General features: G+C 39.1%; 13 protein-coding genes across 14 annotated transcripts in view; 6 read left to right on the top strand and 7 right to left on the bottom strand.

Moving 5' to 3' along the window:
• The window catches only part of LOC130420582 (secretory phospholipase A2 receptor-like), a 28,702-nt gene extending 9,644 nt beyond the window's left edge, over positions 1 to 19,058 (bottom strand). Inside the window, exons 1-2 of the mRNA XM_056747953.1 lie at positions 19,022 to 19,058; positions 8,904 to 9,254 (exon numbers count right to left, since the gene is read on the bottom strand). Coding sequence (XP_056603931.1) covers positions 8,904 to 9,254; positions 19,022 to 19,058 — 388 coding nt within the window. The remainder of the gene's footprint in view (positions 1 to 8,903; positions 9,255 to 19,021) is intronic.
• The window catches only part of LOC130421317 (uncharacterized), a 792,526-nt gene extending 760,548 nt beyond the window's left edge, over positions 1 to 31,978 (bottom strand). Inside the window, exon 1 of the mRNA XM_056749137.1 lies at positions 31,672 to 31,978. Within this exon, the coding sequence (XP_056605115.1) occupies positions 31,672 to 31,964 (293 nt within the window). The 5' untranslated portion in view covers positions 31,965 to 31,978. The remainder of the gene's footprint in view (positions 1 to 31,671) is intronic.
• Positions 1 to 37,716, top strand: part of LOC130421318 (histone H4-like) — a 366,115-nt gene extending 328,399 nt beyond the window's left edge. The window contains exons 4-5 of one of the 2 annotated variants that reach the window (XM_056749139.1): positions 36,190 to 36,523; positions 37,380 to 37,716. In XM_056749139.1, the coding sequence (XP_056605117.1) occupies positions 36,190 to 36,523; positions 37,380 to 37,716 (671 nt within the window). Of the gene's footprint in view, positions 1 to 33,247; positions 33,256 to 36,189; positions 36,524 to 37,379 lie in introns of those variants that run through there. The other variant, XM_056749140.1, reaches the window with a different exon arrangement.
• On the bottom strand, positions 27,178 to 31,653 carry LOC130421348 (histone H2B-like). Its single transcript, XM_056749178.1, has one exon. The coding sequence runs from the start codon at positions 31,000 to 31,002 to the stop codon at positions 30,628 to 30,630; it is 375 nt and encodes a 124-aa protein (XP_056605156.1). The 5' UTR covers positions 31,003 to 31,653; the 3' UTR covers positions 27,178 to 30,627.
• On the bottom strand, positions 32,574 to 32,960 carry LOC130421336 (histone H2A-like). The gene has a single exon (XM_056749167.1). The coding sequence runs from the start codon at positions 32,958 to 32,960 to the stop codon at positions 32,574 to 32,576; it is 387 nt and encodes a 128-aa protein (XP_056605145.1).
• Positions 34,577 to 35,432, top strand: LOC130421329 (histone H1-like). The gene has a single exon (XM_056749158.1). The coding sequence runs from the start codon at positions 34,633 to 34,635 to the stop codon at positions 35,269 to 35,271; it is 639 nt and encodes a 212-aa protein (XP_056605136.1). The 5' UTR covers positions 34,577 to 34,632; the 3' UTR covers positions 35,272 to 35,432.
• A 639-nt stretch (positions 37,717 to 38,355) lies between the features above and the next one.
• Positions 38,356 to 39,793, top strand: LOC130421351 (histone H2B-like). Its single transcript, XM_056749182.1, has one exon. The coding sequence runs from the start codon at positions 38,358 to 38,360 to the stop codon at positions 38,730 to 38,732; it is 375 nt and encodes a 124-aa protein (XP_056605160.1). The 5' UTR covers positions 38,356 to 38,357; the 3' UTR covers positions 38,733 to 39,793.
• Positions 39,794 to 67,846: 28,053 nt separating this feature from the next.
• Positions 67,847 to 89,051, top strand: LOC130421304 (C-type mannose receptor 2-like). Its single transcript, XM_056749117.1, has 5 exons — positions 67,847 to 67,876; positions 68,188 to 68,226; positions 77,150 to 77,498; positions 87,955 to 88,280; positions 88,619 to 89,051. The coding sequence occupies exons 1-5, from the start codon at positions 67,870 to 67,872 to the stop codon at positions 88,984 to 88,986; spliced, it is 1,089 nt and encodes a 362-aa protein (XP_056605095.1). The 5' UTR covers positions 67,847 to 67,869; the 3' UTR covers positions 88,987 to 89,051.
• A 15,185-nt stretch (positions 89,052 to 104,236) lies between these two features.
• Positions 104,237 to 112,569, top strand: LOC130420431 (uncharacterized). Its single transcript, XM_056747716.1, has 5 exons — positions 104,237 to 104,700; positions 104,763 to 104,880; positions 111,976 to 112,158; positions 112,380 to 112,441; positions 112,522 to 112,569. The coding sequence occupies exons 1-5, from the start codon at positions 104,503 to 104,505 to the stop codon at positions 112,567 to 112,569; spliced, it is 609 nt and encodes a 202-aa protein (XP_056603694.1). The 5' UTR covers positions 104,237 to 104,502.
• Positions 112,570 to 120,025: 7,456 nt separating this feature from the next.
• Positions 120,026 to 134,254, top strand: LOC130420432 (secretory phospholipase A2 receptor-like). The gene is made up of 4 exons (XM_056747717.1): positions 120,026 to 120,062; positions 129,726 to 130,079; positions 133,425 to 133,757; positions 133,887 to 134,254. The coding sequence occupies exons 1-4, from the start codon at positions 120,026 to 120,028 to the stop codon at positions 134,252 to 134,254; spliced, it is 1,092 nt and encodes a 363-aa protein (XP_056603695.1).
• A 12,676-nt stretch (positions 134,255 to 146,930) lies between these two features.
• LOC130420433 (C-type mannose receptor 2-like) lies at positions 146,931 to 186,162 on the bottom strand. The gene is given in 13 exon segments (XM_056747718.1): positions 146,931 to 147,144; positions 147,785 to 147,945; positions 148,742 to 148,962; positions 149,835 to 150,123; positions 150,604 to 150,718; positions 153,818 to 153,987; positions 161,690 to 161,709; positions 162,159 to 162,317; positions 175,862 to 176,223; positions 176,344 to 176,354; positions 176,356 to 176,683; positions 177,521 to 177,874; positions 186,126 to 186,162. Coding segments are annotated over 11 exon segments (1,866 nt in total). The 3' UTR covers positions 146,931 to 147,144; positions 147,785 to 147,945; positions 148,742 to 148,941.
• Positions 186,163 to 246,935: 60,773 nt separating this feature from the next.
• Positions 246,936 to 247,310, bottom strand: LOC130420434 (histone H2B-like). The gene has a single exon (XM_056747719.1). The coding sequence runs from the start codon at positions 247,308 to 247,310 to the stop codon at positions 246,936 to 246,938; it is 375 nt and encodes a 124-aa protein (XP_056603697.1).
• An 8,369-nt stretch (positions 247,311 to 255,679) lies between these two features.
• Positions 255,680 to 267,235, bottom strand: LOC130421299 (macrophage mannose receptor 1-like). The gene is made up of 8 exons (XM_056749111.1): positions 267,206 to 267,235; positions 266,856 to 266,894; positions 259,135 to 259,485; positions 257,945 to 257,998; positions 257,708 to 257,843; positions 257,512 to 257,618; positions 256,305 to 256,625; positions 255,680 to 256,175 (listed from the first exon to the last, which is right to left on the bottom strand). Exons 1-8 carry the CDS (start codon positions 267,210 to 267,212, stop codon positions 255,808 to 255,810), a joined length of 1,383 nt encoding a protein of 460 aa, XP_056605089.1. The 5' UTR covers positions 267,213 to 267,235; the 3' UTR covers positions 255,680 to 255,807.
• Between the last annotated feature and the right edge of the window lie 21,123 nt (positions 267,236 to 288,358).

Raw genomic sequence — 288,358 nt, forward strand, 5'->3', positions numbered from 1 at the left:
GAGTTAGAGATGAGAGGTGAGTTAGAGATGAGAGGTGAGTTAGAGATGAGAAGTGAGTTAGAGATGAGAAGTGAGTGAGAGATGAGAAGTGAGTTAGAGATGAGAAGTGAGTTAGAGATGAGAAGTGAGTTAGAGATGAGAAGTGAGTTAGAGATGAGAAGTGAAGTGAGTTAGAGATGAGAGGTGAGCTAGAGATGAGAAGTGAGTTAGAGATGAGAAGTGAGTGAGAGATGAGAAGTGAGTTAGAGATGAGAGGTGAGTTAGAGATGAGAAGTGAGTTAGAGATGAAAGGTGAGTTAGAGATGAGAAGTGAGTTAGAGATGAGAAGTGAGTTAGAGATGAGATGTGAGTGAGAGATGAGAAGTGAGTTAGAGATGAGAAGTGAGTTAGAGATGAGAAGTGAGTTAGAGATGAGAAGTGAAGTGAGTTAGAGATGAGAGGTGAGCTAGAGATGAGAAGTGAGTTAGTGATGAGAAGTGAGTGAGAGATGAGAAGTGAGTTAGAGATGAGAGGTGAGTTAGAGATGAGAAGTGAGTTAGAGATGAAAGGTGAGTGAGAGATGAGAAGTGAGTGAGAGATGAGAAGTGAGTGAGAGATGAGAGGTGAGTGAGAGATGAGAGGTGAGTTAGAGATGAGAAGTGAGTGAGAGATGAGAAGTGAGTTAGAGATGAAAGGTGAGTTAGAGATGAGAAGTGAGTTAGAGATGAGAAGTGAGTTAGAGATGAGATGTGAGTGAGAGATGAGAAGTGAGTGAGAGATGAGAGGTGAGTGAGAGATGAGAAGTGAGTGAGAGAGATGAGAAGTGAGTTAGAGATGAGAAGTGAGTGAGAGATGAGAAGTGAGTGAGAGATGAGAAGTGAGTTAGAGATGAGAAGTGAGTTAGAGATGAGAAGTGAGTGAGAGATGAGAGGTGAATGAGAGATGAGAAGTGAGTTAGATATGAGAAGTGAGTTAGAGATGAGAAGTGAGTTAGAGATGAGAAGTGAGTGAGAGATGAGAAGTGAGTGAGAGAGATGAGAAGTGAGTTAGAGATGAGATGTGAGTGAGAGATGAGAAGTGAGTTAGAGATGAGAAGTGAGTTAGAGATGAGAAGTGAGTTAGAGATGAGAAGTGAGTTAGAGATGAGAAGTGAGTTAGAGATGAGAAGTGAAGTGAGTTAGAGATGAGAGGTGAGCTAGAGATGAGAAGTGAGTTAGAGATGAGAAGTGAGTGAGAGATGAGAAGTGAGTTAGAGATGAGAGGTGAGTTAGAGATGAGAAGTGAGTTAGAGATGAAAGGTGAGTTAGAGATGAGAAGTGAGTTAGAGATGAGAAGTGAGTTAGAGATGAGATGTGAGTGAGAGATGAGAAGTGAGTTAGAGATGAGAAGTGAGTTAGAGATGAGAAGTGAGTTAGAGATGAGAAGTGAAGTGAGTTAGAGATGAGAGGTGAGCTAGAGATGAGAAGTGAGTTAGTGATGAGAAGTGAGTGAGAGATGAGAAGTGAGTTAGAGATGAGAGGTGAGTTAGAGATGAGAAGTGAGTTAGAGATGAAAGGTGAGTGAGAGATGAGAAGTGAGTGAGAGATGAGAAGTGAGTGAGAGATGAGAGGTGAGTGAGAGATGAGAGGTGAGTTAGAGATGAGAAGTGAGTGAGAGATGAGAAGTGAGTTAGAGATGAAAGGTGAGTTAGAGATGAGAAGTGAGTTAGAGATGAGAAGTGAGTTAGAGATGAGATGTGAGTGAGAGATGAGAAGTGAGTGAGAGATGAGAGGTGAGTGAGAGATGAGAAGTGAGTGAGAGAGATGAGAAGTGAGTTAGAGATGAGAAGTGAGTGAGAGATGAGAAGTGAGTGAGAGATGAGAAGTGAGTTAGAGATGAGAAGTGAGTTAGAGATGAGAAGTGAGTGAGAGATGAGAGGTGAATGAGAGATGAGAAGTGAGTTAGAGATGAGAAGTGAGTTAGAGATGAGATGTGAGTGAGAGATGAGAAGTGAGTGAGAGATGAGAAGTGAGTTAGAGATGAGAAGTGAGTTAGAGATGAGAAGTGAGTTAGAGATGAGAAGTGAGTTAGAGATGAGAAGTGAGTTAGAGATGAGAAGTGAGTTAGAGATGAGAAGTGAGTTAGAGATGAGAAGTGAGTTAGAGATGAGAAGTGAGTTAGAGATGAGAAGTGAGTTAGAGATGAGAAGTGAGTTAGAGATGAGAAGTGAGTTAGAGATGAGAAGTGAGTTAGAGATGAGAAGTGAGTTAGAGATGAGAAGTGAGTTAGAGATGAGAAGTGAGTTAGAGATGAGAAGTGAGTTAGAGATGAGAAGTGAGTTAGAGATGAGAAGTGAGTGAGAGATGAGAAGTGAGTTAGAGATGAGAAGTGAGTGAGAGATGAGAAGTGAGTTAGAGATGAGAAGTGAGTTAGAGATGAGAAGTGAGTTAGAGATGAGAAGTGAGTTAGAGATGAGAAGTGAGTTAGAGATGAGAAGTGAGTTAGAGATGAGAAGTGAGTGAGAGATGAGAAGTGAGTTAGAGATGAGAAGTGAGTTAGAGATGAGAAGTGAGTGAGAGATGAGAAGTGAGTTAGAGATGAGAAGTGAGTTAGAGATGAGAAGTGAGTGAGAGATGAGAAGTGAGTTAGAGATGAGAAGTGAGTGAGAGATGAGAAGTGAGTGAGAGATGAGAGGTGAGTTAGAGATGAGAAGTGAGTGAGAGATGAGAAGTGAGTTAGAGATGAGAAGTGAGTTAGAGATGAGAAGTGAGTGAGAGATGAGAAGTGAGTTAGAGATGAGAAGTGAGTTAGAGATGAGAAGTGAGTGAGAGATGAGAAGTGAGTTAGAGATGAGAAGTGAGTTAGAGATGAGAAGTGAGTTAGAGATGAGAAGTGAGTTAGAGATGAGAAGTGAGTTAGAGATGAGAAGTGAGTTAGAGATGAGAAGTGAGTTAGAGATGAGAAGTGAGTTAGAGATGAGAAGTGAGTGAGAGATGAGAAGTGAGTTAGAGATGAGAGTGAGTGAGAGATGAGAAGTGAGTTAGAGATGAGAAGTGAGTTAGAGATGAGAAGTGAGTGAGAGATGAGAAGTGAGTTAGAGATGAGAAGTGAGTTAGAGATGAGAAGTGAGTGAGAGATGAGAAGTGAGTTAGAGATGAGAAGTGAGTTAGAGATGAGATGTGAGTGAGAGATGAGAAGTGAGTTAGAGATGAGAAGTGAGTTAGAGATGAGAAGTGAGTTAGAGATGAGAAGTGAGTGAGAGATGAGAAGTGAGTTAGAGATGAGAAGTGAGTTAGAGATGAGAAGTGAGTTAGAGATGAGAAGTGAGTTAGAGATGAGAAGTGAGTTAGAGATGAGAAGTGAGTTAGAGATGAGAAGTGAGTTAGAGATGAGAAGTGAGTTAGAGATGAGAAGTGAGTTAGAGATGAGAAGTGAGTTAGAGATGAGAAGTGAGTTAGAGATGAGAAGTGAGTTAGAGATGAGAAGTGAGTTAGAGATGAGAAGTGAGTTAGAGATGAGAAGTGAGTTAGAGATGAGAAGTGAGTGAGAGATGAGAAGTGAGTTAGAGATGAGAAGTGAGTTAGAGATGAGAAGTGAGTAGAGATGAGAAGTGAGTCAGAGATGAGAAGTGAGTTAGAGATGAGAAGTGAGTTAGAGATGAGAAGTGAGTTAGAGATGAGAAGTGAGTTAGAGATGAGAAGTGAGTGAGAGATGAGAAGTGAGTGAGAGATGAGAAGTGAGTTAGAGATGAGAGGTGAGTGAGAGATGAGAAGTGAGTTAGAGATGAGAAGTGAGTTAGAGATGAGAAGTGAGTGAGAGATGAGAAGTGAGTTAGAGATGAGAAGTGAGTTAGAGATGAGAAGTGAGTTAGAGATGAGAAGTGAGTTAGAGATGAGAAGTGAGTTAGAGATGAGAAGTGAGTTAGAGATGAGAAGTGAGTTAGAGATGAGAAGTGAGTGAGAGATGAGAAGTGAGTGAGAGATGAGAAGTGAGTTAGAGATGAGAAGTGAGTGAGAGATGAGAAGTGAGTTAGAGATGAGAAGTGAGTTAGAGATGAGAAGTGAGTGAGAGATGAGAAGTGAGTTAGAGATGAGAAGTGAGTTAGAGATGAGAAGTGAGTGAGAGATGAGAAGTGAGTTAGAGATGAGAAGTGAGTTAGAGATGAGAAGTGAGTGAGAGATGAGAAGTGAGTTAGAGATGAGAAGTGAGTTAGAGATGAGAAGTGAGTTAGAGATGAGAAGTGAGTTAGAGATGAGAAGTGAGTTAGAGATGAGAAGTGAGTTAGAGATGAGAAGTGAGTTAGAGATGAGAAGTGAGTTAGAGATGAGAAGTGAGTTAGAGATGAGAAGTGAGTTAGAGATGAGAAGTGAGTTAGAGATGAGAAGTGAGTTAGAGATGAGAAGTGAGTAAGAGATGAGAAGTGAGTTAGAGATGAGAAGTGAGTTAGAGATGAGAAGTGAGTAGAGATGAGAAGTGAGTAGAGATGAGAAGTGAGTTAGAGATGAGAAGTGAGTGAGAGATGAGAAGTGAGTTAGAGATGAGAAGTGAGTTAGAGATGAGAAGTGAGTTAGAGATGAGAAGTGAGTCAGAGATGAGAAGTGAGTCAGAGATGAGAGGTGAGTGAGAGATGAGAAGTGAGTGAGAGATGAGAAGTGAGTGAGAGATGAGAAGTGAGTTAGAGATGAGAAGTGAGTTAGAGATGAGAAGTGAGTAAGAGATGAGAAGTGAGTTAGAGATGAGAAGTGAGTAAGAGATGAGAAGTGAGTTAGAGATGAGAAGTGAGTCAGAGATGAGAAGTGAGTCAGAGATGAGAGGTGAGTGAGAGATGAGAAGTGAGTGAGAGATGAGAAGTGAGTGAGAGATGAGAAGTGAGTCAGAGATGAGAAGTGAGTCAGAGATGAGAAGTGAGTTAGAGATGAGAAGTGAGTGAGAGATGAGAGGTGAGTGAGAGATGAGAAGTGAGTTAGAGATGAGAAGTGAGTGAGAGAGATGAGAAGTGAGTTAGAGATGAGAAGTGAGTGAGAGATGAGAAGTGAGTGAGAGATGATAGGTGAGTGAGAGATGAGAAGTGAGTGAGAGAGATGAGAAGTGAGTGAGAGATGAGAAGTGAGTTAGAGATGAGAAGTGAGTGAGAGATGAGAAGTGAGTTAGAGATGAGAAGTGAGTTAGAGATGAGAAGTGAGTGAGAGATGAGAAGTGAGTTAGATATGAGAAGTGAGTTAGAGATGAGAAGTGAGTTAGAGATGAGAAGTGAGTGAGAGATGAGAAGTGAGTTAGAGATGAGAAGTGAGTGAGAGATGAGAAGTGAGTTAGAGATGAGAAGTGAGTTAGAGATGAGAAGTGAGTGAGAGATGAGAAGTGAGTTAGATATGAGAAGTGAGTTAGAGATGAGAAGTGAGTTAGAGATGAGAAGTGAGTGAGAGATGAGAAGTGAGTGAGAGAGATGAGAAGTGAGTTAGAGATGAGAGGTGAGTGAGAGATGAGAAGTGAGTTAGAGATGAGAAGTGAGTTAGAGATGAGATGTGAGTGAGAGATGAGAAGTGAGTTAGATATGAGAAGTGAGTTAGAGATGAGAAGTGAGTTAGAGATGAGAAGTGAGTGAGAGATGAGAAGTGAGTGAGAGAGATGAGAAGTGAGTTAGAGATGAGAGGTGAGTGAGAGATGAGAAGTGAGTTAGAGATGAGAAGTGAGTTAGAGATGAGATGTGAGTGAGAGATGAGAAGTGAGTTAGAGATGAGAAGTGAGTTAGAGATGAGAAGTGAGTTAGAGATGAGAAGTGAGTTAGAGATGAGAAGTGAGTTAGAGATGAGAAGTGAGTTAGAGATGAGAAGTGAGTAAGAGATGAGAAGTGAGTTAGAGATGAGAAGTGAGTAAGAGATGAGAAGTGAGTTAGAGATGAGAAGTGAGTCAGAGATGAGAAGTGAGTCAGAGATGAGAAGTGAGTGAGAGATGAGAAGTGAGTTAGAGATGAGAAGTGAGTTAGAGATGAGAAGTGAGTTAGAGATGAGAAGTGAGTTAGAGATGAGAAGTGAGTTAGAGATGAGAAGTGAGTTAGAGATGAGAAGTGAGTGAGAGATGAGAAGTGAGTTAGAGATGAGAAGTGAGTTAGAGATGAGAAGTGAGTCAGAGATGAGAAGTGAGTCAGAGATGAGAAGTGAGTTAGAGATGAGAAGTGAGTTAGATATGAGAAGTGAGTTAGAGATGAGAAGTGAGTGAGAGATGAGAAGTGAGTGAGAGAGATGAGAGGTGAGTTAGAGATGAGAGGTGAGTGAGAGATGAGAAGTGAGTTAGAGATGAGAAGTGAGTTAGAGATGAGATGTGAGTGAGAGATGAGAAGTGAGTTAGAGATGAGAAGTGAGTTAGAGATGAGAAGTGAGTTAGAGATGAGAAGTGAGTTAGAGATGAGAAGTGAGTTAGATATGAGAAGTGAGTTAGAGATGAGAAGTGAGTTAGAGATGAGAAGTGAGTGAGAGATGAGAAGTGAGTGAGAGATGAGAGGTGAGTTAGAGATGAGAGGTGAGTGAGAGATGAGAAGTGAGTTAGAGATGAGAAGTGAGTTAGAGATGAGATGTGAGTGAGAGATGAGAAGTGAGTTAGAGATGAGAAGTGAGTTAGAGATGAGAAGTGAGTGAGAGATGAGAAGTGAGTTAGAGATGAGAAGTGAGTTAGAGATGAGATGTGAGTGAGAGATGAGAAGTGAGTTAGAGATGAGAAGTGAGTTAGAGATGAGAAGTGAGTTAGAGATGAGAAGTGAGTAAGAGATGAGAAGTGAGTTAGAGATGAGAAGTGAGTAAGAGATGAGAAGTGAGTTAGAGATGAGAAGTGAGTCAGAGATGAGAAGTGAGTCAGAGATGAGAGGTGAGTGAGAGATGAGAAGTGAGTGAGAGATGAGAAGTGAGTTAGAGATGAGAAGTGAGTTAGAGATGAGAAGTGAGTTAGAGATGAGAAGTGAGTCAGAGATGAGAAGTGAGTCAGAGATGAGAGGTGAGTGAGAGATGAGAAGTGAGTGAGAGATGAGAAGTGAGTGAGAGATGAGAAGTGAGTTAGAGATGAGAAGTGAGTTAGAGATGAGAAGTGAGTAAGAGATGAGAAGTGAGTTAGAGATGAGAAGTGAGTAAGAGATGAGAAGTGAGTTAGAGATGAGAAGTGAGTCAGAGATGAGAAGTGAGTCAGAGATGAGAGGTGAGTGAGAGATGAGAAGTGAGTGAGAGATGAGAAGTGAGTGAGAGATGAGAAGTGAGTCAGAGATGAGAAGTGAGTCAGAGATGAGAAGTGAGTGAGAGATGAGAAGTGAGTTAGAGATGAGAAGTGAGTTAGAGATGAGAAGTGAGTTAGAGATGAGAAGTGAGTTAGAGATGAGAAGTGAGTTAGAGATGAGAAGTGAGTTAGAGATGAGAAGTGAGTGAGAGATGAGAAGTGAGTTAGAGATGAGAAGTGAGTTAGAGATGAGAAGTGAGTCAGAGATGAAGATGAGAAGTGAGTTAGATATGAGAAGTGAGTTAGAGATGAGAAGTGAGTTAGAGATGAGAAGTGAGTGAGAGATGAGAAGTGAGTGAGAGAGATGAGTGAGTTAGAGATGAGAGGTGAGTGAGAGATGAGAAGTGAGTTAGAGATGAGAAGTGAGTTAGAGATGAGATGTGAGTGAGAGATGAGAAGTGAGTTAGAGATGAGAAGTGAGTTAGAGATGAGAAGTGAGTTAGAGATGAGAAGTGAGTTAGAGATGAGAAGTGAGTTAGAGATGAGAAGTGAGTGAGAGATGAGAAGTGAGTGAGAGAGATGAGAAGTGAGTTAGAGATGAGAGGTGAGTGAGAGATGAGAAGTGAGTTAGAGATGAGAAGTGAGTTAGAGATGAGATGTGAGTGAGAGATGAGAAGTGAGTTAGAGATGAGAAGTGAGTTAGAGATGAGAAGTGAGTTAGAGATGATAAGTGAGTTAGAGATGAGAGGTGAGTTAGAGATGAGAAGTGAGTTAGAGATGAGAAGTGAGTTAGAGATGATAAGTGAGTTAGAGATGAGAGGTGAGTTAGAGATGAGAAGTGAGTTAGATATGAGAAGTGAGTTAGAGATGAGAAGTGAGTTAGAGATGAGAAGTGAGTGAGAGATGAGAAGTGAGTGAGAGAGATGAGAAGTGAGTTAGAGATGAGAGGTGAGTGAGAGATGAGAAGTGAGTTAGAGATGAGATGTGAGTGAGAGATGAGAAGTGAGTTAGAGATGAGAAGTGAGTTAGAGATGAGAAGTGAGTGAGAGATGAGAAGTGAGTTAGAGATGAGAAGTGAGTTAGAGATGAGATGTGAGTGAGAGATGAGAAGTGAGTTAGAGATGAGAAGTGAGTTAGAGATGAGAAGTGAGTTAGAGATGAGAAGTGAGTTAGAGATGAGAAGTGAGTTAGAGATGAGATGTGAGTGAGAGATGAGAAGTGAGTTAGAGATGAGAAGTGAGTTAGAGATGAGAAGTGAGTGAGAGATGATAAGTGAGTTAGAGATGAGAAGTGAGTTAGAGATGAGAAGTGAGTCAGAGATGAGAAGTGAGTTAGAGATGACAAGTGAGTTAGAGATGAGAAGTGAGTTAGAGATGATAAGTGAGTTAGAGATGAGAAGTGAGTTAGAGATGAGAAGTGAGTGAGAGATGATAAGTGAGTTAGAGATGAGAAGTGAGTTAGAGATGAGAAGTGAGTTAGAGATGAGAAGTGAGTGAGAGATGAGAAGTGAGTTAGAGATGAGAAGTGAGTGAGAGATGAGAAGTGAGTTAGAGATGAGAAGTGAGTGAGAGATGAGAAGTGAGTTAGAGATGATAGGGTGTTACATTGACTGTTTGTGCAGATTTGCTTTAATCTGAGGTGTCCAACCCTGTTCATCTGCCACACATGTGTTCTGTGTTTTAACTGTGATGTTTATTATTGTTTTCTTATGATCATGTTTTGTGAAGTGAAGGTTTGCTGTCACTCACCATTGTAGCAGATGAATCTCATGTTCTCATTACAGTTCTGCTGATGCCATTTTTCATTTCTCATAACAGCACAATTATCTGTGTCAGTTGATGATACAGTTTCCCAGTTCAGATATTCCACAGGATCACTCCGAGACCACTTCCATTTATAAACATCTGTTCTCTTCAGTCCAATCCAGACCTTCTGATTGTTATTCACAGTGTTCTTCAGCTCGTTCATGTCTATGATGTTGTGGACTGTGGCCAAATCTTTATAGTTCTCTCTGCAGTATCTCTGAGCTTCAGTCCAGTCCATCCTCATGTTTATATAGTGATAGCGGCGCTGAGAGCATTCAGATATTGAACAGAGAGCTGAAAGAGAGAGTTTTTATTCAGACACATTCAGTCAGAGGTGATCTAAGCAGGATTGGGCTTACACCACACAATCATCATTTACTGACACAACGTTTGTATTGAAGAAGCAGATTCTGACAGGTTTTAGCCTCTTAGTGTCTCAGAGAGATGACACTCAAGTCGACAACTCGGAATCAAATCATAGTTTAAAACACATCAGACTTGCACCGAGAAAACAAGAAAAATAATGCAATATCATGCAGTGAGATTTCTGAGCTGGCTCAATGATTGATTTTTTACCCAATTTAAATTAGTTTGAGTCTGCAATATATTCTGTGCTGTTTGTTTTCAATATCTAATTCATTTAATTATATTGTCATCTATGTTCAACCATCAGCAATAGTACCTCTGCATCGTGCACTGAGACCTGAACATTGAAATCACAAACATCACTCCTGGTGACATTTCAAAGCCCTTGTTTGTTAAATGTCGAATTGTTTGTCCTGATAGATAAAGTTGTTTCTTGTTTTATTTCATTTTTTTATTCTATTTCTTTTTTCTTATCTATTATACATTTACCATATATTCATTTATCATATGTATTCATTATTTATTTTATTATTCACTTTTTTTCGTATTATTGTTACATTTCATCCTTATTTTCAATATTGTTTAACCTCGTTAGGAGTTGTGTTGTATCTTATGCTTATAGGAGTACATAGAAGGCGTAAAAACACTATTATGACGTAATAATAGGTAATTATTCTTACCTTACTTCTTGACTGACTCTAAAATGATTTGTTCCGCGATTCATCTGTCTAATCCCCTCCTATCCGCTAGCCTAGTATCATGTGATTGGTAAGGTGGTGTAGTCTGCTGTGATTGGTCAAATGCGTCTGCAACTAGCAAGGTGGGATGAGAGCTACTGATGATAATGAGTTACAGCTGTGTTGCACGGGTATCGCATTTCTGTGAAGGAGATTGGAAGCATAAAAGGACGAGTGACTGGAGATAGGACCAGGCCTGCATTTTATATTGTGTTTTATGTTTGTGTGGCCGGCAGTCGACCATGTGGGAGCTGCGGGCATTTTACTTTTGTTTTGTGGTTTGTTTCTTTTTTTATTAAAAGTTGTTGAACGTTCGCTAGTTCCCGCCTCCTTCTTCCCATTCCTTGAACTTGTTATAGCGTTGTTTCACTTTACTATTTTGAGCCCGAGTCTGATGAATAAACATCCGAAGACGATAGTAGATATAGATAGATGATAATAGATTGAACACTTAAATTAGCTGAGTTCATAGAGAGATAAACAAACTGTAACACCCCAGAAATAACGGTATATGTTAACGTTAGCGTCATATGTATTAGCTAAACAAAGACATTAGGTAGCCAAAAAATTCTTGAAGTTTAGACAAGAATAGTCACACTTACAGGTTTTGATGCGGTGGACCTAACAGGTCCTAATAAGGTTGGTATTTCCCCCTTTCAAGGATAGTCTTTAACATATCCTGCAGTGAACGTGGCAAGATTATTGAAGCAATCTTCGGTGAAATGACGCATACACAGCAAAACTTATACTCCTTGCAAGGATCAGGAGCCCAACTTAAGCAAACACTGATCACAATAATGGTAATTTTGTGGGTAGAAAAGGGATATCGATTCCATTAACATTTAAGACTTGCAACTTGACTTGGACTCGCCTCTCTTGACTTGGGACTTGATTGGGACTTGAGATGACTTAAGGACTTGAGACTTGAAAACAATGACTTGGTCCCACCTCTGCTGTATAGTATATTTATGAACATGCAATGAACTAAACAGATATCTAATGCACACATGTGCCTAGGCCTGCTCAGGTAATAGTCACAATCAACAATACCAATGAAATCAAATACAAGTATTTGAGATCGGACAATGACGGAATTCCAGGCATAGATAGTTTGTATGGTAATAACAGTCCCAATAGTTTCAGGCTAGCGTCCATAAAACAGAATAGAGGAGTAGAAGCAGACAAAAAATTGTCCTCTTTAGATCCTATTAGTTATCACAGAGAGAGTTGCAATAGGATACCGACAAATCATCCATGCATGCGAGAAATGAAGGTTACACCGGTGACAATACTGATGTTGTTCATTCGACCACTGATGCTCTTTGTATGCGTTTAGTCTTCCGTGACGCACTAACATACACCATGTAATCCCAACGACCTTCGTTGTCACGACGAACTCCAATATTAATCCACTTGCCAACATCTGTCTGCTTAAAACTCTAGAACATTAAGCAATTGAATTCCCAGGTAAGCTTTGCTGATCTTTTTGGGTACTGCATGCATCCGCTCAGCATTATTTTATTGCCATACCGACTCTGCCGCTAGTCTCTTAGAACTCACAAGACTTCTGAAAAAACCACGCCTTCTCAACCCCGTAACAACAAAACAGAAATCTTTCATAATAAATGTTCACAAAACTTTTTTTTTTTTTGAGCTGGCCCCAAATTTGAGAAGCAAATTCAACTGTGGTAGGTCTATGATGAATTCTCAGAGTCTGGGGGCAACAAGGGCAGCTCGATCAGTTTAGTTTCTGGTCTAGTGTACAAATGGTTTTTCACTTTAACCACAGCTGCCTGCACTCTTCCGTCTGAGCTAGGAATAACAAAAGAGAACAATTCCCACTCTCCAGAGCACTCTTGGTAGCTGTTCATCAACAATGAGTATTGCAGTACCAAATGCAATGGTTTCCTTCTCTCTGTACCATTTTTGCCGTGACTGCAAGCTTGGCAGAAAATCGTGTACCAATGTTTCCAAAAATGGTCACTAATGTCTCCACCTTTTTCTGCTGAGCAGGTCACAATCTTCATATACTGTACCACCTGAGACAAGGAAGAATGAGGCCGACCCATCAACAATGAATTTGGCGTGATGAGGTCTGCCTCTGCCACATCGCTTGAGATACCCAAAGGTCTAGAATTGAGAATTGAGAATTGTTCTTGACCTCATACTGCGTGGTTTGAGACGGAGCTCCTTCAAACTTATTCTTAATTTATAGTTTATTCCTGTTATATACAAAGATGTATGTTTTAAATTGATCATTCACATAGGGTAAAACTTATCCCTAACTCTTTCACCGCCATTGATGAGTTATTACATCATTAAAAAAAACGGTTCCCCACCAAAGACGACTTGTTACGGCAATCAGTGTTTGTACTGTTGTACAGCAGGTGGCGCTATTACACACCTTTGGGAAAAAGTATAGAATCCCAGAACCTAGAACGTATATGTTTTAGCGGTTTTTAATGTTTTTCTGAGTGTAATTTGGGCGGAATCTGTGACAAAAAAAGGTAATCATCTCAGCTTTTTAAACAAAGTGATGCATTTTTGAAGAAACCTGCCCATATCTATGGAGTGATAAAAAATGAACAAATGATGATAGAAGAATATGGTTTCTTTTGTTTAAAAGCTGAGATTCTGTTCTTTCATTTGACATATTGTCCATATTGTGAAAATGTTAAAAAATGCTAGCGTAGGCTGGCAACTTTTTTTTTTAAAGGCTGGCGGGGAATGAGTTAAATGTGTATCCCTTACCAAAAGCATCATAAAACGCACAGATAAATTAATTTTATACAATGGTTCGCTATTAGCCCTCAGGCTGTTAGCAATACCAGCCTTTACTTACTGAATATTGCCCTTACTGCTTAACTCACTGTTATCATTATTACATCACTAATGGCTAATGTTTCAGACATGTGTATACCTCTGAGTGCAGATGAGTAAACGTTATTCGCACATTAGTCGGAACTGGAGGTTGTAGATAAGTGGTTACTAGTGAAGCAGACACGGCTAAGAGAACAAAAAAGGCCCTGGAAACATCCCCTGACGCTCAGAAAGCTGCGGTAAGTTTTGGACTTCATTGTAATTGTAAGGCAGCTGGAAAGTCCTAAGAATTAAGGTTGTTTTTGATGCTGGGTTACAAAACAATCAAACCCCATTTGTTGCTAGATCCTGAGGAATGATATCCTGCCCTCCCCTCAGGGGTTGTTGATGCCCAGGAATTGAACCCCCTCTTCTTATCACACCTCTCCCCTTCATCTCTTCAGGCCCTGATCACTAGGAAAATGCTTACACTTTATTCTGTGTATATCATTTATTGTCATAGTATGAAGTTTTCATGATTCATGTTTGTATTGTTTTAAAGGTCATGGTGCGATGGGTAAAAAGGTCTAGTTCTTTCAAATCTAACATGGAGTACATTAAAACTGTTTAACTCTAATCCATCACCTGCACTCCTCAGAGAGGTGTGACTTTCCAGGGAAGCCTGTTTACATGTAGATTGAGATCCATTTGATGTTCTCTTCAGTGACGAGAAAACAACTCGGCTTTGTTACATCTGGGTATATAAGGTGAATTGGCAAAAGACTCGGAAGCTTCTGTAACCGGAACTTCCCACATTGCAGCTGTGTGTCTTGATTTGGAAGCATCTGTAACCAGAACTTCCCACACTGCAACTGTGTGTCTCGATTTTACCAGGTATGATAAACTTTGTGGTTTTATTTTATTCTTATACTAAGTTAATAATCTTTTCTTAGTACATTAGGAATTTCTTTGTATGTGCATTCTATGATTTTAATTAATGTTGTGCCTGCCTTGTATAATAAATTGTAATTGTTGATATTATCTGAATTCTTCAAAGTTTGTTATTACAAGTAGATTGAAAGGAACCTGTTCTGTTACCACAAAATTGATGTGTCAGGATAGGTAGGGCTAGTTTATACTATATTTTTTATTATAAAAGGAGCATTGCTAAAGCTCACAAGATTTCCACCTATCATCTGGCCTAGCAAGTTGCATGATCGTGACTAAAATAACTATTGTTTTGTTTCTGAGCAAGCATATCGCGGCCAAACTTAATGATATTAGTTTACCCAGCAACCTTGTGTCCGTGAGATCCATGAGCCCGGCCGGCGTGAGACTCTGAGCGACTGCAGGTCCCAATCGAAAGAATAACTATAAATAATAAATATTAAAGTATGGAGAATTATAGATAAGTTAACTTAGATCAATAGATAAACTTGAAATGTCATACAAGTTATTTTATATTATATTGAAATTGGAGTCAGATCGTTCTTTACCACAGAGTCATTTAAGTTGAACTAAATTGTAACAGTTCTTGAATAACTTCATGTAGAAATTGCTGAGGAGAAGCAGAACACAAGATCCCTTAAACCACGACATTGGATTCCGTCGTTGGGTCAATGGGTGGACTTTTACATAATCCTCCTACCACTTCTACTCCGCGTGTTTCTCTGCATGTTGGTTGTGGTGATTTCATTTCTTTGGGTTGTGTGAAACTGTGACTTCATTTTTTTTGGGAAACTGTGCTGCTTAACTGGTTTAACAAAACCCTTGAAGGCCTTTACATCACCACTCCCGATATTAGGTCCATCCATCAAATTAGTGATCCGTTGCAGCGATAATTGGTGTGGCTGCCTATACATATCAGTCAGTGCCCTCATCGTATCACTGAATGGAGCATGACTGTGACTATATGAGTCAGCAACAAGCATTGCATCCTCCAGCTTGAGGTAGTCCATAAGTATTTTAAATTTGAAGGAGTCAGGAGCATCATCAGGGAGGACATTGGTTAATGCAAGCTTAAGACGAGCAAACTCCTGTGGATCATCATGACAGAAATTCGATATTGTATGAGTCGGACCTCTGTACTGCATCAGTATGGAATGATATACGAATGCCTGTGGTCGATAATCGGCATGTGAAGGCCTACTTTCTTGAAAGTACCCTTGCCATCCCCATTTTGGCAAATTATCAGAATCAGAATTTACCTGAATTACCATATGTCTCATGGGATGTCATACCTGTATGTTGCAAAGGTAAGTTATCTCTAAACTGATCAAGAAAATCAGACTAAGCACAGGGCTGTAATTGGACAAAAGCATCAAATCCAACATCATATTGTGATGAGTCAGTCTTGCCGTCAGGGGGTTTAGAATACGAAGGAGTTTAGAGTCTAGCTCCTTCATTAGCTCCTGGTTGTGTGCAGGAGTTACTCGAAGGGATTCATTGTGTATGTTGCGGTTCAATCAGTAAAGAGTTACTTTAGTAAAATTTAGCGAATTTTGATAACCGTTTCAAGTACTCAAGACAAAAAACTCAACACAGCATTCAATTCAACATAAACAAGATGATTATTAGTTGTTTAAATCCATATTAAAGCCCAAATAAAGGTTTACATTATACTCGCATAAGCAGCCATGTTGGGAACATTCTTTCCCTTCGTTTGAAGTAAGGTCCTGAAAAATCTTTGTTTAAGGACTACATGGCCCCTACCCTTCCAATTAAAAGATAATCGAGACATCCCTACGCCTTCACGTGAACGCGCTAAACAGAGGGGTAGGGGAAATTGTTGGGGTAAGGGATAGAAATAGGATTGTGCCTCAGTAGCGTTTAAGGAACACATTTTTGTTTGCTGGGAAATGTATTTTATATTATTTCCTAATAGTGTCCCATAACTCTAAAGAACAATGGGTTCTTTCAATTGGGTCAATAATGAACAAACCCTAAAGTTGGCATATAAAATAGTCTATGCTGGGTTGTTTCAACCGAATATGCTGGGTTGTTTTAACCCATTGTCTGATCAAATATAATCATTGTCTGGATTAATTTAGCCCAGCAGTTGGGTTTATCCATTTTTAATCAATAGGTGAAATAACCCATCATTTTTTAGTGATATTTATATTTGTGGTGTGGTGTATCAGACCTTAAACATAGAATTCAATGAAGTATATTTGTATTGACAAAAAAGAGATGTTTGGAAGAAGGTTGATTTGGGCTAATTTGCTTTTTCTGGTAAGTGTCAAATAATAAAACTCTTGGTTTAAAAAATATATTTTTTCAGGATTGTTGTAAATCAGGGCTCCACAACTTTGGACCTCTTGATCCATTTTCCTGCAGAGTTTAGCTGAAGAAACTCATCAAGATCTTCAGGATTACTACCATTGAACCATTGAATCAGTAATCAAAACGGTTAATGGAATGGAATCAATATAATTTTGTATTGACAAAACATGAAGTAAGACAAAATCCAGTGGGATCAAGTGAAGATGTTATGGCACACTAACCCTGATTTAACTAAATTTTCATTCGTACATACATATATAAAATTAAACCCAGATTGTCAAATAACGATTGGTACTTAATTCTTTCAATAATAATAAACAATTCACATTACATTTCGGTCGGGACCCAAGGCCAGCACTTGTTGTATGTGAATGCTTCAGCATGCGTTTTTTTTTTGACAGCTTCACATGATCACTGTCTGTGTGTGTGTGTGCCACACCAGCCATTACTCATCAGTCCCTTATTAACCCTACGTGTTCTCACCTGATTTCCATTAGTTTCTCCCTATGTATTCTCTACCACTTCTCACCACCTTTGTGCGATCGTTGACTCAAGTTGATTCCGTACCAAGGGCCCTGGCCGGAGTGTTTGGCTCAACCAATGCAGGGGGTAGGTCACTAAGGGTCTCCTCATCCTGTCCAGGAGTAAGACAGGTTCCAGAGGTCTGGAATCCCATTACGTGCCCTTCCCCTGAGAAAGCAGGTCCTTCATCAGGGGAATCGGCCAGGGGGAGTTGTAGTCAAGAGTATTAGCTCCGAGAACAAAGTCCGGTTGGCGAGTATGGTGCAACTAGTAGCACTCGATGCTCCTCTTACCTGACCTTGCACAAAAAAGTGTGCAATAAGGCTCATTGGGGGTAAGGCGTACTTCCGCTTGCCCCGCAGCCAGCTATGCGCAATAGCAGTGACAATGGGGGCTCGGACAGGGAGTACCACAAAGGGCAATGGGTGGTGTCCAGGGAGGCAAAGAGGTCTACCTGACCGGCCCGAACTGCACTCAAATGAGTTGGACTATTCGGGGATGGAATCGCCACTCCGCGTGGCATCGACTGCTGAGAGACATGTCGGCTGTCTGGTTCAGGTCGCCTGGGATGTGTGTGGCTCACAGGGAGTCTCAACAGGATGAGGCGTCGGGCGAGAAGTGTTAACTGGCATGAGCGAATGCCCCCCTAATGGTTAATATACGCTACGGCAGTTGTGCTGTCTGACCGTACCAGCTTGTGCTTGTCCTACACGAGAGGTTGTAGCCTCTTCAGTGCAGGTACCATGGCAGGCGAGGGCCCGTCCATCACCCCAACCCTGCAGGGAGACCTCTGTCGTCACCATAACACGCCTTGCAACCTGCTCAAGGGGAACCCCTCACTGAAGACCATTTAAATTTTACATTAAGGCATTTGGCAGACGCTTTTATCCAAAGTGACTTACATTGCATTATCCTATACATTTTACATAGGCATTTGCAATCCCCTGGGATCGAACCCACAACCTTGCGTTGTTAACGCAATACTCTTACCACTGAAAAATCAATGGCGCATGAAATAACGAGGAATCAGTGGTGTGAAGTAGGTGTATAAATAAAAATGTAATGATGTAAATGTTAAATGTATAAAGTAACCGAAATCAAAACAAAGGAAACCATGTCCAAAAGGGCCGCGCTCCCGGTCAATGGCAAATTGGCCTTTTTAAAGAAATGACCGGAAATCAGAAGCAGGTGTCCTCAATAAATCCATCCGGGAACAATCCGTTAATTAGAGCAACGATAAAGCAGGGGCGGTCACAACATCATACAGAGTTTGTGTGAGATAGAAACAAGCTCGCATTACAGCAAGGAATGGTAAAACAATAAATAACCCCAGCACTTTCTCCCTTCTTGATCAACCAGCGTTACGCCACGCCTCGTCTCGACTCAACAAAGACAATGAACCCCATTACAAACACCATTTTTGTTGCCTTTAGTTGGATCATTATTACTGATTATTAGGACTTATGATGTCTTTTTTTCACGTAGTGCGCGTGTCTGCATTTGCAGATCCCAAAAAGTCAAAAGTCTTTTACAATGAAAATATACTTACAGGCTGCAAATCTGATGCGCCAACAAAATTTGAATGGTTGGAATGACCGCACTTTTTAACCAAAGCTTTCATGCATAGCCGGTCTTAATCTATCTCCAACGTTTCTTTTATTTTGCTAAAGTAATTTTACATTAATAAACTTGAACCTTGACATTAGTTATGAAATCGTGAACCTTCATATTTGTTGTTGTAATTTCATACTGGTTAAATCATTATTAAAAAATAATCACCGTCATACAATCCCGCTGGATCCCAGTTGTCTTTGCCACAACAAATGTATTTCAGTATTCAAGATCACCAATGAAAACATGAAAAAACTGATCACAATAATGTTTGTTTGAAGAAATTAAAAAAAAATTCTACATTAATAGCGGGTGAAAAAGTGTATTGATTCAATGGTTACTTGCTGCATTCAGATCATTTAAATTAATTTATTTTAAACAATCTGACTCAATTCATTTACTTCCATTTGAAAAGTAAAACTTGTCTGAAAAACCATTTAAACTTATCTAATCTTTTTACAGATGTCCCAAATATTAAGCATTCAGAAGATGTCATAAATAGATGTAGAAAAAACTTTCAATTTTAGCCCCTCAAGGGACATATTTTCAACATCAACAAAGACGCAGAAAATACGTATTTTGGACACATCACCTTTGCTTGGGGGTGTGATATATTTAATAAAGTAATTATTATAAAATGGCTCTTTTTCTTTAATAGAACAGTTATTAATAGACAGACAGATAACTCTGATGTCAATTCTCCTGACATTTAAATCAAACGTAAAACCAGAAACACAAACTCACCAATGACAAGAAGACTGAAATACAGAATCTGAGCCATTTCTGAGGAAGAAACACATTGAAAACCTCAAATGTTAAACTTCTGTTTGTTCACAATTTTGACAGTCAACATAAATTAATTAGCAAATTTAAAATCAAATAAATCTGTGAGTATGACATAAAAGTTTTCTTAGTTTCGTTCATGTATAAAAGTCAATAAAGTTAAAAGTCAACATTTCTATCACTACTGTATCTCTTCAGAAAATCAGTTCTTGATAAAGTTTCATTAAAAGTTATTTTCAGATCAATTCACAAGAACAGAGTAATTTCAAAAGAATGATTTAAATAAGATTGAGAATGTAAATAGTTCTTACTCTTCATCTCTTGTGTGTTTCTCTCCTGAATCTCATCTCTCTGTGTGTTCATGTGTCACATTATATTACATCTGGTCTTCAGGACCTCCCATCTTTTTGTTATTTCTGAAGAAAGACCAATTTTCATACTTTACATACTGCTTATTTGTATCCTTGTTCACTCAAATGAGAAGAAACAAGGTGTGCGTTCTCTTATTTGCATGTGTGATGTGTGTCAGCCAGCGAACAAAATATAATAAGAGACACAGCAGAGGTTGATGTGGTGTGCTACTAAATAGAAGGGGAAATAAGCATTTGAAACATCAGCATTTTTATCAGTAAGAGGATTTCTAAGTGGGCTATTGACACAAAATTTCCACCAGATGTAGCCATCAAGCCAAATATTGAATTCATACAAAGAAATCAGAACATTTAAGTATACAAGTTCAGACATAATATATAAAGTGAAATGACACAGGGAATAAGAATTGAACACACTTTATTCAATACTTTGTATAAAAGCCTTTGTTGGTGATTACAGCTTCTTGACGCCTCGTGTATGGAGTGACTAGTCGTCTGCATTGCTCAGAAGTTATTCTGGCCCTTTCTTCCACACAAATGGTCTTTAAATCTTGAAGATTCCTTGGACCTCTTTTATGAACTTTGATCTTCAGTTTTCTCCATAGACTTTCTATGGGATTTAGGTCAGGTGATTGACTGGGCCATTCAAGCAGCTTGATTTTCTTTCTTTGAAACCACTTCATTGTGTCCTTGGCCTTGTGTTTGGGATCATTGTCTTGCTGAAATGTCCACCCTAATTTCATTTTCAGTTTTCTGGTAGATGACAGCAGATTTTTATCCAAAATGTCCCGGTACATTTCTCCATTCATCCTGCCTTCAATAATATGAAGTCTGCCAGTACCCCTTGCTGAAAAGCAGCCCCAAACCATGATGCTTTCACCCCCAAACTTAACTGTTGGTATGGTGTTCTTGGGGTGGTGGGCAGTACCATGTCTTCTCCAAACATGGTGCGTAGAATGACTGCCAAAAAGTTCAATTTTGCTTCCATGTGACCATACTATAGTCTCCCAATACTCCACAGGCTTCTCCAAATGCTCTTTCGCAACTTTAACCAATCCTCAACATGTTTTTTGTTCAGCAATGGAGTCTTGCGTGGTGAGCATCATGGATGCCATGGCGGTTCAGTGCATTGCTTATAGTTTTCTTTGAAGCAACAGTACCTGCTGATGCAAGTTCTTCCTGAAGTTCTGCCCGAGTGGTTCTTGGCTCTTGGAGAACTCTCCTGATTATTCTTTGGACTCCTCGGACAGGGATCTTACGTGGAGCACCTTACACATTTAAACCGCGGAATCAGAAAACAAAGAAACGCATTCTAAATTGGAATCGTCTCAACTGCCTTCACACTTCTGATTTCCTCCTTTACTTATACAAATCTATCTATTCTTCTATTTGTAATCTCCTTTAAACCACAACAGTGATACAAAACAGGCTGTGTTCGATCCCAGAACAATATGATGTCACATTAATTTCTCCCGCCCATTTCCGCTCAGAGACTCCACCTTATGAGTGATTAGGTCCTTGTCATGAAATGTGGGGAAAGACAAAAAGGATTTATTAACATAAAACACAAAAAAAAAAAACAAGGGGGTAAAGCAATAATCACAGGTAAACAGAAATGAAGACAAACTAACCCCTAGAATAATCAAACACTAGGTACTCGACACTTACTGAGACAAGACACAACAATCCTAAACAGGAACACGAGCTTGAGGAACAGGTAAGCGTAATGAATACAATGAAGCACACTAGTACATAAAAGCACAAGTAAGCACAATGAACGAGCACAGGACAATGAACACGAGGGTTATATAAAGGGGAGCAAATCAAGAGGGGACCGGCATGAACTAATTAACAATCAATAACGAGGAATAGAAGAAGGCTGGAACAAAGACGAGACCGTAGAGAGCATAAGGTTTGCCAATAGGGACAAAATGCCTCTCTCCGCATTAAACAAGGGATCCTGCCATGAATCTGCCACAAGACCAAGAAAGACATGACATGATGAGGCAGTTCCACCTTCTGCCAGAAAATGATTGTTTAGAGTGGATCAGTACCAGCTGTTTGCGATAAAGCTTCATCTCCGCATAAGTAAGTATCGTTTTTAAATCGCATGTTAGCGGCTGTTGTTTACATGTAAGCAGCTAAACCTGAGACTTTACATTGGTCCAAAGACAGGTGTTATGTCATAGTGGTAAAACGTATCGTGCCCACCGCTTCAGAAGAGTTGTGGCCAACATAATTACTGTAATGTTTATTCAACAATGAAAGAAAGTTGTAGCAGTGTCTTTCTCTGTGATTTCAGTGTTTTCTCGTATGTCCTAAGTGCGACAATACTTGGAGCAAATAGAAACAGAGGGCGCATTTGTAAGACAATGAGGTTACACTGAAATTGCTACTCACAACATAATTACACCTGGTTGCTGATCTTTATATAACTACTGTTTGAGTGTTTAATTTTGTGCTTAAAAGGGAAAAGCGAAGTGGCCAGTTGTGTTTTATTTGGCCTCCACGTACCCGAGCAACGTTCCAGGCCTGCAACGGGGGGAGGGGTTTGTGAACTGAGTGAGAGTTTGTGTGTGTGTATTAAATAGATTTTGGGACTGTATTGACTAGTTCTGACTAAATTGGGATCATCACGGGACATTCGGTAAGAATGCACAAGCCCAAAGTCCAATCACAAATTCAATGTAAGGGTGTGGTTTTCTATAATAAACAGAAATTTGAATAATCAGTTTAAAGCAATAAATGATAAACATTTAAATCAAAAAGAAGAACACGTGGAGACACATAGCTATAAGTGTAAACAATTGATTATGAATGTACACGTGACGATCGTCTATAACCATATCTCAAACGAGTGTAATCTTCACAATCAACATAAATATGGCTTAATGACATCTGTAAAGTGTAAACACTTAAGTAAACATATGGAAAATATAATCGTTATCATTATTTCATTTAAACATTACGTGCATCGGGACGCACGTGCAAAGATAATTGCACACAATCATAGCGCTAACATTAGGGTGACCATACGCCCTCTTTTTCCCGGACATGTCCTCTTTTTGCGACAAAAAAAACTGCGTCCGGGCGGGATTTCTAAATTTCATAAAATATCCGGGTTTTGCGATCTACAGTCGTCATTCATTGTATGCTTTTATAATTTTTGCAAAGCAAAACCTTCTTGCTCGGCACCATTGGTCGGTAATGTACGTACGTAAGCACACACGTAAGCGTACGTGCATCTCAATCCCTCAGCACCATGGCAACAACCAATAGCGAGAGAAGCAGCTTGCTTGTCAGTGGGTGGCACATGACTCCTGAATAGCGTTAACGATGCCCAAATGTAAATGTAAATCCACAGATGAATTACGAAGAAAATTCCCATGCTTTCGTCTCGGACGGGATCCGTTTGAAGCAGAATGCATGACCTACAAAGGTGAACATCATGAGGACTGAAATTATTTTTGACTGAATTTTTTTTTTTATGGCAATTGATTTTAATTTAACCTATGGCCTTGAAAAGACAGTTTTTTTTAAGGTTGTCATTTAAATGCTAAACTTTTTTATTTGTTTGTTATTATTCTATTGCTGAAGGCCAAAGGTTGAATGGAAAGCATGTATTACTTTATGTATTAAAGTTCAGTATCAGTTTCATGGTTGTTAACGCATTTGTCAAGTATTTACACCCATCCCGATCCTTCCATCTGCCTCCTGCCCCCACTGACTGTCCTCTTTTTTGAAAGCTGAAATATGGTTTAAAATTAAACAAAAGTAGCGACGACTATGTGAGGAAAAATAGCACAGTAAAGTACGAATAGAGCATTTAAAAAGTACAAGTTTTGAAAAAAACGACTCAATTACAGTCATTTGAGTATTTGTGATTCATTACTTTCCACCACTGGATAATATAGATACACTTTATATACTGTATGTATATAGATTATAAAAGGGAGGAACAAGACCAGTGGTACATTAAACTCAACTAAGCTGTGGACATGCTGCTTTTAGTCATTTCAGGTGTCATCATGGTACAGTTTGCATAGTTTGCATGTTTCCAGACACGGGCTTTTTCCCGGGACTTTTTTAACCGCCCTAAATAAACAAACAGGCTCGTGTTATTTTTTTGTGGTACAAAAAGAAACGTAAAAAAAACTTAAAGTGACCAAAGTAAATAAAAAAGGCAACAAGCCGCTTTTGAAAATACATGTAAATGCATGTAAACTACGTTTCAAGAGAAACTTGCATTCTGTAAATGGAAATTTTAGTGGCGAGTCTACAGGGACAAAAATAATTTGAACATGTGTTTCCTGTTATTACAGCTTGTAACCCCTGCTGAAAAAAAAACAACAGAATCATGACCAAGCACAATAGACAATGTAATAGTTATAATGGTAATTGTATTGGTTTTTGTCAGGGAAATCACACAGGGGAAGAACCCAAATGCAGGCAGCGGTAGCAGGGTTGACAAAAAGGATTTATTTTAACAAGGAACACAAAACAAAGACCCACAATGGGGTATAACCAAACAATCAGAATAGCGAACAGGTCGAAGACTTACTGACTCTTAAACTTAACTAAAAAACACTAGACAAAAACTAAAACACTTACTAAGACTAGACAGGAGCTATGATAAACAGGAACAAGCTAGACAGGAGATCACACTCAGGTACTAGGCAAGAAGCACGACACGGGTAAGTACACGAACAAGTACATTCAACTACATACAGATAGAACGAACGAGCACAGGACAATAGACATGAGGATATTATATAGGGAGACAGACAAAGGATAATTAACAAGGACAGGTGTTGGGAATCAAACACTCAAGGAAAGCTAACGAGGAAACGAGATTGCGGGAACAAAGACACAGACCGGAGAGAGAGTAAATGGAAGACCGGAGGGGTCAAAATCTCTCTCTCACATAAAACATAAGACTTTGTCGTGAATCTGCCCAAGACCAAGAATAGACATGACATGAAGGCAGACTCATGACAGGTTTTAATGGAAAGCATAATATTGTTTACTGGTATGTGATGGCATCTATTGGTGGGGTGTTATCTTGCAGATCCAATTAAAATAATAATTCCTGAACACACTACAAATGAATTTTGTAATGGTTTTAAATGGAAAAGGCGGAGGGAGGCTGGCTGAAGAAATCCACAGATACTTGTGGAGACTGGAGACAGGATCTTCTGGAGGTCAGTAATAGCAGGCTATCATTCAGTCCATAACCCAAAGAGAGACCAGACAATGATTGAAACCGTAGCTGATTGTGGTTCTGATGACTTCATTCATTCTGTCAGCCATAGAAAGTCAATGAGAAGTGTTCCAAATAAAGAAACAGTTCACCCGAAAAACAAAAATATCCCATCATTTACTAGGTCTAAACCCAACTGAAAGCAGCAATCTCTATTATTCTGAAAAGAGTGTAAAGCCTCTATGAAGTGAGAGTTGTATTGTGAGAAGATGATCACAATACAATTGTGACATTCAACGAGGTTTGACACCGTCAATATGCAGCCATATTGGATTTCTTCACTATTGTGAATGTAAGTTTTCAAATTCACCAAATAAGATCAAATGATTCATTGTTTTCTAACACACTTTAGGGAAAGTTTCGCAGACTGGGCTTAGTAAGATGTTAGATTTGTCCAGACAGACAATAATCTTTGAAAATAAATAAGTGCCACTGTTACTGTTTTGTGTCAAGATTTTCAACTGTAATGTTTGTTTTGGATGGATGTAGTTAAATATTCAAATTTAACTAAGGCCTAGTCCTGTCTTAATCTAATCCTTGTCTAGAAAACTGTCTCTTAAAAGGACACTCTGCCCAATTCTCTCTTGAATTACACACCCTCAAGTCGCTCGACAACCCCAGGACTTCAGTTCATCTTGACTTGAGGGCGAATAATTCATGACAGATTTTTCAGTTATGGGTGGAGTAAGCCTTTAATCTTTTAACAGCTTTATTGACAATTTCAAAAAAAATATGTCTTTTATTAGGTTTTTCTTCCAAATACTACAATTTATCTCTGTTTGTTTCCAATATTAAATGCTGTTGTATGCTAAAATTGAGTGTTGTTGTTGTTGTGTATCGATGCTGTTCAGTAGATTGTGTGTGTGCAATTTCGCTATGCTCTGTGAGGCCGTTAGAATCCAGAAACTCATATTGTTAACAACATCTGAAATGGAAATCAGTGTCTGTGTTTCCAAACTAAAACATGTTTTGCATTAGAAATCTTAGCCAGGATGTGGAGATTGTAATAGTCATTGCACTCACTTCAACATCAATAGTCAGCACAACTTGATCTTCAACTTGATCTTCTGTATTGCAGCTATTTGGGAATATTTGTTTCTTTGCGAGCTCTTTTAATTTATTAATTTTCTAATGTGTGATAATCATTATTAAAATGTTGTTTCTTTGTTTAAGATTTGATTTGGAAAATCCATCACTAGTTGAGAGGGTGATTCATTTTCTACTTTTTTCAGGTCAGTGTGAATTGAGTTCATATAATTTTATACTTATATTTTATATATAAAATAATAAATGGTCATTACACTGTTCAGTGTCCATGTGAGTGCACACTGGAAAAAATGCTGATTGAACTTCGCTTTAACAAAAAATAATCTGTAACAAACTTTTTTTTTATTTGGTTCAAACCTTTACTCTGTGTTTAATATGACATTAGTCACCTTACATGTTCTCAGTACAAATTGACCATTATAGTACTTTCATTGTACATTTGTGTTAAGCTTAACACTGTTTGCCACCATTATAAACACCCACAGTTTACAGCTAGAATGATATGTACTCATGCCCAATGCTATCCAGAGATGGAAGACTTTGGGTTTTAACCAAATACAGAAAACTACATAGTTTGTTTCCAATATTAAATGTTGTTGTATGCTAAAATTGAGTGTTAGCATTAGCAATTATACATGTCAATAAGACAATTATACAATCACAGCTTCTGTTTCTTGGTGACTTTAACCTTTGCACATTTTGACATGTGTAAGAAATGTGTCTGTCTTTTGTTGTTTTCACCTTTTTCTTGTTTTTACAGGTATATGACTTTAGTTGTTTTTCTTGTATTCAATGTGTCTCATGTACAGCTGCTAAACTAGAACTAAAAGTTCAAGTAAACGAAATAAAAGACAACATCAAATATTGCAAACATTACATAAATAACAATAAACAATACAGAGTAATACTGACCACTTTAGCCTGCTTCTCAACTAATGGCAGAGTCATTTCCCAGAAGCAATCTTCAAAGTCAAATATATTCTTCAAATTATATGCAGTTGTAACAAACACAAGTATAAAAAATATATAAACTATTTTTTCTATAATGTTAAAATTAAAACACTATTGTGTCTAGTGTTAAGATATATATACTGAAGATGAGATATTATGTGATTGTATCTGCTATGCAGCACCTTCTGTGTTTATTCAGCAAGTGATATTTACATATTTACATGTTTTATTGTTTTATTTGAATAAGACTTTAGGTGAGATAGGTTTTTTACAACATCTCATTTAATATGTTCTTTCTCATACTGTTTGAATAATGGGACAACATATTGATAGTAAATACAGAAATGGTATAATTTCATGTGCTTTAGTCAAGAAGGGAAGAGACGTATTAATGTTTAGTGTTCAGCTCTGTTGGTATTTTAAATAGTTTATGTTGTGTGGTTTAACTTAATATTGTGCTGAAGAGTAGAACATTTCCTTAAGGTTGTGTTCACATTTGCCACTTTTGGTTTGATTAAAACTAACTCTGATGCGATTGCTCTGTAAGTGCGGTTTATTTGTGTTTGTGTGAACGCTGGACCCTGGTGCGCACCAAACAAGCCGAACGAGACAGCTGAAAAGATGGGTCTCAGTCCACTTTGAAATGTACTCTGGCGCGGTTCGATTGAAATATGAATGTAACACGGACCAAAGCATCGAACCAAATCAATGACAGGAAGTGATAACAAATTAAAACCCGAAAATCAAGGGATTTGATAATACAACAGGAGTGTTTATTAGATCTGTGCTTGTGCATGTAACTGCATTTTAACTGCTTTAAACACTTCATGAGTTCTTTGCGAGTTACCGACTTATAGAGGCTTGTAATGGATGTCTGGTAAGTCAGTTTTAAAATATAAATCATAAAAGCTGTCAAATCCCGTTGCGACTTTACTCGTAAGCTGTTAGGTTAGATATCTTTATCTTAGCTGTTAATGGGCCAGTCTGAACGCTAAGCAAACAAGGAATACTTTTGTTTTGTGTGACCAAAAGAACCAAAAGAACTGAACTACAAATATGAACGCACCCTAAGTTGAGAAAAGACTCGTTGGACAACATCATTTAGTTTGATATTGATTTTTAGGTTTGTTCTATTTATGTAGGTGGAGTTCCACCGTATGGAAGCCTATTGGTAGCAAATTTCAATTTGAAATGCAATACTCAACATGACAATGCAGTATGTAAAAAGACAATGCGTTTATGTATTTAAACATAAATTATGTGCAAAAAAATTGAAAAATCAATTATATCACCTTAGGTTGGAATTGAAGGTGAGCCACGCAGCTCGTGCTACCAGTAGTTTCTGTACATTATGTCCTTATTTTCGCATAGATTTTGGTGACTTATATGTTCAATATCTGAAAACGCTGGAAAGTGTGTGACCTACATTTATATGTAGTTATTTGCTTTCTATTTTTCTAGATATAATATTTGCTAAATGTTCATTATATTGACATAATCAATATCAATTCATTAAGAAACAAACAATTTAGAACAAATTGTTTAGAATTCTAAATATTAAATTTATATTCAATTAATATCAATATAATATCAATACCTGTTCAGTTTGTAACAAAAACTTATTGACAAAGTGTAGACTATTAGGGTCAAATGTTCATTTGTTTTTAGAATTCAAATAAATAGAAATTAAAGGCCCAATCCCATTTCTGCCCCTTAACTCTTCACTTTCCGCTACATCGCTGTTTTTCTAGTTCACATGAACGGGTAGAGGTGTCTCGATTGCCTTTTGGTTGGAGGGATAGGCGCCAAGGGGACGGGCCATAAAGCCCTTCAATTGAAGATGTTTCGGGACCTCACTACAAAAAGGTGTATGAAATTTCCCAAGATATGAGTATAAGCCTTTTACAAATTTTACAAGCAGGCATATTTAAAAAGAGCAACAGAAGATAGAGTGGAAGGACCTGTGGATGAGGTCAGAGTTCAGTGACTTGGAGCAAGAAAGGTGGGGGGGGCATGCTCAGGAGTTTAGCCTCCTGACTGCCTGATGGATGAAACTCTCTTTAGTCTGCTGGACCTGGCCTGGAGACTCCTCAGTGTTCTCTCTGATGTGTTTCAGGTGGATGGAATCACCGTGAGCGGAGAGAGACACATGATCTTCTCAGCTGCTCTCACTATACATTACAGGGTCTTTGTGTTTGTGGAAGATGTATAAGATGTCAAAGATTTCCACATAATAGTTGCAATAAACACCTAACTTGCACTGATTTTTCACAACATATTATCATTTAAATTTCGTCATGAAGCAGACGATTTTATTCAAACAGACTTACATATGAGGAAACAATGGAAGCAATTGGAACAACATAAGGACAATAAAAATCATAAGTGCAATAAAAAAACTGGTCTTATATCCTACCACAGTAAACAGAGACACGTTTTATTTTTTATATACAGAACTGGACAGAACTCACGCTGCTGTCGTGAGGCGGTTTTGAAGTGTTTTGATATTATTTCGGGTGCTGGGTCATATCCATACCTGCAAACACTGTCGTTTTGGCCAGGAGACTTCCATTTTGTTACTTATCATGGAAGCTCTCGTAACATTTGATACCAGCGATCGAGTTCGGTGACCTATCCGGTTGGCGGATCTTAAATCTTGACAGGTATGGTCATATATCATTATACACCATACAACTATATACATACTATATATGTAAAGCCTTGCCATCATATCTGGGATATAAGTACGTAAATGTAAGTAAAATCACAGGCTTCACTCATCTGTCTGAATGCACCACATGTAATACAGATGTTAGGAGGTCATTTCTAAATCACACGAGGTCCCCAGATAATACTAATGTGAATAGAGCTTAACTGTTTCATAAACTATCTCTCTCATACACTATTATAATGTCACTCACACACTATCAAAGCTTTTCACACACGCTACCAAACTCATTCACACACACTATCAATCTCTGTCACACAGACTACAAATGTCATTCATGCACACACCACAAATCTATAAGGTTAAAAATGGCTTGTTGTCATGACAAACTAGGCAAATTGATGCTGTATTTTTTCCACGAACAGGAAGAGTCTTAAAGGCCGTCTAATGTAGCCCTTTTATAACATGTAATAAATCTTAGGAGTCCTCAGAATGTGTCTAAAGTTCCAGATTAAAATACAGCACAGATCTTGTAGTTTACCGTGTCCTAAGAGTCTATTCTATCTGGACCTGGCGGAATTTCTGGGATGGGCATCCTGAGGCAGTAAGAGAATAATTAGCATAGCTGCTGTTCATTAACGATGCATTAAGTGAAAGCTTGGCTGAAAAGATGTGTCTTTAATCTAGATTTAAATTGGGAGAGTGTGTCTGACCCTCGAATAGTATCAGGAAGGCTATTCCAGAGTTTAGGTGCTACGTATGAGAAAGCTCGTCCCCCTTTAGTGGATTTAGTTATTCTAGGTGTCATCAAAAGAGTTTTGAGATCGTAGAGAGTGTGATGGGTTGTAATGTGATAGAAGCTAAAGTAGGTAAGTAAGTAGGTGCTAAACCATTTAAGGCTTTGCAAAGAGCCAATTAAATCATGTTAAGTAATTAAACACGTAATTCAATTAAATAAAATAAGGAGACAATTTTCGTTATTAGGTGAACAATTACTTTGAAGCCATAAAGGCTTTTTTCTTTCAGATGTGACATAGAAACTTCAATGTCAAAATAAACATGTTATTTTTTATAACTAGTTAGGAAACATCAGCCGTTTTCTAAACTTTAGTAAAAAAAAAATTACTCAACTGATATTTGCTTCGTTTATACCACACCATAAACCTGATCAGTAAAGTATGTTTCCGAACTCAAATCCAGAATCTCTCTTTAATGACGTCATGGGTGGCTCTTAAAAGAGCCTTTGTGTGCGGCGGATGATAGCGGCGCTTTACTTGGAGCTGGTGTACTTGGTGACGGCTTTGGTGCCCTCGGACACGGCGTGTTTGGCGAGTTCACCGGGCAGCAGCAGACGCACGGCGGTCTGGATCTCTCTCGACGTGATGGTGGAGCGCTTGTTGTAGTGCGCGAGACGAGACGACTCACCGGCGATGCGCTCGAAGATGTCGTTGACGAAAGAGTTCATGATGCCCATCGCCTTGGAAGAGATGCCGGTGTCGGGGTGGACCTGCTTGAGCACTTTGTACACGTAGATGGCGTAACTCTCCTTCCTGGACTTTCTGCGCTTCTTTCCTCCCTTAACGGCGGTCTTGGTGACGGCCTTCTTAGAGCCCTTCTTGGGCGCGGGTTTGGCTGGTTCAGGCATGATGCTTCTCTTCAAGTGAACAGACGCTGAATGAGGAGGTGTCACGTCGCAGTGGATTTTATTCACTCTCACATGCAAATGTTTAGCGTCACGGAGCCTGTTGTCTGATTGCGTGTCTCCGTCTGCAAAAACCCATAAAATGTGTCTATTGGTCAGATCATAGTTTGACGTGTCGGATAGAGAGCCAATGAAAGTGTTTCCCGCCCACAGTCTCGTGTTTCAAGATGACCCTCCCACAAGCGATTCGGGTTCCTTTGTTTGCACTTCCCGCTCTTTATAGAATTTGTTGTAAAAAAGTTTATATTTGCATTAACTCTACACTGTGATATAAGTACGTAATCACATACAGCCCCTCAAAGATTTCGTACGAAGCATTTACTCCTTTTGTATGTTATTCACAATGCATTGCACGTGCTGACAATTATATAGTTATGCCGTAATGATGGTGTTTATTTTACGAGCGAGAGAAGTTGTGCAACACAACACTTGTTAAAGTACCAGTTCATCTAAACGCCACCGGTATTATAAATCTGTTTGTTAGTGATTCATTTGATATGATAGAACATCTGAAATTCACCTCTTCGAGTGAGACAGTGGGTGGCTCTTAAAAGAGCCGTTGTGTTCAATGTTTTACTTCAGAATAAACGCGTTTAACCTCCGAAGCCGTACAGAGTGCGTCCCTGTCGTTTCAGCGCGTACACGACGTCCATGGCGGTGACGGTCTTTCTCTTGGCGTGCTCGGTGTAGGTGACGGCGTCACGGATAACGTTCTCCAGAAACACCTTCAACACACCGCGAGTCTCCTCGTAGATCAACCCGGAGATACGTTTCACTCCGCCGCGACGAGCAAGACGACGGATAGCGGGTTTGGTGATGCCCTGGATGTTATCACGAAGAACTTTACGATGACGCTTCGCGCCTCCTTTTCCGAGTCCCTTTCCGCCTTTACCTCTTCCAGACATGATGAGCGAGTAGTTCAGCGTAAATCTACAAACTTGATGATGAATAGAGGTCTGCAGAGGCATGTATTGTACGCACCTACAGGACCTAGTAGAAACACACTCGTGTGAGGAGGGCGCAAGTGGCACGTCACGTTTTTTATTTTCCTCACAGCTCCGCCCTCCGAAGCCTTCAGTAAATATACATTTATTTATCAGATTATTTTATCCAGAGTGACTTACATCACATTATCTTATACATTTGTTTCTGAGTGTGGAATTCCCTGTAAACTACATTTGCACTTTACAACTTAACAAAACATTTCTTCACATCTCATCATAAGTGCAGCATGAACACGTTTACTGACACAAGCGCTCAACTTCTATATATGAGAGCCGATTATACATGACTCGTGAGACTACAAATATTCTTCAGCTGTTTGACTGAACGTTAGACTCGATTTGTCGTCTCAGACCAGTAATAATCCAATACAGGTTTATGAATTGAAAGCAGAATGTGCAGTTTTAATCTGTAATTAATCGGCAGGGAGACACAGGTATCGCATTGTTCTTTTATCGGTGAAGTGTGTGGCTCTTAAAAGAGCCTTTGGTTTGAAACGAACTGTCGCCCGTTTACTTGGTCTTGGCGGGCTTCTCGGTCTTCTTAGGCAGCAGCACGGCCTGGATGTTGGGCAGAACGCCGCCCTGAGCGATGGTCACTCTGCCCAGAAGTTTGTTCAGCTCCTCGTCGTTGCGCACCGCCAGCTGCAGGTGACGGGGGATGATGCGAGTCTTCTTATTGTCTCGAGCGGCGTTTCCGGCCAACTCAAGGATCTCAGCGGTCAGATACTCGAGCACGGCGGCGAGATACACTGGGGCACCAGCACCCACGCGGTGCGCATAATTGCCTTTACGGAGGAGTCTGTGAACGCGGCCCACGGGGAACTGGAGTCCAGCTCTAGAGGAGCGAGTCTTGGCCTTAGCTCTCGCTTTGCCGCCGGTTTTGCCTCTGCCGCTCATTTTCTACAGCTGTGGAAGTTTACTTACTCTGTGAGAAAGAAAAATGAAGCTCCCATTATGCAGTTCTCAAACTTTAACCACGTCGGTCTGTCGACTATTGGTTGGAGGCCGTTAAACTATCAAACCAATCAGTCAACTTCCCTCCAAACTCAAAGCCCAACCCCCTCTTTATCCAGCCTCACTGGTGCCGTGTGATAAAAAATCTGTCATCATTTACTTACAATGATTTTTCCAAACATGTTCACATCTCTATGTTCTGATAATCACATAGGAGGCTATTTGGAAGAATGTCCGTGTCCAAACAGATCTCATCCCTCATGTGATGCCATAGTAGATAACAGAAATACTATAGGAATCAAGGGGGATGAGATCTGTTTGGTTGGCGACATTCTTCTAAATATCTTCCTTCATTTTCATCACAACAAAGAGATTTACACAGGATAAAGAGACGAAGAAAGTGAAGTTTATTGAATAGGCTAATATTTGAAAATGTGGAACATTTGCACCACATAATTTTGGTATCAACACACACTAAAGGGGAAATAAGATAATTAATTAAGATAATGAAAAGATGAAAATATATTACAAATATTAAATCAAATAATGGTCACTTTACAGGTAAAATCTGATTTTAGAGATAACATTTGCAGGCTTTCCCTCACACTCAGATCAAATGAAATGAATTTGTTTTCCATTCTTTTATTGTTCTTCACACAATATGTATTTCTTTGCATTGCATTTCTTATATATTTTTGTTTGCTGTGCAGAACACTTTCAGTTTAACAGAACATGTATAACCAAATCAAAAGGTTGGAAGACTATTTTTATGTAATAACATGTGTAAGGTTTAAAAAATGAAATAAATTATGATGAAACCGAACGTACTTCTGGACCTTACTTTTACAAAATAGATAAAAAACAATAACAATACAAATGAAAATAAAAAAATCAACACAAACATATCTATCCTTTCAGCATCTCTAGAAAACACACACACACACGTACGCACATTCAGATCATTCAATCTTTCAAATGTTTCATGTCAATACATGAAACATTTCATTGCAAAGATTTATTTGTATTATATTTAATCCATATTTATTCTCCATTTGATCGTTTCGTCAGTCTGAATATAACACATTTACACATCACTAACACAAACAGCGTTGTGTCATTCACACAAATACCTCGAGAGGTTTCAATCTGATCAAAACAACTTCTGTGTGCAACACTTTACAAGTCCCTGAATGACATTAACTTAACTCAAGTCATTTATTACATGTATGTTAAATAAACAGAAAACATGTTTAATGTTTCATCAATGTTTACACAAACAAATCACATGAAATTCACTCGCAGCTTTTCTCCAGAGATCGATGCTGGTCGTGTTTTTAATGTAACAGTGAAATAATAAACCCTTTACTGTCGTGTAGTTTAGTCTCTGAATAAAGCTCTGGATCTCTGCTCTGTGTTCACCCTGTTTTCACTCCGTCAAATGATTTTAAAACTCTGATATTTACTCGAAATGTCTCAGGAGAAAACACAAGAGTTTGCGGCTCACAGAGGCACTGACAGGTCGAGCTGAGTCTATATGGTTCTCATGTAGTGTTTAAGAGCGCAGCGCCGCATTATTGATCAACTGTAGTGTGACAGTACAGATCTGAACAGAGAAATGGCAGAAACCGCTCCAGCTCCAGCAGCCCCGCCGGCGAAAGCGCCCAAGAAGAAATCTGCAGCCAAAGCCAAGACAGCGGGTCCAGGCGCGAGTGATCTCATCGTTAAAGCCGTGACGGCCTCCAAGGAGAGAAACGGTGTGTCTCTGGCCGCCCTGAAGAAAGCTCTCGCCGCCGGCGGATACGATGTGGAGAAGAACAACTCCCGCGTCAAGCTCGCCATCAAGAGCCTCGTGACTAAAGGCACACTGGTCCAGACTAAAGGAACCGGTGCTTCAGGATCTTTCAAACTCAACAAAAAACAAGTCGAGACTAAGAAGCCAGCGAAGAAAGCCGCTCCTAAAGCAAAGAAGCCCGCCGTGAAAAAGCCCGCTGCCGCTGCCAAGAAGCCGAAGACCGCAGCGGCAAAGAAGACCGCCGCAAAGAAATCTCCCAAGAAGGCCAAGAAACCTGCCGCCACCGCCGCTAAAAAGGCAACGAAGAGCCCCAAAAAGGCGAAGAAGCCAGCGGCCCCCAAGAAAGCAGCCAAGAGTCCGAAGAAAGCAGCTAAAAGCCCCAAGAAGGTCAAGGCTGCAAAACCCAAGACGACAAAGCCCAAAGCAGCGAAGCCTAAAAGGGCCGCCCCGAAAAAGAGGTAGATTACTTCTCCAGACTTTCTATTAAAAAAGGCTCTTTTAAGAGCCACCCACCAGCCCACTAAAGAGTTGTGTTTCAGTGATGTGTTGATATTATGGTTGTGTTCTCACATTTAAATCTATTCATTTGGCAGACGCTTTTATCCAAAGCTACTTACAGTGCATTATCCTTTACATTTATACATAGATATCTGTGATCGAACCCACAACATTACTCTTCTAAGCTACAGGAAAACTCTTAATAAACGAATATGCTGAGATATCTGGTTTACGTACACAAGATATGATCGTCAGAGCATTTAATTTATAATCGGCGCAACATCTTAAATTATGTTGTCAGTATAAATGTTTGCTTTTGTTCATACTGTTGTTTTCCGATAGACGGGTCTGAAAAGACCGCAGATATAAGATTTAATGTAGTGAAAGATCACGTGATGTAAAACTGAAACAAAACCAGACAGATGTGAAGAAATGGGCGGGATTTGGGCTTTCAGACGCTTAAGAAAAGAAACGCGCGGTAAAGCTGAGCGCTTCTGTCGTTAAAAACTTTGTTGCTGCGCTTGGGATTTAACGTGAAAGATTATTTTAATTTGATTTGTATGTGAAGACCTTTATATCTGAACGTTACATAGCACCGTGAACATGTCTGATCAGAGGAATAACACACGAGTATGAAATAAAGAAATAAAGAGAAATTATATGACGATCTTGTCTTCTGTACGTGACGCTTGATCTAAACGCAATGTCCCGCCAGTTTCATTTGAACGCATATCGTGCGGCCATTGGCTCACTGTCTCGATCATACGTCACACATCAGCCAATCGAGTGTCTCCGTGCCCTTGACGTGCTGCGCGTTCTAGCCTTTAAAAGCAGGCACACCGACACTACAGACATATTCTGTACGCAACGCAGAAGATTCAGCAGCAATGGCAAGAACCAAGCAGACCGCTCGTAAGTCCACCGGCGGCAAAGCCCCGAGGAAGCAGCTCGCCACCAAAGCCGCTCGTAAGAGCGCTCCGGCCACCGGCGGCGTGAAGAAGCCTCATCGTTACAGGCCCGGCACCGTGGCTCTGAGAGAGATCCGCCGCTACCAGAAGTCCACCGAGCTGCTCATCCGCAAACTGCCTTTCCAGCGCCTGGTGAGAGAGATCGCTCAGGACTTCAAGACGGATCTGCGCTTCCAGAGCTCCGCCGTCATGGCTCTGCAGGAGTCCAGCGAGGCTTATCTGGTCGGTCTGTTCGAGGACACAAACCTGTGCGCCATCCACGCTAAGAGGGTCACCATCATGCCCAAAGACATTCAGCTGGCCCGCCGCATCCGCGGAGAGCGCGCTTAAGTCCCGCTTTAATAACAACTCAACGGCTCTTTTAAGAGCAACCACATCAACTGAACGACACGATTTCCACCGGTTTTCACAAACATAAATAGTAACGCAAGTTGTGCCAATCATGAATATTATTCGTCAACTACACTTCCCTTCCTCAAACACACTTGTAATGCTCATTTTGCTAGTAGGTAAAAACGAAGTAATATCATTGTCTATCATTTCTAACTAATCTATTATTTTCTGAAATCAGTTTAAAGGCCGAGTACACTTAAAAAGGAAAATTATATCATTTTCTTCGTTCTGTTATGAATATTTGCAATTTTCAGTTCTGTGACATCATCCACTACCATAGTATTAAAAATATTTCTGTTGATCACAAAGTGAGACATTGTGAAGTATTTGGGATAAAAACCCTTTAGTGCACCTTTGACTACCATTGAATTGTTCCTGTTGTGGCAGTCAATGATGTCACAGAATTAAAATTGCTAACATTCTTACAAATATCTTTATCTGTAATTTAAACATGTATGAAATATCATGAGGCCAAATAAATGATGACAGATTTTTTGGGGTGAACTATCACTTAAAGCTTATTGTTTAGTTTCTTAGAAAATCTTAAACATTGTGCTTTTTGTAAGTTATGGTTGCAAACTTTGGGGGGGCAGAGGCGTGAAGAAAAAGCGTGGAAATAACGTGGGCTGGTCCCGCCCTCGTTTGAGTGTTTCTACTACGTCCTATAAGAACATGTTTAAGCCCTCCGCTCACAGTTTCATTTCATTGTAGCACTGTACTCATTGAAGTTAGCAGTATGTCTGGAAGAGGTAAAGGCGGAAAGGGACTCGGAAAAGGAGGCGCGAAGCGTCATCGTAAAGTGTTGCGTGATAACATCCAGGGCATCACCAAGCCTGCCATCCGTCGTCTCGCTCGCCGCGGCGGAGTGAAACGTATCTCCGGGTTGATCTACGAGGAGACTCGCGGTGTGTTGAAGGTGTTTCTGGAGAACGTTATCCGTGACGCCGTCACCTACACCGAGCACGCCAAGAGAAAGACCGTCACCGCCATGGACGTCGTGTACGCGCTGAAACGACAGGGACGCACTCTGTACGGCTTCGGAGGTTAAACGCGTTTATTCTGAAGTAAAACATTGAACACAACGGCTCTTTTAAGAGCCACCCACTGTCTCACTCGAAGAGATGAATTTCAGAAGTTACCATATCAAAACTAAAAGCCTCAACTCTCGTTTTATCCCGGTTTCGTTTTGGAGAACTTACTCTTGCTCCACTGATAAGATTAAGAGTCATATTATACAATTCTGGCGCTCAAACTAACTTTGTAAACGTAAACACGCCCAACGCTTGTGAATAAAGCATAAAAGGGTGAAATGATTTTCTGTACGAACTCTAAAGGTGCCTTTGATGACACGATGACGTAATTCTGTTCTAGTGTAGAGTTAATTCAGGTATAAAAGTTATTTTATCAAATTCTATAAAGAGCGGGAAGTGCAAACAAAGGAACTGAATCACTTGTGGGAGGGTCACCTTCAAACACGAGACTGTGGGCGGGAAACACTTTCATTGGCTCTCTATCCAGCCCGTCAAACTATGATCTGACCAATAAACACATTTTATGGGTTTTGCAGACGGAGACACGCAATCAGACAACAGGCTCCGTGACGCTAAACATTTGCATGTGAGAGTGAATAAATACCACAGCGACGTGACACCTCCTCATTCAGCGTCTGTTCACTTGAAGAGAAGCATCATGCCTGAACCAGCCAAACCCGCGCCCAAGAAGGGCTCTAAGAAGGCCGTCACCAAGACCGCCGTTAAGGGAGGAAAGAAGCGCAGAAAGTCCAGGAAGGAGAGTTACGCCATCTACGTGTACAAAGTGCTCAAGCAGGTCCACCCCGACACCGGCATCTCTTCCAAGGCGATGGGCATCATGAACTCTTTCGTCAACGACATCTTCGAGCGCATCGCCGGTGAGTCGTCTCGTCTCGCGCACTACAACAAGCGCTCCACCATCACGTCGAGAGAGATCCAGACCGCCGTGCGTCTGCTGCTGCCCGGTGAACTCGCCAAACACGCCGTGTCCGAGGGCACCAAAGCCGTCACCAAGTACACCAGCTCCAAGTAAAACGCCGCTTTCATCCGCCGCACACAAAGGCTCTTTTTAGAGCCACCCATGACGTCACTAAAGAGCTTCTAATATTGGATTTGTAGAACTCGTGTTGAAACTTTACACGTATCGTTGATAAACATTAATAATCTTTTATTATACATTAATAATCTGTCTTGTATCTTAAATGTAGAAAATTAGTTTAAATCCAGATTTCAGAGCACACTTGTATTGACATTATAGGTGCAGAACAATTGAATGTTTGTGTAGTGTGTCAACAGAACTCATTGTCTTGATCTCGACATATAGGCCCAGATACTCATTTCTTTTCAATTCGTTTGTACAACTTCTAACTTCAAGTTTTAAGAGAGAAACTTTCTTTACATACACAGTTCTTCAAAAGTAAGAATAAGATCATTTAAAAGTTTTTTGGTTGACGTCAAAATTGCGTTGTTTAAATAAATGGTTAAGGGAAATGTTGTGGATTTAACACAAAATGATTCAAATTAAACATTTAAACCACCGCGATCATGCGGACTACAACATATTTTCAAGTTGTAGGTGTTTATTTGGGATGAATTTGTCACCTCACATGATCAGTATAATTGTGTTAAGAATATTGTCTTTTTATGTAACTCAATTATTCAGTTATTCAATTTGCTTGTATTTATTATGACAACGTCACAATTACGTCACATCATAACCAAAGGGAATCTGGAGGCGGCCAATACACACTAACACATTACACGAAGGTTACATTTTTCTACAACTTTCAGTGTGAGAGTATGCTTCTGCAATAAAAATGTATTTATTTTAAGGCTTTGAACACATCTTAACCAAGGGTGCCAATAAATATGGAGGGCAGTGTATGTATTTTCACAGTTCACTTCAACACAAATATTTGTATTCATCATTGTTTCTGTTCCCTGTTTATGAAGAAAAAGAGCTTTAATTTGAATTCATGTTCTCAAACCACCACATGATTCAAAACAGTTTTTCAAAATGTTTAATTTAACCTTCAAACACGTTTACTAATGTATGTAGTGAAACAGATTAAAACGTCTTTATCTAAAAGCATTACATGTTCAGCTGCTACAGTCTACACACCTCACCAAACACAAACACATAAGATAAAACACACAGAATATAAACATTTAACTCACATTGTCACATGTCATTGTGTTAATCTGTACTCATTTGATTGTAGTTTAATAGATTGTCACGCTACTATCACTATAATATCATTAATAACACACATCTTCAAAGCTGAATTATAAGATCAATCAAGAATAACTAAATATATTTGACTGGATAACAATATGAGACTAACTGAAGTTATTATATATGTTTACATGTAATTACAAATCTTATAAAACATGTATTTCAAAGTTTGTCTCAAGTGATGAAAATGACGTCTTTAAACACAACGACTGTGGCGTGATCGGTCAGAAGTCTGAACACACTTTCTGTTTCTCTTCATCTTCATGTTTTGGTGTGAAAACATTTCCATCAGGCTGCACTCTCCAGGTCACTGTTGTGTCATTGTGTACGCCCAAATCTGTCAGTTTCTGCTGAATCTACACAACACACACAATCATGACACACACTCTTACACTGACTGCAATAACACAACACAACTGACAGCATAAAACCGTAAGAGTAAAAAGTAATTTATCTCTCAATACTGTTACAGTGAGGTTGTTAATGCAATAGAACATGAACTAGTGGCGATAGATACTTCTACATCATTTAATCATCATTCATCATCTTCATTTCAGTATTTACTAAATCAAACATTCTACCTGTTCACATCAGTTAATGCACCATAAACTAACATAAATAATAGTCCTGACATTATCTCACATTGACAATTATACATACTGTATAGTCTTGCTCACCATTTTTGGCACCGTTGGTAAATATGAGCAAAGACGGCTGTAAAAAAAATCTGCTTTGTTTCTCCTTTTGATTTTTAAAAAATTATATACAATATTCCAACATTTAGCCTTGATGCACGATGACTCCTGAGATAGGCGCAGGCTCCCCGTGACCCGAGGTAGTTCGGATAAGCGGTAGAAAATGGAATTCCAACATTTAGTAAATCAATTTGAAGTCTATATTTTGCTCATATTTAATAAGGGTGCCAATCATGGCGAGCGGGACTGTACATGCACATCTATATGTATATTGATAATTGTTATTTTATTTAAACAATGCATTGACTTCTGTTAACAAATACAACCTTATAGAAGTGTTACATCTACATCACAGCTTATGTTAGTCTATCACATTTCTGTCCTTTCTGTTCACTCAGAGTTTTGCCGAGTTGTTGATACCTGGAATGTCAAAATGAGTTTTCTATTTAAACTTTGGATCATTCTTCCTGACGCAAACAGTTTACACCTGCATCTCTTTAACATTCTTACAGATCTATAATCTACACAACAGTATAATCAAGGCCAGATTGGATAGTCCATACCACAAAGTACAAAAAGCGATGTACATATAACATACAAATTTACACAAATTTCAATAACCAGACAGATCTCATCCCCCATTTACTGCCATTTTTGGGGGTTAACTTTTCACTAGAGCCATGAATATAGACGGTTTTATCAGACATTTGCGCCTGCTGTATTATTGGGTTTTAAATTTGTAAGGTTGGTTAATTTGTAAAGTCCTGGTTTAAATGTCTGCGACCTTAGAAGGTTGCAGCCCCCAAATTGGGCCACAGTTTGTGGGCTACGACTCCTGATCCCGCCTCCGGGGTAACGGTAACCATAGTAATCAAATCTTATCGTCTGTGACTGAGCTGGTGATTTTGATGAGTTGGTGAACTGAAATAGATGGACTGCATAACTGCCACATAAGGCAATGAAGAGACAATTTTTTTTTATTATCCTATGCCTGTTGACTTTTCCTAGATGTAGCAGATCAGTTTTGCTATTTATTTGTATAGCTAGTCTTGCACTAAGCAAACACAGAGTGTACTAGTTACAGCCCAAATTATGCAAAATAACTAACTGAGATTAAATCATTTGCTAACAGCTTGGTCCCCCCAGTTAAAAAGATTTATCTGCGCCCCTACAGAAATGCGATGTGCGGCAGTGACGAGGCGAGCCACATCCAGTGTTACAAGACTGTGTGGACAATTTCCAGGCCAAAGGCTCAATAAGACCCGCCCACTCCAACAAAAACCAGCCCACATTTTAGCTGTCAATATAATGTGATAGAAATGTATTGCAATGTGATGATAACCATTTTATCTCCTTAAAGCGGACTATGACAAGATGAAAAAATACAATTAAACCAGGAAAACAGATCAAACGGATCAAATAGGATTAAAGAGAGTTTACAAATATGTCCAGAAATCACTTCAAAGCGACAATCAAGACATTAAAGGCGGTTGTCCAATTTCTCTTATATGTTGTTAATGTTCAAATCACCAAAACAGACACACCCCTTCCCCCGTATTTCTGTTTCGTCAGCGCTCGGCTCTACTGATGACCATCCTGTACACTGTTCACCTTACTGCTGATTGGCTACAAGGTTGTTTTGGTACTCGGCCCGACTTTGTCTTAACAAGCGTAATTCGGAAACCGGACACCCTGCCTTAAACCAATGACTTTAACCCTCAAACAACAAATTTTCTGCAAAAAGTAAATTAGATAAGCTACTATTTTGGGATCATATATTTATGCATTCTGAGATAAAGTTTCTCCTATCTAAACATAATACAGAAAACAAACAACTTGAGAACGAGCAGATGCTTTTAGATTTGGCCTATTTGACTGACCTGACTAACATGCTGAATGAGCTAAATTTCGAGCTGCAAGTAAAGAGAAGATGGTGGTCAACATGATCATCTCAGTTAATGCTTTCAAAATAAACTAGTTACACACATCTAAGTTGCAGTGCCACGAATTAGCCAACATCCAAAACTGCACAAGCAAGGAAAGGAGCCAGCATAACTGAGCGCTACATTGAGAGAATTGAAAAGGTCAGATCAGACTTTGACAAACGTTTTCAAGACTTTGCTTTAGTTGAGCCAGTTGCTACATTCATGTGCTTTCCATTTTGAGATGAGCATGATGTTGAGTCCCTGATGACAGACATGGGAAAGCTGTTTCAGATGAACCCATCAGAATTGGAGAATGGGATTTTAGCACTGCAGACTGACATTGAGGTGAAGGCAAGGCCAGTGGACAGTTTTGGAACCTTCTTGCAGGAGAAATATCAAGTATCAGAAAATGTGCCACCTCACTGACTGCACTGTTTGGCTCAACTTATCTATGTCAGTCAGCCTTTTCTCACAAGAAGATAATTAAGTCAAAACACTGGTCCACCATGACCAATGACAATTTAGAAGGCTGTTTTTAGACTAGTTACCAGCAGCTACTGCCCAATTTATGCAAAACTGTCTGATTCAATTCATTGCAAGTCATGAGAATGAGGTAAATGGCCTGGCTGTTGTATTCTGTGGGTCTGGAGATGTTTTGAGTTCAGTATTAAAACGAATGTTATCAGCACTGAACATTGTTTTGCATTTACAAATTCCATGTAGTGAATACGCATGGGAAGTCTAGTAAAAAGTTAAGGAGAAAAAAAAGCTAAAAGCTTATGGAAATGGTTAGCAAAAAATAAATAGGCTTAACAAAAAAGAAATATGTTTTACGGCATGTACAAAGCTTAAATATTGCTTTGAAGGAACTATTTACAAATATATGGTGTTCAGTGGTATACTGGGTATACCCAGTTCTTTATCAGTCGACATGGCGTTATTTTTCCATGTATGTCATAAATGTCATGAATAACATGACAAACTGAATGAATTGCTGCAAATATTGTGGAAAATGCCTTGGACTGGTCTCAGATCTGATCGTTTGACGCCAAAGTGGTCCAGTGGACTGTGGACATCAGCATTTCTGGCAACTCGACTTCGAATCCCGGCTCATGGTACTTTCCCGGCTTTCGATGTCCTCTCTCTTACGGGTACATATGTCTGCATAAAGCGAGTGAAGATATGGAGGTGCAGAACCAGTTGTAGTTTTGTAGGCCAGGAGCAGAGTCTTGAATTTGATGCGGGTCACTATATGGAGTCAATGTAACTTAATCAAAGCAATCAAAGAGTTTTTGAAGGGAAAGAAGTGGACTGTTATGCAATGGCCAAGTCAATCACCTGACCTGAATTCCATTGAGCATGCATTTCACTTGCTGAAGACAAAACTGAAGGGAATGCCCCAAAGAACAAGCAGGAACTGAAGACGGTTGCAGTAGAGGCCTGGCAGAGCATCACCAGGGATGAAACCCAGCGTCTGGTGATGTCTATGCATTCCAGACTTCAGACTGTAATTGACTGCAAAGGATTTGCAACCAAGTATTAAAAAGTGAAAGTTTGATTTATGATTATTATTCTGTCCCATTACTTTTGGTCCCTTAACAAGTGGGAGGCACATATCCAAACTGTTGTAATTCCTACACCGTTCACCTGATTTGGATGTAAATACCCGCAAATTAAAGCTGACAGTCTGCAGTTAAAGCACATCTTGTTCGTTTCATTTGAAATCCATTGTGGTGGAGTATAGAGCCACAAATGTTAGAATTTTGTCGATGTCACAATATTTATGGACCTGACTGTATATAGATCAAGGAAGTCAACATTTGTTTTGGACATTGGTATTTCTAAAATCCTGCGTACTGTCCTGTTTGTCTGTTCATACAGCCTTTAGTCCGTGAATGATTGTAGAAGCTGCACCTCTTCTGTGGCCATCACTCATTTCTGATACTAAACTTCAAAATGTGCATACAACCTGGGTGGAAACCAGACTACATTTTAACACCGAGGCGTTCATCCTAAACTGGGCCACTTTAAAGATGGGGGCATAAAATGAACAGTATACCCACTTCTCCAGACATCACACCACTGATGATGTTATTTAACTGTAAATGACATACTGTAATATCATCCTTACACATATCTTTTTTCTTGTTTGTTATTTTGCATTTGAAAAGAACCAGTAAAGTCAGTGAAGTCACTGTGATTCCTCCATCTTTGACATTTCTGTACTTCGAGGTCACTAATAATGTGACCTTCTGATCTTCTTGTGGTCTCATTGGAATTTTGCTAAGCAGCTAAATATCTTCTGAAGGACTTGCGTTTCAGGTCTGATGCATTCGTATCCGTATGATCGGAATTCAATGGAACGAAAAGTCAAGTGTGATTAAGCAAGAAACAAACATGTTGTGGCCCATGAGTGAGTCTGAATCAATCTACTATCTGTGTGTCAGCTCATTGTGTTGTGTAGGACACACTTTCAACACAAATAGTTGTATACTCACCGACTGTAAGATGGTCTCCATCACTGCAGGATCATTGACATTCTGACCGGATTTCAGCTCAAATCTCACAATCTGTTTCTTGGTCTCTGCTGGAAGGTTAAAAGTGTTAGAAGAAAACAACATCACAACAGTTACACAAATCGTTTGTCAACTTCTCATTTTGCTTTCATAATAGTCAGGCACAAATGTTCTTTACAAAACACTAAGGAAAAAACTAAAATCACTAGTTCATCATATTGTTTTTGATAGAACTTCCATTAGCAAAAAAATAAATTAAGAAAGTCAGAAATGTCTATTTAATACATTTTCCTTACTTTATCAATCTTCAACGTTTTAACCAAAACGACATTTCAGAAGGACAAATCAGATCAATACAGTAGAACACTAACAATAGCTGCACATCTGACATTAAAACAGGATTTTCTTCTCTTGTGCTCACTTGTTGTTAGAGGAGACTTTCTTATTACACTGAGATAGTTACAACAGACAAGTCTCAACACATTATTATTGTTATTTAAACACTGATGGTTTAACACCAGATGATCCTTAATGTGACTGTTTTCCATCAGTTTTTCTCACTGCCTTTGGTGTTAAATAAAACACAAAATGGAAATCGCCATTTTAAACGTTTGTACATTTTTGTTAAAATTAAATATTTTGACCATCAACAGCTATGTTTGTGTAACGTCTCTTCTCTCATTCTGTGTATTTATGATGTTTGTGTTGTGAGTAGTTTATGATCACACAGAAAAACGTACATATCTTGCAGATGAATGGAAAAGTATTTCCACACAGTTGATCATCTATAAGACCATCAGGACGTATAACACCACAAGGTTTGTTCAAGTTCCTCAAGTCAGGTTGTCCAGTCATCCAGTTAATGGAGGACACGTTGACAACATTTATTTCATCAGACCACTTCCACGAGTCTCTGAACAAACCAATCCATGCATTAGTAATGTTTTGCATTGACATCTTCAGCGTCAGCACTTGATTCTCAGTTTGATTGTGAATGACGGCCAGATCTGTGTAATGTTGTCTGCAGTAACTCTGAGCCTTATGCCAGGACATATAGGCATTAACAAAAACAAAGCGGTCAGCTTCTGTTTCATTCTCTGTAGAAAGATGAGATTGAAAAGACACACTAGAGGACAACTTCAAAGAAATAACAGCTTAAGTTCTTTGTATTTCATTTTATTTATACTTTTTTTATTACTTACATTCAACACCAGTGTTGGGTGTAACTAGTTACTAAGTAATTAGTTACTGTAATTGAATTACTTTTCCATTGAAAAAGTAAAGTAAGGGATTACTCATATGTTTTCTGTATTTTAATTACAGTTACTTTTGATATAATTAAACTAAATACTTTATGAAATACAGTATATGCGTGTTCAATAGTGTAATTCACATCAAAATTCAAAGTCTTACTTTAAAATCTGTGCTTTAATGTATAATTCTCACATTTATAATACTTTGGTCAGTTAATAATATTATTTGAATGAATTCAATAAGCCGTTTCATGTCTATCCTTTGTGACGCGTGGCTGACCTGGGATCAGCGTCACCTGGGCAACAGCCCGTCAGCTAGCGCTGATTGCGCTACACCTGCGCTGGATTAGCTGCCGGGCATAAAGGCCGCGTGAAAGGAACACTCAGGGTTCCTGGGTCGAGAGACAACACCGCTGTAACCATTGGCCCCAGAGTGGAAGACGGATGGACAGCGAGGGAAGCAGAGACGAGGACCTTCGATCACGAGCACGGACTGGCGTATTATTATTTAAGAGCACCCTGAAGTTCACCTTTTGGAACTATATATTTTATGTTGTTATTAAAATCCCTACTGGGGTTGCTTTTACCGTTGCTCTGTGTCTGCCGTGTCTCTTACCCCGTCACACCTTGAATAACTTAACTAATCAAGGTTGATGAAGGATATAGAAAGTAATTGGTAATGAGTAACTAAATACTTTTTGGACAGAGTAATTTGTACAGTAATCTAATTACACTATTGAATATGTAATGAGTAACTAGTAATTAATTACTTTTTCAGAGTAACTTACCCAACACTGTTCAACACACATATAGACAATAAAGACTTTTCAATTGAATATATTGTAATGTAGACATTAGAAATAAAATATAAACATGTTTCCACCATTCTAAATTACCCGGTGCTGAAATTTGTTTTATTTGCTTAAGTTGTGTTGTTTTATTTTAAATAAAATTGTTATTTTATTATGATCCATAACTCGAATGTGCGCAACATTAATGAGATGCGTTCCTTCTATCTTGCACAAAGATGTTTGTGATGTAGAAATTTGATTTTGAAAATCAAATTGGCCAACTCCTCTGTCCACCACATGTCTCTGTCTCACACTTTGGGAAGCTTAATAAATACGGGCCCAGGCCTTTGTAATCTCTGGGCTGGACTACTGCAATTCTTGGTTTACTGGTCTTTCTGAGGACTGTTTCATAAAATAAGATATAAAATATAAGAAAATAATGGCAGGCAAATTTGAGTTAGTCAGATTAATTGTCAGTGGATTTTGTTTCATAGAGCAAACTTGAAATAGTTCAAACTCAGTTACTATCGCAAATAATGCTGGGAAACCGGATTCACAAACATTCTCAAAGGAATTGTTCACTTTGAACATACATTTTCATGATAATTTACTCATTTCTGTTGTCATTCAAGATGTTAATGTATTTTTTTCTTTAGTGACATTTTTATTTTCAACCGATCGTTTCGCTAGATAAGACCTTTATTCATCATTTGTTATGGTTAAAGCCCTTTGAAGATGCACTGAAACTGTATTTTGACCTTCAACCATTTGGAGTCCATTGAAGTCCAATATATAAGTTTTCATCAAAACATTAATTTCTTTTCGAGTGAAGAAAAAAATACAAAAACATCTTGGATGACATGAGGAGTGAGTAAATTATAATAAAAATGTATGTTAAAGGTGAACAATTCCTTTAACTGCCTTTTTCTAAATCTTAAATTCCAAGTTAAGGAAAGTTAGGAATGTAATGAATTCCCGGAAAAACACTCTTAAGACAGTAGTTAAAAAAGTCTCAGGATTCATTTTAGAGAAAAAATAAATAGATAAACCAAATTTCGGATACAAAAGCTGTCGTAATTATCTCAAAAGAGAAGATGTTTAATACATGTATTATTGACCGAGCGTTATAATTAGTACTTTACTGTTTTTAATATTTATATTGACATAATAATGATAAGATCTAGATCCATTAATTTAGCTTCCATTATTAAAAACAGAGCGCTTTTTACATTATTTTTGGACAAAGTGACTCTAAGCACAGACGGTCACAAATAGTATGGAATATATGTAATAGTATGGCGTAGTAACACACAAAAAGTATTAAAGCAAGTATGATTTTTTAACGCTTCCTAACATTTTAGCTAACATGTGATCATAAAAACCATTTAACACATTACATGCTAATATATACAGGCTTTTTACAGACATGAAGATCATTGTATAGATAAACATATACAGTTACCACACGAGCAAGTGAGTGTTATCATTGACAAACCATATAATTGTATTCTTATGAAAAAATTAAGATGTTTTTGGGAAATTATTTGATAACTTTTTTGGAAATGTTTGAGAATCTCACTTGCGAACTTTCTATTGGACTTCCTATAATTTATCTTAAGAACAATCTAATATTCTGTATTATGAACAGTTTCGTGAATCCGGCCGCTGCAGGGCAGACTTAGTTTACACAGCAGGTCTTGATGCTCAATTCTGATTTGTTGCCTATATCCGATTTTTTCGACGCAAACTTTCAATTTTGACACATATCCGATTTACATGGATACAGTTGCCAAACCATTTGAAACATTGCGCATGCGTGAACACGGGTTATTCAGCCAAGAATACTCTCGAGCCGTGATGGATGAATGCGAATGTTGTGATGTTAGCTCTGCGATATATGACAAGTTCGCCAAACATTAAAGTGAAGTGGTGGAGGAGGAAAAGAGCCATCATTGCAGCCTGCTTATATGCTTTGATTGTTTAATCAAACTGTTTAATGTCATTGATTTAACCGCATCCACACGTTCTTCCTCCTGATCATACGTCATAAAACCACGGACAACAACCAAATTGTCGCCGTTTTAATTACGTACAGACAGCAATGCCTCAGAAAATCCGATCTGCCGGTTTACATTGGCACATATCTGATTTATATCAGATTTTTACCACATATGAATGAGGCCTGAAACTGATCTCAAAATATTTACACTATGAGGTCATATCATATCTGTGTCAGAATTGGGTCACATTTAACTGGCATTGTAAACAGGGCCTGAGTCTAAGGCTAAGTCTTAGCTGTTCCTTAAATAGAGCCTTTTCTACTCGCTATTCTACATTTCCACATATCAGACTCTACAGCCGTTTATTTTCACTAAAATTAAGGAAATATTTGAAAAGGGACTAACAGGTGTTTAAGAATTAATCGTAAGGCTAAGGGTAATACGGAGGTTATTATTAGTTTTGCATCCATTCAATAATTTAATACATTTAATAAATCACTTGCTGTCTAATAAGCATCTTGATATGCCACAACTGTGAGGTGGATTGATTGTCTCGGCAAAGAAAAGTTCTCACTAACACAGATATAGACAGATTTGTGAATGATATTTGAGAGAAATAGGCCTCATGAGTATATAGAAAAAGTCTCAGATTTTTGAGTTCAGCCCATGAAAAAGTGGGGCAAAAACAGAAAGTGTTGTGTTTATAATTTTGTTCAGTATACAAAATAATAGCAAATAAACTTAAAGGCAGGCTATATCGTACTCCAGAGCAAAGATTGTTTGTGTGCTGAACTGAAATTGATTCTTCACGTTGACTGAGATCTAAATCAACTGCAGTGCAGAAATGGGCACTAGGTGGCGGCATAACACCAGATAATGGACGTAACACACATTTATAAAAGTGAAACTGTTGGCAGTGTCTCTTAGCAATTTATTCACAGTGCTCATGGTTTAAAAATGACATCGGAGGCTCGAGGGTCTCCATCAAGTGCTTTAGAGAACAGAAATTCTCATGTCAACTTGCAACACTAAACAAGCGCATGAGTTGCCTTTCAAAAGTCACTCTCTTTCATTTCAACAACACTTTTCTAAGTGACTTTTATGAAACAGACCTCTGCATGGGTTATTAAACCACTTCAATTAAATCAAAACACAGTATTTCTGTGTGTCTTCCAGAAGTCCAAAACATCTCATGTGACACCACTCTGTATCTTCCTCCACTAGTCGTAGGACCGTGAGGTTTAAGTCACTAATGCTCATTCTCCGTGTTGCTGGAATGATCTTTTGATTTTTTTCTGTGAATACCTGACAAGAACTCATGACTGCTTTTTAATTCATCCAAAAACCTTTTTCTCTCAATAGTTATTGTTCCAGCGTTATTAAAACTTGATATAAGCACTTGTTGTACTGCTGTCTCCGTACAACCTCACCAAATTGTTTACTGCTTTTGAAAAAAGTGTCTGCTAAACACCTAAATACATATATCAGTCCATTTCTGTCAATGAAAGGGATTCATACATATTATGTAGTTTACAATACATTTCTACTTAAAATATTCATTTTATTGACGTGTGTTTGCATCATTTCATACCTTTGAAGCAAAAAAAGGGATATACAACAAAGCACGGTGTATCACACCATCCAATAGATAATCCATATCTTATAAAGCCACATTCCTCTTTTCCACCACTGTTGTTTGGTTCAGATCCAGCCCATCTGGAGAATGAAATGTCTTCATTTTGATACGACCACCGCCAGCTTGTGATGTCATTGTAGAGTCCAATCCAGACGGCTGAAGTCAATGCTGGTTGAACTGCTCTCTGTACATTCGTCAAGTCTTCATTGTTTTGAACGGTGACCAGGTCAAAGTGATGCTGTCTGCAGTAAACCTGTGCCTGGTACCAAGTCTTATTCTCCCGTATCAGTACATATTCACATGAGATACTCTGAATGAACAGACAGAGTACTGTAGAGAGAGAGAGAGAGAGAGAGAGAGAGAGAGGGAGAGAGAGAGAGAGAGAGAGAGAGGGAGAGAGAGGCATCTGTGTGAGTCATAACCTGGGAAAGTTATTCTGTAGTTTACTAAACGCTCGACTCTTTGACTTAATCACAACACACATGTCAAATAGGATTTTTACCAAACTACCGCACAACTGACCATATGTACACACTTCATACTTTAATTGAAAAACATGTTAACCAAGATAAAGGTCAAATACAGTGGGCACGGAAAGTATTCAGACCCCCTTAAATTGTTCACTCAGTTTTTTTGCAGCCATTTGCTAAAATCACTTAAGTTCATTTTTTTCCTCATTAATGTACACACAGCACCCCATATTGACAGAAAAACACAGAATTGTTGACATTATGCAGATTTATTAAAATGAAAAACTGAAATATCACATGGTCCTAAGTATTCAGACCCTTTGCTTTGACACTCACATATTTCAGGTGCTGTCCATTTCTTCTGATCATCCTTGAGATGGTTCTACACCTTCATTTGAGTCCAGTTTGATCATACTGATTGGACTTGATTTGGAAAGCCACACACCTGTCTATATAAGACCTTACAGCTCACAGTGCATGTCAGAGCAAATGAGAATCATGAGGTCAAAGGAACTGCCTGAAGAGCTTAGAGACAGAATTGGGGCAAGGCACAGATCTGGCCGAGGTTACAAAAAAATTCTGCTGCACTTAAGGTTCCTAAGAGCACAGTCGCCTCCATAATCCTTAAATGGAAGACGTTTGGTACGACCAGAACCCTTCGTAGAGCTGGCCGTCCAGCCAAACTGAGCTCGGGGGAGAAGAGCCTTGGTGAGAGAGGTAAAGAAGAACCCAGAGATCACTGTGGCTGAGCTCCAGAGATGCATTCGGGAGATGAGAGAAAGTTGTAGAACGTCAACCATCACTGCACTCTTCCAGCAGTCGGGGGTTTATGGCAGAGTGGCCCGACAGAAGCCTTTCCTCAGTGCAGTTCCTCAGACACATGAAATCCCGCGTGGAGTTTGCTAAAAAACACCTGAAGGACTCCGAGATGGTGACAAATAAGATTCTCCGGTCTGATGAGACCAAGATAGAACTTTTTGGCCTTAATTCTAAGCGGCATGTGGGGAGAAAAGCAGGCACTGCTCATGACCTGTTCAATTCAGTCCCAACAGTGAAGCATGGTGGTTGCAGCATCATGCTGTGGGGGTGTTTTTCAGCCGCAGGGACATGACGACTGGTTGCAATCGAGGGAAAGATGAATGCGGCCAGGTACAGGGTTATCCTGAACGAAAACCTTCTCCAGAGTGCTCAGGACCTCAGACTGGGCCGAAGGTTTACCTTCCAACAAGACAATGACCCTAAGCACACAGCTAAAATAACAAAGGAGTGGCTTCACAACAACTCTGTGACTGTCCTTGTATGGCCCAGCCAAAGTCATGACTTAAACCCAATTGAGCATCTCTGGAGAGACCTAAAAATGGCTGTCAACCAACGTTTACGATCCAACCTGACAGAACTGGAGAGGATCTGCAAGGAGGAATGGCAGAGGATCCCCAAATCCAGGGGTTAAAAACTTGTTGCATCTTTCCCAAGAAGACTCATGGCTGTAGTAAATCAAAAGGGTGCTTCTACTAAATATTGAGAAAAGGGTCTGAATACTAAGAAACATGGGATATTTCAGTTTTTCTTTTTTAATAAATCTGCAAAAATGTCAACAATACTGTTTTTCTGTCAATATGGGGTGCTGTGTGTACATTAATGAGGAAAAAAATGAACTTACATGATTTAAACAAATGGCTGCAATATAACGAAGAGTGAAAAATGTAAGGGGGTCTGAATACTTTCCGTACACACTGTATATGCATTTATTCATTTACATTTTTTCATTAAGCAGACGCTTTTATCCAAAGCAACTTGCAGAGGGGGTAAACAATGGATGCAATTGGGACAGCATAAGTGCAATCAAAACAATACCGTAAGACCTGGGCACTGACACTTAACCTCAGTAAAACTCAAATGATCACCTTTCAGAAAAGAACCAGATCCCAACTATCGTAACACATATTTACATTAGGCACAAACCCCTTAACACACACATCACACAGCATACAATGACCTTAGTTTAAAAATCACAACCACAGAAAACTTTAATCCTACGGTGAATGAACAGAGAGATAAAGCGCGAGGGCCTTCTATGCCATCAAACGTCAATGTCCTATAGAAATCCCAGTTCGAATTTGGCTGAAAATATTAGTATCGGTGATGGAAGCCAAGTGTGGCAGTAGAGTTTTGGGTCCACTGACAAATCCAAATCAAGATTTACTAAATGGGAAAAACATCTGATTCACAGCCTGCATCCAAATCTTTGTGAAGATATCTTACAATTGCACCGACACACAAAAAACAATAGCATTTAGGCAAATATCCACTGATCATGAAGATAGAAAAAAGGGGCATTCAAATTCTGGAAATATATAAAAAAAGGTAGACCCTGACTCATATCATTATAAAGCCGTGTAACACTAGAAGATGAGCAAAGAAATGAACCCTCTCTGTCAGCTGTTCCAGAGCTTCAGTCCTGGTGTTTCAGTCTTAACATCTACTGATGCTCTTAACCACAAAAATACTTACAAAATCAAACTCAACCAAACAACAACACAAAGGAAACAAAACGTCTCGGTTAAGTCTATAACCTCAATTCCCTGATGGAGGGAACGAGATGTTGTGTCGAGCCGACAGATGGGGTTCGCCCTTGAGAACCTATCAACTCTGACTACTTTAGAAGAGGCCAATGAAATTTGGCTACTGAAAATGCATGCTGGTCTCCGCCCCCTGATATCCGGTATAAATGTAAAGGGAAAATTAGTTTAAGCAGATTGTGTTTCTCTATTGTTGTGACTTAGATGAAGATCAGAACACATTTTATGACCAATTTATGAAGAAATCCAAGTAAGCCCAAAGGGTTCACATACTTTTTCTTTCAACTGTATATAAAGTTCTTAAAACATTTTTATTACAAGAGACTGGAACGTTCTTAAAACATTTTATTAACTTTTTTTATAACCAAACAATGACGTTAATACAATGTTTAAAAACTGGTGAAACATTGATATTAAACTTGGAAATGTGACTGTTAGTATGAAAAGCACAATGCAATATTTTCCACAGTAAATCCTTTTAGGAAGAGGTTCTTTATAGAAAAGCATACAGGAAGTAGAAGAATCAACAGAAACTGTTAAGAATTCCCTCCATTCTGTATCACACCAGTCATTAATGTTCTCAAAATAATCTACTTTGACACGGAAGTCTGATAAAGCTCTCTTTTACTGCTTTCAAGCCCTTTAAATATGAACAGTTTATCTAGATGATCAGCTTCTGAAAAAACTCTAAAGGACACAAATCGCTTGACAAGTAGTGTGGATGGGAATGCTGCTTTTCCTATGAGCCGCTCTACCGTTCTGACCGATCTAAAACCCACTGGACTACAGATGTTATGGCATTACATTTTTATCAGCAGAATTTGCAAAATCTGACTCCCATCCGATAGTCAGTACGGAGCTAAATTAAGTCTTTTATACGTACTGCAATACCTATTTTAAAGCAGGTTGAGCCTTTTTAGCACATCTTTCCCTAACTTTTTGACAAGTATGTGTGTGCATTTTTTCCGTGTCTATTACTTTGTCCACATTAACACGTTTTTGTTTGAACACAGAGTTTTCATTTTAAATCGCTCTTCGTCCTCACTAGCGCTTTCAAGCATCTTTAGAATAGGCATCCATCTGGGATGACAGCCATGCATTCCAATTTGATGCAGTGTGCGAAATGTGGTCAGAGCACTTACAGTCTGACCCCCCCACCCCATCAATCTCTGCAGCTATGCTGGCAGTACTCATACGTCTATTTCCCAAATACAACCTCTGGATTTATATGAACAATACATTTATGCATTTGGCAGACGCTTTTATCCAAAGTGACTTGCATTGCATTGTCCTATACATTTATTCATAGGTATGTGCAATCCACTGCGATCGAACCCAAAACCTGGTGTTGTTACGCAATGCTCTTACCAAGGAGCTACAGACCATGGTGAGGCCTGTTTTGAGTGGAAACTGTCCTGTTTATGGTCTTGGCCACCCAGCTGCAGCTCAGTTTCAGGGTCTTGGCAATCTTCTTATAGCCTAGGCCAGTTTTATGGAGAGCATCAATTCTTTTTTCAGATCCTCAAGGTGTTCTTTGCCATGAGGTGCCATGTTGAAGTTGAAGTTCCAGTGACCAGTATGAGAAAGTGAGAGCGATAACACCAAATTTAACACACCTGCTCCCCATTCACACCTGAGGCCTTGAAACACTACCAAATCACATGACACTGGGGAGGAAAAATGGCTAATTGGGCCCAACTTGGACATTTTCTCTTAGGAGTGTACTCACTGTTGCCAGTGATGTTAAGACATTATTGGCTGTGTGGTATTTTGAGGGGACAGCACATTTAAACTGTTATACAAGTTGCATACTCACTACTTGACATTGTAGCAAGTTGTCATTTCTTATGTGTTGTCACGTGAAAAGATATAATAATATATTTACAAAAATGTGAGGGGTGTACTCACTTCTTTGAGATACTGTACATTTGATAATTTGAGGCAAATCTAATGACATTTTAGTAGGCCGGTAGGTGTACAGTCATACAGAACAATGAACAGAGTTCAGCGCTGTTGAAGGAATGGAGGTTACATGTGTAACCCGGACGTTCCCATTTTATCATTCACTTTGAGTTTATATTGATGATGACCCTATACTACTCACCCTAGGCTGAAACACTTAATGAAGTATGTCGGAGCTGACATCAGCAAGCTTTAGCGTAACGCACGAGTAGGGGGCCAAACCGCCAACATATAAGGTAAAAACGCACCTTTAACTCAGCGAAGAGAAGTGCATGAATGCAAAAAGTACACTAGCAGGGGTTTATTCATGTGGAGATTATAGAATCTTGTGAGAGTACTGGGTTTAGCCCAACCTGCAGCTCCAAAAATATCCGCTAGCAAGGTACCTCTTGCCAAACCGCAATTAGACGCAACTCCTCTAGTAAAGTGGCATCCACCTCTGAGACAGCATTCCCCTTCTGACGTCCCCCAAAGTAGACAAAGAGCACCCAAATATACTGTCCAGGCTCAGGGTAATAGGCCAAGGAGGAGCCTGAACGCATCCCATCCGAGAAAAGGTGAATTGTAAATGTGCGACCATGTAGAAACAGAAATGACATGCCACTGTGTAAATAAGTTAAAACATAATGATAATAAAATAATAGGAATAAAAGGAATAGAAATGTTTTATAGGAAAGGTAACCTTAAAAGAATTATCTCGTGATTTGGCGCTATTTGGAAAGTAAAATGAACTTGACCTTCAAAAGGGGTGGGGGTGGTGTTGGAGGGGCAGGGCGCCCCACTTAGGTAATGGTAGGGAAAACAGTCTATGTACAATGTCATGACGTCACGAACATGCTAATAAGCACATATTGTCATCCTTGTCCCATTGTCATGAAACAGGGGGGGAACGAACCCAAGTGCAGGCAGCGGTTACGGGGTTAATAACAAATAATCATGTATTAGACAAAACACAAAACAAAGACACACAAGGGGTAAAACACTGATGACAGGGGATTGATAACAACAGGAAAAAAATAACTCGAACTAACTGACAACTGACTAGACTTCATTACTCACAGTCAGGAACAACAAGCATCGACATATGAGGCGAAATGCAATAGCAAATGGCCAACTATGCAAAATCCAATACACAAACAACCAAAATGAACAAGAACAAGTCAAAAGACCCGAGGGCATTATAAAGGGAACCAAATCAAGAGGGAAAAGGTGCGGGGCATGAGTTACTAATGTGGAATCGAGAGGGCGGGAACGGAGACGAGACCGGAGAGAGCATATGGAAAACGTCCAATTACCTCTCTCCACATTAAACAAGAGGTTCTATCATAATTCTGCCACTAGATCAAAAAAGCAAAGACAAGATGTTGCGAAACATGACAGCCATAGTCACATTATAGATTATGACAGATTTTCTACGAGCCTGTTCGTCAAAATTATGGGCAATGAAAAAGTCTCTCAATCAATATCTACATTGTACTAATTGTACTGATCTGCTTGCCCATTGAAAGCAAGCTGTACGAACGGTATGTGTAGGGGGAGGATAGACACATGAAAGTATGCATCTTTCAGGTCTATGGATCGGCGAATAGAGGGAATCATATGCTTCTGTGTCAGCATTATGAAGGGCAATTTGTGGTGTACAGCATTAAACTTTCGGAGGACCAGAATCAGAAAAAAGACAATGCCTTATTTTGTCCACAAGGAAATAAGGAATGTATAATCCTGTGTGCATTTTGGCTTGCGATAGCGGTTCTATTGCCCCCTTCTACAGTAGGGAAGCAACCTCCAATGAGCAATTGTCCTCCTGAACCACCTGGAAGGGCTGGGGAGTGCAAACCACACCCAAAAACAGCACGAGAGGCTCAGGTTTCATCATGCCTGGTGTGGTAGAAACACAGCCGCACACATATGATAATTCTTGATGCCTTGTGTTTCTAATCAATTTAGTTACAAAAAAACCTCATGTTGTAGTATCACAGACATCACAGGACACATGTTTCACATTAACAGACAATCACACAACTTGCATCATCACTTAGACGAATGGTCATTTAATGAAATTTCAAAAATTTTCAACAATACATTTGGCTTCAAGAGTGATACAGATTTAATATAATAAACATAACTACAATAAATAAACAAATAAAAGTCTTGCTGCATTCAAATCGTATGATCAGATCATTATGGTTTCTTACAACAAATGGTACAGATTTAAATGACAAATTGTGTTTTAAAGTTTATTCATTTATTATTTTTGTTTATTAATTTTGAGTAAAACCTTATAAAGTTAAATTAGTTTTGTACTTGAACAAAAATATATTAAAAGATTTAACATTTAGATGAAAAGTGTCACACTGACCTGAGAACAGCAGCACATGAATGGGTTTGTCCATTGCTGATGGCTTCACAAGTATGAAATGAATCTGAAACGATGAAAATATTTTATTGAATCATAACAAACACTTTAAAATGAACAAAGTGACTCAAAGTGAAGTGACTGGTTTGAAAACAAGACGTTTACCTCCAACAACACTCAGGAGAGTACATCAGACTGTCTTTGCCTTTTCTGTCTTGACATTTCAGCTTTAATTTCCTACACAAATGTGTGCATTATACTAAATGCAAAACCTGTGTTGGTTTGGAGATCCTGAGACTGATTTCCATTCGGATTTAGTTTGTATTGAGACTTAAGGATTGGCTCACATCTGTGTCTCTGTGCATACATGTTATTCTGGGTATTATAAGCATGTACTTATGTGGTTTTAAGCAGAGATGGAAATCAGGGCTGGGGGTTGGTGGCCTTGAAATAAATCGAACAACTTTTTATCCTATTAGATCACATAAAACCAATGCGAAAGTTAGCATTTAAGCTTGGTCCTCATATTAAACTACTAGGTTCTGTAGTCTGAAGGAAAGCCACACAGACCTAACTGAAGTCTCTTGTTTAACATTGATGCAATGGTTGCTTGCGATCTGGGGATCAATTAGACAAAATTTATTATTTCAAACCCTCTGATTCCAGATTTTTAAGGAGTTGTAAATTGGACAAATATTTTCTGATCATATCTGATTTGAGCCTTATGACTGGTTGTGTGGACCATGGTCACATATTAGGTATTAAATTAAAATATAATATAATTGATTTGTATCTCAATGCCCAGTGTATGCATGTCTTTAGTATGTTTTATCTAAGGGTCACTCCCTTTCAAAAATGTAAAACAGCCATGGATGAATGTGTACAGAGTAATCCATGAATTTGTAGGGGAGGTCAAAATAGGAATTTTCAAGTCTGAAGTGAAATTTCATCACCATTAAATGTCCAGTTCACATCCTCATGTTGCAAGATAACCTAGAATGCTCCAGTTAATATTTACATAATGTTTTAATAATTCTGCCCATAACTGTAACGTTACAAAGCTGCTATTGTATCACTATTAAAATTGTAATAATATTTTTCATCTCCACATTCATCTTCACACCAAACAAACTTTTATTTCCTTTACTTTCCGTTTCATTTTTAAATACATAGTATTTCTATTTTATGTTGATATTTTTTCATTACATTGTAAACCATTTTATTTATTATTTTTCTAAAGTCATTTTGTAAGCTATTTTCTCACTTTCTATAAATTATATAGAATTCACTTTGTATTCCCTATGTGAAACATGCTTTATAAATAAACTTGCGTTTTCTTCTTTAAGCTGATATCAGAATGACTGTACTGCTCCTAGGCTTATTTGTATATATTTGTTTACACATTGTTGGTTGTGTTTGCGCAAAATGCACTTGGTTTGAAGAAAGACAACTGTTTATTTTACTGGTTACACACACACACACACACACGGACCTCCATCACGTGATGAACTGTCAAAACAAAACAACAACCTGTGCTCAACAAAAATACAAACCCTGAGACAGTAGAGGATATAAACAGGTGATCAGACCCAGAATCTCACAAAAATAACCCTGGTTTACCTTAAAGGGATAGTTAAGCCAAAAACTCAAATTTGCTGTTTTATTTACACACCTGTAGGTGACATTTTTTCTTGAGTAGAACCAAAAAGAAGATTGTTTGGTAAATCCGCAGCCCTCTATGCTTCATATAATGGGAGTCTATGAGGTCCCCCTGTCAAGAGTTCAGACAACTCTACCTTGGTCAGGGCAAGTGCGCCGGGCTCGGAACCGGCTCAAGCCCAGAACACACCCCCCCGATGGTCCTGCTGGACTGAGGAAAATGAGAGGAGCCGGGTGGAGGAGGGATGTTTATCTGGCGAGAAGCATCAGGTAAGATTGTTTGTCTATTTAAAATGGAGCTTGCTTGAGCTGATAGGTTAGATGCTGTGATTGCTAGTAATGTACCAGCAGAGATGGTTGTGCTGAGATTGCGTGCTCGGCTGATAGGTATTTGCCGGTGAAGGAACGGGGTGCTGATTTATATGCTTGGGTTCCTCCCGAACTTTGTTAATAAAACATCATTTCACGAGTTCGCCCTCGCAGATAAACAGCTCCGTTATAGGGAAAGATTGGTAAGCATGGGTATGCAGGTTATGCGTATTGGCGTGTTGTGCAGGGAGTGTGCTCCGAGCTCACCGGATCAATCCGAACCCGGAGCACTCTACCTTGGTCAGGGCAAGTGTGCTGGGCTTGCCCTGGCTTGAGCCCAGAACAAACCCCCATAATGCTGATAAAACTGAACATCCGCCGAAGTACGCATATATCCCCAAAAAGAACCATGCTTGGCGTTACGGAGGTGCAATCCGGAAGTGGGTAACTATGAGAGGATGAGGGCCCCGCTGGAGCGGTTGCTGCTGTTATGCAGGCCTGAAGATGTGTGGTGTCTGCTGAGAACACTTGTTGGAAGCTCGGACCACTGCAAGGCTGTTGCTGCTATGCTGCAGGCTTCCTGGCGGGTTGTGTCTTTCATAGCTGGTGGCGTCTGCGCTGCGGAGCACTAGTTGGAAGCTCGGTCGCTGCTGCGATACATGCTTCATGACGAGCGGTGTCTGCGCTGCAGATCACGAGTTGGAAGCTCGGGCCCCTGCGGGGGCGGTCGCTACCACGATACATGCTTCATGACGAGATGTGACTGCGCTGCAGATCACAAGTTGGAAGCTTGGGACCCTGCAGGGGGCGGTCGCTGCTGCGATACTGGCTTCATGATGAGAGGTGTCTGCGCTGCAGAGCACGAGTTGGAAGCTCGGGCCCTTGCGGGGCGGTCGCTGCTGAGATACTGGCTTCCTGGGGATTGGTGTCTGTTGTAGTGTGGCTATAGTTGTAAGCACAGGCCTCTGAGGGGGCATTCGCTGCGATGAGGCTATCTTCGAGATGATAAGACCAACGTTGGGTTATGGAGGAGCTGGTTGCCTCATGAGAGATTCATGTGGCGGTGCTGACGTCAGAAATTAATACCGGCTCAGCAGAGCGTCCGATGTGAGAGCCATACCCTGCGAAGGCTTTCCCGAATGACGAGGCAGGACAAACACACTGTAGATGTTAAGCCAGTATGAACTGAGGTGTTACGACCTTCTTGGGAGTCAACGTGGCCGAGGTTGCACTGACAGCCGAGACTATCAGGCGATACGGGAAAGGAGCCTCCGATGACCACCGGCCTAGGGCTTGGATCTGTGGCTGAGATAGGCCCTTTTGGAGGGCTGTGGTGGCTGCGCCTATGCGGAAGGAGTGACCGGAAAAGTTTTCTGCCGGGATTCCTGATTGGAGCAGGACGGCTTTGAGGTGCTTCTGAAACCAGAATCATGAAGCTGGGCGATTATATTTGTCGATAAAAAGGGGATCCGATAAGGCTGCTGTCCGGGGTTGTCTGTAGCGAAGATAGGCTAGGAGGGTTCCATACGGCTGAATCGGTGACTGGAGGTTGAAGACATAGATGAAATGGCCTCTCCTGGTCTGGTCAGTCTTACTTTGCTTAATCGAGTAAGAAATTGTCTTTGAAACCGGCACTTGAAGGTCATACACTGTGGGGTGAACCGCAGGGACAAATTTGGAAACATTTCTCAAGGAGGAAACGATCAGGATCGTTCTGTCTATTTTTTCTTTTGGCAGAGAAGCATGGAATTGGAGCAAGTCTAATTTGATGCCGAGAAATTCGATGGATGCACTTGGTCCGGATGTTTTGTCTGGGGCGAGGGGAATGTTGAGCTGCTCAAAAACCCGTTGGACTATGGTGAGATGTGCGTCTGGCACAGAATCTGGCGGTGAGATTATCAAAAAATCGCCCAACAAGTGGATTAGGTATGGGATCGCGTAATTATTGGAAAGGATCCAGCATATTGCCTCTGACAATACATCGGAAATTTTGGGGCTACTTCTGCAGCCAAAAGGTAGGCTGACTGAGAAGTATAATTTTCTACGCCATTGTATCCCGAAAAGATGCCAGAAGGCTGGGTGGATTGGCATGACTTTGAAGGCGGAGGTGATGTCCACTTCAGATAGCCATGCGCCTCGACCAGCCTTTTCACTAGCCTTACATTGTCACTAGTGAAAATGTAATTATTGATATCCGAAATTGGCAATTGACAATTGTTGATATTGCAGCTTTACTGTAGCTCAGTGGTAAGAGCATTGCGTTAACCACACAATGTTGTGGGTTCAATCCCAGGGGATTGCATATACATATGTATAAATGTATAGGATAATGCAATGCAAGTCGCTTTGGATAAAAGCGTCTGCCAAATGCATTAATGTAAATGATATCAATAATATATATTATCACTAGTAACCACACAATTATTGATTTAAAAAATTCAGATGTGGGGAGGTCATTTCTAAATCACACAAGGTCCCCAGATAATACTACTCCCGTTAGAATAACGTTAGGTCTTAAATTACATTTATCATAATGAACATAACAAAGAAAGAAAAAAAAACTGATAAAACGGTACTGGTCTGTTGTAATACAACATGTGACGCACTGATCTCCGTCTCCGTGGCGACGCTGATTGCGCCAGGGGTGACTCGTCACACTTCCCACCCCCAAAGTGTCGACCTAGTCCTGTGGGGAGACGGAGATAGATGTGGGGTGGGGAAGGGGTGTTACCTGACAGAGAAGTCCATCCTGACCTCATCCTCGACAGACCATCCACGTTCCCATGGGAGGACCCGGCCCGATGTTTCGGGGTGAAGTGGTAGTCCTGGAGCGTTGGGAAACACCTCGTTACCCTGGCATTGGTGTCCTTAGCCCTACTCATCCACTGTAACGGTGCATGGTCTGTTACCAAGGTGAAACTGCGTCCTAGGAGATAGTACCTTAGCTCCAGGACTGGCCACTTTATGGCCAGGGCCTCCCTTTCCACTGTGGCGTATCATGTCTCCGGTGGTGTGAGCTTCCGACTGATGTACACCACGGGGTGTTCTGCTCCATCCCTTATTTGGGACAGTACTGCTCCCAGTCCTGTATCGGACGCGTCTTTCTGGAGGATGAAGGGCAGCCGAAGTCCAGAGCGTATAGTATTGGCGAGGATTCCAGGGCCTCCTTCAGGGTCTGAAAGGCCTGTTCCGTTTCCGGGGTCCATTTCACCTTCTCTGGCTGCCCCTTCCTGGTCAGGTCAGTCAGGGGACTGGCTATCGACGAAAAGTTGGGGATAAAGCACCAAAAGTATCCCGCTAGCCCCAGGAAGGCACGTACCTGGGATTTGTTTTTGGGGACGGGGAGCGTTCTTCACAGTTTTTAACTTCTTTGCTTGGGGTTGAATTATACCTCCTCCGACCCTGTAACCCAGGTACTGGGCTTCGGCAAGTCCGAGATGACACTTCTTGGGGTTTGCCGTCAAGCCTGCCTTCCGGGAGGTCTTTCTTCTGGACGGGGGACAGCTTTTCCCCCATCTGGACTAATGGTGATTCGGTCTTGGTGAAAGCCGCCATCTTCGCTGGGGAGGCGACCCACTTTTTCAGTAGATTGATGTGGTACAGCTGTTCCTCCCGCCGTCGTCCCGGTTGACGGAGGCGGTAATTCACCGACCCTACCTTTTCTATCACTGTGTACGGCCCTTTCCAGGATGCTAGGAACTTTGAGGTGGTAGTAGGGGTCAGCACCAACACCCGGTCACCTGGCTGTAACTCCCTGGGTTTGGGTAGGGCAGTCATACCACCTTTGGTGGGCGCGCTGGGCCTCGACCAGATGTTCCTTGACCATAGGCATCACTTTGTCAATTTGGGGCTGCATTTGTTGGATGTGCTCTATTACACTGCAATGAGGAGCAGGCTGCTGTTCCCAGGCGTCTCTGGCGACATCCAATAGCCCGCGGGGCTGGCGGCCAAAAAGGAGCTCGAAAGGAGTAAACCCTGTAGATGCCTGGGGTACTTCCCAAACTCCAAAAAGGACATACGGCAGCAGAAGGTCCCAGTCGCGCCCATCCTCTGCCACACAGTGGATAAAAACCATAATCCAGAATAAAACCTGCTCCAGAGAAGAGTAGCTATGTTAGTTGCCATGGTGATGAAACCCGCTCAAAACCATCCCACCTTCTTGAGCTGGAAAACTTAATTGGCTAAAAACCAAAATCGGCTTCATGCAACAGGCCACAGATCAAGCTGAATAAATAATAAGTTGTGTTTTTTGCTAGGATACGTTATATGACCAATCACGTCTATGTTGTAATACAGAGAGAGAAAACATGTGTAACGGCAGTGTTCAGTGATGAATGACTGATTGTGTTTTTCAGAAATGTTTTGTGAAATCAATGGAAATGAATCAATGTTCATTTAATCAAAACCACTTTTGCATCTGTATCCATGATAGCAAATTGCATTAACTCAATATTAAAATTTCATCAAACTACCCATAATTGTGATCGTAAGTTTATGAAAGAAATATTTTTAACCAACATTAGTTTATTCAAGCAAAACACATTTATTTTTGAGTGTACAAAAACTTCTGGAAATAATTTTGCACTTTTAGACATAGATCAAGTGCTTTGCATCTGAGGCAAATGTTTAATGTAAATACAGCCTTGTTTATCCACCATCCCTCCGCTTACAATTCCCTTTCTATGACTTCAGGACACCAGTACACAAGTACAATCACAATCTTGTACTCCTGCCTTTAGTGTAGCACACAGGGTTGGGAGGGTTCCTTTAAAAATGTGAAATGTGCATGAAATTTAATATAGATAATGGTTGCACAGCTCAAAAACACCTTACAATTCCACATTTTTAAACAATTACTTAAGTTTTGGAAAAATTGTAATCCTGATAAAAACAAAGCACTTCAGGAGGTGGTTTAGGGCACATTCCAGACGAAACTGGACAAGTGTAAATACATCTGGACTTTACTCCTCATAGCAATTTATCCACGTCTCAGCACAAATTTGTTGTTTTAAATGTATACACATGATGATCACACTCCCTATGAGAGAAACACTGACACAACACTCATGCGACATTCTCGAGATGAAGCTCAGCAAAGATGAACAGAAGATAGCATAAATAAAGCTAATAGCAAAACTACTGCGAGGGAATATTGGTGATTGAAATCAGTTTATAATTTTCATAAGATTAATGTCATGGGGATTAAAAATGTTGACCTTGATTTAGAAGGAACTTGCCGTCTAGTTTGACAGTGTAGGTTTTACTGTGGATTTTTGGTTTAGATGTTGAACTCAAATTGTCCATATGTCTGCAGATTTGTATTAACCAAACGTTCTGCTCTTTTCCATACGTTATATTTGCGTATGTTGAAAGTGCATTGTGATCACTGACTGCCAGTCTCAATTTCAGTTTGCTTTGGAGATTTACATTGCATATTAGGTTAGACATATTTGCATATGGTATCTGTGTCCCTTCCCACACTTTGCAAATTATGAGGTGACATAAGATACAACATACAAAAAATGACTGATGTCTTTTGATTTTTTATCACAAACCAAATAGTCATGTTCAGGGTGTTTATTACAGAAAGTTTCTATGTGTGACCCTAGCATAGGTCAGCACAGGAATATTTGAGGCAAAAGCAAACATTGTATGGTGCAAAAAGATCCATTCTTCTTTAATACCTAAAATCATTAGGATTATGAAGTAAAGATCATGGTCCAATAAGATATTTTATACATTTCCTTTGCTGTAAATATATCAAAACTGAATTTTTGTGATAAATATGCTATGCTGAGGACTACAACTGGACAACTTTAAAGCCGATTTCTCGATTCCAGATTTTCAAAGAATTGTATATTGGACAAATATTGCCCGATCAAACCACATGAACAGAAAGGTTATTTATTCATCTTTCAGATGATGTTTTAGTCTCAATTTCATCAAATGTGACACTTATGACTGGTTTTGTGGTCCATGGTCACAGATTAGATTTTAAATTAAAATATGATACAAATTGCATGTCTTCATTATGTTTTATCTAAGGGTCACTCCCTTTCAAAAATGGAAAAAGGCCATGGATGAATGTGTACTGAGTAATCCATGAATGTGTAGAGAAGGTAAAATTAGCAATTTTCCCAGAAAGTTTGAAGTCAAATTTCGTTACCATTGAATGTCCAACTCACATCCAAATGTTGCAAGATAACTGAGAACGGTCCAGTTACTTAATATTTACATCATATTTTAATAATTGCATAACTGCAATCTCACATATATGCTATTCTGTCACCATGCTATAAACATGGTAATTTCTTGTTAAAGAAATGACTGTGCTTGTTTAAAGGTCTTCAGGTCTTTCCATTTTATTTTTAAATACATATTATTTACATTTTTGTGTTTTTATTGTCTATGCTTTTTCTCTCTTTGTAAATGATATAGAATTCACTTTGCATTACATTTCTATGTGAAACATGCTTTATAAATAAACTTGCCTTTTCTTCTTTAAACTGATGATAGACAGACTGCACACTCCCTGGCTTATTTGTATATATTTGTTTATTTGGGGTGGGTTGCGTGTGTGCAAAATACACTTGGTTTTAAGAAAGACTACTGTTTGTTTTACTGGTTACACACACGCACAGGGATGCACGCACACATACAGGATTACATAACGTCTGTTTTAGTGTGTAGCTGATGCTGTATGTTGTGGTTCTTACACTGTCATGGCCCTTTTATGAGTTTTATTGTTCTGAATGTTAAACAGGAAGCTTTTAAAAATGTTGATATTTCATCAAAAAACATCAATAATGCGATCAGTGTTAGAGATTTGCTTCACAGATTATCAGGCGGTGGTCTGGATCTAGACGTTTCTCTCATCCAGACAGTGTGATAGTTTGATAGATTCTACACATGTATTGTAAAAGATAATCCTCACATCCACATCATTTTGTGCATGCATTTCAAAGAATAAATACATTTAAATACCTTGCAAGATAAAATGTCTATGCCCTGCATTCACAAACATAAGTGCTCAGATCTCTTTATACACGCAAAATTCACATGAGGTCATGAATTATCATATAACAATGAGTAATACAAACACCTATGATGCTTTGAGGATGCACTCATGCCGTTCATGGAAACGAACAGTGTTTACAGCCACCGGTTTTGCATAACAGACATTGCATCCCACAACCATGGATGTCACAATATTTATATATCTTTAACGCCATGTTTATTTGTTGCTTGCTCGCTCTACTTGGTTCCGTGCATTACTTCAGTAATGTCATGCACAAACCAGTGGGCGGGGCTAGAGAATTAGTCGTTGATATTTTTCTGTTGAGGCTGTGTACAACCTATCAATGAGGTGCATTCCAGAACCTGCCGTTCAGTGGGCCTGGTGTCAATTACAGGTGTTATCTCAGTAACAACGGTGTTTTAAGTTCTGACACTTACAAACTACATTTGAATGAGAAAGAGACCTGAACACGTGAACATATCGTTTTAAATAACAAATTTACTTCCAACTTTAGGTGAACTGACCCTTTAAATGTTCAGCAAATAAACAAGTAAATTGTGTTGGAATTTATTATTATAAAACACATGCAAATAAGAGAACACACACCTTGTTTCTTTTGAGTGAACAAGTATACAAATAAGCAGGATGTAAAGTATGAAAATAACCAAAAGATGGGAGGTGCTGAAGACCAGATGTAATATAATGACACATGAACACACAGAGAGAGAGAAACAGCAGCAGATTCAGGAGAGAAACACACAAGAGATGAAGAGTAAGAACTATTTACATTCTCATTCTTATTAAAATCATTCTTTTGAAATGATTCTGTTCTTGTGAATTGATCTGAAAATAACTTTTAATGAAACTTTATCAAGAACTGATTTTCTGAAGAGATACAGTAGTGATAGAAATGTTGACTTTTAACTTCATTGACTTTTATACATGAGAGAAACTAAGTAAACGCTTGTGTCATACTCACAGATTTATTTGATTTTAAATTTGCCAATGATTTTATGTTGAATGACAAAATTGTGAACAAACAGAAGTTTAACATTTCAGGTTTTCAATGTGTTTCTTCCTCAGAAATGGCTCAGATTCTGTATTTCAGTCTTCTTGTCATTGGTGAGTTTTGTTTCTGGTTTTACGTTTGATTTAAATGTCAGGAGAATTGACATCAGAGTTATCTGTCTGTCTATTAATAACTGTTCTATTAAAGAAAAAGAGCCATTTTATAATAATTACTTTATTAAATATATCACACCCCCAAGCAAAGGTGATGTGTCCAAAAGACGTCTTTTCTGCGTCTTTGATAGTGAAAATATGTCCCTTGAGGGCCAAAAGTGAAAGTTTTTTCTACATCTATTTATGACATCTTCTGAACGCTTAATATTGGGGACATCTGCACAGAGTAAAAACCACGCCCATAGCAACCAAACACATTACCTAGCAACCGTTTAGCAAGACTTATATCTCTGAATGAGAAGATCTTAGAGACATTGGGAGTTGATAAGTTTCATTATTGGCTTAAAATGTCATCGCCCTGGTTCCCAGTTCCGCAGTTTGCCACAAGGAACCACTCACATTTTCAACTGAAAATATAGTTTAAATTATTATGAGATCTTTATTGCTTTCAAAAATATTTTAGAAATGTTTTTTTTTTTTTTTATATTGTGATATTAACATATTTTAATGACAGTATATTTATTGAACAAAAAGGAATTATTTAATTCAATAAAATAAACAAAATATTGTGCTAAGCTCGTTGTGCAGTAAAACACACCTTGATATACTTAAAAAGTCTATTACTATGCAGAGAAAGTGACTCGTCTTGAAGCTAAACATTTAATGTAACAAGACATAAATCAACAAGAGTAAAGTTTATCAGCTTTTACTTTTTTCATAAGGCTTCCCGAGGCTGGCGGTCCACAGAGAGTGGAAATTTATCATGAAGTCAGCGACAACAAAGTCCCCTGTTTAGAAAGACCATAGGATTGTTTAGTTTTACTAAAAATGAATCTCTTATTGATTTACTATGACTTGGTCATTATTTCATCATCTAGACCTCTACGTCAGAGCAGTGACTGTTCAGCGGATGACATCACAGTATCACGAGAGCAGACTTCTCCCTTATTACTCTCATGATCCTTACAGTCATACACTGAGCAGTGCTGAAGGAGCTGGAACAGACCTGTTCTAATTGGGAAAAGTGACAAACTTTCATTAAAAGTCTAAAAATACTTTCATTTTTAACATTGTTTGGTCATCTCTGAGGGTACGCCGAGGCCAGATTCGTTGATCCTGCATGTTCCATCTGCGAGAAAATGGTGATCAAGGTGTTGCGGTCAAGGTTGGAGGCGTTCTTTTTGAGTGCCGCCACCACCCTGTCTGCTTCCCTGGCGTCAACTGCCGCTTTGGCGGGGTCGACAGTTTCGGCGAACAGGGGGGGTGATATAGGGGTTCCTATGGATGTTGCTCCGCCAGCTCTGGCTCTGCAGACCACCCATACCCAAGTACGCTCACCTGGTGCGTCCCCCATTGGGCAAAGGTCGACCATCCCATAGCGGGCAGACTCGGAAGAGGGATGAGGAGGAACTCTCTGTCAACGCATCTTGACAGCTACCTTCTGGTATCAGAGTGTTTCTCTGATCTACGGGCAGTCGAGCTCAAGAGGAGTCAGAAGCAGAGATGTCAGTCATGCTCAACTGAGCAGCCGTGAGCATTGGGTTGTCGTATGGTATGCCGCCTTCGCGCGGGTTCCCTTTCTGTCGGTCTCCGCCCCCGGATGTCCGGTATAAAAGGAAGGCGTGCAGCATTCATTTACCTTTTGTCCGTCAGAGCCTTCGTTCTTGACTACGAACAAAAATAATTCAACGAATTCTTCTTCTACATTGCCGGATCTACGACATAGAGCAGCGTCTCGTCCCTACCTGCAGGCATGTCCCGCTGTTCTCTTGGGTGCGTGACCCTCATCAAGGAGGGGGATGGACACGATTGCTGCTTTGGGTGTCTGGGCGTTAGTGATGTGGGGACCTCTTCAAACGTAAACCCGCCAGCCAAGTGCTGACGGGCCGATCTCACCCCGATTCGCTCTTCTGAACATTCCCCAACCGGCGGTGGCATACCGTCCAGATCCTCAGGCACGCACTATGAAACGATGCATGACGTAGATGAGATGTCGCTTGCAGCAAGAGAGACTGGCATCCGACTCTGACGAATCCGAGCTCCCCCCCAGGAGTGGTCGAGCTCAGGAGGATGCAGAAGTGATGTCAGCTTTGCTAACCCGGTGATACGTGGTTCCTGGGGTCGGAGAGCGCGGTGCATGAGGAGCTGTGTAAAACTTAGAGCGCTCCACTCACAGCCCGCTACAGTCAATCCAGCTCCGACTCCCTCACTTCCCTCGATGGTGGGGCAGCCAAAGGCTACGTCGAGATCCCCCGGCTGGAACGTGCCGCTGCGGTGCATCTGTGCCGCAGACAGCTGCCACCTGGGGGAGTCGGCAACGCCAACCGTCCAAGGCGTGCAGGACTTCAGTTCAGGATGAAGCCGTTCAGGAAGCTCACGCTTACTCTATGTCTCGATCCTCTCGAGTCCTCCCTTTCGGTCTGTTCCTGCGGGTACTAAACTATCTCGACGACTGGCTTATCTTGGCACATTCGCGAGATCTGTTGTGTACACAGAGGGACTTGGTGCTCCGGCATCTAGATCGAATGGGATTTCAGGTCAACCGAGAAAAGAGCAAACTCTCCCCAGTGCAGAGCACCCTCTTTCTCGGTATGGAACCAATCTCTGTCACCATGACGGCGCAGCTGTCCTCAGCACGTGCCTAGTCAGTGTTGGAACTGGAGGCTCCTGGGACACATGGCATCCTCCGCAGGGGTAATACCCCTCGGGTTAATGCACATGAGACCGCTTCAACACTGGCTACAGAGTCGAGTTCCGAGGACAGCGTGGCACACCGACAGCAGGCGCATGGTGATGACACCCTGCTGTCGACGTACCCTAACCCCTGGTCTCCCATGACCTTCCTCCGGGCGGGGGTTCCCCTCGGGCAGGTTACGAGGCACGTAGTGGTGACGACGGACGCCTTGCTGCAGGGGTGGGGTGCAGTGTGCAACGGGCACGCAGAATCGGGGCGCTGGACGGGCCCCCGTCTGCGCTGGATTGCCTAGAGTTGTGGGCTGTACTGCTTGCGCTGAGAAGGCTCCGGCCTCTAGTGCAGAGCCAGCACGTGTTGGTCCTCCGGGACAGCACGACAGCCGTGGTGTACATCGCCAGGGTGGCGTACGCTCATGGCAGCTAACACAACTTGCCCGACGCCTCCTCCTGTGGAGTTAGCAGGTGATCCGCTCCCTGCGGGCCACACACATCCCCGCGCTCTCTCGTCAGTATACGCCTTGCGTAGAGTGGCGACTCAACCCCTGGTCCAGCCCATTTGGGTGCTGTTCGGACAGGCACAGATAGATCTTTGCCTCCCGCGACACCACCCATTGTCTGCTTTGGTCCTCCCTGACCGAGGTCCCCCTCGACACGGATGCCCTGCCGCACAGCTGACCACGGGACGGGCGGAAGCACACCCCCCCCCCCCGGAGCCTCCTTGCACAGACACTGTGCAAGGTCAGGGAAGAGGAGCAGCAAGTGTTGTTGGTTACACCGCACTGGTTTAACCACACTTGGCTTCAGAGTTGATGCTCTGGACAGCAACTCCCCCTGAACCATTCCCCTGACAGAGGACCTGCTCTCTCAGGGGAAGGACACGTTCTGGCATCCCAGATCAGACCTCTGGAACACCCAGGTCTGGTCTCTAGACGGGACGAGAAGATCCTGAGATGGCTACTCCCCCTATACGGCTGAGACCATCACCCAGGCTAGGGCCCCATCTACTAGGCGGTTAGCCCCTCGGAGGTTCCGATCTTCCTCACCTGAGTAAGACGGCCCTCCTGTAGGCGCTCCCTTCCGTCAAGAGGGTAGGGGACCTCCAAGCATTCTCTGTGTCCCCGGATTGCCTTAAATTCGGCCCTGGCTAACTCTCACGTTATCTTGAGACCCAGGCCCGGATGCGTGCCCAAAGTTCCCAATTTTCCCTTCGGGGACTAAGTGGTGAACTTGATGGGGCGTTCCCCATCGGGGAGGAAGACCCAACCCCATCCGTGTTGTGTCCTGGACCGCACGCAGAGCTATAAGCTCTGACCAGCTCCTTGTTTGTGTTGGAGGACAGCAGAAGGGGAAGGCTGTCTCCAAGCAGAGGCTGGCGCACTGGGTCGTGGATGCCGTTACGACGACATTCCGATCTCAGAATCTCCCATGCCCTTTGGCAGTGAGGGCTTACTCCACACAGAGTGTAGCCCCCTCCTAGGCACTGGCAGAAGCACCTCTCTAGCAGACATCTGTAGAGCTGCGGGTTGGGCTACGCCCAAACACCCTCGCAAGGGTTAACAACCTTCGCGTAAACCCGGTGTCAGCCCACGTCCTGCGTGGCGACATGTAGGACTGGCATCCGGGGGGGCGTTTGCCTGCGAAAGCACCTTCCCACCCTCCAAGAGGTTGGTTCAGTGTGCTATCTACCCTTTTCTTCTTATCCAAACACATGGCTAAGAAAATTGGCACCTCACCAACCTTCCTTCTTACCCAGACACTGGTTAAGAACAGGCAACCCATCCATCATTAAGCAAGCACCTCCTGGGGGTTGGCTGGGCAGAGCAGCCTTCCTCCTTAGGCCGGGATACCTTTTGACCTATCACAGATAGTTCTAACCGGACCTGTGCTATCGGACGCAGTAACACCCCCACCGTGGGCTGTTCCGTCTGTTATACCCTCATGACTTGGTTCCCACACCTGGTAACCCATGAACTTCCCCAGGTGGACCTTCACCTCGCGGTTAACTATCCAGTCCGCACGTTCCATGCCTTCTCCTCCTAGGATGAGACCATATCATATCTCCACCATATTCCTCGCCACGGGTAGGAGGTGGCCTCTGCAGCGCTTCTCCGATTAAGAGTTGCGCTTTCCCGGTGTAAACCGAGTCGGACGGCCTCTCGCCTGTAGAGAGCTAAGGCCCCGTCCGTGATAGGTTACCGGTCAGGGCTGTACCCATCTTTCTCCAGAAAGCTCTGGAACCCCCCGACCATCACACTGGAAGGTTAAAAGTTTCACGAAAGCTTCGAGCTGACACGCCCAGGCTTGTTACCGTCGCTTCGTTGAGATTGTGACGCGGTACAGTGTTTGTGGCGTTTTCCATAGATAACCCCATCTGTCGTTCTCGACACACATCGAGAGACCGACAGAAAGGGAACGTCTTGGTTACGTATGTAACCTCAGTTCCCTGATGGAGGGAACGAGACGTTGTGTCCCTTATGCCACAAACACGTATCGTATTCTGCTGCAGTCGTGAGAGGCTCTCAGGCTCTTCAGAACAAGAGGTAAATGAATGCTGCACGCCGGCTTCCTTTTATACCGGATATCCGGGGGCGGAGCCCGGCATGCAAATTTCATTCGCCAAATTTATTGGCCTTTTCTATAGTAGTCAGAGTTGATTGGTTCTCTAGGGCGAACCCCATCTGTCGTTCTCGACACAACGTCTCGTTCCCTCCATCAGGGAACTGAGGTTACATACGTAACCTAGACGTTAGTTATGCAATAAATGCAGTAATGCAATAGATGAGTTACAGTGCAGTAGATGAGTTAGTGCAGATATTGAAGATACAGTGCAGTAGATGCGTTAATGCGGTTATTGAAGTTACAGTGCAGTAGATGAGGTAATGCAGTTATGAAAGTTACATTGCAGTAGGTGAGGTAATGCAGATATGAGAGTAGTCCATTAGTGCAAATGAGCATTCAGTGTAATATTCCTGGTATGCAAGTGAACAGTATAGAGTGCAAATGATGCTATGTGTGTGTAAACAGTCCGATAGAGCAGATACATGAAGTACTGGTGTGTACAGTTCAGTCATGCATGGCAGCCCTGTAGTGCAATGTAAACCATGTAATAGCAGCATTACAGTTAAAGTTATGAGGGGTAGTGGAATCAGTGGGGGGCAGAGTTCAATATTGAAACAGCTCTAGGAAAAAAGCTGTTCCTAGTCTGCTGGTTCTTGTCCGGAGGCACCTGAAGCGCCTACCGGAAGGCAGGAGAGTAAACAGTCTATGAGCGGGGTGAGAGAAGTCCTTGAGAATGCTGCGAGCTCGACGCAGACAGCGTTTCTTTTGGATTTCCTCAATGGAAGAGAGTGTAGTCCCTGTGATGCGTTGGGCTGTTTTCACCACCCGCTGCAGTGCCTTGCGCTCAGCAACAGAACAGTTCCCATACCAGACTGTGACACAGTTGGTCAGGATGCTCTCTATCGTGCAGCGATAGAAGTTCACCAGGATAGTTGAAGACAGTTGGTTCTTCTTCAGTGTCCTCAGAAAGGAGAGACGCTGGTGAGCCTTCTTGACCAGGCATGAGGTGTTGGTGGTCCAGGACAGGTCCTCCAAAATATGGGTCCCCAGGAACTTAAAACTGGAAACACGTTCAACAGCCGTCCCGTTAATGTGGATGGGGTCGTGTGTGCCTCCTTTCGCCTTCCTGAAGTCCACAATGATCTCCTTTGTCTTGGAGGTGTTAAGGAGCAGGTTGTTGTTTGAGCACCATGTGGCCAGGTGCCGTACCTCCTCCCTGTAAGCAGTCTCATCGTTGTTGCTGATGAGACCAATCACTGTTGTATCGTCTGCGAACTTGATGAAGGAGTTAGGTCCATTCACAGGTCTGCAGTCGAGTGTGAAAAGGGAGTAGAGAAAGGGGCTCAGTACGTAGCCCTGTTTTACACCAGTGTTGAGGGTGATGGAGCAGATGTGGCCTAACCTAACAAGCTGAGGCCTGTTCGTCAGGAAGTCCATAATCCAGTTGCAGGTTGAATTGTTAATGCCTAGGTTTCCAAGTTTGATGATTAGCTTGGAAGGGATGACGGTATTGAATGCAGAGCTGAAGTCTACAAACAGCATGCGTGCATAAGTGTCCTTATTATCCAGATGTGTAAGCACAGAGTGCAGCGCCATGGATACCGCATCATCTGTGCTCCAGTTGCTACGGTAGGCAAATTGGTATGGGTCCAGTGTGGATGGTAAAGAGTCTTTTAGTTGTGACAGGAACAGCCGCTCAAAGCACTTCATAACAATGGGTGTGAGTGCTACAGGGCGGTAGTCGTTCAGGCATGTTGGGCTGGAATGTTTTGGAATGGGCACAATGGAGGGGGATTTGAAACAAGCTGGAACCACTGCTTGGGCGAGGGACAGGTTGAAGATATCCGTGAAGACCCCAGCGAGCTGCTCCGCACATGCCCTGAGTATGCGACCAGGGATGCCATCAGGACCAGCAGCCTTGCGTGCGTTTATCCGGCTTAGTCCAGTGTAAACATCTGTGGAGTTTAGTGTGATGATTGGGTGGTCAATAGAAGGTGTGAGCCTGGTGGCGGGTTCCTTATTGTCTCTCTCAAAGCGTGCATAAAAGTCATTAAGCTCGTTCAGAAAGGCAGCATCTGTGGCTATGGGGGTGGAGTGGTTGGGTTTGTAGTCACTAATGGCCTGGATGCCCTGCCACATGCGTCGAGGGTCAGAATTGGTAAAATGCTCCTCTAACTTCAACTTGTAGCAGTGCTTGGCCTTTTTGATGCCCCTCTTCAGATTTGCTCTGGAAGTACTATAGGCCTGTGCATCACCTGATCTGAAGGCGGTGTTGCGTGCTTACAACAGGAGGCACACTTCCTTGTTCATCTGGCTTCTGATTCGGGTATATGGTGATCTGCTTTTGAGCTGTGACACTATCAATGGTGGTATTGATGTAGTCCAATACAGAGGAGGTGTAGGTGTCTATGTCCGTGTGAGAGCCACTGGTGGCCTGAGAAGCAAATATACTCCAGTCTGTGTGTAGAAACCTTTCCTGGAGTGTAAAGTCTGCCCCCGCAGGCCACACCTTGATGGTCTTCACCGATGGCTTCACACGATTAATGAGAGGTCAATACTTGCGGGTGAGGAACAAAGAAAGGTGATCAGATTTGTGGGGGGGGGGGGGTTCGCGGTGTAAGCTTCAGCCATGTTTGTATAGACATGATCCAAAGTTTTGTTTCCTCTTGTGTGGCAGGAAACATGCTGGTGAAATTTAGGGAGCACTGTCTTTAAGTTTGAGTGATTAAAATCTCCCGCAACAATAAATGCAGCCTCCGGGTGAGCAGTCTGTTGTTTACTGATGGCTGCATGAAGTTCTTTCATAGCAAGCTTGGCATCAGCATCCGGTGGAATATAAGCTGCCGTTATAATGGTGGAAGTGAATTCCCGTGGCATATAAAACGGTCTACATTTAACCATGAGAAACTCAAGGTTAGCCGAGCAGTGTCTCCCGACAGTAACAGAGTTCGTGCACCAAGCTTTATTGACATAAATGCACAATCCACCTCCTCTTGTCTTACCGGATTCCTCTGCCGTTCTATCCGCCCGGTGTATGTTGTAGCCCGCTGACTCAATAGCGTTCTCCGGTATGTCGCTGTGTAGCCATGTTTCCGTGAAGATTATGACATTGCAGTTCAAAAGTATTTTGTTGTTGATGATGCGGAGTCGAATCTCATCCATTTTGTTCACTAATGATCGTACATTAGCAAGGAAAATGCTGGGTAAAGAGAGCCGGTGTGGTATTAGCTTTAGCCTAGCTCTTAGCCCTCCGCGCTCCCCCCGCCTTTGTTTACGATCTCGACGCCGCCGGCGAGCACTTCCGCCCGGCCGTGTGGGGTGCGTAGCATCGGGTGTTTTGGCGATCTCAGGAACGAGTTGAATGTTGCTGATATGACTTCCGGGAATGCACAAACCGATATCCAAAAGCTCATGCCGGGTGTACGATGTGAATGCACAACTGTTCTGAATGAACAGGCCCGAGATGAGCAAGACAAACACTATATAATTGCTAAAACTGGAGAGACGCTGAGCATCGCGATGTTCACGTGCCGCCATCTACGCCACAGATCTAATCTTTGCTTAGATCAGCTCTGAGTGAATTTATCTGAATAAAAACTCTCTCTTTCAGCTCTCTGTTCAATATCTGAATGCATTCAGCGTCACTATCACTGTATAAACATGAATAAGACCTGGACTGAGGCTCAGAGATACTGCAGAGAAAACTACACAGATCTGGCCACAGTCAACAACATCAATGACATGAACGAGCTGATGAAGACTGTGAATAACAATCAGAAGGTCTGGATTGGATTGAAGAGAACAGATGAATGGAAGTGGTCTCTGGGTGATCCTGTGAAATATCTGAACTGGGAAACTGGACCATCAACTGACACAAATAATTGTGCTGTTATGAGAAATGGAAAATGGCGTCAGCAGAAGTGTAATGTGCCGTCACAGTTCATCTGCTACAATGGTGAGTGACAGCAAACCTTCACTTCACAAAACATGATCATAAGAAAACAATAATAAACATCACAGTTAAGACACAGAACACATGTGGGGCAGATGAACAGGGTTGGACACTTCAGATTAAAGCAAATCTGCACAAACAGTCAATGTGATACAGTAGCATCACTACATCTAACTCACCTCTCATCTCTAAGTCACCTCTCGTCTCTGACTCACTTCTCATCTCTAACTCACTTGTCATCTCTCACTCACTTCTCATCTCTAACTCACCTCTCATCTCTAAGTCACCTCTCGTCTCTGACTCACTTCTCATCTCTAACTCACTTGTCATCTCTCACTCACTTCTCATCTCTAACTCACCTCTCATCTCTAAGTCACCTCTCGTCTCTGACTCACTTCTCATCTCTAACTCACTTGTCATCTCTCACTCACTTCTCATCTCTAACTCACCTCTCATCTCTAAGTCACCTCTCGTCTCTGACTCACTTCTCATCTCTAACTCACTTGTCATCTCTCACTCACTTCTCACCTCTAACTCACTTCTCATCTCTAACTCACTTCTCATCTCTAACTCACTTCTCATTTCTCACTCACTTCTCATCTCTAACTCACTTCTCATCTCTAACTCACTTCTCATTTCTCACTCACTTCTCATCTCTAACTCACCTCTCATCTCTAACTCACCTCTCATCTCTAACTCACTTCTCATTTCTCACTCACTTCTCATCTCTAACTCACCTCTCATCTCTAACTCACTTCTCATCTCTAACTCACTTCTCATCTCTAACTCACTTCTCATCTCTAACTCACTTCTCATCTCTGACTCACTTCTCATCTCTAACTCACTTCTCATCTCTCACTCACCTGTCATCTCTGACTCACTTCTCTCTCTCACTCACTTGTCATCTCTAACTCACTTCTCATCTCTCACTCACTTCTCATCTCTCACTCACTTCTCATCTCTAACTCACTTCTCATCTCTAACTCACTTCTCATCTCTAACTCACTTCTCATCTCTAACTCACTTCTCATCTCTAACTCACTTCTCATCTCTAACTCACTTCTCATCTCTCACTCACTTCTCATCTCTAACTCACCTCTCATCTCTAACTCACTTCTCATCTCTAACTCACTTCTCATCTCTAACTCACCTCTCATCTCTAACTCATCTCTCATCTCTAACTCACCTCTCATCTCTAACTCACTTCTCATCTCTAACTCATCTCTCATCTCTAACTCACCTCTCATCTCTAACTCACTTCTCATCTCTAACTCACTTCTCATCTCTAACTCACCTCTCATCTCTAACTCATCTCTCATCTCTAACTCACCTCTCATCTCTAACTCACTTCTCATCTCTCACTCACTTCTCATCTCTAACTCACTTCTCAACTCTAACTCACTTCTCATCTCTAACTCATCTTTCATCTCTAACTCACTTCTCATCTGTAACTCACTTCTCATCTCTAACTCACTTCTCAACTCTAACTCACTTCTCATCTCTCACTCACTTCTCATCTCTAACTCACTTCTCATCTCTAACTCACTTCTCATCTCTAACTCACTTCTCATCTCTAACTCACCTCTCATCTCTCACTCACTTCTCATCTCTCACTCACTTCTCATCTCTAACTCATTTCTCATCTCTCACTCATCTCAAACTCACTTCTCATCTCTCACTCACTTCTCATCTCTAACTCACTTCTCATCTCTAACTCACTTCTCATCTCTAACTCACTTCTCATCTCTAACTCACTTCTCATCTCTAACTCACTTCTCATCTCTAACTCACTTCTCATCTCTAACTCACCTCTCATCTCTCACTCACTTCTCATCTCTCACTCACTTCTCATCTCTAACTCATTTCTCATCTCTCACTCATCTCAAACTCACTTCTCATCTCTAACTCACTTCTCATCTGTAACTCACTTCTCATCTCTAACTCACTTCTCAACTCTAACTCACTTCTCATCTCTCACTCACTTCTCATCTCTAACTCACTTCTCATCTCTAACTCACTTCTCATCTCTAACTCACTTCTCATCTCTCACTCACTTCTCATCTCTCACTCACTTCTCATCTCTAACTCATTTCTCATCTCTCACTCATCTCAAACTCACTTCTCATCTCTCACTCATTTCTCATCTCTAACACACTTCTCATTTCTCACTCACCTCTCATCTCTCACTCACTTCTCATCTCTAACTCACTTCTCAACTCTAACTCACTTCTCATCTCTCACTCACTTCTCATCTCTAACTCACTTCTCATCTCTAACTCACTTCTCATCTCTAACTCACTTCTCATCTCTAACTCACTTCTCATCTCTAACTCACCTCTCATCTCTCACTCACTTCTCATCTCTCACTCACTTCTCATCTCTAACTCATTTCTCATCTCTCACTCATCTCAAACTCACTTCTCATCTCTCACTCATTTCTCATCTCTAACACACTTCTCATTTCTCACTCACCTCTCATCTCTCACTCACTTCTCATCTCTAACTCACCTCTCATCTCTCACTCACTTCTCATCTCTAACTCACTTCTCATCTCTAACTCACCTCTCATCTCTCACTCACTTCTCATCTCTAACTCACTTCTCATCTCTCACTCATTTCTCATCTCTAACTCACTTCTCATTTCTCACTCACTTCTCATCTCTAACTCACTTCTCAACTCTAACTCACTTCTCATCTCTAACTCACCTCTCATCTCTAACTCACTTCTCATCTCTGACTCACTTCTCATCTCTAACTCACCTCTCATCTCTAACTCACTTCTCATTTCTCACTCACTTCTCATCTCTAACTCACTTCTCATCTCTCACTCACTTCTCATCTCTCACTCACTTCTCATCTCTCACTCACCTCTCATCTCTAACTCACTTCTCATCTCTCACTCACTTCTCATCTCTAACTCACTTCTCGTCTCTCACTCACTTCTCATCTCTAACTCACTTCTCATCTCTCACTCACTTCTCATCTCTATCTCACTTCTCGTCTCTCACTCATCTCTCACTCACTTCTCATCTCTAACTCACTTCTCGTCTCTCACTCATCTCTCACTCACTTCTCAACTCTAACTCACTTCTCATCTCTCACTCACTTCTCATCTCTAACTCACTTCTCGTCTCTCACTCACTTCTCATCTCTAACTCACCTCTCATCTCTAACTCACTTCTCATCTCTAACTCACTTCTCATCTCTCACTCACTTCTCATCTCTAACTCACTTCTCGTCTCTCACTCACTTCTCATCTCTAACTCACCTCTCATCTCTAACTCACTTCTCATCTCTCACTCACTTCTCATCTCTAACTCACTTCTCGTCTCTCACTCACTTCTCATCTCTAACTCACCTCTCATCTCTAACTCACTTCTCATCTCTAACTCACTTCTCATCTCTAACTCACCTCTCATCTCTAACTCACCTCTCATCTCTAACTCACTTCTCATCTCTCACTCACCTGTCATCTCTGACTCACTTCTCTCTCTCACTCACTTGTCATCTCTAACTCACTTCTCATCTCTCACTCACTTCTCATCTCTCACTCACTTCTCATCTCTAACTCACCTCTCATCTCTCACTCACTTCTCATCTCTCACTCACTTCTCATCTCTAACTCATTTCTCATCTCTCACTCATCTCAAACTCACCTCTCATCTCTCACTCACTTCTCATCTCTAACTCACTTCTCATCTCTCACTCATTTCTCATCTCTAACTCACTTCTCATTTCTCACTCACTTCTCATCTCTAACTCACTTCTCAACTCTAACTCACTTCTCATCTCTAACTCACCTCTCATCTCTAACTCACTTCTCATCTCTGACTCACTTCTCATCTCTAACTCACCTCTCATCTCTAACTCACTTCTCATTTCTCACTCACTTCTCATCTCTAACTCACTTCTCATCTCTCACTCACTTCTCATCTCTCACTCACTTCTCATCTCTCACTCACCTCTCATCTCTAACTCACTTCTCATCTCTCACTCACTTCTCATCTCTAACTCACTTCTCATCTCTAACTCACTTCTCATCTCTCACTCACTTCTCATCTCTATCTCACTTCTCGTCTCTCACTCATCTCTCACTCACTTCTCATCTCTAACTCACTTCTCGTCTCTCACTCATCTCTCACTCACTTCTCAACTCTAACTCACTTCTCATCTCTCACTCACTTCTCATCTCTAACTCACTTCTCGTCTCTCACTCACTTCTCATCTCTAACTCACCTCTCATCTCTAACTCACTTCTCATCTCTAACTCACTTCTCATCTCTGACTCACTTCTCATCTCTAACTCACTTCTCATCTCTCACTCACCTGTCATCTCTGACTCACTTCTCTCTCTCACTCACTTGTCATCTCTAACTCACTTCTCATCTCTCACTCACTTCTCATCTCTCACTCACTTCTCATCTCTAACTCACTTCTCATCTCTAACTCACTTCTCATCTCTAACTCACTTCTCATCTCTAACTCACTTCTCATCTCTAACTCACTTCTCATCTCTAACTCACTTCTCATCTCTCACTCACTTCTCATCTCTAACTCACCTCTCATCTCTAACTCACCTCTCATCTCTAACTCACTTCTCATCTCTAACTCACCTCTCATCTCTAACTCATCTCTCATCTCTAACTCACTTCTCATCTCTCACTCACTTCTCATCTCTAACTCACTTCTCAACTCTAACTCACTTCTCATCTCTAACTCATCTTTCATCTCTAACTCACTTCTCATCTGTAACTCACTTCTCATCTCTAACTCACTTCTCAACTCTAACTCACTTCTCATCTCTCACTCACTTCTCATCTCTAACTCACTTCTCATCTCTAACTCACTTCTCATCTCTAACTCACTTCTCATCTCTAACTCACTTCTCATCTCTAACTCACCTCTCATCTCTCACTCACTTCTCATCTCTCACTCACTTCTCATCTCTAACTCATTTCTCATCTCTCACTCATCTCAAACTCACTTCTCATCTCTCACTCATTTCTCATCTCTAACACACTTCTCATTTCTCACTCACCTCTCATCTCTCACTCACTTCTCATCTCTAACTCACCTCTCATCTCTCACTCACTTCTCATCTCTAACTCACTTCTCATCTCTAACTCACCTCTCATCTCTCACTCACTTCTCATCTCTAACTCACTTCTCATCTCTCACTCATTTCTCATCTCTAACTCACTTCTCATCTCTAACTCACTTCTCATCTCTAACTCACCTCTCATCTCTAACTCACTTCTCATCTCTCACTCACTTCTCATCTCTAACTCACTTCTCATCTCTCACTCACCTCACATCTCTAGCTCACTTCTCATCTCTCACTCACTTCTCATCTCTAACTCACCTCTTCTCATCTCTGACTCACTTCTCATCTCTAACTCACTTCTCATCTCTAACTCATTTCTCATCTCTAACTCACCTCTCATCTCTAAGTCACTTCTCATCTCTAACTCACTTATCATCTCTCACTCATTTCTCATCTCTAACTCACTTCTCATCTCTCACTCACTTCTCATCTCTAACTCACTTCTCGTCTCTCACTCATCTCTCACTCACTTCTCATCTCTCACTCACTTCTCATCTCTAACTCACTTCTCGTCTCTCACTCATCTCTCACTCACTTCTCATCTCTGACTCACTTCTCATCTCTAACTCACTTCTCATCTCTAACTCACTTCTCATTTCTCACTCACTTCTCATCTCTAACTCACTTCTCAACTCTAACTCACTTCTCATCTCTAACTCACTTCTCATCTCTCACTCACTTCTCATCTCTAACTCACTTCTCGTCTCTCACTCATCTCTCACTCACTTCTCATCTCTGACTCACTTCTCATCTCTAACTCACTTCTCATCTCTAACTCATTTCTCATTTCTCACTCACTTCTCATCTCTAACTCACTTCTCAACTCTAACTCACTTCTCATCTCTAACTCACCTCTCATCTCTAACTCACTTCTCATCTCTGACTCACTTCTCATCTCTAACTCACCTCTCATCTCTAACTCACTTCTCATTTCTCACTCACTTCTCATCTCTAACTCACTTCTCATCTCTCACTCACTTCTCATCTCTCACTCACTTCTCATCTCTCACTCACCTCTCATCTCTAACTCACTTCTCATCTCTCACTCACTTCTCATCTCTAACTCACTTCTCGTCTCTCACTCACTTCTCATCTCTAACTCACTTCTCATCTCTCACTCACTTCTCATCTCTATCTCACTTCTCGTCTCTCACTCATCTCTCACTCACTTCTCATCTCTCACTCACTTCTCATCTCTAACTCACTTCTCGTCTCTCACTCATCTCTCACTCACTTCTCAACTCTAACTCACTTCTCATCTCTCACTCACTTCTCATCTCTAACTCACTTCTCGTCTCTCACTCACTTCTCATCTCTAACTCACTTCTCATCTCTCACTCACTTCTCATCTCTCACTCACTTCTCATCTCTCACTCACTTCTCATCTCTAACTCACTTCTCGTCTCTCACTTTCCTCTGTCACTCACTTCTCAACTCTAACTCACTTCTCATTTCTAACTCACTTCTCATCTCTAACTCACTTCTCATCTCTCACTCACTTCTCATCTCTAACTCACTTCTCATCTCTCACTCACTTCTCATCTCTAACTCACTTCTCATCTCTCACTCACTTCTCAACTCTAACTCACTTCTCATCTCTCACTCACTTCTCATCTCTAACTCACTTCTCGTCTCTCACTCATCTCTAACTCACTTCTCATCTCTAACTCACTTCTCATCTCTCACTCACTTCTCATCTCTAACTCACTTCTCATCTCTCACTCACTTCTCATCTCTAACTCAATTCTCGTCTCTCACTCATCTCTAACTCACTTCTCATCTCTAACTCACTTCTCATCTCTCACTCACTTCTCATCTCTAACTCACTTCTCGTCTCTCACTCATCTCTCACTCACTTCTCAACTCTAACTCACTTCTCATCTCTCACTCACTTCTCATCTCTAACTCACTTCTCGTCTCTCACTAACTTCTCATCTCTAACTCACTTCTCATCTCTAACTCACTTCTCATCTCTAACTCACTTCTCATCTCTAACTCACTTCTCATTTCTAACTCACCTCTCATCTCTAACTCACTTCTCATCTCTCACTCACTTCTCATCTCTAACTCACTTATCATCTCTCACTCACTTCTCATCTCTGACTCACTTCTCATCTCTAACTCACTTCTCATCTCTCACTCACTTCTCATCTCTAACTCACCTCTCATCTCTAACTCACTTCTCATTTCTCACTCACTTCTCATCTCTAACTCACCTCTCATCTCTAACTCACCTCTCACTCACTTCTCATCTCTAACTCACTTCTCGTCTCTCACTCACTTCTCATCTCTAACTCACTTCTCATCTCTCACTCCTCATCTCTAACTCACTTCTCATCTCTCACTCACTTCTCATCTCTCACTCACTTCTCATCTCTAACTCACTTCTCATTTCTCACTCACTTCTCATCTCTAACTCACCTCTCATCTCTAACTCACCTCTCACTCACTTCTCAACTCTAACTCACTTCTCATCTCTCACTCACTTCTCGTCTCTAACTCACTTCTCGTCTCTCACTCACTTCTCATCTCTAACTCACTTCTCATCTCTCACTCACTTCTCAACTCTAACTCACTTCTCATCTCTCACTCACTTCTCATCTCTAACTCACTTCTCATCTCTAACTCACTTCTCATCTCTAACTCACTTCTCATCTCTCACTCACTTCTCATCTCTAACTCACTTCTCGTCTCTCACTCATCTCTAACTCACTTCTCATCTCTCACTCACTTCTCATCTCTAACTCACTTCTCGTCTCTCACTCATCTCTAACTCACTTCTCATCTCTAACTCACTTCTCATCTCTCACTCACTTCTCATCTCTAACTCACCTCTCATCTCTAACTCACTTCTCATTTCTCACTCACTTCTCATCTCTAACTCACCTCTCATCTCTAACTCACCTCTCACTCACTTCTCATCTCTAACTCACTTCTCGTCTCTCACTCACTTCTCATCTCTAACTCACTTCTCATCTCTCACTCACTTCTCATCTCTAACTCACTTCTCATCTCTCACTCACTTCTCATCTCTCACTCACTTCTCATCTCTAACTCACTTCTCATTTCTCACTCACTTCTCATCTCTAACTCACCTCTCATCTCTAACTCACTTCTCATCTCTAACTCACTTCTCATCTCTAACTCACTTCTCAACTCTAACTCACTTCTCATCTCTCACTCACTTCTCAACTCTAACTCACTTCTCATCTCTCACTCACTTCTCATCTCTAACTCACTTCTCGTCTCTCACTCATCTCTAACTCACTTCTCATCTCTCACTCACTTCTCATCTCTAACTCACTTCTCGACTCTCACTCATCTCTCACTCACTTCTCAACTCTAACTCACTTCTCATCTCTCACTCACTTCTCATCTCTAACTCACTTCTCGTCTCTCACTCACTTCTCAACTCTAACTCACTTCTCATCTCTAACTCACCTCTCATCTCTAACTCACTTCTCATTTCTCACTCACTTCTCATCTCTAACTCACCTCTCATCTCTAACTCACTTCTCATCTCTAACTCACTTCTCATCTCTAACTCACTTCTCATCTCTCACTCACTTCTCATCTCTAACTCACTTCTCATCTCTAACTCACTTCTCATCTCTCACTCACTTCTCATCTCTGACTCACTTCTCATCTCTAACTCACTTCTCATCTCTCACTCACCTGTCATCTCTGACTCACTTCTCTCTCTCACTCACTTGTCATCTCTAACTCACTTCTCATCTCTAACTCACTTCTCATCTCTCACTCACTTCTCATCTCTCACTCACTTCTCATCTCTCACTCACTTCTCATCTCTAACTCACTTCTCATCTCTAACTCACCTCTCATCTCTAACTCACCTCTCATCTCTCACTCACTTTCTCATCTCTAACTCACTTCTCATCTCTAACTCACTTCTCATCTCTAACTTTAGGTTCATCAAAGGATTTAATTATCTGTTATTCACAGACTTTAATTCTCAGCTGTGGTGAGTTTCATTTTGAATTCTGTCCAATTAATTAAAGGCCAGATTACATGATGAGAAAATACAAAATTTAACACAATCACATGTAATGTGACTTTTATCAACAGAGCAGGGAACCATTAAAATCCTTGCAGCCAATTATGGGCGTACAGACGGACAGACCTGCTCTACTGGAAGACCAGCTGGACAGCTATCAAATGTTCAGTGCCGTCTGGGAACATCTCTAAGTGCAGTGGCCACTCGGTAAGAACAGAAAACATTATTAAAGAGCTATCAGATATTATCAGATAATATTTTACATACTTTTGATATTTTTGGCATTTATTTCACAGATGTGATGGAAAATCGAGTTGTTCTATGGTTGTGGACTCAGTTTTTACAGTTTTCACTGATCCTTGTAATGGAATTTACAAATACCTGAATGTGTCTTATGAGTGTGTTGCAGCACCACCAAGTGAGTTTTACACCCAACTGACACCTAACTCTATACAGTGGTAAAATTTAATTGCATTTTAAGTGTTATTTATTTATTTATTAAGTATATAATTAACAGTCTGCTAGTAGTGTACCTGTAGGTGTACTATTGTAATACTGCTGGAGACTAATCTGGTCCTATTCTAAGTTTATTAAAGTATACTTTTAAGTGAAGTCTAAGTTTAAGTCTGATGTTTTTAACTCCAGTCCTCGGGCTCTCACACAAAGTAATTATGTCTCCATATTGAACAAGTGAATGTGTTAAATCAGATTGAGTCAATGAGATAATGAAGTTAAGATTGAGTCAATCACAATCACTAAAGAAAAAATGATCAATAAGAAGAAAACCACCTTCATTGTGATTAATGTTTCCTTCAGTGCAGTGTTCATTTCGTTGATGAAAACTACGACGAAAAGTATTCTTTAATGACATGATTTCACTGACGAAAACAAGACGATGACTAAATCAAAATGAATACATGATAACTAAAACTGTAATAGAAATATAGTGACATTTTTGTCAACTAATAAAAATGAGACTAAAATATTCTTGTCCCATCTGGCGGTTATCAGTTTGCGCGCATGTGCTGCTTCACTCATATAAGCGGTACAGTGAAGTCTCTTGGGGTAATCAAGCACAGACATATATTCTGTGTCTCCACATGGATTTCAAAGCGTCTTATTTTCCTTTATGATCGCCGGTAAAAATTCAAATTGTGCTATAAATAGCGCAAATAATCATTAAGCTGCTGTGTACATGTGCCTTCTTCGTCTTCTACGTGAATGAGTGCTGTGGTTTTGTGTAACAAAACTTAAAAAAATTTTTTTTTTGAAGATTCACGTATAAAACGGTGAGTGAATGTAAATCATGAGACTTGAATCTTTATTTTCTTCAACAGACAGCAGTAAAGCATATATTATTGAAACTTCTTATAAAACATGGAGAGAAGCTCAGAGTTTCTGCAGACAGTATCATACTGATCTGATCACTGTGAGGAACCAGACTGACAAGCAACTGATCCACAACATCATTAATAATCCTGACACATCTGTCTGGATTGGTCTGTTCAGAGACTCGTGGGAGTGGTCAGATAACACTGACTCCGGCTTCAGATACTGGGACTCTGGTCAACCTGATCATTCTGAAGATTGTACAATGACCAATATGAATAATGAGGGAAAATGGCATGATGTATCTTGCAGTGAGTCTTACACTTTTGTGTGTCATGAAGGTGAGTTAATAAAAGTCATAGTGTGTCTTTGATGACATTTACATTAATTCATTTGGCAGACGCTTTTATCCAAAACGACTTAGAAGTAGGATGCAGTGGGCAGCTATCGCTGCAGAACAAACAGGGGTAAGGTGCCTTCTCAAGTGCACAAAAGTCATTTCCTGGTGGCACTGAGATTTGAATCTGTGTCCTTCTGGCTACGAGTCGAACTCTCTAACCACTAGACCACAACTGACCCTGATGACAGAAGTTTCTTCATGATGAAACTGATCTTAGTTCAGTCTCAGTGTTTGTGTTTTGTTCTCATGGTCAGTTGTTTGTGTTTATTGTGTGTTCAGATGAGCTGATATTGATCCAGAAGAATCTGAGCTGGACTGAAGCTGTGAGATACTGCAGAGAGAATCATGTGGATCTGGTTTCAGTTGATTCACAGGAGATTCAGCTCATGGTGACTGAAGTTCTTCATCAGGCCTCGACTGCTGAGGTGTGGATGGGGTTACGTCACTCCTGCTCTGTGGGGATCTGGTTCTGGGTGAATGGAGAGATCACGTGTTATCAGAATTGGGCTCCAGGGAATGAAACAGCAGTGGGCGACTCTGAGAGTGAAGTGAGATCTGGAGCGGTTCAGTCTGGAGGAGATCATCTCTGGATCAGTCTTCCTGAATCTCACAAACTCAACTTCATCTGTAGAAGAATAGATAAATAAATATATATTTTTTGCTTCCTTTGTTAACTTTCTGGTTTTGTTATTTAGCAATAGGGAGCATTTAAACGTCAGGTATCAGGACTCAACTTTAGAGGAAAGAGGGCTTTAAGTTATTTTATTTCAAGAAATTTGCATTTATTACATGTTTAGGCTTTAATAGTTTTATTGTAATAAGGTACTTGAGGCTGCTGCTTTATCGTGAATAAATCATGACTGAACGGGGTTTTCTGCTTCACAAAACACCTTCAATTATTGTTTAAGATTATTCTGTACTTGTTGATGAATCTGGTGAAGGTTGACTTTCATTCTGCATGTGTTGGATTCATATAATGGTGATGGATCAGTTTAAATAAACTCTGATCTACAGACACTATTTTCTCTCCTGATCACTCTATCTGCAATCGTCACAGTTATATATTTTTTTAGATGTATATGAACGTGGGAGCATATTGATCTAGCATAAATGTGGCACTTTAAACTGAAATTAACTGAAATAATGACCACCAGCCAGCACAGTCATGTGGGGCTCAGATGGGTTTGATATGTTTGTGTTGTTTGTGTTCTCGGCTGTTTGCGGGTGTCACGTAGGCCCCATATGGGTTAGCCCAGATGAAATGAACACTGTCTAGTGTGCATACTAAAGGCTGCTTAATGTAACACTGAATGTTGGACTGAATGAGATAATGAAGTGATAACAGAATCACTGATGGACAGAGAAACAACAAAGACAGAAATATATAAAACACAAGAACTGACTTCAGCCACAGCGTTTGATGAAATCAACTGTAGATAAAAGAAAACATTTAATCTTCACAAACACATTTACCATCTTAACTTACTGCAACACTAGTTTCAGTTGTTTGAGAATAAACAGAGGTTAAAGGTCAAGTGGATGAAAGTTAATGGCATCTAGCGGTGATGTTGCGAATTGCAACCAATGGCTCACTCCATCCCTCCCTTTAGAAGCCCAATGGCTGCACATGACTAAGATTTTGTCACATTTTCATTTATTTGCCGAATGAGAAACCGTTTTTACAAAAGGCTCTGTAAAGCAGTTTGTATGTTTACAAGTACTGTACTAACAACATGCTGAATTCCATGAGAGGGGACCCGAGTAGTTTAATCATATACTGTGTGTCAAAAGTTGATTGATTTATGACCCTCCTGTCTAAGGTCAAAATCATTTGTTTATTACCTGTATTGCTTCATTTCTGCATTTATGTCTGTATTTGTTAATTTCTTTATTAAGTCATTTCTTATCCTGCATAGAAAATGATGTAAAACACATACGGTGGCTGATGTTATTGATGTAAGGATGGATAAGATAAATTTTGATATATCTATGTAAAGAAAAGCAGTACAGTTTTTAATTAAAAAGCACAGGGAAATGACTAAATTCCAGTCGGGTCCTAAATTGCTCTCCTGAATTCAAAGTACATCCCAATGAATGAATGCAGCCTGTTCATGAGCTGGTCTCTGTGTCATCAACATGTGTGCCATGAATGACTGTATTAATGAATGAATGAGTTACACCACTTGCTCTTTAAATAAGGAGTAGATCGAAATAAACTAGGATAATAAAATGGACTAGTTTATACTAGACTTCATATCATAAATGGGTCATTACTAAAGCTCACATGTTACAGATTTCCACTTATCATCTGGCCTAGCACGTTGCATGATCGTGACTAAAATAACTATTGTTATGTTTCTGAGCAAACATATCGCGGCCAAACTTAATGATATTAGTTTACTCGGCAACCACTGACCAGATCAGAACTGACTGTTTTGTGTCTGTGAGATCCATGAACCTGGCCGGTGTTAGACTCTGTGCGACTGCAGGTCCCAATCGAAAGAATAACTATAAATAATAAATGTTAAAGTATGGAGAATTATAGATAAGTTAACTTAGATCAACATATATATTTGAAATGTCATTCAAGTTCCATTCCATTCCATTTTCTACCGCTTATCCGAACTACCTCGGGTCACGGGGAGCCTGCGCCTATCTCAGGAGTCATCGGGCATCAAGGCAGGATACACCCTGGATGGAGTGCCAACCCATCGCAGGGCACACACACTCACTCATTCACTCACGCACTCACACCCTACGGACAATTTTTTCGTCATTCAAGTTATTTTATATTATATTAAAATTGGAGTCAGATCGGTCTTAACCACAGAGTCATATAAATTGAACTAAACTGTACCAGTTCTTGAATAACTTCATGTAGAAATTGCTGAGGAGAAGCAGAACACGAGATCCCTTCAACCACACCATTGGATTCCGTCGTTGGGTCAGTGATGTGGTCTTTTACAAATGGAAAAAACAGAGTTTCCCTCATTTCAGGGTTAATAATAACCTTTCTGAAACGCGCCCCTCATTTAACTCATTCACTTGTTTATGTGTTATTTAGGAAGACATCAAAAACATTCAGGGTGGGAAGATACGTTATATGACACACTGTAAAATGCTTCAATTTCTGTTACGACACCAATCGCCTTAAACTGCAGAAAACCCACCTGTTGTCTAGAGCAGTGATTCTCAACCGGTGGGCTTCGGAAAGCCATCTGGTGGACCAAATGTATAAAAAATACAGATTTCACGAAATTCAAATACACTCACCTAAAGGATTATTATGAACACCATACTAATACTGTGTTTGATCCCCTTTCGCCTTCAGAACTGCCTTAATTCTACGTGACATTGATTCAACAAGGTGCTGAAAGCATTCTTTAGAAATGTTGGCCCATATTGATAGGATAACATCTTGCAGTTGATGGAGATTTGTGGGATGCACGAAGCTCCCGTTCCACCACATCCCAAAGATGCTCTATTGGGTTGAGATGTGGTGACTGTGGGGGCCATTTTAGTACAGTGAACTCATCGTCGTGTTCAAGAAACCAATTTGAAATGATTGGAGCTTTGTGACATGGTGCATTATCCTGCTGCTAACCACGCGTCTGTATAAAATATGTTTATTGTGTATGAACTGAATTTGAGGACTGCGCACTTGAAATTACTTGCGAGAGCGCGTCTGTAGATACCTTCACATGGGATTGCCTGGAGTAACTGTGACCTTAATGATGATAGGGGGAGGATCAAATCCGGCCCTGCACTTTGGGTGAGCATGCTGCATATGGTGGAGCACAGGAATAAGCTTGAAACACATGATGTTAGTATACAATTAAATAAAAAGCAAGGGTATGTTAAATATTCTAATGTCTCTTGTCGGCGTCTTTGCTTGGTGGTAGAGATGCAGTTCTTTACTCTCGTCAGTCATCACACAAGGAGGGCTGCACACGAGGGCTGACGCTATCGATGATGCTTACCGCACCAGCGCAGAGGCACTTCTTAAATATGTGTTAAGATTAGCGCAAACAGAATACAGCTGGAAAACAGCTTCTCTTCAAATGGCAAATGTTTTTATGTGCAAAATTATAATGTCAAGCCGTAACGAGCGTCTAACGGTAACTTAATGTGACTTCAGTACCAACGGAAGAAAAACGCTAACACCTTAGGAATCAGTCAATCAATAATTAAATAAAAATAGCTCAAATAATGTTAACTAACACCAGGTGACAGTCCAGTTCATCAGTAACAGGGTAAATAATAGAGGAGCAAATAGGGTTTTCCTCTCCAAACAACAAATTGTCAGAGAGACAGCAGAAAGGAATCTCCATCCATGTGGTTTAACAAGTCAAGGAGTACAGCTCAAGTAGTGAGACATTTTAATATAATGGACCATCTCTTTACATTGGACGGCCAACTTTTACCATCAGTGGTCTAAAGCAGTCTACACCATTGCGTAGAAAAGCGGTTTGTATAACCTCAGACTAGATGGAGGTAGGTCTGACATTCTGGGCACAACCGGTTTACCTCGCAGTTTCTTAAGGTCAAACAGTTGTGCTGATGCCTTTTTACTGCTTTTCTCCCCCGCAAAATCCAAAATTTAAGCCGTAGCTCAGCATATACTCTGCCTGTCCCAGCGTGATGAAGTTTTCATCATAATGCTTGATTAAGAGTTTCTATAGTCATATGCATTCAAGGGAGTGTAGTGTTGGCTGCCCCTAGTCGGGATCGAGCTGTGGCCTCCAAAAAGTCATCATAGCTACTGAATAGACATGCATCAGGTTCAACTTCTTGTTGAGTCTCACTCAATGCCCTGCAAAAGGCAGATTTCTTAGGTTCCTGTTCTTCTGCCTGAACTGGGGCTTCTGGATTTTAGTCCCACAGTCACTGGCCTGCATTATGAAAGAGGGACTGTTTCTCCACCGTGTGGAATTGAGTCAATGAAAACCCAAGTGTAATATCATCGGCGGGAGTCAATATTGGGCCAAGCTCCCAGGTCAGATAGTTCCTGGATTTAAGTGACTCTAACACCAACAAACACACGGTAACGACAAGAATCAGACTTCAACCAGGTAAGAACCGTTGTTGAATCTGACCAGTAAACAAATTGGTGGATGTCCAGAGTAGACTCCCTTTTCAGAACATCTATCAACTTTGCTCCTGTTAATGCTGCACAGAGTTCGAAACGAGCGATGGAGATCTGATTCCTTAGAGCTACACGTGACCTGCCTGCCAGGTAGGTTACTTGTTTATAAATAATCTGGTAGATTTTTCACATGGTAAGATCACCTCCCTCCTTCTGGTATGGTTTGTATTTAAGGTATCAGTTCTACAGTGCCATATCAAACCAAGAGCGTTCTCTTCACTCTTCCCCTTAATCTCATCAGGAAGATGGCGAATGACATTATGTGTATTACTAGCCCATTGTCTCAGTTTAAAACAACCCTCCATCAAGTGAATCTGGAGTTGATCCACCTGTTATGATGCTTGGGGTTCAGTGGTGACACTCTTGAGGCAAATGTCTACATAAAAGTTTCGTTCAACCGTTTGACAGACATCATCTGTAGCTTCGAGACCACTCACTCTTTGCATGCCACGTTTTTATTTACAGCAAGAATTTGAAACTGAATTTGAATCTGAGGTTGAACAGGTGAACAGTCTGCTATGATGTAGAGGTCTAGATGATGAAATAATGACCAAGTCATAGTAAATCAATAAGAGATTCATTTTGAGTGACAGTAAAACTGAACAATCCTATGGTCTTTCTAAACAGGGGACTTTGTTGTCGCTGACTTCATGATAAATTTCCACTCTCTGTGGACCGCCAGCCACGGGAAGCCTTATGAAAAAAGTAAAAGCTGATAAACTTTACTCTTGTTGATTTATGTTTTGTAACATTATATTTTTAGCTTTAAGACGAGTCATTTTGTTGCAGTCATTGTATGAGGTGGGTGCACAGTACTGATATAAATACAATAATATGCCTTTAATAATTATTAAGGAAATACTTTTACAAAACAATCACTTTAGCAAAGTTTCTACTATATTTTGATTATCTTAAAGAATAAAGTAATTAATTTTTGTTCAGTAAATATACTCACAATAGTTAAAAAACATATTTAAAATATCTTTCAAAACATTAAAGATCTGATAATAATTTTAAATATATTTACAGTAGAAAATGTGAGTGGTGCTTTGTGGCAAACCGCGGAACTGGGAAACAGGGCGATGACATTTTAAGCCAATAATGAAACTAACCAACTCCCAATGTCTCTACGATGTTCTCATGCAGAGATATAAGTCTTGCTAAACGGTTGCTAGGCTAATGTGTTTGGTTGCTATGGGCGTGGTTTTTACTCTGTGCAGATCGTTTTAAGCGTTCAGAAGATGTCATAACTGGACGTAGAAAAATCTTTCACTTTTGGCCCTCAAGGGACATATTTTCACTATCAAAGACGCAGACATGACGTCTTTTGGACAAATCACCTTTGCTTGGGGGTGGGATATATTTAATAAAGTAATTATTATAAAATGGCTCTTTTTCTTTAATAGAACAGTTATTTATAGACAGACAGATAACTCTGGTGTCAATTCCTGACATTTAAATCAAACGTAAAACCAGAAACACAAACTCACCAATGACAAGAAGACTGAAATACAGAATCTGAGCCATTTCTGAGGAAGAAACACATTGAAAACCTCAAATGTTAAACTTCTGTTTGTTCACAATTTTGTCATTCAACATAAAATCATTGGCAAATTTAAAATCAAATAAATCTGTGAGTATGACACAAGCGTTTACTTAGTTTCTCTCATGTATAAAAGTCAATGATGTTATAAGTCAACATTTCTATCCCTACTGTATCTCTTCAGAAAATCAGTTTCTTGATAAAGTTTCATTAAAAGTTATTTTCAGATCAATTCACAAAAACAGATTCATTTCAAAATAATGATTTTAATAAGAATGAGAATGTAAATAGTTCTTACTCTTCATCTCTTGTGTGTTTCTCTCCTGAATCTCCTTCTGTTTCTCTCTCTCTGTGTGTTCATGTGTTATTATAATAGATCTGATCTTCAACACCTCCCATCTTTTGGTTATTTCTCCAGAAAGACTTATTTTCATACTTTACATCCTGCTTATTTGTAATTCTTGATCACTCAAATAAGAAAACCAAGGTGTGCCTTCTCTTATATGCATGTGTGATGTGTGTCAGCCAGCAAACACAAGATAATAAGAGACACAGCAGAGGTTGATGTTGTGTGTTACTAAATAAATAGGAACCTTAAATAGGAACCAGACTGACAATCAACTGATCCAGAACATCATTACTAATCCTCACAGATCTGTCTGGATTGGTCTGTTCAGAGACTCGTGGGAGTGGTCAGATAACACTGACTCCGCCTTCAGATTCTGGCAGTATGTTTTCCCTACACAACAATCTTCACAATGTATAAAGGCCGGTGGGATGATGGACACTTGAATACAGTGTCTCGCAATTACAATGAGGACTTTGTGTGTTATAAAGGTGAGTTGATAGAAGTCAATGGGCTTCATTCATGAAACACGAGCAGAATGATATTTTGTGTAAATCTCTTGTAAAGTCGTTTTGACCTAAATGTTATTTGGCACGAAAGGAATCTACACATACTCCCAGCCACGTGTAAATGGTGCTTTAAACATCCCTAAATTTCACTCATTAATAAGGGCTGCATTTTAATTCACCACATCACGTACATGTTACAAAGCATTTTTCTGTAAAATAATATATACATGTAACTAATAATCTATACAGTAATAATGTACTGTTTCCTTTTATTATGAACACCAGTAATAGTTTCTGCAACGTTAATCTTTAATCAAATAATGAATTGCTTACATAGGCGAGGCAAGTTTATTTATATAGCACTTCATACACAAGGGCAATTCAAAGTGCTTTACATAAAATGATTAACAGAAAGAAATAAAACGTATCTTTAAAATGCAAATGATTTAAGATCACAAATACTTTCGATTTTAAGAAACCATAAAACATCAATAAAATTGATTAAAAATGTGAGTGTATATATAAAAGGAAGAAGAGCAAAAATAAAATAAATTAGAAAGTGCAGTTGATGTAAAGCAGCACAGTGCTCAGGTTGTGAATGCACAGCTAAACAAGTGTGTTTTTAATCTGGATTTAAACGTAGCTTCTGTTGGTGAATGTCTGATGTCTTCTGGAAGCAGATTCCAGCTACGATTGGCATAATGACTTAACGCTGACTCGCCCTGTTTTGAGTGAACCCTTGTTATCTCTAACTGACTTGATCCTGATGATCTGAGAAGTCTGTTTGGTTTATATTCAATGAGCATATCTGAGATGTATTTAGGTCCTAGACCATTGAGTGATTTATAGACAATTTATAATACTTTAAAGTTGATTCTAAAAGTAACTGGTAACCAGTGTAAGGACCTGAGGATTGGAGTGATATGCTCAGATTTTTTGGTTCTGGTCAGAATCCTGGCAGCAGCGTTCTGTATGAGCTGCAGCTGTCTGATGGTCTTTTTGGGAAGACCTGTAAGGAGTCCATTACAGTAATCCACCCTGCTGGTGATGAAAGCATGGACTATTTTCTCTTAATCTTGGCTTGAGACAAAACATCTGATTCTGGCTATGTTTCTGAGATGGTAGTACGCTGATCTGCTTATTGCTTTGACATGACTGCTGAAACTAAGGTCAGACTCCTAAATGACCCCAAGATTGTTTACCTTGCTTTGTGTCTTTAGACCTCTTAAGTCAAGGTATGTGTTTACCTTGTTAGTTTCATCATTGTGTTACCAAAAACAATGACTTCAGTTTTGTTTTTATTTAACTGAAGGAAGTTTTGACACATCCAGCTGTAAATTTCATCAATGCACTCGCAAAGAGATTCAATAGGCTTGTAGTCATTGGGTGAGAGGGATAGATAGATCTGAGTGTGATCTGCATAGCTGTGGTAGGCAATTTGTTACTTTTTCATTATTTGGCCAAGTGGGAGCATATACAAATTGAAGAGGAGCGGAGCAAGAATTGAGCCCTGTGAACACCACAAGTCATGGGTGTCCAGTCAGATTTATGGTTGCCTATGTTCACATAGTAACCTCTCCCTTTAAGGTATGACCCAAACCATTTAAGTACCAACCCAGAAAGCCCTACCCAGTTTTCCAGCCTATGTAGGAGCATGGTGTGATCTACCGTGTCAAAAGCAGCACTGAGATCTAGTAAAACCAGAACTGATATTTTGCCTGAATCAGAATTCAATTGAATATCATTAATTATCTTTATGAGCACTGTCTCTGTGCTATGATGCTGACGGAAACCAGACTGATAATTGTCCAGGTAGCCATTTGAATTCAAGAATTTGGTCAACTGATTGAAGACAACCTTTTCAATGATCTTGCCTATAAAAGGAAGATTTGATATTGGTCTGTAGTTAGACAGTAAGGTTTTGTCTAGATTGCCCTGTTTTAGAAGAGGTTTGACAACGGCATTTTTTGAGGGACTCTGGAAAAGTTCCCGAGAGCAGTGAGGTATTAACTATTTTTAGGAGATCTGCTTCCAAACAGTTAAACACTCTTTTGAAAAAGGATGTGGGAAGTGTGTCAAGGCTGCAAGTTGACTCCTTAAGATGCTGTACTGTTTAGGGTTTTGAGATCAATTGTCTGAAATTCAGACAAAGTTACTAATTTCTGATGTACAAAAGTCAGACTGACCTGACTGCTGCATGGAGCTTTGCTGATTTCCATTCTGATATTACTGGTCTTTTAAAGGAAAAGGATGAAACTCATTGCATTTGTCATCAGACAGTATTTCTCTCGGAACTTAACTAGGGGGATTTGTTAGTCTCTCTAAAGTTGCAAAACGGGTGTGAGTATTATGTATTTTGCAGTTTATAATGTTGGATAAAAAATTCTGTCTAGCTTTGCCTAAGTCAACATTGAAGGCATGCAGACTGTCTTTATAGATGTTATAGTGAACTTCAAGTTTGTTTTTTCGCCACATACGCTCAGCTTTTCTGCATGTTCTTTTCATGCTTTGTACTTCTGGTGTGTTTCTCAAGGGTGCTTTACGCCTGCCAGTTATTGCCTTGACCTTTACTGGAGCAATGGCATCGATAGCTTTTTTTACTTTTGCATTAAAGCTATCGAGGAGAACATCCATAGAGTCTGCAGTTATACTCGGTGACATTGACATAGCATTCATAAAAAGCTCACTGGTGTTCTCATTTATGAATCTCCAAAAGAGATTAAAAAAGAGATTAAAGTTGTCAATGAAGTTCAGTCCTCTCATGTTGCAGGTTTTTTGCAGCCATATGTTCAGACTGAGTAGCCGAGAGAACATATTCGTTCCTCGAGCTGGAAGAGGTCCACTGATGAATGCCTGTACTTTTAGCTTTCCAAGCATTTCAAAGAGTTCATTAAAATCCCTTTTTAGGAGCTCTGACTGCTCTTTTCGATGTATGTATGTTAGTATGTATGTATAGCCCTGCTACGAAGGTTTCTGATAATAGAATCAAGATAATAGAATAATAAGAATCAAGATGATTAACAGTTTATGAACAGTATAACTGGGAACAACCGGGGGAAACTACACAGGGCAAACAGAAACAAGGAAAACAACAAATAAAGCCCATAATTGTTACAATAACATAAGATGTACCTGATATTTACTATTAAACCAAACTATAGTTTTTGCTTGTAAACAAATGAGGCAATTTCTTAATGTCAATTGCATTGAATCGAATATTACTTCTGCAGCCACAATTAATGTTTAATAAATGGGAATTTCAACAAACCACCATTATTGTGTGATCAGTGTTTACTTTGACTCTTGATCCCTGAGTCTGGTTGGGAGATTTTGGAAAAACAAAGTTCTCAATTAACTGTACATGACTCCATGGGAGACTGGTTAAATAAAACACATATAAGCAGGTATTTTAAATGACTGATTAAAATAGTTGATTTTGTAATTATCTTAGTTGCATTTCCTATGCAATGCTTTCTAAAATTTACATCTATTGTATCCCATACAGAAGAATTATATATATCAATATATGAAAATCTAATTTCAAATACTTGTACATATTTGCAACATATATAAAATATTACAAAAAAGTAATTTTTCATATATGTGACCCTGGACAGCAAAACGGTCCGTGTATCATCTGATCATTTGATTATTCCATTCAATACAACAAACGGGAAAAGAAAAAAAGAGTCGATATTTCGTTTTTCCGTTTTTTCTATATGTACAATTTTTAAAAAAAACGACGGTTTTCTTCTAATTTCATCTTAAAACGGGAAATCCAATAAATACATAAACCAAAACGAAATAACGACCCGAAATACTGTTTTTTCTTTTTGGGTAATTCACCATGGTCTTCTGCGCATGAACGCTTTGGCAAGCGCAATGTACAGCCGCCTACCTTGACCAAGTGCATGCTAAGTTGCTTTAAGATAGAAATGGACATGGATGCTTCGTTTGTACTTTTCACAACCACAAAAACAGTCACACTGAGAGAGGAGGACATGAAGGTGGAAAATATTTCAAAAATATTTCAGGTAAAACTGAACGATGGCTAATTAACTTTCACAATACTTTCCAGAGCTTACAGTCAAAGTTTGTTAGCATTATTGCTTTTAAGATGTGACATTTAAGTGAACAGTTAAGTACATTTAAGTGAACAGTTAAGTAGCAACAGCTTGTAGGCAGCAGCAAAGGTGTAAATCCATAAATTACGGTTATAATTAAGAAGTTATCGGATGCGAACAGCCCCTCCCCCGTAACCTCAATCAACCGACTTCATTAGGTTCCCCCAGCTTTATATAGTCGTTCACACTATAACTACTGTACATTACATTCGTTTTAGTTAAATTAACCCAGTAAACTACAAAATGATAGTAATCATGTACATATGTCTATCCAGGGAATCATTTCATTATGCAGATTTTGCTTGCGTCACTGTTTTTAGGTAACATGCCAGAGCCTGTACCTCACAGACCATAATAATGTGGCAGTGTTCCCCAGAGAAGATGGCCACTTCAGTTCTTTGGATCTCAGGGAACAGGCCCACTACGGAGTACATGGATCTGGGGCTTCTCCCAATGCAAGTGTTGTTAATGTCCCTGCCTTAGGGCCACCTCCTACACCTTCCTCAAGCAGCCAGTTTTGCTTTGCCAGGTCAGCAAGCTCAGCAAGTACCTCAGTGCATCCCAGGGCCCAGTCTCTGAAGTACTTTACAAGGTAATCTATTTATTTTACTTAGTTTAAGAGGTAAATGTTTTACATGTACTCTTGTATCATCGTTATGAATGACAATAAGTGGAATTATTCTGAATTTCAGGACAGTCAACCTGGGAGAGTTACAGAGTGGAGAGCTTGTGAACAAAAGGAAATGGTGGTTGTAAGATTTACTGAGCAGGAGGCGACTGTCCCCAGCATAATTGCAAAAGTAAAAGAAGCTTTAGGAAGCAACGCACAACTGATTCTGACAGATCACAATGGAGTGGAAATGTTGGACTCCGAAGGAACAAGAGGTGCTTTCTTTAATTTCCCTTTTCAGATTGCAGTCTAGGTAACCATGGCTTTTAATATATTGTGGGCTTTAAATTGCGGCATCAACTTACCCACATTTCAAACTACACTACATTCTTTTATATTATTATTTATTTATACTATAAAAATAGAAATGTATCCAATTTTATATGCCATACCATAGAACACATCTGCATATTAATCTGTCAACCATCCATTTGCATCCATGTGTCAGTCTTAAAGTGATAGTTCAAATGAAAATTGTGTCATTATTTTCTCATCCTCTTGTCATATCAAACCAGTATGACTTTCTTCCGCAGAACACAAAAGAAGATATTTTGAAAAGGGTTGGTAGCCAAACAGTAGTAGGACCCATTCACTTCAATTGTATGAACACAAAACCAATGCAAGTGAATGAGTGAAAGTTACAAACATTCTTCAAAATATCTTCTCTTGTGTTGAGCGGTAAAAAGAAAGTCATACAGGTTTAAAATGACAAGAGGATAAGTAAATGATGACACAATTTAAATACTTGGTGAACTGTCACTTAACCCAGAATTAGTTCTCATTCAGATACTTTTCATTTGTGGAAATCATTTAGGCTCCTTTTACTGGAAGCAGAACTCTAGAAAAATCATGGCTGTACCAGAGGGTGACTTCCAGGCTATGCAACAAAAGAAGCGGAGAATCTCGTAAGTTGCAAGAGAAGAGTTTTCTCTTAACCCTCCTCACTGTTTCTTTTCACATCAGTCACCATTAAAGGCTAAACATGAGCTTTGTCTCATTTAGAAGGCTGCGTCCTTTGGAGGTCACATTTGTAGGCTGCATGTGTTATACGTTTTATTTCAGAGAAGCATCCATTACATTTCAAGGTAAGAATGAAACTGCAGTATTATTTTGAGGAATTAATGCTAATTTTATGTTTCTTAAACTGAAACGAGACAGCCTCGATGATATATGCAGCCTTCAAATGCGACCTCCGAAGGACTTAGCCTTCAAAATGAGAGACAGTCTCAGATCAGGAAAATCGGTCTGATAGAACATGTTGAGAGAGACTAAATGAAAGCGAGTTAAAGAGTGACATTCATCATCACTCTCAGTGAATTCACAGTTTGTCCAAACACCTTCATGTTACAAGTCTTTACCATTCCCACAGCGGATACAAAGTTATGTGGTTTACATTTATAAATTAACATTAAATATTTTGAACAATATATATTTTCATGTTTCTTAGACGCAGAGATGATGAGGGTGGACTGGACAGTGTATTCGAAAAAATTGAGGAGGTTGTTTTGGCTGCTCAGGGTTTAACTGAAGTGACTTCTGCCATCCAGGAACTCTCTAACATTGTCCGTCAAAACAGGAAGACCACATTAGCACTGACTGAAGAACAATCCAGCAATGTGAGAGCTGCCTTCACTTGTCTGGTTTGCAGAGGTTTGTTTTGTCCTTGAATAGATAAATGGTTATTTTCGTTTTCTTTTGACAGGCACTTTTTTCCTGTCTTACAGTGACTTAAGTGCATTCAAGCTATAGTTTTTTACCAGTATGTGTGTTAACCATGATGGAGTGATAGCACTTAGGGAATGACATTGATGTTTGTGACTGGAACATCTAGAAAGAAAGATCTTGATTTACTCTTTCTAAAATAGCTGTTAATCAGAGCACAGTTTTTTAAAAAGTAACATCAACTTAACTTTTATATCAAGTTCAGCTGTTGTGTCTTGTGCTTTCAGAACTGTATTATTTATTTCCTTTCTGACAGAATTTATGGAAGATTCTGTATATGCAGCATGCTGTGAGAGCTTAGTGGGATGTAGATCCTGCACTACTTTGTGGCAGCAGAACACACCACAGTGCCTAAAGTGTCGAGAGGATGATTTTTCCAGTAAGACTCACAGGGTCACTGGCCTTTCTGAAATAATAAATTATTCTTTTAGAAACTATAATTATACATTACACTTACCTGTACATCTCTTCATAGATGGCTAAATTGTTTTTATATGCATTATATTGGATTGGGTTAAAGTTACGGATACCCTACAGATGAAGCATAGGTATTAGGCAGACATCTACATGGCATACATAATCCTATGTCATGGTCAATACACAGGCGAGACCCAATTGCGGGGTGAACAAAAGGTTTTATTGGAGAGACAAAGTCAATAGCACAGTGAAAGTCCAAATCCTCAGGGCCTTATCACCGTGAGAAGTGGCAGACTTCTGGGTACCGGAAGACCGGTAGTAGAGGCGCAACTCAATTCCGTGCGAGACAGAATCCCGGTCACTGGCAGACGTGTAGTAGAGGCTCAGCTCAATCCCGTGCTGGGTTTCGAGAAACACGGAAGAGTAGTCCCGGGGCGTCAGATCGAGCTGTAGGAATATGCCCAACAGATTAGACGAGGAAGGCAGATGCCACCGGCTAGAATACTCACAGGCAGGCGTGGAAGCGTGGAGAGAAGCTCTAGAAACTGTGACAAGGTAGTACACGACAGACTAGATAGGAACAATATAATGACTTCTTTAGACGAGCCGCAGCTACGTCTAGGGCAGTCTGAACTGGCAAGATACAATGCAACGGTCAGACAACGGACAACAGATACAGAGGGATAATATAGGAAACTAAACGAGATAACATGGTTAACAGGTGCGAGGGGGTAAACGAGCTAGAAGTGAGATTCAAAACAGGTGTGTGAGCATGAGTGGAAAATCACCCGTGTGGGGAATCCTAAGGAAAACACGGGGCGGGGAGACAGACGTAGGCACTGAGCACGCGGTTAGCGGGTAGCCAGCCTCGCGCTCGACAAAAAACAACACACCCACGTGCAGAAGAAGTCCCGAACCGACCTGGGTCGTGACATCCTAATTGTTCTAAAATAATCATTCAAATCTAGGACTATGTAATAACATACCCGGCGCCGTTCTTCGTGGTATGGGGCATGGGCTGCTCGCAGAACACGTCCAATTCTGCCTTCCCCTGCATATATCCCAACTGATGAAAGGTAGCCTCTCATCATTTTACGACCATAGGTCGATCCAGTCTGTAAGAACACACACTATATTTTGTCTGCATGTCTATTGTTCTTTGTGTCTAATGATATTCTGTATCCCCCTAAGCCATTCCCTAAACTTAGTGGTAGTTCAGCCAAAAATCTTTCGCATTTACTCACCCTCTTGTCCTTTCAAACCTGTATGTGTTTCTTTCTTCTGAAGAACACAAAATAACCTATTTTAAAGAACGTTGGTAACCAAACAGCAGCAGGTGGGTGCCAGTTACCGACATTCTTCAAAATATCTACTTTTGTGTTCTGTGGAAGAAAGTCATAAAGGGTGACTTCCTGTTCGCTGAGAGAGCGTGGTTTGAGACAGAGCTCCGTCAAACTTTTTCTAAATATATCGTTTATTCCTGTTATTTCTTAATATTTATATTGTAAATTGATAACTCACAGAGGGTTAAACCTATCCTTAAGTGTATCCCATACCAAATATCGTCATATAACGCACAGATAGATTTGTTTTATACGATCATTCGCTATTAGCACTCAGGCTGTTAGCATTCCCAGCCTTTAGTTTCTGAATATTGCCTTTACTGCTTAACTCACTGTTCTCATTATGACACCACTAATGGCTAATGATTCAGATATGTGTTTAACGTTACCTTTGAGTGCAGATGATGAATCTTTCTTCGCACTTCAGTCAGAACTGGAAGTATTGGAGAAGCAGATCCACGATCTACTCGAGAGGCAAACACGTCTGCGAGAACGTAAAACGGCGATGGAAACATCCCGGGCTGACGCTCGCAAAGCTGCGGTAAGTGTTCGACGTGATTGTAATACTCCTATCACTTCTACTCCGTGTGTTTCTATGCACAGAGCCCAGGCTTCAAGATCACGACGAGCCGAAATGAACTTCACTCCTGCACCTGCACACACACGGCGGAAGGCGAAATCCAGGACCGGAGCGATGACCTCTCCCCCACCGCCACGACCGGTCTTCGAGATTTCTACAAGAAATCGTTTTGCCGCCCTCTGCGAGACGAAATCCAACGCTGTGGTCATCGGAGACTCAATCGTCCGGAACGTACGCGCCTCCTTCAATGAAGGTAAGGTGCGCACTCACTGTTTTCCTGGCGCCCGTGTTCTCGATGTGTATGCGCAGGTAACTGCGATTCTGAAGGAGGATGCAAGAGTAGGAGCCGTAGTTCTGCACGCGGGGGTAAATGATGTGAGAATGCGGCAGTCGGAGATCCTGAAGAGGGACTTCAGGAGTCTGGTCGATACTGTTCGCAACGCATCGCCCACGGCGAGGATCATCGTATCAGGGCCGCTTCCAACTTACCGACGAGGGAACGAAAAGTTCAGTAGACTATTTATGCTTAATAATTGGTTAATGTCATGGTGTATTGAACAGAAGCTGCTCTTTGTAAATAATTTTGATCTGTTCTGGGAGCGACCTAGGCTTTTCCGCCCCGACGGGCTGCACCCCAGCAGCATTGGAGCGGAAATTCTGTCTGACAACATCTCAAAGACGCTACGCACCATTTGACTAGTAAGTACAAATTTTAACTACAGTCTGTGTTCTTCTCACCCAACTGTTAAGAATGTTACTGCTTTCAAATGCATAGAGACTGTGTCTGTCCCCCGAATAATACAACCAAATAATAATTTATTTAAAAGTCAGAGAAAAAATCTTATCATGATTAAACCAAAAGACAATATATTTAATGAGCAAAACCAACGCCTAAAGTTTGGGCTACTTAATATTAGATCACTAAATCCAAAAGCAGTTATTGTAAATGAAATGATCACAGACAACGGTTTTGATATACTTTGCCTTACTGAAACCTGGCTTAAGCCAAATGATTATTTTGGTCTAAATGAGTCTACTCCTCCAAGCTACGGTTATATTCATGAGCCACGTCCGGTTGGTCGAGGTGGTGGTGTCGCAACAATCTTTAGAGACTTTCTTACCGTTACTCGGAGAACAATGCATACATTTAAATCATTTGAAATGCTTGCGTTGAACATAACAGTTCCAAACAAAAGTAAAAAATCATTGGTCTCTCTTACATTGGTTACTGTGTATAGACCCCCTGGGCCTTACACTAATTTTCTGATAGAGTTCGCAGACTTCTTATCGGATCTATTGGTTAACGTCGATAAAGTACTGATTGTTGGAGATTTTAATATCCACGTAGACAGTGCTAACGATCCATTAGCTGTGGCGTTTAAAGAACTACTAGACTCTTGTGGTGTAACACAATACATCAATAGACCTACTCATCGCCTTAATCATACCCTAGACTTGATTATATCTCACGGAGCCGATCTAACCAATATCGATATTATACCTCAAAGCGACGATGTTTCCGATCACCATCTTATAATATGTACACTGCGCACTGCAGAAATCAGTTGTATATCTTGTTATCGACAAGGTAGAACAATCACCTCAACTACTAAAGATAGTTTCGTAAAGAACTTGCCAGATCTGACTTCTCTAATAACCTTTCCAACGAATATAAAATTGCTCGATGACATGACCAGCAACATGGGCACTATTTTCTCTAATACATTAGAAGCGGTCGCACCTATGAAGTCAAAAAGGATAAATGAAAAGAACATAGCACCATGGTATAATAACACCACTCGCGCCCTAAAAAGAGAAACGCGTAAACTGGAGCGAAAATGGAAACAAACCCAATTAGAGGTCTTTAAAATTGCATGGAAAGAGAGTGCAAGCTGTTACAAAAAGGCACTAAAAGCAGCAAAAGCCGAGCACTTCCGTAACCTCATAGAAAATAACAAAAACAATCCAAGGTTTTTATTTAGTACAATTGCTAAATTAACAAACAAACAGACTCCACCTGACCTGGTTATTCCGCCGCACCTTGGTAGCAATGAATTCATGAAATTTTTTACCGAGAAAATCGAAATAATACGAGACAACATAGCTAAAACCAAACCTCCAAGTTTGTCGGAAGAATTAGTTTCAACCGTCACCCAAAAAGAAAAGCTAGAGTGTTTTTCTCCTATAAATCAGGAAGATTTAATTAAAATTATTGCAACATCCAAACCGACGACATGCTTATTAGACCCCATTCCGACTACTTTATTAAAAGAGTTACTACCTGCTGTAATTGAGCCCATTTGTAACATAATCAACTCGTCTATTAATCTAGGACATGTCCCAGGACCCTTTAAACTGGCTGTAATTAAGCCTCTTATCAAAAAAACAAATTTAGACCCAATTGAACTTGGAAGCTATAGACCGATTTCAAATCTCCCGTACTTGTCTAAAATACTAGAAAAAGTAGTGTCAACTCAACTGTGTACCTTCCTACAAAATAATGACATGCACGAAAAGTTTCAGTCTGGCTTTAGACCGCATCACAGCACTGAAACTGTGCTCGTTAGAATTACAAATGACCTTCTTATTGCTTCAGATAAAGGAAACATCTCACTCTTAGTCCTGCTTGACCTTAGTGCTGCTTTCCATACTGTAGACCATAAAATACTAGATCGTTTACACCATTATATCGGTATTCAGGGACAGGCACTGCAATGGTTCAGATCTTACTTAACAGACCGATATCAATACGTCCATTTAAATGGGAAATCGTCAAATCTTACGCAAGTCAATTATGGATTACCTCAGGGATCGGTTTTAGGACCCTTGCTTTTCTCCATATACATGCTGCCCCTCGGCAACATTATTAGAAAACATGGAATTAGCTTCCACTGTTATGCAGATGATACTCAGCTATATATCTCATCAAGACCAGATGATTCCTTTAAGCTATCCAAACTGGCAGAGTGCATCGAGGACATAAAACATTGGATGGCTAGTAATTTCCTCCTTTTAAACTCTAGCAAAACTGAAATATTACTTATAGCACCAAAATTAAGTAAACCGAATATCTCCGATTACAGCCTGCAAATTGAAAGCTGCACTGTTACTCCAACAAATACAGTTAAAGACCTAGGCGTTATATTAGACGGCAACCTGTCATTTAAAAATCACATCTCAAATATCACAAAAACAGCCTTCTTCCACCTTAGAAATGTTGCCAAATTACGAAATAGTTTATGTGTTGCAGACGCAGAAAAGCTTATTCATGCATTTGTGACCTCACGGCTTGACTATTGTAATGCTCTACTTAGTGGTTGTCCTGTATCATCGATAAACAAACTACAGTTAGTTCAGAATGCAGCTGCCAGAGTTCTTACTAGGTCAAGAAAATACGATCACATAACCCCAGTTTTATCATCGCTTCACTGGCTACCCATTAAGTATCGCATTGATTTTAAAATTCTTTTAATTACTTACAAAGCCCTGAACGGTTTAGCACCTACTTACTTAACCGAGCTTTTATCACGTTACAACCCATCACGCTCGCTGAGATCTCAAAACTTAGGACTTTTGACAATACCTAGAATAACAAAATCCACCAAAGGTGGACGAGCTTTCTCATACGTAGCACCTAAACTCTGGAATAGCCTTCCTGATACTATTCGAGGGTCAGACACACTCTCCCAATTTAAATCTAGATTAAAGACACATCTTTTCAGCCAAGCTTTCACTTAATGCATAGTTAATGAACAGCAGCTACGCTAATTATTCTCTTTATTCTCTTTCCGCCTCTGCCTCGGGATGCCCATCCCGAGGTAGGAAGAAGTTCCACCATGTCCAGACGACCGACAGATGCCCATCCCGAGGTAGGAAGAAGTTCCACCATGTCCAGACGACCGACAGATGCCCATCCCCAATTTGAGATTACACCAGATACAGCTGCAGACTGACTGACCATCCCAGCTCCATCTAAGGCAATTCCACCAGCTGCCAAGAGAAATATGACCATCGGACCATCCCAGCTCAGACCACTACATCCCCAACCAAGAGCAAAGACGGACTATTTGTCTTATTAATGCTGAAGTTACAATATTTGGTATTAAATGCTAAACTAAAATCACATGTCACCAGTCTGAGTGCAGCTATGACACGTCAGAGGGGATCTGGCCCTCCCGGTTGAGCCTGGTTTCTCCCGAGGTTTTTTTTCTCCATTAATCAATCATTGGAGTTTGGGTTCCTCGCCACAGCAGGGCAGTGTTGGCCTGCTCACCGGGAGACTGCATTCATTCATTTATTTATTTAGAAATTAGATGTTATTTATTAGAATGAACTTACTCGTTGTATAAATACCATGCACTGTGCTGTGTTTTAACTTTTCTGTTTTTCCTGTTTGCCCCTGTAAAGCTGCTTTGAAACAATACACATTGTGAAAAGCGCTATATAAATAAACTTGAATTGAATTGAATTGAGTTTAAAATGACAAAAGGGTGAGTAAATGATGTCACAATTTTCATTTATCACTTTTATCCTCCAAGTTTGCAACATGACTTTAAATACATAATCGGGAACATTTATGCACATAAGTTTGTGTTCAATATGTTTTACTAAAGTAGTCAAGACTCTTTTGAATACAAAACTGTACATACATATGAGCGCCACACACGCACACACAAGCTAGTATGTTTATTTTTAACATCCATTCTCTTCTCTTCCAATTTGTTATTGTTGTCATTTGCAAATTATACATAACTCATTTACTGCTCGAGAGACGGCAAGTTCAAGGTCTGAATCAGAGGTGTGTGCTTTTCTCCTTAGATTATGTTTGGCCAGTAGTCTCCGGATAGTGATTTCAGAATTTCCTCGCCTGACGCCCATTTCTCGTAACTTTTCCGACATCTCGTGATATGTCATATTATTCATGAACATTGCATGAATATGAGACATGTAGGCTACTGCTCGCATGAAGCCATTGTAAATAACTGATCGATCCCGAGATTAGAGCGCGAAAAGAGCTCTGAGGCGCGCATGCGCAAAGCGTTCGCGCGCAGAAGACCATGGTGAATTACCCAAAAAGAAAAAACAGTATTTCGGGTCGTTATTTCGTTTTGGTTTATGTATTTATTGGATTTCCCGTTTAAAATGAAATTAGAAGAATTTCTAATTTTTTTTTTATTGTACATACAGAAAAACGGAAAAAAAGGTTTTAACGACTTTTTTTTTTCTTTTCCCGTTTGTTGTACTGAATGGAATAATCAAATGATCAGATGATACACGGACCCAAAACCAGTCTTTAGTATACGGGAACATTTTTAGAAATCACCAAAAATACATTGCAGGGGTAAATTAAAGATTTTTCTTTTTGCCAAAAATCATTAGGATATAAAGTTAAGATTATGTTCGATCCGTGTATCATCTGATCATTTGATCATTCCATTCAGTACAACAAACGGGAAAAGAAAAAAAACTGTCGATATTTCGTTTGTTCGTTTTTCTTTATGCACATTTTTTCGGGAAAACAATGTTTTTCTTCTTATTTCAGCTTGAAACGGGAAATCCAATAAAAAATAATCCATATCGAAATAACCACCCGAATTACTCTTTTTTTTATTTTTGGGTGATTTCACAAGTCTTCCACAGCCGTTCACCGGGATCGGCTCTCACTAATTCATTGGTGTTTACAGTCTGACGTCACCACGCAACTCTGATTTTTAGCAAGTTCAACAATCATTTGTAGTTTATATGGTTAGAGTTAGGTTAGGGTTAGTATGTGGGTTAGTCAAGTGCATGCGATCTTGCGAAACTCGAAATGGATGTTTGTACTTTTCACTCCTGTTAAAAGAGTCACACTGAGAGAGGAGGACATGACGGTGGAAAAGATCTCAACATATAATATGACAATGCCTAATCACAATACTTTCCAGAGCTTATACAGTCGAAGTTTGTTAGCATTATTGCTTTTATTATGTGACATTTAAGTGTACAGTTAGCCACTGCTTGCTCGCAGCAGAGGTGTTAATCCATACATTACGTTATGTGATGCGAACAGCCCCCCCCCCGTAACGTCACTCAACCGAATTCATTAGGTTCCCCCAGCAAAAACTACTGTTCTGCTATAGAGCAATACACAAAATTGTTCAGTTTGTGTTGAAACTGTGAGGTTTTTATGAGTCATTTGCACGATTACATTACATCAGGTTTAGCTAAATTAACCTAGTAAACTGCCAAATGATTGCAGTCATATGCCTATCCAGGTAATAATTTCCTTTATGCAGATTTTGCTTGCATAAGGCTACTCTCTTTAGGTAACATGCCAGAGCCTGTATCGGCCCATAATAATGTTGCAGTGTTCCCCAGAGAGCATATTGACTCTTTTTCCGACATCTCGTGATATGTCACATTATTTATAAACATTTCATGAATATGAAACATGTACAGCTAAAGACATTTTATATAACTGATCGATCGCATTTGTGAAGAGCGTGATGCCGCGCTCACATAACGCGCATGCGCAAAGCGTGCGTGCGCAGAAGTCCGTTCGAAAATACCACAAAATGAAAAAAACAGTAATTCGGGTCGTTATGTCGTTTTGGTTTATGTATTTATTGGATTCCCGTTTTAAGATGAAATAAGAAGATAACCATCGTTTTCTTAAAAAAAAATGTAGGCCTACAATGCAGAAAAACGGAAAAACGAAATATCGACTCTTTTTTCCTTTTCCCGTTTGTTGTATTGAATGGAATAATCAAATGTTCAGATGATACACGGACCATGTTCCATATATTTTACCAATTTCCTACCTTAAATGTATAAAAACATTCTTTTTGTGAGTGGATGGCCTGCTACAGTGCCTCAGATTAACAACTTCAAAGGCGATTTTCGCAATATTTAGCTTTTTTTGCAGCCCCAGATTCCAACTTTGTTAACAGTTGTTTTTGGTCCGTGTATCATCTGATCATTTGATTATTCCATAAGTGGCGAAAGTGGTGTACATGTTAGATGTTTCTATCACTTTCCACTGTATGTATTTGTGCAGTTTTTATTTATTTCATAAACTTTGTTCTTTTATGTCAGAGCCACCACGGGACCCACTAGAACATGGGAACAAGTAAAAGTGAAGTACAAAAATATTCTACAAAATGGTAGCCTTTACTTCTTATACAGTCCTTATTTTAAAAAGCCACTTTTTTCCTTTTTTTAAAAGCCACTGTTAAATGATGTGTTTGTCTATAACAGCCACCAAGAAAAAGTCTGAAAGAAAAAAAACAGGTGGTGATCCTGTACCCCCACCATATACCCCAGCAGAAGAGCTGGCCCTTGGGTTGAATTCAAACCGACCCATTGTGGAGGGCATCCCTGGGGGCAGCTCTTCCTTAGACCCAAAGCCAGGGACCAGTAGCAGCCACACCTTCATTACTGGTAGGCTAAGTGAGCTTTCATTTCTCTTAGTACACTGTAAAATGGTTTGTTGCTGCATTAAATTAAGTATAATCCAAATGGCTGGTACAGTCAGTGACTGTAGAAGTGAAAACTTCTAAACTTTTAGTTCATATAAAATATGTTGCCATCAGTTATTAATCACAATGTTGTCTACAGTGTAGTTAATTGTAATGACATTATGTCCCCCTTCTTTTGTGTAGTTTTAGATAATACACCAACACTTTTACCTGTTCCCAAGCAAGTGGTGGCTCAAGCATATGCAGTAAGTCGTGTGTTTCTAACTTTTACATCAAAAGGAAAGAGTGCAACACTTTGTAATACCCATTTATTTCCATTGCACAGGACAGTGAAGAAACCATCTCAGATTGTCTTTGGAGGAAGAACCTGTAAGTGCATAAATAACTTTACCCTAATTTGTATATACTTGTGTACCTATTCTTTCTGTCTGCAACATGAGTTGCAGGAGTCCACACCCAGAGAAAATCCTACAGAAAGGCTTCCAGAACAGTCTGCACAAAGAGCTGCTGATACAGAGGTGGGGCAGTGTTGTACTTTTAGTTTTGTTGCATGAGGCATGTTTTGACCCTTTTTTTTCCAAGAAATTACACAGGGTGACATCCATACACTATATAAACGGCATCTTAAACAGAAAATTGAGTATTTTGAGTTGAAAAAAAGAGAAATTAAGAGAAATAGAACTCGACAACTTGAAAAAGAGAAAAATTGCACTGGAAATAGAGTTGCTTCAAAAGGACCTTCAGAGTTAGTGCTAATACACTATTTCACACATAGTAGTATTTCTGACTTAACATAACTATCTCTTATTGCAGGCAAAATATGACTTGCTGGCTTTTCTTTATAAAGGATATTTTCAATAAAACTCAAGGAACTAAGCATATTTGTCATGACTTTTATTATATTCAAAAATGGCGTTCCACAATTCTGTCCTGTGAATAGCTCTGCCACTAGGTTGGTCCAAGTACACTGGCAGGAGGTAATCATCAGGCTGCACCCCCACCACAGGAGGTTTTTTCCTTTCTGATGTTGGCAATGTTATGCAATATGGCACATGCAACAATTATGTCACAGGCCCTGTCGGGTGCAACCCTCAGACTTTTCAGACACTGAAATCTTCCCTTTAGTTGAACAAAGGTCATTTCACTGCATGCCCTTATCTTGGCTAGAGCTGCATTTTAACCGGTTTGAGGTTAAACCGGTTAGAATAGAATATCGCGCTGCGCTTAAGGATCCTGTCGATCTCGCAAAACGCGATTCATTCGAAAAGCTATTCAAATTATTCTGGCACCTTCAGCAACGGATTCCTGACGTAAAAACTGACAAGACATGGCTGCGGCAGATTTACCTATCTACTTCTCTTATAAAGCCGCAATCGAATCCTGTTTACATGAAGTAAGCCTGCTCCCGAGCAGGTTCAAGTTTACGGACTTGTTGCTATGACAGCAAGTCCAGGATGAGCGTCCAAGAACCAAACAATCCAAGATCATGCCAAATCGTCAACAATCAAATCCAGCTAACCGAGTTAGCGATGTACAAGAACAGGCCCCATGTCATAATCCACGGCTAAATTTGTGTGAATTTTTACTAAATCTTCTCATGTAAATAAATAAATTCACTTTTCTGAAGTGATATCTTATACAAAACAGGGCTTATATCGGGCAACACGATTGTGTGATCAGACTGATCAAATAATAATAAAACTGTTTAAATGTTGTTTCATTTGTATTGTTGAAGGAGAGAATATTCAGATTTTGAGAGTGAAGGTAAAATCTGTCCAGTGTGTAAAAAATCCTGCAGTGAAGGAGAACATCTTGCAGTTTGTGAATAAACTGTTCAATCTGAAACCCTTAAAGCCCTCTCTGTGTGTGTAGTGGCATAGATTTGGTTGCCAAATGTTTTTTTTATTTATTATTGTGTTGCTGTTTGCTTATTTAATATATCACTAAGGACTGTGTATGCTGGGGTGTGATGTTAGGGGGCATCAGTGAGCCTCCTTGTGTATTTATGAAGAAGTAACACTGCCAGCAGTGAGAGCAACGCACAGATCAACGTACGTTGTTATGGTGCCGGCTTGGTGCCGGCTGCTTGACCCGCCGGGTAGCCGGCTCTTCAGGGGAAACTACGGCCGAGCAGGCCGCTCGGGCCGTCCCACCCCCACGGCGCCCCCCCCAAAAAATTTGGGGGCTTGTGGAGGGTGGAGAGGGTGCTGTGGGTGAGGGGGCCGAGCTCCCGAGGGTGAGAGCGGCCAGTACACAGTCCTCCGGGACGGTAGCCAAGGGAGTGGATACCCAGTCTGGCACTAACGGCCAGGGATCATCTCGGTTGATCACGTACCTGATCATGTTGCCCATCCAAAGGGAGCTCAACATCCTCATCTCGGTCGGCTTGAGAGGCTCGGTGAGGCAGCAGTTAAAAATAACCTTAAGCTCTGCCTCACCGAACTCTGTCTCCCCAGATAGAGCCAAAAATTCCCAGGCGAAGTCTCTGATCCCGCGATCCCCCTGTATGAGCCCAAACAGTAGTCGAGCCTGGTGGGACCACAAGGAATCGTTCACGGCTGCCTGCTGGGTTCTTTCTGGCTCTTTCATTCTGTCATGGTTAACACGGGAAGACATGGTAGGAGAACCCAAGTACAGGCGGAGACCGATGGTGAAGGGGTTAAACGGAAATTTATTTATAACAATGAACACTATCAAAATGACAAAACAATGAACTAAACTATGAACAAAAACAAGGACTAACTAAACTAAGAAAACAAACACTTGATCTAAACACTTACACAATCTAAAGTAGACTTACTTGACACAGAGGAAACAGGGCTTGGAGGACCAGCCAGCATACATGTACAAGGAACAAGGTAACAGCATACATGTACAAGGAACAACGTATCAAATACAAGGAACAGAAACAGCACCAATGAACGAGATCAAACGTACAGAATCTCATACAATGAACGAGCACAAGACAAGAGACACGAGGTCAATATAAAGGGAACCAAATCAAGTGGGAACAGTTGCAAGGGATAAACTAATTAACACTAACTAGGAAACAGGAGGGCAGGAACGATGACCCAGACTGGAGAGAGAGAGTATGGCAACAAATAGGTCATCTCTCTCCCACATGAAACAAAGGATCCTGCATGATTCCACTTCTAGACCAAGAAAAACCTGACAAGGTGAGGGTGAATCATGACAGGTATCTATGTCCTTTCCCACACTTTGCAAAGTATGAGGTGACATAAGATACAACACTTACAAAACCTGACTCATGTCTTTTTGATTTTTTATGACAAACTAAATAGTCATGTTCAAGGTGTTTATTACAGAAAGTTTCTATGTGTGACCCTAGCATAGGTCAGCACAGGAATATTTGAGGCAAAAGCAAACATTGTATGGTGCAAAAAGATCCATTCTTCTTTAATACCTAAAATATTAGGATTAGGAAGTAAAGATCATGGTCCATTATGATATTTTATACATTTCCTATACTGTAAATATATAAAAACTGAATTTTTGTGATAAATATGCTATGCTGAGGACTACAACTGGACAACTTTAAAGGCGATTTCTCGATTCCAGATTTTCAAAGAATTGTATATTGGACAAATATTGCCCACATGAACACAAAGGTTATTTATTCATCTTTCAGATGATGTATTAATCTCAATTTCATCAAATGTGACGCTTATGACTGGTTTTGTGGTCCATGATCACATATTAGGTTTTAAATTAAAATATGATGTGATGTGATGTTTAAAATATGATACAAGTTGCATGTCTGCAGTATGTTTTATCTAAGGGTCACTCCCTTTCAAAAATGGAAAAAGGCAATGGATGAATGTGTACTGAGTAATCCATGAATGTGTAGAGAAGGTAAAATTAGCAATTTTCCCAGAAAGTTTGAAGTCAAATTTCGTTACCATTGAATGTCCAACTCACATCCAAATGTTGCAAGATAACTGAGAACGGTCCAGTTACTTAATATTTACATCATATTTTAATAATTGCATAACTGCAATCTCACATATATGCTATTCTGTCACCATGCTATAAACATGGTAATTTCTTGTACTGTGTAAATGTGCTTGTTTAAAGGTCTTCAGGTCTTTCCATTTTATTTTTAAATACATATTATTTACTGTGGAGAGGTGGGCGTGGTTCAGCACGGTCTGCGGGAAGAGAGGGTGTCGCGAGAAAGACGGTGAGTAGGCAGATCAATGGTTTAGTGAAAACACCTGCTTCTCGTTCTAGTAATTGGCGAGGAGACGCTATAAAAGGGATCCACAGATCCAGAGGCGGGAGAGAGAGAACGGCTGGGAAAACCTGTGTGTGTGTGTGTGTGTGTGTGTGTGTGTGCCGAAGCCGAGAGACGTTGCGTCCAACAGGCTGACCAGAAGGAATCTACGATCCAGAAAGATTGTGTAGAAATTTGTATATTGAAACCCAGAAGTGAATACCCGGATGTGCGTTGATAATAAAAGAGATTCTTGCAAGTTTTCCCAGCCACGCCGACCCCGACTCCTTTCTTCCCCTCCATTATTTGAACTTGTTTACATTTACATTTTTGTGTTGTTATTGTCTATGCTTTTTCTCTCTGTGTAAATGATATAGAATTCACTTTGTATTATTTTTCTATGTGAAACATGCTTTATAAATAAACTTGCCTTTTCTTCTTTAAACTTTAGACAGACTGCATGCTCCCTGGCTTATTTGTATATATTTGTTTATTTTGGGTGGGTTGCGTGTGTGCAAAATACACTTGGTTTTAAGAAAGACAACTGTTTGTTTTACTGGTTACACACACGCACAGGGATGCACGCACACATACAGGATTACATAACGTTTAATGTGTAGCTGATGCTGTATGTTGTGGTACACTGTCATGGCCCTTTTATGAGTTTTATTGTTCTGAATGTTGCAAAATACAAACAGGAAGATTTTAAAAATGTTGATATTTCATCAAAAACCATCAATAATGCGATCAGTGTTAGAGATTTGCTTCACAGATTATCAGGCGGTAATCTGTATCTAGACGTCAGTTTCTCTCATCCAGAAAGTGTGATTGTTTGATAGATTCTACACATGTATTGTAAAAGATAATCCTCACATCCACATCATTTTGTTCATGCATTTCAAAGAATAAATACATTTAAATACCTTGCAAGAGAAAATGTCTATGCCCTGCATTCACAAACATAAGTGCTCGGATTTTTCAACACACCCACAATTCACATGAGTCATGAATTATCATATAACAATGAAAAGTAATACAAACACCTATGATGCTTTGAGGATGCACTCATGCTGTGTTTACAGCCACCGGTTTTGCATAACAGACATTCCATCCCACAACCATGGATGTCACAATATTTATATATCTTTAACGCCATGTTTATTTGTTGCTTGCTCGCTCTACTTGGTTGCGCGAATTACTTCAGTAATGTCATGCACAAACCAGTGGGCGGGGCTAGAGAATTAGTCGTTGATATTTTTCTGTTGAGGCTGTGTACAACCTATCAATGAGGTGCATTCCAGAACCTGCCGTTCAGTGGGCCTGGTGTCAATTACAGGTGTTATCTCAGTTACAACGGTGTTTTCAGTTCTGACACTTACATGATATTCACATGAATACCATTCCCTCTTACATAACAAAATCTTGAGTTTTAATTCATGCCTCCTTAAAGTGAAGGTTTGCTGTCACTCATCATTGTAACAGATGAAATGTGACGGCACATTACACTTCTGCTGATGCCATTTTCCATTTCTCATAAAAGCACAATTATTTGTTTCAGTTAATGATTCAGTTTCCCAGTTCAGATATTTCACAGGATCACCCAGAGACCACTTCCATTTATAAACACCTGTTCTCTTCAGTCCAATCCAGACCTTCTGATTGTTATTCACAGTCTTCTTCAGCTCGTTCATGTCATTGATGTTGTGGACTGTGGCCAGATCTGTGTAGTTCTCTCTGCAGTATCTCTGAGCTTCAGTCCAGTTCATCTTCATGTTTATATAGTGATAGTGGCGCTGTATGCCTTCAGATATTGAACAGAGAGCTGAAAGAGAGAGTTTTTATTCAGACACATTCACTCAGAGCTGATCTAAGCAGGATTGGGCTGACACCACACAATCACACGTTTGTATTGAAGAAGCAGATTCTGACAGATTTTAGCCTGTTAGTGCATCAAACTTGACTAACTCAAATGAACAAGAGAACTGAAAAATGTAAGATAAGTGATTTGTTTTACAGTGTACAACAACAAAAGGCCACAATATTAGACATCTGTGCACAGATTATCTTCCTTCTTCAAGAGAAAACATGTGCGCTTGGTTTGTTTGGAAACAACATTTGTATGGATTTGAATTTTAACCACCATCACAACACTGCTCACAAAAATAAGCATGAACTGACCCCTGTGACTTCAACATTTGGAAACAGAGAGTTATTGGTCAAGAGCTTCAGGCAAACTACATTTGAATGAGAAAGAGACCTGGACACGTGAACATATCGTTTTAAATAACAAACTTACTTTCAACTTTAGGTGAACTGACCCTTTAAATATTCAGCAAATAAACAAGTACATGGTCTTTATTGGAATTTATTACTAGAAAACACATTTCACTACTTCAATTTAACATCAACGTCAAACCAAAACATATAAACACTTTTGAGCCACACATATGTCGTAGTGAAGGTCTGAGGAGGATTTAGGAATACTTAGTAACCATTTAATGTATTCACAGTAAGACGTTTAAAATATATATTTATTGTCATAAGATATGATGAAATCTCACACTTCTATTAATATAATAACAATGGACTGAAGTAATAAAGAGAAATAAAGCTAAGTGAGTATGGAGACAAGATATGAGAGCCTCATCATATAAGAATTATCCTTTTTGCTTCTTTGAACGTCATTGTTCTGACCCAAAAACAGAAAACACACATGAGATGAGATAACTTCACATGTTGACACCTCACACCATACATCTGTTTTCTCACGCAGGGCCGTACATCAATGTGACCTCCTTCCTCAAATAAGACCTCAAGTCAGGCCGGGGGAAGTCGTCCCTCTGGAAGCATGAGACCCCCAGTGCAGAGGCGTTCTCTATAGTGTGATCATCCATCTCAAAAGTGAACAGCTGAACAGCTTGCTGACTGTAGTACAAAGACTACCAGACCTGTTTTTTTAAAGTCATGCCTAAAATCTATAAGTTTTTTTGTTTTAAATGTATATATTTAGTGTGACACCACATCAACCTCTTCTGTGTTTCTTATTATCTTGTGTTCGCTGGCTGACACACATCACACATGCAAATAAGAGAACGCACACCTTGTTTCTTCTCATTTACGTGAACAAGGATACAAATAAGCAGGATGTAAAGTAAGTAAGTAAATAAGTCTTTCTTGAGAAATAACCAAAAGATGGGAGGTGCTGAAGACCAGATATAATATAATGTGACACATGAACACACAGAGAGAGAGAAACAGAAGCAGATTCAGGAGAGAAACACACAAGAGATGAAAAGTAAGAACTATTTACATTCTCATTCTAATTAAAATCATTCTTTTGTAATGACTCTGTTCTTGTGAATTGATCTGAAAATAACTTTTAATGAAACTTTATCAAGAACTGATTTTCTGAAGTGATACAGTAGTGATAGAAATGTTGACTTTTAACTTCATTGACAGAAACTAAGCAAACGTTTATGTCATACTCACAGATTTATTTGATTTTAAATTTGCCAATGATTTTATGTTGAATGAAAAAATTGTGAACAAACAGAAGTTTAACATTTGAGGTTTTCAATGTGTTTCTTCCTCAGAAATGGCTCAGATTCTGTATTTCAGTCTTCTTGTCATTGGTGAGTTTTGTGTTTCTGGTTTTACGTTTGATTTAAATGTCAGGAGAATTGACATCAGAGTTATATGGCTGTCTATTAAAAACTGTTCTACTAAAGAAAATGAGCCATTTTATAATAATTACTTTATTAAATATATCACACCCCCAAGCAAAGGTGATGTCTCCAAAATACGTCTTTTCTGCGTCTTTTATAGTGAAAATACGTCCCTTGAGGGCCAAAAGTGAAAGTTTTTTCTACGTCTAGTTATGACATCTTCTGAACGCCTAATATTGGGTACATCTGCACAGAGTAAAAACCACGCCCATAGCAACCAAACACATTAGCCTAGCAACCGTTTCGTAAGACTTATAACTTGTAGTTTTTCTGTAGCTCAGTGGTAAGAGCATAGTGTTAACAGCGCAAGGTTGTGGGTTCGATCCGAGGGGATTGCAAGTACCTATGTAAAATGTATTGGATAAAGCAATGTAAGTCGCTTTGGAAAAAAGCATCTGCCAAATTCCTTAATGTAAATGTAAATGTAATATCATGAGAACATCGTAGAGACATGTGGGTTGGGTCATTTCATTAGTGGCTTAAAATATGATCACCCTAGTTACCAGTTCCACGGTTTGCCACAAAGCAACACTCACATTTTCTACTGTAAATCTTTATTAAATTATTATGATAACTGTAATGCTTTCAAAATTCTTTTAGAATTTTTTTCTGTTGTTTATATCTTGTGATATCAACATATTTTAATGACAGTATATTTATTGAACAAAACTAAATTATTTTATTCATTAAAATAAACAAAATATCGTGCAAACTTTGCTAAAGTGATTGGTTCGTAAAAGTATTTTTGTACCCACCTCATACATTTACAAGATTTTTAAACACAATTAACCCCTTCTGATTTATTTTCACACAAAATCTGTGCTTCATAAATGTTTAATACAAACATATAGATTTTCTGCAATCATACATTATGTGTGTAGTGAAAAGCACATTTATTCTTAAGGTGTGCCTTTTGCCTCTTTGTATCATACAACACACCGTGATAAACTTAAAAATGATATTATTATGCAGGAAAAAATTACTCGTCTTAAGGCTGAACATATAATGTTACAAAACATAAATCAACAAGAGTAAAGTTTTTCAGCTTTTACTTTTTCCATAAGGCTTCCCGAAGATAGCGCTTTACAGTCACTCAAAATGAATCTCTTATTGATTTACTATGACTTGGTCATTATTTCATCATCTAGACCTCTACATCAGAGCAGTGACTGTTCAGCGGATGACATCACAGTATCACGAGAGCAGACTTCTCCCTTATTACTCTCATGATCCTTACAGTCATACATTGAGCAGTGCTGAAGGAGCTGGAACAGACCTGTTCTAATGGGAAAAAAGTAACAAACTTTCATAAAAAAAAAATTTGAAAGTCTAAAAATACATATAGTTTGGTCATTTCTGAGAGCCTAGAGGATCCTGAGGGTTTGTTACTGGTTAGTTGAAACTATGACGCCATAGCACTGTATTATCCCAAAATACTCACAGATTAATAACACAGCACACTTAAAGGGACAGAATTCTGTCATCATTTACTCACCCTCCGGTTCTAACCTCAAGATGTTTGTCAGTATGTCAGTAACCAAACCGGGGTTTGTTCCTGAACAACGTCATAACTCGCTGGTTAATGTTGTGGCGAATCGGCCTTCCATCGCAGAAAGAAATCTCAGAGACAAGGGTTCCAGATGCCAAGAGTTTAAACTTTATTTGCCCAAGCAAGCATAGTGAGATATATTGTGTTCATCTCAAGATGTCCCCCCGAATACACATCTGACTCCATCTTTTATACATTGTTCTCAAGTTTTTATCACAGTTTAAACCAATCAAGTTTTACCTGACATCACCTTCTACCAATCAGGTTTCATATACCCGTCCCTCTGCGCTCACTGAAGTTATATTTCCGGCCTACCATATTAGGATTTAATCATAGCGAGCGCCTCGCAAAAACACATACATATATCATGTGCTCTTTATCTTGACACCTTTCCGGGGCTTTTGGACGATACATAACATAACATTGGTTTTATTAAAATGAGCTCATGGTTTAGTGTAATAATTAGCAACTCAGCAACATCCTGAGCATCATTTTATATAAGAAAACTCAGTAATGTATTTAGAAAAAAACATCCTATTTACCACCATAGTACGATGCATCATTTGGAAATTAACAATGTAGTTACGACTGTTTTCAAGCTGGTTCAGCAATCTAGTTGATGACGCCACACAGGCGGTGGAGTAATGAAGTCTACTAATGAATACGTTCAGATCAAATTTATGTCAAATTCTAGCTGTAAAATTCTAGCACTTTTGTTATCTCGTTTTTTATATCTATTGTTGTATTTCACGATATTTCATTCATTCATAAGTCAGGGATTCCCCAGGGTCCTAGAGCATCTACATTCAAGCACACTTATAAAAAACAGTGCTTGTATTTTCTTGACAAACTAAAATACGTCAATTTAAATTTGTATATATTTCGATGGATGAATATAGAATGCTCTGAATTTTGCTTGTTTGCTTGCTTTGATAAAAGCTTGATGCATTTAAGTCTAAAGATCATTTAAGATCTTCTAACGCACGGATGAAGATTGGTCGGTATCCTATTGCTACTCTCTCAGTGATAACTACAAGGATCTGAAGAGGATGACTTTCTGTCTGCTTCTACTCCTCTGCTCTGTCATATGGACGCAACCCTGAAACTATTGGGACTGTTATTACCATACAAACTATTTTTGCTGCATTTACCTCACTGTCCGATCTCACATACTTGTATTTGATTTCATTGGTATTGTTGATTGTGACTGTTATCTGCGCAGGCCTACACACGTGTGTCCATTTGTCAGCAAATAATAATATTCGTTTTAGCCAAGTCAAATGACCCCTTTAAAATGATGTCTTGGAATTGCCGACAGCTTCGGGTGAGAAAAGAATCCCCCACTCACAGAAGCATCAGAAGAGCGGCAAACACAACAAATCTCTTGAAATAAAACACATGACAAATTACTTGTGATGTGGTAACCGTGGTATAAGCAGAATAACTTCGCATCGTGGCCGCGTTACCACATCGAACGTCCGTCTTCAATAATTCATTACGTATCTAATATATAACTGTTTGTAATGAAAACTATGTTCAACAAACAAGTTTCTCGCCCTCTGTTGATGATTATATCGTCTGATTCCAGCTTGTTACCCTGAAATAATGACAGCACACAGTCAGTCAGCACATACTTTAACATAAGAGCTCAACTAAATGAAACACTATCAGTGTGACTTCTTACTGTTTATTTCAGTGATTGTGTTTGTTAACAGCGGGTGTTCTTCATTAATGAGACAATGAAGTGATGATTGATTCCTTAACTCAAACTGATCTAACTCATTCACTTGATTATGTCTTATTTATGGAGACATTCGGGGTGTGAAGGCAGTGGACTGTTTTGCTAGCTGGGTTTGTTCTTAATGGTAGCAACTGATAGGGATAAAAGAACTCAAATTAATTTTAAAATATCAATGAGTCACACTGTAAGAAATCTGACTTTGAGACGTTCTCTCAACATATGATCTTTAATAACTTCAGTCTTCGGTAGCAGGAAAGGTCAGTGCGTTATATTGTGTGTAATATGAGTCTAAAAACTGGTTACTAAAAACTTTTTTTGCTGACTGCACTGATAGATCCAACTATGAGATATTGTTTGTAGATCTTATAGATCTAAAATTTGAGTCCAGTTTGACTTGATCTCTCTCCTTTAGGAACTTATGAAATGAGGAAATATCAACTCTGCTTCAATACTATAACCCAAACATCAGGGAGATACACACACTTAGTTCACCATTCTTTACTTCCGGTTCCGCTGCCGGGAAGAGGGTGTACACTAGTGACGTTAGCTGTGACACCAAAGCTACGATCCTTGTTTCCAAAAAATAGCGATTTTCAGTGAAGCTTAGTATCGATGCTTGATTCGTTCTATCAAAATCATGTGACCAATGACGTCCGAAGCTTCCTTCCACACACACCCATGTGACTGCTTTGTACTTTGAAAATCGCGCCTCAAGCCACGCCCTCATGGGTTGTTACAGCTAAAGATTGACTATAGTCGTATATAAGTGCATGTGTTTCCTTTATGTGAATGCACCTACAGTTCTTTACTTCTATTCATGACTTTGACCTGTTAACAAACAGGACATATGTCCACATCCACAACACAAAATGTTGTGTTTATTGTTTTGAGTTATTAGGAGTAGGTCTCATGTCATGTACTGAATATGCGGATTTATTAATTGACTAATCCACACAAATTCACTCATTTATTAATTCTTTATTGATTATACAATGAATGCGTTTGTCAATAGTGAAACATTTTGAGACACAGCGCGTTCCCACACTTTCACCAGCAGAGGTCACAGTCGAGCTCTGATTCAAAAAGCTTCGAGAAATGAACCGTTTTCTGATCAAATTAGGTTGAAAGCTTCACTTCGCCACAGTGTACACGTCACATTGACAGCACGCGGACATTTAACATTACTGCACATCTACCATCTATAGCCATTTCACACGTAACCCGCACTTTGTCTCTTCTTCTTCTTCTTCTTCTAATGGTGTTTTATGGCGGTTGGCAAATAGATTTTCGGTGCATTACCGGCACCAACTGGACTGGGGTGTGAAGCACTAATAAGCGTCTAGAAATGAACAATTTAAATAAACAATAATTGAGAGGAGAAAAAAAAAACTTTTATTTAAACCTATTACTTTAAATTCTCCTGTCTACTCCTATAGCTTTAAAATATTTCATAATAACACTATATATTTTATCTTGTTCTGCATGCATTTTCAATAGACTTTCCATATTAAATGATACTACACCCAATTTACATACTTCCTTCATAAGTTCTATTCTTTCCTTGACATATTTTATACATTTTATTAAAACATGTTCCATTTTTTTTGCCTGATCACAATAATTACATTTACCCGTTTTTTGTTTTCCTATTTTGAACAATGAATGATTTAATCTAGTGTGCCCTATTCGGATGCGAGAAATGATTGTATCTTCTTTTCTATTCCTAAAAACACTTCTTCCATTTCCTACTTGTTTCTGTATACTATACATATGTCTACCCTTACTATCATTGTTCCATACTTCTTGCCATTTATTGTTTATGAATTCTTTAATTTTACTTTTAACCTCTTTTTTGCTCAGAGTCACTTGAATATTTATCTCTGTGTGTTTTACAGCTTGCTTCGCTAGTTTATCAACCACTTCATTAGCCTCCAATCCCACATGAGCAGGAACCCACACGAACACTATTAAGCTAACACTACTTATTCTTAATAAACTTGCAAGAATCTCATATATAATGTCTTGCCTTGATGCTTTATTTCCACTTACTAGTTGTTATTGTTCCCATGATCCCAGCATTCTTCTGTTAGTCCCTTCACTGGATGACTCTCTTTATGACCTTTAATATTAACCCAATAATTCAGTAATTTTTTCCTATGAAGTTTTAAAGGAGCTTCACCAACTTCTACCTGAAGAGCTGCTATGGGAGATGTTCTGAACGCACCACAGCATATTCTCAGAGCTTGACTTTGTATTGCTTCAATCTCTTTGAGTATGGACTCCGTAAAATCCGTAAATTACGCTTCCATAATCCAAACTTGATCTGATTAATGTATTATATATTCTTTTCAACGATAATCTACAAGCTCCCCATTCAACCCCAGATAAACATCTTAAAATATTTATTCCTATTTTTCATTTCTTGATCAGTTTTTTAGCATGTATAGCAAATGTCAGCCTAGATTCCATCCATACATAGAGATATTTGACTACTGAAACTTGCTCCGGTTCCTGCTTATATAACTTTAACTTAACCTGTGGAACTTTTTTCCTTCTAGTAAAACATATAACCTGAGTTTTAGCCACAGATAATCTAAAACTCCAATTATTTGCCCATACCTCTACTTCATCTACTGCTTTTTGAATACTTTGTGATACACATGAAATATTACGTCCTCTTTTCCATATTGCCCAGTCATCAGCAAATAATGCTCTTCCTACATAATTTACATTTACATTTACCTTTACCTTACCTACATCACCTTTTAAATGACTAAAAATATCATTTACCATAATATTAAAAAATACTGGGCTGCATACACTTCCTTGTGGAGTTCCATTTTCTATCTTGTATGTCTTTGAATACTCTACTCCAACCTCAACTTGAATTGTTCTTTCAAGAAGGAAATCCATAATCCAATTGTACAACTTTCCTCCTATTCTCATACAATTAATTTTTATTAAAAGTCCCTCTTTCCAAAGCATATCATATGCTTTCTCGATATCAAATAACACCCCTACCAATACCTCTTTATTTGCTTGAGCTTTCCTGATATCGGCTTCTAGGCTTAAAACAGCATCCATAGTATTCCGACCTGCCCTAAATCCACTATGGAATGGTGATACAAGTCCTTTAAATTCCAATATATAGTTTAGTCTACATATAATCATTTTTTCCATCAATTTACATAAATTAGAAGTTAATGCAATTGGCCTATAATTAATTGGATTAGATTTGTCCTTTCCTGGTTTGCCTAATGGTATTATTATTCCATGTTTCCACGAAGAAGGAAGCTTTCCTGCATTCCATATCTTGTTGAAAAAATTATTTCCAAAGATCTGTCTGATAAATGTTGTATCATTGCATAACAAATATCATCTCTTCCAGGAGATGTATGTTTAACTCCCCCAAGAGCCTTCTTTAATTCATATATATTAAAATCTGCATCTAAAGTGTCTCTAGTAGGATTCCTTTTCATCATCACATCTGGATGTGGACTTTTATTCTGATTTCTATTCTTTTTAATATCCTCTGATACATTATCATCACTATGAACTTTAACAAATACTTTAGCCAGCATTTCAGCCTTTTCTTTATCTATCACCGCCATTTTCCCTACATCATTTTTTTAAAACTGGTATAGCTTGATTTGTATATATTCCTCCCATTTTTTTTATTGATCCCCACACTTCACTTATTTCGATATCTTCTCCTATTGAATTACACCAATTTCTCCAGTACTTCTTTTTAGCTGTTCATACTATTCTTCTTACTTCAGCTTGTGCTTTCTTGTAATTGATAAAATCTTCAAATATATTAGTTATTTTTATTTTCCTAAATGCTTTATTCCTATTTTTAACAGCGTTACGACATTTTTCTGTCCACCAAGGAACTGCTTTCCTCTTTTTACATGGTCCCTTTTTTCCTATAATTTTATCTGTTACATCATACAATACTTTACATATTTTCTCATTACATTCCTCTATGTCCTCCATCGTATTCAGTTCTAAAGATGATATTTCTACCTCACTTAGATATTTATAAACTTCCCAATTTGCTTTATTAAATCTCCATCTTGGAGCTAAAATCTCATTATGTTCCAATACACTCATCCCTACCTTACATTAAATTATATAGTGATCACTACCCATATTATTTTCTTCCCAAACATCCCATATACATTTACTTCCTTTCCTTTCTGACACCAATGTTAAATCAATTGCTGATCCGACTCCATGTACCAAATCTATTCTTGTGTTTCTACCATCATTTAAATATATTAAACCATTACTGTCTATAATTTATTCTACTACCTCCCCATTATAATCATCATTACTACTTCAAGTGCTATGTGCATTAAAATCTCCACACCAAATTAATTTATGATTTCCTGACCCAACAACCTTTTCTAATTCTTTACTTAGTCTACTACATTGATTATAATAATTTATTATTCTGATAGTTTGATTCTCTGCATATACTTCTATAACCACCAATTCATAAGCTTCAGTCTCATTAATGACATAGTATTCTATATCATTCTTAATAAAAGTGGCCACCCCATCTCCATTTCCTGCCCCTCTATCTCTCCTTACTATATTATATCCTTGCAGAACAAAATTTAATTGTGGTTTAAACATGTTTCTCGTAAGCAAATTATATTTGGTTTCTTATCCTGTTGATCTATATAATTCTTGAATTCTGGTCCATTCGGAATAATCATTCTGGCATTCCATTGCAAGACATTTAAAACCATTATTATTATGCATTTCCACATGATGTTTGAGTACTTGGTTTAGTCTTTAGCATGTCATTTATTTTTTCCAAAGTTACTCCTGCTACATCCAAGTACCTCTCTGCTGCCCTTATTATGATTTTAATTCTCTCCGTTCTACAATTTATCACTTCTGCCACAAATGACACAAATTCAATTTTTCCAATCACCAATTTTTCCTCATTTGTCTTATCCTGAACCAAAGCACTTTCATTCCTATCCTGAATTCTCATCTCTCCCTGTGTCTGCTCATGTTGTTTTGCTTTTTGGGCTGCTTCAGCATAAGTCAACCCCTCCGCTATTCTCACATTTTGGATTTTCACCGGATGTTTATGAGCAATGCAACCCACAAATCCAGCGCTATGCTCCTCACCGCAATTGCAGCATTTTACCTTTGCTCCTACATCACATTTACCATATTCATGTATATATATATATATATTGAGGATTACAAGTGAATGAAGATGTGTATGTATATATGTGTATTTATGTTGGCCTTTAAAAACCCAACCCACACCGTTACTCAGGGATTGTTAATAACATAAGAGAGGGTCCTATTGTGGAGCCTCGAGCAACTGAACCCTGTGGATACGGATGGTTGGATCCCTTATCGTTGGAGATTATATTTTTTGACCAGTTTTATTTATGTATAATTATGTATATCTGTTTCTTTATTACTTTGGATTTTTCTTTTTTTTTTGATGGGACAATGTTTATACTCCATTCACTATGGATTCACTTTTTAGTGGTGAAATAAAGAACACTTTGCACAAAACTGCTACTGTGAGTGAGCCAGAGGTGTATAGTGCTCAAGTATTTTACTCTCAGGGATCAAGTATCTTTACTTTCGTTTAAAGGTTTTTACGTCCATACATACAAGCATGTCATATATCATACTTTTTACTCAATTACATTTGAAAACTACACTGCAATTTTTACATTTAAAAAAAGTACATTAAAAGTTGCAGTACTTACTTTTACTCAAGTTACTCAACAATCATTTTAATTGAGTAAAAGTTATATCGTATATTTTTTATGTACTTTAGTATTTAAGGTAAAACGCATGTAAAAAAAAAAAGTTTCAGGAAATTTGTTGGATTAAACAAAATATGTATATGCTTCATAATGTGGTGAAGTAAAATTTCCCAAAACGAAAAACACAAAAATATATAAAGATACTCAATAAATGTACTTGAGTAAAATACTTGAGTACTAAGCACCTCTGCCTTTCAAATCTGTAAACGGACCTGAAGTTTTCATCTCAATGATATTTCCCTGTTTTCTTGTTTTCTCGATGAAAGTCTGACGTGTTTTAAAATGTGATTTGATTCCCAGTTGTCGACTCGAGCGCTCATCTCTGTGAGACACTAGCAGGCTAAAATCTGTCAGAATCTGCTTCTTCAATACAAATATTGTGTCAGTAAATGATGATTGTGTGGTGTCAGCCCACTTCTGCTTAGATCAGCTCTGAGTGAATGTGTCTGAATAAAAACTCTCTCTTTCAGCTCTCTGTTCATTATCTGAATGCTCTCAGCGCCGCTATCACTATATAAACATTGAGAAGACCTGGACTGAAGCTCAGAGATACTGCAGAGAGAACTACACAGATCTGGCCACAGTCCACAACATCATAGACATGAACGAGCTGAAGAAGACTGTGAATAACAATCAGGTCTATGTCTGGATTGGATTGAAGAGAACAGATGTTTATAAATGGAAGTGGTCTCTGGGTGATCCTGTGAAATATCTGAACTGGGAAACTGAACCATCAACTGACATAAATAATTGTGCTGTTATGAGAAATGGAACATGGCATCAGCAGGACTGTAATGAGAACATGAGATTCATCTGCTACAATGGTGAGTGACAGCAAACCTTCACTTCACAAAACATGATCATAAGAAAACAATAATAAACATCACAGTTAAGACACAGAACGCATGTGGGGCAGATGAACAAGTCGGAGCTGAACTCTACAGGATTGGACACTTCTGAGTAAAGCAAATAATCAAAGGCAGTCAATGTAACAAAGTAGCATCATTACGTCTAATTCACTTCTCATCTCTTACTTCAGGTGTTTCAAAGGATTTAATAATCTGTGAATCAAAGACTTTCCATCTCATCTGTGGTGAGTTCTCTGAATTTCATGCATTTACATTTTCAGTGATTTAAAGGCCAAATAAAGATTTGTAAAACACAATTTTCTGTAATGTGACTTTTATTTACAGAGCAGGGAACCATTAAAATCCTTTCAGCCAATTATGGGCGTACAGACGGACAGACCTGCTCTACTGGAAAACCAGCTGGACAGCTCTCAAATGTTCAGTGCCGTCTGGGAACATCTCTAAGTGCAGTGGCCACTCGGTAAGAACAGAAAACATTATTAAAGAGCTATCAGATATTATCAGATAACATATTTTATATATTTTAGATTTTTTTGCATTTATGTAACAGATGTGATGGAAAAACGAGTTGTTCTTTGGTTGTGGGTTCTTCAGTTTTCACTGATCCTTGTGGTGGAATCTACAAATACCTGAATGTGTCTTATGAGTGTGTTGCAGCACCACCAAGTGAGTTTTACACCCAACTGACACCAAACCCTTACATAACGGTATACAGCAGTAAAGTTTAAGTGTATTTTAGGTGTTATTTATTTATTTATTAAGTATATAATTAGTAGTCTGCTAGTAGTGTACCTGTAGGTGTACTATTGTAATACTGCTGGAGACTAATCAGGTCCTGTTCTTGGTTTATTAAAGTATACTTTTAAGTGAAGTCTAAGTTTAAGTCTGAGGTTTTTAACCACTTTCATATTTACATTTAGTCATTTAGCAGACACTTTTATCCAAAGCGATTAACAGATGAGGTAAACAATGGAAGAAATTGGGACAGCATATGGACAACAAAAAGCATACAGTTGTGTTCAAAATTATTCAACCCCCACTGAAATTGATTGTTTTGGTCGGTTGGACATTGATTATGATCATTCAGTCATCCTGCTTACAATTAAATCAAAGAGGCACGTGTAGGTCAGATAAATATAACATAACATTTATAATGAAATAACCACAAATGTCTTTTCTGAGCTCACATCATTATCAGTTTTATTCAACCCCCAAGTGACATTCAATCTTAGTACTTAGTACAACATCCTTTTACAGTTATAACAGCTTTTAAACGTGAAGCATAGCTTGACACAAGTGTCTTGCAGCGATCTACGGGTATCTTCGCCCATTCATCATGGGCAAAAGCCTCCAGTTCAGTCACATTCTTAGGCTTGCGCACTGCAACTGCTTTCTTTAAGTCCCACCAGAGGTTCTCAATGGGATTTAAGTCTGGTGACTGCGATGGCCATTTCAAAATGTTCCAGCCTTTAATCTGCAACCATGCTCTAGTGAACTTGGAGGTATGCTTGGGATCATTGTCCTGTTGAAAGGTCCAACGTCTTCCAAGCCTCAGGTTTGTGACGGACTGCATCTCATTGTCATCCAATATCTCCTGGTACTGAAGAGAATTCATGGTACCTTGCACACGCTGAAGCTTCCCAGTACCTGCAGATACAAAACAGCCCCAAAGCATGATTGACCCCCCGCCATGCTTCACAGTAGGCAAGGTGTTCTTTTCTTCATAGGCCTTGTTCTTCCTCCTCCAAACATAGCGTTGATCCATGGGCCCAAACAGTTCTAATTTTGTTTCATCAGTCCACAGAACACTATCCCAAAACTTCTGTGGTTTGTCCACATGACTTTTGGCATACTGCAGTCGACTCTTCTTATTCTTTGGGGACAGCAAGGGGGTGCGCCTGGGAGTTCTGGCATGGAGGCCTTCATTACGCAGGGTGCGCCGTATTGTCTGAGCAGAAACTTCAGTACCCACATCTGACAAATCTTTTCTCAGTTCCTCAGCAGTCACACTGGGACTTTTCTCCACTCTACGCTTCAGGTAGCGCACAGCAGTCGAAGTCAGCGTCTTCTTTCTGCCACGACCAGGTAGCGTTTAAACAGTGCCCTTTGCCTTGAATTTGCGAATGATGCTTCCTATGGTGTCTCTTGGTATGTTTAACATCTTTGCAATCTTCTTATAGCCATTGCCCTTCCTATGAAGAGTAATCACCTGTTCTCTTGTCTTCCTGGACCATTCTCTTGACCTCACCATGTTTGTAACCACACCAGTAAATGTCTAGAAGGAGCTGAGTATCACAGTCATTTTAAAGCTGCGTAATGGGTGCTTATTAGGCTTTATTGCTGCTCCCTGATATACACAGGTGTTTTCAATACCTGATTGAAAACACTTAATTGATCCTCTGTTCTTCAGAGTGGTAGTCTTTAAGGGGTTGAATAATTATGTCAATGAAGAATTCACAAAAGAAACATTTACTACTGTATTACCAAACTTATTGATGTCATTTTAGTTTCATATGGTTCTTTAAGAAGTCCTTGTAGGATTTCATTCTGAATACAATTACAAATGTACACTAAATTCCCTAAAACCATTTAAAGCATTGGGGGTTGAATAATTTTGAACACAACTGTATGTGTTCGCGTCCACCAGATGCTAAAATTAAGTCCACTACATTAAGTTACACAAAACCACACCACTCATTCACACGTAGAAGAAGCAGATGGCATATTTAAACAGCAGCTTGATAATTATTACCTGTATTTGTAGCACAATTTGAATTTCATAAGCTGTTCAGCTGTACTTTCTGTTGTGTTTGCTACTTTCCATCTGTGTTTTCTGCTTCACGTAAATCATAGGGCACTAAAATAAAAAAAAATGATTCAATATCGGCCAATACATGGCTGCATCCCTATTATTCATTCTTCACGCCATGAGGGCTGCACAGGACCGATGCCGTGGTGGTTAATCACACTTAAATACCCATCTGATTCATGCAATTTAATTCAGCTGGCCTTCAATTATCTCCCAATAACATGTGAAACTAGCACGAGAACAAACGCGACTTCAACACGTCACGCGGTAGCAAACAAAGCAACAAAACTGCGTTTTAACTCAATAAGCAAAAAATAAATCAAGTACACTTACGCACTTAAGTTGAATCTTCAGCTGTAACAAAATGCTTCTCCCACTTTTTGCTTGACCCCTGAACAAGTTAAGTGTTTATCAAGACTTTTAGTAAAAAATCTGTTCCTGTAGTTTGAAATCTGAACTGTAAGGGTTGTAATCTTTATTTTCTTCAACAGACAGCAGTAAAGCATATATCATTCACACTTCTACTACAACATGGAGAGAAGCTCAGAGTTTCTGCAGACAGAATCATACTGATCTGATCACTGTGAGGAACCAGACTGACAATCAACTGATCCACAACATCATTAATAATCCTGACACATCTGTCTGGATTGGTCTGTTCAGAGACTCTTGGGAGTGGTCAGATAACACTGACTCCACCTTCAGATACTGGGACTCTGGTCAACCTGATAATTCTAAAGATTGTACAATGAACAATATGAATAATGAGGGGAAATGGCATGATGTATCTTGCAGTAACTCTTACACTTTTGTGTGTCATGAAGGTGAGTTAATAAAAGTCAATGTGTGTGTTTGACAACATAAGTTTCTTCATGATGAAACTGATCTCAGTTCAGTCTCAGTGTTTTTGTTTTGTTCTCATGTTCAGTTGTTTGTGTTTATTGTGTGTTCAGATGAGCTGATATTGATCCAGAAGAATCTGAGCTGGACTGAAGCTGTGAGATACTGCAGAGAGAATCATGTGGATCTGGTTTCAGTTGATTCACAGGAGATTCAGCTCATGGTGACTGAAGTTCTTCATCAGGCCTCGACTGCTCAGGTGTGGCTGGGGTTACGTCACTCCTGCTCTGTGGGGATCTGGTTCTGGGTTAATGGAGAGATCACGTGTTATCAGAATTGGGCTCCGGGGAATGAAACAGCAGTGGACGACTGTGAGAGTGAAGTGAGATCTGGAGCGGTTCAGTCTGGAGGAGATCATCTCTGGATCAGTCTTCCTGAATCTCACAAACTCAACTTCATCTGTAGAAGAATAGATAAATAAATATAATTTTTTTGCTTCCTTTGTTAACTTTCTGGTTTTAATATTTAGCAATAGGGAGTATTTAAACGTCAGGAATCAGGGACTCAACTTTAGAGGAAAGAGGGCTTTAAGTTATTTTAGTTCAAGAAATTTGCATTTATCACATATTTAGGCTTTAATACTTTTATTGTACTAAGGTACTTGAGGCTGCTGCTTTATCATGAATAAATCATGACTGAACGGGGTTTTCTGCTTCACAAAACACCTTCAATTATTGTTTAAGATTATTCTGTACTTGTTGATGAATCTGGTGAAGGTTGACTTTCATTCTGCATGTGTTGGATTCATGTAATGGTGATGGATCAGTTTAAATAAACTCTGATCTACAGACACTATTTTCTCTCCTGACTTTTGACTCCATCTGCAATCGTCACTCTTATCAAAAATGTTTAGATTTGTTATATACTAAATGTGGCAGTTTAAACTGAAATTAACTGAAATTATGACCACCAGCCAGCACAGTCATGTGGGGCTCAGATGGGTTTGATATGTTTGTGTTGTTTGTGTTCTCGGCTGTTTGCGGTTTTCACGTAGGCCCCATATGGGTTAGCCCAGATGAATTGAACACTGCATAGTGTGAATACTAAAGGCTGCTTAATGTAACGCTGAATGTTGGACTGAATGAGATAATGAAGTGATAACAGAATCACTGATTGTAAAAAGGTTCAATGTCTGAGGAAGAAAGGAGGCGGGGTCGGCGTGGCTGGGAAAACGTAAGACACTTTATTCCTGCAATACTTCCGGGTTGCAGACCCGCTCACTTAATCACTAACAGTTACACACTCAAGCTTTCTTTGCAACTTCTTGGCATTTCCTCCGGATACTCTCCGACGTTGCGTCCGGGTAAGTTTTCCTCACGAGCGTTTTCCCAGCCTGGATTCTCTCTCCCTCTTGCTTCTTCGGTCGCGCCTTAAATGCGTCTCCTCGCCAATTACTAGAACGAGAATCATGTGTTTTCACTAAGTCGTTGATCTGCTTACTTACCGTCATCCTCCCGACACGCCCCCCTGCCGCAGACCGCGTCAAACCACGCCCCCCTTGCCACATACCCCCACCGCCCGACTCAGGCCGAGGCTCCATCCGGACTGCAGCCTTCCCCCCCCCCTCCGGGAGAGAAAGTCGGCCACAGCCATCTGGGTCCCCGGCCTGTGGATCACCTGGAATTTGAATGGTTGCAAAGCAAGGTACCAACGAGTGATCCGCGCGTTGGTGTCCTTCATGCGGTGGAGTCATTGGAGGGGCGCGTGGTCCGAACAGAGCGTGAGGAGATACTCCCACCCCAGGAGATAATAACGGAGGGTGAGGACCGCCCACCGGATCGCTAAACATTCCTTCTCGATGGTGCTGTACTTCATCTCAGTCCGAGACAGCTTTCGACTGATGTACAGCACCGGACGATCCTCGCTGTCTATCTCCTGGGACAGGACCGCGCCCACGCCCCTATCTGAGGCATCAGTCTGCAACAAAAAAGGGAGCGAGAAGTCGGGAGAGTGCAATAACGGTCCGCCACATAGAGCAGCCTTCACCTGTGTAAACCCCTGCTGGCACTGCTCCGACCATTGGACGGTATCTGGTTCCCCTTTTTAGTGAGGTCAGTCAGCGGGCTGGTGAGGTCCGAATAATTGGGTACAAACCGTCTTCAATATCCCACCAGCCCCAGGAACTGCCGCACCTCCTTTTTGGTCTTGGGTCTCGGGGCGGTCGCAATCGCTGCCCTCTTATCAATTTGGGGACGTACCTCCCCGTGACCCAAGTGGAAGCCCAGATACCTTACCTCTACCCGCACAATCGCACACTTCGTCGGGTTAGCCGTCAGCCCAGCCCTCCTCAGCGAACTCAGGACCGCTCTCACATGGTGCATATGCCGCTGCCAATCATTACTGTATATAATGATGTCATCCAGATAGGCGGCAGCATATGCCGCACGAGGCCTGAGAATTCGGTCCATGAGACGCTGAAAGGTAGCCGGGGCTCTGAATATGCCGAACGGAAGTGTGACGAATTGGTGCAAACCGAACGGCGTAGTAAAGGCTGTTTTCTCCTTGGATAAGGGAGATAGGGGGATCTGCCAATACCCTTTCGTCAGATCCAATGTCGAATAAAAGCGAGCCGTCCCTAGCCGGTCAAGTAATTTGTCAATTCTAGGCATTGGATAGGCATCGAACTTCGATACCGCATTCACCTTGCGATAGTCCACACAGAACCGGACCGAGCCGTCAGTTTTAGGTACCAAGACTATCGGGCTGGCCCAGTCACTATTGGACTCTTCTATTACCCCCATGTCCAGCATAGCCTCTAATTCCTTCTGAACCACAATTTTTTCTGTGTTCAGGTAACCTATAAGGGCGAGTGCGAACTACTGCACCCGGTTCGGTCTCAATGTGGTGCTCTATGAGATTCGTGCGGCCGGGCAGGGGCGAGAAAACATCAGCAAACTCTGTTTATAATTTCACAACATCCGTGAGTTGGGAGGACGAGAGATGATCTCCCCCTGGTGCCAGAGCTAGGGATTGTACTTTGGTATTTGCCTCTGGTCCGAGATCATCTACTATACTTATGGTCGTCGCCAGCATCACGGTGTTTGCCTCGCTCCATTTTTTGAGGAGATTGAGGTGATAGATCTGATGTGCCCCGCTCCTGTCCGATCGAACAACCTTGTAATTGAGATCTCCTATTCGTCGTGTGACCTCAAATGGCCCTTGCCACTTGGCGAGTAGTTTAGAGCTAGATGTTGGGAGTAATACAAGTACCTTCTCTCCCGGTGAAAATTTGAGCAGTCTGGCGCCCCTGTTATAATGTCGGCTCTGTCTGTCCTGTGCCTGCAACAAATTCTCCATAGAGAGCCGCCCCAGTGTATGGAGTTTTGTACACAGGTCAAGGACATACTGAATTTGACTTTTGCTCGCGGAAGGCCCGTCCTCCCAAGCTTCCTTTAGGACATCTAAAACCCTGCGAGGCTGACGACCATAAAGAAGCTCGAAGGGGGAAAACCCCGTGGAGGCTTGGGGGACCTCGTGGACCGCAAATAAGAGGGGCTCCAGCCACTTATCCCAATTTTTGGCGTCTTCGTGTACGAATTTCCGAATCATGGTTTTTAATGTACGATTAAAACGCTCGACCAGTCCGTCTGTTTGTGGGTGATAGACGCTGGTCCGGATCGTTTTAATCCCCAATAATCCGTACAATTCGCGGAGTGTCCGTGACATAAACGCCGTGCCTTGATATGTCAGAATCTCCTTAGGGATTCCGACACCGGAGATTAATCAAAACAGGGGTAAAACGTCCCTCGAGACCTGGGAAATGAGACAGGTTTGTAAGAGGGAGAAGAGACAACAGAGGGAGAGAGAGAGAGTGATGGTAGGCCTACGCCGGCCTCGGAGCACGCCACCAACTGGTCCTCCGCCAACTGGATCGCCTGGGCCAGCACGGTCGGGCGGTGACACTGGACCCACTGGGAGGTTTTCTTGGGTTGCCTTGCCACGCACTGCTCCAGCGTCACCTGATCTATGATGGTATCAACGGTGCTGGCTCCGGTCATCAACCATCTACGACAGGCGTCACGGAGCTGGTGAGCAAAGGCAAACGGCTGTGAACGTTCCCCGAACTCCAGGGACCGGAACCGTTGTCTGTGCTGTTCGGGACTCCGCCCCACCCTCTCTAAGATAGCCTTCTTGAGGTCCGCATACTTCATAAGGTTCTCCACCAGAAGTTGCTGCGCGGCCATCTGGGCTTCTCCAGATAGGAGGGGGATGAGGCGGGCTGTCCATGCGTCCGTGGGCCAACCGGATAGTTCCGCGGACCTCTCGAACAACTCCAGGAAGGCTTATGGCTCGTCCTGGGGTCCCATTTTGTGCAAAGGAACCGTCGGGGAACCAGCCGAGGTCGAGTTGCCTCTTTCCTGGCTCAACCAGCTCCGGAACGACTCCCGGTCCTCCTGTTGGGTCTGGACGAGGGCCTGGAATCGTCTCTCCTGGTCTTCTCTGAGACCCAACAGGGCCTGATGATGTTCCTGGTGAAGACCGGCGAGAGAGGAGATGACCTCGGCGAACGGCGATCCTGGCGGCGACTGCATGCTGCTGGCGGCTCCTTCCTTTCTTCCCGGGTTTCGGCAGCAGTGTAAAAGGGTTCAATGTCTGAGGAAGAAAGGAGGCGGGGTTGGCGTGGCTGGGAAAACGTAAGACACTTTATTCCTGCAATACTTCCGGGTTGCAGACCCGCTCACTTAATCACTAACAGTTACACACTCAAGCTTTCTTTGCAACTTCTTGGCTTTTCCTCCGGATACTCTCCGACGTTGCGTCCGGGTAAGTTTTCCTCACGAGCGTTTTCCCAGCCTGGATTCTCTCTCCCTCTTGCTTCTTCGGTCGCGCCTTAAATGCGTCTCCTCGCCAATTACTAGAACGAGAATCATGTGTTTTCACTAAGTCGTTGATCTGCTTACCGTCATCCTCCCGACACGCCCCCCTGCCGCAGACCGCGTCAAACCACGCCCCCCTTGCCACACTGATGGACAGAGAAACAACAAAGACAGAAATATATAAAACATTCGCCATCCTTATCTGGACTCCATTCCGTCGTTACAAAATGTTCTGTTACCCGTGATATTTTGTGACCGCAGTAGGCGCTGTTGTCACTGTCGACAATTCTCTACGTAAAGAGCGTAAATTCGGGCGAGGATCGTGCGCAGCTTTTCATCTTGGGCAATAACGCGCTTTGTTCTCGTGCACGTTACTGTGAGCGGGCTTTTCGGAAAGTCTGTTAGGAGTGCTGACGTGACGTAAGTGCCTGAACAAGCCGATTGAACTGTACGAAGCAGGATCATTAAATTTGTGTACTGATTGCGTTTGGAATTATTTTGATTGCCATGGTAATTGTTTATAGCCAACATGTAAGTGTTTGTGTATATATATATATATATATATATATATGTGTGTGTGTGAGTGTGTATTCACTTTTACACAAATAATAGAACAGCAATCTAAACGTTGTCCATTTAAGAAACATGAACATAAATGAGCTTTGTGTTATACATGCATACATGCATTATAGGCTATAAAATGTACATAAGAAGATATTATAAAATGATATGTTTATAATGTACAGAGTAACCTTGTAGTCCTACAGCAGGTCACCATATTTCACGATGCACGGTAACGGGCTAAAAAAATCTGTTACCTTCCCCCGTTTTAAACAGAATATCCTTATTGTTCTCCATATTCACTCTTTAGATATCTAATTCCTTCTGTGTCTTATCCTGAAAAGCATTTATCTGTAATGAGAACAGTGACTGTGGTACAGCAGGTCACCATATCTCACGATGCACAGTTACAGGCCTAAAATAATCTGTTACCTTCCCCTGTTATACACAGAATATCCTTATTGTTCTTCATATTCACTCTTTTGACATATAATGCCTTCTGTGTCTTGTCCTGAAGAACCCCAGTTAGACTGAGAGACCATTTAAAGGCTCAGGAAACCTTTGCAGGTGTTTTAAGGTAATTTGCTGATTTCTGAGACACTGGTTTTCATTATCTATTAGCCATTATCATCACATTTATCAAAATAATGCCTTTAAATATTTCACTCTATGTGTATGGATTTCTATATAATGTATGGGTTTCTGTCCCGCTCCATGCCTGTTTGTTTATTGTACAGAGCTGGGCAGCCATTAGCTAATTGCGGCACCTCGCACCTATTTAGCCCTCGCCTGTTTCTCGTTACCCTTCTCCAATTTAATCCTGCCTTTTCTTTTGGTCTGTGTCGGTATGTCTTGTGTGCAGTAGAAACTTGTGGCTGTACAGCTTGTTGCTTAAAGGAGACTATTACATCTTTTTGTCCAGGGCCATCAGACGAGGAGATAATCTCTGCTCTTCCGGACAGTGAGACTGTATAGAACGGTTTTGCTCGGACGTCCTTTGGCTGTACTCTCTGTCGACTGTCCCAGCGGATGCAGGCACTCTGAGTGCTCTGCTTTTTCTGTTATCCTTTTGTTTTGTTCTGTTTCCTGTTTATAATAAATTATATTTTTAGCTCTATCCTGCATCTGAGTCCTTTGTCCCTTCACAGGTTTCACTTTCTGAAATGAGTGACAAAAGATATTGACCTTTTCATGATATTAATTTTTTTAGCTTTGCCTGTATCCAATTTATGTATTTTGGTTTCCCAAAAATAACCCAATGGGAACCAACATTAGGGGAATGTCTGTGTTTACAATCGTAAGAAAGCATCTCGTTCAGAAATAAAATCCAAAGTCGTGAGCACTGCAGAAGAGGCTGATGCAGTTTTCAGAGAATTTCACTACAGTGACAAAGGAACACATTCTGGACAGATAAAAACAACTGATGGCATTTCACAGAGGTACTACTGGCCTGGAATGTCTGCGAACATAAAAGAATGGGTAAGTTTATGCTCTTTATTCAGTGAGTCAATAACTATGGCCATTCTGTCAATTTTCGAGTTTCAACACATTCGTTAACCTTGGAGATATATATATATAACAACAGGTATCCCTTCGAAAGTATGGGAAACCCTCAAGGAATCTGTGAAATTGTGAGTATTTTAAACCAAGAGAGATCATACAAAATTCATGTTATTAGGGGTCAAGACACGAAGTGGCGTAGACACCTACTGCTTTTGTTAGTATTGCTATTATGAATATTATTTTAAAGTTTTTTTCTGCAGAGTGAGTCTATGGCAGCCCATAGAACCGTACGTGGGAAAGTTGTGAAATTTGGCAGACACATAGAAGACAGTCTGAACTGTTACCATGGCAGATATGGAGTCATTATCCCAAACTCCATAGCGCAACCGGTCCAAACGCTTATGTACATTTTTACCTATAACTTTTTAATCATGCAATTTAGTTAGTGTTGGGCGATATGGCAAAAATTTAAACTTGATAACGTCATTTATTTTGATATAGATTTAATTATAAAACTGTATTTAAAATAATTTTAAATACAGTTTATTAACAAAACATTCTAACAAAAGTTAACTTTAAACCAGTTCAAATTAAATTAAACCAAGTTATTCATGTTACCTAATTAGACATGCACTGTTGCAACACAGAGGATATTACGCCATAAACAACATGTACCAGTTCATTTAGTCTCCTTTTGACTCAATTGACTCGTTAAGTACAGGGAATGTTCATTCAGTACATTCCATTACTGAAAGGTCTCCATTACTGCGTAAATTTGAACGTCATTGTCTCAGCACCTGAGCACAAACATGACGCTGCAATAATGTCTTGCTTGAGTGGGATTCTTTCAATGCATTCAGTGAACCTTAGCCTTTCAAAAAGACATCTCACATTAACTGTAGTACATTTATTTAATCATGCAAGCATCTTACATACAAGGTTTAATATTTTAATGTGCACACAAACTCACTTTAATACATCTCTAATATGTTCAGGGCAGCGCTGGTTAATTTCATATGCACCAGCTCATGTTAGCAGATATGTTATCCATGGACATAAAAACGTTTGTACTTGAGTTTCGAAGTAACTCACTTGCAATTGCACCTAAAATAAGGCACTTGATATACCGTGTGATAGCAACTCGGGGTTAGTTTCACCTTTGTTATTGCTTCCAGTCATGTTCTCCTCGTAATGTTGAGTTTTCTTTGGTATGAAAAGGACTTTGTACTTTGACGAGGAGGATAAAAGCTGCATGCTGACTTACTGTTGTTGTGTTTATTTCTGCTTTCTGTTAGACTGTAAGATTACTCCATATTGAGTTATTGTTATCTACATAAATCGCAATTCAAAGGTTGAGAGATTACCAACCAATTAAGGTACCAACTTTCAATTTTTATCCAAACATATTAAACATGCATATTTCTTTGTATATAAAATTACAACCCTACATACTTAGGTTTTAAAGTTTTTAAGAAATGTAAAAATATAAATACATCAATAATTCTAACATACTTCTATTCTTTTCGCCTTCGAAAGACCACGATTCCATTTGAGCTGGTTGGGGTGGACGTTATTGGAAAGCTGGTCAAAACTGACCAGCAAAACCAGTACATCTGTGTTATCATAGATTACTGCACCAAATGGGCACAAGCGTATCCCCTAAAAACAAAATCAGCAGTGGAAGTTACCCAGGCGATTCTGAAATTCATTTATCAGTTCGAAGTCCCCAAGCGGATTCTCACTGATCAAGGAAAATAGTTTGTAAATACTGTAAGTATTTTAATTTCTACTATGTATATTGTAAAATGTGATATGTGTTCCTTATGTGTTCTGATTATCTTAAACCATTAGGGGTGGTTTCTCAACAGGTTTAGGGTAAACAAGGATTAGTTCAATTAGGAAATGTGGGCAGCTTTTACAAACATGCCTTACAAACACATTACTGGTGTGTATCATGAGACAAATCAATGATACTGTTATATTTTAGGATTCATCAGAGCAAAATGTTTTGAGTTAAAACACCTAAAACATTCCTTTTCTTCTTGGACTAGGATTAAGCCCTGTCCCAGCCCAGTTCCCACTCTTGTCCCAGATTTGGCTATCACAACGAGTTTATGACTGTTCTGGTTACAGACTCCATCAGGAGCCTGCTCTCTTCCCTTAGTTCAGCCTGCCCTACTCTTTTCTCAGAACTTAACGTAATGCCGATTCTTACCCTAAAGCCGAGCCAGAAGCCTGTCCTTAGCCCAGTTATGAAATTTGGGACACTGATAGAGGACAGTCTTAACAATGACGTTGTAAAATTAGGAGTCTCTAAATCAAACTCTATAGTGCTACCATGAATACAAAGTTTCATACACATTTTTGGTCTTAACTTTTGAACCTTAAGTGGTAGAAACACAGTTATTTTGTTCTGCTTGGCTGATGCCAATTTGAAAGCACCATAACACATAATTTTTCAAGGAAATCTTGAATTTTGATTCTTTTTTAACTCTTCCTAAAGATTTTTTCCGATATGCACAAAATGTTGTGCACAGCATCAAGAGTACATAGCATAGTTGTGGATACATGTACAGTTTCGGCATATCACTACCTAGTGGTCCCAAGATGTGAAAAATTGTTGTTTTCTCTTATAACATTTGTTCAAAAATTATGAGAGTGGTCTAGTGAAACTCCTTGAGACATGCCAATTCACACCATAACAAATGTCATTTGGGGGCACCACTCAATACAAAATTTGTAGGGTTCATGGAGACCAAATTCTGAGATGACGTGTAAGGTTTTGAGCAGCGCCCCTAGAGATTCAAATATAGCAAAATTTATTTTAGTGATTATAACATATGAAAGAATGTATGTGGTAATGATTTACATTAATACACAAAATTAAAGTAATTTGACACCAGGTCTATCATAGCATTGAGCATCTGGAGTTATCACTGGAAGTTTCAAGAAGGGCATTAAAAGAAGCCTCTGTGCACCCTACCACCCTCAGACCAACGGGTTGGTGGAGCGTCTCAACGGCACTATACAGAGGTAAAAAATACATACACCACACTATTTATGCAATGGTGATGAAAAATGTACACACACCCTACAGAATCTGGACAGTGTGAAAACTAAAGGAAAATAAGAGAATTTAGAAAATTAAGGTTTGTGTTTAATTTTGTATTGCTCTAAACAAATTTTTACATAACAGATGCTTCCATATGGTTTACAGCACAGAAAAATAAGTCAATTAGAAAGTGCATACAGTACAATTAGAAAGTACAAAGAGTACATTCTTAATACTGTAAGATGTTACCTCCCGGCTTCCCCCAGCACGGCCAAGAGGAACACACTATGCCGACAGTTTCTCTTCGCAAAGACAAAATTAGCTGGCTGTGTAAATGCTGTGTTGGAGCCATTACAACAAGTGAGCTTTCAGCAACTTAATTAACATAGTACAGTCGCAGAAGAACTTTGAATGCACAACTTATTATATATTTTGAACACTTACATTCCTTGCAAAACTGGTTCAGGACAAACCCAATACATGGGACCAATATCTGGATGCAGTTATGTTTGGGCTACGCACCAAAAAACAACTGACAACAGAGTTCTCGCCCTTTTAGCTGATGTTTGGTAGAGAAGCACGATACCCATCACAGGTCCCAGAAAATTTTAAGGTGAAAAAATGTCCTTTTATCTTCTGAGACATAAAATAAACACATAAATAATAATAATAAAAATATATCACATACTTATTCAATTAATTCAGGTAAACATCATCATTACTGTAATGTTTTCACAGGTTGATAGTTCTTTGGAAAATGCTTGTACACAAGAGGTGGTGGCCATCGATATTGATCAGCATGACAAAATTATGGAGATTGTCGAAAGAAATGTGGAGAAAACACATGAAAGAACAAGACGACGACTTACAAAAAAGTCAGACAAAAGTGTCAAAGTTGGAGACATGGTGTGAAGAAAAAATGTCCGCAGTGAACAGCGCAAAGGGGTGAAACTTGATCCAGATTATTTGAGTCCATTTATGGTAACCAAAATACAGGGGAAAAGTGTTGATCTTATGGATTCGCTGGGTAAATCTTTAAAAAAGGTAAACCTTGACCACCTCAAGCACCACCATAAAGAGACCCCGAGGATTCCAAATAAATTGAGACTTCAACAACTTCCGCCCTCTCAGCCACCTGATGTTGCTGTAGCTGAATGCCCATCCTCAGGCCTGTCTTCTCCAGCTGCCGGCCTGTCTTCTCCTCCAGCTTTTGGCCTGTGTTCTCTAACTGCAAGCGATTGTTCTCCTCAAGCTGTTGACCTCTGTTCTCCAACTGTCAGCGAGTGTTCTCCTCTAGCTGTTGACCTCTGTTCTCCAACTGTCAGCGAGTGTTCTCCTCTAGCTGTTGACCTCTGTTCTCCAACTGTCAGCGAGTGTTCTCCTCTAGCTGTTGGTCTGTGTTCTCCAACTGCCAGCGAGTCTTCTCCTCCAGCTGTTGGCCTGTGTTCTTCAGCTTCCAGCCAATGTTTTCCTCCAGCTGGAGGCTGTAAAGTGCCTTTTTACGAAAAGTGTATGTAACTTGCACAAACAGACTTTGAACTAATTGTTAATGTTTAGACTTGCAATCTTAATTTTAGTAAACATTGTGAAGCTCTTGTACTTCACTTGAATTAATGATTTGATTTTTTCACTTGCAACAGATCTAAAAAAATTGTATATACTTTTAAATAAGTTGTACACTGTCAAAAAAAAAAAAAAACATACCTAAGCTGTAGTTCTGTCAATACCCTTAATATAACGTATATGCCTAATATGTACAATTTATCTACAGGTATATTATACATTGAGTATATTTACTTAAATGCACTCATGTGCAAGTGTACATTTTGCAATGTTACTGATCCAGTGACAACTTGGGTGCATTATTGACCCTTTCTGACCGGATATTGTAATTATACTTCATCCAAGTATCCATGAGAATTCATCTTAGAATTTTTTTTTACTGCACAAGCATAAAAGATGCATGGAGTGGCAACAACACACATGTCCTGCTGTCAAGGTTGGGGGCCTATAAGCTGTTTTTTGAAGACTTCAGGAAGACAGCTCCCAATTGTGAGGTGGAGAGTGAGGTAAACTGACATGTTAATCTATATAATGGTTTTGTACATTCTCAAAATAACTATAGGTATGATTTAAGGTATAGTTTACCCAAATATCTTTCATCATGTTACCAAGGGACATTGAACCATCGACTTCTATTGTATGAATACAAAATGTTACACAGGAAAATAATGATATAAATGTTTTGAACGTACCAATCGACTCCATTTCCCAGCATCCTTTGTAGTCTTCCGCACTATGTCTGATGATACTTTTATATCCTTTGTATGTTCCAGTGTATTCTGTGTATTAACGATGTGTTCCATTCCTCCCTTACTACAAATAATTTAAAAATAAGACTGATTCATCTACTTTGTCTTTACTTACCTTGCATTTAAGCTTACCAGCTGTGAATATCATCCGTCTGTTCTGTTTGCTAACATTGGCCACATGTGGTTGCATAAATGATGACCAGTTTTAAGTTAATGGGTAAACTATCCCTTTAATAAATATACATAAATATATGTTCTCATCACAGCTAAATGCACTTCAGAATAAGACATAGAAGGCATTAACTATCTAAAGAGTGAATATGGAGAACAATAAGGATATTCTGTGTAAAACGGGGGAAGGTAACAGATCCGCAGCGGATCCAGATCAGATAAGGATGGCGGATCCGGGGCAGACCCGTTCAGGACCCGTTTATAAAGCAGCTGATCCGCCACGGATCTAGTCATTCTCTCTAGATACCTTCAGATCCCTCATTTAATAATAGTTTTCTGGCCAAAACTAGCTAAAGATATATTTTAAATCTAATTGACCAACATTGGATAGAATGGATTGCTCTTTCATTTTTAATATCCCTGCCTTTATTAATATTAATAACACATGAGGAAATCATTCAAAACGCAAAAAATCTAAATTCACCCGTTTAAGCCAGTAACAATTAAACGTTAAAAGTAGGTCATTAGAGACTGTATTTATGTATACATAAAATCGAATTAAAGAAAATGAAATGCAACAATAAATTGTACAAATATTTGTATTTATTTAAGGAAAAAAAAACACTTTTTAATGTAGCTCAAGAATCAGTGTAAACTGGGTTTTTAAAAGATGGATCAATATAAACTTAAAAAATACTTTTTAAAGAAGTACACTTGTCTTTATCTTAACTGGCAACGAACACTGAACACACAAAGTTAAACAGTAAAACACTACTGTTGGGTGCTGACACTGGGACGGATCCCCTGTCTGATGCCAGGTTAAACCACCGTATCACATGTATTGTGGTGTCATCATCAGTGGCGGCACGGGAGACATGGCTCTTTCTCACAGCACCTGTAATACACAAGCAGAATTATTATTAAACAAATTCATGAAATCACATAGGAGCTACCAGTTTTTTTTAAAGAAAACACCTGTCATATTTGACATATGTCACTATGTTCTTACCTCAAGTTAGACAAGTTGATATGTATCTGTCTCATCTCAGTGAGTGCACTTAATCGCTCTGAAGTGTTTGGTGGCTTCTTAATTTATCTCTGTTTGGATCCTAATAAATGAATGGAACGAATGGTGCTAAGCTTAGCGCTAATATAGTGGCACCGCACGCTACAGCGATTAAGAGGACAGATATGTATCAACTCTTTTAGGTTGAGGTGAGAGCATTATGGCATATGTAAAAACGGTGGTGTTTTCCTGTAAGGATACACACAACCAATGTTTTTAAAACAAAAATGTTCAATCTGACGCTTCTCTTTGTCTATGACGAGTCATTCAGGTACTGGGCTACTCAACAGCGGTTGACTGTCTAAAATAGTCTGAATGTAAACCCTAGGTGTATTTTAGTGATTCAGGATAAGACAAAAACAAACTTCGCAAGAAGGATACGAAGGATTTATCGTTAGATACATTTTTAACCCAAAAATGTTTTGTGCTTATACTTTTAAACCAGGCTAATTTCATTATATTCACTTACACAGGAGGAACTTCCTAGACTCCATCTGATGGAAAGATTTTTTTCCCATTCATGCCCTTCCAGTTGATCCTCCTCCCAACATCATCATGGAACATGTGGGAAAGGATGTTTCATGTGACACGTTTTGTGTCATGGCCCCCAATAGTTGCCAGGGAGGAAATCTGAAATGTAAATAAAATCCTGTCGATTTCTTATAATTAACACTGGCAAAATAATTTACAAAATAAATGTTGTGTTATAAAAAAAAATTAGTCTTAACATCTCGATAACCAAGTAACCGGTTTCCCTTGTGATACATTTTTTCTATTTTTGTATATAACAGCAAGATATTGACAGTTTGGGAAAACTGTACTCAAAAATATATCTGTTACGATTTGCCCCAAGTGCTTGGTGGACCATCTGATAGTGGAATCTTAAACCCGGGACATACCAAGCTGACTATCGACCGTCATGCAACGTTGGGCCGTTCTTAAACATCGACCGACTACGTTTTTTCGATGTGTTCTGCACCATTTGCCATCACAGTCAGTTTTTTTGGCCGATTCAACAGGTAGAATGTATGGAAGAATGTGTGCCGGTGGTAGGCCAAGAGGATTATGGGAAGTGTAGGGCTGAAGTTGAGTGACCTGGTGACTGTGACACCAGTTTGCTTTGGGGCACCATTGACTTCCATAGTAAGCAAAACATACAATGGAAATCAATGGTGCCCCAGAAATGGTCACACTCTTCAAAATATATTCATTTGTGTTAAACACAACAAAGAAATTCATACAGATTTGTAACAACTTGAAGGCGAGTGAAGGATGACAGAATTTTCATTTTGGGGTAACTATCACTTTAACGCTGCCTGTGTTTTTTCACTCCCAAAGGTTAACATGCGCTGTAAAAAAATATCAGTTTTAACTGTAAAACACTGTAAAAATTCTAGAATGTAAAGTTAACTTGCACTGTACTCACCACAGTCGACTTTACTTGATTATTGGCATGATTTTTCAGCCACTCCTCAAATTTCTCCACTTCCTCCATCGATTTTAATGGAAACTCAACTGGGTTTTCAGGCATTTCCATGGCTTGGGCTGCTGGGTTCCATTTGCTCATCAAATAATTTACTTTAGCAATTATTTGCTCCTGCTGTTGTTTTATTAGTTCCAATAATCTCATGATGTGTACTTCTGCAGCTGTAAGAAAAAAAAGAAAACAGTTTGGAATATGTAAATACATTTAATTCTGCATTGGACAACTCATTAAGGCACATTTCACTGAACAGATGGAAAGAGAAAGTTAAACTTTCTTTAACAGAGGCCTCAACAAATTTAATTTAGGCTTTTATTCCGAACAGAACCGGCTTGATGCATGACAAAAAACCTCAAGTGGAAGCTCAAACGTGCCATTTAAAACGAGAATAGGGAGGTCACTAACAATTATTTTGGTAATCAATGGATTATTTTGACCATTAATCGGATAATTATTTGTGGTAATAAAAATAGATCGAACCAAAGACCTACAGCTTTAAAATGACTTAAAATACATAACTGTATACAGTAACAATGACGCAATAATATTTTGTATCCAAAAAAATTAATCATATGGTAAAATAGAACATCACTGTTAAAACACATGACATTCAAAATATAAACAATCATCACGTGTACATTCTAAATTATAACAAATGCCTGCAGAGGGAGCCAACATTACTACACTTTACAGCAGATCAAATCCTTGTTTAACTTTGGCCATACAACATTTAATTCAATGTTACTTCGGCTGTAATATTTGTCAACTTCTTTACGATAGAAATGAAACAGCCACTGTTATTGTGATTATCATTTTAACTATAATACAGCATATAAAAAATGTGTCATTGACTAAAAGTAGATTAAAATGCCCAGGCGTTTAGTTGACTAAAAATTATTTAACAAAAACAGTATACGATTGACTAAATATGATAAAAGTTAAAAAGTAAGTTTGACACTAGACTAAGAATAAAATTAAAAGATATTTGACAAAATAAACACTATTTGAGTCTAATTTCAGATAAGGTCTTGCTTACCAGTGCAGGCAATACCATCTGATCCACATCTCCCCCCCCCCCCCGCCAGGTAGGTCTGTACACCTTGCTTGTAGAAGGGGTTTGTTCTTCTGCTGGTGTCGGTGCACAGTCGGTTGGTGAAGTGGGTTGAGGAGTGGGTGGAGGAGGAGCAGCTGTTCCGCTACTTGCAATAAAAGGAGGTGGTGAGATAACAGGAGCTGTTGTTAGGAGTTTGGCTGGGCCCCTGGCTCTCTTTTTTTGAGGATGACCTTCCTTCTCACTGTCATCATCAGAGTCTCCAAAGAAATGACTATAAAGTGGGTTGAAAAATTACAATAATCTTTTCTTGATCTGCAAATGCTTTTTATTCCAAATCACATAAACATTTTCAATGGCCTAAGAACTTAAGTTGTAAATCTCATGGCAATCCTGTTGTAGTTGTGTTAAGAGTATTCTTCGTGCAGATCTCTGCCTTTACTAATCCATTATCATAACCTGAAGCACATCTGATAGAACAGAGGTCACCACAGTAAATCACCACAGACAAGATGCAAAAGGTTGTATGTTTTACTATCTATTGTTAAAAAATATAAACTTGCAACTTAATTGTTGATGTTTGTCTGGAGGCTGATAAACATAATAAACTGACTGACCATTTAATTCCATTTCAGTTGGCTTTACCTGTCTGGTAGTTGTAAGGTTTATCATATCATTACATTAAATTTTGTTTTTGAGAAAATATAGAGGCCAAACATGTAGAATATAAAGGATAATATAAGTATATACTAACATCGGCTTTGACCTTCTCTTTGATCGAATCTCCTCCTCTTCCTCTTCAGACTGTAGATCTGATGTGTCACAAATCAGAGATTTCTTCAAGAGTTGTTGTGCCTCAAGGTAGTCATCTAAAAATGTTATATGACGTGTTAAACTTCGGTAGTTTCAAATTTACAGAGAAAACATATTACAGAATTATAAACAACAGAACTGCATGAGACTGATAAAGATATTTTTTTCGAAATTACAAATATTTTGATATTTGCTTACAATAGACCATCTTTTAAAGCATACCACATGATTTAATAACTCTGACATCATATGTTTTCCAGTCAGGTCCAGGCTCCTCTGAATTTTGAAAATAATATAATTGAATAATGTCGTGCCAAAAAATCAGATATAGTCAACAATCTGTATTGCATCAAGTTATTTATAAATAAAAATGGCTTTGAACACAAGCAACTTAATACAAAAAGTACTTACTGCAGTCTGAAACCGGTTAACAATTAACTGTGTTTGTCGTGATGCATGGTGATGTCATTTTTCTCACCGTGTCTGGTTCTAATTTTGCATGAACAACTGTTCAGTCAAAACTCATGTGCAACTGCATCAATTCTTACTGCTTAGATTAGAACACAAAAGCTACAACAAAACTGCCATCAATACTACCACCATCCTTCTCCACAAGAAAAAATACAAACTAAAAATTGCTTCGTCCTTTGCCCTTTAACTGCTAATTATTAGACAAAAGAAAAAGCCGATAACAACCTTAAAGGGTTAGTTCACCCAAAAATACAATTTCTGTCATTAATTACCCGACCCTCATGTCACTCTAAACCCGTTAGACCTTCGTTCATCTTGGGAACACAAATTAAGATATTTCTTGATGAAATCTGAGAGCTCTCGGGGCCGTCCATAGACAGCAATGCACTTAACACTTTCAAAGCCCAGAACGGTTTGAAATGAATCATCTGTCCTTAGGGCATAGTCTGAACATGGGTATGTCATGCGTCTGTTGATGTATTTTCCAGGCTGAGAACATCTGTCACAACCATGGTAGCCATTGTGGTTCTTTGTGTTTTTAACAAAGGACCTGGCTGGTGTGTCACAAATGACTGTGTCCAGCTCAAGCTTCAGTGTCTTACCCTCTATTTCAAAACCTTTTTCAAGCTGCTGTAACTCAGTAGCGAAATCTTCAAGAAACTCTTTTGCTGAGCTTGGTTTCTTTGGTTCAAAGAACAAACCTATCACTACTGGTTCTTTCATGGGAACACTCAGAAGCATACCAAGGATGGGCCACAGTTGCAGACTAGAGCTCTTGAATAAAGGAAGTCCATCAATGTTTATTTGCAACTTCAAACTGAAACTGTGTGCCAGTGTGTTTACGTATTTAGACAACGTATTCCAAAGTGATGACAGAATACCAAAATAGTGGTACTGTCCCCCAGCCCTTTCTAGAACAGAGTACTTTGTCTTAGTCCTAAGGAGGGTTCTAGCATATAGAATTAAGAAGATTAAGATGAAATACTCCAAAACAAACCAATGGCACTAGAACGAGATGTAAACTGCAACAGAACACACACAAACATAGACACAGTATATTATATATGATTTATAATATTAATATGACATGAAATAATTAGTATACCAGAACTAAAGTTTACTAACGTAAGTGGGTTTTAAAATTAAAAATGATATGAACCTAAAAAAATTTTTTTAAACTTTTAATCTTAAATTATTGATATGAATCGTACGAAATTAAATATTATTACTTGGGTCATTATCACTATATAAAGTGCCATTTGGTGTCCGCATCAGAAACACTGACCCACCATGTACATAATGCAAAAAAGTGATATTTTGATGTTTTATTATAAATGTACTAATATCTACACACGTACAAATGCAATAAGAAGATTCTTAAAATGTGTTTTATCATGTTATAACAATTTTCTTTGACTTGATGTATGTGATTTTGGCATGTCCCTAACACTGCTTAGCTACCTTCAGTCAGTTTAAAAAGTGGATACATTGCACAACATCTTTTTTGAAAGTGCATATTGTCCTCGGCAATGTATTTAATAAATCAAATCATTTGGATAATCTATATTGTATTTTCATAGTAATATTAAGCATTTGCATACGTCCCTGTATTTGCAGTCTACCCTGTCATTTTGGGGTAAACGGCCCTTTAAGAAATAGTCTGATGTACTCAGTTACATCTCATTCTGACTTTCCTCAGTGGAGGTTAAAACATTTTCTGCACACACAGTTAGTATGTTAGTATCACACACAGTTACACAGTTAGTATCTGCACTCATATTTCCTTTTTCTACTATTCAACATAATGTGTTTGTAGTTAAATGTTGTCAGGCTTCACATGTCTTGGTGACATTTTAATTAACAAAAACTTTCATTAATTGAAAATAGGTTTCTTGAACAGTATACAGTCAGCTTTAACAGTGAATCTCTTCAGCTACACCGTGTGTTCATTAAATTCTAACTTTTGCCACAAAATGCACACCCTGTCACCAAGCCTTCCTTGATATGGTGGAAAAGTGCATTAACGTAATGGGTTTGAGCTTTGACCAACATACATTTCTAACAGCCAAAGGTCTACTTAATACAACATACATGACCTTAAATGGAAAATCTATAATTAATATTTTGAAAATTGTGAAGTCTCAAAGGCACTCTATAGTGATAATGACCCACATGTTAAAAACTGTACCGTTATTTGACAAAATAGCCTCGATATTGGTCCACATCAGGATATAAAACAAGGCCACACAGTATCTTAATATAATGAATTCATTATCTGAAACAACATTACATAGGGAGCTGCACAATATATGTCAAAATATGAACAAAAGACTCAAACTATACCAGAAGTTCAGTGGATAAAAACATGTAACGTTAAACGTTAAAGTTTGGCCTATCAATTAATCTCGCCTGCTTGTATACTGGAAATGGGTGAAAATATGGTCTCAGGATTGGATTAAAAAATCGATTAAATCACCCCCTCCCAGAAGAAAAAGACATTCCGTTTAAAAAGCTTTTAATCAAAAAGTTATTTACCAAATCAATCTTACTCAACGTGAATGACAATGCGCTGAAACTTGTCTTTCCAAAATCACTTCAGAATTAAAAACATCAAGCAGAGAAATCATCGGTAATGTTACTGGCTAACGTAACCGTACAAATAAAGCAAATTTAACTATTCTTACCGTGTTCCGTCTTCACCGACCAGCCGGCTCCACCGTTTCCACTGTGTGAGGAGATGATAGTGACTGCGACCGTTTGAAAAGCGCGCGTTCGGTCAGAGAGTTCGCTCAGCGTCCGTGACAGTGTGTTGTGCGGAGGCGGGGCCTGTTCTGTGCGTATGACTGAATTGATTCTGAGAGAACAGCGGACCAGGTGACTTGATATGGAAAGCCATAGTATCCATAAATGCCTGGTAGGGCGTCTTCTTGCACAGTGGCGCGTCAAAAGCGTACGTTTTGACCGCAAACGCGCGTCATTGACGTGTGATTTTCCATGTAAACGCACGTTCTCGACGTGCGCTTCGAGTTGTCGGGAAACGTGCGTCGAAAACGTGCGCTTTTTGTATCAAAACGTGCGTCCTTGACGTGTGATTTGCTATTGAAAATGAGCGTTCTCGACGTGCGCTTGGGAGCTACCGAAAACGCACGCTTTGAGCGCGCGTTTTATCCTGCCAAAAACGCGCGTTTTCGACGCCCGTTTTTGGACGGATAAACGCACGTTATGAACGTGTAGTCAGGTCAACAAAGCATGCAGTGAAAACGTGTATTTCAAGTGTCCAAACAGGCGAAAAGAACGTGCTCTCTTCATGTCGAAAGCGTGTGCTCATTCTTTGGCGATTCAGTGTGTCATGTTTTGTCCGCTAGGTGGCGTAAGGACTCTTGTTGAAGACAACCAAAATAACATGGAATTATCGAGGACAACTGAGTGTAATGATGTGAGTTATTATAATAAACGGAAAGTGGATCATGATTGTTCAGTTATTATAAGTGTAATTTAGCTCCACAAAAAAGACAGAGCCTGCCTTTCGTATGAAGCATGACACTTTTCTTTAAAATGGCCGTGGAGGAAGGCAGTGGATAATTATCTTTAATTTTACCCAAAACTTTCTAAGGTAGATGTGAGGTACTATTTATATGCCACATTTATGTGACCTCTTGTATTTCTCCCTGAGATTCAGCCTCTTTGCTGTGGTGCTTCGGCTCATTATAATATAATATTATAATGCAATGCGGTGGTTAATGCCATTTAACACAACACTCTGATATAAGCTATGAGAGTCGCTTGTTACACATGTGGTCCTCACGAGCAGGCCAGTATAATAATTGATAAAATATTAATTACTTTTTCTATTCTTACAATAATTACAGATGTTCTTTATAAAATATTGAGAAATTATCATGAAATGTTCTAGAATCGCACTTATGAACATTCTGACAAAACTTTCATTGATTCATCTTAATAACATTTTTACATAATCTTAAAAACAGTTTCGAGAATCCGGCCTTGTCCTATGCAGGTTTTTCTTCGGAAAACCCAAAGTATCTTTCGGTCTCCTCCTTTTTAAGCGTAAGATTAATTCACGCTGAAAAATGCTTTTCTTGCTGAGTTTTCTTGTCTTATTTCAAGAACAAATATCAAAAATTCTTAGACCAATGCGTTTTCTATATGAAAAATATTTAGTCTTGTGGAGTTTAGGGTACTTAAAACAAGTAAAACTGTGGAGAGAAAACGCAAACAAGATTTGTCAAATGATTTTCAAAATAAAAAATTCACTTTTATTCGTTTTTTATTCTTTTACATGTCTAGAAATTGTTTGTACATTCATTTATTGAACATTTCATCATGCAGACACGGACTGGCATGGCTTTTTATACTGGATCCTAGATGAGTATGGCTGCATTAATTCTTAGGGAGTGAAATTTACGTCGGGAGAGGATTTTTCCACGTCTCCATATTTATTTGTATATATGAATGTGTATATATATATATATATATATATATTGTTATGTTTATTTATATTTACTTACATTTTTTATTGTTTTACTTATTTATATCCATATATAACATAGTGGATGCAGAGAACATTGTAATTGTGATGTATATGCGGAGGAAACTGTACCTCGCTCTCACGCTCTCTCAGCGATTGTATTGTTTTCTGGTCACAAATCTATCAAAGAGGAGTTTCACAGGACAGCAGACTGATGAAGAAATCGCTTTAAATTGGGTTAATCTAATCAATGAACTAGAAGTTAACGTTACAATTTCCTTTAGGATTTCCAAAGTGGTTTGATGTGTGGATTATGAATATTCCAAACGCACCTCCCAAAATAAAATATATAAAGATGCTGCAAGGATGTTCGATTGTCGAACATTTCATAATATGTTCTCAATATTTTATAAAGAACATGTGTAATTATTGTGAGAATATAAAAATTAATATATGTTTTATCAATTATTATACTCGCCTGCTCGTGAGAACCATATGTAACAAGCGACTCGCATTCTATCTTATGTTAGAGTGTTGTGTTAAATGGCATTAACCACCGCATTGCATTATAATATTATTTTATAATGAGCCGAAGCACCACAGCAAAGAGGCTGAATCTCAGGGAGAAATGTGGTAAATGTGGCTTATACATTTGGACCTCACAACTATTACAAAAAGTGTTGGGTTTGATTAAAGATATTTATCCATTGGCTATCCCCAAGCCCGTTTTAGAGAAAAGTTTCATGTTTCATACGCAAGACGGGCTCTGTGAGGCGTCGTATTGGGTTTAAATAAAACTGCCCTTATGAATATTTAAAAGCGTGCATACACATATATACATTGGTCACATGTATACTTTTGGATTTTCAAGCAAACACATATGAAAAACATGTGCGCACTAATGTGAAATCCATACCAATACATCTTATGTTAGTAATGCATACATACATATGTCATATGTGGGTGAACTTCTCAGTGTAAACAAAAGGCATTTCAGTGTAAATGGAAGTCTTCTTCATTTAGATCACCTTTAATCTGAGGGAGATAATTGCCTTGACGTTTATAAGTACTTTGCTTGTGCAACCCAGCTAACAATTTTTGGTTCCCAACGTTCCCCTAACGTTAGTTTTTGGTTCCCATAACGTTATTTTCTAAGGTTCGTTTTTGGTTCTCCTGGAAAGTTTCTTTACGTTAATAGAATGTTAGTTTTTGGTTCCCATAACGTTCTGGGACGTTAATCTAACGTTATAGAAACCGTGAACCTAACGTTTTATTTCCGTTAAGATAACCAAAATCTTTCTGGGAAAGAGACCAGGGCTGCGTTTCCCAAAAGCATCGTTAGCCTAAAATATTTTTCTCGGGTCCGTTTGGCCTAACAACATGTCAGTAATGAATACATCCATTTATCCATCGCTTGTCTAATCTAATTAAAATAAGTAAAATAAATCATCACACACATGGAGGATGAAATCAATGCATTATATAATTCTTTTCGCCTATTAATTCCGTTCTCATTACTGAAGTAGCTGATTTAAACAGCGCAGTATATATAATTTATAATAAAAGTACACTGTGTGTTGGCCAACCTCAACACCAGACATTTTAGATATTTAAATAAAATAACCAATGACTTCAACAGAATATTTATAGCAGATTTCTTTGAGAATAAAGAATAAACATTTAATTATCTTCACGCTAACAATATTCTTGTCTCAACAGAGAAGTATTGCGCGGCTAAGTCTTTAGAAATAACAATCAAAAGCCCCGAATTTTAGTCCTTAAATCATGGTCTGTTGATTTAGATGTCAAATAAATCGAAAACCACGAAAATATAAGTTTACTCTCAAATGGGGGATGTTTTTTTAAATGAATTAATAAACCGCTAAACTAATGTGTTAGTGAGTGAGGTAAAATGACCACTTATTTTTAAATGGCGGGAGTGCGCGGAAAGCACGTGCTCGAGCGCAGACACAGTAACACAGACAACCACACTTAAGAAATACACATGCATTTATATAATTGTATTTTCATTTAGCTTAACTGGTTTATTATTTTCAGCCATTAAAGAGTTCATTTATTCATTTAATTTGGTCAGTATAACATGTGTTAATGCCATCTTATATTTTCTGTATTGCACATGTCACTGACATTTAGCAGCTTTGAATATTTTTACCATTAAAAAAGAACCATCAGGGAACGTTATTTTCTGGTAATTAAAAAAACAGCCTGCAACGTTCTGGGAACGTTATTTTCTGGTTGCAAAAAAATCACGCGACACCACAAAAGACATTAGAAACGCATTAGAACCCATTATAATTTCAAAAAATTGAAATTGGACACGGTGTTTGGCACTTTAAAACGCTATTAAAGAAATCGGCTATATCATCTTCATTTCAACCTGCAAAAGCAAGCAAAGCACTAATAAACGTTAAAGCTATTATCGCTCTCAGATTCATGTTGATCTAAATGAAGAAGACTTCCGTTTACACTGAATTACCTTCCGTTTACACTGAAAATATCACGCACATCCATAAATGAAAACACTATGCATGCAAACTAAAGCTTGTCATATTTTGTATGTACAGTATGTGCGAGTGTTTAAAAGATGTGTATATACGCATAGACGTGTGTGTCCGCAGAGTTTATATGTATGTGCGAGTATTGTATGTGTGTTTTCACGCATCGAATTTATATGTTTGCGCGAAAAAGTGTATATGCATGCATTACTAACATAAGATGTATTGGTATGGATTTCTCATAAGTGCGCACATGTTTTTCATATGTGTTTGCTTGAACATCCAAAAGAATACATGTCAATCTGAGGAATGTATATATGTGTATGCACGCTGTTAAATATGTATTCATAAGCGCAGTTTGATTTAAACTCAATACGGCGCCTCATTAGGCTCTGTCTTTTTTGTGGAGCTAAATTACACTTATAATAACTGAACAATCATGATCCACTTTCCGTTTATTATAATAACTCACATCATTACACTCAGTTGTCCTCGATAATTCCATGTTATTTTGGTTGTCTTCAACAAGAGTCCTTACGCCACCTAGCGGACAAAACATGACACACTGAATCGCTAAAAAATGAGCACACGCTTTCGACATGAAGAGAGCACGTTCTTTTCGCCTGTTTGGACACTTGAAATACACGTTTTCACTGCATGCTTTGTTGACCTGACTACACGTTCATAACGTGCGTTTATCCGTCCAAAAACGGGCGTCGAAAACGCGCGTTTTTGGCAGGTTAAAACGCGCACTCAAAGCGTGCGTTTTCGGTAGCTCCCAAGCGCACGCCGAGAACGCGCGTTTTCAATAGCAAATCACACGTCAAGGACGCGCGTTTTGATACAAAAAGCGCACGTTTTCGACACGCGTTTCCCGACAACTCGAAGCGCACGTCGAGAACGTGCGTTTACATGGAAAATCACACGTCAATGACGCGCGTTTGCGGTCAAAACGTACGCTTTTGACGCGCCACTGTGCAAGAAGACGCCCTACCAGGCGTTTATGGATACTTTGGCTTTCCATAACTTGAATGCGGATCCGCCCCGGAGTCTTTTGCTATGTGGGGAGCGATAATAGCTTTAACGTTTTTTTGTGCTTTGCTTGCTTGAGCAAGTTGCAATGAAGATGATATAGCCGAATTATTTAATAGCGTTTTAAAGTGCCTAACACTGTGTCCACACCGGACGAGACAGACGCGACGCAACATGACAACCAGCGTGTGCTTAATGGATTTGTCGCGTCGCACCGCGCCTCATTCAGAGAGGACAAAATTTGAAATTTTAATGGGTTCTAATGCGTTTAGTGTCGTTTGTGGTTTCTCGTCGACACCGTGTCAGGTGTGGACGTAACATCTTCCTTCCCAGAAAAAATAGAACGTTCCTCTAACGTTATTTTTGGTTCCTTTTTGTGCTTTTGCAACCAGAAAATAACGTCCACTGATGGTTCTTTTTTGTTATTATTCTGCAACCAGAAATTAACCAGCAAATAATGTTCCCTTGTGGTTCTCTTTTGGTTCTCATGTCTGGTTAACGTCATTGACATGTGCAATACAGAAAATATAAGATAACGTTAACACGTGTTATACTGACTAAATTAAATTAATAAATGTGCCCTTTTATGGCTGAAAATAATAAACTAGTCCCCCCTAACTCCCGTCATTTAAAAATTAAGTGGTCATTTCGTTTTACCTCACCAACTAACACATTAGTTTAGCGGTTTATTTATTTAAAAAAAAAAAAATGAGAGTAAACTTATATTTTCGAGATTTTTGATTCATTTAACATTTAAATCAATAGACCATGATGTAAGGATTGAAACTCAGTGCTTTTGATTGTTATATCTACAGTTGTGTTCAAAATTATTCAACCCCCAGTGCTGTAAATGGTTTTAGGGAATTTAGTGTACATTTGTTATTGTATTCAGAATGAAATCCTACAAGGACTTCTTAAAGAACCATATGCACTGTAAAAAGTAATAAGTTGAGTTTACTTAGAAAACCTGTGGAAAGTGATTACCTCAGAATTTCCAAGTAAATTCATTCATCATTTCTGAGTTGGAGAAGCTACAACAACTTTGTAGAGTTAACTTATTTATTTGCAAAAGCTACATGAAAACCTAAGTAATTACAACTCAGAATAACAAGTTCAGTTGACTTAAATCTTTGAGTTAGGCTTAGTAGAGATAACTCAAATAAAAAAGTTAATTTAACATGTCTGCTTGTTCACATTACTAGAAAAATGTGTGGAAAGTGATTACCTTAAACTTCTCAAGCAAATTGTACTCAAAACACTGAGTTGTTAAAACAAAGACAGAGAATAGATTGTTGGTTCAAAAACAGGGTCATTTATTTGAATAAAACAACAGTTATTCAAGTCCATACTTGAGGCTTGACATGATTTTAACAAAAATGCACATACTGTTCTCCATTGCAAAATAGATCAGTCTACCCTTTTCACAAATGTAACTTTTTTATAAAGAGGTATAATGCAAATTTGGAAACAAAGTAGACTACTCTGTAAACTAATTAAGTACAGTTTATTTTCTTGTCTTGTCTAACAAAAATATATCTTGTCAAAAACACACTTCACATTAATCAAACTGTCAGGTTCGAAACAAGAAACAAAGTACATTTTCCACTACACTTTAGAAAGAAAGAAAAATCGCTGTCCCCTCTTCACAGAGGTAAAATGAAGTACTGAGGCACATTAAAGACAAAGTATTTTAGTAAAGAACACATTTTTTGTTCTCTTTATCAAACATCAAAAAACATCTAAAATGTTACTAAAACCAACCACTAAACATTAAGCATGTTTAACATTAACATTAAAGTGAAAGCTCACTTACCAATGTAAATTCTGTCATCATTTACCCACCCTCAGATTGTTCCAAACCTGTATTAATTTCTTTGTTCTGATGAACACAGAGAAAGATATTTGGAAGAATGTAAGTTACAAAACAAATCGCATCCCCAATTTACTGTCATAGTAGGGAAAATAAACACTATAGGAGTCGGGATGAGATCTGCTCAGTTTCTGACAATCTTCCAAATATATTATTTTGTGTTAAGCAGAACAAATTAATTTACATAGGTTTGGAACAGTCTGAGGGTGAGAAAATTATATAAGAATTTAAATATGTGGGTGAACTGTCCTTTTAAGTAAGTTTTCCAACAGGAAATAAAATACATTTTCAGTTGTGCTGTACCATTTTTGTAACTTAAAGTGGTTAATCATGAACAATGAAAATGCTCTGTCATGGCAGTTACATAACTGCAGTAGAAGAGTTTTGAGACTTGTGGCCAAGTGTCAAAAGCAACCTTTGGATGAAATGGAAAGTGTTCTTCAGTACTGGGGGAAACTCTAAATTCAGAGCATAAATGAGCCCAAAGAGGATGCACATGGCTTTGGGAAGATTTCCCAGGTTATCCATTACAATATTTACCTTCCAAAATAAGGGCAATGGATGCGGCATCAAGGTTTAGTGAGTACAGTATGGATTCACAGTCCTCAAGGATCACTGACACAAAATGCCGATTGAAATGCTGGACAACCCTTCTTCATCATCACTTTCCTAAAAACACCATAACAAAAATAAAGTCAATTAACATTACACATTTTAAAATAATAAATCGTTGTTTTCCGACATAAATTGTTTCGTTCCTTTTTGCCTTACATATATTTTACTTTCTTGCCTTCTTTTGACTTCTTTCTTTCACATCAGTTGTGACTTTATTCTTCTGTCTTAATTTCCAGCTCCTTCCATCTTTTCAATAGTCTCCTTTTTAATTGTTTTCTTTTCTTCATGCCATATTTAACTTTTTTTATTGTTTATTAACAAAACTACTTCCGTATTGTAAAAATCAATGGGATCCTCTCCGAGGAGGAGTGGGAGGCCATGAAGAAACAGCCTTTTGCCTTTCATTGGTGTCAGATTTCTGGAAAATGATTCAAAGTAAAGTTTAATAGCATTAACACAACACCTGCAAAACCAAAGAACTGGGATATGACTGTGGATCTTACATTATTGTCAACCTGTTGTGGAATCTTCTTGAGTTTACAGCCAATGTCTCCCCCTTTGGCCTCGAAGATATCAAGGAAACGTTGAAGGAAATGGTCAAGTTCTTGAAAGAATTCCCTTTGCAGGTTTTTGCCAGATATACGGCTGAACTCCACCAGAACCTAAAAAAATTAAATTAAGCAATCACTTTTAACGGGAATGTGCAAGTTTGGATTAAACATCACATTATCTAAACTGGAAGTAACATGGAAAAGACTTCAACTGCCTCTGATCAGGTGTTCTATGCTCTCTACATTTATGGACATTAAATGTAGAGTAGACATTGCTCTGAAAAGTGCACTGCACCATTTCATGATTTTTGAGATGATGCCTTAAATGAGACAAAAATATTGATTCTGTGCGGGGCTCCTCCAAACTGCACATAAGGCAGTGAAATATCAAAGGGGTGTCATCACATGGACGTGCTTGGCTACCATACACCTGATGTGAATGATTTTTCGTTAAATGCACGATCAGAGAATTAAATGATTTAAATGAGCACAGACAATCTGTGTGGAGACATGGGATTGGAGTAGTTCTAGTGTAGCCTCCATGTTTTAATCTGTAATGTTTCAACAGCTGAGCCCTCTTTTCACACGAAAACAAGCAGAATTTACATTTCCACCCCATGATTTTAACTCTTCCGAAGAAATGCGTAATTTAATGGTTTGTTAATGGAAAAATCGTAAATCGAGCATCACACTGTTCTTTTGCACGTTTCGACAAGTGAAAAGCTTTGCGGTTTTCACATAATAATAATAATGGTGGAACACAAACTAACGACAGATTAAACAAACTGTACTTAAAAAATGTTAGGTAAAAGTCGACGTTTTAAACCTAGCTAGTAAGGCACTGGTCATAAATGGCGGTAAGAGAGTAACCTTGCCTGAAAGAAAACTACTGAAATTAAAGTCAGACTTCCTGTTCATATATACGCATAAAAAACGTGAGTTAATATAATGACGACCGCACACACGATTAAAAAATAGATTTATAAGCAGGTCAAAAGCTTACCTATTTGTTCTGACAGTTTCAAAACACGATGTGAAGTTCTTCGTCTCTGTCTTCAATTGGCAAACCGTGCTGCGGAGAACGCACTTTCGCTATTGCGAATGCGCACACGAACATAGTCCGCCAACACAAAAATATGTTTAGGTCATTATTATAACAATTCAACATATATTATTACGATTAGATTGATTACGATGGGCTTGCAATAAGCAAATAATTTGGGTGTTTTGGTTCTTGATTGTAAAAAAGAGAAGATTCAGAATACACATTTGTTTGAGTTTTTGGAGATAGAGAGAGTTACAGTAGGTACAGTATACTTAAGTTGTTTAGTTTAACTATTGCATTCACCTAAAAGCTCACACAACACTGCATAATCAAGTAAAACCAACAAATTTGTAAAAATCAGTTAAGGAAACTAGGCTTACTGAGTAGATTCAGTTATTACTTTTTACAGTGTGCAACTAAAATGACATTAATTAGTTTTGTAATACAGTAGTAAATGTTTCTTTTGTGAATTCTTCATTGACATAATTATTCAACCCCTTAAAGACTACCACTCTGAAGAACAGAGGTTCAATGAAGTGTTTTCAATCAGGTATTGAAAACACCTGTGGATATCAGGGAGCACCAATTAGGCAGCTTTAAAATGACTGTGATACTCAGCTCCTTCTAGACATTTACTGGTGTGGTTACAAACATGGTGAGGTCAAGAGAATGGTCCAGGAAGACAAGAGAACAGGTGATTACTCTTCACAGGAAGGGCAATGGCTATAAGATTGCAAAGATGTTAAACATACCAAGAGACACCATAGGAAGCATCATTCGCAAATTCAAGGCAAAGGCACTGTTGAAACGCTACCTGGTCATGGCAGAAAGAAGATGCTGACTTCGACTGCTGTGCGTTACCTGAAGCGTAGAGTGGAGAAAAGTCCCTGTGTGACTGCTGAGGAACTGAGAAAAGATTTGTCAGATGTGGGTACTGAAGTTTCTGCTCAGACAATACGGCGTACCCTGCGTAATGAAGGCCTCCATGCCAGAACTCCCAGGCGCACCCCCTTGCTGTCCCCAAAGAATAAGAGTCGACTGCAGTATGCCAAAAGTCATGTGGACAAACCACAGAAGTTTTGGGATGGTGTTCTGTGGACTGATGAAACAAAATTAGAACTGTTTGGGCCCATGGATCAACGCTATGTTTGGAGGAGGAAGAACAAGGACTATGAAGAAAAGAACACCTTGCCTACTGTGAAGCATGGCGGGGGGTCAATCATGCTTTGGGGCTGTTTTGCATCTGCAGGTACTGGGAAGCTTCAGCGTGTGCAAGGTACCATGAATTCTCTTCAGTACCAGGAGATATTGGATGACAATGAGATGCAGTCCGTCACAAACCTGAGGCTTGGAAGACGTTGGACCTTTCAACAGGACAATGATCCCAAGCATACCTCCAAGTTCACTAGAGCATGGTTGCAGATTAAAGGCTGGAACATTTTGAAGTGGCCATCGCAGTCACCAGACTTAAATCCGATTGAGAACCTCTGGTGGGACTTAAAGAAAGCAGTTGCAGTGCGCAAGCCTAAGAATGTGACTGAACTGGAGGCTTTTGCCCATGATGAATGGGCGAAGATACCCGTAGATCGCTGCAAGACACTTGTGTCAAGCTATGCTTCACGTTTAAAAGCTGTTATAACTGTAAAAGGATGTTGTACTAAGTACTAAGATTGAATGTCACTTGGGGGTTGAATAAAACTGATAATGATGTGAGCTCAGAAAAGACATTTGTGGTTATTTCATTATAAATGTTATGTTATATTTGTCTGACCTACACGTGCCTCTTTGATTTAATTGTAAGCAGGATGACTGAATGATCATAGTCAATGTCAAACCGACCAAAACAATCAATTTCAGTGGGGTTGAATAATTTTGAACACAACTGTAAAGACGGATCGGCGCAGGTAAGACAAGAATAATGTTAGCCGGAAGATAATTAAATGTTTATTCTTTATTCTCAAAAAAACCTGCTTTAAATATTCTGTTGAAGTCATTGGTTATTTTATTTAAATATCTAAAATGTCTGATGTTCAGGTTGGCCTACACACAGTGTAGTTTTATTCTAAATGATATAGGCTACTGCGCTGTTCAAATCAGCTACTTCACTAATGAAAACGGAATTAATAGGCGAAAATAATTATATAATGCATTGATTTCATCCTCCATATTGTGTGTGATGATTTATTTTACTTATTTTAATTAGATTACACAAGCGATGGATAAAAACATAGCATGGATGTATTCCTCACTGACGTGTAGTGAGGCCAAACGGACCTGAGAAAAATATTTTAGGCAAACGTTCTGGGAACGTCTCTTTCCCAAAAAGTTGTTTTAGTTTTTGTAAGAATATTACTTTTTGTCCCCTGGTCTAGGTATTAATATTCTAAGGTTGAGAGTCTAATCGATGTAACACAAAGAGTTTCAGATCTGGGAACCAAGAATAACACAGACACATATGTGCAGTTCAATCGGAGTTCAAAGTTTATTGAATATAGTTCCAATATTTATATTCATAAAAGAGGAAGTAACTATGTCATTGAAACTATGTCATTGACCTATTAATATTATTCAAGTAAGTTAGTTCCTTGTTCTTAGAACTTCTTAGAAGTACATAAGTATTTTTAGCAAAATGCAGCATGATGTTCTGAACATTCTGTTAACTTGGTCAGCGCTTGAACTCAAGTAAGGTTAGACATAATTCATGTACAATATTCATTTATTCTATAACATTTCTCATAATATGATTTGTGAACAATAATCATTGCAATATATTTCACACAATATGTGTGGGAAACCCAAATTCTCACAGTTTTGTTTTTGGTTATCTTTAACGAAAAAAAGTTAGTTTCATAGTTTCTATAACGTTAGAGTAACGTCCCAGAAAGTTATGGGAACCAGAAAGTAAAAGTTCTCGCAATAATTTAGTTTTTCACCCACCCATGGCACGGGAAAAATATCAAAGTTCTCGCAAGAATTACGTTTTCCCTCACCCATGGCAAGGGAAATATCAAAGTTCTCGCGAAAATTCTGATTCCCCCACCCCCATGTCATGTGAACAATCAGTGGTTCTCGCAATACCATGTTACGTTAGATTTAAGAATATTATAAAGAAAATATAAAATTATAGGGAATATTATGAAATTAAGGCATGTTATTGTGACCACAATATCACCAAAAGCATACGGTGTGTGAAATTTTGAAATTTATTTTGTTTTATACAGCTATAAGAACCTGGGGTCAAATTGTACCTGGGTTCCCTTATTCTTCTCATGGAGTAGATCTAGTTATCTGCCCCCTCCTCCTTCATCAATGTTACATAGTCCACCTTCACATACTCAAGCATTTTCCCCACAAACACAATTAGGTCTTGTTACGCAATCTCATACAGTCCCATTGATTTCTAAAATCACTAATCACCCCTCCACTCAAATGCAATCATCATCGGCTCAACAATTTAGGTCCCCTCAACTGTGTGCTCATTTGCAGAGTAATACTATTCCTTTCTTACAAACCACATCATTTCAATTACCCAATGGTCCTCCGCATGTCGCCCCGCAGTACACAGTGGCAGGTTTATGGCAGTCATCTGCAGCCCTACCCAATTCTAGTGTGCCCGCTAATGTAGGTCCACGCGGTCAACCAAATCATGTAAATCCACTAGGAAACCCAGTTATAGGACACCCTGTTCCCTATATGCAACCAGCTGTGTCTATAACACCGTTGAATACGGTTCTACTTCCTTACCCATATTCAAAGCCATATTATGCTCCACCATCTGGTCATTTCCATCCAACTCCTCGAGTCCAGGGACATTCCTTTCCATTCTTGATGAATGATGACCCTCAAGAGTTTGTAATGTTACAGTTAGCCTTAACCAACCTGTTGTCACCCTATGAGTCAGAACATCACAAATATAATATTTTGTTAGATCATTTGAAACTTTCATCTGCTCGTGATTTGGCCCTAGCTTATGTCAATGACCCTAGACCATAGAGTATGGCTCTTTTGGCATTGCAACAAAGATATGGGCAGCCCCATCAGCTGGTTCTGAAAGAAATCAAGTCCTTTCTAGCCCTACCAAACGTGAGGTCAGGTGATACCAGAGCATTTAGTAGCTTTGCACTTAATTTTAGAGCTTTAGTAGATATGCTACAGACCTTGGGTCAAGCCCAAGCTGGATCTGAATTGTCGTGTACTTCCCATGTACAGCAATTACTCAGTAAATTGACCCCCGAACATGTGACCAACTTTGCCCACTATGCCCGTACTACCCTGGATGGTAGAAGTTATAATCTACTAGATTTCTCTGCATGGCTCCAAGACGAAGCTGAATGCCAATCAATGGTTGAATCTATGATGAGCCGCAGTGTCTTTTCACGATGGTAAATCAACTGTAGGAACTTCGCCATGATGTGGAGAAATTATGGCAGTTAGACGTTCTTCCTTTCAAGAATGAGAAGGTCATAACTAGATCCAAACAGGATCAAGACGCCATGGAATTATTGGTCTCAAAGACTAAAATAATCAAGGTAGATAATGAGCAAAGATATGCTACTCCTTTGTTACATATTGCACCTGCTGCACCACTACAATCTTCACTAAGTGCTGTCATGCCTTCACTCAAATGCGTTGAAAGACGTCTCCAAAGGAATCCCGAGTCTGTTGAGATGTATAACCAAGAAATTGCTAAACTGTAAAATCTGGCTACATTTCTAAAGTGGAACCCTCTCAGGATACATCCAGTGAATCATGGTATATTCCTCATCACCTTGTAGAGCATAATGGAAAACCAAGAATTGTTCTCAATTGTTCCTATCAATATAAATCTATGTCATTGAATGACCAGCTTCTTCCTGACCCACAATTAGGCTCTTCTCTACTTGGTGTTCTACTCCGGTTCCGCCAGTACCCCATAGCAATTAGTGGTGACATAAAAGCTATGTTTCACCAAGTGTGGCTGCTGCCAGATGATCGTCCCCTCCTACGCTTCCTGTGGAGGAATATGCAGAGATCCAGTGTACCTGATATTTATGAATGGCAAGTTCTGCCTTTTGGAACATCATGTAGCCCATGCTGTGCAATCTATGCATTGCAACGACATGTCAGCAACCAACAAGAGGGAAATGAAGACATCCTGAATTCTTTACTCCAAGCGTTCTATGTGAACAATTGTTTAGAGAGTTTTCCAAACATGCAAGATGCCAGGAACCATCTGGATAGAATGCGTTCATTGTTGATGAGTGGAGGATTCGAAATTCGACAGTGGATAAGTAATCGGCCTGAGGTTGTTGAACATCTCCCCAAAGAAGCAAGATCCGAAAGAGCTGAACTCTGGATCAACAAAGATCATTCGGACCAGACGGAAGGAGCTTTAAGACTGAGCTGGCATTGTTCCTCTGATTCGCTAAGCTATCAACCTCAAAATGTGGAGCGTAAACCCATCACTAATATTTATAGATGCCTGGCTAGACAGTACGACCCTTTGGGTTATATAACCCCTTTTACAACCCGAGCGAAAGTCATCATGCAACAATGTTGGTCAAAGCCTCGTGACTGGGATGATCCCCTTATGCCAGACCCAATTCAACGAGCTTGAATGTCGTGGTAATCTGAGTTTCCTGATCTATCACTGATCTTATTTCCTCGTTGTTACTTACCTCTACCATCAGAACAAATTACCTCTATAGAGCTACATATATTCTGTGACGCTTCAGAATGTGCTTACGGGTCTGTGGCCTATCTGAGAATGGAGACCGAGCAAGGCCAGGTGCACACTTCCTTTGTCATTGCAAGATCTAGAGTTGCTCCAAAAAGACCAATATCCATCCCACGTTTAGAACTATGTGCAGCTCTGACAGGTGCACAACTTTCTAAATTGCTACATAAGGAACTGACCTTATCCATGTCAAATACTGTCCTATGGTCCGATTCTACAACCGTCTTGTCTTGGTTACATTTAGATTAGATTAGATTAGATTCAACTTTATTGTCATTACACATATACAAGTACAGTGTAACGAAATGTAGTTTAGGTCTAACCAGAAGTGCAATTAGCAAGTGCAGGATATACAGTGTGAATAAATACAGAATACAATATTAGGAAAATACTATACAATGGGCAGATAACAATATAGACTATACAATAGTGCAAGTGACTTGAGTGTGCATTAGTTACAGACATTAGCTATTAAAGTTACATTGCAGTAGATGAGTTGATGCGGTTATTAAAGGTACAGTGCAGTACATGAGTTAGTGCAGTTATTGAAGTTACAGTGCAGTAGATGACTTAATGCAGTTATTGAAGTTACAGTTCAGTAGATGCGTTAATGCGGTTATTAAGGTTACAGTGCAGTAGATGAGTTAGTGCAGTTATTGAAGTTATAGTGCATTAGATGAGTAGATGCAGTTAGTTATGCAATAGATGGAGTAATGCAATAGATGAGTTTCAGTGCAGTAGAGAAGTTGGTGCAGTTATTGAAGTTACAGTGCAGTAGATGAGGTAATGCAGTTATGAAAGTTACAGTGCAGTAGATGAGGTAATGCAGTTATAAGAGTAGTCCATTAGTGCAAATGAGCATTCAGTGTAATATTCCTGGTGTGCAAGTGAGCAGTATAGAGGGCAAATGATGCTATGGGTGTGTAAACAGTCCGATAGAGCAGATACATGAAGTACTGGTGTGTACTGTTCAGTCATGCATGGCAGCCCTGTAGTGCAATGTAAACAATGTAATAGCAGCATTACAGTTAAAGTTATGAGGGGTAGTTGAATCAGTGGGAGCCAGGGTTCAATAATGAAACAGCTCTGGGAAAAAAGCTGTTTCCTAGTCTGCTGGTTCTTGTCTGGAGGCACCTGAAGTAGCAGGAGAGTAAATAGTCTATGAGCGGGGTGAGAGGAGACCTTGAGAATGCTGCGAGCTCGACGCAGACAGCGTTTCTTTTGGATGTCCTCAATGGAAGAGAGTGTAGTCCCTGTGATGCGCTGGGCTGTTTTCACCACCCGCTGCAGTGCCTTGCGCTCAGCAACAGAACAGTTCCCGTACCAGACTGTGACACAGTTGGTCAGGATGCTCTCTATCGTGCAGCGATAGAAGTTCACCAGGATAGTTGAAGACAGTTGGTTCTTCTTCAGTGTCCTCAGAAAGGAGAGACGCTGGTGAGCCTTCTTGACCAGGCATGAGGTGTTGGTGGTCCAGGACAGGTCCTCCGAAATATGGGTCCCCAGGAACTTAAAACTGGAAACACGTTCAACAGCCGTCCCGTTAATGTGGATGGGGTCGTGTGTGCCTCCTTTCGCCTTCCTGAAGTCCACAATGATCTCCTTTGTCTTGGAGGTGTTAAGGAGCAGGTTGTTGTTTGAGCACCATGTGGCCAGGTGCCGTACTTCCTTCCTGTAAGCAGTCTCATCGTTGTTGCTGATGAGACCAATCACTGTTGTATCGTCTGCAAACTTGATGAAGGAGTTAGGTCCATTCACAGGTCTGCAGTCGTGTGTGAAAAGGGAGTAGAGAAAGGGGCTCAGTACGCAGCCCTGTGGTACACCAGTGCTGAGGGTGATGGTGGTGGAGCAGATGTGGCCTAACCTAACAAGCTGAGGCCTGTTCGTCAGGTTTCCAAGTTTGATGATTAGCTTGGAAGGGATGATGGTATTGAATGCAGAGCTGAAGTCTACAAACAGCATGCGTGCATAAGTGTCCTTATTATCCAGATGTGTGAGCACCGAGTGCATCGCCATGGACACTGCATCATCTGTGCTCCTGTTGTTACGGTAGGCAAATTGGTATGGGTCCAGTGTGGATGGTAAAGAGTTTTTTAGTTGTGACAGGACCAGCCGCTCAAAGCACTTCATAACAATGGGTGTGAGTGCTACAGGGCGGTAGTCATTTAGGCATGTCGGGCTGGAATGTTTTGGAATGGGCACAATGGAGGGGGATTTGAAACAAGCTGGAACCACTGCTTGGGCGAGGGACAGGTTAAAGATATCCGTGAAGACCCCAGCGAGCTGCTCCGCACATGCCATGAGTACGCGACCAGAGATGCCATCAGGACCAGCAGCCTTGCGTGCGTTTATCCGGCTTAGTGCAGTGTAAACATCTGTGGAGTTTAGTGTGATGATTGGGTGGTCAATAGAAGGTGTGAGCCTGGTGGCGGGTTCCTTATTGTCTCTCTCAAAGCGTGCATAAAAGTCATTAAGCTCGTTCAGAAAGGCAGCATCTGTGGCTATGGGGGTGGAGTGGTTGGGTTTGTAGTCACTAATGGCCTGGATGCCCTGCCACATGCGTCGAGGTCATGGGAGAGAGAGATTCGTTCAGTTAAATCGGCACTTCGAGTGGTACTTGGTAAACGCACTGTATCGGATGAAGTCCTAAGGACAGTCCTTATAGAAATTGAAGGGGTACTAAATTCAAAGCCTCTTGGCTATGCTATGGTCCTCTTTTACCAGACGTTACTTACCAGGTCAGCAGCTCCGTCAGAAATGGTATAAAGAACATCCTACACAAAACGATTCCACCGTTGTACTTGGTATAGATTCCCAGCTCCCAAGAGCATCATGGCCCGTTGGTAGACTAGTATGCCTTTTACCTAGTCAGGATGGGCGAGTTAGAGTGGCTGAAATTCTTGTCAATGGTAAAACCTATGTACGTCCAGTTGCTAAATTGATTACGTTACCTGTGATGGAGGACTAATAGCAAATACATGACTGTCAGATCTGCCACCTTCCAAACTTAGGTTATTTAAACCTCCCTTTTGGTCCACGGTAATGGACTGTTTCGGCCCTTTCCATATCAAGGTTGGACAGGATGTTTTTGATGGAACACGCCACCAAGTCCTACATGTTCGGAACTACGGATACAAGTAACAGCTAGTATTCAACAATAACGGCTAGGTCTTTAACTGTATTTGTTGAGTAACAGTGCAGCCTTCAATTTGCAGGCTGTAATCTGAGATATTCTGTTTACGTGTTTTTGGTACTATAAGTAATATTTCAGTTTTGTTAGAGTTTAAAAGAAGGAAATTACCAGTCATCCAATGTTTTATGTCCTCGATGTCACGGTTCATAGATCTATGGTGTCATCTTTTTGTCTGTGTGTAGGTTGCAGGGTGTATCACCTGATTGTTCTGTGTGGGCGTCGCCGCTGATTACTGATCAGCGGCAGCTGCGGCTTATTACTACTTGTCTATTTAACGCCTTGTCTTTCGTCTCATGTTTGTCAGATCGTTGTTTGGAGTCCTGGTGTTTGTTCGGGTCCTCTATGTTTTGTGGTACCAGCTCTGGAATTCTTGTCGTTGTTCCTGTTGCCGGTCTGTTCCTATGGATTACCGTTCTGGAATTCCCCGCTCATCACTTCAGCCACGTTGACTCCACGGACACCATTGCTCATCAAAGTCCCGGTGTTACCCTCTCTCCTGCTGCTCATTTGAGAAGTCTTTTCATGTAGATCTGACACTATCGGGCGGGAAGCTCTATTAAAGGAATTATTAACTTGCAATTGCATCCGTTTTCATTGCCGTGACACTCGATGCACTCTGCCAATTTGGATAGTTTGAAGGAATCATCTGGTCTTGATGAGATATTTAGCTGAGTATCATCTATATCATCATAACAGTGGAAGCTAATTCCATGTTTTCTAATAATGTTGCCGAGGGGCAGAATGCATATGGAGAAAAGCAGGGGTCCTAAAACGATCCCTGAGGTAATCCATAATTTACTTGCGTTAGATTTGACAATTTCCCATTTAAATGGACATATTGATATATGTCTGTTAAGTAAGATCTGAACCACTGTAGTGCCTGGCACTGAATACCGGTATAATTGTGTAAACGATCTAATAGTATTTTGTGGTCTACAGTATCGAAAGCAGCACTAAGGTCAAGCAGGACTAAGAGTGAAATGTTACCATTATCTGATGCTATAAGGTCATTTGTTATTCTAACGAGTGCAGTTTCAATGCTATGATGCGGTCTAAAGCCAGACTGAAACTTTTCGTGCATGTCATTATTTTGTAGGAAGGTACACAGTTGAGTTGACACTACATTTTCTAGTATTTTACACAAGTACGGGAGATTTGAAATCGGTCTATAGCTTCCAAGTTCGTTGGGGTCTAAGTTTGTTTTTTGATAAGAGGCTTAATTACAGGCATTTTAAAAGGTCCTGGGACTTGTCCTAGATTAATTGACCAGTTGATAATGTTGTAAATGGGCTCAATTGCAACAGGCAGGGGCGTCACTAGGCCCTTTTTAAGGGAGCTTTAGTCCCCCCTAAACTTCTGCCCAGCCACCTAAAAATTATTCGATTAATTGATTTGTGATCGCTTCAGTCCCCTTTAAAAACTAATTTGAAACGGCAGCGTGATGCGTCAAGTTTCGGCTCCTCCCCTGACCTAAGTCTGCATGGATTCAGCGCGTTATTCAATCCGCAGGGGCGCCGAGCGGAGCGAACATCACAGAGTACAAGGTGTGTGTGTGCATTTATTGATAGATTGCTATGATATGACACCTGCATCGGTGCAGTTATTGTAATTACAGTTTACATAATGTTACTGGACCAATACACGGTTCGGTTCCTCATTCAATACCTGTACGTCTTCACTGCGTTTAGACCTTATCACATTGTGATAGTTTTTTTTTTTTCCAACAAAAATGAAGCGATTAACACCCATGCAAACATACTTTAGAAAACGATCATGATTTATTTTAATTTACTTTTTAACATTTAAAACACATTAAGGTGTATCTCGGCATAACATGATGTTACCATCATGCACAGAAATGGTTAAATATACACATCATTGTTTGAAAGCAACAAATGGCAGAGAGAGAGAAACATCATGTGGAGTTATTTTGTTTTGTTTTAATAAATAGATTTTTTTGTATTAAGTAATAATAAGTTAATCATGTTACATTAGAGTAAGAGTAGAGTAAAGGGATTTGTGTTTTATTTTAGGTAATTGATTTATAGAAGTGGCAAATTGATAATTCATGTTGTTAATTTTAATTAAACGTGTGTACTTGTGTTTGTACAGTGAATAATGAATCAGGAAGTCTTCTCACATCCAAATGTTTCAAAATTTGTTTACAGTGTTGTATATGGCTCAGTCAGTACTCCTACTCCCATATGAAATACAGGGAATACAATGAAATAGTGAATAGCAATAAGGCTAGTAGTATACAACCCTACCCAAATAGTCAAATAATATTTTTTTAATCATACCCTTATTGGGGGCTAAGCCCCCCTAAAATGAAAATCCTAGAATCGCCCCTGTCAACAGGTAGTAACTCTTTTAATCATTTAGTTGGAATGGGGTCTAATAAGCATGTTTTCGGTTTGGATGTTGCAATACGTTTAATCAAATCTTCCTGTGTTATAGGTGAAAAACACTGTTTGTATAAAAACAAATGACTTCAGTTAATTCCAGTCTTGTTTTCTGCATTTATTCAGAAAGTCAGTATCTAGACTGCCACCAATTAATTTCATAAATCTAAACATTTTCCAAAACTGTTATGATTACAGATGAAGTTAAAGTCAGGTGAGAAAATGCTGTCTCTATTTTACATGAATCCAACATACAGAATGAAAGTCAACCTTCACCAGATTACATTTTTTAGTTCATTTTCATTGTTGAAAGGGCTAAAGCATTAAACAAACACACATCACTATCATCTGTTAACTCTAAGAAATTATTTGTTTGTCAGTGATAATGGCATTTAATTAATATCACTTTTGTACCTGCATTTAATGTTGAACGTTGAACCACCATTGTCATCAATGTTTGCTTTAATTGAGCTCTTGAGTTAAGAGACAGAGTTTGCCAAACATAAGAATCAAACAGTAATACAATTATGAAACTTGATATTAATGTAAATGTTTTGGTTGATAAATACAAAGATGCTGTGACAGCATGAAGAGAAAACAAAACTGAATATCTTACTGACACACTTAGACACCAACACTTGTCAAATAAACCATAACTGCACTATAACTTCAATAACTGCACTAACTCATCTACTGCACTGTAAATGTATAACTGCATCTACTCATGTATTGCACTATAACTTCAATAACTGCACTAACTCATGTACTGCACTGTACCTTTAATAACCGCATCAACTCATCTACTGCACTGTAACTTTAATAGCTAATGTCTGTAACTAATGCACACTCAAGTCACTTGCACTATTGTATAGTCTATATTGTTATCTGCTCATAACCTCCTGTACATTAATGTTCACAGTATATAGCCTTCTGTTTATCTTGTCCATAGTACATACCGACTGTCATATTTTCATAGTACATGCCCATTGTATAGTATTTTCCTAATATTGTATTCTGTATTTATTCAAACTGTATATCTGCACTTGCTAATTGCACTTCTGGTTAGACCTAAACTACATTTCGTTACACTGTACTTGTATATGTGTAATGACAATAATGAATAATGAATCTAATCTAATCTAATAACAAAAGTGACAATCATCAAACTAATTCAGATAGACAGATGAACTGCAATGCATGCTGGGAGTCATGAAAGTTTGATGCAAGTATGTATTTGTAGTTTGCACTTAGATGTTCCCTATTGCTAAGCAACAAAACGAAAAAAACAGATATTTATGCCTCTTTCCTTGTACAGATGAAGTTGAGTTTGTGAGATCGAGGAAGACTGATCCAGAGATGATCTCCTCCAGACTGAAGCGCTCCAGCTCTGTGTTCACCGCTGCAGTCCTTCAGTTGAATCTGAACCCCTGGAGTCCAATTCTGATAGCAGACGACCTCTCCTCGTACCCAGATCCAGAGATTCATGAGACAGTAATAGTGTAACCCCATCCACACCTCAGCAGTCGAGGCCTGATGAAGAACTTCAGTCACCATGAGCTGAATCTCCTGTGAATCAACTGAAACCAGATCCACATGATTCTCTCTGCAGTATCTCACAGCTTCAGTCCAGCTTAGATTCTTCTGGATCAATATCAGCTCATCTGAACACACAAAGAACTGAACATGAGAACAAAACACAAACACTGAGACTGAACTAAGATCAGTTTCATCATGAAGAAACTTCTGTCATCAAACACACACATTGACTTTTATTAACTCACCTTCATGACACAAAAGTGTAAGCGTTTCTGCAGGGTACATCATTCCATTGACCCTGATCCCACATTATCACCTGTGTACAATCTTCAGAACCACCAGAATTATCAGGTTGACCAGACCTCCAGTATCTGAAGGCGGAGTCAGTGTTATCTGACCACTCCCACGAGTCTCTGAACAGACCAATCCAGACAGATCTCTCAGGATTATTAATGATGTTGTGGATCAGTTGATTGTCAGTCTGGTTCCTCACAGTGATCAGATCAGTATGAAACTGTCTGCAGAAACTCTGAGCTTTTCTCCATGTTTTAGTAGAAGTGTCAATGATGTATGATTTACTGTTGTCTGTTGAAGAAAATAAAGATTCAAGTCTCATGATTTTCATTCACTAACAGTCTAGACGTGAATCTTCAGAAACTCTTTTCTTCCGAACGTTTTGAGGAGTGCTTCATTTGTGAATCTGAAGGTGCCGAAACAAACTATAATAAATATGAGAGTGGAGGCTCTGGTCTTGAATTTGTATGAAACAGAAAACAGAAGCCTGTTTTATTTAAGGGTTTTAGTTTACACACAGGTTGAAACTGAACAGCTTTAGTTAAATTTAAAAATCATTTTAATTTGGTCAAGTTTCCATTAGTAATGTTTGCCAAAAATCATTAGTTCATGTTATTACGTTTTTTATATACATCCGTTCAAACTTGAGGCAAGACTTTAAAAGGAGACATCATATTAAAACCCCACTTGTTCTGTGTTTAAGTGCTATAATCGGTGCATCTAGCAACCCAGAAAACGTGAAAAATGAGAACCCCATCAAGTTTGTTTTGTTGTGCCTTTGCCTGCAAGCATGTGAGAAATTGAGCCGTTCAGATTTTAGTGTAACATTATAACTTGTCAACGACAAGCTCTTAAATCCACGTTATTCCACTGAGATCTCAGGTGCGCAATCCGTGGATTTTAGACAAACATAAACACACAATGTGAGCTCTGTTTGCTATGTCAGATTTTTTTGTCTCCGAACGAATGATTTAAGACATTTAAGACGAAACTAACAACAGAGGAATTAAGGAAACATAAATTACCTAAACCATAGCAGTACTTCATGTGTTCTGTGTCTTAACTGTGATGTTTATTATTGTTTTATTATGATCATGTGATGTTAAGTGAAGGTTTGCTGTCACTCACCATTGTAGCAGATGAACTGTGACGGCACATTACAGTCCTGCTGAAGCCATTTTTCATTTCTCATAACAGTACAGTTATGTGTGTCCGTCGATGATACAGTTTCCCAGTTCAGATATTTGACAGGATCACCCAGAGACCACTTCCATTTATAACCATCTGTTCTCTTCAGTCCAATCCAGACATACACCTGATTGTTGTTCACAGTCTTCATCAGCTCGTTCATGTCATTGATGTTGTTGACTGTGGCCAGATCTTTGTAGTTCTCTCTGCAGTATCTCTGAGCTTCATTCCAGTTCATCTTCATGTTTATATAGTGATAGCGGCGCTGAGAGCATTCAGATAATGAACAGAGAGCTGAAAGAGAGAGTTTTTATTCAGACACATTCACTCAGAGCTGATCGAAGCAGGAGTGTGGTGACAACACACAATCATCATTTACTGACGCAATGTTTGTATGGTTAAAAACACGTATTGAATCTGTTTCCAGTAAGACGAAGTATGACAGAGTTACACTGAGCAATAAAGCACAATTCAGATTATTAAATAAATCTTTTTTCAGTTTATTTAACATCACTTCGTCTCCTGCCTGGTGTTCTTCCCTTCAGCTTTGTATCTCCCTGATGTTTGGGTTATAGCAGACAGTTCTTAACTCTGGCCCTCGAGATCCATTTTCCTGCCGAGTTTAGCCCGAACTCTGATATAAAACATGTGAACAAGCTAATCAGCTTCTTTAGGAATAGATGCGTTCATCTTAATGCGGCGCTGCGCAAATCTATCAGCGTATGACAGAAGTACCGCAAGAGCAATTAAACTGCAGATTGCTCGGTACAGATTTGAATCGCTCTCGCTGTACTTTTTATTGCGATATGCCAAACAATCTGTGCAGCCCAACATTAAGTTGAACGCGTCTGTTCCTGAAGTCACTGATTAAACTCTTCAGGTGTTATATCAGAGTTGGGGCTAAACTCTGCAGGAAAATGGATCTCGCGGGCCAGAGTTGAGAACCACTGGGTTATAGTATTGACTCACAGCAGAGTTGATATTTCCTCATTTAATAAATTCCTGACAGAGAGAGATATCGTGAAACTGGACTAAAATTTTAGATCTATAAGATCTACAAGTCATATCCCAGAGTTGGATATAAGTTTTAAGACTCATTTTTCATCACCTTTGTTGATAGAAGATTTCAGTTCATTTACAAGTCAGATTTCATACAGTGTGACTCGTGGATATTTTAAAATCATTTTCAGTCTTTTATCCCTACCGGTTGCTACCTTTAAAAACAAGCCCAGCTAGCAAAAATAATGTGTCTTAGACCACTCCAGTCCACCAAGAATGGTGTCAACTGTAAAGCTTCATGTTGCAACACATCTCATACTGTTTTTTTAACATTTATTTTTGCTGTTGTTTTATCTCCATTCTTGAGAACCAGTTGTTCAGTTTAAATAATAAACTAACTTAACCGTATCTAAAATAAAACTTTGTTTGTAATGCAAGCTAATGTAAATGAAAAGCTTTTAGAGGATTGATGATTATATCATCTAGTTCCAACTTGTTACCCTGAAATAAATGACAGAACACAGTCAGTCAGCACATACTTTAACATAAGAGCTCAACTAATTGAAACACTATCAGTGTGACTTCTTACTGTTGATGGATTATTTCAGTGATTGTGGATGTTAACAGCAGGTGTTCATCATTAATGAGACAATGAAGTGATTTCTTAACTCAAACTAGGGCCTGTTTCAATAAGGAGGTTCAATCTACTCTAGGTTAAACCTTGAACTCAGAGTTGGTTTACTTAGAAGTTAGAAACTTTCAGTTTTTGTTTTCAGAACAGCTGATTTGAGTTAATTCAATTTACTCTGGGTAGGCTTACCCTGGGTTAAAGGCTTGCACCATGACTATAAAAGCCATCATCAATGGAGCTCCAATACTACAATTCACCATGGCAACAGTACCAAAAAATCAACATGGCAGCAGAAAGCGCTTGAGAGTGAGGAACACTTTCCGCTCTGCATACAGTGGATTTACTGATGTCCTGAAAATGACGTTTAAATGAAATGAAATGAAGTTTAAATTATTAAAAATTGATAAATTTACTAATAAACAAATCAATTAAATAAATGAGACCTGTAGGGTGAAGATACACTGATCGCCGGTTCGAACCCTGTTATGAGGAGATTTGAGTTGGAATGCAGCATGTCAAAATCAATTGTTTATTACCTTTATTGCTTCATTTCTGCATTTATGTCTGTATTTATTAATTTCTTTATTCATGCACTTTATTAAGTCATTTCTTATCCTCCATAGAAAATGATGCTGTGATGAGAATCACATACGGTGGCTGATGTTATTGATGTAAGGATGGATAAGATATATTTTGATATATCTATCTATAATGACTAAATTCCAGTCGGGTCCTAAATTGCTCTCCTGAATTCAAAGTACATCCCAATGAATGAATGCAGCCTGTTCATGAATCCTCTACAAAAGCACACATGACATATAATTCACTGAGCTGGTCTCTGTGTCATCAACATGTGTGCAATGAATGACTGTATTAATGAATGAATGAGTTACACCACTTGCTCTTTAAATAGGTAGCAGATTGAAATAAACTCTGGGTTTACCAAAGAAACCTGCTTCCGACCAGGTTAGGTTCACAGAGAAAGTTATTATGGTTGCTTACGGTGAGTAGCATATAAGTTACTTCTCTTTTAGAGACGGGCTTGAGTTACCTCACATTCTGAAATTGTAAGGCAGCTGGAAAAGTGCTCAGAACTAAGGTTGTTTGTCAGGCTATGACTTAAAACAATCAAACCCCATTTGTTGCTAGATCCTGAGGAAGGATATCCCTTCCTCCCATCAGTGGTTGATGTCCATGAACTGAACCCCTCTTCTTATCACACCTCTCTCATCCCCTTCATCTCTTCAGGCCTTGATCATTAGCAAAGTGCTTACACATTCCATATTGCGTTTATAATGTTTCGTCATGTTATGAAGATTTGATCATCATGTTTGGTATTGTTTTAAAGGTCTTGGTGTGATGGGTGGAAGGGTCTAGTTCATTCAAACCTAACAAAGAGTGTACTAAAGCTTTTTTAACTTTAGGACATTACCTGCACTCCTCTAAGAGGATTGGCTTTGTCTGGGAATCCTGTTCACAGATAAAGTGGCTCCCATTTGTTGATCTCGTAAGCCACGAGTTAAACTAAATTTCACAATGACCATTGAATTCATGATTATTTTTAACATTTGGGTATAAAAGGTGCATTGGGAAAAGACTCAAGGAAGCTTCTGTAACCAGAACTTCCCACACTACAACTGTGTGTCTCGATTTTACCAGGTATGATAAACTTTGTGGTTTTATTTAATTCTTTTACTATGCTGATAATCCTTGCTTAGTAAATTAGGAATTTCTATTCATGTGCATTCTATGATTTTAAGTAATGTTGTGCCTACCTGGCATAATAAATTGTAATTGTTGATATTATCTGAATTCTTCAAAGTCTGTTATTACCAGTAGATTGAAAGTTGCCTGTTCTGTTACCGCAAATTCGACGTGTCAGGATAGGAAGGACTAGTTTATACTAGACTTTATATCATAAATGGGTCATTACTAAAGCTCACATGTTACAGATTTCCACTTATCATCTGGCCTAGCACGTTGCATGATCGTGACTAAAATAACTATTGTTTTGTTTCTGAACAAGCATATCGCGGCCAAAATTAATGATATTAGCTTTCCTGTAGCTCAGTGGTAAGAGCATTGCGTTAACAATGCAAGGTTGTGGGTTCGATCCCAGGGGATTGCAAGTACCTATGTAAAATGTATAGGATAAAGCAATGTAAGTCGCTTTGGATAAAAGCGTCTGCCAAATGCCTAAATGTAAATGTATATTTGTTTACTCGGCAACCTCTGACTAGTTCAGAGCTGACCGTTTTGTGTCCGTGAGATTCATGAACCTGGCCTGCGTGAGACTCTGTGCGACTGTAGGTCCCAATCGAAAGAATAACTATTAATAATAAATATTAAAGTATGGAGATTTATAGATAAGTTAGCTTTGATCAACAGATACATTTGAAATGTCATACAAGTTAATTTATATTATATTAAAATTGGGAGTCAGATCAGTCTTAACCATAGAGTTATATAAATGGAACTAAATTGTAACAGTTCCTAAATAACTTCATGCAGAAATCGCTGAGGAGAAGCAGAACGCGAGATCCCTTCAACCACACCATTGGATTCCGTCGTTGGGTCAGTGATGTGGTCTTTTACAAATGGAAAAAACAGAGTTTCCCTCATTTCAGGGATAATAATAACCTTTCTGAAACGGGCCCCTGATTTAACTCATTCACTTGTTTATGTGTTACTTTAGAAGACATCAAAAACATTCAGGGTGGAAAGATACGTTATATGAAAGACTGTAAAATGCATCAATTTCTGTTACGACATCAAAGTCCTTAAACTTCAGAAAACCCACCTGTTGTCTAGTGCAGTGATATTCAACCTGTGGGCCTCGGATAGCAATCTGGTGGACCGTAAAGACAGTGGTAGACTACCGCCAAATAAATTTGTAATTATTTTTTAATTGTAACATTTTGTTATTTTCTACTGATTTATTTAGTCTTATGAATTTACATGTTAAAGAATCATGTTAAAGAAACAGTAAAGTGGAGTCCAGATGCATTACCTAAAAAATATATAGATTTGAATGTCACGAAATTCAAATACACTCACCTAAAGGATTATTAGGAACACCATACTAATACTGTGTTTGATCCCCTTTCACCTTCAGAAGTGTCTTAATTCTACGTGGCATTGATTCAACAAGGTGCTGAAAGCATTCTTTAGAAATGTTGGCCCATATTGATAGGATAGCATCTTGCAGTTGATGGAGATTTGTGGGATGCACAAAGCTCCCGTTCCACCACATCCCAAAGATGCTCTATTGGGTTGAGATCTGGTGACTGTGGGGGTCATTTTAGTACAGTGAACTCATTGTCATGTTCAAGAAACCAATTTGAAATGATTGGAGCTTTGTGACATGGTGCATTATCCTGCTGGAAGTAGCCATCAGAGGATGGGTACATGGTGGTCATAGAGGGATGGACATTGTCAGAAACAATGCTCAGGTAGGCCGTGGCATTTAAACAATGACCAATTGTCACTAAGGGTCCTAAAGTGTGCCAAGAAAACATCCCCCACACCATTACACCACCACCATAATTGCATTAATGAGAAATTGAACAGGTGTTCTTTATAATCCTTTAGATGAGTGAATATATTATATTACAGTAAATGATGTTGCTGTAAAATGGGTAACACACTTTGACGAACAAATCATCCTCACCAAAACTTTTGTACATAAATTTATTCTAAATAGGCAAGAAGAGAAAAGATAAGAACAGTTAAAAGCACACGTATGCAGCAATCACCAGTCTCTTTATTTCATTTTCTCTATCTCTCTCTGTCTCTCTATCTCTCTTTCTCTCTCTTTCTCTCTCTCTTTCTCTAAGACAAAATGACAAAATGCATGTTTCATCTCAGTATATATAATATTACAGTAATATTACGGGGCAATCGTGGCCTAGTGGTTAGAGAGTCGGACATGTGAACAGAAGGTTGCTGGTTCGATTCTCAGGGCCGGCGGGTAACGATTGCGGTGACCTTGAGCAAGACACCTTACCTCTACACGCTCCCTTGGCGCTGCAGTGATAGCTGCCCACTGCTCCGGGTGTACGTGTGTTCACCACTTGCTGTGTGTGTGCTCACTAATCACTGGATGGGTTAAATGCAGAGGTCACATTTCGGGTATGGGTCACCATACCTGACAAATAGGTCACTTTCACTTTACACTTTCACTATATACATTAGTGGTGGGCCGTTAACGGCGTGAGACTCTTATCGCGCGGTAAAAAAAATGTTGCTATATACTTAGGACCCTTTGTTAATCTATTCTCAAAGTTGGGTTGGGAGCTGGGTCTATACTACGCAAGCTATGATGACTTTCACCTTGATATTTTAGCGCGGATGTGCACCAGCTTAACTGCACTGTACGGGGCGAGAACAAGATTTTTCAACTCGCGTCATTCGAGGAAGCAGAAGCCGCCTCATCATCTCATAACCAGGGCTTCATTCGCGCGATTCGGGCAGCAAGTAGGTCTATTGGCTCTTTGCATTAACACATAAATCACTCGCGCTTGACACGCCATTCGCGTTTGGTCTGAACACAACATAACGTTACTGTGAAATTACCGCATCAAACGTGACGTGCTTGGATGCAGCTATGAAGCCGCCGGGTTTCCTAAGGGAATATTTATTTTTAAGAAGCTTCCCAATAGAAACATCGACAGGACTAAGGTTGTTTGCACCTTGTGCAATGCGGAATTGGTTTAAAAAAACACTTTCTCTCAACAGGTAGTGGTCTAGCTTTAGTTGAAACCAGTAACTTTGTATTGGCACCTTATGTATTATGGCTCCTGTATGACATATCGCTTGTTGCTCCCTCACTCTTTGTAAGTCGCATTGGATAAAAGCGTCTGCTAAATCACTTAATGTAAATGTACTGTAGGAGCTCTTCCAGTCTCAAGTACCACCTAAATGCAAATCATCCCTTAGCTAATGCGGAAGTAAACACAAGTTCATCTTATTGAACATAATTTAATTTTCATCACCAATTATCATAGTAGAACAGCTTTCTCAAGCAGTTTGTGATGCATTTTGGAAACAGGAGATGAGCCTCTGGTCTAATGCGCCACCTGGCTTGAGAAACCCGTTCTCAAAGACTTACTTTTAGTCAATATTTGGGTAGCACACATATTCTGAATGCCTTCGGCAGAATTCAAATGAGCCATTTTAATCTAGGTTAATCTTGGAATAAATCTAGATTCATCTAGATTAAAAAAAATAATCTATGCCCACCACTAATATACATATAATTACGCATAGATGTAGGCCTATATTTAATTTTAAATGAATTCATGATACACGGTGAAAGAATAAGAAAAGATGTGTTAGACTATAACTGGAGCTGCGAGGTTTCTCTGAATAACTGTGCTGTTACAGCGAGAACTCTGCTAACCATGTGTCTGTATAAAAGATGTTTTAGGTTCAACTTCTTGTTGAGTCTCACTCAATGCCCTGCAAAAGGCAGATTTTTTAGGTTCCTGTTCTTCTGCCTGAACTGGGGCTTCTGGATTTTAGTCCCACAGTCACTGGCCTGCATTAGGAAAGAGGGACTGTTTCTCCACAGTGTGGAATTGAGTCAATGAAAACCCAAGTGTAATATCATCGGCGGGAGTCAATATTGGGCCAAGCTCCAGGATCAGATAGTTCCTGGATTTAAGTGACTCTAACACCAACAAACACACGGTAACAACAAGAATCAGACTTCAACCAGGTAAGAACCGTTGTTGAAACTGACCAGTACACAAATTGGTGGATGTCCAGAGTCAGAGCTGCTTGGGGTTCAGTGGTGACACTCTTGAGGCAAATTTCTACATAAAGTTTCGTTCAACCGTTTGACAGACATCATCTGTAGCTTTGAGACCACTCACTCTTTGCATGCCACGTTTTTATTTACAGCAAGAATTTGAAACTGAATTTGAATCTGAGGTTGAACATGTGAACAGTCTGCTATGATGTAGAGGTCTAGATGATGAAATAATGACCAAGTCATAGTAAATCAATAAGAGATTCATTTTGAGTGACAGCAAAACTGAACAATCCTATGGTCTTTCTAAACAGGGGACTTTGTTGTCGCTGACTTCATGATAAATTTCCACTCTATGTGGACCGCCAGCCTCGGGAAGCCTTATGAAAAAAGTAAAAGCTGATAAACTTTACTCTTGTTGATTTATGTCTTGTAACATTAGATTTTTAGGAGTCATTTTGTTGCAGTCATTGTATGAGGTGGGTGCACAGTACTGATATAAATACAATAATATGCCTTTAATAATTATTAAGGAAATACTTTTACAAAACAATCACTTTAGCAAAGTTTCTACTATATTTTGATTATCTTAAAGAATAACGTAATTCATTTTTGTTCAGTAAATATACTCACAATAGTTAAAAAACATTTTTAAAATATCTTTCAAAACATTAAAGATCTGATAATAATTTTAAATATATTTACAGTACAAAATGTGAGTGGTGCCTTGTGGCAAACCGTGGAACTGGGAACCAGGGCGATGACATTTTAAGCCAATAATGAAACTAACCAACTCCCATTTCTCTATGATGTTCTCTATGATGTATAAACGGTTGCTAGGCTAATGTGTTTGGTTGCTATGGGCGTGGTTTTTACTCTGTGCAGATGTCCCCAATATTAAGCGTTCAGAAGATGTCATAACTAGACGTAGAAAAAACTTTCACTTTTGGCCCTCAAGGGACATATTTTCACTATCAAAGACGCAGAAAAGACGTCTTTTGGACACATCACCTTTCCTTGGGGGTGGATATATTTAATAAAGTAATTACTATAAAATGGCTATTTTTCTTTAATAGAAAATTTATTTATAGACAGACGGAGAACTCTGGTGTCAATTCTCCTGACATTTAAATCAAACGTAAAACCAGAAACACAAAACTCACCAATGACAAGAAGACTGAAATACAGAATCTGAGCCATTTCTGAGGAAGAATCACATTGAAAAGCTCAAATGTTAAACTTCTGTTTGTTCACAATTTTGTCATTCAACATAAATTCATTTGCAAATTTAAAATCAAATAAATCTGTGAGTATGACATAAAAGTTTGCTTAGTTTCTGTCATGTATAAAAGTCAATGAAGTTAAAAGTCAACATTTCTATCACTACTGTATCTCTTCAGAAAATCAGTTATTGATAAAGTTTCATTAAAAGTTATTTTCAGATCAATTCACAAAAACAGATTCATTTCAAAAGAATGATTTTAATAAGAATGAAAATGTAAATAGTTCTTACTCTTCATCTCTTGTGTGTTTCTCTCCTGAATCTGCTGCTGTTTCTCTCTCTCTGTGTGTTCATGTGTCATTATATTACATCTGATCTTCAACACCTCCCATCTTTTGGTTATTTCTCTAGAAAGACTTATTTTCATACTTCACATCCTGCTTATTTGTATATTCGCTCACTCAAATGGGAAAAACAAGGTGTGTGTTCTCTTATTTGCATGTGTGATGTGTGTCAGCCAGCGAACACAAGATAATAAGAGACACAGCAGAGGTTGATGTGGTGTGTTACTTAAATATATAGGAACCTTAAATAGGAACCAGACTGACAATCAACTGATCCAGAACATCATTAATAATCCTCACACATCTGTCTGGATTGGTCTGTTCAGAGACTCGTGGGAGTGGTCAGATAACACTGACTCCGCCTTCAGATCGTGGCAGTATGTTTTCCCTACACGACAATCTTCACAATGTATAAAGGCCGGTGGGATGATGGACACTTGAATACAGTGTCTCGCAATAACAATGAGGACTTTGTGTGTTATAAAGGTGAGTTGATAGAAGTCAATCGGCTTCATTCATGAAACACGAGCAGAATGATTATTTGTGTAAATCGCTTGTAAAGTCGTTTAGACGTAAATGTTATCTGGCACGAAAGGAATCTACACATACTCCCAGCCACGTGTAAATGGTGCTTTAAACATCCCTAAATTTCACTCATTAATAAGGGCTGCATTTTAATTCACCACATCACGTACATGTTACAAAGCATTTTTCTGTCAAATAATATATACATATAAGTAATAATCTATACAGGAATAATGTACTGTTTTTATTTTTATTATGAACCCCAGTAATAGTTTCTGCAAACGTTAATCTTTAATCAAATAATGAATTTCTTTCAATAGCGATGTCACTATTGGCCCCTGAATTATTACGTAAATGGTTTTCTATAAAATAGCCAAAGTCAGGCATAACACGGAACATTTCCGATGACTGATTTAGCGCTTTTGCTAGATGTAGCAGATGCTTACATGCCGAGAATGAAGATAATATGAATCATATGGCGCATGCCCCAATATATACAATTCCCCTATAACTTGGTCCATTAGTTGGAGGTGAAGCAAAGAATCTTTGCTATTGCAAACCTGCCAAATGTAGTAGATGCAATTGATTGCTCACATATTCACATCAAGGCGCCATCACATGATGTGCAATTCTGTGAAAATGTCAACTTTATCAAGACAAAATAAAGTTTTTTACTATGGTAACAGCACAGATATTAACGTATTGATGTTGAAATACCCATGTGCGATCGCTTTTCAAATTTAAAAAGCATTTATTAAATTTTTAGTGCATGATTTTTCATAGTCAGGTAAGAGCCATTTTCAGGATGTCACATCCATAACGCTTCATATTCCTCATAAATGAACACATGAAAATGAAGTTACTATTTCATGTTCTATAAAGACACATCCCTTCTCCAATCATTGGGTATTATTGCTTCAGGATTGTGCATTTTCTTACACAGAAATCCTGTTGTATAAAGGTTTGTCATCTCCCAAAAAACGCTTCCCTTTTTTGTCACATCATAACACATGTTTATTTACATATACATTTTACATTTAGACATTTACCAGACGCTTTTATCCAAAGCGGCTTACAAAGAGATTAGGAGCAATAAGCGATAGTTCATACAGGAGCCATAATACATTAGGTGCCAATACAAAGTTATTGGTTTCAACAAAAGCTAGACCACGTGTAGGGAGTGTAGGAGTGCAGGAGAGTGTGGAAGTAAGCCGGTGCAGATCCAGTGATAGTCCTGTAGGCAAGCATTAGTGACTTGAATCTGATACGGGCTGCAACCGGTAGCCAGTGAAGAGAGATGAAAAGGGGAGTCACGTGAGCCCTTTTGGGCTGTTGGAAGACGAGGCGTGCTGCTGCGTTCTGAACCAGCTGAAGTGGTTTGATAGCCTTTGCAGGAAGACCAGCAAGGAGAGCATTGCAGTAGTCCAACCTTGAGATTACCAGGGCCTGGACAAGGAGTTGTGCCGCATGCTGCGTGAGATAGGGTCTGATCTTTCTAATGATGAATAAGGCATATCGGCATGACCGTGTTGTCTTTGTAATGTGATCATTGAAGGACAGCTGTTCATCAAATATGACTCCGAGGTTCCTTGCTATTTTGGAATGGGTGATTGTGGTATTGCCAAGATGGATGTTGAATTCGTGATGGACCGTGGGGTGTGCCGGAAACACGAGTAGTTCGGTCTTGGCAGAGTAGTGACTGGTAGTCCCCTAGGTCAGCAGGGTTCTTGGTCTTGCGCCATTTCCTTTCAGCAGCCCTGAGTGTACTACGTTGTTCACGGATGATGTCAGACAGCCAGGGGCAGCGGGGAGTGGCACGAGCCGGTCTGGAGGACAGAGGACAAAGGTTATCTAGACAAGATGTAAGTGTTGAGCATAAGGTGTCGGTGGCAGTGTCAGCATCTAGAGAAGCAAAGTTGGAGGGAAGAGAGGATGTCACTCTAGCAGAGAGTGTGCTAGGGGAGAGAGAGCGAAGGTTCCGTCTACTTTTTAAGAAAAAGAACCTGTAGACAGGTTCATTAAAAGGAAGGAAGGAGGCGGGAACCGGCAGACATTTAAATAATGTTTTAATATTAAATCACGGCCGACCGCCAGTGAACAAAAAATAAATACAATCACAAGAACATAAATACAAACGTAAAACATGTTCGGGCCCGGTCCGGTCACTCATTCTCTTATATGCTCCTGATCTCGAACCACAGTCTCGCCCCGCCTACTCCGCTACAGAACCTTAGTTCATAGACTGACTTTTTTATGTTTAGACTCCATCAAAAGAGTCTTATAAACAGATGGGTCAATATGTTCGTAACAAATTCATTCTTTGAGCATTTTCTATATTGAAAAATGTCACATCCATAACGTTGGAACTGCCCTGATGCATTTTCATTTCTGACTATTTATATAAAACTTTACATACTTTTGACAAAACACTGGTAAAAATGAGACTATACTTGAAACAATTTGAAAATCTGCTTTCAATATGCAAATAATAAGGAAGAAATATAGCAAGGGGCAGCCCAAAAACCTTATCCTTAAGATTAAGTATTTCAAATAATATTTGATGACTTTATCTTGATGTAACATTGATGAAAGATCACATAGTATTAGTGTCAAATTATCCAGGAGTTTTGTAGCCTTAATGTCTACCCAAACTTGAAAACGACTTCAATCAAGTATTGAGTGTTCAAGGAATAACTCAAAACATCATAATCTTGCTCAATGATACAGATTGATTAAAGTTTATTAACCTACACATAGAAACAAACACCGCAAAAGGCACACATTTTTTGGAATGACCCCTAAGTATGTGTGGGAGTAGGTAGGGGCGCAGATTCGGGTTTCACAAATTCCGGGGTAACCTTGAAGTTTGAAACGCTGGCAACTCCTGTTTGGTCACATGTCACTGTTTGTGATGTAGAGTGATCTCTATTGATGTCGATGCGCTTACACAAGCTCACGGAGAGGCATCAAAACGTTGTTGTGATTGGTCGATTAAGGTACCAAATATGCTAACTTGCCCGATAAACGGTTCAAACTTTTCTCAATTAAATGAACAAAGTAACATAGTGTAGAAATTTGCATTAAACACTGCATTCTGGGTTAATGTTCTTGAGAAAGCACCCCTCAACCAAAGATATGTTCCAAAAAAATGTCTTTGTCAACATTGAAAAATCAAAAGTTAAAGGTTTTATAAATAAATCAATCTAAATATACCTCAATCTGGTTCACATGTGGACCACTGGTTCTCTCTGTGCTTATGTGTCTTTTGTTGTGTAGTGCCAAATACCCAGTGACAGGTTTAGAGTATGTGTTCCTGCCATCCGCACCTTATCACTAACGTTGTCATGGTTTCACCTCTCCTTGTCAGGTATTTCTTGGTTTAGAGGTGGAATCATACAGAATCCTTTGTTTCATGTGGGGAGAGATGTTTTTGACCTTGTGGCCTTCCATACTCTCCCCAAGTCGCGTCATTGTTTCTACCCTCCTTTTTCCTATTTTGTGTTGATCAGCTTTCCTTGATTGTTTATCCCCTGCACCTGTTCCCTCTTGGTTCCTCTCCCTTTAAAACATCCTTGTGTTCATTGTCCTGTGCTGGTTGTCTCGTTGTAAGCTGTGTTTTTCTCGTACCTCGTACCTCGTACCTCGTACCTCGTACCTCGTACCTCGTACCTCGTACCTCGTACCTCGTACCTCGTACCTCTTTTTAATGTTCCTGGTTTCTGTTCCCCTGTCTTAGTAAGTGTAGTCAGTGTTTTCATCAAGTGTTTGTTTTTTGCAGTTTTAGTCAGTGAGTGTCCTTGTATTTGTTAATAATTTACCCTGTCTTGTTTTCCCCATAGTGGGTTTTGTTTTGCCTTTTTTTATAGTGTTCCTTGTTTAATAAAATACCCTTTGTTACCCCTACCTTCTCGTCCTGCCTGTGTGTGCCTGCATTTGGGTTCTTGCCACGCAAACCGTGACAAACGTGGTTTTGAAATCAGATGTGCAAACAAAGGGTCTGTGCTCTTGTGAAACAGTCATGACAAGCTAGTTAGTATCCCAACTGATGCATTGTACTGATTTAAATGTATATTTGGAGTTGGCCGTGACTGGTTACATTATTTTAAGGCTGTGTGAGGCTGTACCACATTGGGCCTTATAAATGTTATCGTTTAAGTTGAATATATATAAAATGAATGTCAAGATTTCTTTTAAACTACTTGACCAGCGGGCATGCAATAGTTCCTTTTCTTTGCATTAATCACGTTTTTGGCAAAGGCAATGAGGGAAGTATAAGTTTTTGATTTACTTTTTCCTTTTAGGTTTCTAAGCATTCGCAGAAACCTAAGTTGGGGAAAGCTGTTGTTTGTTATTTGAAGTAAAATCGTATTTGACTATAAAAGCTTTGTTCACTCTCCTCTAATCTTGGCACGTACTGCCAGCTGCAAAGGACCAGAGGCACAGTGACTTTATTAAACCACACAAAAGGTGTTTTAAAATACATTTATTGAAACAAAGAAAATGAAGATCCATCATTTTGCAGTTATTTCATTAAAATGTTTGGAATGTCTTGTGGTACAGCTTCATGCTGTAATACATGTCTGCTCTTGGCACCGGCCCTGCATGAAACAACCCATGAGTCCTGCAGATCATTTGATTAAGAAAAATGTCCTGTTCTTTCTTCACTGGCTTCAAGTGTTTTGCCTGGTTAATTTAAATTGCATATCAGGTTTGATATATTTACATATTAGAACCCTGTTTCCAATACATAACCAGATAGCAAGAGAGCAAATAGAAACCATTGAATTTTGACTCTTGACTTTCACTAAGTCAATTTTCTTTAAGTGCTTGAAATAATGTTTATTAGCGTTACATATGACCAGCACCATAGGCTGTCAGTTTCTAGCTCCGGTTCTGGCCTGACGCTTTTCCAGACCAGTTAGACACTCATGAATGTGCAATTCACCTCATGACGACTTCAGGCACAACATACAGTCGTCAAGAAACAGAATAATATTGGACTCTTTTTATCCACACTAGTTATTCCCCTTTTTTCACTTACCAGCCCGGCTAAATAATCCCATGAAACACACAAAATGACTCCCCGTGAGGTTTTGATTCCCCTGCTTCTGATTGGTTCATTCACTTAGGATGCTGCTTTGTGATGGGTTCCTATCTATAAAGACCGTCCAGCACATATCCTTCGTAGGGAAAAACAGGGGAGTCATGATCTCACGGGAGTCTTGATACAATTTAATCAAGTTTAATCTTTCTAAACAGAAACACTCATTTGCAATTGCATTTAACCGGTTAATAACGTTATTTTATTGTTTCCTTTAAGATCAATCAATCTGGCCATCCAATTGCGAAAAGACCAGGTATATGCTCTCCAAAAACCTTTCAAGACAGAATTTAATCCTGTCTGTCAAACCACTTGAGGAGGTGGTTTAGAACGCATTCCAGACGAAACTGGACAAGTGTTCATGCATCTTGTCAACGCTATTCTTCTCCTAGCAAGTGAGCTGAGTCTCAGCTGGAGTTCATTGTTTTAAATATATACAAATGACAATCATGCTCACAATGAGAGAAACTTGAATGTGAAACTCATGCGTTGTGATTTTGGGAACCAGTGGCATTGCCAGGCCATTTTTAGGGGGCTTTAAGCCCCCCTTACATTGCTAATCAGCCCCCGTAAAATATTTGTTTTAATGTTTTCATTTTGTTTTCGCCTCAGTCACCTTTAAATTCATAACAAAATGGCGGCACGGCACAGTTCCGCTCCTCCCAAAGAGGCTTAACATGTTCATTTCATGTTGATGTTACTCGATTCATTTATGTTCTTGCTACATGTTCATTTCATGTTGAGAAAACATGACTCAAACATGTCGAACAAATTGCATGATTGAATCATGTTAAACAAAAGAATCATTTTTTTTGAGTGTAGTCTCTACTTTATAAAACAATCATGTTGCTGCTGTTTTTATTTGAAAACTTAACTTTCAATACAGTACATGTGGCATTAACTACCATACAGTTTCACAGCCCTGCACAGAAATGGTTAAAGACAGTGACAGACAGCATTCAATGCACTCATTTTATCTTTATATCAGAGTGATTGACAAAGATAGAAACATTGTGTTTTTTGTTTTTAATATTGTATTGGTTTATTTATAATCTCCCTCATTGAGAAATACATGTACTATCCTTACAGTATGAGGAATTTGTAAGTCACTTTGATTTAGAGAAGTTGCAAAATTGTTGTTTTTTATAAATAGAAATAGACATATAGACAAATACATTACGCTGCATACAGCAGATCTACCTTCAGATCAGTTTGACTTCGGTGAAAAGGACACAGGCCCAAAACAGCCAAAGATAACACCATGGAGAACTTTGGCTTACAAGAAAGATAATTCCAGCCAAACTGGTTTCAGACTTTTGCTTGGCTCGTGTATTCAGAGAAGAAAGATTCTTCATACTGCTTTGCTTGTCGTGTCTTTGGTAAAAACTTGAAGCATGATGTATTTGTGAGCAGTTGATACAAGAACTGGCAAAAGGCACTCAACAAATTTCACAAACATGAGGGGACTCAATCCCACAAGGATTGTATTGTCAAGTTTCATGGCATTACGAGGAAATCCTGTACAGCAGATTGAAGCATCAAATAGTGAATAATTAGATAAAGAAGAGAGTATATGCAACGTATTGTGGCTGTGACCTGCATGTCAGCAAGGGCTTCCATTCAGGGGTCAAAATGAAACAGCAGATAGACATAATAAGGGCAACTTCATGGAATGAATGGGGCTTTTACTGAAGTTTGATCCTTTCATGCAAAATTGCCGTCCCCATCAAACAGAACCTACCTCTCCTCTGTCCGTCAGAATGAAATGATAGATTCCTGCTCAAGAGAGGTGAGATCAACGACTATCACAGAAATACTCGAGTCAAACATGTTTGCTATTATGGCAGATAAGGCCAGAGATGGACACACTGAACAAACAGCTATCTGTGTGAGATATGTCACTGAGGGAACAGTTAAAGAGAGATTCATATCCCTGACAGAGATGAGTAGTTTTGAGGTCAATAACAGAAGCTTTAGAGAGGAAATCACAAGAAGAAGGAATTGCTCAATTGAAGTGTGTTTCTCAGACATACGATGGGGCAGACGTCATGAGTGGAGCAGCTGGAGGAGTTCAATCTCTTCTCAGGGAGAGGAATCCTGAGGCTATATATGTCCATTGTTATGCCAATGAGCTGAAACTTGTCTTGTGCCACACCTGCAGAGGGATGACTGAGGCCACAGAGTTCTTTTGCATACTAGAAAATCTTCCACACAGTGAATGCTGTGCTTGACAATGTGTCTGCCATCAACACGGCTACTGCAGTGTGATTGAAAACAAAAATCAGCAAATTCTCATTTGTGTATTTCTCGACTCTTTTCAAGGATTTCCGATGTGTAGTTGCAGGCTTTCATAAACACTTTGATCTTCCCCAAGCATTAGCATACAAAGATTCTGTGTGTGACTCCCTAAAAGAAAAACACAGGGATTCCACTGCTGCAGGTTTGTGTGCCAGAGTAAAGACACTGTGTGAAGTTTATCACATCCTATTTGAGGAGAAACTTTCTGGGCAGAGACAGAAGACAAAAAATTGATGATTTTGTTGTTAAATCAACTTGCGGTGCTCATAGGGGAATCAGCACAGATGACAAACAACTCAAAACAAAGTTAATATATCCATGTCTGTACAGATTGGACACTGAATTGTAGAAGGGTTTTTTCGCAGTAAATGCAACATTGCTCATAGGCATTGTTGCTCTGGAAACCGACCAGGAACACCTGTTCACTCTCGTCACGGGCTGATCGGTCACAGCTGCCACCGATTATAAGTCGCAGGCTCACCAGAAGATGGAGAGAAACCTCTCCATGAGACTACTTCTAACACTCTCTTTATTCCGTTCCACAAAACAGCGTGTGACGGTCAGCACCGCCCAGAGTACTGCACGGACACCCCACCTGGACATGACAAAGACGAGCACGGAAGAGAGAACACAGGCACTACAATCACTTCACTACTGTTTGGAAATAAAACCCCCTCAAGGGGAATTCAAATTGAGTTCTCTTGTCGTGTCATCCTTCCACCCTGTTACAGCATTCAAGCATGTAGTCTGACGTCTGAAAACTTCCTGTCTGCCACCCCACTACAACATTGATCTAAAGACTGAGGAACTCATGGTAGCAAGGCACTTTTTGTGCGTTTATACAGTAAACGGGTGTGTGTCGGTGTGTTTGTGTGTGACGGGGTAGACTTGTATTTGGCTTGTTCAGTTCTCAAATGTTATACGCATCAGTGCATTCCAGTAGAATGCTGCAATACGTTTACCATCCTACCCTGTTAGGGAGGATAAAAGTTTTTTTATAATATTGATTTTATTACTATTATACCTTTATTGGGGGCTGACCCCCCCTTAAATTAATATCTTAGAATCAATGATAGGTGCAATCCAGAACTTTCACTGTCACTGGGCCTTGTGTCAATGAAAGATGTATATCAGTAACAAGGCCGTTTTCAGTTCTATCAGTAGCATAATGTTTGCGTGAATACAATTCTCTCTTATATGACAAAAGCTTGGGTTAAAATTGTGATTTTAATTCATGTCTCCTTTAACATTGAGGGAAAACTGCACTGATGAAGACTTAATGTTGATTTTGGTGTTTTTCGGCTTCAGCATTTTTAACCACTAGAAGGCGACAGGATCTTATTTTACACATCAAACAGCTTTGCTACAATACCATTTATTTCTAAATTAATTTCAAAAATTTTTACTCATTTATCTCTTTGTGTCATATAATTTGTAATTTTCAGGTTAAAATGTTGTTTTGTTTGATCGATGTGAATGCAGAATGTTTTTTTTTGTATTGATAAAAGCTAAAATATAAAGACAAGTTCCCCTTTAGTCGGTCTCTCGACGTTGTGTTGAGTGACAGAGGGGGGTTTGATCTTGAGAAACTATCTTCTTCGAGATTACTTTAAAACGGCAAGGGGCTAGGCCAGTGGTTCTTAACCTTGTTGGAGGTAATGAACCCCACCAGTTTCATATGCGCATTCACCGAACCCTTCTTAATTGGAAAAATAAAATATGATTTTTTTAAAAATTCAAAACATAGGTATATATTTTACTGGTGCACAAAATGAACCGTGCATCAACATCACTGTGTTCAAAGAACAAAACCATTAAAACATGATAATGAATATATACTGCAAATCAGTGTGAATGCTGCTGTTGCCTTTCAGAGACCAGTTCAGAAATGCGTTCCATCTCCATGCAGTTTAAGGAAGTGTTCTCTTAGTTTTGCCGGTGATAGACTAGAATTGCTCAACTTGGCATTACAAATCATGCAGTTAGGACGCTGACTCCCATCAAGTTATGTTATACATGTGAATCCATATTGTACATATTCGTCCGCCCACTTTCTTTTTTTGCTCGACATAGTTAGTATGAAGGGATTAAAATATTAGGAAAGAAATCACACGACGTACCATCACGACAGTCACAAGTCGATTACTGGGCGCACCATATTCCCTGCAGCACAGATAGGCAAAGCGATGTTGCGTGATCACCTGCAGCCAATGATGGCCAAGCGGGGCGTGTCATCACGAATCATATGAGTCGGGTGTGTGTCTTGTAGTGATGCGCGGATGGCGGTTAAATCCGCGGGCGCTGCGAAAAATTTCTCGAAAAATACGAATATGTTTTAAACGCATTCTTAATCAGGTGCATATTTGCAGTAATTTAAAAGAAATGCGCGCGTGTCAGCAGAAATAGAGGCTACGACGGCGTCTTTGTGCCACGTTAAAAATAAAAAATCCAAGATTTCGAGAATGAATTAGAAATGTTACGAGAATAAAGTCGAAATGTTACGAGAATAAACTCGTAGTGATACGAGATTAAACTCGTAATATTTTGAGGAAAATCACAGAATTGGTAGAAAGAATGGATGTGGAGGATTTGGATAAAGTACTTCAGCGGGGGTCCCAACGCGTTGTGTCATATGGATTCAAATGATAAACTGAAGCAAACATTGAAATGTTGAAATAGAATACAAACAATGAAATATTAAAACAATGCTTGATTACCTAATGTACAAAAATCTGGTTGCATCAAGTTTATAAAAGCCACAATTCTTAAGGATTTATAAAAATGTACAAATGTGAACTAAAGAGGTTTTAAAAATGACTGCTGCGTTTGCAAGGCTTCAGTAGAACTAAGAACTAATTCATTGGTTTAGATGACGTGCTTAAATATAACTTAAACTCTTAAAATACAACATTCACGAGAGAAATTTAAAAAGGGAGAATTAAAAACAAAACAAAAGATAGGAAAGAAAAGTACCGTGTGGGAGCGTTTTAGCGAAGTGGTTTTTAACAAGGTAGAATAAAGTGCTGGGTTTGTGATATGCAACTACTGTGACGCACTAAATGTATATGAAAGCGATAAGACTGGTTGGTAACTTTTATGGAACATCATGTGTGTGCTAAATCGAAAGATTAGATTTAAGCATTTACAGACAAAGACAGTGCTAGAAAAAGTATTGAGTAATTAAAGTGATGATCGGGTCCGGGTCGGGTGCGGATATCTATATCAGAGAAAATTTTACCTGCAGGCGGGTGGCGGGTGGAAAATGTATTTGAAGCAGCGGATGCAGTTGACATTTTAGCTCATCCGCGCATCTCTAGTGTCTTGACCTCCGCCGAACCCCTGAGACTGACTCACCGAACCCCTGGGGTTCGATCGAACCCAGGTTAAGAACCACTGGGCTAGGCGAATGGCCCGAGCACGGCAGTCTCCACCCGTACACTTCAGTTACAGGTTGTGTAATGTTCTTAAATAACAGAGACAACTGTAACGTAACATATAATCCAAATATTAAACGGACTATAAACTCTTATATGCAATATTAATTATGTTTAACTTCTAAATTCTAAAGCAGCCCCCCCCCGGCCAGGCAAATAGTGCAAAACAATATGCAAACGGTGGCGAGGAACCCAAAACTCCAATCAAGAAAAAAAAACTCAACCCCTGGCCCGACCAGGGGATTCCAGTTCCCCTCTGGCAAAAGCTGCTGCCTCTGCACAAGCTCAACAGTGCTTGCACAACAAGGCAAAATAAAAAATAAATAAACTTACTAATAAGGTAAATAATAGATTTAAGATTATCATTAACAATCTAATAGCATTTGAAGTGTTATCTGAAGTGTTATTTGAAGTGTGAAAAATCGTGTCAAGTTGCCGCGTCCTTTATCCAGCTCTATCATCTCAGCTCTTGTCAGTTCATCACTTCCTATTCTCAGTTTAGCCAGGGCATGAACTGCATCCTATGGTAACCTTGGAACAAAGAGACAAGACTGGCTGAGAGAAGAGTACTGTTCTGCACTCTTTGATGCAACAAGTACATCATTTGTTGTTGGATGTGTTCGGTTGATCTAAATAATGCAGCCTGGATCCTCTGAGGATTAATATTATGGAAGTGTAGTGTATGTAGATTAAAAAGATGCGTCTTTAGTCTAGATTTAAACTGACAGAGTGTGTCTGCCTCCCGAACAGTGCAGGGAAGAATATTCCAAAGTTTATGCGCTAGATAAGAAAAGGATCTACCACCTGCACTTGATTTTGAAATTCTAGGTATTACCAACTGACAGGACGACTGAGAGCGTAATGCACGTGGAGGATTGTAATACAATAGAAGTTCATTCAAATACTGCGGCGCTAGACCATGTAGGGCTTTATAGGTAATAAACAAGATCTTAAAGTTAATGCGATGCTTTATAGGTAACCAGTGCAAGGTTGACAGCACGGGGGTTATATGCTCATACTTTTTTGAAACTCGAGCTGCAGCGTTTTGAACCAGTTGCAGTTTTTGAAATAGGCCTGCAGGGCAACCACCTAAAAGTGCATTACAGGAATCTAGTCTTGATGTCATGAATGCATGAATTAATTTTTCTGCATCTGACAGTGACAGCATATGACGTAGTTTAGATATATTCTTAAAATGGGAAAATGCAATTTTACAGGTGTTGGCGACATGGCTCTCGAATGACAGAGTACTATCGAATACAACACCAAGATTCTTAGCTGACGACAGGATTTTATGGAGCATCCATCAATAGTTAAGCTGTATTCTTGGTTGTTACGCATAGCGGTTTTGGGTCAAGTGAGTAACACTTCTGTTTTGTCCGAGTTTAGTAGTAAAAAATTGTTACTCATCCAGTTTTTTAATCAACTATGCATTCCTTTATTCGATGGAACTGCTGGGTTTCATGAGGCTTCGAGGAAATGTAAAGTTGAGTGTCATCAGCATAACAGTGAAAGCTAATTATGTGTTGGTTTTTATATCTCCTAGAGGTAGCATATATAATGCGAAGAGCAGAGGCCATAAGACTGAGCCCTGTGGTACACCGTACTGGACTTGCGATTTGCGGGACACCTCATTTTTTATATTGCTACAAATTGAAAATGGTCAGATAAAAAAAACTTAAACCTTTTCAATGCTATTACATTAATGCCGACGTAATTTTCGAGTCTGTCTAGGAGTATGCTCTGGTCAATGGTGTCAAATGCAGCACTAAGGTCTAGCAGCACCAATATAGGAATACAGTCATGGTCAGACGCTTAAAGCAGATCATTTGTAACTCTGATCAAAGCAGTCTCTGTACTGTGACATGCTCGAAATCCAGAATGGAATTCATCATTAATGTCATTCCTTTGGAGGAAGGAGCATAATTGAGTTGAAGCTACTTTTTCCAGAACTTTAGATATAAAAGGTAAATTCGATATAGGCCTGTAATTCCCTAGTTCTCTTGGGTCGAGTTTGGTTTTTTTTAAAAGAGGCCTTATAACAGCCACCTTAAATGCTTTAGGCACATGTCCTAATGTCAGAGATGAGTTAATAATACTAAGAAGAGGATCTATAATTTCTGGGAGCATTTCTTTCAGTAGTTTTGTAGTTGTATGGTCTAGCACGCATGTTGTTGATTTGGATGATCTAATGATTTTAGAGAGTTCATCGTGATCTACTGTAGAAAATAATTGCAATTTCTCCTTAGGGGTGCTGTAGTTAGTTTGTTCAGCAGATTTCACTACAGGTTGCATTGTTATAATTTTTTCTCTTATATCTTGGATTTTACTCGTGAAGTAGTTCATAAATTCATCACTGTTATGCTGATAATCAGAATCTGACGTCGATGACGACTTATTTTTTGTTAATTTAGCCACGGTGTTAAATAAGAACCTAGGGTTGTGATGGTTTTCTTCTATTAGTGATGAAAAGTAGGCGGAACTAGACGTTTTTCTGGCATTCCTGTATTTTCGAGTACTATCCTTCCATGCCGTACGAAATACCTCTAATTTAGTTTTCTTAAAGTTGCGCTCCATTTTACGGGATGCTTTTTTTAGAGTCTGAGTGTGTTCATTATACCACGGTGTTGGGCTGCTATTTTTAATTTTCTTTAAACGCAGAGGAGCAACTGTGTCTAATATTTCCGAGAAAGTAGAGTTAAAATTTTCAATAGTAGTGTCAAAATCGTCAACGTTATTACTCATGCTAGATATTTTAGACAATTCAGGCAGATTATCGAGAAACGCATTTTTGGTAGTTGAAGTAATCGTTCTACCATATTTGTAACAAGGAGTTTGATTTGCAGCCGTAGGCCATTGAAGCAAACATAATATCAGATAATGATCCGAAATATCTTCACTCTGCTGAACGATTTTAACATCGTCCACATTTATACCGTAAAATAGTACTAAATCTAAAGTATGATTACGAAGGTGAGTGGGTCCTGACACATGTTGACTAACGCCCATGGAGTTAAGAGTGTCTTTGAAAGCCAGTCCCAAGGCATCTGTATCATTATCTACATGGATGATAAAGTCACCGACGACAAGGACTCTATCTGCGGCCAGTACTAGTCCTGATAAGAACCCACCAAAATCTTTAATAAAATCTGTGTGGTGCCCTGGAGGCCTATATACAATAGCTAGAATAAATTTTAAAAATGTTTTGTCCTTATTATTAGGTGTCGATACGTGAAGTACCATGACTTCAAAAGAATTGTATTTAAAATTAGACTTCTGAGAGGTAATAAAAGAATTCTTGTAAAGTGCAGCGACACCTCCCCCTCTACCTTTTAGACGAGGCTCGTGTTTATAGTAATAATCATGGGGAACGGATTCATTTAGAGTAATAAAATCATCTGGCTTTAGCCATGTTTCTGTCAAACAGAGCATGTCTATTTTATGATCGGTTATCAAATCGTTAACAAAAAGTGCTTTATTAGAGAGAGATCTAATATTAAGCAATCCGAGTCGTAACAGCTGATTATCTGTATTTTGTTCATGTTTGATTTGTTTAACGTTTATTAAATTACTTTCAAGAGGTTTACGCATTATCTTATGTTTGTTAATCCGGGGGACAGACACAGTCTCTATTTTATGTTGTTTGTAAAAAGGGATTATTACATGTTGAATATTTTGTGTATTCTGTAACGCGAGACGGCAAGCAGACAGTTGGTTAAGCCATTCTGTCTCCTTCCTGACCTGGGCCCTAGGTAGTCAGACTTTAGCATTATTAAGACTGTGTGCCAAATTTCTAGAGAGGAGGGAAACCCCATCCCAGGAGGGATGGAGACCATCTCGTTTCAACAGGTCAGGTCTGCCCTCAAAACTCTTCCAGTTATTTATAAAATATATATTATTCTGCAGGCACCACTCAGACAACAGCCATTTAGTGATGATAATCTGCTATAAATCTCATCACCACGGTAAGCAGTAAGGGGGCCAGAGAATATTACAGTGTCCGACATCGTTTTTGCGAGCTCACACACCTCTTTAATATTATCTTTAGTGATCTCCGATTGACGGAGTCTAACGGAGTCTAACATCATTTGTGCCGACATGAATAACTTCTGTGTCCAGCAAACTCACTTAAACAATGCAGCACAAGTTTGTCTTTACCTCACTATGTTATTAGACAAAAAATGAGATGTAGAATTCACGTACTTGTGTCATTTATTATTAACTTATTATATGCATAATTAACAAAAATTATGCAGCATGCTTTTTATTCATAAAAAAGTGAACATTTTTTGTTGTGGTTTACAACACATATTCATTGTGATGCAGCATACGGTCACAGTCAATTCACGAGTTCGCTGATGCAAATAATAGAGTAGTTTTGAGTGTATATTTGGCGTGCTGTCGGGGTGAGGACTCTGAATCCAGCATTAGCCTCAACCAGGAACCTTTTGTTTTGGTGACAGGAGCATCCAGTACACAGAATCAGCATCAACACACAGAGACCATTAAACAATACAAAACAGTTACACACATGATTTAAATAAGGCCCTATGTGTATAAAAAATTAAGAAATACAATACAATAAACATAAGAGTAAAGCTATAGAGAGTAAAGTTATGTGTGTATGTAAATATGTACAAGTAAAAAATAAGAATAGACTATCGTAGTAAAAGGTGTGTTATATACAGCAAGATGAAATATAATTTAGAGAAAAAGTTGCATCAAAATAGATAGTGTAATATCTGCAGGATATATTTAAAATTGCACTTTATTAATTAATTAGTTAATTGCACGTAAAAAAAAACATTTAACTGTTGGAGAGGTAGATGGCCTGAGGGAAGAAGCTATTTTTATTGTCTGGTTGTTTTGGTGCTCAGTGCTCTGTAGCGCCGACCAGATGGCAGCATTGTGAAGAGATGATGGCATGGATGTGAGGTTGATTTTCTGAGCCCTTTTCCTCACACCTTTTCTGGATGAATACAGTTCATTGGGCAGGGGAGCACCAATGATCTTCTAAGCAGTCCGAACCGTCCTCTGTAGTCTTATGATGTCTGACTTTGTGGCTGAGGCAAACCAGACAGTGATGGATGTGCAGAGGACAGACTCTATGACTGCTGAGTAAAACTGTTTTTATAGAGTTTTGGTAGGTTGAACTTATTCAGCTGAAGTAAGAAGTAGAACATCTGCTGGGCTTTTTTAGCGATAGAGCCAATGTGATTATCCCACTTCAGGTCCTTAGTAGAAGAATGTTGCAGAAGGTGAGGATTACCCATCCTGCACCACAGTTTCACATGTTAAGTGATGCCGCTGTGAGCCCAGAGTTCCAGCGCGAGTTATTTCCAATTATTAAAATGAAAAACTGCATCGTTTCCAACACCAATTGTGAGTAGAGTTTTTATAATAATAATAATAATTTACAAAACGGCATGTGTTAACTTCACTCCTTATGTGTTTAGCTGTATTACTTTCCTACTGTAGCTACTTAAGTTCCAGTCGACGCTGAGTGACGTCACTTCCCGATACAAACACGCCCCGTTGAATAAGCCCACCCCTGACATTGATTGACAGGTTTCTGTACAAGTCAGAGGAAATTAAAATGCAAAAAGATTTGCGATTTCATTTGAGTTTTGGCAGGCTTAACACTCGCTCCAGAGGAAGTGAAATAGCATATGGGGAATTGCAATTGCGATTTAAATATCGCAGGGTCGTTACTCGTAAGACAGAGGTAATTCATTCGCAAATAAACTTTCCTTTTCCTTTTTGAAATGTGGCAGACATTATACATTTGCATAAATGTAAATGCAAACGGTGTGCATCTGCAATTGAATTATGTCACAATTTTGTCACAAATAAATAGAAAACGCATTTGCAATCCCTTTTTAGTTAAGTCCACAAAATCATTCCATAGTTTTTGTTGTTTATTGTTTGATTCAAAAGAGACAGTTTACATTTATAAACAACAGATGTTCTTAAGCCAAGTAACTAAAAAGAAAATACAACAAATCAATAATAATTAATATCCACCTTAACATAACACCAAATTCAGTTAATAATAAAGACAATACATATATATATTAAAACATACATGATATTATAATCAATAGTATATGAATAAAAAATATAACTGTATCACTTCATTGTTAACATTTTGAAATATACAGAAGCAATATCTTAAAAGGAGGAGCTAAACCCAATATGATCATAAAAACCAAAACATTTTTTTAAACGTAATAAGAATTTCCCTAAGCAAGTCATACTTACATAAAATGTGACAATGATGATCCAAAATATGAAGTGCTTGTTCATATAACAGATTAAGGGTTTTATAACTACAGTATATTTAATCGACCAGCTTTTCATACGTTAAGAGGTATGAGAAAAAATCATGAAGTGAAAATATATCTTTACAGTTTTGTTTAATAATATAAACTGTATCAAATTAAACTAACTTGCTCACCCTTTCTAAAACCTTTTGTTGTAAAACATTAACAGGGATCCAAATGTATAACTAAATACTTAAATTCTGATACAACTTGTGATTTATTTCCCAAAATAAAAGCCTTCTGCCATATACCGGCACAATTTCCTTTGGGTATGATTATACATACATACATATACATTTGCTGACTGTCTTACTACTAAGTTATGCAAAGTGTGCACTTTAGTTAATATAAACAGGTAAACAATAGAAGATAAACATATACATTTAGTCATTTATCAGATGCTTTTATCCAAAGCGATTTACAAAGAGTTTAGGGATTAATAAGCTATATGTCATACATGAGCAATAAAACAATACGTGCTGATACAAAGATACTGGTTTCAACAAAAACTAGACCACTACCTGTTGAGAGGAAGAGAGAGGGTTTGTTTTCATTTGTCTGTATTCACAGAAGAGATCAGTTTTAGTAATGTTTTGAATGTTGTGAGAGATGTTGTTGACCGGACCAAGTTAGGAAGAATGTTCCACCAGGGAGAAGTTGTGAATGAGCAGGCAAGTACACTTCTTTGTCTTTTGATTCAGAATATTAAACTCAACCACGGTGACAATCATCAGAATGAAAACTTCATGCTACAATGCATGCTGGGTAACATCATAGTTCAAAACTCATATATGACTCCCAGCATGCATTGCAGGATGAAGCTTCATAGTTGATTCTTACCATTGTTGAGGTTCATACACCGAGTCATCATATATTTCTGTCTCTAAATGTTTATCTTCAGATATATTTTAGAATAAAGTTTTAATTTCCTTTTGTCTCAAAGCAGCTGGATCTCAGTCTACTGTCACACAAATTGACATTGTTCTCACCAACATTCACCCATGATTAAATCTCCGTCAAGAACTCTAATTTTCTCAATACAACACATGAGCTCTATACAGGAAACTCAGAGGAAGAGAAGTCAAACACTGTAGAGTCAAGAGCTCAACTAAAGCAAACACTCTTCATCATAATGATGACTTCAAATGACAAACCAGTCACATCTAAAACTCTAAGATCACAGTTTGAGCACACAGTGAGTTTGTGTGAGGTTACATTTTGATCTCATCAGTGAGTATTCTGAAAGCTGATGGTGACGTCACTGTGATATCACCGTGACATTGTCATGTGTTGGCTGGGTATACAACTGCTATATTAAACAATACTGTAGCAACCCTCTCTCTCTCTCTCTCTCTCTCTCTCTCTCTCTCTACTTTTTAAGCAATTCTTATCTTTCCTTTCACCAAGCTTTACTGAACAGAAGCACTTGTTTTTTTCACATCTGATGATTTCTCATTCTTCTCAATTTGACTTCGGGATTTCACTCGGAGGATTCTCATCATAGGTGTACTTTAAGTCAGGGCAGTACAATATTGATTCTACACCAAGACTCAGCTTGTACTGCCAGACGAATATATGTGTGTACGGTGGAACATCCTGTGATATTTTTTCTTCTATTTCCGTCTCTTCATTCAAGTTTGCCTTCTCAACCTTCTCAATTGAACCGCCGTATTCTACGTCCAAGGAGATCTGGGCATTTGCAATCAACATTGCGAGTACATTAGGTTTGGCTGACAACTTCACATTCCAGTTGTGCGTGATCTTCGTCAACGTCTCCTTACTGTATCCCACTTTTTTCTTTAAACTTCTCTCAAATTTCATTGGTTCGCTGGTGTCATTATCTAGAGATGTTACTTTCTCCCACGTGCCAACGACTGCACCTGTAGTTATCGACAGACCACCAGGCAGAAAGTCCAAAATATCTTTGTGAACAGAAGCAAACCACTCTCTATTGCCGCTGCTGAAGTTTGACGCTTTGATGAATTCGACTCCCCATTGTTTAGTCATTCTCATCATGTAAAAGTGGAATGTCCTGCCCCAATAATACAGACCGTCACTGAATTTATCATTCAGAGGGTATTCCTGAAAATCTGGAGAAGTGAGGTTTGATGTTGTCTTGTAAATGTTTTTGTCTTTGAAAATGATGTAAAACTTTCCCGTGAAAGAGAAATAGAAGTCTCCATTATGGTAGTTGGGGTCAATTTGTTTACGTTCACGTCCGCTGTCTGTTGACAGATCTTTGACTCTGCGGTAGGAAGTACCTTTAATGATGTAAATAGAGTCATTAATATGACCGACATAATGGTCTCCTACGCAGGAGGGGTGCAGATCACAAAGCGCGAGGTTGGAAGCATCTTTTAAATCAGTTGTCTTCAAATAGCAGCCGAGATCAGAACGAATTATGTAGCAGTTGTAGCGTATTCCACAGATATCCACACCTTTCATTTTGTTCCCGGGAACGAGGCTCTTCATTGTGCCTAAACCTGCAACACAAAATAACAGACAATGAGTGCTTTAATCTTATTGGATGCTGGTTTTGAAGGCCTTCTCTAGATCCGACTCTAGTATAAACATTTGTGAAAAAAGCAATGTTTACATCATGTAGATCCAAGAGACAAAACTCTCAAATTCCTGATGAACTGGCAGTGGTACACCTTGTAAATATATATTATATTTGGCCTTTCTCATCGAGTGCTTGTATTTTCAGTATTAAACGTGCACCACATGTTTGTCTGTTTACATTCAATACAGTAATCACAACTTTACATTGTGTCATTTTACATAGATACACTGATGTGCAAAACCTCATCAAGAAGTTTATATTACTGGCGTGTCATTGAAAACTAAAAGCAACCATGGGTAAAGAAACGACGTACGTATTGAACTGTGGGTGAGCTGTATTGTTAACTGATATTAATGGATGATTTAGTTAACATTAATTGCTTGTCAGTACATTGAGCAGATTCTATGTAATGAAATCTAGATGGTGAGCTCAGCCATCACATGATAACAATGGAAGTCACCCATAAGAAATGTTTTGTCCTCAGAACTTTCTCAAAACGTGCCCGCTGGTGTCAAATAAATTCCAAGATCATTCCGATATGGTAAGGATATGGAGTGTTGTCAAATGGTTGCAACCAAAACCTGTTCACTTTCGCAACAGCGAAACTGACAGGAAGTGGCGGTACGTCGTCTTGACACAAGCCAGCCTGCCAGCCGAAAAGAAGAATGCAAACTCTTGCAAATTTTTTTGACCACACCACTTGAAAACCACCGTACAGTTCTTGTGACGTGCACACAAAATCCTGCCTCTTCACCCTGGACACAGCTCTTCGCGGAAGCCTCGTTGACTTTAACCAAATATTGAAAAACATATCAACAAGTTCTATCCCTCCCCGAGTACACCAAAAGTACACCTGTCATGGCAAATGTGAACATAACCAACTGGTGTTGGAAGGGAACCATTTGAAACCACTGTGATGTTATCATTTGAATCACTGCTCTTGTTTGGATTAAGTCTGATGCTCTTGATCCTGAAAGAACATTATAAGATCATGGAGTCTGATTGTATGTTTATAAAAACACATTTTAGAATCACACAGACATCAAGAATCAGTGTATCAATGCAATGGTGAGAAACAACCAACTAATTCAGATAAACGGATCAACCTCAATGCATGCTGGGATGTTGAGATTCATGCACTAATTCTTCATGTCTTTATATATTTAATTGTTTCGTTTTTCACAAATCTTTGTAGACTGCAAAATATAATTAAACATGCAGATGTTATGACGTTCTTTGAGGATCAGCAGCACAGCAGTTCCTTCAGATGTAAACATGGTACTAATCTCACTGACCACCAACCAACACCATTGATTAGATTATCATTTCATCACAAATGTCAAAGGTCAGGAGCCTAACTCAAGGAAACACTGATCACCATGATGTCAGCTATGTACGATCTTAAAACATACAAATAGGGACAATTTGAATATTTTTAACCATATTTATTTTTTAAATATCTAACTTTTGTTAGCTGGGTTGTAATTTCCGGTTGTAGTTGTTGTGTTTCTATGGGTATATTATTTTTTTGTAGTTTGATGATGTTTGTTAACAGCACTAATGACTCAATAATCACTATATAAATAATTAACTCAATACAAATTCTGTCAAACTGCAGCACAGAAAGGTGTTGGTTTTGGGATAAATCTGGGCCAGTATTGAAATGAAATTTTCTTCATATTTGAGTCAGCTCTGCTTTATTTTGTTTTTATGTTTTTTTACATGTGGCATAGCTTTGGCATGCCTGCGGCCCAAATCTGGCAAACAAGAGCAGACCGCCCAAGTGCCATCATTCCACGCAGTATGTGAGCCAGATGAGTTGGTATTGAGGACTAATATATGGGCCAGATTTGGGCTGCAATAATGTTTTATCTGGCAGATTTCCATCTGAAGTCGTTGCTGCTGTGACTCTTTTTCTACAACAGCCTCGGGGTCCGATTCAGGATCATAAAGCTCGATCACACTGTAAGTTATAGTTTCCCTCTTTATTTACCAGGGTATGAAAACATGCTGGATATTGACATTAAGATTTCAAAACATTTTGGCCTGAAAGGACTTAAAGATAGAGATCTTCTGTAAATTAGAATATGTTGGACGTGACCGAAAGTTTATTTTGCGGTGTAAATATATTCATGTAATTGCATATTATGACGTCATCTTGTATTTCATGATATTCAAGTACAAATATATTCTATTTTATAGTATAAAAAGTAAGAAACTAAAACTAATTTAGATAAATTAAATGCATCATGTATAAGCTGAAGTTAGTTGTTTACCTTTGAAATTACTATTTTTATTTTATTATTCTTTTTTATTAATACTTTTGTATTAAATTACATTTTGAATGTAATTTGGCAATGTAGTGTATTAAATGGGTTAACTATTCACAAATATTATTCTAAGCAATTTCCGCAATACATTCTTTTTCCTTAAAAGGAAACAAATAAGTTTTTAATCTTAAGAGACCTGTTTTATTTTCTCTTGTATACTTAGTATTGATCTTTAATAAAGAAAACTATTTATTATCTGAATACCCGATTAATCGACGGAAAAATCAGAAGAACACACAATTTCTCAAAATAATCGAAAGCTTTAGCTCCGCCAACGACGCGCACACGGGAGCTCTGCTTTTGCGTAAACAATCGTACAGCTGCATCTGTCTTCTTTAAATGTGAGAAAACTTTTCAGAGAAATGAAGAATGCAGAACTACTCTACAGGTGCTCAGGATTCATACATAAGCTTTACAGATACTGCTTCAGTTACCACACCTTTAAGAATGCCGTTCTTTTAGGAGCCATCTCTCTACGCAGATCTGACGCCTTAACCATTTTCAAAACTCTTTGCATTTCTTTAAGATTGTTTTTAACACATTGAAATCTGTGATAACGAAAACGGGCTTTCTGGCATAAGCTTGTGTGGTGTTGTTCATTAAAGCACGAAAGAGAACGTAATACTGTAAATACTCTGAGAGATTTACTGACCGTTGAACACCAGACGAGGCCGCGGTCGCGTTTTGCATCATCCCACAGCTAACAGCTTTCTATCTACAATGAACGCTGCAAGCCACTGTTTCAAATCACGCTCGAGTGGTTTAAAAGCTTTTACATGAATAAGAGCGTTATTATATAATGTAACGCTAGACAAACAGATTCTGTGTTAATCTGAAAAAAATTAATCGCATGAGTTAACGTTTATAGCGCTAATTTAATATAATATGTATGATGAAAACACTTTAAAACATAGATTAAACTTCACTTTACAGGCTTCAATTTACAGGTTTTATTAATATTGCTGTTTAGCATTCTGATATTTTTAGTGTATTTGGTGAAACCCTAATAAATCAATGCAATTTATTTGTCAATCAGGAGTTCTTTCTTTAACTTCCCTGTTTCTCGATATATCTTTGAATATGTTGAATATTTTTGAAACACAGTGTGTTAGATGTCATATTGCCATATTCATAAGTGGTCATTATTAGAAGCTTCCTTACCTGGTGAGTGTTCAGTACAGCACTGGATCTGATGATGAGCTCTTCAGTCTGAGAGAGAGAGAGATGCACTCATCTACCAGACCAGCTTTAAATAGAACTCCAAAGAGGGCTGCAAACCTCAAGACACACCCACAGAACTGAATCACAGATGTTAAATGTGTGTTGTGAGATGTACATATGAATATTATACACTTAAACTTGACACTGACTCAGGGTTGAATCTTCAGTTTGATGTGATAAATGTTGAATTGTTCTTGATATTAATAAATCAATAAAAATAATTTGGCGGATACAATGGATAAGAATGGAAAAGATGAGAAAATCTTTATCCTGTCAATCACAAATCCAACACTTGTTCTCCAAAGCTCAACGATGATGGTACTTCTGCTGCCTTTATGGACGCTCAGAAATTCAAGTCCCACTTCATCCCGGATGTAATGTCTGGATATAGTAACATTGAAACATTATTTAAGTATTAAGGACCATTCCATAACTTATTTCTGAGGGAATTATCGATTTTCCGAGAGAACATAAAGTCAGCAAAGAAATATAAATATTTATGCTTCAACGTATGCTGAGTGTCATTGTTGAGATTGACACGATGCTGATTCCCAGCATGCATGATAATATTTTGTTCATTGTCATCATTGCTAATATTTGATATCTGTGTGACAGTTGACAAAGATCTACTGTTTTTAAAGACAACACTATTTTTATACTTCACAGAGTCTTTTAGGAATCAGGTAACCTCAGAAGAAGAATACTTTATTCTTTTGAACCATTGCACAAAATCTGTCTGATAAAAGTCATGCAGTGACTTCATGAAAAATGATAACTCTTAAATGTAATGAGTTCACCCATAAATGATAAGAGAGAGATTAGTTGTTGGTTTCCATTATTCTTTCACAGGGACTCATGAAATTGATGATCCATTGACAATGTCTTCATGTTGTTTTCATGAGCTTGAGTTAACATTGACTTAATTTCAGGAGGGTGATGAAACCTTTTCTTTACAGTTGAAGGAATGTTTGTGTCAAATGTGAAGTATGTACTGTATGTGTAGTAAGTATCTTTGACATGCTGTCAGCTTGTTAAGCGTATAATTTTCAGTCCTTCCATTGTTGGCATTTCTTCAACAAACTACGCATGAAAGGAGTTGCGTGCAAATAAAGTGCATTCTTACATATTTCATATAGCTTCTGTTGAAATTTGTTTAAGCTATAAAGCGCTTTTGTCTGACAGGAAAATGACACCACACCGCTTCTGCATTCTAAACTCTGACAGAACTATCGTACGTGTTTAAAATCATTGAAACTCACACCGTGTACTGATGGTGCACGTCAAACAAGTTTCCCCAAAATAATGTGGCACGTTGCTCTTAGTTTGATATGATGTTCTGCAGAATAAAACTTGTGAATTTTCCTGTAACAGGCACAACAATGCTGATCCACGGGAAAGACAACAGAGCTCAGAATGATAAAATAGTAGAGAGGCAGAATAAATCAAATAATGAAACTTAATAAAACGGAATGATTTAACAACAGAACACAGAAGATCTGCACTGATTTCTTTTGCATCCAGAGACAAACACTATCTCTACTAGAATAGCCTTTGTGCCAGTAACCAGATTAACCAGCGTCAGTCTTCTCAGTGAAGTCTTAATAAAATCTAAGGTTCAGGACAAATAAACGTTTAACTGTCCATGTCACAGTAATATGAAAATGTATGAGTGTGAAAATTCATTAAAATAATCAAACAATATATATTAACAATAAAATAACATACAGAAAACTATGTACGTGCAACAATAACGTGCATAATAGTGCTAATTTAATCTCTTAACACAATATTGCTGTGACAATAAGGGTTATTTCTATTTAAATATCTCTGTTTACACATTTTGTTTACGGGGGTCCCTGCTCCATGCATCTCTCATCTAAGGGGTCCTTGCCCTGTAAACGTTAAAGAACACTTGCTGTGTCGCTTTCTCCCTCTTTCCTGATTTTGACACGCTTAACATGCGTCAAGATTTAAATAACGAACAAGAGTAAACCACCGATTGTGATATTCACCAATGCAAACTACAAAATGCTGAAATCATATTGTTTACGTGTTTACTGTCAATGTGACGAGGAAAAACATTACCAGACCTTCACTAGTTCATGCTATACCGCATGACTTTATTGACTCAGGTGTGTTTATAGCTTGTGGGTAATCTATTAAAACTACATTATTATTAGCAGATATTTCAAATGCATCACTTTTCATTAAATTATCAATCTTATTATTAAATGAATTCATATTATTCTATTTTTTCATATATATCATTAAAGAAAGTGTCTGCATCTTTCATAACTGATGTATATGTCTGGAGGGACAGTTCACTCGCTGACCTTTGTGTCATTCAAACCCAAATGATCTTTTATGAAGCATAGATTGTATCAACCTGGAAATAAATTTAAAACAAACATGAATAAACAGACATTGTTTTAGCCTTTGTAATGTAATTTGCACTCCAAACGTCCTCAATTTTCAAAGTCCACAATTTTCAAAAAAAAAAAAATCCTACCTCAGAATTTCAAAAATCCGGTTTACGGCCCTGCTTACGCAATGAAAGCAATTACAACAGAAAAATAACGAAATGTACATTAGAAACATGACCGAGAAAACACATTTCAGAAACCCTCCGGGGCCTGTGAGCTTCAGTAGAAGCAGAAGAAATAAGACCACGCTTTATTTATCTTAGTTCATGTTTATTTCAGCATTTACTTAAACATTATTAAATTCAAACATTGTCATTGTTAACATGAGTAAATGCACCATGAATTAACATAAACAAGGATTAATAAATACTGAAGAATTCTATTGTTCACTGTTAGTTCTTTTAATTTAAAGTATTTACTACTGTGAACAAACAGCAACGTATGTGAAGTGTTACAGTACCAAGAGCAGATCATCTCCTCTCTTACTTTATTGTGAATTCAAATCCTAACACGGTTGACCACTTTATTTATTTTTTACTTGAGCCAAAAAATATATTCTGTCATCATTTACTCATCATCATGTCATTTCCAACCTGTATAAATGACTTTGATCAGATTAACACAGAGGAGGACATTTGAAGAATGTTAGTCGTATTCAGTTCTGCAACATCATTGACTATCATAGTAGGAACAATTAAATGGTAGTAAAAGATCCCCAGAAAAGTTTGTTTTCTTAAACTCTTCCAAATATCTGATTTTGTGTTCAACAGAAGTATAATAAAGATGTGATATAAAGGATCCTTCTATGGTAGTGGAGGATGTCCTAGAACCACATGGTTTTTATGACTCGGTTGTGTTTATAGGTTGACTGTAGGTAAAACTACATTATTATTAGCAAATATTTCAAATGCATCACTTTTCATTAAATTCTCAATCTTATTATTAGATAAATTTATATTATTCTATTTTTTCATATATATTATTATAACTTTCATAACTGATGTATATGTCTGGAGGGACAGTTCACTCAAACATGGAACATTTGTTATCACTCGCTGACCTTTGTGTAAATTGCACTCCAAACGCCCTAAAATGCACGTGTAGATCAAGAAAGTCAACGTTTTTCATAAAAAAATAAAACCCACCTCTGTGTTTCAAAAATCCTGTTTATGGCCCTGCTTACGCAATGACGTCAATTACAACAGCGAGAGAACAAAATGTACAAGAGCATCACAACTGAGCAAATGACAGAGAAAACACATTTCAGAAGCACTCCGGGGCCTGTGAGCTTCAGTAGAAAGAATGAGACTGAATTTACGGCCGTCTAATACTCAAAATATGAATTATCATCAACACTTAAATTGTTAACAAACTGCATTTGATTGGATTTTCATGTACATTTCAATTTCAACAAATCTATAATTGCTCACAATAACAACACATCAATACATCCCACATATGTGTGACAAGAGACAACTCAAGGAAACACTGATCACCATGATGATGACTCTTAATAGCTAGGAACGTTCTTAAACCATAAAAAGACTGGATACGTTGTTTGCTGTTTTCAATGAAGTTCACTTCCAATGCCATTCCTTTCATGTTTGAAATTGTCATAGTGAATGACCTCAGACTTTAATAGCAGCCATCTTGCTGTCGGAGTTGATGCTGAAAGCCACACAGTACATGTAGGTCTCGTCCATCTATTCATCATCCTTTTAATCTTTCATTTAAGCTTTAACTGTAAGTATTAAAATGTTTAAAATTTATCTCCATCTTATGTTTAGAATTGGTGATGTTACTCTCGATATATTTGATGTTTTCACGAGTTTACCTTAGCAAATAATTAAATGGGTGGCAGTGTAGTTAAGCTGAGGATTTAGTATGCGTATTTGGCGTGCTGTCCAAGGAGAGGGCTCTGATCTCGGTGTTTGCCCGAGCCCTGAGTGCTTCCCCCCCCTTTTCGGGTAGAAAAGAGGGTTAATGGTGAGGAGTCGAGGTAAAGGTGGGATGAGGCGAAAATGTTGTGTGGAAGAGGTAAGACGATTTCACTATTTATATAGCTCGCACTGGTTTGGTAGGATAGGTGGCGTGATTGCTAATGCTGGGCAGCTGCGTAATTATTTGCTACTCCCGAACTTTGTTAATAAAACATCATTTCACAAGTTCACCTTAGCAAGTAATTAAATGGGCGGCAGTGTAGTTAAGATGAGAATTTAGTATGCATATTTGGCGTGCTGTCTGGGGCGAGGGCTCCGATCTCTGTGTTTGCCCGAGCGCTTCCCCCCAAAAATGCAACTAGCGCAGGACAGCAGCCAAGGCTGGGTGTTATTTGCCCCCCAAATATAGCAGAGCTTGTGGAGGTGAGTTGCTGGCTTTCACTTGGAGTAGAGTCCCGGCTGGGGCCTCTGGAAGGGGGTTGGTTTCTGTGGGCATCTGTGGGGTACGGATACTGCTGTGGTCGTGGGAAATGCGGATGGGGGCCCCTGCTGGGGAGGCACTGCTGCGGCAGTGGGAATTCAGATAAAGGCCCCTGCTGGGGCAGCACTTTTGCAGTAGTGGAAAATACGGGTAAAGGCCCCTGCTGGGGCGACACTGGTAAGGCAGTGTGAAATACAGGTAAAGGCCCCTGCTGTGGTGGCACTGCTGCCGCAGTGTGAAATACAGAAAAAGGCCCCTGCTGGAGCATCGCCGCCACAGAAGTGTGAAATACAGGTAAAGCCCCCTGCTGGGGTGGCACTGCTGCAGCAGTGTGAAATACAGGTAAAGGCCCCTGCTGTGGTGGTGGGAAATACGATTAAGGCCCATGCTGGGGCCACGCTGCTGCGGCAGTGAGCTGCTGATATGTGTGGAGGGTAGGGAGCGGACTGGCATTACCGATTTTGGTTGATTAGGGTTCGGTGTGCTTCTTTAATGTGGGAACGATCGGAACGAATGTAGCTCTTGAAGGCTTCTGAAGATCAGCGATCGAGTGTTTGGATTTGGTGTTGGGAGAGTACTTTTTGGGCCGCTGTTGTGGCTGCTCCGATTCTGAGGGAGTGGCTGGAATAGTTGTGGGTTGGGATTCCGGATTGAATCAGGACTAATTTGAGGTGTTTCTGGAACCAGAAACGAGTGGTGGGTCGTCTACGAAAAGAGGGTCAGAGGGGATTAGGGTTTGTGTGCTTCTGAGCTGAAGGTAGGCTTGGAGGGTTTGGTATGGTTGGAGAAATGTAGATTAGATGGCCTCTCTTTGTTTGGTCTGTTTTACTCTGTTTAATGAAGTAAGGATATCTGGATTAAATATGGATGTGATGGTGAGTTTGTGAACATCTGAGAAAACCAAAGAAAGTGTAAACATAATGTGAACATAGCATCCAGAGTGTGGGCGGTGTGGGTGGAGTGGTAGCCATGGCAGAGAGTGTTTATGCACTTAGTTAGTATTTCGATTGTTATGGGTTTTCTGGGGTCCTGGTGGGAGGGGTGGGCTCTTTGGATGCCTTTGATTAGCATGGAGGTCTGTGCGCTGGCTATTTGGGATGAAGGTGATCCCAAAGGTAATTGTAATTTGCATAGGTATCCTTTATGGAATCGGCTTGGAGGTTTTTTGAAGTGTTTAGGTGGGAGATGAATGAGGTGATGGCTAGCATTGAGAAATCTGGGAATGTTAGGATGTATCTTGTGTGGAACATTTCCAAGCTGTGAGGTAAGATTGTAGGGTCCTGGGGGAGAATGAGTGGATTATATGGCTGAGAGAGATGTGGAGGAGGGGCTTCAGCAGGTGGTTTAGGGGAATATTAGTTCTGATTAGGGAGATACTTGGGTGGGGTGTTGATCCGCTTTTGGTGCCAGCTGCCTGAACTTCTGAAAAGCAAAGCGGGAGAGAGAGTCAGCTATTTGGTGTTTTGATCCGGGAATGTGTTTTGCGGTCAAGATAAATTGGTCCCATGCTGACATCCAGGCTGGAACAGAGTTGTGGGGAGATATTAAAAAAATCATCTAGCAGGTGGATGATGTGTGGGATTGCATAGTTGTTGGATAAAATCCAACAGATTGCTTCTGACAGATTTTTTCAATACAATTATGGCAACAGATTACAAGCATTTCTCTTTAATTTAAAACAACCTATTAGAAATAAATAGCGAGCTTAAAAGTTACACAATAAAGTTGAGTAAATGCAAATATCGAATAAAAATGACTATAAGGTCTATTTAATTAAAAATGAATAAAAACTAATCAAAAAGAATAATTCAATTTTAAATATTATTCAGAGAAGGTAGAATTGACCTAAAAATCATCAGACACAAAAGGGTCTGAGATGAGCTTACTCTCTTAAAACAAATGTGTTAAAAACAACACAACATGTCTTATTTATTTCACGTGTTCCGAGTGTGCACAGGGCAACACAAATTTGACACAGAACATGTGTTATGAAATGTAACGCACAAATGTATTGCTTTAGTAAATACATCAATGTGTTATTTGTGTGTATTTAACAAAACTGTGTGTTATTGAAAAATTGTTTAGTTTAAATATAAAATAACACAATTTGTAAACTTTTTATAAATAAATCAAACAGACAACTACTGAATACGGTCCAAATACTATTGATTTGTTCTCTTAACTGTAATTGTTTAATTGTTTACAGTGCAATAGTTAAACATAAACTTTAAACATAAATTACATTATATGCATTTTAAAACACTATTTATAAAAGAAATAATTGAATCTCATTACAGCACATGTTAAACACTGTTGAATAGAACAAAGCCTGAAAAGGTTTCTAACATGTTAATTGCAAATGACTATACTCAGCTTGCCCTGAAACATATCAACATGTTATTTCATATTTATAAAAATACTTCAAATTAAACATTTGTATTCAGATTAATAAAACATATAGATCATGTACTGACCTGGTGTTCACCTGCTCACCGTATCAATTAAACATTAAAACAGACAACATATTTCCAACAAATTAGTTTCAAACACTAACATATTTAAAATAAAACTTTATATCTTGGACTGACATATTGTAAGTAACTTTCTATATAAAAAGGACAGCGTCTTTGTCTCTTTATGTTCTCTTCATGGTCACTGTAGGGGCCTTTTCCTCGAGCAGTCGTTGTTGCATCTATTGAATGAGACTATAATAGGACAAAACAAAAAAACAGTGTATACTTTGACTACTACTTATTTATAAAATAAATAGTTGAAATTTTTTTATCTAACGGTGCCTGCTGTTGACTTTGACTTTGATCAGTTTCTACATTTTTCCTGTCCGTCTGTAAAGACAGTCGCTGTTTGTTCTTCGTCTTCCATTACCTGAAAAATAAGACATATATTAAGACCAAGGTCATATACATATTAAAAGGCATTCTACATTTTCAAAAAACTTTACACCATAACCCTTGCTGCATTGTCACTAAGTCATATATCATATTAATCCTACAAGGATGTTGATTTCGTAGCGCTCTATCCTTATCCTGCTGCAGGCATTGAGGTTCGACTCTAACCATGAAGCCACCAACGTTACTCTACACTAGGACTAGACAGATGGTGCGTACTGTTCCACCAGGTCCTGAACTTTACGTGACATTCGAAAGGCGTCGTTTGTAGTGATGTCGTACTCAAGTCCTGACTCGAGATGTTTTTTTATGGTCTCGGACTTGTTTCAGACTTGGTCATTGTTCTTGACAAATGTTCTAGTCGGGTGCTCGTCCGAGTCCAGCATTATATGTTTTATTTTCTCCATCAAAACATTGATAGATCAATATTCTTGTGATCAGAAAACGAACGATTGGAAAACTGTTGCGGAGACTCAACTCAAGAACGAGAAGTTCTCTCTTCACACAGCAGTTCAGCTCAGTGTGTGCTGTTGGTGATACTAAATGACTCCTGTATATCGGTTCAAGTACGCGGGACTGTCATACACGTAAGAAAGTAAAGAACTGAAGTTATTTGTGCATAAAGTGTTTAGGGGAGACGCTTAAACGTGAACGATTCAGCTGAACTGCTTCGACCAGTTCACAAAAAAGAAAGAACCGGTTCAAATGAACGATTCCAGAGAACCAGAGAACATCAATCATTCATCAGGCACGATGTCAGTGAGCAGCAGCACAATACAATTGGTTTTACAAACCATAATGAATTCATAGACCATGCGCTTAAAAGGAAACTTTGCAACAAAACTTTCCCCGAAACCTGTGAGACAACATCCGATTTCATAAGACACGTGCAAAGGCCTCACAAAGAGAGTTAAGAGAGTTAACTTCACAGTTTTAGTATTTCTATACGTTTAGAAAGTAGGGCTTGAAGATAAGATTGACAATATTTTTATTGTCATTGCGATATGAACATGTTATATAAGAATGGGCACCGAACGTGCTTTTAGACGAGCCGTGGAGCCTCTGCTCTGTCTGGCGGCTCCTCTATCAAAGTTCGCACACACACTGGCGGACCCACACACGCACACTTACACACACACACACGCACACACAAAGGTGTTTATTGATGTACAGCCTTGCTGTAAGAAGAGCTGATTAAAAAGTTCCTAAAAAAGTGGTTTCATTTTAGGTCACATTGGGGGACACTAAGTTATAAGTTGAAGAATGGGAACATATACAAGCGTTTGCTGGTTATTTGTTACAATTTCTATTGGCAAAATAAAATAGTAAAATTTCATTAAAAAAATGTGAAGTTACACTTCTTTGTGACTTTAGTACCTTACCTAAAGTAAGTAAAATGACCTTATTTGATCTGCTTTTTGATCATAGCAAACAATAATGAAAATGATTATCTTCAAATAGAAGACATGCTTTGTCTTGCATCACATAAATGATCAAGGTTCAGTATGTGGTCTTGTAGTCATGATTTTTTTTCTGTCTCTTTCTTGACTATCTCAATTGGGCTTGACTTGGACTCAAACCTTTCTGGACTTGGACTTGACTTGAACTCGAACCTCTTTGGACTTGGACTTGACTTGAACTCGAACCTCTTTGGACTCGGTCTCGACTACTCCTGATCTTGGACTCGACAACAGTGGACTTGACTACAGCCCTAAGCCCCACTGATGCTAGTTGCGTATCTTACGTCAGGACATAAACTCGACAAACTTAGAAAAGATACAGTTGAAAGAAAAAGTATGTGAACCCGTTGGGCTTACTTGGATTTCTTCATAAATTGTTCATAAAATGTGTTCTGATCTTCATCTAAGTCACAACAATAGAGAAACACAGTCTGCTTAAGCTAATACCGCACAAACCTTATACGTTTTCATGTTTTTATTGAACACAACATGTAAACATTCATAGTGCAGGGTGGAAAAAGTATGTGAAACCCTAGGCTAATGACTTCTCCAAGAGCTAATTGGAGCCAGGAGTCAGCCAACCTGGGGTCCAATCAATGTGATGAGATTGGATGTGTTGATTAAAGCTGGCCTGTCCAATAAAAAACACACACCAGTTTTGAGTTTGCTGTTCTGAAGAAGCGTTGTCTGATGTGAACCATGCCTCGCACAAAAGAGCTCTCAGAAGACCTATGATCAAGAATTGTTGACTTACATAAAGCTGGAAAGGGCTACAAAAGTATATCTAAAAGCCTTGATGTCCATGTGTCCATGGTAAGACAGATTGTCTACAAATGGAGAAAGTTCAGCACTGTTGCTACACTCCCTAGGCGTGGTCGTCCTGTAAAGATGACTGCAAGAGCACAGCGCAGAATGCTCAATGAGGTGAAGAAGAATCCTAGAGTGTCAGCTAAACACTTACAGAAATCTCTGGCACATGCTAACATTTTTGTTGACAAATCTACAATAAGGAAAACATTAAACAAGAATGGACTTCATGGGAGGACACCACGGAGGAAGCCACGGCTGTCCAAAAAAACATTGCAGCACGTTTGAAGAACAGCACTACTGGCAAAACATTCTGTGGACAGATGAAACCAAAATTGAGTTGTTTGGAAAGAACACATAATGCTATGTGTGGAGAACAGAAGGCACAGCACACCAACATCAAAACCTCATCCCAACTGTGAAATATGGTGGAGGGGGCATCGTGGTTTGGGGCTGCTTTGCTGCCTCAGGCCCTGCACGGATTACTGTCATCGATGGAAAAATGAATTCCAAAGTTTATCAAGACATTTTGCAGGAAAACTTAAGACCATCTGTCCGCCAACTGAAGCTTAACAGAGGATGGACGATGCAACAGGACAACGACTCAAAGCATAGAAGTAAATCAACAACAGAATGGCTTCAACAGAAGAAAATGCGCCTTCTGGAGTGGCCCAGTCAGAGTCCTGACCTCAACCCGATTGAGATGCTGTGGCATGACCTCAAGAGAGCGATTCACACCAGACATCCCAAGAATATTGCTGAACTGAAACACTTTTGTAAAGAGGAATGGTCCAAAATTTCTCCTGACCGTTGTGCAGGTCCGATCTGCAACTATGGGAAACGTTTGGTTGAGGTTATTGCTGCCAAAGGAGGGTCAACCAGTTATTAAACCCAAAGGTTCACATACTTTTTCCACCCTGCACTATGAATGTTTACATGTTGTGTTCAATAAAAACATGAAAACGTATAATTTTTGTGCGGTATTAGTTTAAGCAGACTGTGTTTCTCTATTGTTGTGACTTAGATGAAGATCAGAACACATTTTATGACCAATTTATGAAGAAATCCAAGTAAGCCCAAAGGGTTCACATACTTTTACTTTCAACCGTATATGTTATCCCGTGTCGCGTCTATTTACGACACCATATGTCAGGGCTTTAAAGTACTCAAGTACAATGTGCCGTAGGATTTCATAAAATAATGTTTGTTAATAATCCTGCACTCATAACATCTCTTGAAAAGGAAAAGAACGTCAGACAGCGCAGGCGCAACAGAATATGAGTTCTTGTCTTGCCTTTTTTCTTTTGCTCATTCGAACAAATACTGCAGGGAAAATAAGAATTTGACACATCAGCATTTTTATCAGTAAGAGGATTTCTAAGTGGGCTTTTGACACAAAATTTCCACCAGATGTAGCCATGAAGCCAAAAATTGAATTCATACAAAGTAATCAGAACATTTAAGTATACAAGTTCAGTCATAATAAATAAAGTGAAATGACACAGGGAATAAGTATTACAAGGTAACAAGGTACAAAATGGCATAGAAAGCCAGGAGATCACCTGAAATCTGTCAGTATTGAGAGAGAAACCCTGCCCCTATCAGTACTAATTGACATCAGCTGCTTTAGTCCTAATTGATGGCCTATAAAGGCTTCTCATTACATAGGAGGCACACAGGAAAGACTTCATGATGAGTAAAAGCAAAGAACTCTCTGTAGATCTTCGTAACCTTATCGTTGAAAAGCATTGAATGGTTATAGGCGGATTTCCAGAATGCTGAATGTTCCTGTGAGCACTGTGGGGGCCATTTTCTTGGAAATGGAAAGAGCATCAGTTCACCATAAACTGGCCACGATCAGGTGCTCCACAAAAGATCCCTGTCCAAGGAGTCCAAAGAATATTCAGGAGAGTTCTCAAAGGGCCAAGAACCACTCGGGCAGAACTTCAGGAAGACCTTGCATCAGCAGGTACTGTTGTTTCAAAGAAAACTATAAGCAATGAAATGAACCGCCATGGCATCCATGCACGCTCACCACGCAAGACTCCATTGCTGAAAAAGGCATGTTGAGGCTCGGTTAAAGTTTGAGAAAGAGCATTTGGAGACGCCTGTGGATTATTGGGAGACTATAGTATGGTCAGATGAAAGCAAAATTGAACTTTTTGGCAGTCATTCTACGCACCATGTTTGGAGAAGAAATGGCACTGCCCACCACCCCAAGAACACCATACCAACAGTTAAGTTTGGGGGTGAAAGCATCATGGTTTGGGGCTGCTTTTCAGCAAGGGGTACTGGCAGACTTCATATTATTGAAGGCAGGATGAATGGAGAAATGTACCGGGACATTTTGGATAAAAATCTGCTGTCATCTACCAGAAAACTGAAAATGAAATTAGGGTGGACATTTCAGCAAGACAATGATCCCAAACACAAGGCCAAGGACACAATGAAGTGGTTTCAAAGAAAGAAAATCAAGCTGCTTGAATGGCCCAGTCAATCACCTGACATAAATCCCACCTTCTGTTTGGAATTGACATAATTTAGCCACGCTCCTTCGTCATCTATTTCAATGGCCACGTTAAATAACTATATTGACAAGAAGTGAAAGTCAATACAACGTTCTATTGCAAAATTAGCCATTTTGGGGTTAAAGCGACACGACAGTCCAATAGCTTTTTGCTGTCGCTAAGGCAATATCAGCTGCTTTGTTTTGAAAAATAATGCACATTACAACTGAAATCTAACCAGAATGATGACAACACAGAACAACTTACTAAACTAACCATTAAATAATTTGAACAGTTCATTTTACAGAAGTCTTCCATTTTTTCACAAAACCTTTGCTTTCAAAACCCTGGCAGTTTTAAATAAGTTTTGAATAATTCAAGTAGAAGCAAAATAACACTAAATTAACACTAACATATATAATTAATGTAAGGACATGCATCAGAAAAATTGGGAATGTTGGTCAATAAGAAACTATATAAAAGGAAAATAAAACAGCTTGACTCTAAATAGTTTTTGAAGTATGTCTTTTAGGAATGCTTTGATCGATCGGACACAGATCTTAATTGGGCGATAATTACATTAAATGACTCGATCCGTACTCAATAACTTCGCCGATGTCACAAACCGATAGCAATATAAAAATATTTCACAAGTACACAATAAGTTTGATATTTCACAGCAGTGTTGTTAGTTTGTCAGTTATAGCTTAATGATATAGAACAGTACTGTACTCCTGTCGTGTCCATCCACATTCGCATCAGTGAGCCATAATCAGTCAGCACAGAGTCTGCAGGTATTTATGAATGCATATGAGGACAAAAGCTGAGTGACAATGGCAGATTGCTGTGTGAAGGCTTTTCGTGTCGCCCATCATTGTAAATACAGCAGACTTTTACACTGAGGCATGAATTAAAATCTAAATTTTGCCCAGAACTTTTGTTATACAAGAGGGAATCGTATTCACGCGAACATCATGTAAGTGTCAGAATTGAAAACACCCTTGTTGCTGAGATTACACCTGTTATTGACACCAGGCCCACCGAACACCAGGCTCTGGAATGCACATATCTATGACGACATTGTTAGGATTAACACCGCCTCTACACTGAAAGAATATCAACAACTACTTCTCTAGCCCCGCCCACTGGTTTGCACATGGCAATTCTAAAGTAACGCATGTGGCGCAGAACCAGATGCGAACCAGCGATAAACAAACATGCCGTTAAAGATAGCCTAATATTGTGCCATGCCTGGTCATGGAAGGATACAGTCGCTGCATAACCTTCCTTCAGATTTCAATATTAGCTATGATCTGTTAAAGTTTAATTTTAAAGAGGTTACAGCTCATAAGGGAAAAATATGGACCGTTTGTTCGTTTCAATTCTCCAAGGATTCCTTCCTGAACAAGGCAAAAAGGTTAAAAAGCAGTGCTGTGCCGTCAATGTTGGATCTGATAGGAATGGCGCAGCAATCTTATGTGAGTAAATCATTTTTCCACTATACGTCACTATGACTTTGTTTGAGATCGCTCGATGTGTGTTGAGCGCTATTTGCTTACTATTTGATTATTATTTCCTGGGGACCTCTAGTCAATTGCAGAGGTTGTCTTTGATTTTTTTCAAGGTTTTATCCACTGTTTGTGAATATTGGAGGCTGTTTAGAAGTGTTTTGGTATTATTTAGGTATATCCATAAGTTACCGGGAAGCTCTTGTTTGTTTATTTATCAAGGGAACTCTCATAACATTCGAGACCTGCAATTGCGGTGATCTTTTGTCCGGTTCACGATCACGGGCCTACAACTTACACAATAGGGTATACAAACTATACATACTGTAAAGCCTTGCCATCACATTTGGAAAACAAGTCAGTAAATTTGAGTAAAATCATCCTGTGCGATTGCGTCATATGAAATACAGATGTGTGGAGGTCATTTATAAATCACAGGAGGTCTTCAGATAATACTGATGCCGTGTGAAAACTGTAAATGGTGCTAATGTGTAACATTTCGTTTCGTCTCCAACAAATTCACAGAAAGCTTCAACCATGCAAACTGCAATCCAATCAAACCAGTGGGCGTTTACTTACAAGTGGCTTCAACGCACCACGCCCATTATTTCAACCACATTTCAACGTTGAAGGTCGATCATATGTCAATTGGGATATGTTGGATGTTTTGATGCGTAGTTATTGTGAGCAATTATAGTTTTGTTGCAATGGAAATGCACATGAAAATCCAATCAAATGCAGTTTATTGACGGTCTAAGTGTTGGAGATAATTCATATTATTAGTGTAAGACTGGCTGTATAAAAGGCAAAATACAAATTCTGTCATTGTTTATTCACCCTCAGATTGTTTCAGACCTGTAAACATTTCTTTGTTCTGATGAAAACAGAGAAACACATTTGCAGGAATGTTAGTAATTTTCAGTTCTGGGACATCCTCCACTACCATAGAAGGATTCTTTTTATCACATTTTTTATACTTCTGTTAAACACAAAATGAGATATTTGGAAGCGTTTAGAAAAACAAACTTTTCTGGGGATCTTTGATTACCATTTAATTGTTCCTACTATGATAGTCAATGATGTTGTAGAACTGAATATGACTAACATTCTTCAAATGTCCTCCTCTGTGTTAATCTGATCAAAGTCATTTATACAGGTTGGAAATGACATGATGATGAGTAAATGATGACAGAATATATTTTTTGGCTGAAGTAAAAAATAAATAAAGTGGTCAACCGTGTTAGGATTTGAATTCACAATAAAGTAAGAGAGGAGATGATCTGATCTTGGTACTGTAACACTTCACATACGTTGCTGTTTGTTCACAGTAGTAAATACTTTAAATAAAAAGAACTAACAGTGAACAATAGAATTCTTCAGGATTTATTAATCCTAGTTTATGTTAATTCATGGTGCATTTACTCATGTTAACAATGACAATGTTTGAATTTAATAATGTTTAAGTAAATGCTGAAATAAAAGTTTTTCGGGCAAGCGTGGTCTTATTTATTCTCCTTCTACTTAAGCTCACAGGCCCCGGAGGGTTTCTGAAATGAGATTTCTCTGTCATTTGCTCAGTAGTAATACACTTGTACATTTTGTTCTTTTTCTCTTGTAATTGCTTTCATTGCGTAAGCAGGGCCATAAACAGGATTTTTGAAATTCTGAGGTGGGTTTTAATTTTTTATGAAAAATGTTGACTTTCTTGATCTACACACGTGCATTCTAGGACGTTTGGAGTGCAAATTACATTACAAAAGCTAAAACAATGTCTGTTTTTTTATGTTTATTTTAAATATATTTCCAGGTTGAAATACAATCTATGCTTCATAAAAGATCATTTGGGTTTGAATGAAACAAAGGTCAGCGAGTGATAACAAATGTTCCATGTTTGAGTGAACTGTACCTCCAGACATATACATAATTTATGAAAGACGCAGATTTGCTTTTTTATTGTATATATGTAAAATTAGAATGATATAAAAACTGAATATAAGATTCAGAAGAATTTTAACCTATAAACAATTCATTAAAGTCATGCGCTATAGCATGAACTAGTGAAGGTCTAGAAATGTTTCTGCCTCATCACATTGACAGTAAACACTTAAACAATATGATTTCAGCATTTTGTAGTTTGCATTGGTGAATATCACAATCGGTGGTTTACTCTTGTTTGTTATTTAAATCTTGACGCATGTCAAGCGTGCCAAAATGAGGGGTGCTAACTCCCTACTTTTCTAGAAAGAGGGAGAAAGCGACACAGCAAGTGGTCTTTAACGTTTTCAGGGAAAGGACCCCTTCGATGAGAGATGCATGGAGCAGGGACCCCCGTAAACTAAATGTGTAAACAGAGATATTTAAATAGAAATAACCCTTATTGTCACAGCAATATTGTGTTAAGAGATTACATTAGCACTATTATGCACGTTATTGTTGCACGCACATAGTTTTCTGTATGTTATTTTATTGTTAATATATATTGTTCGATTATTTAAAGGAATTTTCACACTAACATTTTCATTTTACTGTGACATGGACAGTTAAACGTTTACTTGTCCTGAACCTTAGATTTTATTAAGACTTCACTGAGAAGACTGACGCTGGTTAATCTGGTTACTGGCACAAAGGCTATTCTAGTAGAGATAGTGTTTGTCTCTGGATGCAATAGAAATCAGTGCAGATCTTCTGCGTTCTGTTGTAAAATCATTCCGTTTTATTAAGTTTCATTCTTTGATTTCTTCTGCTTCTCTGCTATTTTATCATTCTGAGCTCTGTTGTCTTTCTTTACAGGAAAATTCACAAGTTTTATTCTGCAGAACATCATATCAAACTAAGAGCAACGTGCCGCATTATTTTGGGGAAACTTGTTTGACGTGCACCATCAGTACACGGTGTGAGTTTCATTGATTTCAAACAAGTACGATAGTTCTCTCAGAGTTTAGAATGCAGAAACGGCGTGGTGTCATTTGCCTGTCAAATTATCGCTTTACAGCATCAACATATTTCAAAATAAGTTATATGAAATATATGAGAATGCACTTTATTTGCAAGCAACTCCTTTGATGTCATTTATCAGAAGGGAGAATGCGCAGAGAGAGAAAGTTCTTGTTTGATTTAGGCCCTATCGGTTTTATGCAGATGTAATGTTTCTTCTATCGCTTCTACTGAATGGATGCTTGTGTCCGCACTGAGGTTAAAATTGCAATGTTCAGGAGCTTCAATGAGACGGCATGCGGTCGTGCACGTGCGCAGCTTAAAGAGAACACGTTGGCTGTAATATTTCTATAGGCTACCCATGCTTCACATGTTTAACAGAAAGTTGCCTGTGAGGGAATAAGCGGAACCCTTGCAGTTCCACTGCGGACCCCCGTTTGAAGACCCATGCTTTAGAAGTATTGTTCACTGTTAGTTCATGTCAGTTAATGCATAAACTAACTGTTAACAAATACCATCCGATTGTGTAGTGTTACCCTTGGTGCACATGTTAAATTGAAAAATGTAATATGGAAAATACAAAACAAATGTTACAAAGTTTGTTAAATTTTGATAAAGAATTTCATTGTTTAGAAAAAGAACACAGATGGATCAATTGGAGAGGAAAGGTCAGCCGTGCAGCTGTGGGTAGATTATATGAATGTATTCCAAACAGTAGACAGAAACCACTAAATTAATGTTAAAAACTGTTGATTTGTCAATTTTCAGCATGCAGATTTGTTTTAAATTCAACAAACCGCATTAATATGAAGATTTAAACGTAAGTTAAAAAAAAATAAGTAACATGAAGAAATGCAAACAATGGGAGGACTGAAAATTATACGCTTTACAAGCTGACAGCATGTCAAAAATACACATACAGTACATACTTCACATTTGACACAAACATTCCTTCAACTGTAAAGAAAAGGTTTCATCACCCTCCTGAAATGAAGTCAAAGTTAACTCAAGCTCATGAGAACAACATGAAGACATTGTCAATGGATCATCAATTTCATGAGTCCCTGTGAAAGAATAATGGAAACCAACAACTAATCTCTCTCTTATCATTTATGGGTGAACTCATTACATTTAAGAGTTATCATTTTTCATGAAGTCACTGCAAGACTTTTATCAGACAGATTTTGTGCAATGCTTCAAAAGAATAAAGTATTCTTCTTCTGAGGTTACCTGATTCCTAAAAGACTCTGTGAAGTATAAAAATAGTGTTGTCTTTAAAAACAGTAGATCTTTGTCAACTGTCACACAGACATCAAATATTAGCAATGATGACAATGAACAAAATATTATCATGCATGCTGGGAATCAGCATCGTGTCAATCTCAACAATGACACTCTGCAAACGTTGAAGCATAAATATTTATATATTTTTGCTGACTACAGGTGCTCTCGGAAAATCGATAATTCCCTCAGAAATAAGTTATGGAATGGTCCTTAATACTTAAATAATGTTCAATGTTATTATTTCCAGACATTACTTCAGGGATGAAGTGGGACTTATCGAATTTCTGAGCGTCCATAAAGGCAGCAGAAGTACCCTCATCGTTGAGCTTTGTAGACCAAGTGTTGGATTTGTGATTGACAGGATAAAGATTTTCTCATCTTTTCCATTCTTATCCATTGTATCCGCCAAATTATTTTTATTGATTTATTAATATCAAGAACAATTCAACATTTATCACATCAAACTGAAGATTCAACCCTGAGTCAGTGTCAAGTTTAAGTGTATAATATTCATATGTACATCTCACAACACACATTTAACATCTGTGATTCAGTTCTGTGGGTGTGTCTTGAGGTTTGCAGCCCTCTTTGGAGTTCTATTTAAAGCTGGTCTGGTAGATGAGTGCATCTCTCTCTCTCTCAGACTGAAGAGCTCATCATCAGATCCAGTGCTGTACTGAACACTCACCAGGTAAGGAAGCTTCTAATAATGACCACTTATGAATATGGCAATATGACATCTAACACACTGTGTTTCAAAAATATTCAACATATTCAAAGATATATCGAGAAACAGGGAAGTTAAAGAAAGAACTCCTGATTGACAAATAAATTGCATTGATTTATTAGGGTTTCACCAAATACACTAAAAATATCAGAATGCTAAACAGCAATATTAATAAAACCTGTAAATTGAAGCCTGTAAAGTGAAGTTTAATCTATGTTTTAAAGTGTTTTCATCATACATATTATATTAAATTAGCACTATAAACGTTAACGCGTTAACTCATGCGATTATTTTTTTTCAGATTAACGCAGCATGTGTTTGTCTAGCGTTACATTATATAATAACGCTCTTATTCATGTAAAGGCTTTTAAACCACTCGAGCGTGATTTGAAACAGTGGCTTGCAGCGTTCATTGTAGATAGACAGTTTTTAGCTGTGGGATGATGCAAAACGCGACCGCGGCCTCGTCTGGTGTTCAACGGTCAGTAAATCTCTCAGAATATTTACAGTATTACGTTCTCTTTCGTGCTTTAATGAACAAAACCACACAAGCTTATGCCAGAAAGCCCGTTTTCGTTATCACAGATTTCAATGTGTTAAAAACAATCTTAAAGAAATGCAAAGAGTTTTGAAAATGGTTAAGGCGTCAGATCTGCGTAGAGAGATGGCTCCTAAAAGAACGGCATTCTTAAAGGTGTGGTAACTGAAGCAGTATCTGTAAAGCTTATGTATGAATCCTGAGCACCTGTAGAGTAGTTCTGCATTCTTCATTTCTCTGAAAAGTTTTCTCACATTTAAAGAAGACAGATGCAGCTGTACGATTGTTTACGCAAAAGCAGAGCTCCCGTGTGCGCGTCGTTGGCGGAGCTAAAGATATATATAGAGGACGTATAGCCTATAAGACGTATAGCCTTTGCATAACAGTCCACCAGTTAATAATACTTAACCAATAATAATACTCGGATAATAAATACTTTTCTTTATTAAAGATCAATACTAAGTATACAAGATAAAATAAAACAGGTCTCTTAAGATTAAAAACTTATTTGTTTCCTTTTAAGGAAAAAGAATGTATTGCGGAAATTGCTTAGAATAATATTTGTGAATAGTTAACCCATTTAATACACTACATTGCCAAATTACATTCAAAATGTAATTTAATACAAAAGTATTAATAAAAAAGAATAATAAAATAAAAAAAAAAAATTCAAAGGTAAACAACTAACTTCAGCTTATGCATGATGCATTTAATTTATCTAAATTAGTTTTAGTTTCTTACTTTTTATACTATAAAATAGAATATATTTGTACTTGAATATTATGAAATACAAGATGACGTCATACAATGCAATTACATGAATATATTTACACCTCAAAATAAACTTTCGGTCACGTCCAACATATTCTAATTTACAGAAGATCTCTATCTTTAAGTCCTTTCAGGCCAAAATGTTTTGAAATCTTAATGTCAATATCCAGCATGTTTTCATACCCTGGTAAATAAAGAGGGAAACTATAACTTACAGTGTGATCGAGCTTTATGATCCTGAATCGGACCCCGAGGCTGTTGTAGAACAAGAGTCACAGCAGCAACGACTTCAGATGGAAATCTGCCAGATAAAACATTATTGCAGCCCAAATCTGGCCCATATATTAGTCCTCAATACCAACTCATCTGGCTCACATACTGCGTGGAATGATGGCACTTGGGCGTTCTGCTCTTGTTTGCCAGATTTGGGCCGCAGGCATGCCAAAGCTATGCCACATGTAAAAAACATAAAAACAAAAAAAAGCAGAGCTGACTCAAATATAAACAACAGTTCATTTCAATTCTGGCCCAGATTTATCCCAAAACCAACACCTTTCTGTGCTGCAGTTTGACAGAATTTGTATTTAGTTAATTATTAATATAGTGATTATTGAGTCATTAGTGCTGTTAACAAACATCATCAAACTACAAAAAAATAATATACCCATAGAAACACAACAACTACAACCGGAAATTACAACCCAGCTAACAAAAGTTAGATATTTAAAAAATAAATATGGTTAAAAATATTCAAATTGTCCCTATTTGTATGTTTTAAGATCGTACATAGCTGACATCATGGTGATCAGTGTTTCCTTGAGTTAGGCTCCTGACCTTTGACATTTGTGATGAAATGATAATCTAATCAATGGTGTTGGTTGGTGGTCAGTGAGATTAGTACCATGTTTACATCTGAAGGAACTGCTGTGCTGCTGATCCTCAAAGAACGTCATAACATCTGTATGTTTAATTATATTTTGCAGTCTACAAAGATTTGTGAAAAACGAAACAATTAAATATATAAAGACATGAAGAATTAGTGCATGAATCTCAACATCCCAGCATGCATTGAGGTTGATCCGTTTATCTGAATTAGTTGGTTGTTTCTCACCATTGCATTGATACACTGATTCTTGATGTCTGTGTGATTCTAAAATGTGTTTTTATAAACATACAACCATCTTCCACACATCTTTCTAGATATTAAAATACAATCAGACTCCATGATCTTATAATGTTCTTTCAGGATCAAGAGCATCAGACTTAATCCAAACAAGAGCAGTGATTCAAATGATAACATCACAGTGGTTTCAAATGGTTCCCTTCCAACACCAGTTGGTTATGTTCACATTTACCATGACAGGTGTACTTTTGGTGTACTCGGGGAGGGATAGAACTTGTTGATATGTTTTTCAATATTTGGTTAAAGTCAACGAGGCTGCCGCGAAGAGCTGTGTCCAGGGTGAAGAGGCAGGATTTTGTGTGCACGTCACAAGAACTGTACGGTGGTTTTCAAGTGGTGTGGTCAAAAAAATTTGCAAGAGTTTGCATTCTTCTTTTCGGCTGGCAGGCTGGCTTGTGTCAAGACGACGTACCGCCACTTCCTGTCAGTTTCGCTGTTGCGAAAGTGAACAGGTTTTGGTTGCAACCATTTGACAACACTCCATATCCTTACCATATCGGAATGATCTTGGAATTTATTTGACACCAGCGGGCACGTTTTGAGAAAGTTCTGAGGACAAAACATTTCTTATGGGTGACTTCCATTGTTATCATGTGATGGCTGAGCTCACCATCTAGATTTCATTACATAGAATCTGCTCAATGTACTGACAAGCAATTAATGTTAACTAAATCATCCATTAATATCAGTTAACAATACAGCTCACCCACAGTTCAATACGTACGTCGTTTCTTTACCCATGGTTGCTTTTAGTTTTCAATGACACGCCAGTAATATAAACTTCTTGATGAGGTTTTGCACATCAGAGTATCTATGTAAAATGACACAATGTAAAGTTGTGATTACTGTATTGAAAGTAAACAGACAAACGTGTGGTGCACGTTTAATACTGAAAATACAAGCACTCGATGAGAAAGGCCAAATATAATATATATTTACAAGGTGTACCACTGCCAGTTCATCAGGAATTTGAGAGTTTTGTCTCTTGGATCTACATGATGTAAACATTGCTTTTTTCACAAATGTTTATACTAGAGTCGGATCTAGAGAAGGCCTTCAAAAGCAGCATCCAATAAGATTAAAGCACTCATTGTCTGTTATTTTGTGTTGCAGGTTTAGGCACAATGAAGAGCCTCGTTCCCGGGAACAAAATGAAAGGTGTGGATATCTGTGGAATACGCTACAACTGCTACATAATTCGTTCTGATCTCGGCTGCTATTTGAAGACAACTGATTTAAAAGATGCTTCCAACCTCGCGCTTTGTGATCTGCACCCCTCCTGCGTAGGAGACCATTATGTCGGTCATATTAATGACTCTATTTACATCATTAAAGGTACTTCCTACCGCAGAGTCAAAGATCTGTCAACAGACAGCGGACGTGAACGTAAACAAATTGACCCCAACTACCATAATGGAGACTTCTATTTCTCTTTCACGGGAAAGTTTTACATCATTTTCAAAGACAAAAACATTTACAAGACAACATCAAACCTCACTTCTCCAGATTTTCAGGAATACCCTCTGAATGATAAATTCAGTGACGGTCTGTATTATTGGGGCAGGACATTCCACTTTTACATGATGAGAATGACTAAACAATGGGGAGTCGAATTCATCAAAGCGTCAAACTTCAGCAGCGGCAATAGAGAGTGGTTTGCTTCTGTTCACAAGGATATTTTGGACTTTCTGCCTGGTGGTCTGTCGATAACTACAGGTGCAGTCGTTGGCACGTGGGAGAAAGTAACATCTCTAGATAATGACACCAGCGAACCAATGAAATTTGAGAGAAGTTTAAAGAAAAAAGTGGGATACAGTAAGGAGACGTTGACGAAGATCACGCACAACTGGAATGTGAAGTTGTCAGCCAACGTCAAACTTAATGCACTCGCAATGTTGATTGCAAACGCCCAGATCTCCTTGGACGTGGAATACGGAGGTTCATATATGAAAGTTGAGAAGGAAAACTTGAATGAAGAGACGGAAATAGAAGAAAAAATATCACAGGATGTTCCACCGTACACACATATATTCGTCTGGCAGTACAAGCTGAGTCTTGGTGTAGAATCAATATTGTACTGCCCTGACTTAAAGTACACCTATGATGAGAATCCTCCGAGTGAAATCCCGAAGTCAAATTGAGAAGAATGAGAAATCATCAGATGTGAAAAAAACAAGTGCTTCTGTTCAGTAAAGCTTGGTGAAAGGAAAGATAAGAATTGCTTAAAAAGTAAAGAGAGAGAGAGAGAGAGAGAGAGAGAGAGGGTTGCTACAGTATTGTTTAATATAGCAGTTGTATACCCAGCCAACACATGACAATGTCACAGTGTTATCACAGTGACGTCACCATCAGCTTTCAGAATACTCACGATGAGATCTAAAAATATAACCTCACACAAACTCACTGTGTGCTCAAACTGTGATCTTAGAGTTTTAGATGTGACTGGTTTGTCATTTGAAGTCATCATTATGATGAAGAGTGTTTGCTTTAGTTGAGCTCTTGACTCTACAGTGTTTGACTTCTCTTCCTCTGAGTTTCCTGTATAGAGCTCATGTGTTGTATTGAGAAATTTAGAGTTCTTGACGGAGATTTAATCATGGGTGAATGTTGGTGAGAACAATGTCAATTTGTGTGACAGTAGACTGAGATCCAGCTGCTTTGAGACAAAAGGAAATTAAAACTTTATTCTAAAATATATCTGAAGATAAACATTTAGAGACAGAAATATATGATGACTCGGTGTATGAACCTCAACAATGGTAAGAATCAACTATGAAGCTTCATCCTGCAATGCATGCTGGGAGTCATATATGAGTTTTGAACTATGATGTTACCCAGCATGCATTGTAGCATGAAGTTTTCATTCTGATGATTGTCACCGTGGTTGAGTTTAATATTCTGAATCAAAAGACAAAGAAGTGTACTTGCCTGCTCATTCACAACTTCTCCCTGGTGGAACATTCTTCCTAACTTGGTCCGGTCAACAACATCTCTCACAACATTCAAAACATTACTAAAACTGATCTCTTCTGTGAATACAGACAAACGAAAACAAACCCTCTCTCTTCCTCTCAACAGGTAGTGGTCTAGTTTTTGTTGAAACCAGTATCTTTGTTTCAGCACGTATTGTTTTATTGCTCATGTATGACATATAGCTTATTAATCCCTAAACTCTTTGTAAATCGCTTTGGATAAAAGCGTCTGATAAATGACTAAATGTATATGTTTATCTTCTATTGTTTACCTGTTTATATTAACTAAAGTGCACACTTTGCATAACTTAGTAGTAAGCCAGTCAGCAAATGTATATGTATGTATGTATAATCATACCCATAGGAAATTGTGCCGGTATATGGCAGAAGGCTTTTATTTTGGGAAATAAATCACAAGTTGTATCAGAATTTAAGTATTTAGTTATACATTTGGATCCCTGTTAATGTTTTGCAACCAAAGGTTTTAGAAAGGGTGAGCAAGTTAGTTTAATTTGATACAGTTTATATTATTAAACAAAACTGTAAAGATATATTTTCACTTCATGATTCTTTCTCATACCTCTTAACGTATGAAAAGCTGGTCGATTAAATATACTGTAGTTATAAAACCCTTAATCTGTTATATGAACAAGCACTTCATATTTTGGATCATCATTGTCACATTTTATGTAAGTATGACTTGCTTAGGGAAATTCTTATTATGTTTAAAAAAATGTTTTGGTTTTTATGATCATATTGGGTTTAGCTCCTCCTTTTAAGATATTGCTTCTGTATATTTCAAAATGTTAACAATGAAGTGATACAGTTATATTTTTTATTCATATACTATTGATTATAATATCATGTATGTTTTAATATATATATGTATTGTCTTTATTATTAACTGAATTTGGTGTTATGTTAAGGTGGATATTAATTATTATTGATTTGTTGTATTTTCTTTTTAGTTACTTGGCTTAAGAACATCTGGCAAAGGGACAGCCAATGATAACTAGTCTTCTGGCTAATTTGGGTAAATTTAAATCCATGGATGTTTATAAATGTAAACTGTCTCTTTTGAATCAAACAATAAACAACAAAAACTATGGAATGATTTTGTGGACTTAACTAAAAAGGGATTGCAAATGCGTTTTCTATTTATTTGTGACAAAATTGTGACATAATTCAATTGCAGATGCACACCGTTTGCATTTACATTTATGCAAATGTATAATGTCTGCCACATTTCAAAAAGGAAAAGGAAAGTTTATTTGCGAATGAATTACCTCTGTCTTACGAGTTACGACCCTGCGATATTTAAATCGTAATTGCAATTCCCCATATGCTATTTCACTTCCTCTGGAGCGAGTGTTAAGCCTGCCAAAACTCAAATGAAATCGCAAATCTTTTTGCATTTTAATTTCCTCTGACTTGTACAGAAACCTGTCAATCAATGTCAGGGGTGGGCTTATTCAACGGGGCGTGTTTGTATCGGGGAGTGACGTCATTTACCGTCGACTGGAACTTAGGTAGCTACAGTAGGAAAGTAATACAGCTAAACACATAAGGAGTGAAGTTAACGCATGCCGTTTTGTAAATTATTACAACTGTACTCACAATTGGTGTTGGAAACGATGCAGTTTTTCATTTTAATAATTGGAAATAACTCGCACTGGAACTCTGGGCTCTGGGCTTCTTACTTCAGCTGAATAAGTTCAACCTACCAAAACTCTATAAAAACAGTTTTACTCAGCAGTCATAGAGTCATCTCTATGTCTTCATCTCTTCACAATGCTGCCGTCTGGTCGGCGCTACAGAGCACTGAGCACCAAAACAACCAGACAATAAAAAAAGCTTCTTCCCTCAGGCCATCTACCTCTTCAACAGTTAAATGTTTTTGTTTTTTTACGTGCAATTAACTAATTAATTAATAAAGTGCTTCTGAATATCCTTCTGATAATACACTATCTATTTTTTTATACAACTTTTTCTATAAATTATATTTCATCTTGCCGTATATAACACACCTTTTACTACAATAGTGTCATGGTTCCACTACCATGTCATGTTTTATTCCTGTCTCAAGTGGAATCATGGCATAACCTATGGTTTTATGTGAGATTGAAGACGATCTTCAACTGCTGCCTCACCCGGCGCCTCACACTGTCGAAGAAGAGGCTGCTGGCTCCCTTAGGGTTTGCGGACATGGTCAGGTACGTGGCCAACCGGAGCGATCCCGGGGGTGGGGTTCCACATGGGACTTTCACCCCACGGTCGAGCGCTGCGGAGGGTCTCGTCCTGGCCGCCGCTGCTCTGGGGGACTCAGTACCCTCTGGCTCGAGCCCCTCGGCCGCCGAATCTTCTGGTGGAGTCCGAGATGAGTGGGTGGCTAGAGACTCGAGGACGACGTCGCGGGAATCCTCCTTCCCGGTACTCCCTCGGTCCCTGACTTGCCCAGCTAAGTCAGCCGTGGGCCTGACCGACCGTAGAGGGAGGAAAGGGCCACGTCGAGGACGTCCCAGGCCGAAGTTGCTGTCCTGCCGCCCAGTGCAGCAACCGGCAACAGTTCCGGGGTTCCCGAGTCCGGAGTTCCCGAGTCCGGAGTTCCCCAGTCCGGAGGTCCCAAGTCCGGTGGTGTCAAACCCCAAATATTTTTTGGGGGGGCGCTGTGGGGAGGTGACGGTCCGAGCGTCCAGCCCGGCCACAGATTCTCTCCAGACACCGGAACCCAGGCTGGTCCAGCAGCCGCCAGAGAGCGCTGCCCAGCCGCCACCACAGAGGGCTGCCCAGCCGCCAGAGAGCGCTGCCCAGCCACCGTCAAGTCCGGTATTCCGACCGGCACAGAACGCTGCCCAGCCGCCGTCAAGTCCGGCTGCCCAGCCGCCGTCAAGTCCGGCTGCCCAGCCGCCGTCAAGTCCGGCTGCCCAGCCGCCGTCAAGTCCGGCTGCCCAGCCGCCGTCAAGTCCGGCTGCCCAGCCGCCGCCAAGTCCCGCTGCCCAGCCGCCGTCAAGTCCGGCTGCCCAGCCGTCGTCAAGTCCGGCTGCCCAGCCGCCAGCATCCAACCCTGTCCAGCGACGATCCAGTCGGTTTTCTAGTCCTGGTCCAGCCTGGCATTCCAGCCGCGGTCCAGCCCAGCAGTCCTGCAGGGGCCTAGGAGAGTTCCCCCCAGGACTACCCCTGTCAAGCCTCCTGGGGCTCCGCGCCCTGGCGCGTCCCCAAGGGCTGGAACTTCCCCACCCAGCCCTACCCCTTCTGGACTTCCCACGTTTTCTTGTCTGCCCCCACCCCCCCTCCCATGTCTGTTATTTTTATTATCCCACCCCAACCCATTCGTTATCTTGTCATGTATGCCTCTTGTCATGTTCTCCTTGTCTGTCTGGTTTTTGTCTGTTTCCCAGTCAGTCTTGTCTTGTTAGTTACCCCTTGATTAACACCTGGAGGTGTTCATTTAAAGGGGGGGCTTATGTCATGGTTCCACTACCATGTCATGTTTTATTCCTGTCTCAAGTGGAATCATGGCATAACCTATGGTTTTATGTGAGATTGAATGATTCTTTCTCGTGTCTCGTCATTGTTTTCTACATCTCGTTCCTCGTCAGCCTCTCCTCAGTGCTAATCCCCAGCACCTGTTACTCGTTAACTATCCTTTGTCTGTATTCCCTATGAAGAGTCCTCATGTTTCTTTGTCTCGTTACTCGTGCATTGTTGATGTATGCTGTTCATGTTCCTGTTACCATTCGTCTTACCTTGTTCCTGTTACCCGTGTCTAAGTGAGTTTAGTCTAGTGTTTGTTACCAGTGTTTGTTTTATAGGTTAGTTAGTCAGTGTTCTTGTCCTTGTTAAAGTTATATATATTCCTGTCTTGTTTTACCCCACCGTGGGTCTTTGTTTTGCATGTTTTGTTTAGTGTTTATTTGTTAAAATAAAATATCTGTTACATCATAACGTCTGTGTCTGCCTGCACTTGGGTTCCCACGCCATGTCTCCACTGTGAGATTCATGACAAATAGTCTATTCTTATTTTTTACTTGTACATATTTACATACACACATAGCTTTACTCTTATGTTTATTGTATTGTATTTCTTATTTTTTTATACAAATAGGCCCTTATTTAAATCATGTGTGTAACTGTTTTGTATTGTTTAATGGTCTCTGTGTGTTGATGCGGATTCTGTGTACTGGATGCTCCTGTCACCAAAACAAAAGGTTCCTGGTTCAGGCTAATGCCGGATTCAGAGTCCTCACCCCGACAGCACGCCAAATATGTATACACTCAAAACTACTCTATTATTTGCATCGGCGAACTCGTGAATTGACTGTGACCGTATGCTGCATCACAATGAATATGTGTTGTAAACCACAACAAAACATGTTCACTTTTTTATGAATAAAAAGCATGCTGCATAATTTTTGTTAATTATGCATATAATAAGTTAATAATAAATGACACAAGTACGTGAATTCTACATCTTATTTTTTGTCTCATAACATAGTGAGGTAAAGACAAACTTGTGCTGCATTGTTTAAGTGAGTTTGCTGGACACAGAAGTAGCTGTCATTTACAAATTACTCGATGGAGATGTTTCAGTATTTAAACATTCATTTCATTTCCGAACAAAGTTTTCCTCAACATGTAGTGAATGAGCCCATCTGGTGATGCACAAACCTGAGAATTGAATGTAATTATGATGAATCCACACTGCTTCAATATGACTTTTACTGGTACGTCATTGAGATCACCAGACCGCAGTTTGTGTTCAACTGTTTGACATTTAAACTTAAGTAGCGCAATTGTGATTTATTGTCGAGATTATCCCTATAGGAAACTTTGCATCTGATCTTCGTTTGTTCTTTTATTGTTCTTTTGGCTTTTAGCTGCAGCTAAATCCCTTTAGCCATAACCTGTGTCGCCCTGACGGTGTGACCTTGGTGTTGGACTGACTGCCACCACTAAGACGGTGAATGGCTTCACTTCCGGATACAAACACGCCCCATACATAAGCCCACCCCGCCATTTATTGACAGGTATCTGTACAAGTGAGAGGAAATGCAAATGGATTGCGATTAAGTCTTAAAATGACAAGCTTACTATGCGATGCAAGAGGAAGTGAAATAGCATATGGGGAATTGCTATTTTTTTGCACAAACAAATAGAAATGTATTTGCAATTCCTTTTTAGTTAAGTCCTAAAATCCACTCCACTAACAACAAACAATGTGAATCCCAGGCCAAATCCAGGGTCTGTTTCAATAAGGAGGTTCAACCAAATATAGAGTTAAATGTGGGGTGGGTGGGTGATTTGTAAAGGTGCTAATTTTAGCCAGCTAGCACTGAATTAATAATCCTGCTCTCTATGCGTTTTGCCGTCCAAAGCCACAAATCCTCCAAACACATGAATGTATTTTGTAAATCCATGTAAAGAATTACAAACTAAATCCAATAAATATACATACCTGTCCAAAAGAAAGAGATCATTATCATCGGCCGACAGATGTTTCCATCGTGTAAATGCTGAACCAAATTTTCCTCTTTCATGATCCAGACGTTTTCCCGTCTCTGCTTTTTCAAAAACTGACTTTCGTTATTTAGAATGAATTGTTATCGGTTTTGCAGGAAAGTTTGATATTTTGCTGATTGTCCGCCATTCACCCTACACTGAAAAAAATTCTTGAGTGTTAGTAAATATTACTCATGCAAATCAGTAAAATTATACTCACATTTATTAGGTAGCAAAGTAAACTATATGCAAACTTACTGAATCTACTCAATATAATGAGGGAAAAAATTTTCACACAATTACAGTGAGTAGATTTTATTCTATGTTTTTAAGTGAAGAATACCTTCATTTATCAGCTATGAGTAATGACACACTAAAATAAATTAGATTAAGTCTACTCAATATTTCTCAACATTAATTAATTATAAAAATTGAGTAATATTAGTTAATATAACCGACAACAGTTATGAACGATAAATATTGAATAATTAAACACTAAATATGACTTATTCAGAGAAGCTTAAATTGACCTAAAAATGGTCAGAAACAGGAGATCACATCAATTGCGTGTATTGACCACATTACAATTGTCCACAAACCCCTTTGTGACAATGAACACAAGATTCATTTGATGTCACCATTATTGTGATCAGTGTTCACTTTAATTGAGCTCTGGACTCTTACACGATAAAAATCGTTCATCTCTAACTGCTAGTTTATGTTTTACTAAAACCATATTTATCGTAACAAATGAGAGTCAGATGAAAGTGCAAATAGAATAGCTGTTGAGTTGTGAATATCTGAGCTTGAACGAGTTGAGTGGATTACAAATGTGATTAATGTCAATAACATTAGTCCTGCCACTTAAATTATAAGTAATAATGTTTTTGGCTCCTGCTCTTATTAAATGAGTGAATGTTGGCCTGCAGCTGGACTTCTGTCAAAAGAAATGCCCACCTTCTTCATTTGATTGGACAGTAAAGCTCATTCAGTTTCCTCCATTTGATTGGACATCTCTGTTAGATTCATGAGTGTTGAAGAACCCTGAGGTAGATCAACCGCTACATGTTAGTGTACCAAATGCCATCCATCCATTTTCTTCCGCTTGTCCGGGGCCGGGTCGCGGGGGCAGCAGTCTAAGCAGGGATGCCCAGACTTCCCTCTCCCTAGACACTTCCTCCAGCTCTTCCGGGGGGACGACGAGGCGTTCCCAGGCCAGCCGGGAGACATAGTCCCTCTTCCCCGGGGTCTTCTCCCGGTGGGACATGCCCGGACAACCTTCCCGGGAAGATGTCCAGGGGACATCCGGAAAAGATGCCCGAGCCACCTCAGCTGGCCCCTCTCGATGTGGAGAAGCAGCGGATCTACTCTGAGCTCCTCCCGAGTGACCGAGCTTCTCACCCTATCTCTAAGGGATCGCACGGCCACCCTGCGGAGAAAGCTCATTTCGGCCGCCTGTATCCGGGATCTTGTCCTTTCAGTCATGACCCACAGCTCATGACCATAGGTGAGAGTAGGAACGTAGATTGACCGGTAAATCGAGAGCTTCGCCTTGCGGCTCACATCCTTCTTCACCACGACAGACCGGTACAGCGACCGCATTACTGCAGAAGCTGCACTGATCCGTATGTCAATCTCCCTTTCCATCCTTGCCTCACTCGTGAACAAGACCCCCAGACACTTGAACTCCTCCACTTGAGGCAGGAACTCTCCACCTACCTGAAGTGAGCAAGCCAACCTTTTCCGACTGAGAACCATGGCCTCAGATTTGGAGGTGCTGTTCCTCATCCCAGCCGCTTCACACTCGGCTGCAAGCCGTCCCAGTGCATGCTAAAGGTCCTGGTCTGATGGGGCCAGCACGATGACATCATCCGCAAAGAGCAGAGATGAAATTGTGTGGTCCCCAAACATGACGCCCTCCGGCCCCTGGCTGCGCCTAGAAATTCTGTCCATACAAATTATGAACATAACCGGCGACAAAGGGCAGCCCTGCAGGAGTCCAACATGCACCGGGAACAAGTCTCACTTACTGCCGGCAATGCGAACCAAGCTCCTGCTCTGGTCGTACTGGGACTGGATAGCCCTTAGCAAAGGGTCCCGAATCCCATACACCCTGAGCACCCTCCACAAGATGCCGCGAGGGACACAGTTGAATGCCTACTCCAAATCCACAAATACATGTGGATTGGTTGGGCAAACTCCCATGAACCCTCCAGCACCCTGGAGAGGGTATAGAGCTGGTCAAGTGTTCCACGACCGGGATGGAAACCACACTGTTCCTCCTGGGTCCGTGGTTCTACCATCGGCCGAATTCTCCTCTCCAGTACCCTGGCATAGACTTTCCCGGGGAGGCTGAGAAATGTGATCCCCGATAGTTGGAGCACACCCTCCGGTCCCCCTTCTTAAAAAGAGGGACCACCACCCCAGTCTGCCAGTCCAAGGGCACTGTCCCTGACCGCCACGCGATGCTGCAGAGGCGTGTCAGCCAAGATAGCCCCACAACATCCAGAGACTTGAGGTACTCAGGGCTGATCTCATCCACCCCCAGTGCCCTGCCACCGAGGAGTTTCTTGTCTACCTCGGTGACTTCAGCCCGGGTGATGGGTGAGTCCGCCTCCGAGCCCTCGGCCTCTGCTTCCTCAATGGAAGACGTGACGGCAGGATTTAGGAGGTCCTCGAAGTATTCCTTCCACCTGCCGATGATATCCCCGGTCGAGGTCAAATGCTGCCTCCCTCCACTGTAAACAGCATTTGTAGGGCACTGCTTCCCCCTCCTGAGGTGCCGGACGGTTTGCAAGAATCTCTTCGAGTCCGACCGATAGTCTTTCTCCATGGCCTCACCGAACTCCTCCCAGACCCGAGTTTTTGCCTCCCCAACCACCCGGGCTGCAGTCCGCTTGGCCTGTCGGTACCTGGCTATAAGCAAACCCACACTAGCCCGCCGCCTCTCACCCTGGGCAACTCCAGAGTGGTGAAGAGTCCATCCTCCCTCGAGGAGTGTGGTTCCAGAGACCTGAGCCCGGCCGGACCCCATGGGGGAAGGCCCAACCACCAACCACCAGGCTCCAGGGTGGGGTCCCGGTTGCGCCATGCCAGGGAACGTCACGTGTCGTCATCATAAGGGTTATTTGAACCGCTCTTGGTCTGACCCGTCGCCTTGGACCTGTTTACCTTGGGAGACCCTACCAGGGGCATATAGCCCCAGACAACATAGCTCCCTAGGGTCTTTCGGGTACTCAAACCCCTCCACCACGGTAAGGTGGCAGTTCAAGGAGAGGAGTGTGTACCTTATGGTTTCTTTAAATGCCACAAAACTACAGGATCCATTCAACAATTGTTTTTATTAAAATGAACACAAAACAAAATTCAACAAATTATTTATTTAATTCTATTGTCATTTTTCAAAATAATGAAATAATTCAAAATATATATATATATATACATGAATTAAATAATATATATATATATATATTGTTAGACCGAAAAACAGACTGCAGTCCAAGCACAAACGTCCAATAAAATGGTTTTTATTCGGCTCTAGTGAAAACTACATAATATGCCAAACTCGTTTTTGATAAGTTGACCATGTTCAGCGTGAGAAGACAAGACATTTAACATTGTAAGGAAATCAGAATACATGACACATCATTGCAGCACCCCTTTAACAATGTTTGTTAGTGTAAGAGTGTGTGTCATGATTGTGTGTGTTGTGTAGATTCAGCAGAAACTGACAGATTTGGGCGTACACAATGACACAACAGTGACCTGGAGAGTGCAGCCTGATGGAAATGTTTTCACACCAAAACATGAAGATGAAGAGAAACAGAAAGTGTGTTCAGACTTCTGACCGATCACGCCACAGTCGTTGTGTTTAAAGACGTCATTTTCAGTACTTGAGACAAACTTTGAAATACATGTTTTATAAGATTTGCAATTACATGTAAACGTTTATAATAACTTCAGTTAGTCTCATTATATTGTTATCAGTCAAATATATTTAGTTATTCTTGATTGATCTTATAATTCAGCTTTGAAGATGTGTGTTATTAATGATATTATAGTGATAGTAGCGTGACAATCTATTAAACTACAATCTAATGATTACAGATTAAGACAATGACATGTGACAATGTGAGTTAAATGTTTATATTCTGTGTGTTTTATCTTGTGTGTTTGTGTTTGGTGAGGTGTGTTGACTGTAGCAGCTGAACATGTAATGCTTTTAGATAAAGACGTTTTAATCTGTTTCACTACATACATTAGTAAACGTGTTTGAAGGGTAATTCAACATTTTGAAAACAGTTTTGAATCATGTGGCTGTTTGAGAATATGAATTTAAATCAAAGCTCTGCTTCTTTAAAAACACTAAACAGAAAAAATATTATTTGGAAATATTTGTGTTGAAGCACCAATTGCGTATAAATAACACGCACAGTGCATTACCGTATAATACGGACGCCAAATTGCGATTTTGCGTGCATAAATAAGCCTTTTTTTGCGTGCATATGATACGCCAATTAGCGTGTTTGCATATTAAACAGCAATTTGTCTCATTACCCTGTCCCCTAACCCAAACCCTAAACCTAATGTTAGCGTCCATGCATATTATAACCTCTACCCTAACCCAAACCCTAAACCTAACAGTATTATTTTAATTATTTCAGTGTTTCCTCTTCATGTACGTTTTAAAAAATGGCTGCTCTCCACCCAGGTACAAGCAAACTTTGCCGTATCATATGCACGCAAAATCGCAACTACGGTATTGCAACAGCGTGTTATTTATACGCAATTGGGTGCGATCAGGTTGATGTGCGACATGTGCGTTATATGTGCGTTAATGTGTTTTTCTGTGTCTCCGCAATAGCTTCTGCCTCTCAACAACACAATAAGATATTTTTATTTTTTGCGTAGCCGACTCTATGTTAGTGTGTATTGGCCGCCTCCAGCTTCCCTTTGGTTATGATGTGACGTAATTGTGACGTTGTGTTAATAAATAGAAGCAAATTGAATAACTGAATAATTGAATTAGATAACAATATAATATTCGTAACACAATTATACTGATCATGTGAGGGTTGAAGAAAACGGCATGCAAGTTCACTGCAGTTATCTTTAGAACTAGAAAGCCAAACCGGGGTGACTATTTCCCGTGACACAATACGGCGTACAGAGCAGAGGAATGGCATGCATATTGCCGTCCAAGAAAGAAGTCAGGAGTAAAGCCTGAAGCCTACTCTGATTGATGAGACCAATATCAATGTTTTTGAACTGATGGCTTCAAAACTGTATGGCAGGGCTATTCAAATCTTACCCTGGAGGGCCGGAGCACTGCAGAGTTTAGATCCAACCCTGATCAAACTTGCACACCTGTGATTTTCTAGCGATACTGAACAGCTTGATTAGCTTGCTCAGGTGTGTTTGATCAGGGCTGGAGCTAAACTCTGCAGTGCTCCGGCCCTCCAGGGTAAGATTTGAGGAGCCCTGCTGTATGGCATCGCCAAGGTGAGGAATACAAAGAAAAATGTATGGTGCCTACAGTGAAACATGGTGGTGGCAGTGTCCTTATGTAGGGCTGCATGAGTGCTGCTAGTGTCAGGGAGCTGCATTTCATTGATGGCATCATGAATTCACAGATGAACTGCTCTGTACTGAAAGAGAAGATTCTACCATCGCTCTGTGCCCTTGCTCCTGACAATGATCCTAAACACACATCTAAGGCCACTGTTGGATTTCTGAAGAAGAACCGAGTGAAAGTGATACAGTGCTCAAGTGTGTCTCCTGATCTGAACCCAATTGAACACAGTTGGGGAATTCTGAAGTTGAGCATCACTCTCCATCACGCATCCGGTCTCTAAAAGAGGTCATTCTTAAAGATTCTTAAAGATAAATGTTGCAAAATGTCACCAACTTGTTCATTCCATGCCTAGAAGACTTGGTCCTGTCATTAAAAATCAATTTAGGCCATATGAAGGACTAGATGTAGTAGTTTTTGTTGTGGGGTGTACTCATTTTTGCATCACCCTATTTTGAGTTAAACTGAAAAATGTGTAATCTAAGTTATATTATCAACCTTACTTTTCTGTTAGAAGTTAAACAGATGTTATATTAATCTTAGTCTTCTCAACATTTTGGATTCTTTCTGTTCATTGAGATATTGTTTATAATGTTACTTTTCAAAGGGGGTGTCCTCCTTTACGCTGAGCACTGTAAATCCACAACATTTTCCTAATCCACTCAATGAAACAATGCAATGTTAGGCTCTTCTTACAATTTTGACGTCAAGAAAATAGCTTTTAAATAAACTAATTCTCACTTTTGAAGAAATGTATCCGAAAAGAATAATATGTGGGTTCGATACCAGGGTATTGCACATACCTATGTATAAATGTATAGGATGATGAACTGTAAGTTTAGTGTCTGCCAAATGCATAAAAATAATGTAAGTCGACGTTTGCATGCTTAAAACAGCCTGTGGCTTGTTCTGACTTTTATTGAAAGTTTCTCTCTTAAAATGAACTAAGTTTGAAGTTAAATAAATTGAAAGGAAATTATTAACGGAGCCAATATGTCGAAAATAAGACGACACAACAATCTAATATAAGAATCTCTCTTTAGTGACGTCATGGGTGGCTCTTAAAAGAGCCTTTGTGTGCGGCGGATGAAAGCGGCGCTTTACTTGGAGCTGGTGTACTTGGTGACGGCTTTGGTGCCCTCGGACACGGCGTGTTTGGCGAGTTCACCGGGCAGCAGCAGACGCACGGCGGTCTGGATCTCTCTCGACGTGATGGTGGAGCGCTTGTTGTAGTGCGCGAGACGAGACGACTCACCGGCGATGCGCTCGAAGATGTCGTTAACGAAAGAGTTCATGATGCCCATCGCCTTGGAAGAGATGCCGGTGTCGGGGTGGACCTGCTTGAGGACTTTGTACACGTAGATGGCGTAACTCTCCTTCCTGGACTTTCTGCGCTTCTTTCCTCCCTTGACGGCGGTCTTGGTGACGGCCTTCTTATAGCCCTTCTTGGGCGCGGGTTTGGCTGGTTCAGGCATGACGGTCCTTAGTTGAAATCAATCGGAAAATGTATATGGTAGAGATTGCACAGGGGTTTTTATTCACTCCCGAATGCAAATGTTTGCGTCACGGGCGCGTGCTCTGATTCGGTGTCGTCGTCGGCCAAAACCCATTACATGTGTCTATTGGCCAGCTTATAGTTTGACGGGTCGGATAGAGAGCCAATGAAAGCTTTTCCCGCCCTGTTTGAAGGTGACCCTCCCGCAAGCGAGTTTCCTTTGTTGACACTTCCCGCTCTTTTTCGAGTTTATTGAAAGAAAACGTTATTTCTGTGTTAACTCTGCATTATGAAATAAGTTCTTAATCGTATCATCAAAGAACCTCAAATATTTCGTACAGAAAGCATTACATCATTTTACACGTTATTCACAATGCATTGCACGTGCTGACGTTAATATAGTTATGCCATAATGATGCTGATTATTTTCCGATCGAGAGAAGTTGTGCAACACAACACTTGTTAAAGTACCAGTTCACCTCACCACCAGTATAATAAATCGTTGATTATTAGCGATTCGTTTAATATGTTATTACTTCTGAAATTTAACTCTTCGAGTGAGACAGTGAGTGACTCTTAAAAGAGCCTTTGGGTCAAATGTTTTCCTTCAGAATAAACGCGTTTAACCTCCGAGGCCGTACAGAGTGCGTCCCTGTCGTTTAAGCGCGTACACGACGTCCATGGCGGTGACGGTCTTTCTCTTGGTGTGCTCGGTGTAGGTGACGGCGTCACGGATAACGTTCTCCAGAAACACCTTTAACACAACGCAAGTCTACTCATAGATGAGACCGGAGATACGTTTCACTCCGCCGCGTCGAGCAAGACGACGGATGGCGGGTTTGGTGATGCCCTGGATGTTATTGTCACCGGGTGGAAAAACCCAGAGATCCCAAAAATCCCTCATTAGCCCCAACTCTGGCTGTGCTTTATTGCTTGCCATAACGAAAGGCAGCTGAAGTGAATGAAGCTGCGCTTCATTGAAGCACGCGCTCAGGACAAGGGTGCATAAAAGGGTGGTGTATCTGGGAAGCAGTTGTGGTGTCTCTGGGAAGCGGTAGTGGTGTATCTGGGCAAGTGTGTGTCTTGAAAGCGGCGTAAAAAGAGAAAGCTGAAGGTTGAATGTCTGATGGGTGTGCTATTGTGAAGTTCCCCGAGACATGCTCATTAAGTGAGTTTTCGGAAGCAACCATGAACAGCAGTACCATGGAGTAAGTGAGGAGATTACAAAGCAGAGAAGAAAAGTGACTGGCCAAAGTGAGAGAGGAAACCACCGCAGGACTGGAGAAAAGACCCAGAGGAAAAGTTAAGTGCACCCTTCATTTCAATCTTCTGAAATCGCCATCCTTGGAGTCATTCACCCTACAGCGAGAGGAGAAACGGGTCGATTAATCACTGTGGAGATGAAGTCAGTTTGCAGTGTCTGAGAGAGTGAAATATACACGCGTGAGGATTTCTAAGAGTGATTTATGCACGAGTGTGGTGAGATCTAACGACTGTTTCTTCCGAAACTGAGATGAATGAGAATTGACGTCTGAATATGAAGATTCCTTTAAATTGATCTGTCTAAAGCTGTGTCCAGGTTTTCCTTTGTGCCCGGTGTGGTGAGAGACTCAAGCCGAGCCCGAGCACCGTCATTTGTCTGTCTCTCGGAGAAGAGGTGAAGCTGCTGTCCTCCCACTGACTGTTCTACGAACACACACACAAGCCGAGCCCGAGCACCGTCATTTGTCTGTCCTCGAGCCACACAAGCGAGCCCGAGCACCGTCATTTGTCTGTCTTTCGGAGAAGAGGTGAAGCTGCTGTCCTCCCACCGACTGTTCTACGAACATACACAAGTCGAGCCTGAGCACCGTCATTGTCTGTCCCTCGGGGAAGAGGAGAAGTTGCTGTCCTCCTATTGACTGTTCTGTGAACACACCAGCCGAGTCTGAGCACTGTCGTCTGCGTGTCTCACGAGCACATCCGAGGAGACGAAGGAAGCCATGGTCTCACCCTCGAACCAGTGAGAAGAAGAGCCTCCGAAGAATTACTTATCGGCATCCCCCTCGTTCCCCTTCCCACGCTGGGTCCCAGCCACGAACATTTGCATCACTGCTTTTATAGTTTTAAATTAATAAAATACTTACCCTTTTAAATTCACTTCTTGTTGTCCGCCTCTTGGTGTCCTCTGGTGTCTGCTCCTCCGGAGTGTGGTTATTGACCCTCGGCCCTAACATCGGTGACATTATCACGCAACACTTTACGATGACGCTTCGCGCCTCCTTTCCCGAGTCCCTTTCCACCTTTACCTCTTCCAGACATGATGCGCGAGTAGTTCAGAGTAATGCTACGCACGTTATGTTAAACAGAGGACAGCTGAGGCGTATTGTATTTACCTACAGGACCTAGTAGAAACACACTAGTGAAAGGAGGGTGCAAGTGGCACGTAACGTTTTTTTATTTTCCTCACAGCTCCGCCCTCCGAAGCCTTCAGTAAATATATATTTATGTATTTGGCAGATTATTTTATCCAGAGTGACTTACATCACATTATCCATCCATCCATTTTCTACCGCTTATCCGAACCACCTCGGGCCACGGGGAGCCTGCGCCCATCCCAGGAGCCATCGGGCAGCAAGGCAGGATACACCCTGGATGGAGTGCCAACCCATCGCAGGGCACACACACTCACTCATTCACTCACGCACTCACACCCTACGGACAATTTTTTCACATCACATTATCTTATATATTTGTTTCCGAGTGTGGAATCCCCTGCAAACTACATTTGCACTTTACAACTTAACATAACATTTCTTCACATCTCATCATAAGTGCAGCATGAACATGTTTACTGACAAAAACTCTCAACTTGTATTTACGAGAGCCGGTTATACTTGACTCGTGAGACTACAAATATTCTTCAGCTGTTTGACTGAACATTAGAGTCGATTAGTCGCTTCAGATAAAACAACGTGATAAGTGTAAACGAATACAAGTAAACTCTCAGAGCAGTAATGTTAATATCAAATATCGGTTTAATGAACTGAAAGCATAAGGTGCAGTTTTAGTCTGTAATTAACCAGCATGGAGACACAGGAATCGCATCGTTCTTTTTTAGGTGCAGTGGGTGGCTCTTAAAAGAGCCTTTGGTTTAACGAAACGAACTATTGCCTGTTTACTTGGTCTTGGCGGGCTTCTCGGTCTTCTTGGGCAGCAGCACGCATGGATGTTGGGCAGAACGCCGCCCTGAGCGATGGTCACTCTGCCCAGAAGTTTGTTCAGCTCCTCGTCGTTGCGCACCGCCAGCTGAACACCGACGATTCAAGTTCTTTATGCTTTAAAATGTCATGTAATTTTGAAATGGCGTAACTTATAATGACGTGCAAAACACCAGCTCGATCAAGCACAAGAAACGCATGTGCAGTGTGCTGCTCGCTTGCAGAGCAAAATTATTGTTATACTATGGATGTGAATTATATCTACATGATAATAATGCGTAAATCCTGCGGAACCTGCAGGAAACCCTGCAAAGCTGCTCCGAAATTCAGTCACTAATTATATTGAAGTGTTTTGCATCTTCAGTGTAGTGGATTGTGATTTATTTCAACGTCTGATGCTGCTTTACCTCAGAGAGCATGAACGCGAAGCAGCTCCTGTTAGATAGTGCTTTTGAAAAACACTTTCTGTTCCGCAGCCTCCCGTGTTGATTGGCCGGACTCGTGACTTGGTCCCAACAAATCAGAGGGGCAGTGGGCGGGCATTACTCTAGGCAACAAACTACAGAGACGTGTTCCGACTGAGCTCACTAAACCCTTGGCTGCGTTAGAGCCAAATAGCGCATTTCAAAATTAAATGACTTTATCGGCAAATCGGCTTTGAAAATGATTGATATCAATTATCGGCTTAATCTTTGATATCCACGCCGATAATCGACCAGTTCGATAAGGGGTCCACCACTAATTGTTTCATTCATTTATTACTTATAGAATAGAACAAATAGATAGAAACCTATAGATATATTACTTTTTTTAATCTTCTATATGAATTTCTTATTATCATGTTTGGAGACTGTTCTAAATGTCACAAGACAATGTTGTGAAGCAGTTTTTGTGGTATAATAATAACTACCTGCTGAATCTGTTTTTAGTCGAACAAAGTTATTCTGATCAACAGAACTACAACTTGGCTGAATAGCCGATGAGCGCCACCTAATGTTTAGGCGTGAAATGTATTCTCCATCAGCGCCATCTACAGTGCGGGCGTCAAATAGAAGAAAGCGACTATTCGTTTCGTCTTTGATATGAAAACTTGGTTCGTCAGGTTTTTGTTTCGCTCTTTCTCACCTCCCGCAATCTGAACAGGCCTTTAGTGTTTTCAATAAATCTTTCTTCATCTCTGAACACAGTTAACTCACAGTTCATATTTTGAGTGTAAACTTAATTTCCTAATGAAGAGAGATCTAGTGAAATAAACATGTAAGATGACACAGATCCATAGTTGTGTCCATCTAGAACAACACAACATGATCTATCAGATGAACAGAAATAATTGTAAACAGGTTTAAAGCAGATATATAACATCTTTTATTTAATTGTTCAGATTTTTTTGTCACAACATAGTCCCCAGTTGCCTTTGTAGTATTTAACAGTTCTGATGTGGATTTTTCTAAATGTGGTAAAAAATAAGAATAAATGAGCGATTAAGTGTTTGGAAACTATTGACCAGTAGTGTACATTGCTTTTTATAAATTTGTGCTTACATTTAATCATTTAGCAGACACTTTTATCCAAAGTAACTTACAAATGAGGTGAACAATAGAAACCTCATCAGGACAACAAAAAGCTTAAGTGCACTAAAACTGGGGCCTGTACCATGAATGTTGCTGAACAAACTCAGGGTTACAGGATTAGTTTTGAAACCAAACCGACATGATCGAGCTTTGTTGGAACCATGAAGCAGCTCATGGAGGTTCATTGTCAACTCAAGCTTTGATCGTGAAGATAAGACTAGTTTGATCGCAACTGCACATTAACAAGTGACGTCGGCATAGCAACACCAATTCAACATGGATAGAGGGAGTAACGTATGTTTCTTAGGAAATAATCATGTGCTAATATTAGTAACACAAATACGTATTTCAGCCAAGGAGTTAAACTGTTTCTGCTGTCTACACCAGAGAGAAGTGTTTCAGAAACACTGCTGATTGAGTTACTGAACAAGTTAAACCACTATATAACACACATTTACTGTAGTATAGTATACTAGGGTAAATATGACCGTAATGTTATATGATGTATGTGTATAATGTGTGTGTGCCCCCACAGTGGATGAAAATATCTATATACCTTATATGAGTTATCATTTAGTGGACCTTTATTAATGAGGATGAAGCACATGATGAAGAGAAACTATCTGTGCGCTCTGACAGAGTTAAGAGATCAATGTTCTGTACTGTTCAATATGGCACATGTGTGAATGTGAGGATTATATGTTACGTTACAGTTGTCTCTGTTATTTAAGAACATTACACAACCTGTATCTGAAGTGTACGGGTGGAGACTGCCGTGCTCGGGCCATTTGACTAGCCCATTGGCGTTTTAAAGTTATCTCGAGATAGTTTCTCTAGATCAAACCCCCGTCTGTCACTCAACACAACGTCGAGAGACCGACTAAAGGGGAACTTGTCTTTATATTTTAGCTTTTATCAATACAAAAAAAAACATTCCTCATTCACATCCATGAAACAAAACAAAATTTTAACCTGAAAATTACAAATTATATGACACAAAGTGATAAATGAGTAAAACGGTTAATAAATGGTATTGCAGCAAAGCTGTTTGATGTGTAAAATAAGATGCTGTCGCCTTCTAGTGGTTAAAAATGCTGAAGCAGAAAAACACCAAAATCAACATTAAGTCTTCATCAGTGCAGTTTTCCATCAATGTTAAAGGAGACATGAATTAAAATCACAATTTTAACCCAAGCTTTTGTCATATAAGAGGGAATTGTATTCACGCAAACATTATGCTAGTGATAGAACTAAAACGCCCTTGTTACTACATTTACATTTTACATTTAGTGATTTGGCAGACGCTTTTATCCAAAGCGACTTACAGTGCACTTATTACAGGGACAATCCCCCTGGAGCAACATGGAGTAAAGTGTCTTGCTCAAGGACACACTGGTGGTGGCTGCTGGGATCGAACCAGCAACCTTTTGATTTACCAGTTCAGTGGTTTAACCCACTAGACCACCATCTCACACTGATATAATTCTCTCATTGACACCAGGCCCAGAGACAGTGAAAGTTCTGGATTGCACCTATCATTGATAGGTTGAACACCACCGCGGTTCTAAGATATTCATTTAAGGGGGGGTCAGCCCCCAATAAAGGTATAATAGTAATAAATTCAATATTATAAAAAAACTTTTATCCTCCCTAACAGGGGTATGATGGTAAACGTATTGCAGCATTCTACTGGAATGCACTGCTGTGTATAACATTTGAGAACTGAACAAGCCAAATACGAGTCTACCCCGTCACACACAAACACACACCCGTTTACTGTATAAACGCACAAAAAGTGCCTTGCTACCATGAGTTCCTCAGTCTTTAGATCAATGTTGTAGTGGGGTGGCAGACAGGAAGTTTTCAGACGTCGGACTACATGCTTGAATGCTGTAACAGGGTGGAAGGATGACACGACAAGAGAACTCAATTTAAATTCCCCTTGAGGGGGTTTTATTTCCAAACAGAAGTGAAGATACATTATTATTATTATTATTTGCATGTTTGTGTGTCCGATATTCAGGCAGCGATACCTGAAGGCAGAACAGATGATTATTTACTGTTATTTACAGTTTTTGACACACTGATTAAAACACAACTGAACAAACTATTTTATTTAGAACAATCACTCCCTCCTTGCATACAAAGAAAAACATTTGCATCTATACCCCAATAAATGGAGTGAAAATAAAGTGCACTGTTACTAAAGTGTCTTTGTTTAAAAAATGAATCATTCTAACCAATTTAAAAAAAAAAAAAGAGGGGTCTCATAAATCGCAGAGGCTCTGCTGCAGTGACGTTCCTGCGCGCAATTCTATAAAAAATGGCCACAAGATGGCGAAGTTTAGCGGTTAATCCGATAATAGAAATCAGATACCCGATGATGGGGAATTGATTTAATATCGGAAAACGATGTATCGGTCGATCTCTAGTAGATAGCCTTCAGTAGGGAGGGGTGGCGGGACAAAGGACTCACAACAGTCGTAACAGTCGATCAAGACTGATCATTAAAGTTGCATTTGAGTGACAGGTTGACTGACCTTAGACATGAGGGTCATAAATCAATCAACTTTTTGACACACAGAATATGATTAAACTACTCGGGCCCCCTCTCATGGAATTCAGACAGTTTCTACAGTAGTTTTAAACAGACAAACTGCTTTACAGTCTTTTGTAAAAACATTTTCTCATTCAGCAAATAAATGAAAATGTGACAAAATCTTAGTCCTGTGCAGCCATTGGGCTTCTAAAGGGAGGGATGGAGTGAGCCATTGGTTGCAATTCGCAACATCGCTGCTAGATGCCATTAACTTTCATCCACTTGACCTTTATTCTCAAACAACTGAAACTAGTGCTGCAGTAAGTGAAGATGGTAAATGTGTTTGTGAAGATTAAATGTTTTCTTTTATCTACAGTTGATTTCATCAAACGCTGTGGCTGAAGTCAGTTCTTGTGTTTTATATATTTCTGTCTTTGTTGTTTCTCTGTCCATCAGTGATTCTGTTATCACTTCATTATCTCATTCAGTCCAACATTCAGCGTTACATTAAGCAGCCTTTAGTATTCACACTAGACAGTGTTCATTTCATCTGGGCTAACCCATATGGGGCCTACGTGACACCCGCAAACAGCCGAGAACACAAACAACACAAACATATCAAACCCATCTGAGCCCCACATGACTGTGCTGGCTGGTGGTCATAATTTCAGTTAATTTCAGTTTAAACTGCCACATTTAGTCTAGATCAATAGGCTCCCACATTCGTAAAATAAATCTAAACATTTTTGATAACAGTGACGATTGCAGATGGAGTGAAAAGTCAGGAGAGAAAATAGTGTCTGTAGATCAGAGTTTATTTAAACTGATCCATCACCATTACATGAATCCAACACATGCAGAATGAAAGTCAACCTTCACCAGATTCATCAACAAGTACAGAATAATCTTAAACAATAATTGAAGGTGTTTTGTGAAGCAGAAAACCCCGTTCAGTCATGATTTATTCACGATAAAGCAGCAGCCTCAAGTACCTTATTACAATAAAAGTGTTAAAGCCTAAATATGTAATAAATGCAAATTTCTTGAAATAAAATAACTTAAAGCCTTCTTTCCTCTAAAGTTGAGTCCTGATTCCTGACGTTTAAATGCTCCCTATTGCTAAATAACAAAACCAGAAAGTTAACAAAGGAAGCAAAAAATATATATTTATTTATCTATTCTTCTACAGATGAAGTTGAGTTTGTGAGATTCAGGAAGACTGATCCAGAGATGATCTCCTCCAGACTGAACCGCTCCAGATCTCACTTCACTCTCAGAGTCGCCCACTGCTGTTTCATTCCCTGGAGCCCAATTCTGATAACACACAATCTCTCCATTCACCCAGAACCAGATCCCCACAGAGCAGGAGTGACGTAACCCCAGCCACACCTCAGCAGTCGAGGCCTGATGAAGAACTTCAGTCACCATGAGCTGAATCTCCTGTGAATCAACTGAAACCAGATCCACATGATTCTCTCTGCAGTATCTCACAGCTTCAGTCCAGCTCAGATTCTTCTGGATCAATATCAGCTCATCTGAACACACAATAAACACAAACAACTGAACATGAGAACAAAACACAAACACTGAGACTGAACTAAGATCAGTTTCATCATGAAGAAACTTCTGTTGTCAAACACACACATTGACTTTTATTAACTCACCTTCATGACACACAAAAGTGTAAGCGTTACTGCAAGATACATCATGCCATTTTCCCTCATTATTCATATTGGTCATTGTACAATCTTCAGAATTATCAGGTTGACCAGAGTCCCAGTATCTGAAGGCGGAGTCAGTGTTATCTGACCACTCCCACGAGTCTCTGAACAGACCAATCCAGACAGATCTCTCAGGATCATTAATGATGTTGTGGATGTTGTGGTTCCTCACAGTGATCAGATCAGTATGATACTGTCTGCAGAAACTCTGAGCTTCTCTCCATGTTTTATAAGAAGTTTCAATAATATATGCTTTACTGCTGTCTGTTGAAGAAAATAAAGATTCAAGTCTCATGATTTATATTCACTAACAGTTTTGTACGTGAATTGCTAAAAAAAAACGCACCACTCGTAGAAGAAGTAGAAGGCATATGTACACAGCAGCTTAATGATTATTTGCGCTATTTATAGCACAATTTGAATTTTTACCGGCGGTCATAAAGGAAAATAAGACGCTTTGAAATCCATGTGGAGACACAGAATATATGTCTGTGCTTGATTACCCAAAGAGACTTCACTCTACCGCTTATATGAGTGAAGCAGCACATGCGCGCAAACTGATATCCGCCAGATGGGACAAGAATATTTTCGTCTCATTTTTACTTGTTGACAATAATTTCAGTATATTTCTATTACAGTTTTAGTTATCATGTATTCATTTTTATTTAGTCATCGTCTTGTTTTCGTCAGTGAAATCTTGTCATTAAAGAATACTTTTCGTAGTAGTTTTCATCAACGATATTAACACTGCACTGAAGGAAACATTAATCACAATGAAGGTGGTTTTCTTCTTATTGATCATGTTTTCTTTAGTGATTGTGATTGACTCAATCTTAACTTCATTATCTCATTGACTCAATCTGATTTAACACATTCACTTGTTCAATATGGAGACATAAACACTTTGTGTGAGAGCCCGAGGACTGGAGTTAAAAACATCAGACTTAAACTTAGACTTCACTTAAAAGTATACTTTAATAAACTTAGAAGAGGACCAGATTAGTCTCCAGCAGTATTACAATAGTACACCTACAGGTACACTACTAGCAGACTGTTAATTATATACTTAATAAATAAATAAATAACACTTAAAATGCAATTAATTTTTACCACTGTATAGAGTTAGGTGTCAGTTGGGTGTAAAACTCACTTGGTGGTGCTGCAACACACTCATAAGACACATTCAGGTATTTGTAAATTCCATTACAAGGATCAGTGAAGTCCACAACCATAGAACAACTCGTTTTTCCATCACATCTGTGAAATAAATGCCAAAAAAATCAAAAATATATAAAATATTATCTGATAATATCTGATAGCTCTTTAATAATGTTTTCTGTTCTTACCGAGTGGCCACTGCACTTAGAGATGTTTCCAGACGGCACTGAACATTTGATAGCTGTCCAGCTGGTCTTCCAGTAGAGCAGGTCTGTCCGTCTGTACGCCCATAATTGGCTGAAAGGATTTTAATGGTTCCCTGCTCTGTTGATAAAAAGTCACATTTCATGCGATTGTGTTTTTTGAATTTTCTCATCATGTAATCTTGCCTTAAATTCATTGGACGGAATACAAATGAAACTCACCACAGCTGAGAATTAAAGTCTGTGATTGACAGATACATAAATCCTTTGATGCACCTAAAGTTAGAGATGAAAAGTGAGTTAGAGATGAAAAGTGAGTTAGAGATGAGAAGTGAGTTAGAGATGAGAAGTGAGTTAGAGATGAAAAGTGAGTGAGAGATGAGAAGTGAGTGAGAGATGAGAAGTGAGTTAGAGATGAAAAGTGAGTGAGAGATGAGAAGTGAGTTAGAGATGAGAAGTGAGTGAGAGACGAGAGATGACTTAGAGATGAGAGGTGAGTTAGAGATGAGAGGTGAGTTAGAGATGAGAAGTGATTTAGAGATGAGAAGTGAGTTAGAGATGAGAGGTGAGTTAGAGATGAGAAGTGATTTAGAGATGAGAAGTGAGTTAGAGATAAGAAGTGAGTAAGAGATGAGAAGTGAGTTAGAGATGAGAAGTGAGTTAGAGATGAGAAGTGAGTGAGAGATGACAAGTGAGTTAGAGATGAGAAGTGAGTTAGAGATGAGAAGTGAGTTAGAGATGAGAAGTGAGTTAGAGATGAGAAGTGAGTTAGAGATGAGAAGTGAGTTAGAGATGAGAAGTGAGTTAGAGATGAGAAGTGAGTTAGAGATGAGATGTGAGTTAGAGATGAGAAGTGAGTTAGAGATGAGAAGTGAGTTAGAGATGAGAAGTGAGTTAGAGATGAGAAGTGAGTTAGAGATGAGAAGTGAGTTAGAGATGAGAAGTGAGTGAGAGATGACAAGTGAGTTAGAGATGAGAAGTGAGTTAGAGATGAGAAGTGAGTCAGAGACGAGAGGTGACTTAGAGATGAGAAGAGAGTTAAAGATGAGAAGTGAGTGAGAGATGAGAAGTGAGTTAGAGATGAGAAGTGAGTCAGAGACGAGAGGTGACTTAGAGATGAGAAGAGAGTTAAAGATGAGAAGTGAGTTAGAGATGAGAGGTGAGTTAGAGATGAGAGGTGAGTTAGAGATGAGAAGTGAAGTGAGTGAGAAATGAGAAGTGAGTTAGAGATGAGAGGTGAGTTAGATATAGTGATGCTACTGTATCTAATTGACTGTTTGTGCAGATTTGCTTTAATCTGAAGTGTCCAACCCTGTTCATCTGCCCCACATGTGTTCTGTGTCTTAACTGTGATGTTTATTATTGTTTTCTTATGATCATGTGATGTTAAGTGAAGGTTTGCTGTCACTCACCATTGTAGCAGATGAACTGTGACATCTCATAACAGTCCTGCTGATGCCATTTTCCATTTCTCATAACAGCACAATTATTTGTGTCAGTTGATGATTCAGTTTCCCAGTTCAGATATTTGGCAGGATCACCCAGAGACCACTTCCATTTATAAACATCTGTTCTCTTCAGTCCAATCCAGATCTCCTGATTGTTATTCACAGTCTTCTTCAGCTCGTTCATGTCATTGATGTTGTGGACTGTGGCCAGATCTTTGTATTTCTCTCTGCAGTATCTCTGAGCTTCAGTCCAGGTCTTCTCCATGTTTATATAGTGATAGCGGCGCTGAGAGCATTCAGATATTGAACCGAGAGCTGAAAGAGAGAGTTTTTATTCAGATACATTCACTCAGAGCCGATCTAAGCAGGAGTGGGCTGACACCACACAATCATCATTTACTGACGCAACGTTTGTATTGAAGAAGCAGATTCTGACAGGTTGTAGCCTGCTCGAGTCAGCAAATCGGAATCAAATCACATTTTAAAACACGTCATACTTGCGCCGAGAAAACAAGAAAATAAAGCAATATCATTGAGATGAAAACTTTAAGTCTGTTTACATATATGAAAGGGAGAGATTTTCTCTACAGCTTTCCTGTAGCTCAGTGGTAAGAGCATTGCGTTAACAACGCAAGGTTGTGGGTTCGATCCCAGGAGATTGAAAATACACAAGTAAAATGTATAGGATAAAGCAATGTAAGTTGGTGTGAGAATCTGGATATAAGAAGTTTACATTCTTTCAGTTGGTTTGGATAAAATCGTCTGCCAAATGCATAAATGTAAACATAAATGAGGTGCTCAGTACTCAAGTATTTTACTCAAGTACATTTATCGAGTATCTTTATATATTTTAGTGTTTTTCCTTTTTGGGAAATTTTACTTGACCACATTATGAAGCATATACATATTTCATTTAATTCAACACATTTTTTACATGCGTTTTACCTTAAATACTACAGTACATTAAAAATATACAATATAACTTTTACTCAAGTAAAATGATTGTTGAGTAACTTACTTGAGTAAAAGTAAGTACTGCGACTTTTAATGTACTTTTTTAAATGTAAAAATTGCAGTGTAGTTTTCAAATGTAATTGAGTAAAAGGTTTGATATATGACATGCTTGTATGTATGGAAGTAAAAACCTTTAAACGAAAGTAAAGATACTTGATCCCTGAGAGTAAAATACTTGAGCACTATACACCTCTGGCTCACTCACAGTAGCAGTTTTGTGCAAAGTGTTCTTTATTTCACCACTAAAAAGTGAATCCATAGTGAATGGAGTATAAACATTGTCCAATCAAGAAAAAAAAGAAAAATCCAAAGTAATAAAGAAACAGATATACATAATTATACATAAATAAAACTGGTCAAAAAATATAATCTCCAACGATAAGGGATCCAACCATCCGTATCCACAGGGTTCAGTTGCTCGAGGCTCCACAATAGGACCCTCTCTTATGTTATTAACAATCCCTGAGTAACGGTGTGGGTTGGGTTTTTAAAGGCCAAGCCCCACCACATTCTGGACCCTACCATCACCACATAAATACACATATACACAGTTGTGTTCAAAATTATTCAACCCCCACTGAAATTGATTGTTTTGGTCGGTTTGACATTGATTATGATCATTCACTCATCCTGCTTACAATTAAATCAAAGAGGCACGTGTAGGTCAGACAAATATAACATAACATTTATAATGAAATAACCACAAATGTCTTTTCTGAGCTCACATCATTATCAGTTTTATTCAACCCCCAAGTGACATTCAATCTTAGTACTTAGTACAACATCCTTTTACAGTTATAACAGCTTTTAAACGTGAAGCATAGCTTGACACAAGTGTCTTGCAGCGATCTACGGGTATCTTCGCCCATTCATCATGGGCAAAAGCCTCCAGTTCAGTCACATTCTTAGGCTTGCGCACTGCAACTGCTTTCTTTGAGTCCCACCAGAGGTTCTCAATCGGATTTAAGTCTGGTGACTGCGATGGCCATTTCAAAATGTTCCAGCCTTTAATCTGCAACCATGCTCTAGTGGACTTGGAGGTATGCTTGGGATCATTGTCCTGTTGAAAGGTCCAACGTCTTAAAAGCCTCAGGTTTGTGACGGACTGCATCACATTGTCATCCAATATCTCCTGGTACTGAAGAGAATTCATGGTACCTTGCACAAGCTGAAGCTTCCCAGTACCTGCAGAAGCAAAACAGCCCCAAAGCATGATTGACCCCCCGCCATGCTTCACAGTAGGTAAGGTGTTCTTTTCTTCATAGGCCTTGTTCTTCCTCCTCCAAACATAGTGTTGATCCATGGGCCCAAACAGTTCTAATTTTGGTTCATCAGTCCACAGAACACTATCCCAAAACTTCTGTGGTTTGTCCACATGACTTTTGGCATACTGCAGTCGACTCTTCTTATTCTTTGGGGACAGCAAGGGGTTGGGCCTGGGAGTTCTGGCATGGAGGCCTTCATTACGCAGGGTGCGCCGTATTGTCTGAGCAGAAACTTCAGTACCCACATCTGACAAATCTTTTCTCAGTTCCTCAGCAGTCACACGGGGACTTTTCTCCACTCTACGCTTCAGGTAGCACACAGCAGTCGAAGTCAGCATCTTCTTTCTGCCATGACCAGGTAGCGTTTCAACAGTGCACTTTGCCTTGAATTTGCGAATGATGCTTCCTATGGTGTCTCTTGGTATGTTTAACATCTTTGCAATCTTCTTATAGCCATTGCCCTTCCTGTGAAGAGTAATCACCTGTTCTCTTGTCTTCCTGGACCCATCTCTTGACCTCACCATGTTTGTAACCACACAAACTATTCACATCATTATCAGTTTTATTGACCCCCAAGTGACATTTTGTACACTAAATTCCCTAAAACCATTTACAGCATTGAGGGTTGAATAATTTTGAACACAACTGTACATTTATAGAGTGTTTACACAAATGACAAATTGAAGATTTGCATTTAGCACATGGAATCATAGATGGCTATGATTTTTTGGGAGATATTACAAGATTTTTTTTTAGATGTATCTCTTTCTTTGACAAATTTTGGGCTTATGGAAATAACTTTCACTGTCACATTTAATTTATTTCATTAGGTTAAGAATCCTGTTTACTTATAGACTCTGCCCATATTGAAACACGATTTACTGTAGTCTCAAGTTCGTAATTAATGCTACTGATTTACTTGACTTCTTGGCGTTGGCCTGTTAAAATGGTTGTTAATCACCACCTCATTTTTGGTGGAGTCTCTTCAGCACATTCCAAGGTTTCTTCGGTTGAAGGTATACATTTTTATATATATATATATATATATATATTTGTCTCTGTTTTATGGATTTGAAGTTTAATTCTCTTAATGTCATGTCGCTAAATGTCAGGGGTATAAGGGACATCACTAAGAGGAAAGCGATTTTTTTGCTTTGCAGAAGATCTGAAGTTTACTTAATTTTACTTCAAGAAACACATTCTTGCGAATCAGATACAAAGTTTTGGAAAATACGATGGGGTAACGCAGGCTACTTTAGTCATGGTACTAATCACTCTGCTGGGGTGCTAATCTTTTTACACAAGTTTAAAGGGGATGTTCTTGAAACCGTGGCCTCTGATAATGGTAGATGGATCGTACTTATAATTAAACAAGACAATGCTTTTTTCATTGTTGCAATATATATGGGTTTAATTGTCATGCCTCCAACACAAATTTATTTAATGTAATAATTGAAAAACTGACAGATTTGCAACATAAATATATTGGTTCACATATATTTTTGTGCGGTGATTTTAATGAATGTCCAGATGACATGATTGATAGATACCCTCCCAAATTAAATCCAATTTCTCAGAATAATAATCTCATCTCACTACTTTGTTCCAGCCTCTCCTTGACTGACGCATGCCGTTTTTTAATCCCTCTACTAAAGAATTCACTTGGTGTAATAGAGGATTTTCCGCTAAATCTAGAATTGACTTATTTTAAATTCCATCTTCTTCCCTTCAATATGTAAAAAATGATAATCATCTAAATGCCCCTTTATCCGATCATAAGCAAATCATTCTGAAGCTAGCTTCTAAGCAAGAAATATCTGGTATGCGAGGTTATTGGAAATTCAATAATTCTCTTCTAAAGGATGTGTCTTTCAATGATGAAGTTACAAAGCTTGTACAAGACATTCTCAATGATGGCCTTAATGATAATTATCAAAATAAATGGGAGTTCTTCAAATATAAAGTCAGGTATGTTGCTATCAAAAGAAGTAAAGAATTAAAGAAAGAAAAACACAGACTAGAAACTGATATGATGTACAGTCTTAACCTTTTACTCAATAAAGATCACATCTCTTTGGAAGATGAGCTTGAAGTAAAGAACATCCAGTTACAACTGGATCAATTTTATCTAGACATGGCAAAAGGCGCTTTTATTAGGTCAAGGGCTAAATGGCTAGAGGAAGGAGAAAAAAACACTAATTACTTTTTTGCTCAAGAAAAAAGAAATCAAAAAGAAAATCATTAACTGCCCTCAATATCAATGGAATTCTTTCGAAAGATCCGAAAGTGATAAATGAGTTTGCTTTAGATTTTTACAGAAAACTATATAACTCTAACTTTAATGCAAAGGATTGTGCAAATTTTCTAGGAAAAATTCAGACTAATATTCCTTTAATTACTGAAGATTTCAAATCTATCTGTGACGCTGACCTATCAACTATTGAATTTAAAAATGCATTATTCTCAATGAAAAAATGGAAATCACCAGATATTGACGGTCTATCTGTCGAATTCTATATTCATTTCTGGGAATATATTCAAAACCCGCTATTATGCATGTACAAAGAATGCATCAGTCGGGGAGAGATGACGGCTACAATGAAGCAGGGACTTATATCTCTTATCCCCAAGCCGGATAAGACCCCTTAATAATAGAGAATTGGCGTCCTATTACTCTCCTAACAATTGATTATAAAATATTAGCCTAAGTATATGCGAACAGATTTAAAGTAGGATTAGATAGGATTATTGCAGAAACTCAAACAGGTTTCATGAAAAATCGACATATTAGCAGTAGCATTAGACTTGTATTGGATTTATTAGACTATGCAAATGAAGTTAACACTGAGGCTCTTATCTTATTTTTAGACTTTTATAAAGCCTTTGATACAATTGAACACAACTTTCTTTTTCAGTCCCTGAAAGTATTCGGTTTTGGAAATAACTTCATTGATATTGTCAGCATGTTTTATAAAGACATTAACAGCTCTGTGATAATTAATTTGAATATGTCTAAAAGATTTCAAATTAACAGAGGTGTCCGGCAAGGCTGCCCCATTTCTCCCTTTCTGTTTCTTTTAGTCACTTGAGTTATTATCAATATATATAGTAAACAATGATACATTTGAAGGTATTTCAATTTTTAACAGATAATTAAAAATCTCTCAACTTGCAGATGACATTACACTTTTTTTAAAAGACAAGACTAAACTATCTAATGCTATTACACTAATTAGCCAATTTTGTAACGCCTCAGGTCTAAGACTTAATATGTCCAAATGTGAAATTTTGGCTTTGCATAGTTCCAATGACTCTACAATTGAAAATATTCCTTTAAAAACCTCTGTCAAATATTTAGGAATATTCATAACTAAAGATCTTACAGCTAGGCAACATTTAAATTTCTCAAACCGACTAAAACGGACCAAATCTATTTTTAACACCTGGCTTCAAAGGGACTTGTCTATCCTAGGAAGAGTTCTTCTATCTAAAGCAGAAGGCTTGTCTCGCTTTGTATATCCAGCATTATCCCTGTTTGTAAGTGAGCCAACTACCACACAAGTCAATAAAAATTTTTTAGACTTCATCTGGAAAAATAAATCTCATAAGCTTAAAAAATGTGTACTCTCCAACAGGAAATGCGGAAGGTGGCCTTGAAGTCCAAAATTTTATCGACACTGTAAATACCTTTAAGGTTAACTGGTTGAAAAAATGTATTAGAAACCCCGACTCTATCTGGTTTTTCATCCCAAACTTTATCTTTAATGAGATTGGAGGTCTTCCCTTTCTTTTGAAATGTAATTATTTACCTAATAGGTTACCAATCAAACTGTCCAAATTTCATCATCAAACTCTCCTAGCATGGAAACTGGCTTTTGTCCATAATTTCTCTCCCCACAAAGCTCTCCTCTGGAATGACAGCAATATTAGTATAAGAAATAAATCCTTGTTCTTGTTGAAATGGTTTGAAAGAGGTATCATCCATATCCTTGATCTCTTTGATAATACTGGTAATATGTTATCTTATGAACGTTTTATGTCTGTACATAGTTTTCCTGTTCCCGCCAGAGAATACATATCTGTTACCCGTGCTATACCAATAGGTTTAATTCAACTAATAAGAAACCACTTGAGTGTCAGTGAACATAAAACTAGCCTACCGGAACTGATGTTGAGTGGAATTGAACTCACAGACAGAGGGTGTAATAATAAACATATTCGTCAGTGTTTTCAAAGAATGAATTGAGTTGTGCCTAGAGGCAAGTTTTACTTGAGATCCAAAAAAGAGGACATAAATTGGAAAAAAACTTGGCTTCTACCCCACAAATATTGCATATCTAACAAGGCTAAGGAAGTACATTTCAAATTGATACATAATATATATCCTGTTAAAAGTACTATTGCTAAGTTTATAGATGTTGATGATTCCTGTACCTTTTGTAATCTTAACACAGAGACAATTTCACATCTGTTTTTCCATTGTGAGATATCTAAAAGGTTTGGAGTGATATTGAAACTTATTTTTTTGATGCTGCTAGCACTGTTTACTCTTTTTCCCTTGAAGGTGTTATTTGTTACTATGTTAACCCAAAGGATATTGCTCTTGAACATCTGATGAACTTTGTTATTCTATATGCAAAATTCTTTATTCACAAACAAAAATTCGCAAAATCAATACCAAAATTTATACCTTTTCTCATGGAACTAAACTCTATCCTTAAATCGCTGTTTTTGTTAAAGAGCGAAAAAAGTAATACCTTACAGAATCGCTTGACAAACGCATTCATTGTATAATCAATAATGAATTAATAAATGAGTGAATTTGTCTGGATTAGTCAATTAATAAATCTGCATATTGGACATACAAAATGTCTAGGCTGGTCACACCGGTGAAACCTCTGATTATTTTAAGTCGCACCATTAAGAAATAAGGTCGCATTTGCGACAAAAATTAGTCGGACTCTGTCACATGGAGATTGGTTGACTTGGTTTTAAGTGAGAACAATTCAATTCAAGTTTATTTATATAGCGCTGTTCACAATGTGCATTACACCTGTGACTCTTTATTAATGAGCTGTACTCAGTTCACTGTAGAGATTCACCTGTTATTCCTTATCTGCCTTCCCATGCACCAACATGGTTTGGAATTGTTGATTATGTACGTTTTTATGCTTGTCTAATTTGATTATGTTTCAAAGTGAAGTTTATTTGGTTGACATGTGTTAATTAGGAGTTTATTGATATTTTGTTTGTAATTATATATAATATATTTAATAAAGTAATTATTATAAAATGGTTTTTGGTTCTTTTTCTTTAAAAGAACAGTTATTTATAGACAGACATATAACTCTGGTGTCAATTCTCCTGACATTTAAATCAAACACAAAACCAGAAACACAAACTCACCAATGACAAGAAGACTGAAATACAGAATCTGAGCCATTTCTGAGGAAGAAACACATTGAAAACCTCAAATGTTAAACTTCTGTTTGTTCACAATTATGTCATTCAACATAAAATCATTTGCAAATTTAAAATCAAATAAATCTGTGAGTATGACATAAAAGTTTGCTTAGTTTCTGTCATGTATAAAAGTCAATGAAGTTAAAAGTCAACATTTCTATCACTACTGTATCTCTTCAGAAAATCAGTTATTGATAAAGTTTCATTAAAAGTTATTTTCAGATCAATTCACAAAAACAGATTCATTTCAAAAGAATGATTTTAATAAGAATGAGAATGTAAATAGTTCTTACTCTTCATCTCTTGTGTGTTTCTCTCCTGAATCTGCTGCTGTTTCTCTCTCTCTGTGTGTTCATGTGTCATTATATTACATCTGGTCTTCAGAACCTCCCATCTTTTTGTTATTTCTGAAGAAAGACTTATTTTCATACTTTATTTCCTGCTTATTTGTATACTTGCGCACTCAAATAAGAAAAACAAGGTGTGCCTTCTCTTATTTGCATGTGTGATGTGTGTCAGCCAGCAAACAAAAGATAATAAGAGACACAGCAGAGGTTGATGTTTTGTGTTACTAAATATATACATTTAAAACAACAAACTTATAGACTTTAGGCATGACTTTTTAAAAAACAGGTCTGGTAGTCTTTTGTACTACAGTCAGTGAGTTGTTCAGCCGTTCACTTTTGAGATGGATGATCACACTATAGAGAGCCTCTGTGCTGGGGGTCTCAAGCTTCCAGAGGGACGACTTCCCCCGGCCTGACTTGAGGTCTTATTTGAGGAAGGAGGTCACATTGATGTACGGCCCTGCGTGAGAAAACAGATGTATGGTGTGAGGTGTCAACATGTGAAGTTATCTCATCTCATGTGTGTTTTCTGTTTTTGGGTCAGAACAATGACGTTCAAAGAAGCAAAAATGGATAATTCTTATATGATGAGGCTCTCAGATCGTGTCCCTGGACTCACTTAGCTTTATTCCTCTTTATTCCATCAGTCCATTGTTATTATATTAATAGAAGTGTGAGTTTTCATTATTTCTTATGAAAAATGATGTTAATGGATGACTATTGATTAACAAAGTTCGGGAGAAGCCAGAGGACATAATTAAGACCGTCTGGTTCTCAATACGCAATCATAGACCCTATCAGCTCCTATCAGCTCTTCTCTATCAGCTCAAGTGAACCAGCACATAAGTAGACAAGGATTCTTACCTGAACTCATCTCTAAAGGATTGCACATCACACCACCTCCCCGGCTCCTCTACTTGAGCTCTTGTCAATAGCAGGACTCTGGTGGGTGAGTTTTGGGTTCGGCCACCAAACACGCATACTTTTACTACTCCTGATATCTTCATTATCTGCTCAGGTGAACTCGTGAATTAATATATTTTAAACGTCGTACTATGAATAAATTTAATGGTTACTAAGTATTGCTATACCCAGGGATGGGCATAAATACATGTAAATGTATTTAAAATACAAATACAAAATACTGTGTGGAAAAGTGTATTTAAATACAAATACAAAATACTGTGTGGAAAAATGTATTTAAATACAAATACAGTATTTTGTATTTTGAAAATACACAAAATACATGTGAAATTGGTGATTCAGTGCAGGTACCCCTATTAGGCTAAAATCTATCTGGGCCTATTCTAAATGCCAAAAAGCATGATGTGTTTAACTGCTAAGAAACTTTCGTTTTCATTTTATTTACCGCTTCCCTTCCCCTGCCTGGTAGGAAATACATAACTACAAAAAAATACACTTTATAAAATGTTTTATTTTATTATGTTTTATCACCCACGGTGGCTTAACGGTTAGCACGTTCGCCTCACACCTCCAGGGTTGGGGGTTCGATTCCCGCTTCCGACTTGTGTGTGTGGAGTTTGCATGTTCTCCCTGTGCCTCGGGGGTTTCCTCCGGGACTCCGGTTTCCTCCCCTGGTCCAAAGATATGCATGGTAGGTTGATTGGCATCTCTGGAAAAATTGTCGGTAGGGTGTGAGTGCGTGAGCGAATGAGTGAGTGTGTGTGCCCTGCAAAGTGTTGGCACTCCATCCAGGGTGTATCCTGCCTTGATGCCCCGTGACCCGAGGTAGTTCGGAAAAGCGGTAGAAAATGGATGGATGGATGTTTTATCACCATCATAACTTCAAACTCAGTAACAAAAATAGAAAGTTTGTCTAAAATAAAAAATAAATTAAATTAGAATTTGGCATTATTCAACCAAAGGTTGTTTTTTTTCTACTAAAAGCTAAAGATTTTGTGTGGTGTATCATTAATCAGTGTCATCACAGATGCACACAATCAATACAGATTGTTGGGTTGTAGCTACAGCTGAAGCTCACGTGCATGAATGTTAGGGCTGGGGAAGGGCGTGTCTGGCCTGAATTATGTTGGTTGATGCACGAAAACACCCTGATAAAAAGGTTGACTGGCTCAAAGTATTTTGAGTATTTTGAAAATACAAAAATACTCATCTTAAATGTATTTAAATACAAATTACATTAGATTTTTCCAAAGGCTTTAAAATACAAAATACAAAATACTATTTTGTATTTCAAATACGTATTTTAAATACATGTATTTGAAATACTGCCCATCCCTGACTATACCAAACATTAAATCCTCCTCAGACCTTCACTACGACATATGTGTGGCTCAAAAGTGTTTATAGATTGTGGTTTGATGTGATGTTAAATTGAAGTAGTGAAATGCGTTTTCTAGTCATAAATTCCAATAAAGACAATTTACTTGTTTATTTGCTGAATATTTAAAGTGTCAGTTCACCTAAAGTTGAAAGTAAGTTTGTTATTTAAAACGATATGTTCACGTGTTCAGCTCTCTCTCTCATTCAAATGTAGTTTGCCTGAAGCTCTTGACCAATAACTCAAAATGTTGGTGTCACAGGAGTCAGTTTATGCTTATTTTTGTGAGCAGTGTTGTGATGGTGGTTGAAATTCAAATCCATTGTCTTTCAGTCATGTCAGTTTCAGTTTGAGTGCATGGAGCTTTTGCATTCATGCTTGATTCAGCTAATAGTATTTTTACCTTTAGAATAATTTACGAATATAAATTACTCTCTTAGGTTTTATTTTCATACACCAGTCATGTGTCATTCTTCATTAAACATGCATGAACTTCAAAGCTAAAAATAAACTATGAAACATGGGTTCAGACATGTATTACAGCATGAAGCTTTCTTTTGTTGATTGTCTCCATTATTGAGTTTTAAACACTGTTTCTTGATGACTGTATGTTGTGCCTGAAGTCGTCATGAGGTGAATTGCACATTCATGAGTGTCTAACTGGTCTGGAAAAGCGTCAGGCCAGAACCGGAGCTTGAACTGACAGCCTATGGTGCTGGTCATATGTAACGCTAATAAACATTATTTCAAGCACTTAAAGAAAATTGACTTAGTGAAAGTCAAGAGTCAAAATTCAATGGTTTCTATTTGCTCTCTTGCTATCTGGGAGTATTTGAAACAGGGTTCTAATATGTAAATATATCAAACCTGATATGCAATTTAAATTAACCAGGCAAAACACTTGAAGCCAGTGAAGAAAGAACAGGACATTTTTCTTAATCAAATGATCTGCAGGACTCACTCATGGGTTGTTTCATGGCTTTATATCAATCAATCTAGCCATCCGATCGCAAAAAGACCAGGTATATGCTCTCCGAAACGCTTTCAAGACAGATTTTAATCCTGTCAGTCAAACTACTTGAGGAGGTGGTTTAGAACGCATTCCAGATGAAACTGGACAAGTGTTCATGCATCTTGTCAACGCTTTTCTTCTCCTATTATGTGAGCTGAGTCTCAGCTGGAGTTCATTGTTTTAAATATATACAAATGACGATCATGCTCACAATGAGAGAAACTTGAATGTGAAACTCATGCGTTGTGACATTGGGAACCATTGGCGTTCCTAGGCCATTTTTACATAGCAAATCAGCCCCCCTAAATTATTTGTTTTATTGTTTTTATTTCGTGATCACCTCAGTCCCCTTTAAATTCATATGAAAACAGCAGCACAGCAGACTTCGGCTCCTCCTATAGAGGCTTCTGCCCATCTTTCAGCGAGTTCTTCAATCCGCAGACAGCAAGGCAGAGTGAGGATCAGATTCAGAGCAGATGACAAGACAAGGTTTTAAAACTGTGTTATAATATCTGCATCATGTGAAGTTCTTTGTCATAAATACAGCTTACAAAATGTCATGGGGGAGAAGGTAATCAGATACGTTTTTAGTGAACAAAACAAAAACGAAGCTCTTAACACATCCGAACGTATAATCTCTACTTTATAAAACTCACTTTGCTGTTGTTATCATTAAAGAACTTAACTTGAAAAAGTGCAAAAAATGAGTGAAGTTGAGGCAGGCAGATTGAAGATGTCACAGAGAGAAAGGGCAAGATCATGATCCAGTTGAGAAAGTGAACAGAGTTTGTGCAGATACAATATCTGGTCAGTTAAAAAAAAAATAAGGCTAACATACATATTTTTACATGATTATCACAGTACAGGGACAGCAAGAGCATGAAGAAGAGGAAGACATAAGTCTGGGGAGAGAGAGGGACATATACGCAGAGAAAAACATGTACTCATCACAGACAGCAGATCTACCTTCAGATCAGTTTGACTTCGGTGAAAAGGACACAGGCCCAAAACAGCCAAAGATAACACCATGGAGAACTTTGGCTTACAAGAAAGATAATTCCAGCCAAACTGCTTTCAGACTTTTGCTTGGCTCGAGTATTCAGAGAAGAAAGATTCTTCATACTGCTTTGCTTGTCGTGTCTTTGGTAAAAACTTGAAGCATGATGATGTATTTGTGAGCAGTTGATACAAGAACTGGCAAAAGGCACTCAACAAATTTCACAAACATGAGGGGACTCAATCCCACAAGGATTGTATTGTCAAGTTTCATGGCATTACGAGGAAATCCTGTACAGCAGATTGAAGCATCAAATAGTGAATAATTAGATAAAGAAGAGAGTATATGCAACGTATTGTGGCTGTGACCTGCATGTCAGCAAGGGCTTCCATTCAGGGGTCAAAATGAAACAGCAGATAGACATAATAAGGGCAACTTCATGGAATGAATGGGGCTTTTACTGAAGTTTGATCCTTTCATGCAAAATTGCCGTCCCCATCAAACAGAACCTACCTCTCCTCTGTCCGTCAGAATGAAATGATAGATTCCTGCTCAAGAGAGGTGACATCAACAAATATCACAGAAATACTCGAGTCAAACATGTTTGCTATTATGGCAGATAAGGCCAGAGATGGACACACTGAACAAACAGCTATCTGTGTGAGATATGTCACTGAGGGAACCGTTAAAGAGAGATTCATATCGCTGACAGAGATGAGTAGTTTTGAGGTCAATAACAGAAGCTTTAGAGAGGAAATCACAAGAAGAAGGAATTGCTCAATAGAAGTGTGTTTCTCAGACATACGATGGGGCAGACGTCATGAATGGAGCAGCTGGAGGAGTTCAATCTCTTCTCAGGGAGAGGCATCCTGAGGCTATATATGTCCATTGTTATGCCAATGAGCTGAAACTTGTCTTGTGCCACACCTGCAGAGGGATGACTGAGGCCACAGAGTTCTTTTGCATACTAGAAAATCTTCCACACAGTGAATGCTGTGCTTGACAATGTGTCTGCCATCAACACGGCTACTGCAGTGTGATTGAAAACAAAAATCTGCAAATTCTCATTTGTGTATTTCTCGACTTTTTTCATAAACACTTTGATCTTCCCCAAGCATTAACATACAAAGATTATGTGTGTGACTCCCTAAAAGAAAAACACAGGGATTCCACTGCTGCAGGTTTGTGTGCCAGAGTAAAGACACTGTGTGAAGTTTATCACATCATATTTGAGGAGAAACTTTCTGGGCAGAGACAGAAGACAAAAAATTAATGATTTTGTTGTTGAATCAACTTGCGGTGCTCATAGGGGAATCAGCACAGATGCTGAACAACACCTGGCTTAGGGACCGATGGGTCTGAGCAGGCTCCATCAACTGGCAGTTAGGGCAATCGAGAAATAAGTCGTCAAGCAATTGAACAATGATAAAGGGCTCTCTAGGACAGAAGACAGGTTGATGGTCCCCATGAAAAACAGTTTCTGGCCACAAAAGGAAAAACTTGGTCTCTGCTTCTCACAGGATGCTTCAATTTAGCTTTTTTATTAAAAGCAAAAGTAGATCGCAGCACCCACATAGTTTATCACATTGTCCTGCCTGTTACCTTAAAGTTGTGTTACTTTCTGGTTACAAATTCGGTTTGTACTTGAACATAAAAAGATGTTTCTAAATAGTAAAATGTTGTGTTTATACAGTAAACAGGTGTGTTTGTGTGTGACCAGGGAGACATGGTGGAATGCTGCAATGAGTTTACCATCCTACACTGTAAGTCGAAAAAAATAGTTCTGTCTTTTTCTATTGTACCTTCATTGGGGGCTGAGCCCCTCTCAAATGAGAATTCTAGAATCGCTCCTGTTTTTTTGGGGAACACACTTTGTTTCAAACAGCGTCCAGGAGAATCATCCAAATGCACAGTGTATGTTTAATAGCTTTACTGTAGTTTAAAAATGTGTATTTGTAGGGTTTGTTTTTCTACAATGCATATGCCAAACTAAAATAACATCATAACCAGTATTTTTTGTAAGTTAACCGTTTTTGGAACAAAATATTTCAGAAGAAACACAAAACCTGAAACGATAAAAGTCTGATTCTGCTCGGAGTGGAATGAAATTTGTTTTTGGCATCGTTTTAAAGCCCTGATTTTAACATTTCAGATGAGAACCGTCTCTCCCGGCTGAGTCTAGCCTCTTCCCAAGTTTTCTCTCCACTCTTACATATACATCTGTGAAGTTGTGGTTCCTTGCCACCGTTGTCAATGGCTTTCTCAACCGCAGAGTGCTGATTTTGTTTAATCCACTAAAAACCTATTTTCTTTCTGCATGTTTTTCTATATTGTTGCAAATTGTTCTGGAATATTGTTATTTTATGTTTCCAGTCCTGATAAAAATATTTAATTAAATGTACTTCAATTGAATAAATTACACTTTCTGACAAAGCAACATAGCATTTATTTCTCTTAGGTTTTATCAGTGTATATTGCATAGTGTGCAAAAGGCCCTTAGTAGTCACTGTGTATATAGTTTAATGTAAGCCTAGCTATGTTCAGTAGAGGTCAGTATATCCCCTTGTTATTCACTGCCGGTAGTTCATCATTCTGAGGTTGAGATGAGGTTGCTTTCCTGTAGCTCAGTGGTAAGAGCAAGGTTGTGGGTTCGATCCCAGGGGATTGCAAAGACCTATGTAAAATGTATAGGATAAAAAAATGTAAGTCGCTTTTATCAAAGCGTCTGCCAAATGCATAAAATGTAAATATAAAAATGTTGAGGAAATAGCAAAACTGTGCTGAGAGCCCGATGTATATCCTTTAGTTGCTGCATTATTCTCCTTTTATAGTGAATCTGTTTAAGACAAATAACCGCTCATTCACTCACATACCTACCCAGCTATCAGGGAATGTTCTCAGAACTTTGACTAACATTCCCTAAAAGTTTATTAAACTATGAAACTTTTAAATCGAATGTTTTTTAATTTTTTTAAGAATGTTTAAAATTTAAGTTAATGTTCTTGTAATGTGCTGTAAATACAAAACTAGAACATTTTATATTCAATATTTTAAGGATGTTTTGTTGATGTAACAGATTATATAATGGTCTTTATAAAACATTGCCACAATGTTTCAAGATATCAAAGGTAGAACGTTTTAACAGAAACATTAAGGAAACATTATAAGAACATCGTTTAGGTTTGAGATGATTTAATGTTTCTATAAAACACTCCTATAATGTGATATATAAAAAAAAATTGAATATAAAATGTTCTAGTTTTAAAGGATTTTTGTGGATGCTTTTGATGTAACAGATTATTGGAAAATGCAAACGCCAAATAGACGTAAACCAGATGAATGTGTGCTATCAGGGGCACATTTGTCCCCATTCCTGATTCCCTGAGGTTCTTCGATTAAGGAGTAAAATGTGTTTTTTCATAACGTTGTATTGACTTTCCATTACATCTCTCTAAACATTTACTTTATTTTCATGAACTGTGAAGAAAAAGAAAGGAGTTTTTAACTTTAAGACACACATTTTTATATCGTCTTAATAATAGGTAAATATAATTAAATAGACAACAATATGTATTATTAACGTATTATAATAATATAAAATAATAATTATTATATTATTACTACGACTACTGCTGTTACACAGCTTGAATAAAATACATTTGTATTTGTGTGCGCATGCGCAGGTGTGCTTCATGGAAAGCAATGCATTAATTCTGTGAAAACTGTGAACTGCCTGGAACTTACCGTTTGGACGCACATAACAGCCAATCAGAATCTGTTGGGTCAGTTTATATAATCAAGAGCGAAGTTTTACACGTCATTTACCAGGGTGCTGCAAGAGATAAGGTAAATCAAGGCAATGTAAATGAATATAGCTAGGCTTTAGTTACTATCCCATGTTTTGTATAACGTCAAAGCTATTGTCAGCATGATAAATTGACCCAAATGTCATTTTAGCAGTTATGTTGACTTTATGGAGGTGGAGGTGATTGAAGGTGTTTTTAGGGACAACTAGGGCAAGTTGATGTGTTTTACAATTTTTTGGAAAGTATTAAAGATTTGGCTTAAAATGGACAGAGGTGTTGTAAAGTTAATATAAAGTTACCAAAAACGGAATTACTCGCCACATGTACTTTTAAATTCACCATTCAAAGAGTTTGATGCTGTTGACGATTATTTACTCAGTAACTTATTGACAAATACACCAAAAACACAACTTCACAAAGTCATCAATTGCACTGTAATTCAAACCTTTATCATTCATACGAAACTATCCAAATTCAGGCAGCCGACTGCTAACATCATATTCCGCTTAAATTATAAATTCAGAAACTTGCGCCAAAACACAAATTGCATCATCTTAAACCAAAGTATAATCAACGCTCATTGGCTCTCCTCTGCTCCATGTTTTTTGTGACCTACGTTTTTGGGAGATATTCTCCATCACAGAGTGATATCTCTACACCGCTACAAAGGACTGTTGGAGAATCGTCATTTAAATTGATTAATACATTTTTATGATGAAATTCTGTTATTTTTAATAAAGATTTAAACAACAAACGGTTTATTTTAATCTTGTGTTCATTTTCATATTCTTGAATACTTGAAATGTTTGCAAAAAGCTTCGATAAAGTTTTCTTAGCGGGACGCATTATTGATTGCAGGTAGGGTGACCACCTGCTAATAAGCCGAAGGGGGGACAAGGGGTATGTTTCTGAGGGACAATGTGGGACACTGCCTGGCGCGGCGGTGCCCCCACCCCCCGGACAGACTCACTAGTGGTTTACCCATTTCTAGCACATACCACCGTACATGGTATATTAATAATGCCCTATTCCCCTAAACATGTGTAATTGCTGATGTATGCTCTTGAATAGGCCAGCCAATGTATATTTTTTTAAATAAAGATTCACAATATTTTGAACATACAATGAATTGACAAATGGACTTCCACTTACGATTTACTTTAGCTATTTTATTTTCCCAGTCTTTCTTGTACCCACACCTTCTCTTTTTAATTAATGGCTCAGACCAGTGGCGTTGCTAGGCCCTTTTTAGGGGAGCTAAAGCCCCCCTAAAGTTCTAGCTCAGCCCCCCTAAAATATTGTGTGTAATGTAATCTGTACAAGAATTCGAGATCGCTTTATAGCCCCCTTTAAAACTCTTATTATGAAAACGGCGTTAGGCTGCGTTATTTAGCGCATTCTTCAGTCCACACAATAGCACATTGGAGTTAACGTCATTAGCAGAGTAACTTTACAAGGTGTGTTCATTAACATGACATCTGCATTTTTGCCATTCTTTGTTATAAATGCATCTTAATATGATGTGGAAGCGATACAAGACCCTTTCCCATTCACTGTTTAAAAGTTTTATGTGCGTTCACCCCTCGTTAACTATTTGCTAACTTTACCTCAAGCGAAATGAAAGCACCATAAGTTATTTTTACTAAATAATGATTCAGCAGTTGATTGTGACATTTATTTTATGGATTTGTGGCTGTTGTTGTCACTTTGAAATATAAATGTTGCAGATTGACCGATTAATGTGATATTCATTTGAATAACAATAACTTGTACGCGCTACGCGGGACGGGCGGTCACCCTAATTGCAGGTAGACGCAACATAAGACCACTTAAAAATGGTCATTGTTACTGGCTAGGGCCTTCTCCGGAATGCAAGGGCGAACAGACCGGTGGAAGCATAACCGTTCTGTGCGCCAGCTCCCCTTCGTTCGGGGAACGCGATGGCGTGTGCTGTGTGTGCGGTTCTTTAGCAAAATTTTTTTACATTTTAGTCTGTGATCCAAACCGAGACCATAAACTTCGCCGCATCTTTCGACGCAACGGTATGAGCTAGCAGTCACGTATGACGGTGTACGTAGTAGTGAGCAAGTTGATATTCTGTACAAAAGTATTTGATATATGTGTATTTTTGATAATATTTTTACACTGTCTTTATCTCTATTATAATTTGTCTTGTCATTTTGTTGAATGCGTGTACTAGATCCTAGACCATAGAAAATTCCTTGTGTGTGCAAGCACAAGTAGTAATAAAGCTCTAATCTATTCTGATTCTGATTATAGTTCTGCCTTCATTATTATGATAAATGATGCCCTTGACATGTTTACTCACTCAGACAATTGTTTGTGTTCTTTCTTTACAGTGAAAGATGGACAGAGATTTTGATGATTTTTTGTCCCAGAGCAGCAATACGGAGACTAACCTACCACTTAGACATTCCATTGCACAGTGGACAAACGATTTTCATATAAAACATAATGCAGTCGGTTCTTTGTTAAAAGTCTTATTAGAAAATGGGCACCCAGAACTGCCAAGGACAGCAAAAACACTGCTTTCCACTAATGAAAGTGTTGAGTTTGAGATGAAATCAGGAATGCCGTATCTTGACTGGAAAGATCACTTCCTCAAACATTTCAAAATCTATCCTTCACAGGATATTTCTGAATTAGATTTCGTTGACTTTTCGATCAATATTGATGGCTTGCCACTTTTTAAAAGTACCATAGTGACACTATGGCCGGTATTGTGCCCATTAAATTGATCTCCTCCCTCAGTATTTCTATTTGCTTTGTGTTTAGGTACGTCTAAACCAACTGATCTTGACTTTTTTAATGATGTTGTCAGTGACCTTTCAAGTATTATAGAGAATGGATTAGAGACAGACAGTGGTGTGATCAAGCTGAAGCTGTGTTGTGTTTCATGTAAAGCCCCAGCCAAGTCTCTTATGAGGTCAATCAAACTGTGTTCAGGCTACTATGTGTGTGACAAATGTACCCAAAAGGAGTGTGGGATGGTCATTGTGTGATTTACCCTGAAATAACTAATCTAACATTGAGAACTGATAAAACATTTAGAGATCAGTCTCAGGAGTACCACCACATACATATGGTTGTGTCGCCCTTCTGCCATCTTCCAGTAAACATGATTGAACAATTCCCTGCTGAGTGTATGCACCAGTGTTGTCTTGGGGTTCTGCACAAACTGATTGTCATGTGGGTGAGAAGACCACTGGGAATCAGGCTGTCATCTGGGCATGTTAAGCAGGTCAGTTTACAGCTGCTGAACCTTAAACCATGCATTCTGAATGTGTTTGCAAGAAAACCAAGAGGCTTGGAAGAAGTTGACAGATGGAATGCCCCAATTTGCCCTCTATACAGGAAAAATTGTGCTTAAAGGCAGTATTTCTGAACAGCTCTATGAGCACTTCATGGTTTTTAGTGTGACATTATGCATCCTTGTTTGCCCAAGACTGGTAAAACAGTTCAGTCACTATGCAGAGAGTTGTTGGTGTACTTTGTATCACAGGGAAGACATTTGTATGGGGATGAGTTTCTCGTTTACAATGTTCACAGTTTGGTACACCTGGCTTCAGATGCAAAAATGTACGGCAGTCTTGATGAGTGCAGTGCTTTCTCTTTTGAAAATGACTTGCATCAGCTGAAAAGATTGGTTTGTTCTGGCCGTAACCCTCTTTCACAGATTGTGAGAAGGCTTGGGGAAGGAGACAAACTGACAAGAATACATTACAGACATTCAATCGGATGAAAACATTATCTGCGAGGCATTTGAGTAGGCAGGCATTTATGACCATGGCAGAGCGTGGTTTGAGATTGTAGGTACATTGCTTCATTCATTCTTAGAAGTTTACAGACTTTATGCACAGTTCCATAGTTGTTAATGTATTATGTCTCTTTTTTTGTGCAATGGTTCATTAGTAAATATTGGACATTTGGCTGTTTTGTTCTAGTATTTTCAGTCATTTTTAATATAGCTGCTGCTCCTGTTTTAAATTGTGTGAAAATTCAACAACATACATACAAGTGGTACGTACTTGTAAGAGTATATACATTTAAATCAGGAATTTGTTTGAAGAACACAGTGTGACAACGCTATTATATTAGATATTTTTCAGAGCACTGTCAAATCTTTTGCTGTTGTCAAGTTCCTGAAGACAAACACAATGGATGCTGTGCCAACTAACTGGCTAGAGAGATCTGAAAAGGTATTTCCTAACTTATGTATGCAATATATAATCATGTCAGCTTGTGCTGTCTTTAAGAAAGTGATTCAAAGCTCGAGATTTATCTCAAAGGGGACCAATGAACTATCAATAGTTCTGGATATAACCTTGATACATGTTTACCTAAAACATGTACACGGGCCAAAGCAACTTTTTAAAAACTTCAGTCAATGTGTTTATCATTCAAATAAGCCAAGAGTTTTTAAAATAATGTTTTGTTGCTAACCTTTCAAGAAGATTATTAACATTAAAGAAACATTCTATTCATGTTATTGAAAAAAAGGTTTATAACTTTGAGTGTGTGCCCAAAGCAGCCAAAGTGAATTAACTTCCCCAAGACTTTATCACCGTTTTAGTACTTATTGTATATTTATGTCTCCCCATTACAGTAATTTTAACTAAAACAATGAAGACAAAAATTGCGGCTCCTTTTTTACCTTACATTCTGTATATATGGAAGTGTTTTCAATGTTAAGTGTTGTAGCCAGTTGTGTATTGGTTGTGTGTCTTAGCAAATCAAAGGTTTTAGTTCAAAACTTCTGATCACAACTGAAAATACAGTTTTGTTTAGTATAAACTCAGAGGTCAGCATGTTTGTTCATTAATGTTGTTAGTCTTTTTGTTTAGCTTTTTCATATTTCCACAAATTAATAAGAAATGATCCCGCTTCCGACTTGTGTGTGTGGAGTTTGCATGTTCTCCCCGTGCCTCGGGGGTTTCCTCCGGGTACTCCGGTTTCCTCCCCTGGTCCAAAGACATGCATGGTAGGTTGATTGGCATCTCTGGAAAAAATTGTCCGTAGGGTGTGAGTGCGTGAGTGAATGAATGAGTGAGTGTGCCCTGCGATGGGTTGGCACTCCATCCAGGGTGTATCCTGCCTTGATGCCCGATGACTCCTGAGATAGGCACAGGCTCCCCGTGACCCGAGGTAGTTCGGATAAGCGGTAGAAAATGGAATGGAATGGAATAAGAAATGATTGGTCTTTAAAAACTGAAATCTTAAGGCTTAACGCTTACAAAAGTTATTGCTTAGGCTTGAAACAAGTGTTCTCATTCTTTTGTTTTTTACCTCATTTATTTTCTACTGTATATATATTTAGAGGCCTGCCACAAGATCCATCCCACAACCCTGCTACCCTGAGATATGCTCCTCACAGAGGGACTCGGGTCAGTGTTCGGTTGTGTATTTTTTTTTAAATACACAACAATTCTGAAATTGTTAATTAAAGCAGTTTCAGTACTGAGTATCGATACATTTCTCACTTCTTAACCTTGACAGATTTGACAGTGTGTAGGTATTCAGAAATAAGTGCTGTTTTCATGACAGTGTTTCCTTTACATTAATTCAGTGTTTTCCAACCGTGGTCTTTGGCCCCGTGACAGAATATTTTAGATGTCCGCCTATTTAGAACACCTGATTCAACTCATCATACCTGCTCTGGAGAACCTTTCCTGAACAATGGCATAATTTTCTGCTCAGCGTCCAAAGTACGATGCATCAGGATTTGGGCGAGGAATAAGGTTTGGAACCACTGGATTAATTCATTTGTGGTGTCCCACCACAATATCAGTAATAACTGCCACAAATAGATTTTCCTTATTTAGATAAAGGCAGTATTCAGAACTTATGAAACAAGGGAAGTCAAAGAAAATTCTTCTTCTTTGGTATGTAATGTATTATATATATCTATATTAGGGATGCACTGGTACCAGTATTGGTATCTGACCGATACCAAGCTCATTTACTCGTACTGGTAACGACAAAGCGATACCAAATACCGATACCTCACTTGACATACATTGAGCTCTATGATTGCGAAATGAGTGCGAAAACGTGGCCGGAATCCAGGCAAGAAAACAGAGATTGGTGTACAACACGGAATCTGGCAAATGTATTATTTCCTAATAAGAAATTAGCGCTAAACAGCTAACTAAATATTCACATAGTGTTTAACTTTTGCGTATATTTTGTTCTTTGATTTAAGCACCACTTTTTTACTGCCTCCTCTCCACCAGATTGTTTATTGATTAAAAACTATTATTATCATTATCTTCTTTACTTTGGATATATTGTATACATCTACTTTATCATTCTATGACTTTATCCTATGATCTATAATTAAATCCTTGCAATTAAATTACTGGTTGTCTGTCTTTTTCTGTTGCTTTTCCATTACCACCATTACACGCATGTACTACTATATTCATTTTGTGTTATGTCTAATAAAAATCCTAGACTTATTAACATCTAAATAACGAGAGACGTAACATATGTATTGTGCTTGTTTTGCGTGACTGTGTGTGAAAGAGTGATGCAGCCGGTGTTCCTGAACTCATTTTGCTTGTGAAGCTTTTAGTGCAAGCGTTTGACTGCACGAGGTAAACAACACATAAACAAACACCATTTGCGGCGATCCGTCAAAATAAAAGTCTGCTTAACTTAATCAAATTATAATACACTCACATTATACCACACCACCCCCTTGCATTTTTTATAATTCCACCACAGAGTATATTTTTATCTTAAGTAACTGTGCTAGTAAAATTGTGCTACTTACCATAAAAAATAAAACTTCATTAAAAAAAATAGTACTTACATATAAGTGGACGTAAAAACAAAAGAAAAATGAAAATGTACCTGGTTTATTGACATAATTGAACATTATACAGGCATCGGTTATAGGTATCTGTATCAGCGAGCACAAGAAAAAAAATATCAGTACTCTTACTCGGTCTTTAAAAAATGGTATAAGTGCATCCTTAATATATAGATAAATAAATCCTGAAATAATGAGATGACCCACTGATTTACAGTTTACAAAGTCACTATAGCTGACATATCTGAAAATTCACATGGTATACATTCGATTTTGGTGATTGGGGGGTTTGAGATGGTATTGTGCATTTTCCAGTTATGTTTTCATTTGTTACAACAAATTTGTTACAACTTTTTTAATAAAAGTCCTTTGTTAGATTAACATTGCAGAATTGACATTGACTTAATTAGCGTTTTGCCCAGTTATTTTTATAAAATACTTAACCTTCAGAATCAAAATAAATGTAATAATGTGGAGCACATGAAGGAATAAATTACTTTCTTTTTAAATAGATCTTTTTACAAATAATTCTGATTATAAGTGATATTAGGTCTGTGCAGGTGGACAATGAAGGACAGTCCATGTGTCACAATCATGAAGATGTATCAGAGGAGATTGCCATGTTTGAACCTGCTGCCTCCGATTAATCCCTCTTTTCAAATAAAAAACTTAAATTCATAATGTTGTTTATAATAGTTCATCATTTTTCATAGTTGTATATGCTGTTTTATTTTATTGTTGTATTTTTTATTCACACGGTTTACCAATTAAAATGTGCAATGTAATATATTTCACAAAAATAACCCCAAATGGCTTTTATTATTTGAATAAAAAAATGTCAATGTATCTTTATGTGTTAAATGTGCACATTATGTTAAGAGATTAACTCATTGTTCTGTTAAAGTGAATACATTTTTGTTATTAAAGCATTATCTGTGTAAACACATTTGTGTATGATATTAAAGCATGTATATTAAAAAGAAGTCTGGATGGGATAAATTTCTCTGGGAACATAAATAGAACTACCTAATGAAAACATTAAAATAATCTAAGCGAATTATGTTATAACAATGTTGTCACTATACATTGTTGAATTGTTTTTAGAGAATGTTAACCTACCTTAAAAGAGAATGTTTTGGGAACTTGAAATAAAACTACCTGCCGAAAACTTTAAAAGAATGTTAAAGTATAATATTCCTAAAATGTTACCACTAATGGTGTTAAGAATGTTTTTTGAAAATATCTTTTCCTATCATTGAAATAAATGTTCTGGGAACTAAAATAAAACTACCCGCTGAAAACAGGAATGCAACATTGCTTGGTAATATTCTCAGAACATTTTTAGAACGAAAAAATTCTAGCTGGGTACCTACTTCAACCGACCTAAATATTCACCTGTTTATTGAATTTGTATATAACCTGTCATACCATGCTGTTGTGCACACTGTGGATTCGCGTCTCCAAACGGGCTGCCAAATGCTTTAATGTAAATGTAATTGAAATCGTACCCAGGTTCACAGAGGATCCAGTTTCAAAGGTTAAACTTTCAGCTCTCACATCAGATGAATTTATAGTGTAAAATATTATTGATAGGCTTTAAAAAGACTTACATCTTCAAAAACTGACCTTAGACGAATCATATTACAATCATAAGGTGTATCTCAGGGTTTTTCCTGGCTCAAAATGAGGCGGAGGTGTTGCCATCCTGATCTTGACTTGTACACACACGTAGGCCTACCGTACCTTAATCCACATCTTGCATCTTTACGTCACTTTAAATTATTCAATGATCTCTTATATTAGCTAGAATACAAGAATCGAATCAAATGAGTCATTCGTGTTCGAGTCATTCTGAACGCAATGTGCATTCATACTGGTGAACTCGCTGTGTACAGTATATGCTGATTCTATGCTCCAACTGCACTGATGAAGACATTACAATGATGGACGTCATGTTCATTAGAGAAATTTCAAGAAATTAAACGTACTTGGATGCAAAACCATCAGCCGTTAAACACAACAAGCTCTTGTTCTGCAACTCTTTTTTAGCGCCTCAGTGAGTTGATAACAAAACAGCGCCACAATTCTGGCGTAATGCCGCAGCTGCAGTTTTAAATGATAGTCTTGTGAACACACCATAATTTAGGCGAGAGTCTGAGATGGCACGACATATGACAGGGCCTTCAATTTCTCTGTGCAGGAAATTCCCTGATTCTGATTTGTGAAATATTTCACAGTTCTGATTTTGCCTACTGACCTTTCTCAATGATCAAATTACGTGGGTACAAATTTGAAGTGTTTCCTGAAGAAATTTACTGTAGCTCATGGTTAAATTTCACTTTTTCGCGACGGGGTGCGACCAACCCCTTACGAACAATAAGTAGTTGTCACATCGCATCAGACTGGACATAATAATACTCTTTTCACTGTATGTTTCTCCATTCAAATTAATTTTGTGTGTAAAAAAGTTTAATTTCTTTGTAGTATAGTTGAGTCAAACCAAAAAATGAATCTAACTCAATTGAAGCGGAAAAATAGGAAAAGGGGTTTTCTCATCCAACCCAATTCAAACAAACAATCTCTCCTATTGTCTCTCCTGTCAGTGGGTTACCGAGCAACTCAACATGCCCGAAGGAGAGAGGAAGTGAGGTTTACAATCTGGGTTGGCTCGCCATCTTTGTTCCATCTATTGTGTACGTTTTTGCCCTCTTGCACAAACAATCACGGAAGAATTTCTCCAACATCAGACTTTTCTTTACTGGAACATAAAACCTGACCTGCACAACAGGTCATAAAACATCATATACTCCATCAATACATTCAATAACGTTTTACAAAACTGTAAAGCACAACCTGATCACCACGTCATTCAAACAACTCAAAATAGGGCAAATTACAAAATGACATTAACACAATCAAATTTCATTACACACACTAAACACATATATTCCATTTATATAAACTGTTAAACACTGCATATTTACACAGCTCGCCAGCGATAAACATACAATTATCAAGTTTGTTGTATTTTGTATCAAGGAATATGATGACGACGATCAAAGTTATCCTTTTACTTAGTGAATATAAAAACACAGTACAACACGTCCATTCATTACAGCACTTCCACATACACATTCCAACTCTCTCTGACGGTGCCCATTGCCACCACTGACCTCTACTGGTTATTTCTAGTTCTAGCACCTCACATTACCTACATAAAATCTTTCCCCTTACTTAAAAGCTTCCTCTTAAGTCTTCCAAGCCCACCTTTAGATATAACATTCCACAGAGCAAGGAGGTAACGCTCTTTTATCCAAGCTGATATGTTTTCTAGGCAGGCTGTAATCTGATCTGATGTTGTCTAGGCAGGCTGTAATCTGAGCCACATTGGTATCGTCTGGGTGAAACGAGATGTAGATCTGGGTGTCGTCAGCATAACAGTATGAGAAGCCATGAGAAGCCATGTGCCTGTATGATGGGTCTCAAGGATTTTGTGCAGATGGAAGAAAAGCAGCGGTCCAAGCACCGACCCCTGAGGGACCCCAGTGATCATGTGGTGAGCCGTGTACAGCAAGCCCCTCCATGACACCCTGAAGGGTCTGCCGGAGAGGTAGGATTTGAACCAGCGGAGAGGAGAGCCTGAGAATCCTAGAGATGACAGGGTTGCTAGCAGTATCTGGTGATTAACTGTGTCAAACTAGCAGGTCTAGCAGAATCAGGACTGAGAATTTAGATTTTGCCTTGGCTAGCCGCATTGCTTCTGTGACCGATAGCAGTGCCGTCTCAGTGGAGTGGTTTGTTTTGAAGCCAGACTGCTTGTCATCTAGTAGTTTTTTCTGGTATAGGTAGAAAGAAAGGGTTTTTGCAATAAATGGGAGGAGATGGAGAAGTCTGTAACTGTCGGTAGTAGAGGGATCCACCGTGGATTTTTACCCTGGGGGCGTGACCTGGGCCTGTTTGAATGTGGATGCCGGTGAGCAGGGAGGTGTTGATGATGTGTGTGAGTGCAGGAGTGAGTGTGCTGGATATGTCCTGAAGGAGATTGGAGGGGATTGGGTCAAGGGGACCCTTGGGGTTGCTGGAGAGAAGTTTAGTCACTTCAGTATCAGTCAATGGGGTGAAAGAGGTGAGTTCGGTGTTTGAAGTGAGGGTGGTGTGAACCGAGGTCTGAGGTTTTCTCAGTGAAGAATATAGCAAAGTCTTACCCATTACCTCAGTTCAGGGTGTAACCTTATTTCTGCCATGCACTTCACCGTTTTATGCACACTAAGCGGTGTTCATTTCATCTGGCCCCCATGTGTCTTTCCCCCAATTTTTTCAGTGTACTAACTTTCTTTTTGTTATGACTTTCTTCCTGTTAAGCTGCTTTAAATCAATGCAACATTCTAAAAAGTGCTATATAAATATAAGTGAATGTAATATGTCCTTGTTATGTAATGCCTCTTGAGATGAAAAAAACGGACTATTTGTGCTTGTGATATTGAGTTTCGGGGCTCCAGTTCCAAAATGTTGAGGTTCAGCTGAATGTAACATAAAAAATCAGACAGTCATTTATGCGACTGATTGACGGTTTAATGTTGTTATTGGACTTAAGTTGTGTGACTTTTTTGTTATAAGCATTTTGATGCATAGACAAAAGGGTTACAATTATTAGGTAATATTTATCAATAAGAAAGTTACTTTTTTAAGGAGTTCAATTAACTTCTTTCAATGAAAAGGACAAACAGATTGAAGTAATACATTCTACCTCAATACAATAAATAAGATTTACTTCATATTTTGAGGACAATGATCCGTCTTTAACGCTAGACAACCTAATGGCTTCTATTTTTTTTCTTAACAAAATTTAATAATTTCAGTAATCTTTTCAGATATCATGCAATTAGTTTGCAATATCAAAATAGATTGCAGGCTTCAATATATATTTAGCCTAGTTATTTGGAGGGTAAAAATCATATAAAATTCAAAATTCTGAACGGTCTTCTTTGTTGGGATTCCTTTTCTCAGCAGCATCTTTACTACCGAGTTTTGGAGAAAACACATTTCCATCCGGCTGCAGTCTCCATCTCACTCTTGTGTTCCTTTCTATCCCATGATCCTTCATTTTCTGCTGTATCTACACAAAGTGACACCAAAACATCATAATTATGTGTTTACTGTACTGTACAAAAGACAGTATGCATTTTAGTTTCAACACAAATAGTTTTACACCTACCAACTGTAACATGGTCTCCATCACTGCAGGATCATTTACATTCTGACCAGATTTCACCTCCAGTCTCACAATCTGCTTCTTTCTACCTGTTAGAACATCTTAAGTTGTGAGAAATGGCTGCTGAGAATTTTAGAAAAACAACTTACAACTAACTAGTTACAACTGTGTTTCTTTAATAAGCTCTAACTAAGCCAACATTGTTAGACCTTACATGCTTTTTATACCATACTGACAACAAATGAAAACATGCAGCACTTTACAAAAAAAGTATCTTCCATGTTATTTGAAGTTTTTACACACCAGCCTCGACGTTGATACGCGACAAGCTAAAATTGATTGTATGTTATGTAAAATGTAACTCTTGAACTTTTAAAGTAAATTTTTCTAAACTTTTCTTTTCTTCTGAAGTTGAAATACTTTCTTTTTTGTAAGGGATTGGATCAGTTCGGTGTCAAACTCACTTGGTGGTGGAGATGATGGAGGTGGTGCAACACACTTGTAAGACACATTCAGGTACTTGTAAGTTCCACTACAGGGATCATGGAAAACTTTATAGTCCACGAAAACGGCACAATTGGTTTTTCCATCACATCTGTGACAATGAATACAAAGAATAACAAAATTATAAAAATAATGGCGTATAGAATTTGTTAATCTCACAGCTCTGTAATGACCATTACTCGTCTTACTGAATGGCCATCACACTAAGTGATTTCGTCTCAGTACATTGATCATTTGAGAGATTGATTTGCGGCTTTCCAGTCGAGCAGGTCGTTCGGTCTGTACGCCCATAATTGGATGAAAGGACTTGAATGATTCCGTTACCTGTTGATATGAAAAATAGATTATTTTTAATTACATATTATAATTATTTATTATCCAATTGGTTTAAAGGTACATGCACATGCATGAAACCCAAATTCCCAGAGAAC

Source organism: Triplophysa dalaica, chromosome 5 (assembly GCF_015846415.1).
Source record: "Triplophysa dalaica isolate WHDGS20190420 chromosome 5, ASM1584641v1, whole genome shotgun sequence".
NCBI lineage: Eukaryota > Metazoa > Chordata > Actinopteri > Cypriniformes > Nemacheilidae > Triplophysa > Triplophysa dalaica.

What these genes read in the sequence shown, in the direction of transcription:
- LOC130421348 (XM_056749178.1), bottom strand. Translation starts at nt 31,002, where the DNA reads ATGCCTGAACCAGCCAAACCCGCGCCCAAGAAGGGCTCTAAGAAGGCC.
- LOC130421304 (XM_056749117.1), top strand. An exon ending in TTTCAGTCTTCTTGTCATTG is followed by an intron (nt 68,227 to 77,149) that starts GTGAGTTTTGTT and finishes TCTCTCTTTCAG; the next exon opens with CTCTCTGTTCAATATCTGAA. An exon ending in CACTTTTGTGTGTCATGAAG is followed by an intron (nt 88,281 to 88,618) that starts GTGAGTTAATAA and finishes TTGTGTGTTCAG; the next exon opens with ATGAGCTGATATTGATCCAG.
- LOC130421336 (XM_056749167.1), bottom strand. Translation starts at nt 32,960, where the DNA reads ATGAGCGGCAGAGGCAAAACCGGCGGCAAAGCGAGAGCTAAGGCCAAG.
- LOC130420432 (XM_056747717.1), top strand. Translation starts at nt 120,026, where the DNA reads ATGGCTCAGATTCTGTATTTCAGTCTTCTTGTCATTG. An exon ending in TTTCAGTCTTCTTGTCATTG is followed by an intron (nt 120,063 to 129,725) that starts GTGAGTTTTGTG and finishes TCTCTCTTTCAG; the next exon opens with CTCTCTGTTCATTATCTGAA. An exon ending in CACTTTTGTGTGTCATGAAG is followed by an intron (nt 133,758 to 133,886) that starts GTGAGTTAATAA and finishes TTGTGTGTTCAG; the next exon opens with ATGAGCTGATATTGATCCAG.
- LOC130421329 (XM_056749158.1), top strand. Translation starts at nt 34,633, where the DNA reads ATGGCAGAAACCGCTCCAGCTCCAGCAGCCCCGCCGGCGAAAGCGCCC.
- LOC130421299 (XM_056749111.1), bottom strand. An exon ending in ACAGTTCATCTGCTACAATG is followed by an intron (nt 257,999 to 259,134) that starts GTGAGTGACAGC and finishes CTCTAACTTTAG; the next exon opens with GTGCATCAAAGGATTTATGT. An exon ending in CACTTTTGTGTGTCATGAAG is followed by an intron (nt 256,176 to 256,304) that starts GTGAGTTAATAA and finishes TTGTGTGTTCAG; the next exon opens with ATGAGCTGATATTGATCCAG.
- LOC130420431 (XM_056747716.1), top strand. Translation starts at nt 104,503, where the DNA reads ATGACACCACTAATGGCTAATGATTCAGATATGTGTTTAACGTTACCT. An exon ending in CAGCCACACCTTCATTACTG is followed by an intron (nt 112,159 to 112,379) that starts GTAGGCTAAGTG and finishes TCTTTTGTGTAG; the next exon opens with TTTTAGATAATACACCAACA. An exon ending in TGGTGGCTCAAGCATATGCA is followed by an intron (nt 112,442 to 112,521) that starts GTAAGTCGTGTG and finishes TCCATTGCACAG; the next exon opens with GACAGTGAAGAAACCATCTC.
- LOC130421351 (XM_056749182.1), top strand. Translation starts at nt 38,358, where the DNA reads ATGCCTGAACCAGCCAAACCCGCGCCCAAGAAGGGCTCTAAGAAGGCC.
- LOC130420434 (XM_056747719.1), bottom strand. Translation starts at nt 247,310, where the DNA reads ATGCCTGAACCAGCCAAACCCGCGCCCAAGAAGGGCTATAAGAAGGCC.